Source organism: Chiloscyllium punctatum, chromosome 25, assembly GCF_047496795.1.
Source record: "Chiloscyllium punctatum isolate Juve2018m chromosome 25, sChiPun1.3, whole genome shotgun sequence".
Taxonomy (NCBI): domain Eukaryota; kingdom Metazoa; phylum Chordata; class Chondrichthyes; order Orectolobiformes; family Hemiscylliidae; genus Chiloscyllium; species Chiloscyllium punctatum.
Window position 1 is genome coordinate 23038453 of NC_092763.1, and position 214153 is coordinate 23252605.

Here is a 214153-nt window from a genome sequence, read left to right on the forward strand (position 1 = left end):
TGGGCCCAACACAGAATTAAGAGTCTAATGATGACCATGGATTGATTGTTGGGGAAAACCCCATCTGATTATGGGTTAGTAAAATTTGTGGACGATACTTAAGGTTGGTAGAATTGTGGATAGTGCCGAAGAATGTTGTAGGTTACAGAGAGACATAAATAAGCTGCAGAGCTGAGCTGAAAGGTGGCAAATGGAGTTTAATGCAGAAAAGAGTGAGCTGATTCACTTTGGAAGGAGTAACAGGAATGCAGAGTACTGGGCGATTGGCAAGATTCTTGGTAGTAGATGAGCAGAGAGATCTCGGTGTCCATGTATATAGATCCTTGCAAGTTGCCACACAGGTTGATAGGGCTGTTAAGAAGGCATATGCTGTGTTAGCTTTTATTAGTGGAGGGATTGAGTTTCGGAGCCACGAGGTCATGCTACAGCTGTACAAAACTCTTGTGTGGCTGCACTTGAAGTATTACATGCAGTTCTGGTCACCGCATTATAGGAAGGATGTGGAAGCTTTGGAAAGGGTTGAGAGGAGATTTACTAGGGTGTTGCCTGGTATGGAGGGAAGGTCTTATGAGGAAAGGCTGAGGGACTGGAGGTTGTTTTCGTTAGAGAGAAGAAGGTTGAGAGGTGACTTAATTGTGACATATAAGATAATCAGAGGGTTAGATCGGGTGGACAATGAGAGCCTTTTTCCTCAGATGGTGATGACTGCCATGAGGGGGCATAGCTGTAAATTGAGGAATGATAGATATATGACAGATGTCAGAGGTAGTTTCTTTTCTCAGAGAGTAGTAGGGGCATGGAACACCCTGCCTGCAACAGTTAGAGACTCACCAAGTTTACGGGCATTTAAACGGTCATCAGATAAGCACATGGATAAGAATAAAATAGTATAGATTAGATGTGCTTCAGATTGGTTTCATAGGTCAGCGCAACATTGAGGGCCGAAGGGCCTGTACTGTGCTGTAATGTTCTATGATCTGGTCCACTAATGTTCTTTATTGAAGGAAACTGCCATCCTTACCTGGTCTGACCTAAATGTGACTCCAGACCCACAGCAATGTGGTTGACTCTCAACTGCCCTCTGGGCAATTAGGGATGGGCAATAAATGCTGGTCTGGCCAGCGATGCCCTTATTATGTGAATAAATAAAGAAACAAAAAATAAGCAGTTTAAAAACATTTTACTGTTATGGGGCAGAGCTCGTATCAGTTCACAAAAATAAAACTGAGAAGATGTTTTAATAGTTTCATATTTTTCAGCTGCTGAAGTGTAACTTAATATGAATTGAGGAAGCTGCTTTAGCCCATAGCAAGTGACTGTATAGAGGGATGAGTAGATTCAAGTTTCACATAATGACACTTACCTTTATATAAATGCACAAATAATAAACCTAGTTACATCACCCCACATCTGAGGATAGACACTGTAGTTATCCTTATGTGCTACCTAAAACAGAACAATCTAATGTAATGTTGCCATAATCCCAGAAGACCATAGGGCTGCTCTCTCATTAGAGGGAGAGAGAGAGAGAGACGCTGGTTTAACCTGAGGGTCAGCACATCTCAGGCAAGGGAGAGAGGTTGAGGAGGAGAGTCCTTCATGGTAACCTCAGCTGATGCAGGAATTGAACCCACACGGTTGGCATCGCTCGACACTGGAAAGCAGCCATCACTGTTAGTTCGGGCCAAATTATCTCTCTCTGAAGTCTCCTACCTTCTGTTTGCCTGATGTCAGTGTCAGCTTTCAGTCTTATCCACAGATATATCCTGGCAATGACTCCTGGTGGCTTCACATTAATAGGCCTGTCACAACAGAACTCAATGTAAATCATCAATTGAAGGTTAAATGGTATTTCATTGTTACTTTTGTACTGGCTCGGGGACACTGACAGATTTCCATTTCAGATTCATATACTCTGCTCTCTTCCTGATTTAATCTTGGGCAACTAACTTTAACTCGATCGTAATGCTTTTAATATTTGAGCAACCCCCCCCATGCTCCCCCTCTCCAGGCTTATGGTAACAGGAGGAGGCAGTTCAATTCCTTAAGGCTCTTTTCTGACACAATAAGATTATGACATTCCTGTGACCTAACTCCATATAACACCCTTCAGATGGTGAGGTCCCAGAGGACTGGAGGGTACCGAATGTTGTGCCATTTTCAAGGAGGCCTGCAAAGAAAAGCCCGTGAACTACAGACCATGAAGCTTAATACCGGTTATTACTTGAGTAATACGTGGGTAAATTACTTGAGAAGTTTCTGAGATAAGGTATGTGTGCATTTGGAAAGACAGGGTTTGATTAGAACTAGTCAGCATGGCTTTATGGGTGGGAGATCATGACTCACAAATTTGTTAGAGTTCTTTGATGAAGTGAACAGGAAGGTTGACTAGAGCAGGTGTGGTCTATATGGATTTCAGTAAGGCCTTTGATAAGGTTCCACATGGTAGGTTACTCTGGAAGATTAAATTGCATGGAATCCAAGGCGAGCTGGCAATTTGGATATAAAAATGGCTGGACGGTAGGAAGCAGAAGGTAACAATGGAAGGATGGCTTGTCGGACTGGAGGCCTGTGACTAATGAAGTGCCTCAGGAGTCGGTGCTGGGCCCATTACTGTTTGTTATTTATATCAATGATTTAGATGAGAATCTACAAGGCAGGTTTAGTAAGTTTGCTGAAGACACTAAAATAGTATTGTGGACAGTGAGGAAGGTTCTCAGAAATTGCAGCAGGATATTGACCAGCTGGGGAAGTGGGTTGAGAAATGGCAAATTATGTTGAATATGGATAAGAGTGAGGTCTGCAATTTTGGAAAATCAAAGTAGGAGTTTCATGGTGAAAGGTCGGGCCTTAAGGAGTGTAGTGGAACAGAGGGAACTTGGAGTTCAGGGGTTCACAGTTCTGTGAAAGTGGCCTCACAGGTAGACAGGGCGATGAAGAAGGCTTTTGGCACACTGGCCTTCATCAGTCAGGGCATTGAGTAAAGAAGTTGCAGTTATACAGGACATCGGTGATGTTGCACTTGGAGTATTGTGTTCAGTTTTGGTCACCTTGCTATAGGAAGGATGTTATTGAATTGGAAAAAAATGCAGAAGAAATTTACAAGGATGTTGCCAGGACTAGAGGGTCTGAGTTATAGGGAGAAGTTCCACAAGTGAGGGCTTTTTTTCTTTAAACCGTAGGAGACTGGGGGGGGTGGGGCTTATAGAGGTGCATAAGATCATGAGAGATATGGATAGGGTGAATTCACTCAGTCTTTTTCCCAGGGTTGGGAATTGAGGATGAGAGGGCATCAGTTTAAGATTTAAAGGAAAGAATAAAAGGGAACCTGAGGGGCAACTGTTTTACACAGAGGGTGGTATATATATGGAATGAGCTGCCAGCAGAAGTGGTTGAGGTGGGTACATTAACAATATTTAAAAGGCATTTGGACAAATACATGGAGTGGAAAGGTTTGGAAGGACATGGGCCAAGTGCAGGGAAATGGGGTTAGCATGGACGGACATTTTGGTCAGCATGGACCAGTTTGGGCCAAACGGCCTGTCTCTGTGCTGTACGACTCTATGACTCTACGACGCTCACCTGCTCTGCCTCCTCACCTCCCCCTCGTCCCCTCACTCAAGTCCACCTTCCCATCTCCAACCTAGCCCCACACAATTCCGTCATATCTTTGCTTAACAAATTTCAAATTTAATAGTGGTGATTTATACAGCATCTATTGGCATTCTGAGAAAGAAAGTTCCAAGCTTCAGTGTGTGGAATCCTTTTTCTAACTGCATAAAAGGGCTGTGCCCATATTTTTGGGGATTTTCCTCCCAGCCCTAGGTTTCACCATTTTCTTCAATACTCCCATGTCACTAGTTCCAATTAAACTCGATGAGACCACGTCCAATTCTGATAAAACAATGGCGTAAATATAAGATATGGTCTGATCTTATCACAGCAACTCCAGGTGTTTAATCCGAGCTATGTAGGAAGTGTGACTTCTGATGCCTCGTATTCTAACCCTTAAACTAAAGGTCAACATTCCATCAGCCTTTTCTGATTATTTTCTGTACATTCCCACTGTAATAGTATTCTGTTGTACCTAAATGTAACACAAATGTGTAAATGGAATTTATTTACTTGGAGGTGTATGGTGGGTTAATTCACAGCTGATCTCACAGACCGTGCAGCAGCATTTCAGACGCAGGCTGAAAGAGCTTCAGAGCAAAGGGAATGTGGTCTGTTGTCATGTGGTAATCTCCAGGTCTTTGCTGCACTTACATGTTGATCTGTTAAAGGAACATCACCCCAAAGGTGGTAACATAACCTATATGGCATTTTAGTGATGTATGAAAATTGATTCGCCAAGTTTCCTTGGATCTCCACTATTTCTCACTTTTCACTGTTTACAAAGTAGCTTTGTTTATATAGACAGATTTTTCTGATTTTGAAATCAGTTTTCCAGTTTACGTTTATAAAGTTACACCTCCATTTAAACGCCTTACAATCTGCGTCACTGGAAAGTTTGGATGCCTTCCTTTCTATCACATGATTAAAATAAATCTGTTAAATACTTGAGGGCCGCCAACATACACATACACACACACACACACACACACACACACACACCCCTTGCAGAATTCCATGTTCTTCTGACTAAATGAACTTTCCCAACATCTTTAATGTTTATCTTCTGCCAGTCAGCCACATTCAGAACATGGTATTAATTGCCATTTACTCCCATGAGCTTCCACTTTAGCTAATACCGACAACGAATCTTATTAAATGATTTCTGGAAGTTAACATCAGTAAGGTTTTATAGAAATTCCACTGTCAACTATTTCAGTCACGACTTCAGAAAAAAAAGAAGCTTTGTCATGCATGAGTTGTCTGTCCAAAGGCTGCAATCTCTACCATGTGTAAAGGAAGGACGCATTCACCCCAGCCAGAACAGGAACTGCACCCTGTGCTAATGTCAGCAATCTGATCTAAAATAGAAATCCAGCACATAACTCAATCAGTCCCACAAGAAATCTGAATTGCAGGAGCAACAAGCTGCTCAATGGAGTGGCAATAGCCTAGCGGTAATATTGCTAGACTATTAATCCAGAGACCCATTTTATGTTCTGGGGATCTGGGTTCAAATCCTGCCATGGAAGATGATGGAATTTGAATTCAACAAGAAATCTGGAATGAAGAGTCTAATGATGATCATGTGTGGATTGTCAGAAAAAAAACCCATCTGGTTCACAAGTGTCCAATAAAGAAGGAAATTTGTCATCCTTTCCTTGTCTGGCCTACATGTGACTCCAGACCCACAGCAATGTGGTTGCCGCTTCACTGTCCTCTGGGCAATTAGGCATGGGCAATAAATGCTGACCTAACCAACGATGCCCACATCCCGCAAATGAATTGTAAGAAAATCTTATACATGTTGTAATCTCAAGCTACAGATATTAATGATAGGGATGCTAATACACTTTCCATGACATGATTGGCCAGGAATTTCTCTCACCTTAATGTTCAACCTACTCAGCCATGTTACAAACACACCTTCCTTAGCTCTCAGAGCCCGCAGTGGGACTTATAACTGTAACTTTTGGCTCAAAAACACTAAGCACAAGCAGGCAAGTGCAGCCTAGGTATATTCTCTGCTTAATAGGGAGGTGATGGTCCAGAGCATTATTGTTAGGCTATTAATCCAGTAACTTAGTTAATGTTCCAGGGACTCAAGTCTGAATCCTGACAAAATCTACTGAGGACCATGAAATCATTGTTGATTGTCAGAAAAACCCATCTGGTTCACAAATGTCTTTTCTTCAGGGAAGCAAATCTGCCCTCCTCACCTGGTCTAACTGACATGTGATTCCAGACCCACACAATGTGATGACTCTCAATTACCCTCTGAAATGGCCTAGCGAGCTACTCAATTGTATCAATTGCTCCAAAGTCTCAACAAAGAATTCAAACTGAGTGGATTACCTGGCATCTACTGAGGCACCAGTAAAGACAACGGCAGAAACAGCCTGGCCGGCTCTGCAAAGTCCTCCTCACTAGAGTCTGGGGGCTCTTGCCAAGATTGGGAGAGCTGTCACACAGACTGGTTGAGCAACAGCCTGAGATAGTCATACTCACGGGATCAGACCTTTCAGACAATGTCCCAGACATTGCCATCACCATCCCAGGATATGTCCTGTCCCACCAGCAGGATAGACCCAGCAGAGGTGGTGGCACGGTGGTATACAGTTGAGAGGAGGAGGGTCCAACAGTGACTCCGGATCCATGAAGTCCCTTGGCTTCAGCTTAATCGTGGGCATGGAAACCTCCTGCTGGTTATCACATACTGTTGTCCCATGGTTGATGAATTGGTACTCATTCATGTTGAACAACACTTAGAGGAAGCATTGAGGGTGGCAAGGGTCCTTTGGTTGGGGGATTCTAAGAGTGACTGGGCAGCAATACTGCTGATCGAGCTGGTCGGGTCCTAAAGGACATAGCTGCTAGACTGGGTCTGCGGCAGGTGGTGAGGGAACTAAAAGAGGGAAAAACATACTTGACCTCATCCTCACCAATCTGCTGGCTGCGTATGCATCTGTCCATGAAAGTATTGGTAAGAGTGACTGCTGCACAGTCCTTGTGGAGACTACGTCCTGCCTTCACAATGAGAATACCCTCCAATGTGTTATGTGGCACTATCACTGTGCTAAATAGAACAGACTTCGAACAGATCTAGCAACTCAAACTATGTGGTGTTGTGGGCCATCAACAGCAGAATTGTACTCCAGTACAATCTGTAACCTCATGGCCCGATATATTCTTCACTCAACCATTACCATCAAGCCAGAGGATTGACCCTGGTTCAATGGAGAGTGCAAGGGGCATGCCAGGAGCAGCACCAGGAACACCTAAAAATGAGGTCCCAACCTGATGAAGTTACCAAACAGGACTAATTGTATGCAAAATAATATAAGCAGCATATGATAGGCAGAGCTAAGTGATCCATCAGCAGAACGGATCAGATGTAAGCTCTGTATTTCTGCCAAATCCAATTGTAAGTGGTTGTGGACAATTCACCAATTCACTGGAGGAGGAGGCTGCACAAATATCACCATCCACCATGATGGATGAGACCAGCACATCAGTGCAAAAGATAAGACTGAAATATTCGCAGCAATCTTCAGCCAGAAGTGCCGAGTAGATGATCCATGTCTGCCTCCTCCACTGGTCCCAGGATTATAGATTCCAGTCTTCAGCCAATTCGATTCACTCCATGTGATTTCAAGAAATGGTTAGAGGCACTGGATTCTGCAAATGCTACGGGCCTTGACAACATTCTGGCAACAGTACTGAAGACTTGTGCTCCAGAACCTGTTACTCAAGGACACTTACAACACTGGCATCCACCCAACAATGTGGATAATTGCTCAGGTATGTCCGACACACAAAAACCAGGACAAATCCAACCTCGCCAATGACTACTTCATCAATCTCCTCTCAATCATCAGTAAAGTAGTGGATGATGTCTTCAACAGGGCAACTTAGCAGCAGCTGCTCAGTCCGCCAGGACTACCCAGCTCCTGGCCTCATTACAGCCTTTCTTCAATGGACAAAAGAGCTGAATTCCAGAGGGGAGGTGAGAGTGACAGCACTTGACATCAAGGCTGCATTCGACTGAGTGTGGCATCAAGGAGAACTGGCCGCACTGGAAGCAATGGGAATCAGGGGGCAAACTCTCTGTTGGTTGAAGTCAGAGTTGGCACAAAAGAAAATAGTTGTTGTTGTTGGAGGTCAGTCATCTCAACTCTAGGACATCTCTGCAGGAGTTCCTCAGGGTAGTGTCCTGGCCCAACCATTTTCAGCTGCTTCATCAATGACCTTCCCTCCATCGTAAGGTCAGGAGTAGGGATGTTTGTCGATAATTGCGCAATGTTCAGCACCATTTGTGACTCCTCAGGTACTGAGGCAGTTTATGTCCAAATGCAAAAAGATCTGGACAATATCCAGGCTTGGGCTGACATTTAGCAAGTAAAGTTTGTGCCACACAAATGCCAGACTATGGCCATCATCAATCAGAGACAATCTAACCATCACCCCTTGACATTCAATGATGTTTCCATCACTGAATCCCCCACTGTCAAAATCCTTGGGGTTATTATTGACCAGAAATTCAACTGGACCCACCACATAAATACAGTGGCTACAAGAGGATTTGCATAGAATACTGTAATGAGGTTAGGGGCTGAGTGGTCCTGGCAGACCAAAACTGGGTGCCACTGAGTTGGTTATTGCTGAGTAGGTGCTGCTAAGGAGCACTGTTGATGACATCAGTCCAAGGCACAGAAAACTGTGAGGTGTAACTCACCTCTTTACTCCCAAAGCCTGTTCACCATCTACAAGACAGAAGTCAGGCATGTGATGGAATACACCCCACTTGCCTGGACGGGCCCAACTCCAACAACACTCAAGAAGCTGGACATCATCCAGAACAAAGCAGCCCACTTGATTGGCATTACATTCACAAGCATCCACTCCCTCCACTAACAATGCTCAGCAGCAGCAGTATGTATTATCGACAAGATGCAATGCAGAAATTCACCAAAGATCCTTAGACAGCATCTTCCTAACCCACAAACCCTTCCATCTAAAAGGCAGCAGATACCTGAGGATACCACCACCTGCAAGTTCCCATCCAAGCCACTTACCATTCTGACCTGGAAATGTATTGCTGTTGCTTCACTGTTGCTGGGTCAAAATTCTGGAATTCCCTCCCTAATGGCATTGTGTGTCTACCTAGACTACATGGACTGCAGTTGTTCAAGAAGGCAGCTCACCACCACTTTCTCAAGGGTAACTAGGGCTGGGCGATAAATGTTAGCCCACCCAGCGATGCTCACATCCCTATATATTCATACAATCTATCCTAAATATTGATTCAAGTAATGGCCATAAATGTTATTAGCAATGAATGCTGTTATTCGATAACAAACAAACTATAATTCTTGACTTTTGCTCTCTCACCTTTCTTCAACAGTGGAACAACATGAATAATTTTCTAAGCTATAGGAAGGCCCCAGGAACAAAAAAGAACTCTGTAAGATTAGAGATAGGGCATTTGTAATGTTCTCATCTAATTTCGATAAAACGATAAGTTGGAAAGCATTTATTCCTGATGATTTGTGCAACGATTTTCTGCATTTCTGTTCACTTGCTTACAAATTCTCCACTGCCTGTTTACCTCAAGTTATATACGTTATTATAATTGAAATTGTGAAAATACAGGCAAGGTGCAGTGTCTGTGGAATCAGCCTGGAGATAGTTTGAAAGGCTGATTGGGGGGACAGTCATCTAATGAGAGTTTGAGTATTTGGAGCCTGTTGGTTGGAGTTCAGAAGAACAAGAGGCGGCCTTATTGAAGTATGTAACATCCTTAAGGGGGCTTGACAAGGTAGATGCTTAGGAGGTGAATCCCCCTGTAGGAGAGTTTAGGACGAGGGAGAAAAATCTCAGAGTAAGGGGTTGCACATTCAAGAAACAGATGATGAATTTCTTCTCTCAGAATAGTGTAATTCTTCACCACAGAGGGTTTATGAGGCTGGGGCATTCAGCACATTTAAGGCTGACAAAGAGAGATTTTTAATCAGGAAAGGAATTAAGGGTTATAAAGAAAAGGCAGGAAGGTGGGTTTGAGAGTTATCAGATTGGTTGTAATCTCATTCAGTAGCTGGGCAGGCTTGATGGGCTGAATGGCTTTTTTTCCACTCATATATCGACGTGGTCTTCCAAGGATCCCTCTCGGTATCAATGACACTAGTCCCACTCTGAAGAGCTTGGCTATGTTTCCTGTAGATGTGGTAATCGGGTATGTTTCTTTCCCATTACTGACTGCCTTAAAGTCATTTTTTTCAGGAAAGGTTGCAATATCAGATCCTCAAAGTTGACCTGATGTCTGCAATTAATTCTTTTTGTCCTTTCCTCCATCTGTTTGCACAACAAACATATATTTGACCATATTGTGTAAATTGTGATTCTGCTCAAATGTTTTTTTCCTCACATAACTCCCTTCTGGTTCTGTGACAGAAGAGTCATAGAATGTAGCAGTGTAACACTGCCCTCTTCAGGCAGTAGGTTGCAGCCTCAGATATGAGACATCTTCCAAAATGTCAGGAATTGGTGGGTAGCTTAGCCAAAACAAGGTTGGACAGTTATAGAGTTCTGCTACATTGGTCAGCTGTCTGGTTAATTTTCCTTACTAGCAACATCTGTGCATGTCAGATTAGCTGAAAGCCAGCTTTATCATGGCACCTCTGCCTGATAGAATGCCATGATTTATTTCGAGGGAAATTGCAGCAAAGGAAAGCTATGCTTCAATTGTGCAGGGCATTGGTGAGACCACATCTGAGTTACTGTGTAAAGTACTGGTCACCATACTTATGGAAGGATATTGATGTTGTCAGTTCAGAGAAGGTTTGTCAAAATACCTGGGATGAGTAGATTGCCTTATGAAGAAAGGCTACATAGGCTAGTTCTCTATCCCCTGCAGTTTAGAAGAGTCAGAGTGAATTTAATTTATATATAATATGTGTGTGTTTGTGTGTGTGTGTGTGATAAGATCCTGAGAGGACTTGACCTAGAAGATGTTGATAAAATGTTTTCTCTTCTGGTAGTATTTAAATAAAAATAAGGTGTCTCCCTTTTAAGTCAGAGATAAGGAAACACTTCTTTCTCTCAGGGAGTTGTGAGACTTTGGAATGCCCTTCCATAAAAGGCAATGGGTACATTTAAGGAAAAAGTAGATGAATTTTTGATTACCAAGAGGATGAAAGATTATTGGGGATGTGCAGGAATGCAGGGTTGAAGTTAAAATCAGATCATCCAATGAGAGGGACTGAGTGATGTTCTCTTGTTCCTTGTTCATAGAGTCATTGGTTCACACCACTTAGCACAGTGCCACAATTTAAAGGCAAGCACTGATTTAGGAACTCCAGGTAGAATTTTTGCAATCTGGCATATTGTACATTAAATTCCATTATACATGCTTCTATAGAATATCCATCTTGCTTTCTAAATCTAACAATGTCTGATCATGCGTTGTATGAATTTGATCTAATGTCTTTCTCATTAATTTTGTCCATTAATTTTTATAGAATTTCAAAACCTTTCTCAGTGAGAATACTTTACACGTCATCTTGTTTCTGGTAGGAAGCAACAGTGTCAAGGCCATTTCTTGTTGTATTCTTGGTAAAGGTGTAACTAGTATCCAGCGCATTTTTCCAGTAAGTTTCAGCTTCACAGGGCTTTGATTGGAAGTCTTATCACAACACCTTGCACTTAGCTTCAGCCACTCGCCTCCAAAATAGCTCCAGTTTCAATGGTCTATCTGAATAGTATGCCTTATTTGTACCTTATGGCAACCATCCTGTTCTGTCGATGTCAATTTGGATCCAAATGAGTCTGTGACATATACACAAAGATACCAGTCTTTGTGGATAGCATTTATTACCTACTCAGTATTACAGCTCCTTCCACACACCATTTCCCTTCTTCCTCTCTGATATCTACCTGGTCAATTAATGAATCGATTAACTCTAATCCCTAATGCTGAAAGTGTGTTGCTGGAAAAACGCAGCAGGTCAGGCAGCATCCAAGGAACAGGAGAATCGACGTTTCGGGCATCAGCCCTTCTTCAGGAATGAAGATTCCTGAAGAAGGGCTGATGCCCGAAACGTCGATTCTCCTGCTCCTTGGATGCTGCCTGACCTGCTGCGCTTTTCCAGCAACACATTTTCAGCTCTGATTTCCAGCATCTGCAGTCCTCACTTTCTCCTCTAATCCCTAATGCACTACTTCCTACATGGACATCTTAGGTGTCCTGGGGGAGGGGGCTGGTGTTGTGAGTAGAATTCCATAATTTTTCCATCCTTTTGGTTGCATTTTGTTTCTTGATTGTATGACTCTGTTGTCGGCTCCTCAAATGATCAAAATAAGTTTCTGCATCTACCACATTTATAGAGTCATAGAGTCATAGAGATGTACAGCATGGAAACAGACCCTTCGGTCCAACATGTCCATGCTGACCAGATATCCCAACCCAATCCAGTCCCACCTGCCAGCAACCGGCCCATATCCCTCCAAACCCTTCCTATTCATATACCCATCCAAATGCCTCTTAAATGTTGCAATTGTACCAGCCTCCACCACTTTCTCTGGCAGCTCATTCCATACACGTACCACCCTCTGTGTGAAAAAGTTGCTCCTTAGGTCTCTTTTATATCTTTCCCCTCTAACCCTAAACCTATGCCTTCTAGTTCTGGACTCTCCAACGCCAGGGAAAAGACTTTGCCTATTTATCCTATCCATGCCCCTCATAATTTTGTAAACTTCTATAAGGTCACCCCTCAGCCTCCAACGCTCCAGGGAAAACAGCCCCAGCCTGTTCAGCCTCTTCCTGTAGCTCAGATCCTCCAACCCTGGCAACATCCTTGTAAATCTTTTCTGAACCCTTTCAAGTTTCACACACTGGCTCCTTCTGCTCACCAAATGGAATTTGAAATCCTCACCTTCTTATCAAGTCCCCTTCATGCCTTCATTGATCTTAATCTGTGTAACATTGATCTATCTTCCTTGTCCTCCAGAGCTCTTCAATCCTTTGACTCTTGCCTTCTGAGTATCCTTTCCTCTCTTTAGTCGGGAATTCTCTTGATAAATTCTCGATTGCCTTACTCATTCACCTATCCTAGAAAGCCTTGTTAAAACCTCTCCTTTCCACCAAGTTGCCTTTCTTGGTCTCAGTGATAACCATTCCTTATGTAAAATGGTTTGGAAATTGCTCTCTTAATATTTGCTGCAACATAAAGACAAGCAAATGAGCAGAAAGCTGTCAGGTGGAACATAATGTGGAAAAACATGAGGTTATGCACTTTGCAAGAATTGGGGAGCCCATATTATTTAAATGGAGAAAGATTGCACCATTGCACCAGTCCTCATGCATAAATCACATAAAGTCAAGAATCCAAGCTCAGTGAGTAACACAAAGGTGAAAGGAATGTTGGTCTTTATTTCAAAGTATAAATATTGGGAAGTTTGGTTTAAACTGTACAAGACACAGCTGGAATACTGTGAGTGATGTTGGTCCCCTCATCTAAGGAAACATATATTGGCTTTGGACGCACTTCAGAGAGGGGTCACGAGGCTGATGTCAGGGACCACCTTATGAGGAGAAGTTGAGTGGACTGGGTCTGTACTCATTAAAATCTGGAAGAATGAGAGATGACCTCACTGAAATGTACAAGATTCTTGGGGGACTTAATGACTAAATGCTGAGGGATTGCTTCCCCTTATAGAATAGTTTAGGACTAGAGGGAATAATCCCAGAGTAAGGCGTCATCCATTTAAGACAAAGATAGGAGGAATTTTTCCTCTCAGGGGTAGTGAATCTGTGGATATCTTGAGGTTGGGTCGTTAAGTGTATTCAAGGCTCAGGTAGATTTTTAATCAGTAAGGGAATCAAGGTTGATGGGGATAAGGCAGGTAAATGGTATTGAGCATTATCAGATCATTGAATGATGGAGCAGACTTGATGGGCTGAATGGCCTACCCCTGCTCCTATGTCTTATGATCATACGATCATATATTTCATAATATAACATGTTCACAGGTACTCAGATCCCCCCCAAAAAATACTTCTATCTCAGCTTTTTAAATATTTTTAAATTCATTGATTTTTTCCAGTTTGCTTTGTACTACTGAGACAGATTAGCAAGTTATTTCCAAGTCTGCTGGCATGAACCTTTCTCAATTCTAATAGCTTGTTTTTTCATTGCTAACAATTTGAAGACTTCTGCACAGATTTGCCTGAACTATTGGCTCCACAAATGGAACATATTTTAACTAGGTTGATTGGTTTCCCCTAGACTAAAAACATGATTTTCCCTTCTGAACAAAATTCCTGATTCTCCTGAACTAAAGTCAAAAGCTAATCTAATGTCCTGTGGTCTGCTGTCAACACAGCAGGATAAAGTTTCTATTCATTTACAGCATGGGTGGAATTAAAATTAGATATGGGGAGAACATACAAACTCCACACAGAAAATCACCTGAGGCTGGAATTGAACCCAGGTCTCTGGTTCTATAAAGCAGCAGTAGTAGCCATTGTGCCACCTCATCTGATGTAAGGCACTTGATTAAAGTCATATGCCTTCTTGGAAATGATGTACTTTAGTGACTTTCTGACCTTCTAAGTAAAAAGACCTTTACAAACAGACCAAAAAACAACACTCCTCCATTTTAAAATCCAAATCAGAACTATAAACATGCTTGATCATGTATAGTGAAGAAGGCATTTGGTAAGCTTTCCTTTATTGGTCAGAGTATTGAGTACAGGAGTTGGGAGGTCATGTTGCAGCTATACAGGACATTGGTTAGGCCACTTGTGGAATATTGCGTCAGAGGCTGAAGGGTGACCTTATGGAATAAATTCTGGTCTCCTACCTATCGGAAAGATGTTGTGAAACTTGAAAGGGTTCAGAAAGGATTTACAAGGATGTTGCCAGGGTTAGAGGATTTGAACTATAGGGAGAGGCTGAACAGGCTGGGGCTGTTTTCCCTGGAGCGTCGGAGGCTGAGGGGTGACCTTATAGAGGTTCACAAAATTACGAGGGGCATGGATAGGGTAAATAGGCAAAGTCTTTTCCCTGGGGTTGGGGAGTCCAGAACTACAAGGCAGAGATTGAGGGTGAGAGGGGAAAGATATAAAAGAGACCTAAGGAGCAACTTTTTCACACAGAGGGTGGTACGTGTATGGAATGAGCTGCCAGAGGAAGCGGTGGAGGCTGGTACAATTGCAACATTTAAGAGGCATTTGGATGGGTATATGAATAGGAAGGGTTTGGAGGGATATGGGCCGGTTGCTGACAGGTGGGACTAGATTGTTTTGGGATATCTGGTCAGAGACCTGTTTCCATACTGTACATCTCTATGACTCTATGATGTGTTAGAAAATGCAATATTTTTAAATAATAATTTGTTGCACTAAATGTCAGTCCCATGATATCCACACTCAGTTCTGCATTAATGAATGAAGGAAAGTACTTTGTTTGAGTAAAACTCACAACATAGAGTCATAGAGACGTACAGCACGGAAACAGACCCTTTGGTCCAACTAGTCCATGCTGACCAGATATCCTAAGTTAATTCCATCTCATTTGCCTGCATTTGGCCCAGAGCCCTCTAAACTCTTCCTATTCATAAGTCTATCCAAACGCCTTTTAAATATTGTTATTATCCCAGCCTCCACTACTTCCTCTGGCAGCTCATTCAATACATCCACCACTCTCTGCATGAAAAAGTTGCTCATTAGATGCCTTTTATATCTTTCCTCTCTCCCTTTAAACCTATTTTTGGACTGCTCCACTCCAGGGAAAAGACCTTGTCTATTTACCCTATTCATGCCCCTCATGATTTTATAAACCTCTACAAGTTCCCCCCTCAGCCTCCGAACTGGTTATCTGTGAAAGACTATGATATCTTGGTGGCAGATATTTGGAAAATGAATTGAATACCAACTGGACAATAGCAATGGGTCACAGGGAATTCAGACAAATGGAGAATTCGTCACTCCTAACCACCATCAGTTTCAGTAAGAACGGATAGCTTTAAAGACCTCCAGATCAGGCATTAAACACCAAAAAACATAGATAATTTCTTTTTCATTAGAATGGAAGATCTTTCAAGATTAGATATATTTCTAAGATTGTTTCAAATAAAAGAAATCGATAAGTTTGCTGGGCTCTTTTGAGTTGTAACCCACCTCAGTGCAGTATAATACAGAAGCTGGAAACGCATTCTGCTCCTGACTTTCAAGACAAAAGTAAGCGTTTCTCACAACAGCAAACACAGCATTGCACAGACACAAAATTAAGATGGTATAGTCCAATGTTTCTAGGGGATTACTATAGACAAAGAAACCTTATATGGACTGGACATCCAATGACACTCTTACTCAATAACAACTGTTCAAATCTTATACACAGTTCTATTTAACACACCATGTGATAAATAATGCTGAGGAAAGGGCTATAAAAACTTTGCTTGCCATTGGTAAGGCGGGTCTTTAGAAAATTAAAATGCCCAGGGGTCTCTCCATGGATGATCAGAATGCTCTGGAAGAGATCGGCAAGTTTCTCAACAATCAACTCAATGTAAGAATTTACTTCAGGATTAACAGATTCCATCTCATATCATCCAGTCAATATCCCCTAGAGTCTATTGGGCAGTTTGTCAGAAAATGTTATTGCAATGACCTGCTTGTGACGTTTTCCAAAGCAGAACCATTAAAAAGGAGAAAGTGAGGACTGCAAATGCTAGAGATCAGAGTCGAGAGTGTGGTGCTGGAAAAGCACAGCAGGTCAGGCAGCATCCGAGGAGCAGGAGAATTGACGTTTCGGGCATAAGCCCTTCATCAGGAATGAAGCCATTTCACGAGAACCATTAAAGAATCCCACTGAGTCCGTCCCCTTCTCCACATTCATTATAAGCATTTAGAAATGGCCTTTCACACAAGGAAAAGGGCCAGGCCATTGATGCATTAGAGTCATAGAGTTATACAGCATGGAAACAGACCTTTCAATCCAAATTGTCCATGCCAACCAGATATCCCAATCTGATCTAGTCCCATTTGCCTGCATTTGGCCCATATCCCTCTTAACCCTTCCTATTTATATACCCATCCAAATGCCTTTTAAATGTTGTAACTATGCCCACCCAATATGCAGCTCCAAATTTTATTTGGAGTAATTCTAAAATAAAAACATGTGGGGAACGCTACATGAAGGTCTGTTTTTCACTGCATGAGTGTTCACATGTTTCCTAAGATTCAAAGTGAATTTTCAAAATTAGTTAGACCTCAGCCATTCACAGCCTTACAAACACTTCAGTTTATATTTCGAAGAGACAAATGGTATGTCACCTTTTGTTACAGAGGGTTTGGAGTACCAGGCTACAGGAATGTTCGACAGAGCCTGGATGAAATCACCACTGGAATAGTATGCAAGGTTTTGATCCCCTTACCAAAGGAAGGATAAACTTGCTCTAGAGTAAGTGAGTGGTTATTTGAGAATGGATTTCAGTGTGAAGCCATACTGACAAGCCAACAGCAATTATATGCCTTAGGTGCACCAAACAGTATTGTAACGGTCAGCAAAGTGTGTGAGGATGCTGTCACTTTAAAAGGCTATTTTGTCCTTGTTGTTTTTGAAGAGAGGTGGTAAAGCAGAGGTACTGAACTGGCTACTGAGCACAACTAGTGCAAACAACTCAGGAGGCCTGGTTTTTTTTCAAAAGCCTGAATGATTGTGGCCAGCCCTCACAAACCCAGAGTTCTGGGTATTGGTTTCTCAGTAGCATCAGAAGCTGTTTGGGGTCTCAAAAGACTTGGAAGCTTCAGTGAATGTCTCCTGGCTGCTACACTCTCTGAATCATCTCTTGGTGTTGGATGGGACAACTGCATATGAGGATCTGTGCCTGAATTTGCCTTATTGCCAAGGGGTATCTTTATGAGATGTTACTATATTGGAGCAGTTAATTACTAATAGTTACTGTATCTATGATTTGGTTAAGTTTTCCAACAGTTAAGTTATTCAAAAATTCTCTTTCTTTTCTTTATTTTTTTAACTATAATGTTTAAATAAATTATGGTTTTTTTTTACATCCAGTAGTTTGACCAGTCACATCACATGTGGAGCATGACTCTTCACATTTAGCTTTAAAATATTGAGGAGGTCTGGACTAGTCCATAACAAGTGCACAAGACCAACAAAATCTACAACTGATGTGATTGGTTGCACCTACCCAAAAGCTATTCTGCTTTTCATGATATCTGTAAAGTTTGTGCCACCGGAGATATTAGGCAAACGTGTGCCAGAAGTTTAATTCTAAAGGTGAAGCCAGGCCCCATAGTAAAATGCAAGTGACAACATGATGGTAAAACACACAACACTGGCAGAACGATAAGTATTAAGATGGTTGATAGTGAAAGACAATCAGAAAATATTTATAGTGTTTAGAAGGATGGGGGGGGGGGGGGGATCTAATTAAAACATACAGAATACTGAATGGCCTGGGCAAGATTAGATGTTGGGAAGATGTTTTGAGACTAAGACCCAAGGGCACGGAGATAAGCAGAAACTTCCTCAGCCAGAGAGTGGGGAATCTATGGAATTCATTGCCACAGACGGCTGTGGAGGGCAGGTCATTGAATATAGAAAATAGATAGGTTCTTGATTGTAAAGGGGATCAAGAGTTATGGGGAGAAAGCTGGAGAATGGGGTGAAATGGTGGAGCAAACTCGATGGGCTGAATGGCCTAATTTCTGCTCCTATGTCTTAAGATTTTATGATCATTAGTACAAAATGTCTTGAAAAGGCAAGATGACACACACACTAAAAATTAAAATTGACAGATGAGCATTCTGCCACTGGTTTCAAGAACGACATGTCCCCCAGCAGGTTATTATTCATGGTAGAGCCTGCAAGAGACCACCTTCTGCATATTGACATAAAGTACTGCAGTGTCAATATCCTCTCTCAACCCGGCTTCTAGAACTCTTTTACCTGGTCGGTACCAATGGACCTACAGCAGCAGGACTGCCAGAATGTACAGATAGAACATAGAACAGTTACAGCACAGTACAGGCTCTTTGGCCCCTGATGTTTTCCAAGCATTTATCTTAATCTAAGATCAACCTAACCTACACATCCCTCAATTTACTGCCATCCACGTGCTTGTCCAGCAGTTGGTTAAATATCCCTAATGTCTCTGACTCTACTACCACTGCTGACAGTGCATTCCATGCACCCACCACTCTCTGCGTAAAGAACCTGGCTCTGACATCTCCCATAAACCTTCCTGCAATCACCTTAAAATTATGACTCCTCATGACAGCCATTTCTACCCTGGGGAGAGGTCTCTGGTTATCTATTCTATCTATGCCTCTCATTACCTTGTATATCTCTATCAATCCACCCCTCTTCTTTCCAGTGTGAAAAGCCCTAGCTCACTCAACCTCCCTCCATAAGATAAGCCCTCCAATCTAAGAATCCTGGTGTATTTACATTTTATGAGATTCAAATCCCACCAAATGTGAAGGAACAGCTGACATGTAACACAGTGGAATCATTCAATGCTCTCAATCTTTTGTGCTCAGACCAATTTCAAAAGACCAATAATTTTAAGGGTGACGCAATATCAGGGCTCAGGGATGATGGATCCCAGTTTATTGATCCTCCAAGAATGTTCAGTGGAAGCTTCGAGGGGAACTGAAATCAATGTGGTGAAATTGTAAAATTCAGAAAGTCGTCCACCACACAGATTATTGGAGTATTTTAATATGGCAACACAACAGTAGGTCGAGATCCAAGGCACCTGAACTATCACTCAAGAGGTTTCAACACAAAATATTGATGTGTAAATAATTGAATTTCTAACATTAGTTATGAAGTGGGTTTTTAATCCCCCTCCTCACCTATAGCAACAAACAAGACACAAGTTTGTTCAAAGTTCATTTGAGCATATGTAAGGTGGATTGGAGGGGTAATTCATATCCAACGCTGTTCCCCCGATCAGTTCCACTTTGTTATTGTTACAAATATCTGACAGCTGTAGTTTTTTTTGATCTATCAATCAAAAAATAGCACGGGTTATCACTGCTCCATGGTTACCAAATCATATGCACATGCAGGAAATATACTACCTTATTACAATCGAGTGTGTTCTTTGTAGATTAGGAAAACACATTTGCATTGAAAGAAGCATCTCATGGATTATCAAAAAGCTCCAAGTCTGCTTATTGTGCATTGCCTGACAGCTGCAGCCTGGAATTACAGCATGGTTTCTGCCTTCTCTTTTCCCCCTTCAGATGACTGTCCATTTAGCAGCAGAAACCCAAGAGCTCCTGACACATAGAATATTATCTATTCAGAGGACTATCTGTGTTATCAATTAGTAAAAGCCGATTCTAGCAGCAAATAGATAGGATTACTGAGAATGTACATTGCTGCATTGAATAGTTGACAATAGTCATGGGTGAGGCAAAGGCAGAGCATAAACATAACCTTCAACCAATGATGACAGCAACATGACAACCTAGATTTGTACTGAGCAGCATATAGAACCAGGTAAATGTCAGCCAGATAATCCTTTTAGGCTGCATTTAAACCACCCATGGAGTCCGTCCCAATCCAAATCAGATCTAGGGTGATAAACAAATGCTGACCTACAGAATAACAGCGTTGCATCAGATTTTGTTAACTTCCTCAGGAAATATATTCCTGCCTTTGGGAGCAATGTACCTCGACTGAGTGATTTGCTCATGTCCCTTGCGTGTGGTTAGACAAACATCAACACGTCTTTGATTTTCTTGAGCTGGGTTCTTTCAGTAAATTCTCACCAACTGCAATACCACGATGCCAGGAATATCATAATTCCCAAAGTACTTGCATCACAAAAGGATGGGTGCATGTGTTTTGCAAGATAAGCACTTGTTGTTCAAAGGCCAAGTCATCTATGCAACCCTCTATTCCAACACTGAGCATGAGACATTAGCTCTGTTTTTTGGCACCATATGGTTTCACATCCATTAATTTGGCAAGACACAATGCTGTTTAAAAAAAATCGTCAGACATTGGAAATGAACCACTAACAAGTGCGCTACCACATTTGCAGTGTCTACTTTGCAAGATCCAAGGATGTGACTTTAAAGAGAGGTGCCAGAAAGAATCAGACTCCCTACGGTGTGGAAACAGGCCCTTCGGTCCAACAAATCCACACTGACCCTCCAAAGAGTAACCCACCCAGACTGATTCCCCTACCCTGTAACTCTACATTTACCCCTGACTAATGCACCTAACTTACACATCACTGAACACTATGGGAAATTTAGCATGGCCAATTCACCTCACCAGCACATCTTTAGATTGTTGGAGGAAACCAGAGCACCCGGAGGAACCCCATGCAGACACAGGGAGAATGTGCAAACTCCACTCAGGCCGAGGCTGGAATCATGCCCGTGTCCCTGTCGCTGGGAGGCAGCAGTGCTACTCACTGGGCCAGGGTGCTGTAAAGATTACCAATGACACACTGGTGGATTATCCAACCCCTTGTTTTTGGTGCTCTTAACTTGAAAGTTGAAGACACTCTCAAGGCTGATCTGGCACACTTTAACCAGAACCAGTTTGAATATTTCCAGTCAGCAAACCAACTAAAGAGAAGCAACTCCGAGAGTATGAAAAGATCATTATCCAGGGATGGCCTAGCAGCATTAAAGTACCTGAGAAGATTTGTTTAATTTTGCCATACGGAGATAAACGTGGTATACCATGACTCGTTAAGGGCAAGCAGGTCTAAACGTGAAGAGCATTAAGTCAAGATATTGGCTCAGAGTTTCTGAATGCCAGATAGCCATTCTGCAGCAGCAATGGGCGTTATGCACAGGGACGCTGTAGAATCCCGATTCTGTCAGAGACAGACGGAATTGCCAAGGAAATTGATGATTCTGCTGGACAACTCGCCTAAAGCTGGATCTTCCTGAAGCTATCCATTTAAACTAGAAAATTCAGAGGGTTGTGCTGCAGGTAAGTAGTTACTCAGAAAAAGTTAGATAATTTAAACCCAGCCTAAACCCTTTGTAACTATTAAACTGAGCCTATCTTCCCACCTCCCCCAAACCTTCCACAGCATCACTCCCTCCTATTATTGGGTCCAGCACCCACCCCATCACAATGATACGCTTCCCCACCCCCACCCCGTCAAGGGCAAGTGACTCAAAAAGCTAACATTGCTAGACAACACTCCTCTCTCTGCCAAGAATCTGAGAGCTCACTTACTGCCCAGGACTCCAAACATCTACCAACTGTGATGATACCAAGGCTTCAAGAGGTGCATTTGGTCCTTTTTTTTATGAAGCAAGATTAAGACAGAGATTGTAGAGCAGTCTGCTTTGAAGCCCGTTGAGTAAATGGCTTGTGAGGCCATGGGGGTTTTTAAAATCTAAATGTGGAACAATAGAAGCAGCCTGAAAGGGTGGGGTCAAACTTCCACACAACCAGGATTGTTAGTTTTAGTTTTTCAGTAGGAGTTGTTGCTGGTAACTTGAAGCTGGGTGGAAGCTGCAGTACATCTCTCCCTGCTACTCTCTCGCTCTATCTTCCTCAGAGTTTTCACTTGATATTTTTCCTCCTAGACTGGAGAATTGCCTGTGAGACAATCTATTTTACTGAATTTGCCTTTGCCAAGGTATGTTTATGGGATATTATTTAATTGGAACAGTTACTGTTTAGGAATAAAATAATCTATTATTCTGTTAAGCTTTCCAACAGAGTTGTTATTCCAATTCTTTCTTTTGTTGTATTTTAACTATAATGTATGTATTAAATGTGTTTTGCTTTAAGACTGGTTGGTTGACCAACTGCATCTGGAACACAATACCTGGAACTTGCCTTTAAAATAAAAAAGTAGTTAGGATCTAGGCAATCCTTCTTAACATATTTTCAGGGGATTTTGTCATCAGATCCGACAACCACTAGCTCTCTCCAAATCCTTTGGACTTGACAGCTCCATCTTTCCCAAGTAATGGAGATGCCAGCACAACTTATACTTGGAAGCTGTAGTAGGATCAAGAGAAAATCCCCACTATCTAAAATACTGGGCAAAGCCTTGGATTCAGGTGCCAGCAGGTACACAACACAGCCAGCAGAATGGGGTTTTCTGCCTGGGACTATTTTTCAGTCTGGAATTCCATTTTACACTTCTATTCTAAAAGGACAATCAACTCAAACGGATTCTAGCCCGAGTCTGATCTTACACCTCTGGCTATCCAGCACAGACAGTATGGGGCCTACAGAAATACTGGGCATTCAACTTAACAATCAGGAAACCAATTAACTTCAGGAGGAAACACAATGAAAACTATAGATTTGAGGGGAGATAAGGGGGTACACAGTCAGTACCACCTGAGGGCAAGCCTCTTTCATACAATCCCTACAGTGCAGACACAGGCCATTTGGCCCAACAAGTCTACACTGACCCTCCAAAGAGTATCTCACCCAGGCCCATTCCCCTACCCTATTACTTTACATTTACTCCTGACTAATGCATCGAACCTGCACATCACTGGACACTATGGGCAATATAGCATGGCCAATTCACCTAACCTGCACATCTTCGGACTGTGGGAGGAAACCGGAGCACCCGAAGGAAATCCATGCAGACACGGGGAGAACGTGCAAATTCCACACAGACAGGCACCCGAAGCGAGAATCGAACCCAGATCCCTGGCACTTTGAGGCAGCAGTGCTAACCACTGAGCCACTGTGCCACCCAAGCCCATGCTTTCTTGATCAATGCATCAAGTTTTGGAGTTGGGATGTCATGTTGTGGCAGGACTTTGGTTAGGCCACTTCAGAATACTGCATTCAATTCTTGTGTCTTTGCTATAGGAAAAATATTCTTCAACTTAAAAGGGTTCAGAAAAGATTTACAAATATGTTGCCAGAGTTGGAGGGTTTGTGCTAGAGGGAGAGGCTGAAAAGGCAGGGGTTGTTCTCTCTGCAGATTCAGAGGCTGAAGGATGATGTTATGGAGGTTTATACAATCATGAGGGGCATGGATAGGGCGAACAGCCAAGGTCTTTTCCCCAGGGTACAGGAACCCAAAACTAGAGGGCATAGGTTTAAGGTAAGAAGGGAAAGATTTAAAAAGGATCTGAGGTGCAACCTTTTCATGCAGAGGCTGGTGCATGTGTGGAATGAGCTGCCAGAGGATATGGTGGAGGCTGGTACAATTGCAACATTTAAGAAGCATTTGGATGGGTATATGAATAGGAAGGGTTTGGAGGGATATGGGCCGGGTGCTGGCAGGTGGGACTTGATTGGGTTGGGATATCTGGTCGACATGGATGGGTTGGACTGAAGGGTCTGTTTCCGTGCTGTACATCTCTGTGATTCTAAAAGGAGCTGCACTTCAAAAAAAATCTGTGTTAATTGGCACAAGAAATATAGGTAAATGCAGTGAACAGGGAATTTGACACAGTTAAATAAATTGACACAAATACTTTAAAAACACAATTAGCTATTTGAACTTAAAAATAAATTTTAATTACAAAATTTTTATTCAGGCTTCCTATCCAATGTACACCTTATCCCAGATCCAACTCAGCACTGCCCTCTTAAACTATCCTCTCTGTCCATCTTCCTTCCCACCTCTCTGCTTTACCCTCGCCACCCCACCTACGTCTACTTATCATCTTCTCAGCCCCTTGCACCTCTCTCCACCTGGGATGAAGGGATTACGCCCAAAACATCAATTCTCCTGCTTGTTGGATGCTGCCTGACCTGCTGTACTTCTCCAGCACCACATTTTTCAACTCTGATCTGCAGCATTTGCAGTCCTCACTTTCCCTTAAGGCAATATGAAATCAAGAGCCTGATTCTAAAAGGGGGCAGGAACAGACGGCATGACAAACACTTTTCCACTTCAGGGTATCGTCACGACAACTGAATTCCCATCTGCCAACTCTACAATGGTGATGGAATTCAACAAATGCACTCCATTATTGCTTGGCCACTTCAAAACCCAGCACCCTCTTCTGTGATAGGTCAACCTGGACATTATTAATCCATTACTTCCCTGTTTCCTATTTGGTCTACATCTGTCTGGCAGGGTCAGGTATGACAGACAAATTTGTTCAATTGTAGAAACATCCGGAAAGGTTCATTCCTATCCCAAGTCATTGTCTTGGATTAGTTTGAATTAATTGCCTCCTGGATACACTCAGTATTCTGCCACCCAATTCATCCCTGCTGTTACCTTACACTTATTAAAATTCCTCATGTTCTAACATTCGGATCTACTCAATAAGATGTGAATGAAAATGCTAAGGCACAGTTAGCTATATGCAGAATATGGTTACATATTAAATAAGGAGACATGCAGAAATGGTGATCAATATATTTATTATACTGTATAACACAAATATGAAGGCATTTGGACCTTTCAGATTGCTGGAGATTTTTGCTAAAATATATTAGTAAGAGCTATTAAACAAAGGCAGATAAACAGAGTTGGAGCATAGATCAGGCAATCTCCAACTGCACAATAAACAGGCTTAATGGTAAAACCTTCTCTCGTGAAGAGTCATATACATTCTTTCAGATTTGAAAAAACACATGCTGGTATTTTGATGGAATACTTGAGATTCATTTTTGAGCACAAGTTCTTCTCATTCACAGTGTCTAACCTTCTACTAGCATTTCCCTTTATAATGAGGATAATGTATCTGCAGGGACATCAAATAGTGCCTGTTCAACACTGTGAAGGAGAGAAAGAATACAAAGGCAAAGCTGACCCTGAAACCCTTCCCAATCTTCCTTTACAATCCCACAGTGATCAGAAAGAAGACTGTAACAACTTGGGAGGTAGTGCACAGCAAAGCAGCCTGTCAGACGTCATTTAAAGACACTATGAATTAGGTACGGCTGTTTGTCAAAACCTGGCATTGGAATGATTAGCCATGATCATGAAAGAGCTCCTGAACTGTTGATTGCAGCTGACACTAAAATAGGAGGTATCATGGACAGTGAGGAAGGTTATCAGAAATTGCAGCAGGACCTTGATCAGCTGGGAAAATGGGCTAAGAAATGGCAATTGGAATTTAATATGGATAAGTGTGAGGTCTTGCATTTTGGAAAGTCAAATCAAGGTAGGAGTTTCATAGTGAATGGTAGGACCTTAAGGAATGTAGTGGAACAGAGGAACCTTGGAGTTCAAGTGCACGGTTCTGTAAAAGTGGAGTTACAGGTAGATATCTTTTGTCTTGAAACACCTGTCTATGCCTTCTTGATTTCACATTCCTAAATAAGTCCAGTGACTAGAACCAAAGATCTGGGGTGATTCGAACAACTTAACATCAGAAAATAATTGATTGCAAACCAGAACCCTACAGTTAAGTGTAAGCAACCTTAGCCTGCTACCGAGTATCTTGCCATTCCAAGATACAGGATAATCTTCTTCAAAGTCAGAGGATACTGGAAGAGATGCATGAGGATCATGTAGGTAGAGAACTTCCAAAACTGCACACTAGGCAGAGAATGCAAGTTAGAAATCCAAATGCTAATATTTGGATTCCAGCAAAGGTTTCTAAAATATGTAACCAACCCAGATCATATAAACTCATTACTGATTATAGTCCTACATTTTGAAGGAACAGAAGCCAGCCCAGAGTAATGTACAACTCCACTATCATGCACAATGTGAATGAGGAACAACTCTCTGACAATGATGATTGTTAGGGCTGCCCATGACTGAGCCGCACAAAATGGCTGACCACTGCCCATGGCTAATGTAGCAGAACATGGCTGGCAGTAGTTAGAGTGCTTGGGAAAATATTCGCTTCATGTAGTCTTCACAATTAGAACAATAGTAGCTGTATATAATTGGTTGAGATAGAGCGTGCAGCTGCAGTTGCTTACATAGATAAGAACATTTCACACTAATTAGTTGTTTATCTTGAATTATTTAATCAATCTGTTACAATATTAAGACTAGGTTTTGGTTAAGATTCTTCAAATAATCATAGATAAAGATTCCAATACAAAAACTCACTAAACGATTAGGGGAAAAACATTCAAAGCAATTTCAGAGAGTAAAAGCAGCCACCATATCATTACAGAGAGGAATGAATCAAAGGTACAGAGATTAGCAGACATTGGAATGTGGATTGAATAAACACTTTATGGCACAACTTGTCAGCTAAAGAATTCTAATATTAGGTGTAACCATGTAACTTTGTTGGAATTGATCAAAAATCAATATTCCTTTGTACTTAGATGGAGCAGAACAGAATCCCAACAGTTTGGAAACAGGCCATTTGGCCCAACAGGTCCACACCAATCTTCCAAAGAGTAACCCACCCAGACCCATTCCCTACCCAATTACTTTACATTTACCCCAAACTAATCCACCTAACCTACACATCACTGAACACTACAGGCAATTTAGCATGACCAATTCACCTAACCTGCACATCTTTGGACTGTGGGAGGAAACCCATGCAGACACAGGGAGAATGTGCAAACTCCACACAGACAGCCACCTGAGGCTAGAATCAAACCCAGGTCCCTGGCACTGTGAGGGAGCAGTGTGTTAACTAATGAACCACCATGCCGCCCACATTTGCTGTAATGAGGAATTTAAAAGATCCCAAAATAATAGGCAAGTACTCAATTAATTGGCAGTTAACACTATGCAGCCTGCAAGGGTGACTTGTATACAGTATCTATTGTGATTTGGAGGTGCCAGTGTTGGACTGGGGTGTTGTACTGAAGAAGGAGCAGCACTCCGAAAGCTAGTGCTTCCAAATAAACCTGTTGGACTATAATCTGGTGTTGTGTGATTTTTAACTTTGTATCTGTTGTGAAAAGCCTCAAGAAGGAAGATAAGAAAGTCTTGGCAAACATTATGAAGGACGGAGGGTGGAGCAATAGCCAGTTCACCTTTTTGTCGTTCAGTGTAGTGTAATTGGAAATACACTGAAATTGCTGACACAAGCTTGAACTGTGTACGATGCTGTACCAGATAGACAATTACAAAGGGAGAACTTGATGCTGCTGACCAATAGTAATCAAAGGGAGGGGGGGGGGGGGGGCGGAAGGTATGCTCTAAGTTTAAACTGTATAAGTTAAGACATTCTGAAGCTTTTTATGTGCCTTATTGTTCTGGAAAAATGAAGCTGGAAATCACAATAAAAGTCATCGGAAAACGCCCCCAAATCGGACTGTCACTGGAACATATGAAATCTGACAATGATTATGTGGTGCTGTTGAGTGACAGCAATAAGCAACATATCAAGCAAATTGTCAACCAAGTTCAACAGAGAACATCCCATTCCTCTCCAGTTGGGTATACATTCACCAGATCCGGAAAAAATGATCAAAACCTAGAAACTTTACACTGAAATTTGAATTGTTTGTTTCACAAATTCCACTTCAATTGTTTATAAAATTTTCAAATTGACAGCACAGGCCCATGTAAAACTAAGTGCATTTGTCTGGCTTACGTTTGCATATTTGGGGAAAAGGGGGATGTTGTGTTATGTTCTCATGGTCAGTATGTCAGGTATAGCTTTAAGAGGTATGTTCATGATGTCATCACTGATTCATAGCATGTGACCAGTGAATATAAAGGTCTCATACTCCATCCTACCACGGATTCGTTGAAGTTTGACATACTACTGGATGCATATGAATCTGTTGTTAGCTGCTAGCACATTTTAGCCCATTCTCATGCGTCTGAGGAATATGCTGCTTGTAATTTGCTGTAACAAATGTCTGTTGGATTCTTCAATACCACAATATCCGCAATACCAAAAGCCCAGTGTCTTTTGACGCCAGGCAGCTACCCACTTGCTGGGGCCTGCCAGTTTGATCCTGGTGATGCACAAACCTATATGAAAATCTGTTTCCAGGACATTACTGGGACAAGACAGCTGCTGGCACCACTCAGATTCTGCTAGTCAAAATGCCGATTCCACATAAAATTCTGGGGAAAATATATGTTGGTGTTTCTTTCTTTTTCCTTAATGTTACAGCATCCTCTTGTGAATTAGATGCAAACACTGCTCAATGCTTTCGCATGCAAGCACATGAGGCAACAACTCATTGAGAACGAGACACTGAAGGGGCAAAGAGAGACGGGGTCAAAATGGTGATATAGTAACATACTGTGGGGGGGGTGCAGTGAAGAGGGGATTGGGATTCAGGATTGGGGGCAGGAGATTGTAATTCAAAATGAGGGGGGGAAGGAGATTGTGATTCAGAATGGGGGAGATAGAGGAGTTTGTGATTCAGAATGTGGGGGGGGAGGAGATTGTGATTCAGGATGTGGGGGGGGAGAGGAGATTGTGATTCAGGATGTGGGGGGGAGAGGAGATTGTGATTCAGGATGTGGGGGGGGAGAGGAGATTGTGATACAGGATGTTGGGGGGGAGAGGAGATTGTGATACAGGATGTGGGGGGGAGAGGAGATTGTGATTCACGATGTGGGGTGGGGGGGAGATTGTGATTCAGGATGTGGAGGGGGAGAGGAGAATATGATTCAGGATGTGGGGGGAAAGGATATTATGATTCAGGATGTTGGGGGGGAGAGGAGAGTGTGATTGAGGATGTGGGGGGGGAGAGGAGATTGTGATTCAGGATGTGGGGGGGAGAGGAGATTGTGATTGAGGATGTGGGGGGTGGAGAGGAGATTGTGATTCAGGATGTGGGGGGGAGAGGAGATTGTGATTGAGGATGTGTGGGGGAGAGGAGATTGTGATTCAGGATGTGGGGGGGGAGAGGAGATTGTGATACAGGATGTTGGGGGGGAGAGGAGATTGTGATACAGGATGTGGGGGGGAGAGGAGATTGTGATTCACGATGTGGGGTGGGGGGGAGATTGTGATTCAGGATGTGGAGGGGGAGAGGAGAATATGATTCAGGATGTGGGGGGAAAGGATATTATGATTCAGGATGTTGGGGGGGAGAGGAGAGTGTGATTGAGGATGTGGGGGGGGAGAGGAGATTGTGATTCAGGATGTGGGGGGGAGAGGAGATTGTGATTGAGGATGTGGGGGGTGGAGAGGAGATTGTGATTCAGGATGTGGGGGGGAGAGGAGATTGTGATTGAGGATGTGTGGGGGAGAGGAGAGTATGATTCAAAATGTTGGGGGGGAGAGGAGATTGTGTTTCAGGATGTGGGGGGGAGAGGAGATTGTGATTCAGGATGTGGGGAGAGAAAGGAGAGTATGATTAAGGATGTCGGGGGGGGAGCGGAGATTGTGATACAGGATGTGGGGGGAGAAAGGAGAGTATGATTCAGGATGTGGGGGGGGAGCGGAGATTGTGATTCAGGATGTGGGGGGGAGAGGAGATTGTGTTTCAGGATGTGGGGGGGAGAGGAGATTGTGATTCAGGATGTGAGGGGGGAGAGGAGATTGTGATTCACGATGTGGGGGTGGAAGGAGATTGTGATTCAGGATGTGAGGGGGGAGAGGAGATTGTGATTCAGGATGTGGGGTGGGAGGAGATTGTGATTCAGGATGTCGGGGGAGAGAGGAGATTGTGATTCAGGACGTGGGGGGGAGGAGATTGTGATTTAGGATGTTGGGGGGCGAAGAGATTGTGATTCAGGATGTGGGGGGGAGAGGAGATTGTGATACAGGATGTGGGGGGAGAGGAGATTGTGATTCAGGATGTGGGGGGTAGAGGAGATTGTGATTCAGGATGGGGGGGGAGAGAGGAGAGTATGATTCAGGATGTGGGGGGGAGAGGAGATTGTGATACAGGATGTGAAGGGGAGAGGAGATTGTGATTCAGGATGTGGGGGGGGAGAGGAGATTGTGATTGAGGATGTGGGGGTGGGAGGAGATTGTGATTCAGGATGTGGGGGGTAGAGGAGATTGTGATACAGGATGTGGGGGGGAGAGGAGATTGTGATACAGGATGTGGGGGGGAGAGGATTTTGTGATTCAGGATGTGGGGGGAAGAGGAGATTGTGATTCAGGATGTGGGGGGTAGAGGAGATTGTGATTCAGGATGTGGGGTGGGGGGGAGATTGTGATTCAGGATGTGGGGTGGGGGGGAGATTGTGATTCAGGATGTGGGGTGGGGGGGAGATTGTGATTCAGGATGTGGGGGGAGAGGAGATCGTGATATAGGATGTCGGGCGGGAGAGAGGAGAGTGTGATTCAGGACGTGGGCGGAGAGGAGATTGTGATTGAGGATGTGGGGGAGGAGAGGGGATTGTGATTCAGGATGTTGGAGGGTGAGAGATGATTTTCATTCAGAATGGGGAGGAATTGATTGTGATTCAGAATGGAGGGGAGAGGATTGTGGTGACGACAAAGGGAAAAAGGGAAAACAAAAAGAGTAAGAAAGGAATGGAGAAAGTGGCCGGTCTGTAGGAAACAGGTCCAGGACCCCAAACGCTGTCTCCCTTGCCAGTGCCGCCATCTTGAAAACTTGAAGTAATTTCCCAACTTAACCTCAGGCATCCAAATATAATATTAAACTGCCTATAGGATCTTCCCTGCTATCATAAAACTGTATAGAGGTTGATTGGTGATTGATGTCCTCTGTCTGTGGTGTTTGACTCAGAACGTTTCCTGTATTCATCTAACGTTTCAGAGGGAGTGGTCTTGGACTAGTCATGAAAGAATGGAACAATTTCTTACCTTGATTTCAGTGGTGACTCATTCCGAAACAATCTTCACTTCAAAGAGACCCTGACAGTTTTTTTATTTGATTTATTGTTGTTACATGTACTGACATACAGTGAAAAGTATTGCTTTGCATGCAGTCCAGGCAACCATATCTTACATAAGTGCAGCAGGGTAATAGAACAGAATGCAGAATATAGTGTTACAGCTATAGAGAGAAAGATCAACTCTGATATGTGCAAGGTCTGCTCAATAGTCTGATAGCAGCCAAGAAGAAGCTGTTCTTAAATCTGTTGGTGAGTGTTTTCAAACTTTTGTATCTGCTGCCTAATGGAAGAGGATGAAAGGGAGTGTAACTAGGGTTGGAAGTGTCTTTGATTATCTCAGCTGTTTTCCTGATGCAGGGGGAATTGTCAACGGAGTTAATGGATGGGAGGCTGGTTTGTGTGATGGACTGGTCTGTGTACACAACTCTTTGTAATGAAACAGTGTTTTCTGCCACAGTGCAATTACAGGGTCAGGACTGCATTGTCGGTGGTTCTCAAGTTCACAGTGGCTCATTTTATTTGATGTATGTGCCGTTACCAGGTTATTACTGGAGATAAAAGAAACAGTGCATGTTTTGCAGTACATTGCAGCAGAACAGAATGCCACAGATAGCCCCTGTGGGTACAGGGATAGCTCCATTTAATTCCCTCTTGCTAAGCATAAATGGGTGGAGTTACTTTGAGGGTTACCACATGGTTCCCCATTGTCTGCCATTGGCCAGGTTTGCATTGCTTTCAGTGTGTCTCACGGGTACTTACATGAACAGAAATGAATTTTAATCCCCTCAGGATGCAGCTGGATCATGGGTAGTGCCTCATGCCATTGAATGCCCATTATCCTCATTAGAGTTCCTCTGCTTCACTCAGATTTTGTCTGGATGTGGCTTCAATAATTGGAGGTGACTATCCATTTTGCATTGGAGGGGTAAGTGGGCTCCAAGTTCTGTGCAAGCTCTGAAACTGGATTGGAATTAGACTGCTGCATTCCCTTATACATGTTAAGCCATTCGCCAGTCTTACAGCACAAGTGCAATTCACAAATGACTCCTAAGTCTTCTTATAACCATGGTGGCCTTCCCATTTAAGAGGGGAGGGGTGTTTTGTTTCAGTACAATGCAGACCCTTCATGATATCGAGGTGTCTGCTGGGTGTGAGCAACCAATGTTGCACTGTTAGCACAGAAATAAAGTAGGCAGTACCTGTTCAATTCAACGGGTTAAATGTTGTTTGTTCAACAGTTGTAATGACAACAGTGCATTTATATAGTACCTACAGTGTATTGCAAGATCTGAACACTTTGTTATATTGCCCTCTCTGCTGTGATCTTTATTGGGGAGATGTAAATAATTTAGTTTAATAATGGCTGCCTGCAGTCGTTAAGAGTGTGTTTGTCTTACTCAGTGCAATAGACAACAGCAGTCCTAGAAAGAAAACTCCCAGAATGTTTGATGTTATGAACCCAGAACAGAAGCTGAAGTCACTTTAAAGAAACAGTCGGGTGAGTAGCAAAGCAAAGCTTGGTCAAAGGGAATGTTTTAAACAACATCTTATTGGTGAGATATAGAGCCAGGGAGGTGTAGGGATACCTATGGACAGCTCAACGGGATGGCCACCAATACTGGAATGAAGAGTACAGACATCTGGGGTGGCATGGTGGCTCAGTGGTTCGAATGGCTGCCTCACAGCACCAGGGTCCCAGGTGCGATTCCAGCCTCGGGTGACTGTGTGTGGAGTTTGCACGTTCTCCCCGTGTCTGTGTGGGTTTCCTCCGGGTGCTCCAGTTTCCTCCCACAATCCAAAAATGTGCAGGTCAGATGAATTGGCCATGCTAAATTGCCCATAGTGGTAGATGCAGAGGGAAATGGGTCTGGGTGGGTTACTCTGTGGAGGGTCGGTGTGGACTTGTTGGGCCGAAGGGCCTGTTCCCACACTAATCTAATCTAAATCTTGGACAGTTATAGTGCTGGAGGAGATGAGTGATGGTGAGGGAAAAAGCCATGGAGGGATTTCTAAACAAGGATGATAACTTGAAAAACAAGGTTTTTCAGTGGCACTAACACACATCAACACAGCACTGAAGGGAGATGGACATAAAGAAAATGGTCCTAATACTCTGATAGAAAACTGCATTGCTTACAAAACTCCCAGAGTGATTAAATATCCCCTGCTGGATAAGGCTGAAGATCAGAGGAACTAATAAGAGTCTTTACAATGGACTGTTATGTGAGTGGAATTACGCTGAGTCATTCAGGTCTGCTCTGAGCTAAGATTGCAGGAAATCAGTAACCACTGTCTCTGTCAAATAAGAATGGAACATTCCAGATTGGTCACATGCATGGATAATTCCAAATAAGGGATATACTTGGTACAGAGACTTGTGTATAAAGCTGCCTGAAAAAATCCTTGATTTTTAGCAGAACTTTAAAGAGTCACTCTACAGCAGGCAACCTACGTCAGGAAGTGTGGTGGAGATATCAAGAAAAGTTCCAACCTAGCCAACAGCCAACTCTCCCAGGTAGTAATATTTGGAGTTAATTACAGATTGATATATCTCTAGTAGTTAAAAGCTGGTTTTATTTGTTTAAGTACTTAAATAAGTGAATTAAGTTTTATAGAGGCCTAAATGTCTCTGCTATACCTTTGTCTATGTCTACTGTTGTCTCTCAGAGATGGGCAATGCCCCTTTCATAGGATTATATGATTGAAGAATATGCAGCCAATTGCCCTAAAAGCCACCTGTTGTAAATGCATAATTGAAGCACACAGTGCAGTTGGATTAATAAATCAATTTATATAGAAATCATGATTTGAAATTGCTGGTATTGGACTGTGGTGGGCAAAGTTAAAAATCACAGAACACCAGGTTATAGTCCAACAGGTTTATATGGAAGTACTCAAAAGCTCGTGCTTCCAAATAAACTTGTTGGACGATTACCTGGTATTATGTGATTTTTAACTAGATTAGAAGTATTAGTCATGATCTATCTTTTTCAATCTGATTTTGAAATAAAGCCATATTGACAAAGCTTTCCATCCTACCCTTATCAGCACACACACAAGAATGGGCCAAATAAACGATCACACCAATTCCAAGAGAAAAAGATGCTAATTGTTTGGCAGATTGATTTTGATGGCTGAGGATGTACCATGGAGAAAGCATTGGGATTGTTTGATGACTGCAAGACAAAACCGTTTGGTGATATGCTTTTCAGCAATATTCAAATAATTCCTTTAATTAGGATGCTTCTGGTCTTCTTACACTGGGAATTCTTTAAGAAGGTAGCATGGAATGATCTCAAATGAATTATGCAGGATTCTGAAGGGACGGTATCATATACCCATGAGTTCTGGCTTCTCATAATGAACATCACATGAAATTTATACACAGCCCAAACCAAACTATCTCTCTCCAGGGGTCTTATTTACATGGCAAGCAGAATTGTGCAGGAAATTTGAACTGTCATTGGTGACGATGAGAGTTTCAGCTGACTCTCTGGTACTGGGATTGCAGCAGCATCATGTTTCTGTCATGAGTTCAAATTGTACCATGGAAACTGGGGATTTTTTTATTCACTTAGTTTAGTCAACCTGAAGTTAACAACTTGGTCTCAGTGATTGTGACCTTGAAATGACTTAGATTGTTTTTTAAAAAAAATCACTAATGTGTAGGTTTGCTGTTTTTAACGGTTCTGATTTTTAAGTGACTCCAGCCCAACCACAAGGTGGTTAACTCTGTAATAGCCATGTAATTTGGCCTCTGTAATAGCCTAGTATTCCATTTAATTTTTGATTATTCATTTATGGGATGTGGTCACTTCTGGCAAGCTGACATTCATTGTCAGTCCTTAATTACCCCTTTGAGAAGGTGGTGGTGAGCTGCAGTCCATGTGCTGGAAGTAGACCCACATTACCTGCGGGGGCGGGGGCGGGGGCGGGGGCGGGGGCGGGGGGATTTCCAGGATTTTGAGTGATGGGATAGTGATATATTTCCAAGTCAGGAGGATGAGTGGCTTGCAGGGAAACTTGCAGGTGGTGGTATCCCCATGTATATTCCACTATTATCTTTCTAGATGGAAGTGGTTGTGGGTTTGGAAGGTGATCTTTGGTGAATTTCTGCGGTGCATCTTGCAAGTAGTATACACTGCTGACCGTTTGGGCTGACCGTCGGTGGTAGAGGGAGTGGATGCTTCTGAATGTGGTGCCAATCAAGCAGGTTGCTTTGTCCTGGATGGTGTCAAGCTTTTTGAATGTTGTTGGAGTTGCACTCATCCAGGCAAGTGGGGAGTATTTCATCACACTCCTAACTTTACCTTGTATAAGAATAGTTTCCCTATGGCAGATAGGAGAGAGACTCCACTGTTGTTGTTATATTAGGCTTGTCTCAATTCTTAAATATAATCCCAATGTTTGAGTCCTTGAGATCCTCCAGCATAGAGTCATGTACAGCACAGAAATAGACCCTTTGGTCCAACTTGTCCATGCCAATCAGATCCTAAATTAATCTACTCCAATTTGCGAGCATTTGGCCCATATCTCTCTATATCCTTCCTATTCATTAGACCCATCCAAATGCCTTTTAAATGTCATAATTGTACCAGCTTCCACCACTTCCTCTAGCAGCTTATTCCATACATGCACCACCCTCTTTATGAAAAAGTTGCCTGTAAGGTCCCTTTCTCTCAAAAATCTTTCCCCTCTCACCTTAAACCTACACCCTCTAAGTTTTGGATCCTCTAGTTTCCCCCTACCCTGGGGAAAAGACCCTGGCTTTTCATCCTATCTGTGCCCCTCATGATTTTATAAACTTCTATAAGGTCATCCCCCAGCTTCCAATGCTCCAGAGAAAATAGCTCCAGCCAATTCAGTCTCTACCTACAGCTTAAACCCTCCAACCTTGTCAACATCCTTTATAAATCTTTTATGAATCCTTTCCAGTTTCAAAACATCCATTCCACAGAAGGGAGACCAGATTGGTTCAATGTCCTGTACAGCCGTAACATGACATCCCAACTCCTATATTCAGTGCATAAATAAAGGTAAGCATGCTAAACGCCTTCTTCACTACTCGGTCTACCCTGAACCTGTACTCCAAGAGCTCTTTGCTCAGCAATACTCCCCATGGTCTTACCAACACACATCCCTCTTCCCAGGTGAGGGATGTGAGACCATGTAAGAGTGTATCTCTGGGACGGAGATAATCAACAGATCAGAGAGTCAATTGTTCAACCTTTGGGATCATCAATACAAAATCAAAATCAGTCTAATCTCAGTAACGATTATCCAAAGTTTAATATATCCTTAAACCAAAGATACTCTGCATCGGTATAGAGCAGAAACCAAGTTGTGATGTTTCGGCAGCTTAAGTAGCCCATTAAGAAACACTATGATGGGAGACCTACAGGGCTACCATATTTGGAAGAACTTATACGCAGAGGAAAGTTCCTCAGACATGACAACTTGTGGGTAGGTCAGTTCTAATAGCTGACAAGTGTCATTAGATTCAAAAAAACTTGTGTCTGATTGGGATCAAGTTTTCTGAAATGTAATAAACTTCCCTTGTGTCTAATGGAAAGGATTTGTATCTACCCACATCTCTTTACTCATCTTCAATATGGTGATGTATTACACTTGACTCAGAGTCCAGCTGTTAACAATTCACTTTTTAACCTTAACAACAATAGAGCTGTAGACGGTGATGGTAGTGTTTCCAATCATTCAATCACAATGCTGACTAGTCCCTCCTGTCCTTATCACCCTCCTTTGTGATGAGTTGGAAGGATCTATAAGTTGATTATCCACCTGTTTGGCTGTTAAGTACTGGAGCGGGACTTGAACCTGGAACTTCAGGCTTGGGATTCAATTTGAAAATGGTCATTCAAGAATGATTCAAAGAATATCCCTTCAGCTAAATAGACTGAAATCAGGAACTGTCTGTCAAAAAGCTATTCAGATTGGGGTGAACTGAATATTTAAAACTGAAATTTAATTTTGTTTTAAGCAAGCTTAAGGGGGAATGGAGAAAATAAGTCAGGTTTTCAGCATGATGGTCAGCACTGCTGCCTCACCGCACTAAGGATCTGGGTTCAATTCCGCCCTCAGGCATCTGTCTGTCTGTGTGAAGTTTACACATTCTCCCCATGTCTGCATGGCTTTCCCCTCTCACTCTCTTTCTCTGGGGAAGTTCCTGGAAGGAGCTCTTAGGGCAGCGGCAGGGTAATCAACTCCCTAAATAGTGGGTGGCATGGTTTGTCAGTGGTTAGCACTGCTGCCTCACAGCACCAGGGACCCAGGTTCGATTCCAGCCTTGGGCAACTGTGTGGAGTTTGCACATTCTCCCAGTGTCTGCGTGGGTTTACTCTGGTTTCCTCCCAGAATCCAAAGATGTGCAGGTCAGGTGAATTGGCTATGCTGAATTGCCTATAGTGCTTGGGGCATTAGTCAGGGGTAAATATAGGGTCTGGGTGGCTTACTGGTCAGTGGGTCCGAGTGGATTTGTTGGGCCGAAGGGCCTGTTTTCCATACTGTGGGGAATCTAATGTGCAGGTGGACATGCTAAATTGCCCATAGTGGCCCAGACTGTGCAGTCTGAGTAGGTTAGCCATGGGAAATACAGGAGTACAGGGAAGGGTTGGGTCTGAATGTGATAGTCGCTGGAGGCTTGGCCGAATGGCCTGTATCCACACTGTAGGGATTCTATGTTAGATGCAATTCAGATACAGGTCAAGACCTAATTGAATGGAACAGACTTGAAGGAATAAGTGGTCTCTCAGTCTGTCTGAAGCAAACTGCCTTGTAAATATCTCACCCATCCTGACAGCAAATGAAAAATAATTACATTCAAGCTGTGGGTTCAGGAACAGACTAACGGTACATTTAAAAGGCACTTACACAACTAGATAACAGAATTTTTATTCAGGAAGTCAAAAGAACCATCAGACACTGCTACAAAATATTACATTGATTTAATATTACAGCTTTTAGGCATGACATATGTTAAACTTGAGGTCGACTTTCATAATTGAGAAATGATTTCCCTGATGTCCAAGAACAGTCATTTACAGGCCTGGTTCCCAGTGTTGTGCATTATAGTGATTTGAAAAGTGCTGATAGGATGTTGCAATTTTCACTTTGATAAAGATTGATCCACACTGCAGGAGACTAATCTGACTTTCAAAAGGTGAGGAATTGTTTCAGAGAAGCAAAATACTCAAGTTGCTTGAAATTTGAACTAAATGGCAGATCATTCATTAACATCATCAGAGATCTGAGCTGCGACCAAGTGTCGACGTTAGACTTTGAGCACTCAAACAGAGGCTGCAAAAATGCCAATGTATTGAGATTAATAAATTAAGAAAGGTGTGGCCTGGGTACCTGTGTCACAGACACACAGACTGTGGAGGGGGAGAAAGAATGTCTGAAATTCCTCAGCCCACCATCAGTGGATACATTACCCAGTGAAATGAGTGAGCTTCTCTGCAAGAAATGAGAGACAGCAGCTTCAACGGAAAGTGTCAATGATAATCTGGCTTCATTTGACAATCATAAAATCTAAAACAGAACTTTCAGAGTAATCATTTTGAAGAGGTTAAAATGGAAACGAAGGTGGATTGGTTCATTCTGCAGAACAAGGACTGATGACATTGTTGAGTACTAGTCCTGGCTGTCATAACTGTGTACCAATGGACTTCAGAACCAGTCATCGATAAGACTAATAGTTTGTCTTTTGTGCCACTGATAAGAGGAGGTAAATTGGTACAGCTAGTCTTATTGCAGTTACTGGGGCTTTTCTGTGACCAGCTTCTGTTCAAATTCCTCTTTCAATTTGGCTTTTTTCTCCAAGTTCCACTTGGTAAGGTTCTCGTGCTGTTTAAAAGCCTGCAATTACAAAAGGGAGAGAATATAACAATATAAATGAAGTAATGCAAAGTCCGAGCAAAAACAAACATTGTTTCGGAAATTTCCAGCTAATAAAAATCCAGCTGATATAAAGGAGTGAACAATGGGGCAGCACGGTGGGCTCAGTGGTTAGCACTGCTGCCTTCACAGCACCAGGGACCCAGGTTTGATTCCCGCCTTGGGTGACTGTCTGTGTGGAGTTTGCACATTCTCCGTGTGAGTTTGCTCCAGGTTCCTCCCAAAATCCAAAGATGTGCAGGTTCAGGTGAATGGGCCACACCAAATTGCCCATAGTATTAGGTGCATCAGTCTGGGGTAAATATAGGGCAGGGGAATGGGTCTGGGTGGGTTACTCTTCAGAGGGTCGGTGTGGACTTGCTGGGCCGAAGGGTCTGCTTCCATACTGTCAGGAATCTAATCTAAAATCTATCTGGCAGGAAATGGGCTTGTGTGACACAGTGGTGGTGTTCCCTGCCTTTGAGCCTGGAGGTTAGCTCAAGTCCAACCTACTCCAGTGCTGTATAGCCACATCTGAGCAGGTTGATTTAGAAAATATCTAATGGCAGGGGGACCTCCTCAATGACATGTTCTAGACAGATAGATGTCCAGGTCCTGCTTGTTAGAGTGGAGGTGAGACAAGCTTTTGGTGGATGAGGTGGGGGGGGTATTACTGTTGTCAAGGCGAAGGCCAGCAGCATGAGAGGTTGTGCAGCATGCTCACCTGTTCAAGGGGCATCGACATCAAAGACCGGAGATAATACCCAACGGAAGAGATTGGCTAAACTAAAGGCAGCTTTGTGTTTGGACCATCATTGTTAATTTCTTAGCTTATTCTCACTCTCTCCATAGCAACTTTAAGAAACAGCATTAAGTCCGGAGGACGTGAGGAAGATCCTCCAGTGAGGCGTGCATTCAGTGAGATAGCGATCAACCCCACATTCATTTCATCTCTCTCTCAGTGCCACCTGGTTTCAGGCAGAAACCAAGAGGAGGATCAGAGAATCCTTACAGTGTGGAAGCAGCCCATCGGATCCATAAGACATAAGAGCGGAAGTAAGGCCATTCGGCCCATCGAGGGTCAACACCAACCCTCCGAACAACCTCCCATTCACCCCACCCTATCCCTGTAACCCTGCATTTCACCTATTCACCTAGCTGACACACCTTTGGACTGTGAGAGGAAACTGGAGCACCCGAAGGAAACTCCTGTAGACATAGGGAGAATGTGCAAACTCCACACAGAAAGTCACCTGAGGGTGGAATCGAACCAGTGTCCCTGGCACTGAGGCATCAGTGCGAACCACTGAGTCACCATGTCACCCTGACCAATTAATTAAAGACCCTCCAGTGCACTCGATCTTATTCTAGAAATCCAGTCCTTCTGTTGCAATTGCCTTACTGTCAAAAAAGCAAGCTGTATTGAAGTAAATGCATATTCTCAAACATCAGATTATTTTTGAAAAAAACCTTGCATAAGGACTGCTTCCTGTTTGGTGTTCAAAAACTGTCCTTCCCATAACTGTCATTGCAACATCCTGTAACACTGTCACATCTGAAAGGATTGCATTACATTTACTCGTTCTCCCCTAATATGCCATACACATTCATGCTCATCCCCGAAACGTCGATTCTCCTGCTCCTTGGATACTGCCTGACCTGCTGCGCTTTTCCAGCAACACATTATCAGCTCTGATCTACAGCATCCGCAGTCCTCACTTTCTCCTCATACACATTCAATGGCAGCCTCAGGCCCAAGGCTGTGCCTGGCAGTGAATGCTACCAGATTATGGGTCAGGTGTTTGGGGCAGGGGTAAGTTCAGGCTTGTCGGGGTCATGGGTCACTTTCAACCTAGTCATAGATCAGGAAAACAAATAAGCCTAATGCCCTTCAGCTACCTCACAACATTCCACACAAATGAACTTTGTAAGTTCATTTTAACGGAGTAAAACTGAAAAAGATGATGTATGGCACATTCTGCAAAATGTTTACAATTTTCAATTACTGTCAGTTTTTTGCCTGTCAGATTGATAGATGATACCGGTATCTTGGATTTAAAAAAAAGTCTTTTTTGGAACCACACTGATCAGTGGTGAAGACCTCTGACTGACTGATATGTTTCTCAAAGCTCCTGTCCCTCAGGATGGTCAACTGCAGCAACCAGAACTCCGAGCAGTAATCCAGGTTGGTTTGATTGAGGAACTGCAGAGTTTCAATGTGAATCCGCAACTAACTGGGTTGTGTAACCTCTCAATATATTCACTTTGTTACCATAATCTCACACCATTTGGTCAGAATGAATGATAGATTAACGTTCTAGAGTACCCCTTGCATCATCGTTCTGGGCTAGATCAATCTCGATCGCGTCATATGTGCAGCCTTCATTTTGATTTCAAATGTACACCAGTTTCCAGTTGGCTAAATCAAACTTGAATTTGCCAATAGACAGTCCAGATATGTATTCTCTTGGGCTCGTGTCAAAATGGTTTCCTCTGAATATATGCCAGCTTGTATGCTAACTGCAAATTTAATATCCATTCAATGATAAGAGGGGCTGAACTTCCAATTGAGGCTTAGATTAGGGGTGGTTAGGCCTGTGAGTTAGCACTGTCAGACTTTGCGCACGTTGTCCATTACATCCCCAATTAGACAGTCCTTGAATATCGTTAAGGCAGAGATGGATAGATTCTTAAAGTTTGGGGTGAAAGGTTATCTGGGGTCTGGTGGAAATGTGAAGAAGTCACATCAGCCATGATCTTATTGAATGGAGGAGGCTGCTTGAGGTGACTGACTAAGTGGCCTACACTTACGTCCAATTTGGTAATTAGGGCAAGACGACATCAATTTGGTGTTGGAGAATCCATTCCTCTGAACGTTATGGTGCTCATCATTTACTAGATTATATCCCTACAGGTAATCCTTCTCCTGATTATTAATTCAGTTCATTTCTTAATTACTGGTGTCAGGCTAGTAAGTCTGTAGACTTATGGCACTTTCATCCATTCATATCAAAACCATTATCCACATCCTCCCTGCAAAACATTCGCTCTCAAACCTTTCATCCCTGATCATTGCAGACAGAGCAACAATGTCTTTTTCCTTGAAAGCTCCTTGAACATGTTGCCTCCCAAATTAATGCAAACTTTCATTCAGTTCACTCTTTGAATCTATAATCAAGTTTTTCTCTGCACAACAGCACAGAAATGGCTCAACTAAATGACTAATTTGTGAAGGCAACTGTGGTACCACACTCTTCTTCAACCACTGGAGGCTTTAGCATCACTGGGAACAATGTGGTTTCCAACCAAGTTGTAGAACTATGGACATGATTTTCACTGTTTGCCAACTCCAGGAGCAATACCAACCCCTCGGCATCACCTTCATCGACCTGATCAAGGCTTTTGATTCTTCCAATCAGGAAGTGCTACGGAAGACCCTGCCAATGGCCCAGTGAAACCCATCACCATTCGGTCTCCTCCACGATCAGATATCAGCGACGTCCTCGCCATTGGTAATATGACAGACTCCTCTGAAGCCTACTCTGAGTTGGTCAAGCACACTCTGACATCACTGCCGCTCTTTTCTCCACCTTCATCACCTTCATTTGTCACTTTGTCAAGAACAAGTTTCCTAGTGGTGTGGGCACATTAGTCTCAGCCCCACTGCAAAAAGAATCAAATCCTTTAACAATCTATCCCAGGTCATGTTCTTGTCTGTCTCTCCATTATGATCAATGAGAAATCCTGCCAAATGTGGGACATTGCCCTTCCCTGGGAAGGGCAATCTCTCAAGCTAAGGCTGACATTGGGTACAATGTTGAATCACTGCATCCCATTGGCACGCTTAAAGTTGCAAGTCTTCAACTGTGCTGATACCAACAAACCTGTGGATAAGACAGTCACCTTTCTGACTCTTCTGTATGGCTCTGAAACTTGGAGGATGTAAGGGTCAGCTGGAAGGACAGGTGTGACTAACATCAGTGTCCTTGAAGCAGCCCAATAGCACCAGCATGGAGGTCATGATCATGCGAAACCCACTCCATTGGGCCAGCCTCATGCTTAAGATGTCAATGACTGCCAAAGCAAATCATCTTTGCCCAGCTTGAGGAAAACACTCCAACAAGACGACAACAAAGGAAGCATTTCAAAGACTCTCTGCGGACTTCCCTCAAGAAATGCAACATTGATGTCAAGGCATGGGAAACCCTCATTTGTAAGAATTCCCGAGCTGGGGGAAACCCGTTTGTGAAAGGACACAATTCTTTGAGAACACCCATCAGCTAGAGGAAGCATGGAAAAGGAACCTGAGAGAGGAATGAGAATAACCTCAAGCCCAATGACCACTTCCACCACTTTGAGAAACAAGTTAGTCAGTTGAAGGTCTTCAACATTGAAACGTCTGGTCGGACTGAGCTCATTGGTCACACAAGGACTCAGAAAATCCATGACACATGACATGGAATTTCCTTAGTGGACAATCACACTCATTAGTAAGTGATTGCAGACAACAACGGTGATTGGTGAGTGAAAATGAAAAGCTTTGACACAATGTGCCCTCTTCAGCAATACTCAAAAGATCATTAAATTTTCTGGGGGTAATTATCCCATTGAATAACTCTGTCCATTGAATGGACTGCAATTCCTGGTGAGACTCACCGATGGACTGAATTCCTCAATATAACTCCCTTTAGAATGTCCGAATGACTTTCTATTTGGCTATGGTTCAGAGGTAACAGTTCAAATGGACCATAATTCAGAATGTGACTTCTTAATAGACTATTTCTGTCTGACCTGTGGATGGACTGTAATTCCCATTGTGACTCTCTGATGTGTTTTGTATCTCATGGACAAGGTAATATCAATCATCCTGAATTGCAATCTTCTAGCTATAGTTTGTAGGTGCTTAGTGTCTCTGAGATTGAACAATGGTACATCTGAAATCTCCACGATTCAAGCAAAAATGGAAGGGTCAACTCCTTCTGCCTCGTTTAAAACCATCTGGTTTAGCAATGTCCGGTCCCGTGTCATCAATGATGGGTGTTTGGATGCAGTCTGTGTTTACGTTTTAGTGTCCTCGCTAGCAAAAAGCTGCAAATAACAGTGATTTAGCATGTTTACTCTCTCCTGTACATCCTCATCCAATTCCTTAGAGGCTTACCTTCTTCCCATACTAGTCTCATTACTAGAATTTATTGGCCTGGTATTTTGCGTCAGCCCCTGTGCTCCAGCTCCCTTGGCAGCTCGAAAATCTCTGCACCATTGCTCCTTCCCCATTATCCGGGTGGTGCTCTGAATTTTCAATTCGTGGCAGAACTGAAAGGTGACAGCCCCACATTCTGTGTTCCCACCATTAGCGCCACAATTTATTCCTGGGTTTTTATTCATTTCTTCCCCAACCAAAAGAGAAGGGATTTAAATAATAGCTTGCTAATGAGAGATGCACACGGATCAGGACCTTACCACCCAGACTGTTGTTCTTCCTTTATTTGACAGAACATATTCTACAATAGAAATTCAATTTGCTAAAATTGGCTGTAATACATTTCCCTAGACATTGACCACTTTAAAGCTCCCGCACAGATTGCACTCCATTTTGCTTTACTGCATCAATTTAAGACCCATTAGATAGTTACATGTGGAAACAGCAGAAACATTATCGGGAAATTAAAAGTGCCGTTCAGCTGCTCGCATCTATCTGGCCTTCTGCTCCGTCATGATGTTCTGGTCTCCCTGCTATTGGAAAGATGTTGTGAAACTTGAAAGGGTTTAGAAAAGATTTCCAAGGATGTTGCCAGAGTTGGAGGGTTTGAGCTATAAAGAGAGGCTGAATAGGCTGGGGCTATTTTCCCCAAGAGCATTGGAGACTGAGGTTTTGCAGGTTTATAAAATCATGAAGGACATGGATAGGGTGAATAGCCAAGTGTAGGAGAGTCCAAAACTAGAAGGCATGGGTTGTTTAAAAGGGACAATTTCTCAGGGACAGTAAGCACTTACAAACTACAGCTGTAAAATTACAATTCAGGAAGATTATATTTCCTTGATGTGGTAATGTCAAACACATTAGACAGTCACACTGGGAATTACATCCCATTCACAAATCACGGTCTATGAATGAATCACACTCTGAATCAGATTTAAAAAGGGAAACTTTTTCACAGAGGGTGGCGCGTGTATAGAGTGAGCTGCCAGAGGAAGTGCTGGACCATAAGACATAGGAGTGGAAATAAGGCCATTCTGCCCATGGTGGAGGTGAGTACAATTACAACATTTAAAAAGCATCTGGACTGAGTATATGAATAAGAAAGGTTTAGAGGGAATATGGGCCAAATGCTGGCAAATGGGACTAGATTAATTCAGGAAATCTGTTAGGTGTGGATGAATTGCTTCAAAGGGTCTGTTTCCATATTTACAACACTATGATACAAGTACAATGGAGAACGTCTGTGCTTATTATGGTTCAGTGCAACATCCAGTATTTTGAAGCTTAACCCATAATTTCGCCTTCAATCCCATTTTGTGTCCCCATGCTTTTCTCAGTTGCTTGTCCTGTAGCTTTCAAGCAGTGAGTGGAAAATAGCTGGCAATCTGCCTGCGGGTTTACTTGCCGTTAAAGTATCCCACCATTGGTCAAAAAGTAAAGATGGAATGTGAAACATAATGATTTCATAGAGTGAATTATTAATATGGGGATTCTGCCACTCCTGGATTCTCACCAGTAACTGCTCCCTGTTCTGATCAGCCATTCCCACTCATAAACCCATGCCCATTTCCGTCATCACTCACCCAATATCCACTACAGACAGACCTCAGCAGACATAGGGATATGAAAATATTATTAACAATCTAATAAAGCTGCGGCTCTCATGCACGCTTGATAAAGAAAAGCAACTCTCATTCACGAAACCCATTAAAACACCTTAAATCCCCAGAAGTGGACAATGTGAGAGAATAAAATTCATTTTAGCAACCACAAAGATACTGGTTTAAAAAAAAATTCATTCAGAGGATGTGGATATCACTAGCCAGGCCAATATTTATTATCCATCTCTATTTACCCAGAGGGCAGTCGAGAATCAACCACGCTGCTGTGGGTCTGGAGTCACACAGACCAGATTTCCTTCCCTAAAACACCATTAGTGAACCAGACGGGTTTAATCCTATTGTAAGCTCAAAGCTGTTAATCAAAATGAACTCCACTGAGATAAGTGCTTTTATAGCTTTAGAATCTCTGGAAAGTGTTCAGGATTAAGCTCAGCTATAATGTTGTAATTCTCGAGATATATCATCAATGATTTCTATTGGCACTTAAGGAACAGTGGGGTTCATTTTCTAATCTGCACCAGATGGCCTGTCAACCAAGCCTTTCTTTCAACTTAACTGACAGCTGCAGCTTGTTTTTCTTCTATGTTTCAAGAACTGGGGATTTAAATAATAACATGTCACTTAAACAGACTTTATCTGCCCTTCAAGAGCTTTTAACACTTTCCCCCACAAATTGATGACTGCCACATTGTGGGTTAAAGTACTTGGAACAGTGAAAACTATTACAGAAACAAACTAGGAACAGAGTGGGCCATTTGGCCCTTCAACCCTGCTCCTCCATTCAATATGATCATGGTGGGTTATCCAACTCTGTATCCTGTTCCCCCTTTACCCTGTGCTCATTGATCCATTTAGCCCCAAGAATTATAAGACTATTACAGCAGAAATTAGGCCATTCAGTCCATCGAGTCTGCTCTGCTATTCAATCGTGGCCAGTAAAGTTTCTCAACCCCATTCTCCCATTTTCTCCCAGTAACCCTTGATCCCCTTGACAGTCAGTCAGTCAGTCTTAAATATACTCAATGACTTGGTCTCCACAGCCTTCTGTTGCAGTGAATTCCATCGATTCCCCACTCTCTGGCTGAAAAAGTATCTCATTATCTCCAATCGAAAAGGTCTTCCCTTTATTCTAAGGCTGTGCCCTTGGGTCCTGATCTCTCCTACTAATGGAGGCATCTTCCCAACACCCACTCTGTCCAGGCTATTCAGTATTCTGTAAGTTTCACTTCAATCCCCCTAATCCTTCTAAACTCCATCGAGTATAGACCAGAGTCCTCAAACATTCCTCATATGTTAAGGTTTTTATTTCAGGGCCAGTACATCCTTCCTGAGATATGGGGCCCAAGATTGCACACAATACTCCCAATGTGGTCTGACCAGAACAGTATAGAGCCTCAGAAGTCCATCTCTGCTTTTATATTCAAGTCCTCTCAAAATAAAAGCCATTATTGCATTTGCCTTCCTAACTACTGATTCAACGCAAGTTTACCTTGAGAGAATCCTGTACTCGAACTTCAGAGTCTCTTTGCACTCCAGACTTCTGAATTTTCTCTCCATTTAGAAAATAGTGCATGCCTTTATTCTTTCTACCAAAGTGCATGACCTCACATGACCTCTCAATTTCCCAAATTGTACTCCATCTGCCACTTCTTTGCCCACTCTCCTAACCTGTCCAAATCCTTCTGCAGCCTCTCCGTCTCCTCAGTGCTCCCTGTCCCTCTACCTATCTTTGTATCGTCTGCAAACTTAGCCAGAATGCTCTCAGTTCCTTCATCTAGATCATAATTTGAAACGTTGTGGTCCCAACACTGAGCCTTGCAGTACACCACTTATCACTGGCTACCATCCTGAGAATAAACCCTTTAATCCCCACTCTCTACTTCCTGCTAGACAGCCAAGCTTCTATCCATGCTAGCACCTTGCCTCTAACACCTTGGGCACTTATCTTACTCAGCTGCCTCCTGTGTGGCACCTTGCCAAAGGCCACCTTGAAGTCCAGGTAGATATCATCCATTGGCTCTCCTTGGTCTAATCTGCTCATTACTTCCTCAAGGAATTCTAGCAGATTTGTCAGGCATGACCTCCCCTTGATGAAACCATGCTGACTCTGCCCTATTTTACCATACACTTCCAAGTATTCAGAAATCTCATCCTTCACAATGGATTCCAGTATCTTACTCACGACTGAGGTTAGGCTAATTGGTCTGTAATTCTCCATCTTTTGCCTTACTCCCTTTTTAAACAGGGGTGTCAGGTTAGCAATTTTCCAGTCATCTGGGGCTCTCCCTGATTCTAGCGATTGCTGAAAGATCACCACTAACGCTTCCACTATCTCTTCAGCTATCTCCCTTCGAACACTGAGGTGTAATCCATCTGGTCCAGGTGATATATCCACCTTCAGGCCGTTCAGTATTTCTAGCACCTTCTCCTTGGTGATGGCCACCATATTCAGCTCTGCCCCCTCACTCTCTTGGATATTTGGGAAATTATTGTGTCTTCCACCGTGAAAACTGATGCAAAGTAATTATTCAATTCCTCAGTCATTTCCTTGTCCCCCACTACTATCTCTCCAGCACCATTTACCAGTGGCCCAATATTCACTTTTGTCTCTTTCTTGCCCTTTTATATAACTCTTACAGTCTTCCTTTATATTACTGGCTAATTACCCTCCTATTTTATCGTCTCCCTCCTTATTTCTTTTTTGTTGCCCTCTGTTGGTAGGCTTTTTTTGTAAGCTCCCCAATCCTCTCATTTCCCACTGCCCTTTCACCACATTATCTGCTCTCTCTTTTGCTTTTATGCTATCCCTGACTCCCCTCATCAGCCATGGTTGCCTCATCCTCCCTGTACCATACTTCTCTTTCCTCGGGATGAATCTCTGCTGTGTCTCTTGAATCCCAGAAACCCCTGCCATTGCTGTTCCACTGTCTTTCCTGCGAGGCTCATCTCCCAGTCATTTCTACCCTGCTCCTCCCTCATGCCTCTGTAGTTGCCTTTATACGGTTGTAATACCATTAACTCTAATTCTATTTTCTCCCTCTCAAATTACAGAGGAAATTCAATCTTATTATGATCATTGCCTCCAAGGGTTCCTTCACCTTAAGCTCCTTATCAAGTCTGCCTTATTGCACAACACTAAATCCAGTATTGCCTGTTCCCTAGTTTGGTCCATCACAAGCTGCTCCAAAACGCCATCGCGTAGACATTCCATAAATTCAGTTTCTTGCAAATCCACTATCAACCTGACTTTCCCAGTACACCTGCCTACTGAACTCCTCACAATTACTGTAACTTTGCCTTTCCTACACATCTTTTCTATCTTATTTTTAAGATTAGATTCCCTCCAGTGTGGAAACAGGCCCTTCGGCCCAACCAGTCCACACCAACCCTCCAAAGAGTAACCCACCCGGATCCCTTTCCCTCAGACTAATGCACCTAACACTATGGGCAATTTAGCATGGCCAATTCACCCAACCTGCACATCTTTGGACTGTGGGAGGATTTCAGAGCACCCGGAAGAAACCCACACAGACACGGGGAGAATGTGCAAACTCCACACAGACAGTCGCCCAAGGTTGGAATTGAACCCGGGACCCTGGTGCTGAGAGGCAGCAGTGCTAACCATTGAGCCACCATGGTGTATCTTGCATCCCAGCTCCTGACTGCTATTTAGAGGTCTGTACATAACTCCAGCTATGGTTTTTCCACCTTTGCAGTTCCTCAATTCTACCCATATAGGTTCGACACCATCTGACCAGACTTTGATTTAATTTCATTTCTTACTAATAAGACAACCCCACCCCTTTGCCCACCTGCCTATCTTTTTGATAGGATGGATATCCTTGAATATTCAGCTCCCAATCCTCACCCCTTGCAATCACATCTCCGTGATGCCCACCAAATCATACCTGCCAATTTCAATGTGCACCACAACCTCATTTACCTTGTTCCTTATACTGCGTGCATTCAGATATAACATCTTCAGTCCTGTATTAACTGTCCCTCTTCTCATTGTCATTCCTTTGGCCAGTGTGCTTGAAGTTTGATTGCTAACCCTTTCCAAATACTCTGTCCTATTTATGTCTATGTTGGAGATTTTAATAACCTCTCCTGAATTCAGCAATCTTACTGTCTCCTTTAATTCGGGTTTCCTCATTTCCACTATATCCAACCCCCCCTCCCCACCTTTATTTAGTTTAATAACCCTGTCTACAGTCCTGGTTATGCGATTCACTAGGACTTTGGTCCCAGCATGGTTCATACCAAGACCGCCCCATCTGAACAGGTCCCTTCTTCCCCAGTACTGGTGCTAATGTCCCATGAATTCAAACCCATTTCTCCCACAGCAATCTTTCAGCCACGTATTTACCTGCTTAATCTTATTGACCCTGTGCCAATTAGCTCATGGCTCAGGTAGTAATCCAGAAATAATTATCTTTTTTAGTTCTGTGTTTTAATTTAGCTCCTAGCTGTTTGTCCTCCCTTAGCAAAACCTCTGCCCTAGTTTTATCTGTCGTTGGATTCTACGTGAACCACGACCACTGGAACTTGCCCTCCCACTCCAAGTTCCTCTGCAGCCCAGATGAGATATCCCAAACCTGAGCACCAGGCAGGCAACTCAACCTTTGGGACTCTTCAACCTGGTCACAGAGAACAGTGTCTATGCCTCGAACCACACCATCCTTAAGTACAACATTTCTCTCCATTTGAATGGTTCCCTGTACCACGGTGCTGCGTTCAGTCCCTGCAGTCACATTCCCATGCACACAGGAGCAAACGTCTTGAACGTATTGGACAAGGACTGGGGCCGAGGCTCCTGCAATTCTACCTCCTGAATCCCTCTAACTGCCTCACTCACAGCCGCACCCTCTATCTCCTTGAGCACATTCAATGTTTTAACCTCAACCCCTTTCTGGTGATAGTGAGTTCCACATATACAACTCTCTGTATTAAAAGATTTTTCTCCTCATATCAGTCCTCAATGGCCCATCCTGTATCCTGAGACTATGAACCCTGGTTCTGGACCGCCCCCTTACTGAAAATGCCCTTCCTGCAATTAACTTGTCCAGTCCTGTTCAAACCTGTTGATTTCTATGAGAACCCCTGTCTCAGTCTTGGAAACTTCCGTGTCTCTTCAAACCTCAGTCCTGTCATCTCAGGCACCAGTCTGGTAAACAAAAGGAGAAATTGCTGGGGAAAAAAAAACTCACCAGGTTTGGTAGCATCTGTGGAGAGATATTAGAGTTAATATTTCAGCTCTGAGGAAGGATCACTCGACCAAAAACGTTAACTCAGATTTCTCTCCACAGATGCTGCCAGACCTGCTGAGCTTTTCCAGAAATTTCTGTTTTAGTTTCTGATTTACAGCGCCCGCAGTTCTTTCTGTTTTTACTTTATCAGTCTGGTAAATCTTCCATTGCACTCCCTTCATAGCAGAACACCCTTCCTGAGATAAGGAGACCAAAACTGCATACAATACTTGAGATGTGCTCTCACCAATGCCCTGTACCATTGCAGCAGACATCCCTGCTCCTGTAGTTGAATCCCCTCACTATGAAGGTCAACATACCACTTGCCTTGTTCTCCACCTGCTGCACCTGTACGCTTGCTTTCAGCAACTGCTGAACAAGGACACCCAGGTCTCATTGCCATTCAGGTAATAATCCACCTTCCTGTTTTTGTTACCAAAGTGGATAACCTCACATTTATTCATGTCGTACTTCATCTGCCATGCATTTGCCCACTCACTCAACTTGGCCAAACCACACTGAAACAACTCTGCAACTACTCACCCTCTGACCCGCCTTTGTGTCACCGACAAACCTGGAGGCGTTACATTTCGTGCCCCCATCCAGATCTTTAATATATATTGTGAGCAGCCAATGTCCAAGCACTGACTTTACTCATTACTGCCTGCCATTTTTAAGGGTCTCCAGATTGATCCCCATCCCAGCTCTCGGAACCCGTAAACAGCAATGAGATAAGTTATCAGATAAGTTATTGTTTTAGATGTTAGGTCAAGGCGATGGGGAGAATGGTCCTTTCCTTCTTGATGAGGCTACACGCATAAATTTAACAGAAATACTGAAAGTATTTGAAAGTATACTGACACAGCAACTGTGTGTGTGTGGAGTTTGCACATTCTCCCCGTGTCTGCGTGGGTTTCCTCCGGGTGCTCCGATTTCCTCCCACATTCGAAAGATGTGCAGGTCAGGTGAATTGGCCATGCTAAATTGCTCATAGTGTTAGGTGCATTAGTCAGAGGGAAATGGGTCGGAGGGTCAATGTGGACTTGTTGGGCCAAAGGGCATGTTTCCATACTGTAGGGAATTTAATCTAATATAGTCTGAGCAAAGAACATTCCTTTGCTTCCCCCATTACCACTAGCTGTACAAAATGAATTAGTTTCCACAATGGGTTTCTAATATGTGAGGAGACCAGGAAATCACTTTCTGGAGACCAGCTAAGACAGTTGAGATGAACTCTCCTTAATATTGATTGCAATCAAGAGGAGGGATTGTGCCATGGAAAATAAATAGGATTCCATTGCGGATACATTAAATAGTCTCTCTTGACAACAGGTCAGCAATGAACATACCTTCTTTCCAGAGACCACCATAATCAGGCAGGCTACAACCGTCAAACCTATCATCATGTAGCAGATCTTCACCCTTATTTTGTTTCCAGCTGCATAAAGCATTTCATTCCTGTGGAAAAAAAAACATTTTTTTTTAAATTTGAAAAGAGGAAGATGACTGTGACATCAAATATCTAACTCCCTGCATTGTTTCCAGTTTTAAAAAAAGTGCTGCTGGTTTTGATGCTTTTTGCTGGCCTGTCTTAATTAAATATACCCCAAACAAAAAGCACACAGCTCTCAGCCTCCCCTTGTCTAAGCTCACCAGAGTGTCTGGACCCATCATAGGAACCTGTATTCAGCATAGGCTCAAATGTAATGGCAGCTCTTGAGAGGGTGTCAATAACGAGTTCTAATTAAACAGCAGGAAAAGACTAATGGACATTAAGTGCTGATGTTGTTCATTTTTGGGATGTGGTCATTGACAGCAAACAAGAGAGGTTCTAAGTTTTTTTTTAAGTAAATCAGTTATCCATGATACAGACAGTCTACTGCATTTCCATCGTGGAGAATTGGGTTTGATGTATAACTCAGAAATGATTCTGCATTCTTGTAATTTGAGGAAGAGATGTGCAGGTGTAAAACTAGAATATTAAACTGAAATCAGGGCAACTGCGAGGGAATGAAAGCAGAACTGGCTATGGTGATCTCACAAATTGGGACAGGTCGACAGAAATCCAGTAGCCAAGATTTTAAGGGGATAACTTAGAATACACAATACAAATCTCAATGAGAAAAATTCTAAAAGAAAGATCCACCATCTGTGGTTAACTAAAAAAGCTAGAGAAATTTTCAAGCTTCAACGTGATATAATTATGCAAATGTTCATGTGATAGGTCGGGAGAATAGACAGAATATCAAAACCAAAGCACAGACATTTTTCTTCCGTCTTCACTACAGACGATATTAGAAACATTTCAATAATAACTGCAAATCAGAAAGCGGAAGGAAGAGAGGAACTTAGTGAAATTAAAGTTAGGGAAGTGTATGAAGATAACTGATGGAACTGCAAACTGACAAGACTCCTGTACAGATAGACTTTCACCCTGGGTGTCAAAGGAGGTAACCAACTAGATAGAAGTTGTCTTGGTGTTAATTTTCCAAAATGTCCTGGACTGGAGATTGCAAATATGATCCCTCTATTTGCGAAGGGAGGGAGATAGCAAACAAGAAAAGATAAGTTAGCTTGATGTCTGTTATGGGGAAGATTTTAGAATTGATCATTAAAGAGGTCATAGCAACAAACTTAGAAAGTCAAAGTGTCAGCATGGTTTTGTTTAAGGGAAATTGTGTTTAATTAAGAGACAGAGGGTGGTGGTGGTGGTGGTGGAGGGTTGCTTTTCGGAGTGGAGACCTGTGACCAGTGGTGTGCGGCATGGAACGGTCCACTGCTTTGTAATCCTTTATATAAATGACTACAATGTGAACATAGGAGGTCTGGTTAGTGAGTTTGCAGAAGACGTCAAAATTGGAGGTGTAGTGGACAGTGAAGAAGGTTACCTCAGAGTACAACAGGATCTTGATCAAATGGGCCAATGGGCTGAGGAGCGGAAGATGGAGCTTAATTCGGATAAATGTGAGGTGCTGCATTTTGGCAAGACAAACCAAGGCAGGATTTATATAGTTCATGGTGGGGCCCTGGGGAGTGTTGCCAAACAAAGAGATTGAGGGGTACAGGTGCATAGTTTCTTGAAAGTGGAGTCACACATAGATAGGATGGTGAAGAGGGCATTTGGCATGCTTGCCTTTATTGGTCAATGCATTGAGTGTGGAAGTTGGGACATCATTCTGCAGTTGTACAAGGTAGGGGTGAGGCCACTTTTAGAATGTTACATTCAATCTGGTCCCCCTGCTACAGGAAGGATGTTATAGAGTCATAGAGGTTTACAGCGTGGAAACAGGGTACAGTTCAGAAAAGATTTACAAGGATGTTGCCAGGACTGGACAGTTTAAGCTATAGGGAAAGACTGAATAGTCTGGTTTTTTTTTTAACCTTGAGTGTCATTGGCTGAGGGGGTGACCTTATAGAGGTTTATAAAATCATGAGAGGCATTGATAAGGTGAATAGCTAAGATCTTTTTACGAGGGTGAGGGGGGTGTCCAAAACTAGAGAGCAAAGGTTTAAGGTGAGAGGGGAAAGATTTAAAAGGGACCCAAGGAGCAGATTTTTCACACAGTACTGTGTGTATGGAATGAGAGGATGCCAGAGGAAGTTGTGGAGGCTGGTATAATTACAACGTTTAAAAGGATGGGTATTTGAATAAGGAGGGTGTTGAGGTCTACAGTTGAAATGCTGACAAATGGGACGGGACTAATTTAGGATATCTGGTCAACGTGGATGAGTTGGACCAAAGGGTCTGTTTCCATGCTGTACAATTCTATGACTCTAAGTTATTGGACTTCCTTGAGGAAGCATCATGTGCTGTGGATAAGGGGGAGCCTGTAGATGTACTGAACATGGAGTTCTGAAAAAGGCAATCAATAAGGTGCCATGTCATTGTGGAAAATAAAAGCTATAAAGAAGGCAGCATATTGGCACGAATAGAAGCTTGGCTAGCCACAGGAAACAGAGCAGATGTAAGTGAGTCATTTTCTGGTTGACGAGGTATAGTAAGTGGCAAGCCATAGGGATCAGTCCCTGGGTCTCTGGTAGCTCCATTTGTTGGTGACAGAGATAGATAGGAAAGTAAGCTGTGAAAACAGCACAAGGAAGGGACATTAATAGATTAACCAAGTGGACAAAGATTAGGGAAATGGGGTATAAAGAAAGCAAGTGTAAAATTTTCCAATTTCTCAAACAGGGTGGTGAGACTTTGAAATCCTCCTATACAAAAGACAGTGGAAGCAAAGTCTTTCAATATTTTAAGGCAGAGATGGATAGATTTTGGATAAGCAATTGGCTGAAAGATTATCGTTTGGGGGGGGTTTGGTGCCGGAGTGGTAGTAATGTGGAATAATCAGGTGAGCCAAGATCTTACTGAATGGTGGGGCATACTCAAGGGGCCATCTGGCCTTTCTTGTTCCTGATTCATATATTCAAATGAATGCCACTTCTTTTTTTTTTAAGAAAGGGACACATACTTCAAGCCTGGGTGACTATTTACAGAATGTAGGTGTGCAATATTACTGTGAAGGAATGGTTTTGACACTGCAATTCTCTACCCAGTGTCAGACAGATAATCTTTTGTTGCCGGATTTTGTTATTTCTTTGAAGCTAGATGTCATTGTTCCTGAGTAGTGCAGCCTGGTTATAATATTTGGTTTCTAAAATGCCAGTGAGTTTAGAATTAGAATCCCTACAGCGTGGAAACAGGCCCTTTAGCCCAATAAGTCCACACCGATCCCCTGAAGCGTATCTCACCCAAACCCATTATGCTATGTTTACCCCAGATTAATGCACCTAACCTACATATCCCTGAACACTATGGGCAACTTGGTATGACCAATCCACCTAATCCGTACATTTTTTTTGGATTGTGGGATGAAACCAGAGCACCCAGAGGAAACCCACACAGACATGGGGAGAATGTGCAAACTCCACAGACAGTCGCCCAAGGCTGGAATCGAAGCTGGGTCCCTGGTTCTGTGAGACAGCAGTGCTAACCACTGAGCCACCGTGCCATCCATTTAAGATTAGGACAATGGTTTTAACCAGTCCATTCAGTTATTCATATGCGTCCTAACAACTCAATGATCAATCTGAGTGTCATTGTAATTGCCTGAAAATTTCTGGTATCAAATCAGAGACAGCTACCTGGAAATTGTTATCCATTTAAAAGGACTTTGCATCATTAATACAACATTTCTTCTGGAATATTAGCACTGTGGCTGTTTCAAAATCTTGAGGATGGTTTGGAAGACAGCTCACCATCACCTTCTCAGGGGCAATTAAGGTTGGACAATAAGTGCTAGCCTAGCCAACAATTTCCACATCCAATAAATCAAGACAAAAATTCTGGATGCTTAATAAACCTAAGTAGTTAATTAGTCAGTCTCTAAAAGGTCTGTTTATTGTTCATGATGTGCTACAAATGCAGGTGTATTATTCTTACAGTCTTGTGACACTGCTGCTAGACACTTCATTGATGCATCTATGTACCATGCTTCCAAGGGACCTGCACTAGCCTGTAACTAATTACAAACCTGCTCAAGATTGGAGCCCCTGGATGTTTCTGCCTTTCATCTCAACATTTACTCATTTTCCTAAAAGGTTGAACTGGCACAGTTGGAGGAGACTTCACAGAAGAAAAATCTACATTATTTCACAGTAAGATGAACATGTCATATAATGAACAGTTATCCTTCCCCATGCTCTTAATTCCAATTGCCTAAATATGCCTACAAATTTACAAGGATGTTGCCAGGGCTGGAGGGTTTGAGCTACAGGGAGAGGTTGAATCAGCTGCGGCTATTTTCCCTGGAGCAACGGAGGCTGCGGGGTGACTTACAGAAGCTTATAAAATCACGAGGGGCACGGATAGAGTGAATAACTAAGATCTCGTCCCCAGGGTAGGGAGACCAAAATGAGGGCATAGGTTTAAGGTGAGAGGGGAAAGATTTAAAAGGCACCTAAGGGGCAACCTTTTCAGAGGGTAGTATGTGTATGGAATAACATGTCTGAGGAAATGGTGGAGGCTGGTATAATTACAGCATTTAAAAGGCATCTGGATGGGTAAATGAATAGGAAGGGTTTAGAGGGATATGGGCCGGATGCTGACAACTGGGACTAGATTAATTTTGGACAATCTGCAAGCATGGACCAGTTGGACCAATGGATCTGTTTTCACGCTGCACAGCTCTATGATTCGAATAATTCTTTAAATTAAGCAGTATCTGTGAAGCCACTTTTACTTGGCAAGCTGTTTCTAATTAATGTGCAGTTCAACACCCTCTGTGCAGACAGAAAATAATTAATGGGCATTCCAACACAATGGGCATTTTGTTTTCTCTAGGATAGTCCACAGAATATAAAAACACAGGGGATCAGATTCTTGATAAGATGTCTCAAAATGTATTGCCCATTCCAAGATGCCCTTGAGACTAAAGCAATGACTTTCTAAGTTAGGATGGTGAGTGTTTTGGAGGGGAACTTGGAAGTGGTGGTGTTCCCATGTATCTGCTGTCGTTGTCCTTTTCAATGTTAGTGGTGGGTTTGGTAGGTGCAATCTAAGGAGTGTTGGTGAATTTCTGCAGTACATCTTGTAGACAGTACACACTGCCACTGCTGAGCGGGTGGTATAAATGACAGACTTATGCGTATGGCTTCAGAAGGGCGTGGAGATAGTCATCAGCCTCTAAAAGACCCAGTGACAAAGAACAACACAGCAACAGTCACCAGAGGCTAAGAGGGCAGGATAAACGATGGAGAAAGTGAGGACTGCAGATGCTGGAGCTCAGAGTCGAGAGTGTGGTGCTGGAAAAGCACAGCAGGTCAGGCAGCATCTGAGGGGCAGGAGAATTGACGTTTCTGGCAAGAGCCCTTCATTAGAATAAACGATGATCCAGTGACAGTCACCTATTGGATGGTCCTAAATGAACTTTAATTCTTTCAGAACCATTACTTTTAGAACAATACATATAGGAAGGATCTCCATTAAGGAAATCTTTTCTTGGAGCTCGGACAGCAGGGGCCTTAAAACAGTGTTTTGGATCATTGTGTGATGCTTATTTATATATGTAAAACGTTTGGCAACCAGTAATAGCCAAAAAAAAAAGCATTTTGGGCTTTCTGATGTAAGGCTATATCTACTTTTCTGCATTTTTGGTTGTGAACTGAAAATAGGAAAAGGATTGTTGTAAATTAAGGATTAGAGATGGGATTGCTGCACTTTTTAGAAGTAAGTTATGGAACCTCATAGAAAGTGATGCTTACTCTGCTGCTTTGATCAACTAATGGGGGGACATTGGTCAAAATGAGCTGTCACCTGGAGATGTTTAAAAATTAAAATTCAATTGGCAACAAGCAGTTGACTGGTTTGAGAAGTCGTAACCAGTTTTCGTGACAAAATCCAACAGTCTGTCAACAAGTACATGATAGGATCTTGGTTATCTGAACAGCTTGTGGCTGTGAAAGATATTGCCAGAAGCCTTCGGACCTCTGGGAGGAGAGCTGGTTTGTCTCTGCAATAGAAAATACCTGAGGCCTGAAGAAAGCTAGCTTATTTTCCCTCACTTGTAAGATGTTGCTTCCAATTGAGTCAGAGTCTTTGTAATTTGTGAATCACTCCCCTGTGCCTCCTGCAAGGAAGTAAAAAGTACCCAGAGAAGGGATATTAGAGTCCTGGCGAGCAAAAAGATCATCTCCGTGAACCCTTTGGACAAGGTCCATTGAACTGCCGGACTTTTGCTCGAAATGTCAATTCTTCTGCTCCTCAGATGCTGTCTGACCTGCTATGCTTTTCCAGCACCAATTCTTGACTCTAATCTCCAGCATCTGCAGTCCTCATGTTTGCCTCTCTGGTGTGAGTGTGTGTGTGTGAGAGAGAGAGAGAGAGAGAGAGTGTTGGACAAGAGTGGAGTTTTACATAGGATTATACTTTAACCAAGAGAGTTATATGTTGAGAGTTCATAGATCCTAGCTTTAACTATGTGTAATAAAATTCTTGTTAAGTACAGAAATCTGGTCCATACTTTCTGTGTTCACCAGGGTCTACATGAACTGGTAAATTGGGGAAACCTTCTGAACTTTGATAAAATCTTTAGTGATGACTCTGGTTTTTTGGGGCTTGATTTGCAGTGTGTAACCCAGTGAGGCATGACACTGTGTATAACCTCATTCTCAGCTATTCAGAGTTAAATGCAGGGAGTAACTGAACATCTGATCGCTCCAGGTCTGAGGACATGTATAAAATAGGCATGGTGCTTTGTTTCTAGCTGGATAACACATCTCAAAACAGGACATTCTAAGACTCCAAGAACGCACATAGACTCAAGGATCAGCTGCGCTGGTTATTATGAATATTACTTGGGGGATGTATAACCCTTTTGGACTCTGGCTTGGTTAAAGCAGAGGGCTGAGAAAAGTGTTAGTTTTTAAAGAGTTAACAGTTGAAGGTCTGGGTGAAAAAGGCGAGTAGGTTTTTTTTTCCTGTACATTTGAAGGCAAACACTGAAACACAAGGCTGGGAACTATGTGGACAATTCAGTTTTGTGGAGTATTCAGAAAATTGAATGTAAACCTTTGAACTCATCATAGCACAGGAAGCTGGATGAAAAGAGCTGGTTGTCCTGTAGTTTAAAAGGTAAAAAGACAAAGTGTGCTGGGAACATTCAGCTGCTGTGGGATATTTCTGACATAAGGGCACAATGGAATCGAAACAAAAGGAGTTCATAAGTTTGATATTTTATTGATACACCTTGCATGATATGTACCTGTTCATTGGCTCTCCGTTAGTCACAACCTTGTGACTTTGAAACACTTCAATAAAATTTATTTTATAATCCTGATGATTTTATAATCCTGTGTGTTTTCCAGCACTGTTAGCTATTCTATTCAAGATTCATAACAGTTCAACTGTTACACTGCAAACAAGATGATATCCAATAATGATAACTAAAACCAATTTGACATACAGAACTTGTGGTTCATCAAAAGGCTCAAAATGTTCACTTACGAAACCATTTCTGGTATATCCTGCTCTCTTTTGAAGCGACCAGACCACAGCAGGAGCTTCCTGTCTAATGCTGTAGGGATACGGCCCTGGAGCTTGTAGGCAGAACAGGCTGTAAGAAAATAACTGCTATTAGACCACAAGTTAGACTGAACGACAACACTGCACAAACTCTCTCCTCTCGTACAATCTGGAATAACCATTCGTAAGTTAGAAGGGGCAGCAGGATATTGTACAGCTGACTTGATTCCCCCTGTCTCAGTCACAAAACCTGACCCCTAGGTACAGTCAGTAAGGGTGATCCTTTATTGACTGAACCAATCAGCGAATGTCTCTCGAGTTACCAAACAAGATACAGCATCACCAATCCTAATTTTACTGTTCCACAAATACAATTAATGAATAAGTGATCTAAATAAACTTATCACACTGAAAGCAATGCACAATGGGAATGTAATTTCTAATATTTAAATGGCAGCGCCCACAGGTTGATGCCCGCTGCATGTTCCCTCTGAGACTTCCCAGGCTAAAGGCTGGCAGCCACAGAGACAGCCCTACACTTCCCAGCTGAATCCTATCACTCACCATGGTAGCAATGCAGGCAGATTCAGGTACCAGCGACCATTGTTCTGGGTTCCCATCAGGCACCATGTATCAACATCAATCTGGATTTCTAAACTCAAAGCTATGTTGACTAAATATCAAAGAAAGCCATCGGGGGTGAAATCTTCACATTAGAATACACGAATATCAAGATTCTAAAAGTTTTAAATAATCAAAGGACAAAAACGGGAGAGGAAATAAATGCAGGGGTAACAATAATTTACAACATATATTCATAATTTAAATGGGGGAAGCGAGTGCACCCCTAGCCAAGTTGGTAAGTGTCAGAAAAACAGGTGGTGAGGATGACACAAATAGTCTATGGAAGGATATAGAAGTTTCAGTGGGCAAAATCTTCGGAAATGGAATATAATGTGGGCAAATGTGAGGTTATGTAATTTGGCAGGAAGTGTAGAGGGGCTGAATATTGTTTAAATAGAAAAGACTTCAGAAAGGTATGGAACAGAGGGATTCAAGAGCCCTTGTGCATGGATTCCAAAGAGCTAACATTCAAGTTCAATAGTTAACAAGGAAGGCAAGTGAAATGCTGTCCTTTATTTCAAAGACAATAGGGTATTAAAGTAGGGTGGCCTTGTGAAAACTATACAAAGCATTAGATCAACCATAGTTGGAATAGTGTGAACAGTTTTAGGCCCGTTATCTAACGAAAGATATGCTGACATTGGAGGCAGTCCAGAGAAAGGTTCACCTGGATGGATGGACTGTCTATCTAGCCACAAAGCTCAAAAAATGCTGAGATGAGAGGTGGAAGAGGCAATCTTTCCAACTTGACAGAAGATGGCTAAAAGAACACTAGTATCGTGGAGCCAGGAAATGCAAATACACTTTAGGATATCAAATAATCAAGATATTTGTCTTATGAAAGTATAATAAATCTTCTCAATAAAATCTTAGAATTGAACAGCACAGCAAGAAATTATTCAGACTCTCCTGCCTGTGCCAATTCTCCAAGAGCTATCCATTCAGCCCATTCCCCTGCTCTTCCAGCATAGCCCCGCAATTGCATCTTTCTAAATGAAGATCTAATTGCTTCACTAAAGTTACGATTGAATGTCACCTTCAACCTTTCAGGAAACACAACTTAAATCATAACTCACTCGAAGAAATATTATCTTCATCATGCTCTCTCTCTCTCTGGCACTTTGCCAATTATATTAAATCTACTCCCCACATCATCTGGATATTCACTTTCCTGTCAACGGTACACTGGGCATAAACCTCAAGCCTCCAAATTACTGGCAGCAACAAAAACAGCCAAAAATACTGTTCATTTAATCATAATGCTGTGCGTCATATAACAATTTGGCTAATGGTCAGATATTTGCTTTCTGAAAAGAATGAGGCAATCATTCCACTTTACAGAATATTATCGTTGCTGTCTGTCCTTCATCTTAATTCTGCTTTTGCAATGTCATCCTGCCTCACTCAGCAACATTTAATTGAAGTTCAGTCAAAGTTTACATACCACTTAAAATTTAATATCCAGGCAAGTCATCGACTGTCTTTGTGCAATAACTACTTGGTGATTTGTAATAAAGTCATCACTTTTGTTTATAACAGCTACAGGAGGAAGTTATTGCAGCAAAGCAAGAGAGATAGGAGGGGCAGGTCATGATAGGATAGTCTCTGATACTGTAGCCTTCCCAGCCTCACCTAATTACCACTGATCGGAGTGGTTTACTGTATACAAAACTGTTCAGTATTTTTCCTGCTTACAGTGAAGTTGTTTTGAACAGGCAAAATAAAATATCACAGTCAAAATAAAAAGTGTAGAGACCAGAAGGAGAAAGGAAAGGAGGGTGGAGAAATGTGAATGTATACATGAGAGATTATGCTATCCTCCTATTGTCATTGGCTACCAATCCAGACTAATTATTTTTATTTCAACATATTGATAAAAATATCTTTATAAACATACGTTGTCACTAAAAAAAAAAATGAAGAAACAAATATTGGAGCTTGATTCTATTCAGCAAACAAACCCAAGGCATTTGTTACTTGTGCAAGACTATATTTACATATTTTTGAGGCAATCCAGACTAATGCCCTGTGGGTGTGGGTTTAAAATCACAGAATGAGAACTGGTGGAATTTATATTCAGCCAACAAAATCTGGAACTGAAGCCTAGTCGCAGTAATGGGAACCATAAAGCGATCATCATTGTTGTAAAAAAAAAACACATTTGACTCATCAATGTCCTGTTAAGGAAGGAAGTCTGCTGTGACTCCATTAACTCAGAAATGGCCCAACAAAGCAGTCAGTTCAAGGGCAATTAGGGATGGCAACAAATTCTGGCTTGGCCTGTCCAATGATGACTACAACCCATGATTTTGTTTTAAAAAACAGATAGGTTGGCAAGGAATGGGACAGATGGACAGAGAGAGTGAGGAAATGGGAAAATGGAAGGCAAAAGAAAGGGTTCACATTGAGGAAGCTGTGGGTTAAGTTATTTTTCACAACGTTTTCTCCTGTTCCAGATCCCATTCGTGGCAGGTTGAAAATTTGGCTTTAACCGGTCACCAGAGGTGTACAAATTTTTATATTTGCGGCACTAAAATTTGACAATATTGTGTAAGACATTTCTGGTACAGGAAGTGACTCAGTAAGTTTTTTTTTATTGCGTGGACTGGGGACGACAAAGTCATAGAGCTGTATAGCATGGAAACAGACCCTTCAGTCCCCTGGATATTGTAACCTAATCTAGTCCCATTTGTCAGCATTTGGCTCATATTCCTCTAAACCCTTCCTGTTCATATAGTCATCGAGATTTTTTTAAAAATGTTTTAATTGTACCAAGCTCTACTACTTCCTCTAGCAGCTCAATCCAGACCTGCACCACCCTCTGCGTGAAAACATTGCTCCTTAGTCCCTTTTAAATCATTCTCCTCTCATCTTAAACCTATGCCTTCTAGTTTTGGACTCCCTGATCCTGTGGAAAAGACCTCGTCTATTTACCCTATCCATGCCCCTCATGATTATACTAGCTTCTATTAGGTCACCCCTCAGCCTGCGATACTCCAGAGAAAACAATCCCAGCCTATTCAGCTTCTCCCTATAGCAAACCCTCCAACCCTGGTAACATCCTTACAAATCTTGTCTGAACACTTCCAAGTTTCACAACATCATTCCTAAAGCATGTAGACCGGAACTGATCACAATATTCCAAAAGTGGCCTCACCAATGTCTTGTAGAGCTGCAACATGACCTCCTAACACCTATACCCAACCAAGGCAAGCAAACCAAATGCCTTCTTCACTACCATGTCTACCTGCAACTCCACTTTCAAGTAACCATACTGAGAGCACAGGATGAATGGTGTTAGACAAAACAATGGATCGTTTTCCATCTACCACTGATCAGACATTGGTAACACAGAATTTCATTCAGCCCCACAAGAAGCTAATGCAGTGAGTAACCATGGTTTGAAAAGATTGACTTGGATTCTCTTTAATGCACATGTGGCACTGCTGAGGCCTGGAACTGCCAGCCAAACCTCCAGTTTTGGCAATTGGGTTTCCCAGCTAAACTGGACAAATGGAATAGAGCTTTCTGGCTGGGTTCATTTGTTCAGTATCACTAAGCCAGTGGGTGGTGGCTGTTTCTACCTGTACCCCAGATGTATGTTTGTGCGTATGTGTATTGCCAATCTTTCCAGAAACAAGTAAAATCATACAGACATTAAAAAAAAACTCTTTGTATCAACATCCTGTGACACTCGGGTCCACTCCTTAATTGTAAAACCCTTCCCCTTCCCTTAGGGAACTTCCCATGAACCACAGTAAATTAAGCAATGAGTCTTTTCTCTCCTATCTCCTTGCTGTTTATGGTCCCTTTCCAGGTGAAGCAGTCTACTGTGTTCACCAGTCATGATGTGGCTTCCTCCCTATACTCTACACAAACACAGAGTGGCTGATTGCTTTACAAATCCACATGCAAGCATAACCCTGAGCTTCCTTTTGCTTGTGACTTTAATTCCCCATCTTGGTCTCACACACTGACATCTCTGTTCTCAGCCTCCTCCTGCACTGTTCCAATGAAACTCAGAACAAACCTTGAGGAACAATGTCTCCTCTTTCAACTTGGCACTTTACAGTTTTCTGGACTTGACACCAGGTTTGACGATTTCAGACCAGCACCTCTGGCCTAATTGAGTTTCTGTATTCTTTGAGAGAGGTGGATGAAGGGCTTTTGCCCGAAACTTCGGTTTTACTGCTCCTCGGATGCTGCCTGAACTGCTGTGCTTTTCCAGCACCATTCTAATCTAGATTCTGGTTTCCAGCATCTGCAGTCATTGTTTTTACCTTTGTGAGAGGTGGACTTCTTCCTGTCTTGCCTTCTGAACAGCAGCCATTCCTTATTGTCCTTCAGAGCACCTCAGACAAAACTCTTCTGTGCGCTCTGGATTTGCCCAAAAAGAGGAGGGTCACCCCAGAATCCTCTGGGAGGCTGCCATGTTCCCCCAGGTAATCTCTATATGTGCTCACCCCTGACCCTGACATGTCCACAGAGATAGGAGCTGCCCCGGAGGTTGGTGTGGGATAGATGATAGTTTTCCAGCCCCTGGCAAAACATCATGGGGACAGGGAGACAACATGTCCTTCAAAGGCATTCCTGCATGACTCTGCCAATCTTCATCCCCCACTGGGGTTGGGAAATTTCCAGCCACCACACACTCCCTTGTCTCCTGCAGACCTTCCTTTGCATTCTAATTCCCTTCCTGCAATCACACAACCAAAACCAAGAAAACTTTCAACTTTTCCAAGGTCTGAGGATTGACCACATCAACTGAAGTAAAAGCCGAAAGTGCTGAAGAAATTCAAACACCAAGATAGGTCAGAAGGTGACCTGTGAATGAGATGTAAGGAGGCTACAAAGAGATAAAATGCTAGGCCAGTGGAGAAAGGTTCGGAAAATGGTGTATCATGAGGGAAAATGGACCATTTGCAAGATGAAAAATGCATATTACCTAAACAGTGAGAGATTGAAGAGCTCTGAGATGCAGAGGGATCTGTGTGTCCTAGTGCAGGAATAGCAAAGGGTTAAGCTGCAGGTACAGCAAGTGATAGGGAAAGTGATGAGAACAATAAGGCTATAAGAAATAGGAACAACAGTAGGCCATTCGGCCCTTCAAAACTATTCCTCCATTCAATAGGGCCATGGCTGATCTTTCTCCACAACCCTTCATTCCCCAACTGATCAAGACTCTTTCAGCCCCCACAGCTCTCTCTAGTAAGGACTCCAAACATTCGGAGACCTCTGTGAGAAGAGATTCCTCCTCATCTCAGCCTTCAGTTGGCACCCCTTTATTCTGAGACTATCCCCTCCGGTCCCAGACTCTCCCGTGAGGAGAAACATCCGCTCAGCATTGACCGTGCCGAGCCCTTTAAGAATCGTAAATAAAAACCGAAAGGACTGCAGAGGATGTAAATCAGAAGCAAAAACAGAAATTGCCGGAAAAGCTCAGCAGATCTGCCAGCATCTGTGGAGAGAAATCAGAGTTAATGTTTCAGGTCCAGTGACGCTTCCGCAGATCCTTCCTTAAGAATCCTGTAGATTGCAATGAGAACACCTTTCATTCATCTGAACTCCGGTGAGTACAATCATTGCCTGCAGAGCCTTTGCTCATAAGACAATCGCTCCACATCAGAGACATCCTAGTGAACCTTCTCTGAACTAGAATCATAGAATCCATAAGTGCACAATCACCTCGAAAGGAAAAAGTCTTTTATTGAGTCTCACAGCGTGGAAACAGGCACTCTGGTCCAACCAGTCCATGTCAATAATAATCTCAAACTGAACCAGTCCCACCTGCCTGCCTCTGGCCCACATCCCTCCAAATTTTTCTTATTCATGTAGTTATCCAAATGTCTTTTAAACTTATTCAAATGTACCAGCATCTACCACTTCCTCAGGAAATTCATGTCATACATGAACCACCCTCTGTGTAAAAAAACAAATTGCCCCTCGTGACTTTGTAATTCTCTCATCTTAAAAAATGTGTCCCCTTGTATTGAAGTCCCCCATCTTGGGGAAAAGACAATTACCGTTAACTCTATCTATACCCTTTTATAAACCTTCTATGCTCCAGTGAAAAATGTCCCAGCCTATCAAGCCTTTGTTTGTAACTCAAACCTTCCATACCCAGCATCTGCGGAGAGAAATCAGAGTAAATCTCTTCTGAGCCCTCTCCAGCTTGATAATATCCTTCCCATAACCGGACACAGTATTCCAGATGAGGCCTCACCAAAGTCCTGTACATGTAATGTCCCAACTCCTACACTCAAAGAAACTGAGCAATGAAGACAACCGTGTTAAATGCCATTTTAACCACCCTGTCTATGTGTCATGATTAACATTTATAACAATCACAATGGACATGAAATGCTGTCTCTCTTTCCACTTTGAGCCATTCAGCTCATTAATATGTAAACTTCTTTCAAGCCACATTCTCAAGGTAACTTAAGGTTTTATTTTTAAAAAGGGACACCTTAGCTCAGACAATTCATTCACGGTCTGACTGTATCCCAATCTTGAGTCAGACTAGTTGTATGTCCTAAGCAGGAATTCATAAGAGGTTTTAAAATGAATGCTGCCAGACCTGCCGAGTTTCTCCAATACTTCATTTTTATTCATATCTCCACAGTATTTTATCATTTCTTTCTCCAAAAGGTACTCCAAAAGTTTTTAGTTCCGGGGCAGGGTTATTTTTGGGGGGGTTGGGGGTTGTTCCTTACCTGGTTCAGGTGCTGCAGGCTGGACACTGGGCTCGGTAGCTTGCACAGCTCCGCCCTGGTTTACTCGGCTACACAGCAGCGCTGTCCCGGGCCTGGCTCTGGGACGGGCCACCTTTGGCAGCAGGCTCCTGGCTCTCAGCACAGTTCTCCACATCTCTCGGACTCGCTCCGGGACCGGGCAGCGGCGGGCTACGGGAGTCAGCAAAGTGCTGGAGGAGGGAACGACAGGCGAGGTGGAGAGTTCTCAGCTAGGACGCTCCGCTCTGATGCAAGACACCGCTGGAGGAAGTGGAAAGGGTTGAAGTTGTTTCCTCCCTGCCCCGTCACTGTCTGACTCACCTCGTTGGGAAATCAGCTGATTTCCCCGAAAGGGAAGCTTCTGACGAACCTCCAGCCCCCCAGCATATTGTGGAATTTCCAACCAGCAGCTCAGCCCAGGCCTGTTTAAAGTGGCAGCTGCCAAAGGCTATAGAGAGTTGCACAACTACCAGTCATTTCCTTGCTCTGTCCCTCTCTCACTTTTTCTTGTCTCTTTATTTTTCTCAGCTTCCTTCTCTCCCTCTATCTTTTTTTTTTCCATTCTCTATTCTTTATTTACCCCTTTGTCTTTTCCTTTATCTCCCAGAGTGCCGGGGTTTTAACAGGATTGTCCATCTGCAAGTACCCCTCCAAGCCACTCACCAGCCTGACTTGGATAGCCATCACTGTCACTGGGTCCAAATCCCGGAATTCCCTTCCTTAAGGGTCATGTGGACTGCAGCGGTTCAAGAAGGCAGCTCAACATCTTGTTGAGGGCAACTAGGGACAGGCGATAAATGCCAGGCCAGCCAACACCCATGTCTCCTGAGTGATTTAAAAAGTATTTCATCATCATCCTAATTTATGCTCAACCTCCACAATGTTCCTTGTCCCAAGGGCAGACTGCAGCGAATCCTGTCTCGCTGCCCAAGTGTCTTTAGAGTGGGCACATTGTACATCCATTGTCAGTCACAGAGTGGGGAAGGGGATAGTTCAGATACACCCATGCTGCCCCTATCCTTGCTGAGGTGGGCTGGAAGTTATTAGTCAGCTGTGGATTGTTAGCCTGATGGTCCCATGGATACTCCCCCTGATCCCCTCGGAAAATGATGGCTTCCCTGTGCCAGTCAAGATTGACTCTGTCTGCATTTGCTACGTGGGAAGGCAGGATTAAGAAGGTGTATCATTTACCAGTCCCAGTTTTCTCCTCTCCCTTGGTCAGCTGACTTTCCAGCCTCCACTCACCTCTTGCAACACCTCTTCTAGAGAGCCTAGAAAGGGCACGGTCTCCAATTGTCAGTGCCACTGCATACCGGGATTCCAGGTGTTCTTGTATGGAGACCGAGTTGAGATTGGAAGATGTGAGCTAATGGCCCATTCACTCTACTGAGGGAGTATGGGTAAGCGGCCAACATTCATCCATTGGATGTGGCCCAGCCAGCCCAGATGGCATTGGCTTGGCAATGAGTGTGGGCTGATAGAATGAGCTTTCTCCATTTATGATCTCTCTCACCAAGAGAGAGATTTTCTTGATTTACAACTTACTGCAAATTCTGTACAAGGCACCAAACCTCAATGACTATTCCAGGGACTAAACTGAAAATTTGACCTATCTGAAAATATCAGAAGAGGGAGTAGGCTGCTCTTCCTCTTTAGCATACTCTCAATTCTAGATCATGGCTGAACATCTCCCATCACATCACTTTCACACCCTATTTCATACCTGTTGGTGTTGTTTATTGACTTATGTCTTCAACATGCTCAATGCCTGAGCCCCCTCAGCCCTCTGGGCTCCAGAATCGCAAGATTCACCAATAAGTGAAGAAATTCCTCTTCATCTCGGACTTAGTTTTCTGCTTCTTATCCTGAGGTTACACCTGCTAGTTCGACAGTTACCAGTCAGAGGAAACGGCATATCTAGATTTACTCTGTTAAATGCCCTGGAAGAATTTTATAAGTTTCAACCAGACATTTCTTATCCTTCTAATGGTCTAGAGAATATAGACCTAGTTTCCTCATTTGTCCCCAAGGAATTCTCACCATGCCAGCAATCAATCTGGTATATTTCTATTGCACTCTGTGGCAAGTAAGTCCTTCATTAAATAAGGGAAGACAACAACACAATATTCCAGGTGAGATTTCAAGCTCCCTTGGGCTGAATGCTAACATAACTTCCTTATGGATTGTTGCACTGACAGCTCTTAGTGACTCACGAACAAAGGAAACCCACGTCCCTTTGAAATATTGTTTCATCGTCCTGTTTAGAGTTGCTATCCCACACCTCCAGAGCCCAACCTCTCAGCACTTGAGGAATGATCTGTTTTGTTATTTGTTTTGACTGAAGTGGATAACTTCATATTTACTCCTTATATTGCATTCACCATGGTCCTTGCCCATTCACGGAGACAATCCAGGTCTGCTTGAAGTTTCTTTCCATCTTCCTTACAACTTTCATTGCCACTTAGATTTGTGTTTTTGACTACGAGAGACTTAAAATTAGGGGACGTCAATATAGATTAGACTCTCTACAGTGTGGAAACAGGCCCTTCGGCCCAACAAGTCCACACCGCCCCTCTGAAGAGAAACCCACCCAGACCCATTCCCCTACCCTATATTTACCCCTGACTAATGCACCTAACACTACGGGCAATTTAGCATGGCCAATTCACCTGACCTGCACATCTTTGGACTGTGGGAGGAAACCGGAACACCCGGAGGAAACCCACGCAGACACGGGGAGAATGTGCAAACTCCACACAGACAGGCGGGAATCAAACTCAGGTCCCTGGTGCTGTGAGGCAGCAGTGTTAACCACTGAGCCATCGTGCCACCTGTGAAGGCGAGTACTATTAAGCATTTGGGATTCTTTATTAGCCAAAACATAAAAGCAGGAGGTGATGCTGAAATTGTATACAACATTGATTAGGCCACAGCTAAATTAATGTTTGCAGTTCTGGAATCCACATTGTATGAGAGATGTGATAGAACTGGAGTGGGTTAGAGGAGATTTACCAGGATCTTGCCTGGACTGGTGAGTTTTAGTTATGTAGAGAGATGGGACAGACTGGGGCCTTTTTCCTTACTGCATAGGAGACTGATTGAGATGTGTAAAATTATGGGGGAATATGGACAGAAGAAACTTTCCCACTGAGGAAAGGATCAGTGAATGGCGCATAGATTAAAGGGAAGGAGCAGAAGGTTTAGAGGGGATGTGAGGGAAATAGATTCACCCAGAGGCCTGTGGGAATCTTGAACACACTGCCTGTAAGGGTGGGAGAGGTAGGAACCCTCATAACATTTCAGAAGTGTTTCGATGTCCACTTGTGATGTCAAGAGACAAAAAAAAACTCTGCAGATTCCAAAATAGAGAGGCAGGAGGCTGGAAGAACACAGCAAGCCAGCCAGCACCCAGAGTGTAGACCTACACTCACCTCCACTCCTGAAGAAGGGTTACACCTGCAGTGTCGACTTCTCCACCTCCTGATGCTACCTGCCTCGCTGTGTTCTTCCAGCCTCCTGCTTGTCTACTTTGTGATGTCAAGGCATACAGGGCTATAAGGCAAAAGGGATTCGAATAACTAGGTGGTCATATTTGACTGGCACAGACTCAGTGGGCTGAAGGGCATTTTTCTGTGCCATCCAGCTAGTAAATCTCAAAGTATATAGAAGAAATCTTTTTATTCAGGGAGTGGTCAGAATCGGGAATAATTAACGTAAGCAGCGTGACGTTATTATACAAGGCACGTAAGAACACACACGGGAGAAATGAATAAAAGGATAGGGTTTGTTAATTTAGGGTAGGAGATGGCCCATGTAGAGAACAAATGGTAAAATTAAGCATTTAGACTAAGTAGAGTCATAGACTCATGCAGCACGGAAACAGACCCTTTGGTTCAACCAGTCCGTACCCTCCATAATCCCAAAGCTAACTAGTCTGCTTATGTACTGTCACTGCGGTGTAACTTTACACCAATAGCTGCTGCTGAAATGCCAGTTTCAAAGTCCATATCCCTGTTTATCGCCAGCACTGCCCAGATTCTCCTTGTAAAAACTGTACCTTGTAAAGTTCCAAAAGAGAGCCTCCAAAATATGGGAAGAAAGTCCTAAGGAGGCCAGGTCATTGAGGGTCATTAGACATGGTGAATCTAGAACTGGGGATATTGTCTGATAATTAGGGACAGACCACTCAGGCGAGATGTTAGGAAGCACTTCTACACCCAAACATTTGCAGATTTTTGGAACTCTCTTTCCTCAAACAACAGTTGAGGCCAGATCAATTGCTAGTTTTAAATGTGAGATCATTTGTTTGTTAAGCAAAAGTATTATAGAAAATGGATCAAAGGCAGGTATCTGGAGTTAGGTCACAGATCAGCTATGATAGCGGAACAAGTCAAGAGGCTGAATGGCCTACTCCTATCTTCCCTAATTTACGAAGGGGTGAAAACCTAATGGTGGGTTGAATTTTACAAAGAGAGTAAGACACACTGTTTGCTCTCAACTCCTGAAGTTGGATCGGGAGTCCCGCGTCAAGAGCTGCCTGCCGTTCTGAGGGAATAGTGGCTCTTGCAGTCCCACCTGCGTCCGATCAGAGTTGTGGGTACTGCTGGCATTGCGTGGTTGGCTGGGAGGCGGATTATGGTGACCAGACCCATGTAAGCTCCAGTGTTTGGGTAGGGAGCGATCTCAATCCTTTAGGGAGGTGGGGTGGAAAGGCTTCAGGTTTGTAGAGTCCAAGTGAGGAGGCATGAAGGTACTGATGAGTAATGTCTTGGGCAATGGGTTGTAGCTCAATGCGCACACAAACACAAACCTTTCAGCCCACATTTTCACCAAACTTGTTAAATAATTGTTTATTTCCCCTCTCTTCTTCCTTTCACAGCATGCTGCATTATGACAGTGGATTGAGGGACTTAATTGGGCAATATGTAGACAATTAAAGGTCTCTAAGGACTTGATGGCAGGTAAGATTTACCCATTAGAGGCCTGCTCCATGGAGAGCGTATGGCATATAATTGAGCTCTCACTCAATTGTGTTTAATATGTGGACCCCCCCCCCCCCCTCCTACTTCTCAATGAACCCCATCCTACCCCACCAAAAATAAACTAAAAAGAATCCAGCCTATTGTACCAATACATCAGTTTGAATCTCCCTCTGAATTGATCTATTTGGGCTTAGCCTGTTGGTTGGAGTGATGTTAAAAATGACTTCAATATTCCTTGGCAAAAGAGTGGAGGGGAAACAATATATATTCTTGATCTTCATGTTGTCAAAGGGGTTGTGTGTGAGAGAGAGAGAGGAGGCAATAGCAGGAATCAACCCAGGCCAACACTCAGTGTTTACTGCAGCATGAGATTCATCCTGAGCTCGGATTGGGTCTTGGAAATCTTCCAATTCTAAGGCAGCCTTAGCCCAGGATGAGTCAGCACTACCACAAGAAGGGAGAAAGAAATATCTTGTACCAGTCTTGTTTTGCTTTCCTGTTAATGTTTCAGCTAGAGCACTGAAGTGTCAAATAACAGGAAGTGAAGGTGACTTTACTGTCATCCTGCCCAAAAATGCTTCTGCTGAAGTTTTTATTGTTAACCTGATTGCTGGACTGGTGTGACTATCTTTGAGGTGAGATTGAGGAGACTAGGGGGCCTGTGTTGCAAATCGTTTTGAAGAATGAGAGGTGATCTCATTGAAGCACGCCCATCCTTACAGGTTTTGAGAGGGTAAATAAAGGAAGGATGTTTCCCTAGGGTGTCTACAAACAAGGGACATAGCCTACTTCTTAGGTTGAGACTAACAGGTGAGGAGGAATTTCTTCACATACAGCGTGCCGAACCTTTGGCATTGTGTACCCCAGAAGCCTGCGACAACTCGATCACTGAGTTTATTCAAAGCAGTTATCAATGGCTTCCAAGATATAAGGTTATTAAGAAATAAGGGGATAGGGCAGGCAAGTGGTTATAATGTACATGATCAGGCTGATCTAGCAGAATGTACTGACCTTCCCTGTGGCTTACCATCCATTCCCTATGTTTCTCATGCAACACTGTTCTCATGATGGGTTTTCCCAAAATAACACATTGTCCCTTTATAGCTTTTGCTTGACCTAGAATACATAGAATCCCATTTCCCATTTGTGTAGAGAATTCCCATTTCCATGGAATCCTATTTCCACCCAACTTGCACCAATATGTCGTGATCAAAACCATTGGCATCGTCTTTGTCTAGGCAAAAGTGAGGACTGCAGATGCTGGAAACCAGAGTCAAGATTAGAGTGGTGCTGGAAATACACAGCAGGTCAGGCAACATTCAATGGAACAGGAAAATTGATAGGAGAAGATTTTCTTGCTCCTCGGCTGCTGCCTGACCTGCTGTGCATTTCCAGCACCACTCTAATCTTCTTTGTCTACACAACCCCTCCTTCAACTGTCCAGAGTGTCCAAGGTGGCTGACCATTCAAAGAACAAAGAAAATGTACAGCCCAGGAACAGGCCCTTCGGCCCTCCAAGCCTGAGTCGATCCAAATGTACTGTCTAAACCTGTCGGTCAATTCCTAAGCATTTGTATCCCTCTGCTCCCCACCTACTCATGCATCTGTCCAGATGCATCTTAAATGAATCTACCGTGCCTGCCTCTACCACCTCTGCTGGCAACGTGTTCCAAATGCCCACCACCCTCTGTGTGAAGTACTTGCCAAGTGTATCCCCCTTAAACTTTCCACTCTCACCTTGAAAGCATGACCTCTCGTTATTGAATCTTTCACTCTGGGAAAAAGCTTGTCTCTATCCACCCTGTCTATACCCTTTATGATTTTGTAAACCTCGATCAGGTCCCCCCTCAATCTCCTTTTTTCTAATGAAAACAATCCTAACCTACTCAACCTGTCTTCATAGCTAGCACCTTCCATACCAGGCAACATCCTCGTAACCCTTCTCTGCACGGTCTCCAGAGCGTCCACCTCCTTTTGGTAATGTGGTGACCAGAACTGTACACAGTATTCCAAATGCCGCCGAACCAATGTCCTGTACAATTTTAACATGACTTGCCAGTTCCTATACTCAATACCCCGTCCAGTGAAGACAAGCCTACTATATGCCTTCTTGACCACTCTATCCACCTTTATGACATCCTTACAGGTCCATTCCCTTTGCTTTGTCTGACATGATGGAGGAAAGAGAGAGAGAGAGAGAGAGAGAGAAAGTACCAGGCTGCTACTGTGTGTAGTATTGATGAGATTCAGACTCCTGACCAGCTGCTGAAGAACACGTGATATTGTACTGTGATTCTTTGCCAGCAATGTAATTTGTGACAGTTATGAGCTGAACTCAAAATAATGAATGGATTTAATCAAGAGAAACTGTTTGCATTTTCTGGAGGATTGTCAATAGGCATAGATTTAAAATAATTCTTGAATAGAGATAGGGTGGATAGAGATTTTGTTTCAATACAGTGAGTGGTTATGGTCGACATTACCAAAAGTAAGCAGATTCATTTTGACTTTGAAAAGGTATGGGTGTAGAGAAAAAATAATAATGCAGACTCTGGGAAAGAGCAGGAATGTGGACTAATGAAATAACCTTTTCAAGTAGCTGCAACAGGCACTTTGGGCTGAATGGCCACCTATACATTATGATTTTGTGATTCATTAATATCAATTGAACTTCCAGTCTCTTCAAACTGCTTCGGCTTAGTATCAGTTTCCCTTGCTCATCTTTGAAGTGTCCTCATAGACACTTCAGTAATCGTGTCAATATTGTTGTACAGTATTAGTTCATTGACCCTGTTGATGGTGTCATGGCCAGAGAGCGTGGAGAGAAATCCCAAAGACATTTGTATTCGCTTCTCTATTTTTGTGTTTAAATTTGGTTTCTTTTAAAAAGGGCAACCTTGCTGGACTCATAAACTGGCCAAGAACAATCACATAATTGTATTTTCAAAAGTTTCTGAACCCCCCCGTATCTAGTAAATGCTCAAGGTAAAGCTGACACAAAAGCCTTGGAGATGTGGCATTCACCACCATTTCTGGAAAATGATAAACATCAAACTCATAATTTTAAAGTGGGCACTAGCTTTTTTTTTTAAGAATCCCTATAGTGTGGAAACAGGCCCTTTGGCCCAACAAGTCCACACCGACCCTCCGAAGAGTAACCCACCCAGAACTATTCCTCCTAGCCTACATTTACCCCTGACTATTCCACCTAGCCTACACATCCCTGAACACTGGGCAATTTAGCATAGCCAATTCACCTAACCTGCAGAGGAAACTCACGCAGACACAGGGAGAATGTGCAAACTCCACACAGACAGTCACCCGAGGGTGGAATCAAACCCAGGTCCCTGGCGCTGTGAGGCAGCAATGCTAACTACTGAGATAACATGGCCTTTCAAAATGGAAGCATGAATGGGGAATGTAAAGATTTATACTGGTAGCTGCATTGTAACACATGACCTGTCCTTATCGCATGACTGAAGTTGGAGTTTGTTGAATTGTTTAAAAATTTAACCCAAGGATCAAAGTCAGTGGCTCTGTGAGACCCAGAGGCAGGACAGAACTCCAGGCTGAGTTGTCAGTCTGCCTCAAACCCTCTGTCTCAGTCTCCCAGCTGTTGGGCAGAAAGAAGCCTACCTTTTGTTTGCAAGATGGAAAACAACGAGTTCCAAATTCATTGAGGAAACTATTTTTTAAAAAATGTATTCATTTGTGGGATGTGGGAGTCGCTGGCTGGGCCAGCATTTATAGCCCATCCCTAGTTGCCCTTGAGAAGGTGGTGGTGAGCTGCCTTCTTGAACTGCGGCAGTCCACCTGCTGTGGGTTGATGCACAATGCCCGAAGGGAGGGAATTCCAGGATATTGACCCAGTGACAGTGAAGGAATGGCAGTATATTTCCAAGTCAGGATGATAAGTGGCTTGGAACGGAACTTGAACGTGGTGGTCCCATGTATCTGCTACCCTCATCCTCCTAGATAGAAGTGGTCATGGGTTTGGGAATTGCTGTCTGTAGATCTTTGGTGAATTTGGAGATCTATTATTTGATATTGAGCTCCAGGGAAGTTGTAACTCTTATGAACTCGTTTTAAAAAATAATTTGCAAATTTACAACTTAACTCCTTTCCTGCCACGTCTGTGTGTATGTGTATGTATGTATGGAGTGAATGCAGAGATTTCCCTGCATTTCAATTGTTTGTTTTAATAAACCCTATCTTCAGTTTCATCTGAGATTATTTTCCTGTGGTTCCATTTCAAAAATTGGCTTGAAACCAGGGTTTAGGGAGCACTGTTGATCTACCACTTTATTGGCATGGAGTGGAATGAAAAGTGAAAGAAGTGGGCGGCACGGTGGCACAGTGCTGCCTCACAGCGCCAGAGACCTGGGTTCAATTCCCGACTCAGGCGACTGTCTGTGTGGAGTTTGCACATTCTCCCCGTGTCTGTGTGGGTTTCCTCTGGGTGCTCCAGTTTCCTCCCACAGTCCAAAAATGTGCAGGTCAGGTGAATTGGCCACGCTAAATTGCCTGGAGTGTTAGGTAAAGGGGTAAATGTAGGGGAATGGGCGGGTGGCGGGTCGGTGTGGACTTGTTGGGCCGAAGGGCCTGTTTCCACACTGTAAGTAATCTAACCTAATCTAAGTAAATCAAACAGTGCCTCTTTATTCTCAAGCCTAAAAGGGAGGATAAGTTACTATTTAAATTAACCCCATTCCCCATTTGCTCGTGGCAGAATTGGGAACTCATATCTTATACTTGATCCATTAAAAGAAGCAATAAAGTGTATCAAACTTACAAATAAACTGACCAGCATGCAAAAATTAACCAGAACCCTGCAACAGAAAGAAAGAAATTGTTTGGAAATCAATTCTACAAACTTCCATAGCTGGAATTATTTGCAAATGAAGATAGGAACTGCATTAAATCCTTTCTGATCTAAGAGAAGAATGGCAAATATTGATGTGAAGGTGCTTCTCAAGGACTGAAATTGGACAAGTCAAACTAACATCCCTGAGCACAGAGTAAACCTGTGGATGCTGGAGGTCTGAAACAAGGACAGAAATTGCTGAAGAAACTCAACAGATCTGGCAGCATCTGTGGAAAGAAAGCAGAGGTAATGTTTCTAGTATGAGGACTCTTCATCAGAAGCTAGGAAAAGGTGGTATTTATGCTGAAGTCTAGTTGGGAGGATGGGTTGGAGGGAGAAGTGAATGGATAGAGGAGGCCAGAGAGAGAGAGAGAGAGAGTCCCGCGGGTGGGGGCGGGACGGTGGGTGGCCATGGGTGGTGTTGGGAGTGAAGAAAGAAGGGATCAGGGTATCCCAGAGGGAATGGTCCCTGTGGAGATCTGACAAGGTCAGAGAGTGGAATATGTTTCTGGTGGTGGCATCTTGCTGGAAGTGGTGAAAATGGTGACTAATGATCCTCTGGATGTGGATGCTGATAGGATAGTAGGTAAGGACAAGGGAGACCCTATTGCTGTTGTGGGAGGGAAGAGAAGGGATGAGGGCTGAAGTGCAGGAAATGGTTCAGACACAGTTGAGGGCCCTGTCAACCGCAGTGGCAGGGAATCCTTGGTAGAGGAAGAAGATGGACGTTTCTGAGGCCCCATTGTTGAAGCTAGCATAATTAGAACAGATGCGACCGAGATAGAGGAACTGGGAGAATGGAATGGAATCTTTACAGGAAGCAAGGTGTGAGGATGTATAATCAAGATAACTGTGGGAGTCAGTGGATTTGTAACGGATGTTGGTGGCCGGCCTATTCCCAGAAATGGAAACAGATGTCGAGGGAGGGAAGGGAGGAGTCTCAGACAGACCAGATGAAGGTGAGAGAGGGGTGGGAAGTGGAAGCAAAATTGGTAAACGTTTTTAATTCACGATGAGAGAGGGAGGCAGACCAATGATGTAATCGATGTACCGGAGAAAGAGGTGTGAGTGTGGGCCAGAGTAGGAGTGGAACAAGGAATGTGCCGTGTACCCCACAAAGAGATGGTGAGAGGAGTTAAAGGAGACGCTGTTCAGAATGAGGATGGGCTTGGCCAGGTGGAGGAGGCTGGTGCTGAACAGGGACAGTTCTGTTCTTTTTTCCAGGATGAAGTGGAGAGCCCTTAGACATTTCCGATGGGAGAGAGAAGTGTAAAATGATGGCACCCATCCGTGGTAAAGAGGAGACAGCTGGAGGCAGCAAACTGGAAATTCTGAAACTGATGTAAAACGTCAGAAGAATTGTGAATATAAGTGGGGACGAACAGGATGAGCGAGAGAAAAAAACTTTCTGGGTGGGAAGGATAGCTTGCCAGCAGCCCCAAAAAAATTAACAAAGGAAAATAAAATTAGCTGAAGTAAATTTTCAATAATGGGATAATTAATGGGGCAAATCCCCAGGATCTGATCGTTTCCATCCACAGGTTATAAAGGAGGTCGGAGGGCACATTGCCGATGCCTTCACCATCATCTTTCAGAGCTCCATCCAGTGTTGTACTTTTGGATTGGAAAATTGCTTATGTCACTCTGCTCTTGAAGAAGGGGGACAGAGAGAAACCTGATAGTTGCTGTCCAGTTAGCCTGACATCTGTTTGGGGGCAATTGTTGGTGTTTAAAGTCAAGGATAAGCTAACTGATCGGTGTGAAAAGTTTCAGTTAATGAGGGAGAGTCAGCATAGATTCATGAAGGGTACGTCATACCTGGCAAACTTCAAAGAGTTTCTTTTGAAGAAATGACCGAGTTGGTGGAAAGAGATGAGTCAATGGATGCTGTTTATATTAACTTCCAAAGGGCTTTTCATAATGTCCCCCACAAGAAACTGTCAGCCAAGTGGAAACCAATGGAATTGAAGGAAAAGTACAGACATGGACTGGAAGTTGGTTGAGTGACAGGAAACAGAGTTGGAAAATGGGTCATTACTCAAATTGGTAGGACAGCACAGTGGCCTAATGGTTAGTGCTACTGCCTCACAGCACCATTGACCAGAGTTTAATTCCAGCTTCGGGCAACTCTCTGTGTGGAGTTTGTACATTCTCCCTGTGAGTTTCCTCTGGGTGCTCCAGTTTCCTCTTACAGTCCAAAGATGTGCAAGTTAGGTGAATTAGCCATGCTAAATTGCCCATAGAATTCAGGGATGTGCAGGCTGGGTGGGTTAGTCAGGGGTAAATATAGAGGAATAGGTTAGGGGAATTCATCTAGGTGGGTTACTCTTTGGAGGGTTGGTGTGGACTTGGGCCAAATGGCCTGTTTCACACTGTAGGGATTGTATGATTCTATGATATGACTGGTGATATCTTGCAGGGATCTGTGCTGGGCCTCAATTATTCACAATACCTGGATAATGCCATTAAAGTAAAATATCCAAATTTTCTGATGAGACAAAATTGGGCAGCATTGTAGACAACATAAAATTAAAACCAGATACTGATAGATTAGGAGAATGGACAAACCAGTGACAGGTGGATTTTAATATAACAGAGTGTGAGATTATCCACTTTGGATTGTAAAAGATTGGATCAGGATTTTTTTTTAGAAGGCACAAAGTTGAATACAGTTGATGTCAACGAGATTTGGTGATTCAGGTGCATAGTTCTATAAAATGCCGCAAACTTGTGCAGCAAATAGTCCAGCAGGCTGATCGAATGTAGGCTTCCATATCTGAAGGGTTGGAATAATAAGGATCCAAACATTATGTTACAGTTACACAAAACTCTAGTTAGACCCCACTTGGAGTACTGTGAGCAGATCTCGGCACCACATGTTGGGAAGGATGTTTGGGCCTGGAGGGAGTTCAATGCAGGAATTCAAAGATAATACCAGGTCTTCAGGGATTTAAGTTATGAGGAGCGATTAGATAATTAGACCCTTATTCAGTAGAATTTGGAAGGTTAAGGGGAGACCCAATCAAGATTTTCAGGATATTAACAGGGAAAGACAGGGTAGATAAACAATTTCCTGGTCTAGGACCAGGGTGGTGGGGGGAGGTGACGTAGTCTAAAATTTAGGGCCAGGCAAGTCAGGAGAGATGTCAGAAAGCGTTCCTCCATGCAGGAATAGTGGCGATTTGGAGCTCACCTTTTCAAATGGTGGTCAATGCTCATTCAATTGTTAATTTGAAATCTGAGATAGACAATAGGCCATTGACAACCATGAGTGCAGGTTTGAGGGGCTGAATGGCCTACCCCTATTCCTAGATCCCTAAGAAATAAGTTCCATGGGGCAGGAACGGGCAGAAACAATGGGTCTGCCCAGTCGGTCCTGTTTGTAGATTTTGGGAAGAAGGGAGAATTGAGCTGTCTGGTGTTACTATGAGGTGAGAGGCTATGGTGGGGGAAATCCTCACTGGTGACTTCTAAACAAGGGTGTCTGGTCCCAAAACGCTAAGTCTGCTTTCTCTTCACAGATGCTGTCAGACCTGCTGAGATTTTCCAGCAATTTCAGTTTTATTTGGGGGCACAAAAGAAATCAATTCCTTGATTGGAAGAACAGCGAGGAATTCTCTCAGTCACAGAGTTCATATTCTTCCCACAAACCATTTCAAAACTAAATGAACCAATGTGATGTTTCTGGTGTGGTAATGTGTGTTTAAAATGGCTGCCATGTATATCTGTGTATCAGTTATTGCAGGCAAGGTTTGAGATATCGTGGAGACATGTGATGAGGTGCTATCTAAATGCAGGTTGTTTTTTTTTTTAAAATGCATACCATTTAGGCATTTTACCATAAAAATCTGTACAGTGCAGTCATATGTTGAGCGGAGTTGTACACCAGGGAAATACTTTTCACAATTAATGTTTTCAAAATATACAGCAAAAGAGAGGGAAGTGGAAAAGTCACAGTGGACTTGTTTCCTACCAGATAGAAACATTAAAAATGTCTCCAAATCTCTATTGGGAGAATAAATTGAGACATTGGAGAGTATAATTCTAATGCTGTTCAGCTGAATTGAAGAGAATACAGATGATTTAGAGATCAAGGGAAAGATGAGGAACATTTGATTTTCACTTCATTTCATTATATCAGTGATTGACATGGGAACAGACAAGCAGAATAGCTCCCATCATGCTCAGGAATTGTCACGTTCTGAAGAGCATAAATCATTGAGACACCGATCTGGAGCAAGGCCTAATGCTTTGCATTTTAAAAATATACCTTGGCCCATGAACGCATTGCCATTCCTTGTCTGAGCCTAAAGGATCAGCCAGTACCAGGATAAAAATCGGCAATAAGACCAATTCTCTCTGACCAGCCCCTCAAAGAACGACCCATCCCTATTCAGATAGTGGCTGGGTGGATGTCGAGAGGAGATGGATTGAGGTGATGGGGGCCTAATGATGCAGTTTAGGTTCCAATTCTCTATCCATGCTGCCAATGCTTGTTCCTCAACTTTACCACAAATGGTTCTTGGTTCAGGGTGGAGGATGATCAATCCCATTGATATTTAGCAGATCCTTAGCAAAGTCAGGGATTTGATCGTATCAATGCAGGGAAATGTAGGCGAATCAAGCACAAGTGGACACAAACCTCAAAGGTCAGTAAAATCAAGGAATTACTTTTTTGTGGAGTAGATGGTAGAAATCTGAAATTCCCTCCCTGCCATCCCTTGCTATCCCCAGATAGTTAGTCAGACTGGGGGGCAATTGAAACTCCCAAGGTTGATCTCAATTAATCATTGCTGGGTATGTGTAAAGAGTTTATGGTCTAAAGGCTCGTCAATGGATTTTGATGTAAAAATCACCCTCAATCAAACTAGGTAAGGAATGGGTTTGAGGGGCTGAAGGGTCTCCTCCTTTACTATGTTCCTAAATCAGGACATAGATCTGGCCTACATACTAGTCATCTAACAAGACACAGGTCTTGAGCATCAAAGGCTTTCACTGTTTCATCTCCTAGCTATTATGTACACAGCAATGTTTGTTCTGCTGATCCACTTTGACTCCCAATGCTTCCATTTGTCCTTTTCAAGGCCTGACAGCACCCAGCTAGATCTCCCTAATTCCCAAACAAGGTGCTGCCTCGAAGCAACACAATGAGAAAACAACGATGACAGGCTCAGCCAGCATGAATGGGTCCTGACCACATCAGTCACAATGCCCTCCCACGGGTCATTCCAATTGGAAGCCTGACTTGCAGCCAGTATTCATTTGTCCTGGGCCTAGTGGACCACGCCCTGCGAAAAGATATTGTAGTTTCTGTCTCCAAGCCCCGAGAAAGTCTCGGTATCCATGTTTGAGTACAATGTTGGTAGACATTCATGATGCAAGCTTCTTGTTTTTATGTGAGGCACCTCACCGAAGACTTGTTCATAGAGGATAGAATCTCAGCTCCTGCAAGTACATTGAAATGCTAGTGCGAATTATAAACAGTGGGGATACAACTGGAAGCACTCTGTAGAGCAACTCCCAATTGCTTTAGTGGCTGTTTATGAAGAATTTCTCATCGTTGTGTTTAGAAATCTAGCACTTTGATTAGCAGGCCACTTGGAGCGTTTTTTCTGGATTCTTTTCGGAGAGGTTCCTCACCAGCTTGAAACGAGTGCTGACTGTTGAGTTACTGTACAAGCAATCCTTAAGTTTACTCCTAATAACCTTGATTTCACTTGCTATTGATAAAAGCCATAAAATTAGGAGCAGGAACCGGCACTTCAGCACAAGAGGATGAGGAGAGCATGGTGTCGTGGTAATGTCACTGGACTAGTAATCCAGGGGCTTTGGGGACACGGATAGAATTTAGGTTCAGACATTAAAAATGATTTGGGATTGAAAGTAAAGGTGACCATGAAACAACCATCAATTGCTATAAGGAACTATCTGGTTTACTCATGACCTTTTGAGAAAAAACCTGTCCTCTTTACTTTGTCTGGCTAATGTGTGACTCTGAATGTGCTTGACTGTTGATTGCCTTTGCATTAGTCTAGCAAGCTACTCACTGACGGGAAATTAACAATGGGAAATAAATACTGGCATCTCCAAAGCTGCCCATAGTCCACGAGATGATAAAGGAAAGAAAAACATTAGCTTAGGCCTTCTCCATTATTAGTAAAAGATTGTTTTTTTTGACAATTCTCCTTTATCTACTGCACCTACTGTTATGGTGCTTTCATTCTTTTTTTTTCTGTGGAATTGTGTTGAAAAGATTATATAAACTCATTCAAAAACAGAAACTGCTGGAAAAGCTCAGTAGGTCTGGCAGCATCTGTGAAGAGAAATTAAGGTTAACGTTTCCGGTCTAATAATCCTCGGACATGTTCTGAAGAAGGATCAGTGGACCTGAAGCATTAATTATGATTTCTCTCCACAGAGACTGCCAGACCTGCTGAGCTTTTCCAGCAATTTCTGTTTCTGTTTCTGATTTACAGAATCAACAGTTCTTTTTATATATATATAAGTGGATTCATTTGAAAGCCTGGACTCCTTTTAGTTAAAGTTTACAGGAAGGGCACTTCAAATTCTTTTTTAAAAAACTACTTATTAGAAGAGAAAATTAAGCACAGTTAACAATTATACCCATAAAGACAATGATTTGCTTAATAAGACATCACATGTCTGGGTTTATCACTGTCAGGAATTTTGTATTTTTGAACGTGTTAATTATAAAGGTCAATTCCAGAAATTTTGTTACCTTACTAGGTAGCATCTTCAGTGAGCCTCATAAAAGCAATGCTGAAAATTTCTGCTTTGTACTTATATGTTTGGGTTTCTTTGGGTTGGTGATGTCATTTCCTGTGGTGAAGTCACTTCCTGTTCCTTTTCTCAGGGGGTGATGGATGGGGTCTAACTTGATGAGTTTGTTGATAGAGTTCTGGTTGGAATGCCATGCTTCTAGGTCTGGAAACGTCTGGAAATGAATCTTGCAGCTCAGCGAGCAAACCTCCATCCAAAACCCTAACCTGAGCTACAAATCTTCTCAAAACTCACTATTAAGGTCAAATCTGCAAGTGAGATATATGGAAGCCGGGATGGATGATGAGTTTTAAAACATTTAACCTTTTTTCTTTCCTCATCAACCTTTTCAGAAATGTTCTGGAGAAGGTGGGACTTGAACCCAGATCTCTTGGTCCAGGGGTAGGTTCGCTGCCACTGAAACACAAGAGCCCAATGGATTGCAAGTTTTAAAGAGATTTTCCAGTCCGTAACAGCAGAGTGTGGGGGAGCATTGGAAGTTCAACACTAGACCACAAGCTAGGAGACTTGAAATTCTGAAATGACTGGGTAGCAGTTTGAAGATTGCTGTGCAAGGATAGAAAGATGAATAGAATTTGAAGAAGACAAGAATCCACTGGCACAGATTAATTTGGAAAGTATAGAGCCAGAATTTCAGGCAAACAAAATAACAGAGAAGGAGGAAGGAAGAGCATTGAGGAAGCTGCAACTAGATGTGCAAAGAGAAAAATATGAGAGGGAGAAATGGATCAAGAAAGTTAATCCTGGTTTAACAGGCTGGAACAAATAACGACTTGATCATGATTGTAATGGAAAGTTTTGTGAGGAAATATCTAACTCCAAATCAGTAGGGAGTTGTTTAAATTTATGGTAGGCTTCCAGAAGTTCGAGGAAAGCGATGTGGATATATTTTTGAAAAAAATAGCTCAACATATGTGTAGTGGATGGTGTGGCTGTGTAGTGGATATGTGGAGGGTAGCTGAAAACTCCAAAATGCTGTGGATGGGTTGGCGGTGTGGGCAGGAAACTGGCAGATGGAGTTCAACTCTGATCGTTTAAATAATGCATTTGGAGAGGTCAAGCAGTCAAAAGGAATACACAATAAATAGGAATATACTGACAGGGGTAGATGAAGTGAGGGATCTTGATGTGCAAGTGCACAGGTCCCTAAAGGTAACAGTACTAGGAAGATAATGTTGTAAATAAGTCATATGGAATATGTTGACAGAGGTATAGAATACATAAGTAGGAATATAATGATGAATTTGAATACGACACATGAATTTTCACTGGTGAAAAATACTCCACAGCTGGAGTATTTTGTGAAGTTCCGGTGACTACATTATAGGAAGGATAATGTGCAGGAATTGAACCCACGCTGTTTGTATCCATCTGCATTACAAACCTGCTGTCCAGGCAACTGAACCAGCAACGCCCAAGCACTCACCTCATACAGTGAGAACAAAAAAGCAGTAACCACAGCCGTCCAATAAAGCAACACAATGCTTTTCAGCTTGGGGAAACCATTCTGAAATCCTACAGCAGACCTGGTGATACAGCAAGTATCCAGCCTCCAAGGCACAAGAGAGGAAAAACTCTAAACATGAATTGCTATTGACCTTTTAGTATAGTTCAATTATTCTCAAAAAGGATGATGCTTCATTTCATTGACCAACTAATAGACAAATAAGAAAGGACAGCTGCCAAACTCATTGCTGTAGGAAGCAAAGAACTAAGAGGAGTTTATTCCTCAAGTTTCTCCAACAATGACTAGAGGGATCTGGTAAAGATGGTTAGGCTCATAGAGGATCAGCTCAAGGTTAGGATAAACTTGGAGCTCACAGGCTCATATTTATCTTCACAGAATCCCTACAGCGTGAAAGCAGGCCATTTGACCCATCGAGTCCACGCTGTGCTTTCCAAGTGCATCCCACCCAGCTCTACCCTATCCACATAACTCCACATTTCTCATGGCTAACCCACCTAGCCTGCACATCCCTGGACGCTATGGACAATCCATCTAACCTGCACATCTTTGGACCGTGGGAGGAAACCGGAGCACCTGGAGGAAACCCACACAGACACGGGGAGAATATGCAAATTCTACACAGTTAGTCGCCCAAAGGTGGAATCAGACCTGGGTCTCTGGCGCTGTGAGGCAGCAGTGCCAACCACTGACTGGCAGCAACCAAGTGACCAGTTTGTTGGCAAATGGCGACAAAAAGTCATTGAGTTTAACGTTGACTTCAGTGAAGAAGCACTGATGGAAGACTCATTGAATTGATAACAGCTTCAACATCTCTTAAGGGATTACAAAAAATCCCTCTTAGACAATACTTACCGATACATTATTGACACTTTTGGAAGACAGATGACAATTCAAAGCTACAGTTGCAGGATAGGACTGTGTTTAAGCTCTTGCTGCACAACAATGATAGTAACAGTAAATATTGTTGATAAAGCATCCAAGTCATGCATGGGCTGCAGCTTACCCATTGACAGAAAGACTGTACAGCATTCTCCATCGCATACAAGCTATCTGCTACAAACAGGCACTGAACAAAAATGTGCCGAAGGTTTAATCATCAGGAGATGCCCAAGATGCTGCACAAATTGCATCGACACATGAAAAGAGTTCAGTCAATATTCAGTATAAAGGATGTTCCCAAAATTACACCGTTACAAATGCAAGCGTGTGAATGCAATTCGGGAACTAGCTGAAAAACAGCTTTCAGATTCTAATCCTGCAGTCAGTGGACGCACCAGACTGAAGAGCTGAATCATTCACTGCAATCAAGATAACATTGCACAGTGCAAACTGTGGGCCAACATTAACACACGTGTGTGAGTATGACACGTTAGATGAGACGTAAACAAACAAATGACACAATGTGGTGGCAGGACAGGCTCATAGATAATGGATTTAAGATTCCGTGGCCTGGCATTGTTCCTCCCAAATGTCAGTGTTGTTCTTCTGGATGGACAGTAGGAACTTTCCACTTTGTCACACTGAGTGGCCTAGGCATGACAGTTTCGCTGGTGTGCACAGATCTTCACACCGTACCAATCTGTGAAGTAACAAAAATCTTCACTGTGACACCAAAGATCGCAGACAATCCTCATGTTGATGGGCGGCATGGTGGCTCAGTGGTTAGCACTGCTCCCTCACAGGGCCAGGGACCCAGGTTTGATTCCAGCCTCGGGCGACAGTCTGTGTGAAGTTTGCACGTTCTCCCTGTGTCTGCGTGGGATTCCATTGGGTGCTCCAGTTTCCTCCTACAGACCGAAGATGTGCAGCTAAGGGTGGGTTGGCCATCCTGTAGTGTGCAGGCTGGGTGGGCTAGCCATAGGAAATATGGAAAATAGGTCAGGGGGCTAGCACTGGGTGGGATGCTCTTCGCAGAGTCAATGGGCTGAATGGCCTCTTTCTGCACTGGAGGGATTCTCTGGTTTAAAACAGTAACCAAGCAAGACAAATTCAACATGCCACATTTTGACATTGACCCAAGGCATCCTCATTCGTGGACAGTCTGAACAGTTTAAACAGGCTCCTGACTTTATATGTTCATTTTAATCACTTAGGCCTATCAAAATAGTTGTTGTTGCATACAAGGCTATGGGACCAAGTGCTGGAAAATGGCATTAGAATGAATGGATGTTTGATGGGCCGAAGGGATCCTTTTATTGCTCTAACATTTCCATGACTCAATGAAATAATATAAATACAGGGAAATAACCTTGGCACACTTGAGAACAGAAAGCAATTGGAACATAAACAAGTGGAAAATATATATTCAAGCATGTTCCAATCTTTGCAGTGCTGTTTTGCCCCATTCCCACTGTCCCTGCCTGTTTGAATCTGAATGGCTCCTCACAATTCCTACAAAGGTCTGCAGAGTGCAAAAATAAACTTGGCAGGCGAAGTAGAATAATAACAAAAGAAGCTAACAATTGTCGTTCAAAAACGTTAACTCTGTCTCTTTCTCAAGAATGCAGGCACACCTCCTCCATTTCTCCAAGGGTTTCAGCTTTTCAGTAACTCTCCTGAATTAGTGAGTTTATGCTGCCACCAGCTGGCTCAATCTGGCATAGCAGCAAGACACGGGAACAATGTGGAAGAAAGTGAGGACTGCAGATGCTGGGGATCAGAGTCAATAGTGTGGTGCTGGAAAAGCGCAGCAGATCAGGCAGCATCCGAGGAGCAGGAGAATCGACGTTTTTTGCATGAGCCCTTCATTCAAACATTGACTCAGATGCTGCCTGACCTGCTTACTTTTCCAGCACCACACTCTTGATGCAGGAACAATGTGAGTCAATCTCCATAGAGTGAGACTGAACAGGACTGTGGTCTACGTAGCTGAAGCCAGGATAAGGTTAACCCTTATAATAATTATTCTGTTTTCTTGTCAAAGGTATGATTTTGGGTGAGAAAGTCCCCGTAGAAGTTAACCCTATGATGCTGACAGTCGTGGTGCAGAGGATACTGAGGGTATGGATTGGATTTTGGATGGGGATATACTGCTCACCATCAGTCCCGAAGCAACATCAGTCAGACAACAACTGACCAAATTAAAAGACTAGCCAGCAGCGACAGTATACTGTGGGCAGCCTAAGCATTTTGGGTGACAACTCTCCACTGCTTATTGGTTCTCTCTCCTGCCAGTGAGAGTTGTCGAACAGTCTGAGTGCCAATCGTGGGAACATCCAGGACGGCAAGAAGCCGAGCTGAGATCACACACGGTCACCGGGAAATCCCTGACTTTTGGAGGGGATATTGCTAAACCTAGGGAGAAGGATGAGAGGTTTGAAAGTCAAATTTTGAAGTCTGGTTGGGAGGCAAAATGTTGGTGTGTGTGTGTGTGTGTGTGTGTGTGTGAGAGAGAGAGAGAGAGAGAGAGAGAGAGTGGTGGTGTTCGTGCATTTGTCTGGAACTTTCAGAGAACCGTGCACCTGAACTCCAAGGTCCATCTGTTCCACTACGCTCCATAAGGCCCTACAGTTCACCATGAAACTCCTCCCTTGATTTGACTTTCCAAAATACAAAACCTCACACTTATCTACATTAAACTCCATTTGCTGTTTCTCGATCCACTTCTGTTCAAGGTCCTGGTGCAATTTCTGATAGCCTTCCTCACTTTGCACGCTGCTGCCTAATTTAGTGTCATCAGCAAACTCACTAATCATGCCTTGTACATTCTCATCCAGATTGTTGACATAGATAATGGGCCCAGCACCGACTCCTGAGGCAACTCCACTAGTCTCAGGCCTCCACATCCGACAAGCATCCTTCCATTATTACCCTCTGCTTCCTATCAGCTTTCTATCAGTATCTATCACAGCTTCAGCGCCAAAAAGCCCAACTTCAACAACTGAAAGCAAAGCTAAAACCCTGGGTCTGTGTGGGCCTCAGTGTATCCATTCATGCTTCTTTTGTCCAATTTGAAAAAAGAGATATTGACTCTGTGGAGCAGACACCTTGGCAGCAGGTTGGCAATACCTCTCTCCAAGAGAAACGGGACTATGCAACTCTGTCTTAAAGGCACATCTCATCACATTAAAAAAATCTGTTTCAGTTAAGCCCTTCCCATTCTCACTCTTACCAGTATATTATAGAAGTAGAGGTGACATGGTACCAGTAAGTGGGCAATAACTGGTCACTTAAAGGCCTAAATAAAACAAAGGGTGGGCAAGCTAGTGGGCACCTTACTCACTCTCGTGATATTAGGACAGGTTCAGGATTGGGAAGGAAGGCGGTGGTTTGGCCAACCACCATCATTTACATCCCTCTACCATATAAAATCCAGCACAGTACATTGACAGTTGGTGTATCAGTGTCAGCACTCTATAGCCAATCATGTACCTGCTACAACTGTGGCTGAGTATCTCACAGAGGAGCTGCTCTCCCCATTCCCACTGGAGGAGCACATTTTTAATGTATCTCTTCAAATATTTGCATTACGCTACACTGGTTGTGTTTCAGTTCTTAACAATCCTTCTGAATGTTTTCTCTCCAAACGTTCTCTCGAAATTCATAGTTAACCTTCATTCATCTAGAAAGCAATCAGGCGTGCAAAGTCCTGGTTACTGCTGAGCAATCGAGCAAGTTGAGCTGTGCCTGTTTAGAACGGTTTGTGGTGGCACCTATCATCCAATCTTAGCCCCTCTGTTTCTCTCGTCTGTGCTGTCCATCGACAGCTCCTTCCGAAGCAGAGTGCCCACTGTTGGTGATCCTCACACACTTCCTCATCCAAAGTATCATGAGAAACAGCGATAACCATCTCCACCAAGGCCACACTGCCCCCTCCCCACCTCTTGATTCCTATTCAATACCAACGAGCTGTCCCAATAAGGTAAGGTACTTAGTGTTTAGCACGCTTGCCTGCATTGCTCAGGCCTTTGAGTATAGGAGTTCATATTGAGGTTGTACAGAACATTGGTGAAGCCTCTGCTCGAGTACTTGTCCAGCTCTAGTCCCCTTGTTATAGGAAGGCTATTATTAAGCTACAGAGAGTTCAGAAAAGATTTACCTGGATGTTGCCTGGAATGGAGGGTTTGAGTTATAAGGATAGGCTGGGACTTTTTTCACTGGAGCATTGAGGGTTGAGAGGTGACCTTATTAAGGTTTATAAAGTCATGACTGATATAGATAAGTTGAAAGGTAGGTGTCTTTTCCCTAGGCTGAGGGATTTCAAAACTAGGTGGCATATTTTTAAAAGTGTGGTGCTGGAAAAGCACAGCAGGAATTTGATGAAGGGCTTATGCCTGAAACGTCGATTCTCCTGCTCCTCAGATGCTGCCTGACCTGCTGCGCTTTTCCAGCACCACACTCTCGACTCTGATCTCAGCATCTGCAGTCCTCACTTTCTCCTGGTACATTTATAAAGCGAAAGGAGAAAAGTTTTAAAAAGACACAAGGGGCAGCCTTTTTATAAAGAGAATGATTCATGTGTGGAACGAGGAAGTGGAGGTTGTGAGTACAGTTACAACATTTAAAAGACATTTGGATAAGTAGATGAAAAGGAAAGGTGTGGGCCAGGAGGAGGCAGGGAGGACTCTTTGGGATTATGGTCGGCATGGACTGGCTGGACCGTTGGGGCCTGTTTCCGTTCTGTATGACTCTATGGCTCGAAATCACTCACAGCAAGAACCCAAGCAAACTGTATCAGGACACAGAGGAGGCAATTTTGAACACCGAATGTTAATTTACATCAGAACTCTCTTGCCTTTATCACCAGATGAAGTGCTGGTCTGTATAGTCGTGTTTTCTAAACCCTTGATGAACTATATGGCAACAAATTGTTCCAAATTAGCTTCAAAACAGGGAGATAGCATCCTGATTTAAAAGCTGTTAATATTGACTAATTTCTTCTGAATGAATTACTCAGACACCCTGATTATTCTTATCTGAAGAATTCTGAACTGATTCGTCCTAAAATAGAGCAGACACTTCAGTTTAATTATTTTATTTAACCTATTTTTCTAATCAACCTGTTCAGAGATGTTATTACACACCTCTGAAGCAGGTAGGACTTGAACTGGGCCACCTGATACAGAGTTTGGGACACTACCACTAGCCTATAAGTGTGCCTACACATCTTTCTAATTTAAAAAACATTCTGCGTGGGATGTGCATACCATATACTGGTGATTTGTTCCCCAAATCTAGTTGCTGTTTGACTGTCTGGGCCATTTCAGAGGGCAGTTGAGAATGGCTATATTTCAGTGTGCTGGAAGTCACATGTAGGCCAGACCAGGAAAGGATGGCAGATTTCCACTCCAAAAAGGATGTTAGTGAACGAGATGGCATTTTCAGAACAATCGTGCAGCCTCCCGAGGGTGATAACATTCTTACCTTGTCATTGTGTCTGGCAGGGTCTCCCTGATATCAATGCTAATTTGTACGCTTCCCATTTTCTCCTTGAATGAATATTTTTCTTGCTTGGATTGTTCATTTGGTCTTCACCTCCTTTACTTTGGTCAGTCAGGTCAGTGGCAGCTGGATGCCCTGAGCTCATTCTTTCATACAATTCTCCTCAGAACAGTAGAACAACCCCTGGAACACACTCATTTTCAAACACTAACATTCTAATCTCCAACCGTGATGCCCTTTCAGCTATTAACTGATGGTAAACAGGGCCCTCAACATAAGGTCCCAGGAACTGTGTCTACTGTACTCCTCCCGTTTCACTGATGTTCATTGGAGGAATTGTTGTTTTTTAACCTATTATACCCTAGATTCATTTCTCCTTCAAAAGCTGACTTTTTTTTATCCTCTATGAGGTGGTTGGCAATCGTTCTGCCTTTTGCTTTCATTTACCCTTTCTCGTGTATTCCTGCCTCAGAGCAGTCACGGCCTAGACAGCAAACACCAAGTAAGGGAAGTTTTAGTTTTTCCGGTTTGGATTTTTTTTTTCCTACCTGCTTCTGCGTCATTCATCTGAGGAAAGGACCCAGTAAGAAGGCAGGCAATTGTTGAAGGCGCCAATCCCTTTTCCTTTCTGAGTGACACCTTTTCCGCATCTAAACAGAAATGCTCAAGACTCTTGATTTCAGACACTTCAATCAGGTATCTCCAGAAAAAGTTGAGGTGAGTAATTTTAACAAACTGCGAGAAAAATCTAAATTAGAATAAAAACTGTTTCAAAATTTGCCAACGTATTGGGGCATTTGTCCTCTTTATTTTGCTTGGTTGTCAATTCATTATGGAAGCTACCTTGAAGTTCAATTTTTCCAAAGTACCAATGATTAATGAGGACTGACAGGTCAAAATTGGACTAATAAGGCATTTTCACAGTTGAGTACTTGATGGATTTGAGATTGTTCTCTGTGATATTATTGTGTGAATGCTACACAAATTTAAAGCTTTCTTTGATTAACTCCTGGGATGAGACATCTATCCTATGGGCAGATATTGGCCCTACAGTTTTTGGCATTTTAAAGATAAGCTTCACTAAAATCTATAATATTCTGAAAAGACTTGATGGGTTTGAGGGGCTATTTTCCTCAAGACTGAAGATTAGGGTTTGACATTCTCAAGGTCAAAAGAATTGATCACTTAGGACTGAAATGAAAAGAAATCTCTTCACTCTGGGAGTTATGAATCTCTGGAATTTTCTATCCTGAGGAGCAAGTGTTGATAAGAATGTTTGATCATGAGGTTTCTAAGGCAATTGGAATTAAGGGATATATGGGGATTGGATGGGAAAGAAGAGTTGATGTCAGTTGTAACCTTTACAAAATGAGAGAACAGGCTCAGAGGACTGTAGGACCCACTCCTGTTCCAACTCCTTATGTTCCAGTTACGAGTCAGAGGAACTCAACATGAATGTGTCATTTCTTGTTTGGATTTTCCATGTTGTAATTTTCTGCAGCCAGTCAGTAGTTAGGCCTCTGATTAATGTCATTCCTCACCTTCATCCCTCCCCTCTCCCCCATAAATCAAAGCAGCCAGTTCAGACCTCCCATCCAATTCCCTTCATTGTGCCTTCTGGAAGTTTGCCATTGTTCTCTGTGAAACATGAATGTGTCAGTTCTCTGGATCTCAATTAGACATGACGGGCATTGTAGGATTGTTGTCAGCTTATGAGGGGCTTACAAGTACTTCTTTTGTTTGCTTGCTTGTCAGCTAATTTCCTTTTCTGTCAAACTGTATTTGTGCATTAGTGGGCGGCACGGTGGCACAGTGGTTAGCACTGCTGCCTCACAGCGCCTGAGACCCGGGTTCAACGAGGGTGAAGAGCCCGAGGTGGTGGTACACGTCGGCACAAATGATGTCGGGAAGAAGAGGAGGAACATACTACAGCGAGACTTCGCAGAACTAGGAAGAAGGCTAAAAAGCAGGACGTCCAAGGTGGTTATCTCCAGTTTGCTTCCAGTTCCTCGGGCTAGTGTGGCCAGAAACCGGGAGATAATGGACTTGAACGTGTGGTTGGGGAACTGGTGCAGGAAGCAAGGTTTCAAGTTCTTGGATCACTGGGGTATATTTTATGGTAACCATAAATTCTACAAGAGAGATGGCTTGCACCTTAATAGAACAGGGATCGGCATTCTGGCAGGCAGGTTTTCTGTTGCAACACCGCTACATTTAAACTAAGTAGCGGGGGGGAGGGGACAAGCTGGATGTTTAAAAAGGAAATTGAAGGGGTAGTTAGAACAAGAGAAGTCAAGAAAGACAACTGTATCAAGGAGGCAGAAAACTGGAAAAGGCATCATGCTGTAAAGTTGAGTGAAATAAGGGTTGAGGGGAAGGGTGAGAGCAGTAACAAATTAAAAATTCTATATATGAATGCACGAAGCATTAGACACAAGGTGGATGAGCTTGAGGCTCTTTTGGAAATTGGCAGATACGATATTGTGGGGATAACTGAGACGTGGCTTCATGGGGACAGGGCCTGGGAAATGAATATTCAAGGCTACACGTAAGGACAGACTGATGGGCAGAGGGGGTGGGGTGGCCTTGTTGGTAAGGGAGGATATTCAGTCCCTTGCGCGGGCGGACCTAGAGTCAGGGGATGTAGAGTCAGTGTGGATAGAGCTTCGAAACACTAAGGGTAAAAAGACCCTCTTGGGAGTCATCTCTAGGCCCCCAAACAGTAGTCTGGATGTTGGAGGTAAGTTGAATCAGGAGCTGAAATTGGCTTGTCGCAAAGATGTTACTACAGTTGTTATGGGGGATTTTAACATGCAGGTAGACTGGGTTAATCAGGATGGTATCGGGCCTCAAGAAAGAGACTTTGTGGAGTGCCTCAGAGATGGATTTTTAGAGCAGCTGGTGCTGGAGCCGACCAGGGATAAGGCGATTCTGGATCTGGTATTGTGTAACGAACCAGAATTGGTCAGTGACCTCGAAGTGAAGGAGCCATTGGGAAGTAGTGACCATAATACAATAAGCTTCAATCTGCAATTTGAGAGGGAGTGGGTACAATCTGAAGTGACAATATTTCAGTTGAATAAAGGGAAATATGGAGCTATGAGGGAGCAACTGGCCAAAGTTCAATGGTTTAATACCTTAACAGGGAAGACCGTGGAGGAACAATGGCGGATATTTCTGTGTATAATGCAGAAGATGCAGGATCAGTTCATTCCTAAAAGGAAGAAAGATCCCAGGAGGAGACATGGGCAGCCGTGGCTGACAAGGGAAGTAAAGAAACATATAAGGTTAAAAGAGAAAAAGTATAACTTAGCGAAGATAAGCGGGAAAACGGAGGACTGGGAAGCTTTTAAAGAACAACAGAGGATTAGTAAGAAGGAAATACGCAGAGAAAAAATGAGGTACGAAGGTAAACTGGCCAAGAATATAAAGGAGGATAGTAAAAGCTTTTTTAGGTATGTCCAAGGCAAAAAAAATGGTTAGGACAAAAATTGGGCCCTTGAAGACAGAAGCAGGGGAATATATTACTGGGAACGAAGAAATGGCAGAGGAATTAAATGGGTACTTCAGATCTGTGTTCACTGGGGAAGACACAAGCAATCTCCCTGAGGTAACAGTGGCTGAAGGACCTGAACTTAAGGGAATTTCTATTTGCCAGGATTTGGTGTTGGAGAGACTGTTAGGTCTGAAGGTTGATAAGTCTCCGGGACCTGATGGCCTGCATCCCAGGGTACTGAAGGAGGTGGCTCGGGAAATCGTGGATGCGCTGGTGATTATTTTCCAGAGTTCAATAGAATCGGGGTTGGTTCCTGAGGATTGGAGGGCGGCTAATGTTGTGCCACTTTTTAAGAAGGGTGGGCGGGAGAAAGCAGGAAATTATAGACCAGTTAGTCTGACCTCAGTGGTGGGAAAGATGCTGGAGTCTATTATAAAGGATGAAATTACGGCACATCTGGATAATAGTAACAGGATAGGACAGAGTCAGCATGGATTTATGAAGGGGAAATCATGCTTGACTAATCTTCTTGAATTTTTTGAGGATGTAACTCGGAAGATGGACGAGGGAGATCCAGTGGATGTAGTGTACCTGGACTTTCAGAAAGCTTTTGATAAAGTCCCACACAAGAGGTTAGTGAGTAAAATTAGGGCGCATGGGATTGGGGGCAAAGTACTAGATTGGATAGAGAATTGGTTGGCTAATAGGAAACAAAGGGTAGTGATTAACGGCTCCATTTCGAAATGGCAGGCAGTGACCAGTGGGGTACCGCAGGGATCCGTGCTGGGACCGCAGCTTTTTACAATATATGTAAATGATATAGAAGATGGTATCAGCAATAACATTAGCAAATTTGCTGATGATACAAAGCTAGGTGGTAGGGTGAAATGTGATGAGGATGTTAGGGGATTACAGGGTGACCTGGACAAGTTAGGTGAGTGGGCAGATGCATGGCAGATGCAGTTTAATGTGGATAAATGTCTGGTTATCCACTTTGGTGGCAAGAACAGGAAGGCAGATTACTACCTCAATGGTATCAAATTAGGTAAAGGGGCTGTTCAGAGAGATCTGGGTGTTCTTGTCCACCAGTCAATGAAGGCAAGCATGCAGGTACAGCAGGTCGTGAAGAAGGCTAATAGCATGCTGGCCTTCATAACAAGAGGGATTGAGTATAGAAGCAAAGAGGTGCTTCTGCAGCTGTACAGGGCCCTGGTGAGACCACACCTGGAGTACTGTGTACAGTTCTGGTCTCCAAATTTGAGGAAAGACATTCTGGCTATTGAGGGAGTGCAGCGTAGGTTCACGAGGTCAATTCCTGGAATGGCAGGATTGCCTTACACGGAAAGACTGAAGCGACTGGGCTTGTATACCCTTGAGTTTAGAAGACTGAGAGGGGATCTGATTGAAACGTATAGGCTTATGAAAGGACTGGACACTCTGGCAGGAGGGAACATATTTCCGTTGATGGGGGAGTGCCGAACCAGAGGACACAACTTAAAAATACGGGGTAGACCATTTAGGACAGAGATGAGGAGAAACTACTTCACCCAGAGAGTGGTGGCTGTGTGGAATGCTCTGCCCCAGAGGGCAGTGGAGGCCCAGTCTCTGGATTCTTTTAAGAAAGAATTGGATAGAGCTCTTAAAGATAGTGGAGTCAAGGGGTATGGAGATAAGGCTGGAACAGGATACTGATTAGGAATGATCAGCCATGATCATATTGAATGGCGGTGCAGGCTCGAAGGGCAGAATGGCCTACTCCTGCATCTATTGTCTATTGTCTATTGTCTATTGTCTATTGTCAATTCCCGCCTCAGGCGACTGTGTGGAGTTTGTATATTCTCCCCGTGTCTGCGTGGGTTTCCTCCCACCATACAAAGATGTGCAGGTTAGGTGAATTGGCCATGCTAAATTGCCCATAGTGTTAGTTAAGGGGCAAACGTAGGGGTATGGGTGGGTTGCAGGTCGGTGTGGACTTGTTGAGCTGAAGGGCCTGTTTCCACACTGTAATGTAATCTAATCTAATTATTCCATTCACTGGAAAAACACATTAGAATGTACCAGGGAAGTAATGAGGTACAGTATTAAAATAGTAAAAATATGCATTTATTTAATGGCCCTAATGTAAGGAAACTTTCCAATGGTCTTTTACAGGAGTGCTGTTTGATTTTTATTCTTTCATGAAATTTTGCTGTCATTAGCAAAGTCAGGATTTCCCTAATTGGGAGTGGCTTTCTGGGCCATTTCAGAGGATAGTTAAAACTCAACCACACTGCGGTGGGTTTTGAGTCACACATAGGCCAGGCCAGGTTAGGACGGCAGATTTCATTCCTTAAAGGATCTTAGTGAACCAAGATTTGTTTCTAGGACAATCGATAATAGTTTCGAGGTTGCCGACACTGAGATTAGGTTCTAGTTTCAGAATTGTGGATTGAATTAAGACTACACCAGTTGCAGTGGTGGGCTTTGAAGTTGCTTGCACAGTGCTTTAGCCCAGAGGTCGGAATTATCAATCTCGTGACTACGCCACCATCCTTCCAGAGCAACAAGGTCACAATGACACCAATCTAAGGAGGGAGACGTTTTCGGTGGGGGAACCTGGCTAAACATTAATAAGAGATGTTTATTAATTCAGCACATAATGGAAAAAAAATAAAAACAATGAGGACTAGAGATGGGATTTCAGAACTAGATGCTGGACAGTTAAAACATTGCAGCCAGTGATTGGGTGAAGGACTTAGGGAAGAGGGAGAATAGAGTGGGAGTATTGCTTGTCAAGATAATGGTTCCAGTGTGGAATTTCAGGAAATTCCTATTTATCTAGCACTGATGGTGGCCAAACTATCTCTTATTCCTCAGGAAACGAAGGGTCAATGTGGCAAGAGGTGGAAGATTATTTTTATTTCCTGGGTCCATTAGAGTTTACAGAGGCCTAAATCAAAACCAGGCTAGGCTATGCCAGCTGGACAGGGTCAAAAAGTGTGGTGCTGGAAAAGCACAGCTGGTCAGGCAGCATCCAAGGAGCAGGAGAATCAATATTTCGAGCATAAGCCCTTCATCAAGAACTTGAGCTAGCTAGGCTATGAACAAAACATAAATTCACAATGTCAGTGTGCAGGGAAACAGGCTGGGTTGGTGGGTTGATTGAGATCAGTTTTATGTAAAGTGAGAGATGAGATGGAATCCAGAAGACTTTTTGCCTCAGTGGTTTCATAAAGGTATGGAGGGGGGGGGGTGGGGGGGGCGAGGTTCAGTCCCAGGTAATTTGTGGCAAGGGTGGCTATAGGCAAAATTTGAGTTTGTAAGTAGATGGTCTTTGTGATTGAGTAGAGGAAGCTAGCTTGGAATCAGATAGACAGCTGAGGTTATGTAAAGTTCAGCACAGGGAGTGAGTGAAGACCATGGTGAGTGGCAGCGATGGGCAGTTGGCTTGCCAGGTAATGGTGCCAATGTTCAATTTCAGGAAACTCCTGTTCATCCAGAACTGATGTTGGCCAAGCCTTTTCTTAATCCTCAGATACGGAGGGCCAATGTGGTAAGCTAGAGTTAGGAGTTACTGGTATATACGAACCCTGAAATAGTTTTGGATCATTTTACCTGAGGGGCACTGTACAGATGGAAAATAGGAGGGAGCGAAAGACAAAATTTTGGGGGCTTCCAAATATAATCAGGTAGAATGAAAAGGCAGAGTGGGAAATGAGAAAGGGCTGTCTCACTGAACTGGAGAAGTGTTCAAGGTGAGTGGTGTGGTCAGTTCTGTCAAAGGCAGCAGAGTTTAAGAAAGACAAGAAAGTACTATGCACCTTTAACATTTTTATTTTCAGTGGTAGGTTTGGAAATCTGCTTGGGGGCTTGAAATATGGGTTGCAGGAAAAGTGGGCATGAATTTTGAGGGTGACAATAGCTTTAAGGATCTTACGGAGGAGTGGAAGGTTGAAAATGAGGTTGGTCATTTGTAAGAACAGAGGGCTAACAGGTGAGCTTTTTGCGGATGTTGTTGATCGCAGCAGAATTGAAAGCCAAGTGAACAGTACTGAAGGACAGGGAACTTACATGCATTAATTTAAATTAGTTAATAACTTAGATTATGTGTTGCAAATATGCTTTGGTTACAAAATGACCAGAAACCACTCGTGTGAAAATTCATCAAAGCAAAATATGATTAGATTAGATTACTTACAGCATGGAAACAGGCCCTTCGGCCTAACAAGTCCGCGAAAAGCAACCCACACAGTCCCATTCCTCTACATTTACCCCCTCACCTAACACTACAGGCAATTTAGCATGGCCAATTCACCTAACCTGCACATTTTTTTCCGGATTGTGGGAGGAAACTGGGTCACTCGGAGGAAATCCACACAGAAAGAATGTGCAAACTCCTCACAGACAGTTGCCTGAGGCAGGAATTGAACCCGGGTCTCTGGCGCTGTGAGGCAGCAGTGCTAACCACTGTGCCACCGTACCGCCCATATCTCAAAGTACCTGGTAACTTATCAAAGGGCAAGGAGATTGCATTTAGGAAAAGCTCTCAAAAGCTGATAACTATCTTGTTAAATTGATAACCTTTCAAAGCTCTGATGAATTAACTCTCTAGTGATGTTTAACTGCAAAGAATACGCAAGGTTTAACTCTATCCAGCAAGAATCCCCTGTGCTAAAGTTTTGAAAAAAACTGGACCACCATACAAATGCGATATATTTGATTTCCTTTGTGCTGGAATGACTTATAGCTGAGCAGAGTGTTGATTGTGAGGTATACGTTGAACCTTCATGAGGAGTTTTCCAGTTCTTGTATCATTACCTAAAGTGTCACGCCTGATCAAGATCAATCAACCACATACCAAAGATACATCTGTAACATGAGTTTAAGATTAGCGATAGACTTAACAAAGTGTAATATTCCTGATTATCTTTGTACCTCTGATGCCAACGTGAGTCATAGCAGAATTTTAACGGGTGGGTTTTTTAAAAAAATGTGCCAGTTCGTGAAATCTGGGTGTTGCTGGCTGAGCTGGCCTTTGTGAAGTTTTCCCTAATTGTCCCTTAAGAAGTGGTGGATTGCCTTCTTGAACCACTGCAGTCTTTGGGGTACAGGTACAGCCACAATGGTGTTAGGGAAAGAATTCCAAGAATCTGATCCAGTGCAACTTAAGAAATGGCGATGTATTCCAAGTCAGGATGGTGCATGAGCTCGGAGGGTGCTTGCAGGTGATGCTTTTCCAGCATAGCTGCTGCTCTTGTCCTTCTACATGAGAGAGATCATAGGTTTGGAAGCTGCTGTCAAAGGTATCCTTACTGTAATACATCTTGTGGTTGGTACACACTGTTGCCACTATCTATCAGTGGGTGTAGATGGAGCTGCAGGTTAAGGGGGTGGGGGGGGGGGGGGAGCAGGGTGGTGAGGTGGAAGTAAGTGAAGACAGGTAGAGGGTACAACCTGGTTGGTCAATGGGAGGAATGAATCCAGTTGGTGCCTGGAAGGAAGGGTCAATGAGAGGAATGGAAGGGAGGGGAAGGGGCTGGGTGGAGCACAATGTTGAGTACTCCAGGCTGTAGGCTGCCCAGGCAGAAGATGAGGTATTGTGCCTCCAATTTGCGGTCTGACGCGAACAAGCAGGAGGCTGGGACAACAACACCTCATCTTCCACCTGGAGAACCTACAGCCCAGAGGACTCAACATTGAATTCTCCAATTTCAAATAACCTCCCTCCCCTTCCCCTGACTCCACTTCCCAACCCCTTCCACTCCCATTCCTTTCATCAACCCTTCCTTCCAGCCACCAAATGGATTCATTTCTCCCATTGACCAACCAGATCATTTCCTCTACCTGTCTTCACCTATCCTCACTTCACCACCTGCCCCCACCAGGCCCTTTATCTGCAGCCCCCCCCCTTATACCCACCCCCCGATTCTGAAGAAGCTTACACCATTTCTCCACCACCTGATGTGGCCTGGCTGGCTGTGTTCTTACTGCCTCCTGTTTGTCTACCTTAGATTCCAGCATCTACAGTTTTTTTGTCTCTATCAGGGGCAGAGGGATTAATGGTCAACAAGTTTGGGGTGAGGTGGTTCTGGAAGGGAGGTGATTAAATAGACCCAAAATACTGACCTGTGAGAAATCCAACATGATCCCCCACACTTCTGTGTTTCACGGACCCAGATTGGTGACTGCTTTTCCCAAAGAGGTCGAGAGCTGAGAGTTCACGGTACTCATGATCATGGGGGCGGATCCTTCGATCTCTCCTCCAGGGTGTGCACTAGCCCAAGAAATACTTTGAGAACCTAACACCGTTTCTATTGCTGCTCCAGAATAGCCGTGTTTGTGGATGACCCTCAAGGCCTGGCATCTATATTGACCACAGAAAGGATCCACCTGACTGAAAATAGCTTGTGACCTGGTGTGGATAATACTTTGATCTACCCAGTTCACAACAAAATCAATCCACATCCTCTCAGGTGCCAACTATAATACTTATGTGTTTTTTTGTCAGCATTCAGCTGTTCAGAAATTGAGGTGTCTGCAACTTCGGACAGACTTCTGTCCCTATATCCGGCATATGTTAGTGTGTGATCTTCAAAATAATCTCACCTCAGGCTCTCTAGAACAGCACCCACCAGAGTGTGCATATCTACATTGGTCAGGAGTGCACTGAAATCATGTGACTCTCTCTGAGGGACACAATAACCTCTTAAAGTAACAACATTGTCACACCATACATCATGTTCCACATAGTACGATTGCAGTAGTGTTAATAGTTACAATATACTTGCCATGTCAGGCATACAGCTCAAGGGCAAAACATCTCAAACTAGAAATTGCAGGAAGTGCAGTAGAAATATCCTTTTCTATATACAGCATGTTCCACTCTGAGGTGCCTCGTTATGGATCTGCAAGACACGAAACCCATTGAAATGATGAGGGCAAAGGATGAAAAGTAATGCCATTGTGGAAATATTGACTTTTCAGTGATCGTGCCAGCACAGTATTTTTTACATACCTTGTGGTAGGATGATAGTGAATTGAGTCTCCTGGAGGAGGTGCCCATTTCTCCAAGGTAAAAACAATAACTGCAGATGCTGGAAACCAAATTCTGGATTAGTGGTGCTGGAAGAGCACAGCAGTTCAGGCAGCATCCAACGAGCAGCGAAATCGACGTTTCGAGCAAAAGCCCTTCATCATTTCTCCATCTCCATTGAAGATGTTGTGCCAATCTCCATGGCTCCTGCATCCTCTCCAGTGTGGTGTAAGGGTTAATCAGAAGATGTAAATATGAAAGTTCATACCATGGGGAAGTGACATCAGAGATCATGACTGAACTCTGTGGGAAGCTAGAGAAGTGATTGCTGGGCCTCTTGCTGAGATATTTGTATCATCGATAGTCACAGGTGAGGTGCCGGAAGACTGGAGGTTGGCAAACGTGGTGCCACTGTTTAAGAAAGGTGGTAAGGACAAGCCAGGGAACTATAGACTGGTGAGCCTGACCTCAGTGGTGGGCAAGTTGTTGGAGGGAATCCTGAGGGACAGGATGTAAATGAATTTGGAAAGGCAAGGACTGATTGGGATAGTCAACATGGCTTTCTATGTGGGAAATCATGCCTCATAAACTTGATTGAGTTTTTTGAAGAAGTAACAAAGAAGATTGATGAGGGCAGAGCAGTAGATGTGATCTATATGGACTTCAGTAAGGCATTCGACAAGGTTCCCCATGGGAGACTGGTTAGCAAGGTTAGATCTCATGGAATACAGGGAGAACTAGACATTTGGATACAGAACTGGCTCAAAGGTAGAAGACAGAGGGTTGTTTTTCTGACTGGAGGCCTGTGACCAGTGGAGCATCACAAAGATCGGTGCTGGGCCCTCTACTTTTTGTAATTTACATAAATGATTTGGATGTGAGCATAAGAGGTACAGTTAGTAAGTTTGCAGATGACACCAAAATTGGAGGTGAGGTGTGCTGTGTTCTGTGTGCTGTGTTCTGTGTTTTGTATGCTGTGTGCTGTGTGCTGTGTTCTGTGTGTTGAGTGCTGTGTGCTGTGTTCTTTGTTCTGTGTGCTGTGTGTTGTGTTCTATGTGCTATGTGTTGTGTGCTGTGTTCTGTGTGCTATGTGCAGTGTTCTGTGTGTTGTGTGCTGTGTGCTGTGTTCTGTGTGCTGTGTGTTGTGTTCTGTGTGCTGTCTGTTGTGTGCTGTGTTCTGTGTGCTGTGTGCGGTGTTCTGTGTGCTGTGTTCAGTGTTCAGTATGCTGTGTGTTGTGTGCTGTGTTCTGTGTGCTGTGTTCTGTGTGCTGTGTTCTGTGTTCTGTGTTCTGTGTTCTGTTTTCTGTGTGTTGTGTTCTGTGTTCTGTGTGTTGTGTTCTGTGTGCTGTGTTCTGTGTGCTGTGTGTTGTGTGCTGTGTTCTGTGTGCTGTGTGCTGTGTTCTGTTTTCTGTATGTTGTGTTCTGTGTTCTGTGTGCTGTGTGTTGTGTTCTGTATGCTGTGTGTTGTGTTCTGTATGCTGTGTGCTGTGTGCTGTGTGCTGTGTTATGTGTGCTGTGTTCTGTGTGCTGTGTTCTGTGTGCTGTGTTCTGTGTGCTGTGTGCTGTGTTCTGTTTTCTGTGTGTTGTGTTCTGTGTGCTGTGTGTTGTGTTCTGTGTGCTGTGTTCTGTGTTCTGTGTTCTGTGTGCTGTGTTCTGTGTTCTGTGTGCTGTGTGTTGTGTTCTGTGTGCTATGTGTTGTGTGCTGTGTTCTGTGTGCTGTGTGCAGTGTTCTGTGTGTTGTGTGCTGTGTTCTGTGTGCTGTGTTCTGTGTTCTGTGTGCTGTGTGTTGTGTTCTGTGTGCTATGTGTTGTGTGCTGTGTTCTGTGTGCTGTGTGTAATGTTCTGTGTGTTGTGTGCTGTATGCTGTGTTCTGTGTGCTGTGTTCTGTGTGCTGTGTGCAGTGTTCTGTGTGCTGTGTTCAGTGTGCTGTGTTCTGTGTTCTGTGTTCAGTGTGCTGTGTGCTGTGTTCTGTGTGCTGTGTTCAGTGTTCAGTATGCTGTGTGTTGTGTGCTGTGTTCTGTGTGCTGTGTTCTGTGTTCTGTGTGCTGTGTTCTGTGTTCTGTGTTCTGTGTGTTGTGTTCTGTGTTCTGTGTGCTGTGTGTTGTGTTCTGTGTGTTGTGTTCTGTGTGCTGTGTGTTGTGTTCTGTGTGCTGTGTGCTGTGTTCTGTGTACTGTGTGCTGTGTTATGTGTGCTGTGGTTTGTGTTCTGTGTGCTGTGTTCTGTGTGCTGTGTTCTGTGTGCTGTGTTCTGTATGCTGTGTTCTGTGTTCTGTGCGCTGTGTGCTGTGTGTTGTGTTGTGTTCAGTGTGCTGTGTTCTGTGTGCTGTGTGCTGTATTCTGTGTTCTGTGTACTGTGTGTTGTGTTCTGTGTGTTGTGTGCTGTGTTCTGTGCTCTGTTTGCGGTGTGCTGTGTGCTGTGTTCTGTGTGTGCTGTGTTCTGTGTGTGCTGTGTTCTGTGTGTGCTGTGTTCTGTGTGCTGTGTGTTGTGTACTGTGTTTTGTGTTCTGTGTTCTGTGTGTGCTGTGTTCTGTGCTCTGTATGCTGTGTTCTCTGTGCTGTGTGCTGTGTTGTGCTCTGTGTTCTGTGTGCTGTGTTCTGTGTGTTGTGTGCTGTGTTTTGTGTTCTGTGTGTGCTGTGTTCTGTGCTCTGTATGCTGTGTTCTCTGTGCTGTGTGCTGTGTTGTGCTCTGTGTTCTGTGTGCTGTGTTCTGTGTACTGTGTGCTGTGTTCTGTGTGCTGTGCTCTGTGTTCTGTGCGCTGTGTAGTGTGCGCTGTGTTCAGTGCACAGTGCGCTGTGTGCTGTGTGCAGTGTTCTGTGTTCTCTGTGCTGTATGCTGTGTTGTGCTCTGTGTTCTGTGTGCTGTGTTCTGTGTGCTGTGTTCTGTGTGCTGTGTTCTGTGTACTGTGTTCTGTGTGCTGTGTTCTGTGTGCTGTTTTCTGTGTGCTGTTTTCTGTGTTCTGTGTGCTGTGTTCTGTGTTCTGTGCGCTGTGCGCTGTGCTCTGTATGCTGTGTTCTGTGTGCTGTGTTCTGTGTTCTGTGCGCTGTGCGCTGTGCTCTGTATGCTGTGTTCTGTGTGCTGTGTTCTGTGTGCTGTTTTCTGTGCGCTGTGTGCTGTGCTCTGCGCTGTGCTCTGTGTTCTATGCGCTGTGCTCTGTGTTCTGTGTTCTGTGTTCTATGTGCTGTGCACTGTGTTCTGTGTGCTCTGTTCCGTGTGCTGTGCTCTGTATGCTGTGTTCTGCGCGCTGTGTTCTATGTTCTGTGTGTGCTGTGTTCTGTGCTCTGTATGCTGTGTTCTGTGTGCTGTGTGCTGTGTTGTGCTCTGTGTTCTGTGTTCTGTGTGCTGTGTTCTGTGCTGTGCTCTGTGTTTTTGTGCTGTGTGCTGTGTTCTGTGCTCTGTGTGCTGTGTGCTGTGCGCTGTGTTCTGTGCACAGTGCGCTGTGTGCTGTGTGCTGTGTTCTGTGTTCTCTGTGCTGTATGCTGTGTTGTGCTCTGTGTTCTGTGTGCTGTGTTCTGTGTGCTGTGTTCTGTGTGCTGTGTTCTGTGTGCTGTGTTCTGTGTGCTGTTTTCTGCGTGCTGTGTTCTGTGTGCTGTGTTCTGTGTGCTGTGTTCTGTGTTCTGTGTTCTGTGCGCTGTGCTCTGTGTGCTGTGTGCTGTGTTCTGTGTGCTGTGTTCTGTGTGCTGTGTTCTGTGTGCTGTTTTCTGTGCGCTGTGTTCTGTGCGCTGTGTTCTGTGCGCTGTGTTCTGTGTTCTGTGTGCTGTGTGCTGTGCTCTGTGCTCTGTGCGCTGTGCTCTGTGTTCTGTGTTCTATGTGCTGTGCGCTGTGTACTGTGTGCTGTGTTCCGTGTGCTGTGTTCCGTGTGCTGTGTTCTGTGTGCTGTGTTTTGTGTTCTGTGTGCTGTGTTCTGTGCGCTGTGTTCTGTGCGCTGTGTGCTGTGTTCTGTGTTCTGTGTGCTGTGTTCTGTGTTCTGTGTGCTGTGTGCTGTGTTCTGTGTGCTGTGTGCTGTGCTCTGTGCTCTGTGCTCTGTGCACTGTGCTCTGTGTTCTGTGCGCTGTGCTCTATGTTGTGTGCGCTGTGTTCTGTGTGCTGTGTGCTGTGTTTTGTGTTCTGTGTGCTGTGTGCTGTGTTCTGTGTGCTCTGTGTTCTGTGTGCTGTCTGTTGTTTTCTGTGTGCTGTGTTCTGTGTTCTGTGTGCTGTGTTCTGTGTGCTCTGTGTTCTGTGTGCTGTCTGCTGTGTTCTGTGTTCTGTTTGCTCTGTGTTCTCTGTTCTGTGTTCTGTGTTCTGTGTGCTGTGTGTTGTGTGCTGTGTTCTGTGTGCTGTGTTCTGTGTTCTGTGTGCTGTGTTCTGTGTGCTCTGTGTTCTGTGTGCTGTCTGCTGTGTTCTGTGTTCTGTTTGCTCTGTGTTCTCTGTTCTGTGTTCTGTGTTCTGTGTGCTGTCTGCTGTGTTCTGTGTTCTGTTTGCTCTGTGTTCTGTGTTCTATGTTCAGTGTTCTGTGTGCTGTGTGCTGTGTGCTGTGTTCTGCGTTCTGTGTGCTGTGTTCTATCTGCCAACTTTCGCCCCACTCATCTAATTTGTCTCTTTCTCCATTTGTGGATTTTTTGTGTCATCCACACTAATTGCTGTGTCATCTATTTTCATGTCATCTGGAAACTCAGGGATAGTCCATTCAGCTTCCTCATTTGAGTCATTATATTTTGTAAATAACTGTGGCCCCAGCACTGATCCCTCTGGCATTCCGTTAGTTGTAAGTTGCCCTTCTGAAAATGCCACCTTTACCCTAAGTCTGTCACTCCTGGATGTGCTTCTGAAGTTGCTTTATCTGATCCTTACATTACCCAACCTCTGCAATTAGATAGAGCCTGGTGAATCCAACAGCACAGGTCCTTTGAGCACAATGTAATTTAATTTTAAAAAGACATTTCTAAATGCATTAAGAAATAATGTGGAGATGCCAGTGTTGGACTGGGGTGGACCAAGTTAAAAATCACACAACACCAGGTTATAGTCCAACAGGTTTAGTTGCAACTGCTGCTCTTTCATCAGGTAGTTGTGGAGCAGGAAATTGAGGGATGTGTAGGTTAGGTTTATCTTAAATTAAGAGAAATGTTCAGCACCACATCATGGGCCGAAGGGGCCTGTACTGTGCTGTACTGTTCTATATTCTGTCCTGTTTTATAGTGTTTCAAATTGACATTGCTTTTCCAATCTAACTCTGGCCTGAACATTGATTCCTGTAGAAATCCATGATTTATTTAAAGTTATTTCATTGCAAGTTCCAGTTCCAGTTCTGAAAATCAAGACTTATTTAATCATCAAATCCCTACAGAGAGGAAGCAGGCCATTTGGCCCATCAAGTCTGCACCTACCCTCTGAAATGCATCCCACCCAATCCCTGTAACCCTGCATTTCCCACTGTGAACCAACCTAGCCTGCTCATCTCTGGGCATGGTGGGCAATTTCCCATGGCCAATTCACCGAAGCTGCACATCTTTGGAATGTGCGAGAGGAGAATGGGCAAACTCCACATAGACTGTCGATGAGGGTAGAACCTAACTTGGGTCCCAGGTGCCATGAAGCAACAGTGTTACCCACTGAGTCACCATGCTGCCCTTACTATAGAGAAAAAAATAATGTGTTACGTTATTGAAAGCTCCAGGACATAGAACTTTTGCTGGGCCCACCCTTGTGCAGAAATGTTCAGATCCAAAACCCCCCTATTGAAGGCAAAGGCTGCAACTCAGTAACCTATCATCTAGGCCCTGCATTTGCAGGGTGTCAAGATGAGTGTAGGTTAGTAATTAATGTACTTGTCATCTGTGAGTTGCCATTAATGTAGCCAAGCTGAACAAAACTTGACTAATGCCTGATGACTAATGCCTGACTAATGACTAATGCCTGTTGTGGGACCTTCATCTCCCTCCCATTCACATGGAAAATCCCCTCAAATATCCAATATCTTACTGTTGCAAATAAGTGGTGTTATTGATAACCCTCTAAATAGCACTAGTGGGAGAGTCCATCTGACTGCTGGATGTGTGTTCAGCTCTGTGAGATCAGACATGGTCTCGATGGTGACACATAAGTGTTACACATCAGCATCCCACAATGTGCAGCTCACATCAAAGCCTAATCATGTGATACCGTCGCCATTTTGAAACTGAATGAAATTGAAACTGAAACCTGGAGCATGACATTGTGGTTGCTGTGCAACCAAGTCCTGTCACTGTAAGCTCCCAAATGCTGGGAAAAGGCTCTGGACAAGATTCAAAGTAAAATAATGTGGATGGCAGAAACCTGAAACTAATAACAGAAAGAGCTAGAAATACTCAGTAGGTCTGTCAGCTTCTGGGGAAAGAGAAACAGAGGTCACGTTTAATGTTGAATATGATTCCCCTCTGACATTTATTGGTTGCCATGTACCAAGTGAATTTTGTTTAATGTCCTGGATTTTCAGGATGATAGGGTTTCCCTGCCTGTTACCTGAAGAGGAAAATGGGGAATGCATCACTTCCAATACTGGTTGTCTCACAGTTATTCCTTACTCCAATGAGTTTACATTTGGTGGAGATGGAACATCTCACCATCTTGTGGGGAGAAATAGTCCTGCATAGAGAGCCCAGCAGTGCCACAAGGTACAGTGGACATGACCAGTGCTGCAAGCAGTCTCCAGAGAGTCCCAACCCCAGGGTAAATAGGTAAGGGCTGGAGGCGTGGGGGAGGTGCGTAGTTCAAGGAGGAGGAGTGAGGCACACCATGTTGACAGAGTTGAGTGTTGGTGAAAGACCAATGGGTGGGGCATGGAGCATCCATAAGGTTTGGTGATTGGGCGAGGTGGGGTTCTGGTGTTGATTGAAGGCTGTCAATGGAGACCTTTTCACAAAACAATGTCTCACCTGAGGCCTGAACATTGTCCCTGAATTCCTCCCACTAACAAAATGGCTTCAACTGGAGAAAGGATAGGCCAGCCAGCCTCGGCTTTCACCAGTCCCACCTCCCAACTGTGAAGAGGCTTGTGGGAAGGCCAGTAAGAAATTGTCAGTCCTTCCTCTGCCTCCACCTCAATGTCACTAATGGGAGAATGCAGAATTCCAACTCTTATTTTTGCTGTCAGAGTTATTTGCTCTTCCAACATTAACATTCCACTTGGGTAAAAGTTTCGTGACTTCACTGCAATGGTGACCTCCCTCTTTGCCTTTTGTTCTTTGACATCGTTGTTATTGAATCCCACCCAACCTAAATCCAGACCTCTCTTTCCTTCATTGTTCTCCCCCCTCCATTCATTACATTTTTATCCTCTGTCACTTTGGAATGAGAATTAAATTTGGCTTGAAACGATAACTGTGTATCTCCTTGCACAGAATCTGTCATGTGCTCACAGAACTTTCTGTTTTCATTTCAGAACATTTGTACTCTTTGCTAGGATGTTTTTTTGATTTATCCCACCCCTTTGTGGTATTTAAAATGCCCCAGGATCCACATTGCATGCTCATTCAGAATTTTAGGTAAATCATTAACCCGTGTTCCATGAACCTATAACATTTCATTGACATTTCCCTCTTATCTCCCTGAGTTTGTCACTCCTTGTGAGTCTCTGGGGACTGCTTGCAGTACTAGTCCTGTCCACTGTGGCGCTGCTAAGATGAATAGCTCTCTGTGCCCCGAGATGGGTTGGGAGGTGGGGAGGGGTGAGGTGTGATGTCCCATCTCCGCCAAATGGTGAGAAGGTGACGTTCCTGGGGTGGTGTTGGTAAGGCAAGGATCGTTGGCATCAGCTTTCTAGGTTGGCAAAGGTAAATTTTTCAGCACCACTTCTGCGAAATTCTGACTTTCCAAATATGTTGTTTTGTTCCTCACTTATAGACTAAAACACCTGAGGACTTAGGGACAAATGACGAAAACATACAGCGAGGTTACTGGGCCTTGAAAACTGACTACTTGTTCTCAGTGATTGGCTACACTGTGGGACTGGGTAATGTCTGGCGATTCCCTTACCTGGTTTACAAAAATGGAGGAGGTACTGTAATGATTTTACAATAAAATGTGAATAATTTATTGATTTATGCAGGCCATAAATAAGATGGCCATACCCCCACACTGGGGAGACGGTGGCATTATATTAATATCTTTTGCAAGTAACCTCGAGATTCAGGCTGTTGAAACTCTGGCCACTCAGATTAAGTTCAACCAATTAAGAAAGAAGTCAGCATTTGAATGCTTGGCTCTGTAATGGTGACCATGAACCTGCCTAAAATTTAAACAAATGTAAAATCTCTACTCTGGTCTGTGTGTGGCTAAAGATCTGTGAATTTTAGCTGCACTCACATCTGATTAACAGACAAAAAATAACTTCCTGAATTGAACAGAAAGCAGAAGAATGAAAAACAAATTAGCAGAAGAATGTGGGGACGGAATCTTTGTGCATTTTTAAGGTTGAGATAGATTATTGATCGGTTGGGGAACCAAGGGCAATGGGGAATGTGGACATGGGGAATGCCAGATTAGCCATAATCTTATTGAATGGCTCAACAGGCCGAGTGACCTACCCTGGCTCCTATTTCTGTGCTTCCACATTGTCCCTGAACTCCTCCCATCAGCACGATGGCCTCAACTGGAGAAAGGATAGGCCAGCCAGCCTTGGCCCTCACCGGTCCCGCCTCCCAATTGTGAAGAGGCTTGTGGGAAGGCCAGCAAGAAGTTTTCAATGTTTCCTCTGCCTCCACCTACAACCTCACTGATGGAATAATGCAGGAATCCATCCCTTATTTTTGCTGTCAGAGTTATTTACACTTTTACCATGAACATTCCACTTGGACAAATTGGGTGCCATTTTTCTTGCGTTAGAACTAGGAATAAAAGCGCTTAAATACTGAGTTTATAAAAGGTACTGTGTAAATGTAAGCCTTTTTGCATGGCGCTGAGGTGTTGGACAAAATATTTTAAGTTATAAATGTGAATGTCCTGGTTACTTTTCCATGTTGTGAAATAATAGACTTGGAGGGGAGGGGGAGGGCTTGGCATTCTGGGACCACCAAGGGCAGTTCGGTTTGTGGGGGGAAGTGGCAACTCATGTAGTCAAACAGCTCCAGCCGGAAGATACCAAGGGCAGACTTATCAGGTACTGCAACTTGCTGCTTAGGCCATAATGATGATAAGATCGAGTGGCTTGATCAGGTCACTGACCAGTTCTCTGGCAAGGAGGCCGGAGCGGTGGTGGGGGCACGGCATCAGAAAGGATGGCCTTTGTCACTGGGTGACAGGGAAGAGCATGTGGCTCTAACTGCTACCTATTTCCCAGCACATAAAGGCACTGTCATTGAACTCCCCATGCTGTATTATAGAAGGACTGTGTAAATTCATTGGAATTCAAAGGCCTAAGTGATACAAGCACACAGCTTTGAGTTACTTCCCATCTCTTCCTGCATTCAATGTGTCAGGCATTAATTTTTAAAAAATAATTTACTTACCTGGACAATTTGGCTCGGTGGCCAACCATATTAATCTTGCTCCCTCTTGCCTGCTGCTTGGGGCACTGGACTATTGATGCTCCCCAACTAACCAGAGTTGGCCTGGCACCCACCCGTTGCCCATGACCCCTGACACAAAATCTGATGAAATCCAAAATCTAACATGGCCTCTGTCCCAAGGCTATAGGTTTGGAGGGATTCCCCACTCCATCAATGCGTGTACAGCCGTGACCATTCCCCCACCACAGTAATCTTTTTCTACGCTAACTGTTGTCTTGCAGGTGCTTTTTTAATTCCCTACATATTCATGATGGCACTTGCTGGGTTGCCAATATTTTTCATGGAATCGGCCTTAGGGCAGTTTGCCAGCCTCGGACCTGTTCAAGTGTGGAAGGCTGTTCCCATCTTACAAGGTCAGTGTCGACAAATAGCAACACAATTTCAGGGGCTATCCGAAACAACAGTTTTCAAATTGTTTTGGCGTGAGATCCCTGGGGGTACCTATTTCTGTGGTGAAATTCCAAAGAAGTAAAGCTTGAATCTGCCACGTGCACAGGGAATGTGCCAGGCATGTTGGGATATTCCCATTGCCTTACGGCGGCCCCAAACACCGATATTATGTTGTTGGGAGCGTGAGGGGTTTGGTCCCCAGCTCCATGTCATTACTAGGTTGAAAAAATGACAGATCAAAATTTGCCACAATTTTCCATTCCAATTACATTAAGTTCATTTGGAGTCAATGAAATGCTATGTCCTTCCCTGCCTCCCACCCCAGGTATTATCTGGTAGCTGGAGGCGAGGTGGAATGGGATGTCTGTCAAACTCTCACTATCAACCGTTTGGCAGCTGCCACATGGTGAGATTACCTGTGGTAAGGGTAAGCTAATGGGTGATCTTGGCTTTTGCTGTCCATGAGGCAGGATGACCCACCTCCAACAATTGCTGGCTGATCAAAGGGCTGCCAGCTACAGGACTGTAGCAGTGCCAATGTAAACAGTGGCCACCAAACATTCAAACAATTTGGAACTCTCAAACCTTCCAGCTTGCTCTGCCATTTAATAAAATCATGGCTGATCGATGGAACTGAATTGGGGTAAAGGGTGGTTTCGAAAAGTGTGGCACTGGAAAAGCACAGCAGGTCAGGCAGTATCTGAGGAGCAGGGCCATTGATGTTTCGATCCTGAGCTTTTCATCAGGAATGTATAAGATGGATTGAGTGGGAGTGTAGGGTGGAATAGTATAGGGGTGTAGGGTGGAACTGAATGGAGGTGAGAGGTGGAACTGAATGTGGGTATAAGATGGAACTGAATGGGGATGTAGGGTCGAACTGAATGGGGTGTAGTTTGAAATAGTATAGGGGTGCAAAGTGGAACTGAATGGGGGTGAAGGATGGAACTGATTGGGGATATAGGATAGGAGGTAACAAGGGACTCCATTTTGAGGCTGGCGGTCTTTTGAACAGGCCTTGCAAGCTTGACATTCCCTCTCTGGTGAAGAGTCTCCAATCAGGAGGCATATGCTATGCTTTCACACGACAAAATCTGAATTTATACTTTTTCATGTTCTCCATTCAGATTCTTGAAAAATTCCACCTCTTCATTTAATCATCAATGCCATTTTGTCATTCTATTTAACGACTACCTCTTGCAGTAGCAGCCATTTCCCAGCACATGCTAATAGTCTTTGTAAATCATTTATATACAATTCCCAAAACCTTTGAAATGAGGCAAATGAAACTTCCACATATTCAATTTGAAATTGTCAATGCAGATTATTTTATGTTTTAAGTCTGAGAACTGGCTAGATGTACAGTTGGCTCACTTCTGTCCTGCTACAGCCCTGCTTTTGCACCCAAGTGTACATTGATGGTGTCAGTGATTGTTTTGTTAATTACAGTCCTATGTCTGAGTTGGAAGATTGTGAGTTCAAGCCCCATCCCAGAGAATCTAAACTGTGTCAGGTTTCAAAAGAATGCTTTGCGCATTTAAAATGATTAAACTTGAGAAAATTGCAGGAACATTTAACCTACGTTTAGTTACTTCCTAAAAATCAGATTCAAAAATACATTGGATTCCCAAATGTGTATACTAAAGATCACATGCAAAGGGTCAGCCCCAAGTTACTTATCGGCCTGAGTGGGTACGAGCTGCAATGTAAATTTTCTTCTTATGACAACTTTAAATACTTTCCATGAGAGGACCTGGGTTATTATATTGATGGGATCATACTGCTCTAAAGAAATTCTCCTGATAATAGTTACCTAGAGGTGTATTAAATTGTTGTGCAAGTGATGGAGTGAAGTCTGTCCTGATATTATTCACTCTCCATGAGCTTTTTAATCAAGTTTTACACCCATCCCCTTGTATCTCATCCTACAGCATTCCCCTGGGTGGCTTTATAATGTCCTTGTAGCATCCTTCAAATCAGCTTTCTGAGGTTTCGTTCTTCATTCTGCTCTGCGATCAATTATTTATGTTCGGAGCTGCTCAAAATGGTCCTTTCATTCATCTATTCTAACTCCTTATCATTCTATTGAAACACAAAGTGTTTGACTGGGGTCCTACACACTTACTGACACATCCCAACGAGCCCCTAATTAGATAGAACATAGAACATTACAGCGCAGTACAGGCCCTTCGGCCCTCGATGTTGGGCTGACCTGTCATACCAATCTGAAGCCCATCTAACCTATACTATTCCATGTACGTCCATATGCTTGTCCAATGATGACTTAAATGTACTTAAAGTTGGCGAATCTACTAACGTTGCAGGCAAAGCATTCCATACCCTTACTACTCTCTGAGTAAAGAAACTACCTCTGACATCTGTCCTATATCTATCACCCCTCAATTTAAAGGTATGCCCCCTCATGCTCACCATCACCATACTTGGAAAAAGGCTCTCCCTGTTCACCCTATCTATTATCTTACACGTCTCTATTAAGTCACCTCTCAAACTTCTTCTCTCTAACGAAAACAGCCTCAAGTCCCTCAGTCTTTCCTCGTAAGACCTTCCCTCTATACCAGGCAACATCCTAGTAAATGTCCTCTGCACCCTTTCCAAAGCTTCCACATCCTTCTTATAATGCGGTGACCAGAACTGTACACAATACTCCAAGTGCGGCCGCACCAGAGCTTTGTACAGCTGTAGCATAACCTCATGGTTCCGAAACTCGATCCCTCTATTAATAAAAGCTAAAACACTGTATGCCTTCTTAACAACCCTGTCAATCTGGGTGGCAACTTTCAAGGATCTGTGTACCTGGACACCGAGATCTCTCTGCTCATCTTACCATTAGCCCAGTACTTTGCATTCCGGTTCCTCCAACCAAAGTGAATCACCTCACACTTGTCCGCATTAAACTCCATTTGCCACCTCTCAGCCCAGCTCTGCAGCTTATCTATGTCTCTCTGTGACCTGCAAAATCCTTCATCACTATCCACAACTCCACCGACCTTAGTGACATCTGTAAATTTCCTAACCCACCCTTCTACGCCCTCATCCAGGTCGTTTATAAAAATGACGAACAGCAGTGGACCCAACACCGACCCTTGCGGTACACCACTGGTAACTGGACTCCAGGATGAACATTTCCCATCAATCACCACCCTCTGTCTTCTTTCAGCAAATGGTGAACTGAAAGATTCAAAACAGTGTCTAGTTGAAGTTATTTGTTGCTTGTAGGTTATAAAATCATAGAATCCCAACAGCGTGGAAATAGGCCCTTCAGCCCAACAGGCCCACACTGACACTCCAAAGGAAGGATCCAAGCCCCTTCCCCATATTTCCTATGGCTAACCAACCTAGCCTGCATGTCCCTGAACACTCTGGGCAATTTGGCATGGCCAATCCACCTAACCTATATGTCTTTGGACTGTGGGAGAAAACCGGAGCACCTGGAGGCAACACACACAGACACGGGGAAAATGTGCCATCTCCATACAGTCATCCGAGGGTGGAATAGAGCCCAGGTTTCTGGTGCTGTGAGGCAGCAGTGCTGACCACTGAGCCACCGTGCCATCTATAGGTGCTATAAACCATGTGTAGGGCCTCATTCTCAAACACAGCAATGGTATTGGAGAGCCTGTGTTCAATCACTTCCAATTATTTTGTTTTTCAGGTAGAAAGAAGCTTATAACAGCTTCACAAAAATGAACAAAAGCAGTTTCACATAACTTGGAATTTTTTATTTGGCCCTGGAAAGGATGCTGGTTTATAAATTATAATCTAGTTTTTAACTTGTGTCAAACCTGTGATCTGGCAGTTGGAGGGAATGCTGCTTTGTCAGAGGAAATAGCTTTCAAATGACACATCAAGGTGAAGTCCTGTCCACCCTCTTGTTTAAAATATCTTACGATATTTTGGAGAAGAGTAGCAGAATTTCCCACAATTCGTCATCGATGTTTATCCCACAATGTTCATCAACAGACCATCATATTGTTTTCAGGAGGGAGTTAGATAGAATTCTGAGGGCAAAGGGAATCAAAGGATACGGAGAAAAAGTGGGAACAGGGAACTGAACAGGAGGATCAGCCGGGATCACGTTGAATGGCAGAACAGGTCTGAATAGTCTTGTTCGGTTTTGTTCCTGTACTACTGGAATTTGCATATTAGCTACGAAGTTTCCCCATGTTAAAACAGTGACAGCACATCAGAAGGTACCTAACTGGCTGTAAACTGGCAAGTACTAATTGGGTTCTTCCTATCTTTCTTAGAATGAACTATTTGCAACAGAATAAAATTGTTTAGTCTGACTGGCTTGCATGCTTGTGAATATTAAAGGGTTTACCTGTACTGTTCCATTCTGAACTCTTCTTTTTGTTCATAATTGAAGGTATGGGTCTCCTAACCTTTTCTGTGTCAGCATTTCAAGGCCTTTATTACAACTGCATCATCACCTACTGCCTGTTCTACTTCATTATTTCCTTCCAATCACCTCTGCCATGGAAAGACTGCTACAGTTGGTGTGAAAACGATAAAATCTGCCACAAGACTCCCACAGGTACTGTGATAACTTCAAGAAAGTATAAAGCCTTTGCCTCTGATGATTTATCATTCTGTTTGGTTGAGAAAGCAATGGTATTGATTGCCCACAGCAAGAGTATAAATAATGCTTCCATAAATGCAAGGATGTAAGATAAAGATGTCAGAGAGTGAAATAATATTGGTATATTTGTGATCTATTTCACAAGGAGTTATCGTATGGAAGTATAATGAAGCTATTAGTGACACCAACAAGGTAATGGACAATAGCTATAATCCTGTACTCCTGGTTCTCATAGAAGTCACATCTTGGGATTTACTTCTTACCAAACAATGTTGCTGATCCAACACCAGTGTACCATTGATGCAGTATGCATGTTTAACAGGGAAGCAACTCAGCATAGTTACTGTGACTGCACCCCTCCTAAATCACCTATTTCTACTGACCATTATTCCAGATGAAGGGCTTATGCCCGAAACGTTGATTCTCCTGCTCCTCAGATGCTGCCTGACCTGCTTTTCCAGCTCCACACTTTTGACTCTATCTCTACTGACCACCTCTGTCAAGAACATTTAGAGTGGCAATGCCCTAGAAAATCATTAAGTTTTCTCCAAATCATACATCTTCCTGATCTGGACATACATTGCCAGTCTTCTGCATTGCTGAATTGATATTCATTGCCGAACACCCTTGAGAGGTGTCGAGCCATCATTGCAAAGATGGCAACAGTTCTAGTTCTCAGCATAACTGGGAACAGATACTTCATGTGAACTTACCAATGTTAACTAATTTCCATATAGAAATGTGCCTTGTTAGGAGGACCAGTGGACAGAGTCACCTCCAATGGTCTTTTATTTGTGCTCACATGTTGGCACTGGTGTTCATATTCAATGTTTAAGCAAAGACCTGCCATTGTCAATTTTTGCCATTCAGGCAAGTCAAATAAATGACACAGAGGCAGAGATTTCTGGAATACCCTCACAATCAACAAGTGATGAGAAGAACGCATCTGATAGTACTAACAATAATTCTGGGTTACACATCAGTTTATGTAGATCTTGCACCTTTACTTTAAGTTTATGCAACCACAAGCAGGATCCTCATACATACAAGCACAAGCTAGTAGTTAATTTGACTGAGGCTTGACTTAACTTTTGATTTACAACTGACCAAGTTATCCTTTCAAATACTGCTGGAAATATCCTTTACATTATCTTCTCTACCTCTTTCAGGGTGTCAGCAGGTACCTTATTGTCCTATAAAGATTCCCATTAATACAAGGTGCCAAATGAAATGTTGATGTCTTTGTCTAAACCATGGAGTAAAATCTTACTTAATGTTATCCACCCATCATGAGCTTCTAGAGTTTCCCACATAATTTATTTCTTTGATCACGTAGGTGTTTGCATTATCCTCCCTTATGCTACTCCCAATGACTAATGCAAGAACTCCTTTTGATCTTCCCAATCTGGCATTCAAAGAGATTCAAAGAAGAGTCATATTAACACTTTCTCTACCCCAGATGCTGCCAAACCTGTTAAATCTCTCCAACGATTTTCCAGCTGTTTTACTATTTGTACTTGCCTGTTGCTAGCTGTTTATAGTAGCTGGTGGATGCAACAGATCCTCTTACTTATACACACCGATTCATGCTAGAATTCCAGTCAAAGTTGATTCCAGTTCCTCTTAGCCCAAGAGGAGACTTCACATCCAATTCACATCCAACAACCTGCTCTGAAGACTCTGCTCATGTTCTGACAGCTGTTACAAATTCCACCACAACAGCTGACCCCAAACTGAACTCTAACCCAACCATAACATTTTAAAAATAACCAACAACACTGTAAATAAAACAACCTGCAATTTAGCAGCACAGTCTACAGATGTTTGTTTTCTAACACAATCCAATTGTTTGGTCTGAACCGTGGTCCTATCTAACTGTGGGGGGAAAGAAAGCAATTGGCAGCATTCAGCTGGCAACATTACTTCACAGTCTCTTATTGGCTTTGTGGACCTCCAAGGTCCTCACTCTTAACACTGTTGTTTCTTTTTCTTTTTCTAATAAACTAATATCATTGTTATAGCTATATTTGAAAGCAACAGAGAAACAAATTAACAAAAAAAAGCTGGAGACCCGAATCCAAACTGAAAACTTTAATATCACTTTAAAGATTATAAATGCTCACTAATTCAGACATTGGCTATTTTCTAACCGAGAATAAAATCCCTACAGTGTGGAAGCACTGAGTCCACACCAAACTCCTGAAGAGCATTCCTCCCAAATCCACCTCTCTACCCGATAACCTCACATTTCCTATGACTAACGCACCTAATCTGCCCACCTTTGGACTGTGGGAGGAAACCCATCACCCGGAGGAAACCCACACAGACATGGGGAGAATTTGCAAACTCCACACAGACAGGTGCCCAAGGGTGGAATTGAACCTGACTCCCTGGTGCTGTGAGACAGCAGTGCTAACCACTGGGTCACTGTGCCACCCTTAAATTCTGCACTCCAGTCAGTTGATGTTCATGCAAGTATCAACCAAACACCTTTCTCCTTCCACTGCTAAACATCTTGAGATGCTCAATTCGAGCACTCTATTCTAAGTCACACCATAGTACTCAGCTGTATTATGTTGGTTACAAATATATTTTCCCAAAATAAAGCACCTATCTAAGTCAGTCAGTGAGGACCCTGTTTCAGCCACTCCTTCATTAGCCTGCTCCTTCAATGCATCCTTCGAAAATAAATCTGCTCAAAGCATGCAGCTACAGCATTTCAAACTGTGAATTTCACAATAAATCCAGCTACAAACTGCAATTCAGATTAGACTTACACACATTGAAGATGTGAGACACTTTTGTGATCCAGTAAATGCATACACTCACTTGTTTGCTTCCTCAATGTAAACACATCCTTTTTACTATCCAGGAAGTTTTTTCTCTGATATTATTTATTAAAATAATTTTGCATGAGTACAGAAATATTGACAAAGCAATCTTTAAATCCTTTCAGACACACAGAAAACACATATGTCATTGCTTCAAAACTAAAAAATCCAAATGAAAATTCATATGAACATATTATACAATATGCATAAACTACAGACTTACATTACAAAACTCACTGACTTTCCCTTCTTTTCCATTATCAATTCTTGTCTTCAGTCTCATCTTAAAGTGTGACATTTATACTAGTCACTGTCTCCCCTTTTATACACATATAGTCAGTACTTTGCTAGTTTAATCTCAGTTTCTATTTCCTCACTTTTCATTCAAGTCACGTTTTGCTGGTTTCTAAAGTTCTCCAGAACCGTTGGGCTGTCACCAATGTTTGCAGCATTAAAAGTCTTTTGTTTTTCATTGTAGTATCCTTAACTTCTGAGCTGCTGATGGTACATCCTTCTCATAGAGTACTTGTTGTCAATGAAATTTATGTTTTTTGAGAGTTATGAAATATTTGTTTAAATGTCCGCCACTGTAAATCAACAGGACCTTTTAGCTTACTTTTCCAGACTACTTCAGCTGAGGTTATTCTCAAAACTTTATTTGCTTTTATTCAATTCTAAGACCCATAATTCTCATATTCAAATTGAATGTGAAATTCCATGCAGTTATTAGATTAGATTAGATTAGATTACTTACAGTGTGGAAACAGGCCCTTCGGCCCAACAAGTCCACACCGCCCCGCCGAAGCGTAACCCACCCATACCCCATCATCTACATCTACCCCTTACCTAACACTACAGGCAATTTAAGCATGGCCAATTCACCTGACCTGCACATCTTTGGAGTGTGGGAGGAAACCGGAGCACCCGGAGGAAACCCACGCAGACACGGGGAGAACGTGCAAACTCCACACAGTTAGTCGCCTGAGGCGGGAATTGAACCCGGATCTCCGGCGCTGTGAGGCAGCAGTGCTAACCACTGTGCCACCGTGCCGCCCACGAGAGAATCCTTGATGGTGAGAACATTCATTAATCATGCTTAATTGCCCTTTATTAGGTCAGAATTAGCCCATTGGTTGGTTTTTTAGTATATCATTCTAATTGGCTCTATCAAATACATTTTATGAACCTGTTGTTGAGACCATTATTATATTTCCTTTGTTTTCTCCTTTTTGGTTTGGAACTGTGAGTTGTAGTTAAGAGTTGAACTTTGAGCTTTGATCCACAGATTGTGGTTCTACCTATAACAAAAAAGGCCAGAAACGAGGTCTGTTATTAATAAATAAATAATTATGTAAATGAGAGGAAAAAGACATGGGCACTTTTCAATGTAACAAGATCTGAACAATATCTGGGCTTGGGGTGACAAGTGGCAATTAACATTCGTGCCACACAAATGCCACGCAATGACCATCTCCATTAAGAGACTACCTAAGCCTCGCCTTGGCTCACAATTTTAGATGTTACCATCAGTGACTCCCCCACTATTAATATCCTTGGGGTTACCCTTGACTAGAAACTCAACTGGACTCACCACATAAACGCAATGTCTACAAGAGCAAGTTCAGAGGCTAGTAATACTGCAGCAAGTAACTCACCTCCTGACTCCCCAAAGCCTGTCCACCATCAACAAGGCACAAGTCAGGAGTGTGATGGAATACTCCCCACTTCCCTGGATGAATGCAGCTCAAACAACATTCAGGAAGCTTGACACCATCTGAGACAAAGCAGCCTGCTTGGTTGGTACCATATCCATAAGCTTCCACTTTTTCCACCACCAACAGTCAGTCACATCAGTGCATACCATCTAAAAGATACACTGCAGAAATTCATCAGAGCTCCATGGATAGCACATTCCAAACCCACGACCACTTCCATCTAGAATGAAAAGGGCAGCAGATGCCTGGGAACACCACTATCTCCAATTGCCCCTACAAGCTATTCACCGCCTTGATGTGGAAATATATCGCCATTCTTTCAGTGTTGCTGGATCAAATTCCTGGAACTCCATCCTTCAGTGCATTGTAGGTCAACCTGTAACATGTAGACCATAGAGGTTCAAGAAGGCAGCTCGTCACCACATTCTCAAATGCAACTAGGGACTTCTTGAGAAGTTGCATGTTAAAACACTGAGGTTGTTCCACTGGAGTTTGTTATTGCAACTTTATAATGTAAACATTATACTACTTCAGGGAAGAAACTGCAGTAGCTAATTCTTTATCCTGAATATAAACTGAAGAATATAATCAGGAAATTAGTATAACAATTAAGAATCTAGCGGAAGGAAGAATTGAATGGTTATGATTTGCTTAATTGTTTATTATTTAAGTATTATTAAACTTGTCATTAGGCATGTTACTGAAAATTGAGACAATCATTATATTTCTTTTCTTCATGTCTAGTTTGGAACTGAGTTGCAGTTGAGAATTGGACTTTGAGATTTGACCAATAGCATTTTTTTTTAGAAAGGATTGATGTTTGATATTTGGAACTGACCTGGAAAGATAAAGCAATTTAAATACTGTTCTATGATCGCTATAGATGAACATGCATTGAAATGTTATGCTTAGTGATTGGCAGCTGGTTGGATATAGAATTGTGGATTAGCGGTGCTGGAAGAGCACAGCAGTTCAGGCAGCATCTATCGAGCAGCGAAATCAACGTTTCGGGCAAAAAGCCCTTCATCAGGAATAAAGGGCTTTTGCCCGAAACGTCGATTTCGCTGCTTGTTGGATGCTGCCTGAACTGCTGTGCTCTTCCAGCACCACTAATCCAGAATTTGGTTTCCAGCATCTGCAGTTATTGTTTTTACCTGGATATAAAACTAGTCAATTAAGTAATGACAAGGTGCCAGTCAGTCAACCACAAAGAATGTTGGGCAGCACGGTGGCTCAATGGTTAGCATTGCTGCCTCAGTGACCTGGGTTCGATTCCAGCCTGTGTGGAGTTTGCACATTCTCCCTGTGTCTGCGTGGGCTTCCTCCGGGTGCTCCAGTTTCCTCCCACAATCGAAAGATGTGCAAGTTAGGTGAATTGGCCATGGTAAATTGCCTATAGTGTTCAGGGATGTGTAGGTTAGGTGCATTAGTCAGGGGAAATGTAGAATAATAGGGTAGGGGGAATGGGTCTGGGTGGGATACTCTTTGGAGGGTCGATGTGGACTGGTTGGGCCAAATGGCCTGTTTCCACATTGTAGGGATTCTGTGAATTCTATGGAAAAGAAAGCTAAACTGCACTCTGACTGTCTTGGGGCAAAAGCAAGTGCTGCTTTGACAGGACCTTATTATTTGGTCCTGCTTCTCTTATTTTTCAGTTACTGACTTATTGAAAATCCTGAGCAAAAAACTCCAATCTATAAAAAAATCAGGAAAAGTGTTTGTTAGGTGTTTGCATTAACTGTTGATTTCAAAATTCAAGCACGATACAACCTAATATGCCTGTAATACAACCTATCAGATTTCATGAAGCCTTAGCATTCATTGTTGAAACCGTTATCGAACTGGCAAGTTATGATTCTTTCATTTCTTTTCCTGTAACTGTCCATCTGTCAGTGTGTGAGTGGGGGTTGGTGACAAAGAGGATTGAACTTGGATCATAGATAATTAATCAGATTGCCTTGTAGTTCATCTGTGTTCTGCTAAAATTACATTAATAATAATACATTGACAATTTTTGTTTAAGTTATAAACTTTGTATCTGAAATCAATTGTTTGTAAAATCTAGTTAAGAATAATTGAGCAATTTCGAGGGTTATCAAATGCTTTAATTTCACTGCAATATGAATCCAATGTATGAGTCTAAATGTCCCCAAGACTACACTTGCCAATCTGATATTTCAAATTTGCAAGAAGAATTAAATTAGCCATGGTAATTAAAATACTTGCCTTAATCGCTCTCAATATTTTACAGTTTGCAATCTGTCCTACATTGCAGTTGTGTTATGAGGCTTTTCAGTACATCGACCAGTGATTTTTTTTTCACTTGATGTTCATATTTCCAATCAAACTGATTCCAGACCTTGATCTTTGAAGCAAAGATCATTCTCATAGCTGCACGAATATAATCCTTTGTCAGAGATCTCCTCCATCTTCTTTTGTATTTCTTTCTGTACATTTGAAATATAAAATATCCTTGAATACGCATTCCAAGCCTTGGTCACCCTGCAACTGATAATAGTGTCCTTGCAATCCATTCAGCTATAAAGAAAAATAATATTTGAACGCTAGCAAGAATATTAGTGACCTTGAGAGAAAAATTCCCAAGAAGTCAAGACTGTGTTCAATGCAGCAGATATTGTTAGGGTGGAAACATCTTAAAAGTGTTAAAACACTTTTTTATAGTGTTTAGACCAAAGTAAAAGGAATATTACCTTGATATTAGCGGAGTTAAAAGGGAATTGATTTTTATTTAAACAGGGTGATGATATCAATTATACTACCAATTGTTGAGGCTGATTGAATCACTTTTTGAATTACATTTCACATATAATTAAACTGAGAACAAGGAGAAAAGTTGGCTCAGGCCAGAAAGTCTGACACGAAATTCAGGGCCAACGTGTCAAATGATGTTCTGCTGTACCTGATTCTTCATGCATTATTTATTAACTTGCAGATCCCATGTACAATGTGACATCGTCTTCAGAAAATAACGGAAACAAAAACTGCCAGAATTCTTCTTACCAGAAGAGCCGAAGCGAGCATTTCTGGGAGTGAGTACACCTTCTGCTCACAGCTGGAACTATCAAAGTCAGGGAAGCCAGGGTTCTGAACCAACGGCTTGTTGGTTTTACGGAAACTATGCAGAGATTTGAGGGCTGGAGCTGATTTCTGTAGGAAGCATTATTATACAAAACAAGGTTGTGGTTCAGTAGGCAGGTCGGCGGAGATGAGTTCAGTATGGCAGGACTAAGCGAAACCTCAACTGCACCGGTTGACCAATTGTCTCTGCCTGCTCCTGCCCTATTGAACTCATCTCCCCTTATTTCTACTCCATCCTGTCCCCTTTGTTCCATGACCTCCCGACGTACATTCAAGATAACGCCCTCCACCTCTTCTACAAGTTCGGATTCCCTGCCCCCCCCCCCCACACCTCATCTTCACCATAGACATCTAGTCCCTCTATACCTATATCTCACATGAGGAAGGCCTCAAAGCCCTCTGTTTCTTCCTCCTCTGCTAACCCACCTAGTCCCCCTCCACTGATACTCTCATTTGATTGGCGGAACTGGTTCTCAGTTAAAAAATGTGGTGCTGGAAAAACTCAGCAGGCCAGGCAGCATCTGAGGAGCAGAAGAATCAACGTTTCGGGCATAAGCCCTTCTTCAGGAAGGTTCTCAGCCTCAACAACTTTTCCTTCAATCCTCCCACTTCCTACCAACCAGAGGGGTGGCTATGGGTACCTGCATGGGTCTCTGAGCTATGCCTGTCTCTTCATTGGATACGTGGAACTCCATGTTCCACATCCAGCTACACTGGATGCAGTTTGCACATGAAGCATCCTGTTCTCCACTCTGGCTACAGAGAGACTGATCCTCCTACAGCTACTGAGGCCTCACCTTGACACTGTCACCTTTTGGTTTGATTCCTAATGGCCTCGCACATTACATTTGGAAGACACCTATCAATTCCAGTGAGAGGATGTGATTTTGAGGGGTTGACCTTTACAATGAGAACCACCAACTTCCCACTGCTTTCATATTGTGTATAAGTGTTCGAATGGGTTAATACTGATGATTGTCCGAAGCATTTGTGATAATCTCATGTGGGCAGAACCCCTTGAGATCTCAAAGAAGTGAGACCTAGCATCTGGTCCTCCTAAAGTCTCTGTCAAACAGTATTTCCTATAAATATAGCATATAATTAGTTGTGAACATTCAATAAATTGTACCTTATTATCCACTCTTCTGGTTAAACCAGGAAGTGGTTTTCCTCTACCACACTAGACCACGTAGTTTCGTACACTTAAAAAAGATGGTGGTAGAAATCTACCCAATAAATGGCAGCTTGTGCATCGTAGAGAGCCTCCTGCTGCATGATGTATCAAAGTCACTTTGCAGACTTTCTGTTGCTGGTATAATGTAGCCACCAACTCCCCGCATCTATATCCTGATAAGTGGCCTCTCAGCTCACTCATGACTGTGCCTCTTAACCCCACTCTATGATGCAGGTGCATATATTCAAGTCCATTGTCTCTATCATGCTCCACATTGATAGTCTTGGTACATTTGTGAACCGTCTCCCTGGCAAACTGCTTTCCTGCAGGCTTCCATCCTTGGGGGCAATCAGTCTTCACTTCAACAGTGGTGTTTCCCTTTGATAGAGACAAAATAAAGCAGCAGATGCTGGAATCCAAAGTAAACAGGCAGGAGGCTGGAAGAACCCAGCAAGCCAGGCAGCATCTGGAGGTGGAAAAGTCAACGTTTCAGGTGTAACCCTTCTTCAGGACTGGAGGTGGGTGTAGGGGGATCTGAAGATAAAGGGGATGGGGGGGGTGCAGGGTGATGAAGTGGGGACAGGTGAAGACAGGTACAGAGTATGACTTGACTGGTCAATGGGAGGAAGGAATCTGGTTGGTGGCAGGGAGCAGTGGATGGGAAGGGGAGGGAGTCGGGGGATGGGGAGGGAGGTTGTTTGAAACTGGAGAACTCAGCATTGAGTCTTCCAGGCTGTAGGCTGCCGAGAAACACCCCTTCTAATGGAGACATCACGATGCACAGTCTGCCAGTCAAAACAAGGCCTTTTCTTTTAACCTCTCTATTGTAGCTGCTTGTCCTTGAGAATTTAGCCTCATATAAGGAAAAAATTCACTCTTCGGTGCAATAAATGCAACCCTAACAGGTTCTGTCATCATTCATTCAGTGTTGTGGTTTTACATCGTTCAAGTTCAATTAATGAGACTGGGAATGTCGTCTGGCATCTAGCTGTCTGTCTACTCGTGACCTGGCTGATTATTCTGCTGGTGCTGTGCAAAGGAATCAAAATTTCTGGAAAGGTAAAATTAATTTTGGAGAACCTTAAACTGCATTTTTACTTTGGCCATGCTGGTAGGGGTGGTGTTTTAAGGCTTAGAGCTCAGAAGCAAGCACACGGTGAGCCCTGAAGGCAACCTTGTTCCCGCTGTTAGGGAACGTGTACTGAGTTTCCAATGTCTGTCGACAAGGCACTGACTCGAGTGAGCGTTATCTTTTGTGTCGCTTCATGGTCAGCTCACTGCATTTCTCTGCAAAGCAATCCAGTCAGGATTTAGGGCACAGTTGATTGTTACCGCCTCTTGAAAATGCCAGCCTTCCATCACGTAGCAGCTCAAGGTCCCCTCACAATGCAATATCAATGTCTCTCTGATCCTGTCCATGATATTTAACACCCCCCACCCACTACCAATCTAGCCATTGTCAAATTAAGTGTGACTGACGATGAGATTGTCTGCTGCAGAATGAGCTATTGATCACTCTGCAATCTCCTTTCTCACGTAGCACCGCCTGAAACATCAGAGTTCTACTGGAAAATCAGTGCATGAGTTAGCCAACTCATTCAAATGCTTCAGAAACACCCCCTCTAATGGAGACATTACTATGCACAGTCTGCCAGTCAAAACAAGGCCTTTTCTTTTAACCTCTCAATGCAGCTTCAAATTCTCATTTTTGAGGGCAAATGTACATCATTAGCCATACCATAGAGCACGATAGAATCCCAAACAGTGTGGAAACAGGCCATTTGGCCCATCAAGTCCACAGCAACCCTCCAAAGAACAACCCACCCAGACCATTCCCCCACCTTATTACTCTACATTTACCCCTGACTAATGCACCTAACCCACACACCCCTGAACACTTTGGGCAATTTAGCATGGCCAATTCACCTAACCTGCATATCTTTGGATTAATCCTCTGCAATTTTGGCGAACATGCCATTTCCTATCATTCCAATCGACAATCCATACATGAAAGCATAGGGAGGGAGAGGCAAATTATTGCATTAGCAGCTGACCAAAAATAAGGCAAAGTTCATTTCAAAACAGCTGAGAAATGTGCTCCCTTGATCAATTGTGAATCTTTTAAAGATGCTTGCTTACAAAATGTTCTTGCTCAGGCTGCCTCTACCTCTTCGCCATGACTGGGCTGTTTCTGAGCTAAATAGCTTCCTTGACAGCTGTGACTGTGTTGCCAAACTCTTGATTAGTTGTAATCTGAAGCATATTTGCTATCGTAGTTTGTTATTCTTCAATAGATGCGCTTGTTGACATTTTATTCAAGCGCACTAACTTTTAAATGGACAACCAAAGAAGCATTGACATTCTTGAATCAGCTTCACTATATTCGATGAGCTATACCAGTTACAATGCGTCACTAATTCACTGATCAATATTAGACTAATATTCTGTTTGGAATCAATCTGCAGCTGCATATGAAATATACAGTTCATGGCATTATTAGTCCTGGTATCTGCTTCATTCTCTGCATTGATTCACATCATATTAGTTTTGCATTAAATTTTCAGTGTTGTACCAGAAGTACAGAGAAGTCTTAACATACTGCACTTCATGGCCAGGTGTCGTATTTTACTGTGGCAATCCCATACATTGGTTTGATCTTACTACTGATCCGAGGTGTTACTCTGGAGGGAGCCTATAACGGGATCAGATATTACTTTGGAAGGCATTCCGATTTCTCCAAACTGGCTGATATTCAGGTAAACACACCAGGATAATGTATTTCAAGCACATTTCTTAGAGATTAAGGTACTTAATTCTCTTTCTTGGTGGATTTAACCCTATGGTCCAGTTGTGTGTTGCAAGAGACTGAAAGAATCTTGGTGAGAAAGGGAAGGATTCAATCGTTGTGGTCCATAAGCCAACGATATAGAGAGTATGAGGCACAGTTTGGATCCTATAAGAAGCTAGGTGGTATATTAAAGAACAGAATTTTAAGGGTTAGAATCTCTAAAAGCTACACACAAATTGGCATGGGGATAAAATAGTTAGGGAGGTGAACATAAAGTTGAAGGCATGGCAAATGGACAAGACATTCCATTTTATGAGACACTGGGACCATCTTTTACTTCAAAAGGATCTTTTGGGATGGGTTTCACCTGAACCAAGCAAGGGCAGGCATTCCAAAGGATAGGAGAAATAAAATAGTCACAAGGGCTTTAAGCTAGTAAGTTGGAGGAGGTAGAATAACAGTAGTCATAGAGATTAGAGTAGCAATTAGAAATTGTGCTTGAGTGACTACAGGAAAAGGGAAAACTTGAAGGGGCAAAGTGATTAAACCGTAAAGAGAAAGAAATAGAGTATACTTAGAGTATTGTGTTCACTTCTGCTCATCACATTGTAGGAAGGATATGGAGGCTTTGGAGAGGGTGCAGAAGAGGTTCTCCAGGAACCAGCCTGGATTAGAGGGTATAGGCTACAAGGAGAGGCTAGAAAATCTTGGGTTGTTTTCTTTGGAGTGGCGGAGTCTGAGAGGAGATTCGATAGAAGTCTATAAAATTATGAGATGCATAGATAGAGTTGACAGTCAGAAGCTTTTTTCCCAGAGTTGCAATGTCTAATACTAGGGGCAGATATTTAAGGTGAGAGGGAGAAAATTCAAAGGAGATGTGAGGAGCAAGTTTTTTTACACAGAGTGTGGTAGGATTCTGGAACGCATGCCAGGGGTAATGGTAGAGGCAGATATGATTGGGACGTTTAAGGGATTTTTAGATAAACACGTGAATATGCAAGAAATGGAGGGACATGGACCAAGGGCAGCAGAAGGGTTTAGTTTAATTTGACATCATGGTCAGCACAGCATCATGGGCCCATTCCTGTGCTGTATTGTTCTATGTTCTATAAATAAGAAAAGTGAGCTAAATGTTACAGCAAAAGGACAGGTTAGGATGCATGTGACCCATATATACATAATCTGGAATGTAAACAAACAAAAGAGACTTTCAAATACATTATTGTCAATTGTAGACACAAATACAACTCGGAGGGTGCAGCATGCTGGCAGTTACTGAAACATGGGTGCAAAGGATGGTCAGCGCTAAGAACTAAACTGTGGTAAGACACGGGAATCTGGTAGAAAGAAGGTGCTGCAACACTGGTGAAAGATGAGATTAAATCTATGGTCAGAGATGATATAACACATGAGAAGGAGGCAGACAGTGGAGAGTTCAGGAAAAGCATGACAACATAGAAAATAGCGGATATTGTACACGGGAAGTTGTTTAGAAATCACCACCCACCATCCATACCCAACCCACGTTGGAGCGGTAAAGAGGCAGAACACATTAATCTCCAGAGATTAGATAAGCACGTGGCAAAACGTGTGACATGTTGTGGCACTCCGCACTCATCCTGCGACTTCAGGGTTGACATTGTAAAGGCAGTGGAAAAATTTGAATTTCATTTCACGTGCTATTTTCATTGTGGTGGGAATAAATTCGGAACCTGTGGGAACGCCACCATTGCTCTTCAGGAAGCTGCTGTGCAGTGGGAAACCTATTGACAACTTCAAATGTCATTATTACACAAGTGACATAAAAGCTTCGGCAGGAACATGTTCTTCAGCCTTTTGAATCTGTTCTACCAGTCAATACGGCCATGGCTTGTTTTCTGTCTCAATGCCATATTTCCACTTTCTCCCTATACCCCTTGATCTCTTTATCGTCCACAGTCTTCTGTGGTAGAGTAATCCACAGATACACACACTTTGAGTGAAGAAATCTTTCCTCATCTCAGCCCTAAATGGACAACCCATTAGCCTAAGACTGTGTCCTCTGGATCTAGACTCACCAACCATAGAAAAATATCCTCCACACTCTTAGTCTGTCTATCCCTGTTAGAATTTTATACATTTCAACCAGATCCCCCTCTCACTCTTCTAACCTCAATTGAATACAAGCCCAGTCGAACTAATCTCTCCTCATGTGATAGTCTTGCCATCCCTGGAATAGCCTAGTGAATGTCTGATGTACCCCTCTATGGCAAGTGTATCTTTCATAATCAAAACTGCATATAATACTCCAGGTCATAGTCCAACAGGTTTATTTGGAAGCACTTGCTTTCAGAGTGCTGCTCCTTCATCAGGTGGTTGCACAACCAACTGATGAAGGAGCAGCTCCGAAAGCTAGTGCTTCCAAGTAAACCTGTTGGACTATGACCTGGTGTGTGATTTTTAACTTTGTAAACCCCGGTCCAACACTGCCACCTCCAAGTCATAATACTCCAGGAATGGTCTTAACAAGGCCCCGAATAACTGCAATAAAACATGTCTATTTCTGAACTCAAGTCCTCTGGCAATGCAGGCCAGCATAGCACGTGCCTTCCTAATTACTTGCTGCACCTTACTGTCTACTTTCATTGATGAGTGTACAAGGATGCACATCCACACTTCACAATATATCACTGCTCAAACAATACTCGGCCTTTCATATCAATGTATATAATTTGACATTTAATCATGTTATACTGTATCTATCATGTGTTATTGCATATTTTTGATACATTGACTGTATGTTTAATCTTGTTGTTGACCGTATGCCTCCATCCTTAAGTTGGCCATTTCCTTAAAATTCTCTCCATTTTGAAATGCATTGGAATACTGTCAATTGGTGAGAATATTCCTATGCTTTCAAAATCAAAATCCTAGGATGCTTAAGGATCCTGATGTGATGATTATAGAGATGTGGAAGTCCAGACAGAAGACGTTTTGATACAAAAATACCTTCATGTTTCTGGACTCATTTGATTGACAGGCTTTAGTTTAGAAACAAAAGACAAAAATTGGCTATGTGTACCTGTTAAGATATTTTTTAATCAACCTGTTCAGAAATGTTACTACACGCCTCTGGACCAGATTGGACTTGAACCCAAGCCTCCTGACTTAGTGTTTGAGATAATACCGCTGCACCACAAGGGCCCTCTATACTGTCCCTTCAACTTTATTTTGTTATATACCCAGAAATCCTCTTGCACACAACTGAATGTCTTTTTTTTAAATCCCCATCACCACCAGATGTTTTAAGCCCACTACCAGCTCTGTTCTACTACCGATTAATTTATCTGTAAAGCTAATTAAGGGTAATGCAGACCCTCAAAGGTGAGGGAGAGGTAGAGACTAACCAACCTATTCAGAGATGTTAATGCACAGCTTTGGAGCAGGTGGGACTGGAACCCAGGTATCGTAATTCAGAGGTAGGGACATTACCACTGCACAACAAGAACCTGATTTTATTTTTAATTTAACCTACTTTTCCAGACAGCCTAGTCAGAGATGTTATTATACTCCTGTAGCGCAGGTGGAACTTGAACTCAAATGTCTTGGTCCACAGGAAGAGATACTACCTCTGCACCAGAAGAGGGTACTCCCTCCCCTGGAAGAATACTATGGGTAAAGATCTATAGTGTTCAACTGTAATCGCTGTTCACACAGCTTTATAAGGCATTGAGGGTTTTTGATGTTTGATAATTTTATGAGAATACAATTGAAAATATACTATCCTTGAGATTTTTAAGTGTTTTTATTTTGTTTATTTTTATGGCTTTATAGCTATTTAAAGGAAATTGTGTTCTTGACAGCATCGAAAGATCAACTTATGCTGTATCATAAGGATCAATCCTTGGGCCTCAATTATTTACCATCTCTAAGAATTAGCAAGTTTTGAGAAGATTTGTAGGTCAGGTGGAGGTCCTGGATGTAGGTTTGTTCACTGGGCCAACCGGAACTCTATCAACAAACACATTGACTTGGACCTGATTTACCAGCCCCTGAGAAAAAGAACAGGAAATGACATCACCATATGAAATGACATCACCACAGGAAATGACATCACCGGCCCATAGAAACCCAAACATATAAATAGAATGCAGGAATCATCAGCAGTACTTCATCAGGAGGCTCACTGCAGATGTTACCGAGTATGGTGACGAAACATCTGAAAATGAACCTTACAACTCAGCGAGCAAACCTACATCCACATCTCTAATAATGACTTGGAGGAGATGACAAAGTTGAATGTCTAAAATTTTGCATATGTTACAAAGATAAGCAGAAGGGTATGTTGTGATGAGGACATAAGGAATTTGTAAGAGGATAGAGATATGTTAAGTGAGTAGGCAAAATCATCAAACACCTACAGTTTGGAAACAGGCCTGTTGAGTCCACACTGACCCTCTGAAGAGCATCCCATTCAAGCCTACCTGTAACCATGCAATTCCCATGGCTAACCCACCAAGCGTGCACATCCCTGCACACTGTGGTCAATTTAGCATGGCCAATCCACCTAACCTATGCATCTTTGGATTGTGGGAGGAAACTGGAGCACCCAGTGGAAACTTCACACTTACAGGGAGAATGTGCAAACTCCACACAGAAGCTCAAGGCTGGAATTGAACCCAAGTCCCTGGCTCTTTGAGGCAGCAGTGCTAACCACTGGGGTACTGTGCCACTCCATCTTGGCAGATGAAATTTAATGTAGAAAATTATCAGTGTGCACTTTGGTTGGGAGAGTCAAAAGAATGGCGGTAATTTAAATATAACAGAGAGGGATCCAGCTGTTCCACTTAGTAAAACACAAAATGCTAGCATCCAGGTACAGCAAGTAATTAAGAAGACAAGTAGTATTCTCGCATTTATCGTGAGGGAGTTGGACTTACAAAAAATGAGTCTTGGTGAGGCTGCATCTCTAATATTGTATACAGCTTTTGCTCTCCATACTTGTGAAATAACATATTGGTGCTGGAAATGGTTCAAAACAGCTTTAAGTGACTGTCCGTGTGGAGTTTGCACATTCTCTCTGTGACTGTGTGGGTTTCCTTTGGGTGCTTCAGTTTTGTCCCAAAGGCTAGTTGGATTGGCCATGTTAAATTGCCCAGAGTGTACAGAGATGTGCAGGCTAGGTGGGTCCGCCATGGGAAATCCAGGCTCATGGGAATAGGGCGGAGGGGCTGGGTCTGGATGGGACGCTCTTCAGAGGATCGGTGTGGATTCAATGAGCTAAATGGCCCCTTTCGCTCTGTAGGGGTCCAATGATTCTATGAAAAGAGATTTGCTCAATTGATTCCAAGAATGAAGGAATTGACTTATCAAAAATTTCTAAATGGGTTGGGCCTTTTTTTTAAAATTGGAGTTTAGAAGAATGTGGGGTGATCTTATTGAAATTTACAAGCTTTTGAGGCGGATTGACAGACAGGTTTTAAGATATTTGCATAACTGGGGGATTCTCAAATTGGAGAGCATAATTACAGTTGAAGGGCGTAGTCATGTAAAACCAAAATACAAGGGAAGTTGTTTTCGCAGGCAGCAGTGAATATCTGAAATTCTCTCCACCCGAGTTGTGGAGGCTAGATCCAAAAATATTTAAAGGGGAGGCAGATATTGCTTGTAAGTATTGAACGGTTGAGGTTTATGCAGAGTTTGAGGCCTGGATCAGATGTGCCATTGTCTTAGAGATTGTCAGGACATGTTTAAGGGACTGAATGGTCATACCCATTCCAATTCCGTTTGTTTTCATGTTCCTGATACTAAGAGGACGGTTAGGGTAAAAAAAATCCCAGAATCACGAAAGGGCCACGTCATCCTCGAGCAATGAGTCAGATATTTTTAACAGGTTAATGGTGTGTGTGAAGATTTCTCTCATACTTGGTTCATTGTTGCATTGATATGTTTGAAAAGGAGAAATGCAAAACTGCCTCAGATTTGGGTAAGACTGACTTCAATGCAATGTGACAGAGACTGACACTGTAAACTGGGTCAACTGTAAATGAGTAAAACAACAGACAGTCAATGGGAGGTGTTCAAAACAATTGAAGATGATACAGAATGTGCTTATACCTCTCAGGCGAAGGAACTCCAAGAAAGGTGCTTAAATAAAAAGTAACAACAAGAGGAAAAAACATGCAAAAATACAACAAAAAAACAGTTCCTGGTGAATAGGAAAGAAACACACATAACAGATAACAAGAGCCAGAAAAAGGCAACATGATAAAAAAAACTCTGCAAGTGTTACCAAAACTGTGCAAAAGAAAACTAATTGTAACATGAGGAAAACAAAAGTTTGGTTAAGGGTAATGTGAGCGATTAATAAATTGTTAATTGTGATCTTATCAATGGAAGTAATGCTTTACGTCAGTATTTATCATAAAGGAAAAAGTAGAATGCTAGTTATCCGAAAGTCACTGATGCTGAATCTGAGATCGAGAATCATTAAACTTAAATGCAAAATCAACTATCAGGAAGAAAAGAATGGTAGCAGAATGGAAAACACCAGGTCCCGGATAGTTTCCATCATAAGATGTAAAGAAAAAAACTGACACTACCCTAAAATAATCTTCCAGAGTTCTCTTGATTTGGAAAATAATCCTTCAAATTCCGTGTGCTCTTCCCTTGTTTAAGAAAGGTGACTAAGTTAGTCCAATGTGTGCTGTTGTGAAATTATTCTGGTGTCTCAGGAAATGAACACTTTGAACATTTCCAGCTGGTCATAAAAGTAGCCTGAATTTGTAAAAAGGAGAAACAATTCCTGAGAAACATCATAAAACTGATTGAAGAGGTGTCTAGCATAGACATAGCGAGCTTTTTGTCGAGACTTCTTGAGAAAAAGTGGTGAGAAATGTCTACTGCCTGTTATTTCCCATGGCAGTGTTAATTTGCATTCTCGAAAGAAGCTCACATCCCTTTTCAAAGTAATATATAAATAAATGACCAAAGGAAAGTGTCACAATGGGACGTGTTTATATGAACATTAATGAGAATTGATGAATTCTGTACTTGCCAAAACAACTGATGTCAGCAGTGCAGAATGAGGCATTGCCCCAAGGATCAGGTGTTACTTGATCAACTGTCACAAAACTGGGTATGGATGAATACTTTCTCAACTGTGTCCCAAGAATATACCTGAGCCCCACCCTTGGAACTCCACCAAGTGCAACAAAACAGGATGGAGCCAGGTATTCACATTAGCATGTCAATTCGGAAATTGGTTTACACTTTGACCAACATGGCTGAGCATTGAGACTCCCACAGGGAATCTATCAAAAAGGGGTAGTTTTAACACTGCGCATTCAGTAGAAGCCAGGTAGAAGCTTGGGTTGCTAGAGAATCATAGAATCCCTACAATTTGGAAGCGGGCCATTTGGCCCATCAACTCCACACAAACCCGCTGAAGAGCATCCCACCCAGAGACTACGCTCTACCCTATCCCCATAACCCTGCATTTCTCATGGCTAATTCACCAAACCTGTACACTGCTGGATACTACGGGCAATTTAGCATGGCCTAACCAGCACTTCTTTGCGCTGTGGGAGAAAACCAGACAGTCCAGAGGAAACTCATGCAGACACAGGGAGAAAGTGAAAACTCCACAGAGCCAGTGGTCCGAGGCTGGAATTGAACCCCAGTCCCACTGAGCCACTGTGCAACCCCACTGAGCCACGATGCTGCCCCCAGGTAAAATGGAAAGACACCACGGCCTTACTAAACCATAGGGTTGCTGTCTCATTAGACTACACCTAGATCACTACACCTCAGGCAAGGGGAGTCTCCTTCATGATACCTTTAGCCAGTGTGGGAACTGAGTCCACATTATTAGCATCACCCTGCATTGCAAGCCAGCTGTGTAACCTGATCCAGGCTTGGGGAAGCTCCTTGTACAGTTAGCCCACAGCTTTTTGTTTCATTCATTGAGAAGGCAAGAAAAACAGATGCCTCCCCAGTCCAGAGCCCAGTGATGCAAGCAATGAGGTTTGTCAGAAGCACCAGTATATTGGTTCACTCATATGAAACGCAGAATGGTTAGTGAGCAAGTGATCAAATTGTCTGCATGGCTAGTGGAAAGATGGCCAACATGCATGATGGGAAAAAGCAGCTTTGGTGTTGAAACCAGCCGTCATGAGACCATAGTGGTGGGATTGGCATGGGGTGGGGGTTGGAAGGGGAAGAATGGGGTGAAATATCCACAAATGTGAAGCTATCTCCAAACGGAATTCCAAAAGCCCTGCTGCTAATACATCCTATCTTACATTTTATCAGGTTTGGAAAGATGCAGCAACACAAATTTTCTTTTCCCTGTCAGTGTCACTGGGTGGTATAACAGCTCTGTCTTCCTACAACAAGTTCCAGAATGACTGTTTCACAGATACCATCATTGTCGGTGTTATTAATTGTCTGACGAGTTGGCTAGCTGGATTTACCATCTTCTCCACCCTTGGACACGTGGCTAATGAAATTAATTTACCAGTTTCAGAGGTTTCACATTCAGGTATCTGTAGTATTTAAAATATATGATCTTATCTAACCATCTGAGACTCTCACAGGGAATCTATCAAAAAGGGGTAGTCTTAACACCTCCTATTCCACCTGCTCATTTTGCCATCTTAGCATTCTGATTTCCTTTGGTCATCAGAGTTATTCACTATGTCCTCAACTCTGGATCAATTGAAAGTTTGGAGACCACTCCATCTGGTCTTTTAGATTTTTCCCAACGATTTAGGTTAGGTTTTTTTTTTAATAAAGCTCTTTGAATCCAATATGGGCGCTCACAATAGATTTCTACAACAGATGAGCAATCCTTTTCAACATGTTATCACTCAGTAGGTAAAGTTTAAAATCGACTCCATAGTATTTAATTACAAAGCTTAGCCAATCAGACGTAACTTTCCATGTCTTGATCATATCTTGGTTTAATCCAATGCTGGCTCTGGGCCAAATACCCCTCTCCCTTCGCCTCCACCAGAACAACCTAATCCATTGATTTGGCCTGCAGGTTTGAGTCTTACAATCAGTTTTGTCTCTCAGCCAACCATTCTTAATGATAACTTTAGAGATATCTGATTCTCTATTTGATCTCCATTATGAGCACTTTTCTGAATCTCTAATGGACTTAGATCAACAGATTCTGTTTACATAGTTTGAAAGGGAGTGCAAATATTCTTTGAGGTTTTTTTTCCCTTTAAGCACCTGTTTGTTTATTTGGACAGAATCAAGAAAGATTAAGAGGAGAAAAGCCCTCTATTTTGTTTGATTGATACTTAACGGAGGAAATGTTTTCACTTGTTTGCCTATTTAATCAGCTTTTGAATCATTTTAAAGAAATGGCACATTGATTCTTATATAGTCAGCAATGGAAGGATGGATTTGAATGATGTCTGGGGACATGAAAAGAATATGGGGAGTAATTTATGGCATGTGGAGGGTATATGAGGGGTACAGATGAGTATAAAGTAAATCGGGATTGGGGAATGAGGGGCCACAGAAATTGCAAAGAGGTATGATAGTCATTGAGGGACAGACAGGATATGAATGGATCATGGAAACCTAAGTGCCAAAAGGTTTCTGACTCCAAAAGTATTCTCTCTGAGATTTATGAACTAATTTACCAGATAGGGATCCCACAGGCTCCCAAAACCCTTTATTACAGGGAGCTTGGGGCTGATATTTGAATCTCCAAAAGCCTTCATATGAAAACGCTAATAACATAGGACATGTCTGCCAAATTGTGACTCAACACTTCCTGTAGTTTGTGAAGGATGTAGGGAATACAGGGAAAAGTTTGGAATTCTGACCCCCAAGAATCTATTTTTTTTCTCTATTCCAGCCTGAATTCTGGGCAGGTGTGGGAGGGAAAACACTGACCCCTTCTTGTAAGATACTTTGAGAATGAAATGTAAAAATATAGTAATGTTTATATTTTTTGCATGTCCCTTTTTGATTCACTTTGATTTAGATCCCAGACTTAATGTCATTTTTAATGTTGGACCTAATGGCAATTCAACGTCACAAGCAAGATTTGGGGCAGTTTGGAGGAGCTGTTTTCCTTTCTCTTCTGCAGTGAATGACGTCAGTTCACATTGGGTTGTGTTTAAGGGCTGACATAGCATTGGTGTGGAACCACACGTGATACGTTTCCTTATTGCCCCCAGTGGGACATGACTGGTCCTACCAATGGCTGGACCCGCCTTGTCAGTTCGGAGCTCCCTGTCCTGACCTCTGGCACACTGCAATAAGTGTGCACTGTGGAGGGGACTGCGCATTTCAAATGCCAACCTTAGCTGCCTGGCAGAAGGTTCCAGCCAACATGATGGTAGAGAGGGCATAAGGGGTTTAGTGGCATGCAGAAAAACAGAACTATACCTCCCTACAGCTCTATTAGATAAAATGAAACATTTTGCTGCTGACTTTGAAACTCATTAATAACATTGCATCACTTTTATTCACCATCTAGGTTTAGGATTGATCTTTCTAGCATATCCAGAAGCCCTTCTCCACCTTCCAATTGCCCCTCTTTGGTCTGCTATATTTTTCAGTATGATTGTCACAATAGGATTAACCAGTCAGTTTGCAGTTGTAGGTGAGTGCTGTGTTTGTTAATTTAATCTGCGTCTAATTTTCCAAGAAGTAAATCTATCGAATCAAATAGTGAGTTAACTGTTTAAAGCATATTTTTGCAAGATTTCTTCCTGGGTTGTATGCAAATTGCATGAACCATTCTAAATCGTAACAAAAAGACTGACATGTTGTACCTTCTGCAGAGTTACCCAGCAGACAGATCGCATCAATTGAAATTCCGGATGATTTGGTTGTCTGTTTATTAAGAACTAGCTTTTGTTATGTTGGTCAAGAAACTTAGCCACCAAGAAAACAATTGTTCAACTGTTTATGTTGTGGTGCTGTGGAGTCCATAGATTATGTTGGTTGTGGGCATTTGCACCCCATTTTTAGTTATTTGAAAAACCTTCTGTTATGTTTTTGGTTGCTCTTCAGCCCCACACTCCTGATCTTTGGGCACCCAGTGCGGAGGGGTGTGGGCAGATTGGAGGACCTCCTTGTGGGTCTGTTCCTGGGCCTGGCCACGCTGGCTCTAAACAGGTCTGGGCAGTGGGCTGTGGAGGGGGTTATGTCTGCTGGCTGTCTTCCTCCCTTTTGCGGTTGTGTTCGAGCCCGAGTGTCCTTGGAGAGGGAGCATGTGGTGCCCACTAAAGTTCTCAATGTCTTTAGGGGGAGGTAGGCACTGCAGGGGATTGGAATGATTTATTTCCCCCTCCAACTCTATTATGATTCTGTCCCTTCCCACTGTCCCTACCACCCACTCACCTTTGATGGTTTGAATCACCCAAAATGGCCTTTGCTCATAAATACTCAAAACACTGCTTTTACTGGTTTAAATAAAAGAAAAACAACATCAATTTTGATGGTGGGAGGGCACTCAGTTGTCTGTGATAACATTTCTGAGTGGGGAAAAAAAGAAGATAATTGGTTTTATTCCCTCAATTTGGTGCACCCAGCAACTATTGCCCTCATGTGTCTTATTACTGACCCCTGGGGCTGGATTTTTGTCTTGGCCATAGGAGATGTGAATAGTGACATTTCCCATCTTTGGAAGTCCAATCTTGTCATTTCTACTCAGACTAGCCATGTATAGTGAACTTCTGGAGACACAGGCCAAGAGATTTTATGTTATTTTCTTCCTGAATCAGCTTCAGATGAGTTCAGATGTCAAAGCAGGCTGGTTGGAAGGATTGCCTTATTCTGCTGAGATTTTGCCCTAGCTCTCTGATTTAGGTTTTCTTCCTTCTAACCCTTGCCCCACCTGCACTCATTCCCAATCCTCTTAATACCCAACCCATCACCATGCCCCTACATACTCACCTCTCTGCACCCAATGTACCCTCCATAGCTACTCACATACTCTTCATTACTGGTTGACTTCAGAAGAAATGCCTTTGCAATTGGACACAAGCAACGATTTCTAACAATCTGATAAACCTGTTTTATATAAATACACTTCATAGTGAAAAAAAAACATTTAATATTAATTCCCTTAAGTGGTCAATCAAAACTATATACAGAAAACATTTTAAAGAGAGATTATCCTTTGCTAACCTCCTAAAACTGAGCAAAAGTGAGGACTGCAGATGCTAGAAACCAGAGTTTAGATCAGAGTGATGCTGGAAAAGCACAGCAGGTCAGGCAGCATCCGAGGAGCAGGAAAATCGGCATTTCAGGCAAAAGCCCTTCATCAGTTTCCTGATGCCTTCCTGATGCTTTTGCCCGAAATGTCAATTTTCCTGCTGCTTGGATGCTGCCTGACCTGCTGTGCTTTTCCAGCACCACTCTGATCCAACCTCCAAAAACTGGCAATCGATTTATGAACAACTCCCCTGCTAAAATAAACTTCTTTAGTGCCTTTGAAACTGAGCCACACATTGACAATGTCTCAGTTAGCAAAGCCAACCATTAGAAATACGAATAATGGAGACTATAGCAACTGCAAAAATGTTTTTTCTTAAGCTATGCTAGATGTTGAATTAAACAATACAGTTGATTTTTTGTTCACTAAGGGAGAACTATTGAATTTTTCAGTTCTAATTTGAAAGTGCACTGGACATTGAAATCACTGTAAGTCCCAATACTCAAACTTGAATCCAGAGTTTTCTTCAGTTTTGGAAGTATAATTGCACTTTTTCTAATGGGTAAATACTTCAATGCATTATGTTGTGTACTGAAGACTTATCCTACAGAAGTAGCTGTGCCCCGAGTCAAACTGTTCCAGTATAAGTACAAAACCAGCTTCAGATGAGGTTGGATGTTAAAACAGGCTGGTTAGAAGTATTGCCTTACTCTGCTGTGATGTTGCCCTAGCGCTCTGATTTAGATTTTCTTCCTTCTAACAATAGCTGACAATATCAAACATTGCCCAGGTATATCCTGTCCATTGAACCCAAATCAAACTGAATCTATTTACCACTTTATCAGTCACTGTCAGTCATTAGCATAGCGACGGAAAGGGTTGATGATCTTGATATCAAGCAGTTCTTGCTCAGCAACACCCTGCTCATTGATGTTCAGCATGGGACTTGCTAAGCCTGCTCTGCTCCTGACCCTCATTACAGTTTTAGGTCAAATATAGACAAAAGAGCTGAACATCACAGAGCTGAGGTGAGAACAACTGACCAGAGCATAAAGGCCACATTTAACCAAATGTGGCATCAGAAGCAAAACTGGATTTAATGTGAATTAAGGGGCATATTCTCTGCTGGTTGGAGTTAGACCTGGCTCAAAGGAAGATATTTGTGTATGTTGGAGATGTTTGCTAATGATTCCACGACATTCAACATCATTTGTAAATCCTCAGATACTGAAGCAGTCCATGTACAAATGCATCAAGATCTGGACAATGTCCACGATTGGGTTGACAAATAGTAAATAACATTTGCACCATGTAAGTGCCAGATAATAATCACGTCCAGTAAGAAAGATTGTCGCCCCTTGAGATTAACATTGCTGAAGCCCTCACTATCAACACCTTGGTGCTTACCATTTACCAGAAACTGAACGAAACTAGGCATCCAAATATAGTGACTACAAGAGCAAGTCAGATGTTAGGGTCCTGTAGTGAATAATTCAACTCCTGACTCCGAAAGTGTGTCTACCATCTGAGGCACAAGTCAGTTGCGTGATGGAATATTCCTCATTTTCCTGGATGAATGTAGTCCAACAGTACTTAAAAAGTGCAACATTATACTGGATAGTGTCGCTGCTTGCGTCATACTGTATCCATCACCTTCAATGCTCATGTGCACAGTGACAGCAATGTGCACCATCTCCAGGATTCACTGCAATAGTTTACTAAGGATCTTTTGATAGTACCTTTCAAACTTGTGACCCCTACCACTTAGAAGGACAAAGGGAAGCCAATGCTTGGGAACACCATATCCTACAGATAGTGAGCCACACACTATTTTGATTTTGAAATATATCCCTAATCATTTAGTGATAAATAATGTATAAGACATTTAGTACAAGGTTAAGTGACATCACAAGTAAAGCTCCTCCCATCAGGATATAAAGACCTGTTCCTGGGAGGAGCTAACCAGATTGTTATTAGTTCTTCTAGCATTTAGTTCAGTGTAGCTAAACATTATATAAACCTACTCTCAAGTCCAGCTTGATGTCTCATAAGAGGCAATCATGTTATATTTTTATTCATCCATGGGATGTGGGCGTCACTGGCTAGGTCAGCATTTACTACCCATCCCTAATTGCCCAGAGGGCATTATAATGTTGCACTTTTTAAGTGCTGTTGGAGCTACACTTATCCAGGAATATGAGGAATGTTCCATCACGCACCTGACTTGTGTCTCATAGATCGTAGACAGACTTTGGGAGTCAGGAGTTGAATTACTCGTTACAGGACTCCTAATATCTGACTTGCTCTTGTAGCCACTATATTTGTATGCCTACTTCCATACAGTTTCTGGTAAATGGTAAGCACCAAGGTGTTGATAGTGAGGGCTTCAGCAATGTTAATCTCAAGGGGCGACAATCTTTCTTATTGGACATGGTTATTATCTAGCACTTACGTGGTGCAAATGTTACTTGCTATTTATCAACCCAATCCTGGACATTGCCCAGATCTTGATGCATAACATAGATGTTGGAGTCATATGTAGGCTAGACCAAGTAAAAATGGCAGTTTCATTCTCTAAAGAACATTAGTGAACTAGATGGATTTTTCCAACAACTGGCAGTGGATTCATGGTTATCATTAGATTCCTAATTCCAGGTTTTTATTGAATTGAAATTCCACCCTCTGCCGTAGCAGGGTTCAAACCCAGAACATTACCTGAGTTTTTGGATTGTCAGTCCAGTAATAATGTCACTATGCTGTCACCTCCCTTAATGCGTTATGGACCAGACTAAACCATCTCAAAATATTCAAGGAGATAACCTAGATCCCACCTTTAATCTTATTTGAAAGCAAATGTAAGGCTCTTTATATCAGATGTGATTCGACTGGTCAAACTACTCAGCTTTAAGCAAGGCTCCCTTTATTCTTTACAAATAGCAAAAATACAAACAAGAAAAGAACTTTAACTATTGAAATACCTAACTAAAATCTATGTAGAAATTAACTACTAATCATCAACTGTTTGAATATAGCAGCAGTTTATAAACACACACTTGGCAGTGCTAGATTCAGCAGATTTTCCTCATTCCTGGGAGGAGCTAACCAGATTGTTATTAGTTCTTCAAGTGTTTAGTTCAGTGGAGCTAAACATTATATAAACCTACTCTAGTGCAGGACAAAGAGATAATCTCGCAGCAGAGAGAGAACTCAAGTTTCATTTTGCTGCAGCAGAGAGACAGCTGTATCCATCAGCTTCAAATTCCAACTTCAACTGAAAGAAACACTAAAAGCCTGGGTCTGTGTGATTCTCCACCCACTCATGCTTCTTCGAACTAATTTTTAAAAAAAGCACTCAGGGAGCTCAAAGCTTTCTCAGAACTGGAAGGGCCACTCACCCCGAAATGTTAACTATGATTTCTGCCAGACCTGTGCAGCTTTTCCAGTAATTTCTATTTTTGCCTCAGATGTAATTAGATTCCTTACAGTGTGGAAACTGGCCCTTCGGCCCAACCAGTCTCCAAAGAGTAACCCACCCAGTACCATTTCCCGCCTTACACTAATACTACGGTGTAATTTAGTGTGGCCAATTCACCTGACCTGCACATCGTTGGACTGAGAGAGGAAACTGGAGCACCCGGAGGACACCCACGCAGACACAGGGAGGATGTGCAAACTCCACACAGACAGTCACCCGAGGCTGGAATCGAACCTGGGACCCTGGTGCTGTGAGGCAGCAGTGGTACTCACTGAGCCATTGTGCTGCCCTATGTAATGTAGCTATCTGTCGAATATCACACCATAAACTGATACTGTTCATCAAGATAGCACTTAACAGCGAAGCATGTTTCCACTTCATGCAGGATAACTGGGTGAGAAAGTGATCTCAGATGTGGTTTACCAATGCACGCTTCATGTATTTTCCCCTCCTATGTGCTAACCTCCAGCAGACATGGATACCATGCATTTGCTCACCATACTGACTCTGATTATGTTCACTCCAGGCAATGTCCCAGCATTGTCCTGTTGCAGGTAGCAATACAGATTGGAGAGTGATGGCAAGGATCACAGCTCATGGTAGACAATGGGCTCCATCTGGTCACCAGGATGTACTGCCCACCCAGGTTGAAGACACCATGCCACCTTTTGTCCATTGCCAGTGATGCTTTCAGTCATCTAGACATCAACCTAAGGATCTTCCTTGTTTGATTGGAGAGATAGGAGAAACTAGGACTGTTGACCTTGGAGAAGAGAAGGTTGAGAAGAGTTTTGACAGAAGTGTTCAAAATCATCAGGTGACTCGACGGAGTTGATGGAGAGAAATTATTCCCATTGGTAGAACAAGCCAATGATTTAACATGAACCTCAAAAGGACCTTCTTTTTTAGACAGTGGTTGGGATGTAAAGAGGTGTGATGAAACCTGACAGGGTGGTGGAAGCAGAGTCAATCATGGCATTCATAAAGGAATTAGAAAATTACATCAAGAAAAATAACAACGCAAGACTACAAGGCAAAGTGGGAGTGGTGAGAGTGGAGGTTAAAGGGGATTAACTGGTCTTGTTGCAAGCCAACGAGAAAATGATGGCTTCTTCAGTCCTTTAACCATTCTCAAATTATATTCCAGAAAACCACCCTACTTTAACGCTTTTTAAAACCCACACCTACTTGTCCAAATGCCTCCATTCAGCTCCTTGTCAATATTTGGCTGAAAACTTCAGATGTGTTACATCGTTAAAGGTGGGTGAGGCTGTGAGTTGTTACTTTCACCCGAGAAATCAGGTTTGTTTCATTTCAGTCTTTAGCCTCCATCCTCCCTTATTTGTAAGTCACAGGTTATTTGAAAAATTGCCAAGGCTGGTTATTGCACAGGTAATTGCCAATCAGTCCCATTGGCGCCGACCTACATGAGTTCTTGGTGTATATTAATTTTAAATAGTTATGCTTCCCCTTACATTCCTTTTTGGCTTGTCCTGCCCACTTTCTATCGTTTCCTTTAGCTTTATATTCAATTCTAGATAAGTCCACCCTGCCAACTCGCTCTATGTGCACCATTCCACAACTGGTGCACAATTTTCAACCTCTTCAACCTTATCTTGTTCTCTAAACCATCATTTTAAGCCCATGTATTTGAAGGCAGGCAGGAAGACCAAGTCCTGTTCACTTGCTAACAAGGCATCCCCACCTCCCACACAACTCAAAACAAACAACATGTTTCCAACCTGAACCATATGAACTGAACAAGCCTAAACTGAGTAAAGAAGTGAATACAATAGTCCTAGCGGGCAGCATGGTGGCTGTGTGGTTAGTACAGCTGCTTCTCAGTATTACGGACTCTTGGGCAACTATCTCTGTGGAGTTTGCACATTCTCCCTGGATTTCCTCTGAGTGCTCCACTTTCCTCCCACAGTCCAAAAATGTACAGGTTAGATGGATTGCCCATGCTGAATTTTCCATAGTATCCCAGGATGTGCAGGCTAGTTGGGTTAGCCATGGGAAATGTAGAGTAATAGGATAGTGGGGTGCACTTCGAAGGGTCAGTGTGGACTCAATGGGCTGAATGGCTTGCTTCCACTCTGCAGGGATTCTATGATTCTGGAAGGTGAGGTCGGGAGAATTTCCTGTAATGTACATTTTCCCCAGCTTTCTCTTTGTTAACTGGAGTAATGTCTGCCAGTATTGTACACATTTTCCACTGTCTGTTAAATGTTTCACTCCTGGTGAAGATGGGCTGCCATAGGTGGACAGCTATCTTGCCGGGAAGCCACAGCATTCAGGTTTCCTTCTGCCAGACCGCTGCCAGTGTTGGCAGAGTGAAGGAAATATCTCAGGCCAAGCCGAGTCAGCACAAAGCTGTGTTGTCTTAAGCACCAGAAGGGAGGGGATGTGTATGGGGGAAGATGATTTCTTATGTTTTCTATGTGTTAATTATTGATTGATATCACTCCATTTTCTTTCACTAGAGACAATTATAACAAGCCTTCTTGATGAGTTTCCCAAATTTCTGCGAGACAAACGGTTATATGTGACGGTGATTGTTTGTTTGATCTTATATTTACTTGGAATGTTGCTCATAACGCAGGTACGAAACCCTTTAATGGATTACAGGATTTATTTACATATTCTGGTTGTTGTGTTCTGAAGAACAGATTGCACTATGTTCTGACTTGTCAGTATAATGTGTTAATGGTGTTCTGCTGAAAAGTCATCAAACTGAAAAGTTAACTCTATCCCTCTCTCTGCAGAAGATGCCTGACCTGCTGAGTAGTTCCAAGTTTCCTGTTTTTCATTTCAGATTTCCAACTTCTGCTGCATTTTGAGTTTTATTTGCGTGCAAGTGTTGCTTTTGAATGCATTTAACTTTATGCAAAGGGTTGATGCGGCTCGTGGTAAAATTCCCTCTCCCATCACAGGATGAAATCCATGTAAATTTGATTCATTGATTCATGTGATTATGGAGGGCTTCCCTGCCATAGGAAAAATGGATCCCGGTTTCTGGAATTCCCACACCCGAACATGGAGCGATGGATTGCAGTTTGCATATCCACAGTTTATACAGGCAGCTATATTTCTTTCCATTGCTTTGCAAGCAAATCCAAATTTCATTGATGATGTCCAAAATTGCATCCATGGATTTTAGGCCTTTCAGTCAAAAAATATAGATAAAGCTGCAGGACTGTTTGGAGAGAGAGGGTATTCTTTGGGTAGAGTCAGAGAGGGATTTATGTCTCCTGCCCTTCACATTAAAAGACTGTTTTGTTTTAAACAAAAACAATTTGCTGACCTAAGCCCAAGGTATCTGTACTATTGATTCCACTACCTATCATTATCATAGCTGGGTGCCTATCAGTACACAGCTTGTTTAACATATCCAAGTGGTAATAAAGTCTTTGATGTGGACCTCTGACTTCAAAAGCATTTTTTTTAGGACTTTAGCCACTTGAATGAATTTAAACAAAATGAATGCAGTGAGATTTTTAAATCTGCACACAGTTAAAATATTATTTTACTTTGGCAAATAAGGTTTGTCCATGTGGGATATGGGAGAATCAGAATGGGAAGTCAAACAATAGTGCGTGGGCCTTGGATTAGTGTTAAGTTGGCATGGGGCATAGGGCCAAATGATAGATAGAGGGGCATAGATTGGTATGAAGTACCTAAGAGCCATGACATCTGTGTTGAGGCCTACGTTAGCATGGATGGTCTATGAGGATTACGTGAAGTCATGAGGGGTGACAGTTTTTTTAATGTTTTATTCACTTTTCTCAAAGGTCTTATAGCACCAAGGGCAATTTTTCACACAGACCACCTCTGCATTTAGCAGCCCGCATGCCTCATTGTCTCCATACTGTATCCTAGGATGTTGGGCCTGAGTGACACTGACAACTACCCCAACCCCACTCTGCAACTGAAATTTAAGTAGCTGCGACACTTTCTCCTAATTCGGATTTGAGAAGGCAAAACCTTTCTTTGTTGCAAGGTGATCAAGGTTGGGAACTAAACAATTCAAGATGCTTAATCTTTAGAAGAGAGATAGCCAAAATGGACAACATAAGAACTAGGAGCAAGATTAGGCCATTCAGCCCCTCAGGCCTGCTCCAGTATTCTATATGATCATGGCTGATCTCATTTCAGACTCAACTCCACTTTCCTGCCTGCTCCCCATCACCCTTTATCCCCTTATGATTAAAAATTGATCTCCTTCAATATATTCAGCGTCCTTCAATATGTTCAGTGTCTCTCATGACCCCTAAGAACCTAACTAAAAGCTTAAAACTATGTTTTTTTTTGCTCCCATTCAATATGAAACTACTCACCTCTCAGTTCCTGCCACTCTAGCTTCTTGCTGATTTTTATGTTTACTTTTCTCTCCTTCATTATGTCGCTGCCCACCCCAGCCAATATTGTTTAAATCCTCACCAGCCAGACTTGTAACTCCCTGTGAGGGTAATGGTCCCAGGCCTGTTCAAGCGCAACCTGTTCATTTTGAATAGATGCTTTCTATCCCAATATATGGTCACAGTGCCCAAGAATCCCAAGCCTTCCTTCCAGCAATGTACTCCCAAATAAGCATTGACCCTAGCTGTCTTTCTAGTTGTACTTTCACTAAGTGTGTGGCCCTTAACAATGTTATCATTAAAGTCTCACTTTTTAGCTTCCTTCCTAGCTCCTCAAAATCTGACCATAGAAGCTTTCCCTCTCTATGTTGTGAATGTCAATGAGTACCACCAACATCTGGATCAATTCCGTCCTCCTCTAGAATACTTTGCATTCTCATTGTTGCTGATGTTTGTCCTGGCACTATGGAAGCAAAGCACCACATGGGAATCTTAGTGATAGGTACAGAAATGCCTATCTATCCCTTGACTGTGGAATGTCCCTTAACAACTGCATTCATATACTGGCTGCCTTTTGGTGATTAATAAATGCTCTTGACTGAATTACTTCAGGATATCATCACTCCCAACAGGCTCCAATGTTGAATACTGGTTTAGGAGTAGCAGGCACCCTGCAGACTTCTGCACTTGCTGCCACTTCCTTCAGTTTTGGGTGTCCACCAACCTGCTATCCTAAGCTTCCACTGCCAGGGAATGACCACTTGCTGGAATCAGCTATCCAGGGAATTCTCATCCTTCTTGATGCTCCACAGTGACCCCTGCTGTCTCTGGACCCTGCAAATCCTGACCTTGAGCTGGTGTAGTCAGAGACAGTTCCAACATACCCCTACGATACCCATGCATCCTGAAGCTCCCACGTGTTAGCAAGTCCCATCAAAAATTTAAAAGGAAACTGCTATTGCTATTTTAACAATCTGGGTATCACTCTGATTGAACTATTGATCTCAATTAATGCCTCAGTTATAACTGATTTGAGCTTATAACCTATTAATTAATTTAGTATCACAATAACTTGATTCAATTCTTAATTTTCCAATTCCCAGTTTGGAACAAATATCTATGTTTCAATAATAAACTAAAGAGAAGCGCTGATTGATTATTCCCTTAGCTAGCCTGTGCTGGTCTCAAAGTGACCCTCTCTATTCCACTGCCTCTTCCTTTATAGGTGAGGGTGTCACTGGCTAGGTTAGCATTTATTGACCTCCCTGATCACACAGAGGGCAGTTAAGAATCAACCACATTGCTCGAATAAGGATGGTAGTTTCCTTCCCGAAAGGACATGGAGTGAACCAGATGGGTTTTTCTGACACGCGGCAATGTTGTCATTAGACTCTTAATTTTCGATATTTATTAAATTCAAATTCCATCATCTGCTGTGGTAGGATTTGAACCTGGGTCCCCAGAACATTGCTTGGATCTCTGGTTTAACAGTCCAACAATAATATTGTTGAGCCATTGCCTCTCCCTTAAGGACGCTTGATCAGCACCCAATCCCCTAACTTAAAGAGTCGGTCCCTCCATCACTAACCTAAAGTGTATCCAGTATTCAAGATCCATTGAACAACTTACCAAAGCTTGTTTCAACAGGACTTTCCAAACTCACAACCTTCTACCAATGAGAAGGACAAGGACTCAAGATGCGCCAGCACCTCTGGTTTTCACCCATGCCACATATCACACTGACACAAAATGATTATCAAAGCTCCCTCCCTCACAGCACTGTGGGTGTACCTGCATTGTATGGGCTGCAGGACGCAAGAAAGCAACTCACCACCACACACTCAAAGGGCATTTGAGATGGGCAATCAAGGCTGCCCTTGCCAATGATGCATACATCCCATAAAGGATTGAAAAAAAGTTTAATGTCACCATAGCATGTTCTATGTCAGAAAAACACAATCAATTCTCAACAGCATGAAACTCGAGCAGGGGTGGGGGGGAGGGGGTGGGAATAATGAGTACATTATTAAATGTGTGAAGCATAAAAACCAATCTGTTTTTTTGGTGTCAGGCTGTTCTTTGAGTACACTGCATCTCGGAGTAAATTATAGCCGTGAGTTTGATTTGCTTTCAGCGGTTGTGGTGAGGTGATATAAAAATTACAAGCAATTTTTAACACTTTTATAATACAGGATGCCCTTAAAATCGTGTCTTGCAACACTGTTTTGCATTCACATCACTGTTCAATTAGAGAGCTACATTTGCAAAGTGTTACTGCTGTTTTGCATCAATATTGTCACATGTCCCGGCCTAGTTCCCATTTTGATCCTGCCAGAGCTGGATCTCAGTTCTTGGGTAAGGTGAGGAGAAGGCAATCTTGGGAGGGGATTATGAGCCTCAGACAGACTGTTTTGCAACATGTTCTCCCTCTTCAAAGTGCAGGTTCCCCTCTAACCAATTAAGTGAGGACTTCCTGTGATCTTACCTACTTGTAATTTTAGTGCGGTGAAAATCAGTCTGAAGATACAAGTGGCTCTTAAAAGCAAAATAGATTTACCCATTGCTACTAAATATCTTTGAATTAAGGAAGAGTTAATGAGCCTTCCTGAAATGTTTGTTGATACCTAGAAATTGTTTCTGTGATTGGATGTGCAAGCATAGGGGAAATAATAAGTTAGTTTGTGAAATTATTTCAAGCCAACTGGATTGGCAATGGGAACATTGGTTGAAGACATGTTTACAATGAGGCTATGGGAAGTATTATGTGAGACAAATATATAGCCCTTCAGCATTGTTCAGTAGCCATCATTTCCATTGTAACTCTACTTAAATGATGTATTGCATTGAATGTTAGCAACTGACTCAAAGGAAATGGAAATTGGTGAGAATGGAAGGTGTGGTTATCTTAGCATTAAGTATAACAGAGTTTATCCATTGTATAGCATTCTGCAAAGGACCATTTTCACCATCCATTATCTCAATATCTTTTTAGGCTGGGATTTACTGGATACATTTAATTGATCACTTCTGTTCTGGATGGGGTCTACTTCTGATTGCATTACTGGAAATCATCGGCTTAAGCTGGGTCTATGGTAAGTGTGAGTCCGAGGATTTGGAATCTTGAAGCATTTAAGACTAGCAGAAGCAAGTAAATTGGCATTGAGTACGTAATGTGTGAAGTTACATCCAAAATACTGAGAATTTGAAGTTGCAATGTGGACTATTCAACAATGGTAACCGACACAGAATGAATTTCAAAATCGGAAACAAGGGGCCCTGAAGACAGCGCAGAGCGAGTGATGGTGTATCTCTGCTTCCTTGTTGCTCCCAGGGATAAACCGATTCATCAAGGACATTGAGATGATGATTGGGGAAAGGAATTGGCGCTTCTGGCTGTGGTGGAGAGCGTGCTGGATTGTGGTCACACCTACATTGCTGATGGTAATTGGATGTCGCATCTTTTAGTGCCATAAACTACCATTAATCAGGCTGCATGTATTTCACACAATTAACACCTCATTCCTTTTTTCAATAGATAATCCTAATCTGGTCGATAGTAATATTTAGACCACCAGAATATGGAGTTTTGGAGTATCCTACTTGGGCAGTTACACTCGGCTGGCTTATGTTGACATTTTGTTTCATATGGGTCCCTGTTATTGCTGTGATCGTAATTGCTGGGGCTGAAGGTGACAGCCTGCGCCAGGTGAGAGAAACAAAACACTATAGAGCTCCCCTTGTGTGACAGTAATATCTGTACTTAAAATAAACGTAATGTGAGCTATTGCAGGATAGTAACACTGGGTATGATTCAGAGACACAGAAGAAATTCCATCAGGTGAAAGGAGGCAATTCAGTCAGAACAGCTGATTGGTAGTCGGACTGTCACTGTGCAACTCTCTGTGTCTTCACTTTCCATTTAATTTTCAAGAGAAACAACTTCCCTCCTGCTTACAGGAAAGGGAGAGTACACGGAAGAAGAGGCTTTGGAGTAGTGAGATTCAGAGAAACTCTGGAGTAGAGGAACAAGGAAGATGTCTGGGCAGAGGGACAGGGAGACAGTTTGGGACAGGGGGACAGAGAGACGGTCTGGGACACGCGGAGAGAGGGAGACAGTATGGGGCAGGGGGATATAGAGAGACAGTCTGGGACAGGGAGACAGGGGGACAGGAAGACAGTCTGGGGCAGGGGGACAGGGAAACAGAGGGACAAGGTGACAGGGAGACAGTCTGGGGCAGGGGGACAGGGAAACAGGAGGACAGAGGGACAGTCTGGGGCAGGGGGAGACAGGGAGACAGTCTGGGGCAGGGGGACAGGGAGATGGGGGACAGTCTGGGGGCAGGGGGACAGGGAGACAATCTGGGGCAGGGGGACAGGGGTACAGTGAGACTGTATGGGGCAGTTGGACAAGGGGACAGACTGGGGTTGGGGGGGCGGGGAGACAGGGGAGACAGGGGGGACAGGGGGATAGTTTGCACATTCTCCCCGTGTCTGCATGGGTTTCCTCCGGGTGCTCTGGTTTCCTCCCACAATCCAAAGATGTGCAGGTCAGGTGAGTTGGCCATGCTAAATTGCCCATAGTGTTAGGTATAGGGGAATCGGTCTGGGTGGGTTGCGCTTCGGTGGGTTGGTGTGGACTAGTTGGGCCGAAGGGCCTGTTTCCACACTGTAAGTAATCTAATCTTAAAAAAAAGTGTAAGTAATCTAATCTAACCTATGAATACGTTCATTCACAAAGCAGTTGGAGCTGTTTAATAATGGATACCCCATTGTAAAACTGATAGTTTGGGAATCAGTCATGTAGCATAGTGGTTTGTTTCACACCAATTTTCTTTATTTAATTCTGCATCTCTTTTTCTTATTCGCCCATGAGACATGGGTGTTGTTAGCTGGACCAGCATTTATTTCTCATCCCTAGTTGCCCTTTAGAAGGGGATAGTGAGCCACCTTCTTGAACTGCTGCAGTCCCTGTGCCCGAGATAAACCCACATGCTTGTTAGGGAGGGAGTTCCAGGATTTTGACCTAGCAACAGTAAAGGAATGATGATATATTTCCAAGTGGGAAGGATGGTGAGTGGCTTGGAGGGGAACTTGCAGGTGGTGTTGTCCCATGAATCTGTGGCCCTTGAACACCACCTCCATTTTCTTGTTGCATTGAATCACTTACCTTTTCCTGATGCTTTGTGCTTGCCATCTTGAAACTGGTGAACAGTCCATTTTCCTTTTCGCTTCCTGACTGCCTATTGTCTGACTCTATTTTGTTAAACTATTATGCAGCGCATTATCAAAGATCCTTTAAAAATTACATCAACTGCAATACCACTGTCAACTCTCTGTTAACTCCTCAAACATTTAACATAGTTGGTCAAGCAATGTTTTCTCTTCTGAAATCCATGCAGTTTATTCATTATTATGTTTCACAGTTTTAGAGGTTCTCCCATCTTCGTCAGGAGAGATTCCACTACACTTCCCACTCTCGATGTTAAGTTGATTGGTTCATAATTTAAACATGATTAAAAGGAGATGCAAAGTTTATGCTTTTTTCATACAATCATTAGGACTAGGTTGCAAGGAGACAAAACTGAATAATGTATACAGCATGAAAAAAGGGCATCTGGTTTCTTGCTTCCTAGTCCTGATGAGGACTGGACAAAACGCTTCAACTTCTTGTCTCTGAAAAGTAATGTGTAAGTATAAACCAAGCAGTGGTTTCTAATTCTGTGTGTGTGTGTGATAGTCATCTTCTTCAATGTAGGAATTACAATGACTCTCTCAGACCTCTGGCACTAGACATTTTAACCATTTTTTTAAAAGATTCATTTGTGTGATGTGGGCATTGCTCCAAGGACATTGGTTATTGCCTAGGAGCAATTAAGAGTCAAGCACATTTCTGTGGGTCTGAAATCACATGGAGGTGTTACTTCTGCCACACAGTGTATTTGAATTATTATATCTTGCAAACGAACTGTGATTTGATTCTTAATAGTAGTAAAACTATAATATTTGTTTATTTGACTCAATTAGTATTAGAACAACAAATACACTGTGAACTACCAATAAACACTACAAATCTATCTGCTGCTTTAACTTAATTTTGGATGATCAAATACCACCACACTAGAACACGGTGATGTTGTCTGGTCTTCTTCTGATGATTTCAGATGTGTCCTCTCTTTTGGTGATTATTCTTGAGTTACCACTTGAGTTACTGCGCTAAGTGTGGGTTTGCGGCAATTCTTATACTCCAAAGTCTTTGTGCCCTTTTAGGAGGGTCTTGAGTATCTTCCAATGGATCAAACTGGTTCAATCACACTGATCGATCTGACCCAACCAGACATTGGCGCACTGATGGTGGTCCTATGATGTCCATTACTGGAGGTGGTGGGTGCATAAAACCCCCTCCAAAACAATGATGATTCTTTTTTTCAAAATCAATTTCATAACTTATGTGCATTTCTCTTTTCCCACCTCCCTTCCACAATTGAAGACTACACCTATCAATAGGACATATATTTTATTGTCATCTTTTCTCTGTTGCCATTTGCCACCTCAAATATATATACTGCAGCTCCTCTGGACAGTCTCCCTGGATGGGGAAAGATGCAGTTGCATTTGAATAGGAAAAGATGTTGCGGTGTTTGGATGGGGACAGATAGTGAGGGGAGGGGAACTTGAATTTCTACAACACTACAGCACAGATCTGTGGCAAGAGCCAGAACTGATATAATTGAAACCCAGTTAGTAACAGAGGTAAATGAAAGGAGATAAAAATTTGAAGAAATCGTAGAGGAATGAGCACCAATGGATCTTGAGGAATTTAAGCTAATTCTTTAATTTATTACACATGCTCTAATTTATCTGTGTAGATACTCAAAACTCCATGTAACTAAAACTTTATACAAAGAGGAAAGTGTTAAAATCAAACAATCGTGCTATCATTTTAATTACATAAATATTATTAAATAATTTGCTAAATGATCAATATATTAATTTGCTATTAAAACTGATTCAGTTAACAGCAGAGGAAAAGAGAAAACAGTTATTTATGTTACATTAAAAATATTCATGTTTGTACGGCAAAATGTTTTATGCAAATAGTGTGGGGACCATGAGAACAATGAGATTCTTCCAGATGTTGATATTGGCATTGCTTTGAGTCATTTCATTGACCTAGACCTTGACATAGTGACACCACCTCGTGCGATAATGGAGGGATTTCTGGATGATTTACTCCGAGTTGAGTCACATCCAGAAGATGTTTACAGATTCAAAAGGAAGACAGTGCGACAAAGATATGCAGTTGAGACAGGAAGGAGGTACTTAGTCTGGTCTTTCCGAGAGGTACAATATTGTTGCCATCTGTAGAGATAGGGGAAAAGCATGAGGAAAACTAACCACGTTTGTATAGAACTGGATGCAGTTCAATTGGGCCAAATGACATAACAGTTGGGTTGGCATAGGGAATTAGACAAGTTGCATTAGATGTTAAAGGGAAGCAGATAAAGAGCTGCCTCACCAGTTCTGCTGGAAATTCCCAAAGCATCAATTGAAAGAAAGAATGAATGAAGGAGGGAGGGAGGGAGTTGGGTATGTATAATTGATTTAATTGAAGAATGAATTATATATTTTGACAATGAGGGAGTCACAGGTTATGGACTGAGGTGAGGGAGGTGCATTCAAGAAAGAGAAGTTGAAATGAACACTGGATCAGCCATGATCTCATCAAATGATGCAGCATACCTATAGGTTGAATGGTCAATTGCTGTTCCTAATTTTGTTGTTCCTATATCGCCATTGGATATCTTGAAGAATCTTGAACAGAATCTGAACAGGAAAGGCAGAGAAGCAAGCAATTGTCATGGCATCTGAGAAGACCAAATGACATTGGAAAGAACAAGGAGGAGAGGTCAGGGACTTTGAACCTAATTAAAAAGCAAGACCCAGGGGCAGTAATCTTGGGAGCACTTCCTGAGCATTGCGCAAAATTCTAACCAGTCATCAAAAATGAATGTTTCTATCCTCAGGTTGCCTTTTCCCTTCATCTTAAATTATACGCTGCTAACTGAAAGTGGTTCCCTTCAATTGTTCTATTTAATCCTTCCTCAATTTTAAACACCTCTTATAAACCTTCCCTCAACCTTTTCTCCTGGAAGGAGAACAATTCCCTGTTGATCCGTGCAACTCTAATCCCTAACCTTTTGAAGCTTTTCCATGCCCAAGGTTGTGCACAATGCCTCACCTGAACCCAAATGGTCTTTTAGATAGTTTTAGCATAACTTCTTCTAGATTATTTATGTCGTGTTGTAGTTGTCTGGTAATATCCTCACTATTTATCATAACTCCAAGTTCGGTAATGTCAACAAGTTTTGAAATTTTTACTCTGAACTCCATTATTGGAGTTGTTTATATTATCGGAACAAGCAGCAGCCATTGCACTGACCTTTGGATACACCACAATCGCCTATCCTTCAGGCCGAGAAACTACCAGTTCCCCAGATCATTGTTTTTGGTTCTTAAGTCTGACAACCTTAAGTATCAGTTTTTTTATCCCCTTGACTATTGTTTCTAAGATTTTATCAGCACTGATGTTAAGTAGACTTGTTCGTAAAATATCCTTATTTTGATAAGTTCTAATGAACCTGTTCGGAGATGTTATTGCACACCTCTGCAGCAACTAGGACTTGAACCTAGACCTCCCAGCTCAGAGGGATGGACACCACTACTGTGCCATCAAAGCCCCCTCCATCACTTTTTTAAAATCAGGGTGCCACATCCACTGGCTCTTTGCTCACAGATTGAGAAGGTTAGGGTGAGCTCTTCCATTATCTCCATCTCTGCGTTCCCTCGCTAATAATGGCTCTCCACGTTCTTCTTCCTGTCATGTATTTTAGCCGCCATGTGTCTGTCTATTCCATCAACCCATCCACATCCTTTTGAAGTTTATGACTGTCTTGCCCAATGTTTTCTCCATTGCAAATTTTGCTGTCATCTGCCGAGTCAGACATTGTACCTTCTATCTTCAAGTGCACATCACTACTGTGAAACGAAAACAGGTATTTTACAAGTACTGAACCTGAGGGACCTCCACACTCTACCTCACCCAGTCTTAAAAACAGCCATTCACCATAACGTGCTTTATTTCCTAACCCTTAGCCCACCTTTTATCCTTTCTGGCTTTGCCCCTTTTATCACATCAATTTCAATGCTGCCAACAAACCTATTATGCGGCATTTTAATAAGCACTTTCTGAAGGCCAAGGAGGTGTTAATGCCTGATAGAAATATCCTCAAGACCTTTTGAGGTTTATCTGTATCATAGAGGGGCCAATATCCAACTGGAAAGGTTGCATAGAACTGGAGAAAATGCTTTTAACTAAAAAAGGCTGTACAGAGTTCAGATGGAAGCAATAGTAACCATTATACCAGTGGAAGATAAGAATAGTACGGTTGAAATTAAAGCTCAGAAAACAGAAAATTACAAAAAGAATGTAATAACTCGAAATTCAGAAATTAGTGTTTAAAAGCATGCCAAGTAATTCACATAGGACTGATGAAAATTCAGGAAAAGGATAAGCTAAGGAACATGAGGAATATACTACTGAGTCACATGATCATGCTGTAAGATGTTACAATGACAACTTGCATTTAAATGGGGCGGCATAATGACTCAGTGGTTAGCACTGCTGCTTCACCACGCCAGGTTCGATTCCAGCCTCGGGCAACTGTCCGAGGAATTTGCACATTCTATCCATATCTGTATGGGCTTTCGCCAGGTGGTCCGGTTTCCTCCCACAGTCCAAAGATATGCAAGTTGGGTGGATTGGCCGTGCTAAATTTCCCATGGTGTTCAGGAGCGTGTAGGTTTACGGATGGGAAATACAGGCTTACAGGGATAGGGTAATGGGATAGGTCTGGGTGGACATTTCAGAGGGTCAGTGTGTACTTGTTGGGTCGAATGGCTTGCTTCCATTCTGTGGGGATTCTATAAAATTCTATTCTACAAAATAAACAGTGCCTTCATCAGAATAAGAGGTGAGGTACGTTAAGGCTATCATTGTATATGAGTAAAGGAAGACTTGTTTCTGTTGGGATGGGGCTAATTGCTGTCAGAATAAGCTGTTCTGTTCCATTTCATGATAAACTGACACCAATATCAGAGCAAGAAGGAGCTGGAGCACTGCTGGACTGCCCTTGAACTGGGAGGAGATGCTCCAGAGTCAGAGTGATAAACATTAATACATTCTGAAGCGAGAATGATGTTGCTGTGTTTGAGTGGAGGACGTTGCTGCAAATTTATGATAGAGAAAACTGAAGTAATGCCAGGGGTGGATAGAGAAACTGCAGCGTAGTACTGGCGAAGGAAGCTTCATTGCTTTATTAGTGATGGCGGCTGCATGTCAAAGATGGAGCAGGATGCTGCATTATTGAACTGAAGCAGGTTACTGCATTGTTGTGCTGAGCTGGAGGAGGGTGCTGCATTATTGAAACTGGAGCAGGTTACTGCATTGTTGTGCTGAGCGGGAGGAGGGTGCTGCATATTGAAACTGGAGCAGGGTATTGCATTGCTGTGCTGAACGGGAGGAGGGTGCTGCGTTGCTGTGTTGAGCTGGAGCAGGGTGCTGCATTGCTGACCTGGAGCAGAGTGCTGCATTGCTGTGCTGAGCTGGAGGAGGGTGCTGCATTGCTGTGCTGAGCTGGAAGAGGGTGCTGCATTGCTGTGCTGAGCTGGAAGAGGGTGCTGCATTGCTGTGCTGAGCTGGAGCAGGGTGCTGCATTGCTGTGCTGAGCTGGAGGAGAGTGCTGCATTGCCGTAATGAGCTGGAGCAGGATGCTGCATTGCTGACCTGGAGCAGGGTGCTGCATTGCTGTGCTGAGCTGGAGGAGGATACTACATTGCTGAAATGAAGCAGGTCACTGCATTGCTGTGTTGAGCTGTGACAGAGTGCTGCATTACTTAGTTGTAACAGAATGCTTCAGTGTTTGGAAGAAGGCTGCAGCTGTACGAGCGAGTGCACTGTTGAGATGGAGATTGATGCTTCAGCGCTGGATTTGAGATGATGGGTCACAGAAGCATAATTGTCCCATTTTATCCATTTTGACCCCTCATGAATCCTCACCAGTGCAATCGAATATCTCAGCACTGGGCCTATAGCCTTGTAAATTACAGTTACCCCTTTGTTAACTGCAACAAGCACTTCTGCCTTTCGTGTCCTTTTCAGAAAGTTTCAAGCAAAGGTTCCACCACAGACCACATGATGAATTTCTTCCTAATTCTTCTCAAATCCATGTAATTACTTTATGTTTTCTGGTTATTGGCACAGTTATGAAGGGAAATGGATATTATACCCACCTCATTTCAATTTATCTAACTCTATTAAATGCTCCATTAGCTTCTTCCTTTCAAAGAGAACATTCTCAGCTCATCCAGTCTCTCTTCATCAGTAAAATTCGGTATTCTTGATTGCATCCTTCTTCTGGCATGGTCAATGGAATTGTACACAGCGCTCTAACTTTGGCCTAACTCATGTTTTATGCAGTTCTAGAATAGAGTGTCTGCACTTGAATGCTAGACCTGGGAGAGGTAAGGATGCTGCAATGTTTGGATGAGGTAGAATGCGACTGCGTTGGGATTAGTAAGGATACCACTGTGTGAGAAAAAGAGACACAGCACCTGATTTAATGAAAGCCATTATTGTATTTTGGGAAAAATAAGCAATGATTTGAAAATGGTATGAAAGACTTTGGGATGTGGTAACAGAATAGCAGGTAAATGGTACTGCGATGCAATCAGATGATTGACTCTTGCTGCAAAAAGAAAGTGAACTATTTCAGTTTTGTTTCCACAGAAAGCCATTGCAGTCTTCAAACCTGCTCCTGACTGGGGTCCATTCATGAAACAACACAGAGGGGAGCGATACAAAAACCAACAGGAATCTATTCAGAGACTTCAAAAGTCCAAGATTTCCTTTTTGACTGTGGTGAGCAAAATGTAATAAGAAGGCTTTAAGGATAGGAGGGGAGAACTGTCCTGATTTTCATGTATGAATGGGCAGAGCTTGACCCACGCACATTCCTTTTCTTGAAATGAATGGTCTAACTATGAATGGAAACTTCAGGAAAGGATCTGGAGTTTTAGTTTGGGAAGGGCAGGATCATTTAGGACTGAAAGGGTCAGGAGTGTTCTCCCTATTCCATATAATTGATTACAGTCCTCCCACCCTACCAGTGCCAGCTGATTAGTCTGGCACCTCATAACTTGTGCAGTGCAGCATGGCTACCCATCTAGCACCCACAGTTCATTGGAACTCTTCAGAGGAAGCCCAAATGCCAAAACCGGTTCAGATAGAACCACAATTCTATCAGCTTTGAGCCTGGTGTTGGGGCACAAGTTGAACTCTGTCACTGTTTTACTGGGTTTGTAGGAATAAAGGAATGAGCTATTTATATTTGTCGGTCACCTCATCATCATTGCTTCTTTCCTTTAATAAACACAGCTACACAGTTTTATCTCAATGGCTACAGTGTGCTTGCTGGCTGGCTGCTAACATTTACGGGAGATGTCTGCTAGTGGTTCAAGTGCGGTGACTGCGAGTATCTCAGACCAACACAAATCAGTCACTGAGTCAATTGTATTCTGCTCAAAGCATCGTCAAACTCACTCCACAGATGAGGAAGCGATGTTCTCTGCCTCACACAGCACCTTCGGAAATCTCACAAATACTGCGTCACCTTTGATCAGCAACCGAGGTAAAAACACTGACCGCAGATGCTGGAAACCAGATTCTGGATTAGTGGTGCAGGAAGAGCACAGCAGTTCAGGCAGCATCCAAGTAGCTTCGAAATTAACGTTTCGGGCAAAAGCCCTTTTATTCCTGATGAAGGGCTTTTGCCCGAAACGTCGATTTCAAAGCTACTTGGATGCTGCCTGAACTGTTGTGTTCTTCCAGCACCACTAATCCAGAATTTGATCAGCATCCACCTCCTTTTAACATCATTGCTGCTAACTTCACCATCAGTGAGATTGCAATGGTCAATTTGCAGTGACTGTGAGGTAGTGCATCTTTCGTAAGGATTCTAAGCCTGAAAATGTTCACTCTGAATGCGGTGTACATGGATGATGAGATGCTTTGACTTTACATGCATGACCAGTTTGCAAACACCGCTTCCATGTATTTGCCCTCTGATCTGTTCCACACAAACTCCCACACTTTGAGAATCCACTGACTCTCCTGAACCATTCGCATTCCCACCTTTACAAATGCCTTTGCTTTCCCTCCCTACTGACCTATGACTCCCAGGATTTCTTTCGCTCCCGGTCTCTGATAGACGTTAACTAGCAGCCCCAAGACATGACTGACAAGCCTCCTGACTGCTGGCTTACCCCACTGACAACAGGTAACTCTCCTGATTGCAAGGTGCTGGTCTGAAAGCTCTTTCTCCCACACTGTGACTGAATGACCATCTTGACCAGTCTAAGGCGATGACTGATTGTAGCCAAACCTCAGAACTGTATACAGAGTGTGCACATGACTGAGTTTACTCGGACCCCTTGACTAATACCAAACCTGACCTTGACTTGTTACGACACGGGGTAAACCTCCCCCTAACTTAAACCAGCAACACAGAAAACATTCATCCTGTGCTGTCATCTGTGAAAATTCGAGAGGCAAAGAACTATCCCAGAAGTTATTATTTAAAGTAAAAATTAACAACTTTATCTTTTTAAAGTCTAACAGAGAATATTAACTAACAACTATTTATAACTCCTTTCTCTTAACCTATCTTTTACCTTCCTCACTATAATACTGGTCTGAAAAAAAAATCCCAATTACAATTTACAAGAAAACAAAATCACTTTTCAAAACCAGTCAGCTTTGTCGAGCATCTTCTGTAGATTTTCTTCTGTCTTCTTTTCCTCTTCTGAGGGATTTGGCTTCCTAGGTCATTGATATATAAAAGGTACCTCTAAGAGAGCAGATCTTTCTTTAAGCAGTCTCTATCTAGTTGTTGGTGCTAGCTGCTCTTGGCTGCTTTGGGTAACTGTTAAAATGTTGGATATTTATACCTCAAAACATTGGATCATTTCATTGGTTTTAATATTGTCAAAATACCAAATTCAAACTTGATTGGAGTTTGGTGTCTGGGGGCATAATTTAAACTGATTGGCCAAATTTGAATTAGTTTTTGTCTCATAGCAACACAGGTACTGCTAGCTGTTCGACCAAGTGTTACCTTTTAAACTTTCCAGTACTCTGTATGATTCTCTGAGTCCTTGCTAGCTTTTCAACTTCCTTAAGGTACAGTACACCTCTGCAGTTTCATAACAGACAGCACTGAAGACGAACCCCTGCCCAGTTTCCAATGTGGCTATTTTGTTGAATACAAGTTTTAAGTAAGTTTGCTGATGATATGAAAATGGGTGGAATGGTGGATAATGTAGAGGGTTGTTGTAGGTTGCTTTGGGACGTTGACAGGCTGAACTGAGAAATGGCAGTTGGAGTTCAAACTGGAGAAGTGTGAAGTAATTCATTTTGGAAGGTCAAATTTGAATTCAGGTTACAGGGTTAAAGGCAGGATTCTTGACAGTGTGGAGGAATAGAGGGATCTTGGTGTCCATGTTCATAGATCCCTCAAAGTTGCACCCAAGTTGAAAGGTTGTTAAGAAGGCATTTGATGTATTGACTTTATTGGCAGGGGGATTGAGTTTAAGAGCTGCGAGGTTATGCTGCAGCTTTATAAAGCCCAGGTTATACATGGAATATTGTGTTCAGTTCTGGTTGCCTCATCAAAGGAATGATGTGGAAGCTTTAGAGAGGGGGCAGAGGAGATTTACCAGGATGCTACCTGGATTGGAGGGCATGTCTTATAAAGAAAGGTTAAGGGAACTAGGGTTGTTTTCTCATTAGAGCGAAGAACGATGAGAGGTGACTTGATAGAGGTGTATGAAGCATAGATGGACTGGATAGCCAGAGACCTTTCCCCAGGCAGAAATGACTATCACAAAGGGGTATACTTTTAAGGTAGTTTGACGAAGGTTTAGGCGAGATATCAGAGGTCGGTTCTTTACACAGAGAGTGGTGGGTGCATGGAGTGCACATCCTTGTAAATCTCTTTTGAACTCTCTCCAGCTTATTAATATCCTTCCTCTAATAGTGTGACCAGAACTGGACACAATACTCCAGATTAGGCCTCACTAATGTCTAGTATAACCTCAATATGATAAATTCTTGTAGTAAATGCAACCTTGGATGGTTTGAAAGGCTAGTCTGTTGGCAAGTGAATTGTCAAGAAGAAGACTCCACCCTGATATGAACTGTCATTAGGTCCATGATTGTGGCTTGCCAATGAACCATGTCACCTCACTGTGGAACACTGTGCTGCAGGATCACAAGCCAAATCATTGAGTTCCCCCTGAATCCACTTCAAGGTCAGCCTATAGGCAGGCCTCAGGCCCTGGGATGGGAAAGGTGGTAACGCGGGACGCTGTGAGCAGGTGGCGGTTTGTCACTGCTGTCCAGCTCTGTCCAGGTGGCTGGGCCCCTGGCTCAGGATCCCACGTCTAGCGGTTCACTACATCGAGCAGGCACTCACCACAAGATGGCGACTACTCTCTGCTGCTCAGCAAGAATCTCACCTCACCACTTGGTACATGTACAAGAAATGAAGCCAGTTGCTCTCCACATTGAAATAGGTCTCCCTTAACCCCTTGTGTGGTCCTGCCACTCAGCTTATTTTAGTCCATGTCACTCATACCATAATAAAGTTCTGCCGACCTCACCATCACGGTTTCCTCTAACGCAGGATGTGAAAAAGATGAGAACAATAGCAATCCATTCTGCTTACTGACTGTTCCTCTTTCAGACCCTGCTTCAGTGATATATTTCCACTCAACTCTATATTACTCAAGGTTGTCATTGGTTCAACTACAGCTCATTCTGCTATAATACATGTTTCATTAATGCAAATTGCTGAAACACAATTGACAAATTGGGGACACTGTTGCTAAGCAAATGTTTAAAGTGTGGATTGTTTATAATACACTTCCAGCCTCTTTAGTTTAAATGGGTGGAAAATTTGCACATGACATCCATATTGATGATATAGTGGACAATGAAGAAGGTTATCTAAGATTCCAAAGAGATCTTAATCAATTTGCTCAATGGACTGAGGAGTAAGTTTAGTTTGGATAAGTGCAAGGTATTGCATTTTGGTAAAACAAACAACAGCAGGACAGGTATGGTTAATGGTAGGGCCCTGAGTAGTGTTATAGCATAGAGGGACCTAGGGATTCAGGCACATAATTCTTTGAAATATACAGGGTGGTTAAGAAGGTGTTTAGCATGCTTGCCATCATTGCTCAGACCTTTGAGTATACAAATTGGGACATTATGTTCATAGAATCATAGAACCTCTATGGTGCTGCTATTACGCAATTTTCTTATAACACAGGGTTGTACGAGAACGGAACTACTGCATTGTAGCGGCTGTACATTGGTTAGGCCACTGTTGGAATATTGCGTGCGATTGTGGTCTCCTTCCTATCAGAGAGATGTTGCGAAACTTGAAAGGGTTCAGAAAAGATTTACAAGGATGTTACCAGGGTTGGAGGATTTGAGCAATAGGGAGAGGCTGAACAGGCTGGGGCTGTTTTCCCTGCAGCATCGGAGGCTGAGGGTGACATTCTAGAGGTTTACAAAATTATAAGGGACATGGATAGGATAAATAGACAATGTCTTTTCCCTGGGGTCGGGGAGTCCAGAACTAAAGGGCATAGGATTAGGGTGAGAGGGGAAAGATATAAAAGAGACCTCAGGGTCAACCTTTTCACTCAGAGGGTGGTATGTGTATGGAATGAGCTGCCAGAGGAAGAGGTGGAGGCTGGTACAATTGCAACATTTAAGAGCCATTTGGATGGATATATGAATAGGAAGGGTTTGGAGGGATATGGGCCGGGTGCTGGCAGGTGGGACTAGATTGGGTTGGGATATCTGGTCAGCATGGACAAGTTGGACCGAAGGGTCTGTTTCCATGTTGTACATCTCTACGACTCTATGACTCTATAAGACAAAACATTTGAAATGATTAATTGATCCTGCACCATAGCAACTGGGAGTTGCATCAAAAAAATGCTCATTTGATCATTTTGAGGCATTGGATATGAGGCTTAGCCATAAACACAGTACAAGAGGTGGGCTGAGGGACAACTTGGGAGGCTCAAAAGGAGAGATAAGAAAACATGTAATTAATTTGATTCATCCAGCAGCCCCTGGAGGCCACAAGCTGGAGTTTTGTTCCATGTATTTTTCACACTTTTTCCTTTTTTAGTGATTATGAGGAAGCATTGGAGAGACTTCCAGATTCCTTCCATATTCATTACATCTTAGGATGGGAGCATTCTAACTCAATAACTCAAGGATTATACCTGGCAGAGTCACTGCTACTTCAGATGGTTACCTCAGAGTCACAACACTCTGTAACAATTACTCCAAACCCCATTCCCCTTGAAGAGAGATTGTTCACCAGGCCCATTGTGTCAATGAGTTGACCATAGCATACCTGTGCTTTTTGATGATATGTGGAAGATTGAATGTGTGCAAATGACTTCAGGAAGAAAGGAGGATGACCCATCCCTGTCTACATTAATGAGGCTGAGGTGTAGAGGGTCGAGAGCGTCAAGTTCCAAGGAGTGACAGTAAGCAAAAATCCGACATGGACCTCCCACATAGATGCAACAGTCAAGAAAATACACAAACACCTGTTCTTCCTCGGAAAGCTGAGGAAACTCGACATGCCCATAAAGACCCTCACCAATTTTTACAGATGCACCATAGAGAGCAGTCTATCTGGATGCAGAACAGCTTGGTATGGCTTGTGCCTGAAACGTCGATTCTCCTGGTCCTTGCGTGCTGCCTGACTGGCTGTGCTTTTCCAGTACCTGCAGTCCTCACTTTCTCCATGGCAACTGCTTTGCCCAGCACCGTAAGAAAGTACAGGAAGTTGTGTACACAGCCCAGACCATCACGTAAGCCAACCTTCCATCTAAGAACTCCATCTACGCTCCTCATCGCCATGGAAAAGTTATAACATCATCAAACACCCTTCCTACCCTGGTTATACGCTCTTTCAAACTCTTCCATCAAGCAGAAGATACAGAAGCTTAAACACATCTCAAGAACAGCTTCTTCCTTGCTATTATTAAACTGCTGAATGGACCTTTCTAATTTCAAATCTATTGTTGGCTTTGATGTTGTGCACCTCCTATGCAGCCATAGCCTTCTATGTCATGCTCTGTCTAACCACCCTATGATCTGTATGTCCTTGTATGTCATGATCTGCCTGTACTGCTTGCAAAATAACACTTTTCACTGTACACAGGTACACATGACAATAATAAATAAAATCAAAAGTGGTGACACTTGTATGCTGTGCAGCTAATCATAAAATAACAGCTCCATCACAATTAACTAATGTCATGTCTTGCAAATGAGTCTTGTGCAATCTATGAACACACAAATATGCAAATTTGGACCCTTCCAGTGGCTCGGCCATTCCATTTGAAAATAATGCCCCCGAGCTCTAGATTAATTAACATGAGAAAACACCTCTTCTATGTCAATATTGTCAAAAGTGTTCAAGAATTCAATTAAGTCAATTCTCAGTCTTCTATCTTGCATTTGAAACCAAGTCCAGTCTATCCAACCTTTCCTTCTTAATCAACCCATTCACTCCAATCTCATACATTCTACACAAACTATTCATGGAAAATGTCTGATCGAGAAATTGAGAAAACTTTGAAAATCAAATGAGAGTTGTCCACGTTTATTTCCAAAGAATTCCTGAATAATATTGCCCTGCAAAGGAAAGCTTTGTCAGCAATAACTTAAAATCTGTATTCACAAGCATTTGCCAAGTAAATAATGCCAGTAAAATAAGTCACAACACCCAAGAATTTTCAATACTTTTCTTTGATTATTCCAATAGGAATATTTCAAGCACAAGGTGGAGTTAGCAAGCAAGAAGACTGAAGTCTAAAGCAAAGCCTGTTTAAAATTACAAAATCAGCATTCAAAAGGGTACAGGAGATAAAAATTGAGTGGTGAAAATGCAAATAGAAAACGACAAGTGGAAAGAAAGTGCTCAGAGGGTGCACATCACCACTAATTCAGAAGGCACATGACACCAGGTTATGTTCCAACAACTTTATTTGAGATCACAAGCTTTCAGAGCACTGCCCCCTCATCCGATGACTTCACCTGAGGAAAGGGCAGTGCTTCAAAATCTTGTGATTTCAAATAAACCTGTTGAACTATAACCTGGAGTCATGGGACTTCTGACCTTGCCCACCCCAGTCCAAAACAGGCACCTCCACATCACGATCATTAATTCATACCAATAGACATGTTACATACCAATCCGGTACAGCACAGGCTCTTAGATGATTACATCACAGAAGAGGACTATTCAGTCCATCATGTCCATGCTAGTCAATCAAGATCCAACTACAATATTCCCATTTTCCAGCTTCTGGCCATACTCCTGGAGACTATGGTAACATGATTGAAGAGCTAAACACTGCTTTGATGTTATGAGAGATTCTGATTTATTAACCTGTTCAGGCTGTGCATTCCAGACTCTGAGTGAAAGCACTTCTCAATCCGCCTCCAGCCATCTATGTCTTACCTTAAAGCTATGCCTTTGGTTATGGGTCCCTTTCCTAATGAAAACTGTGCCTGCCTATCCAACCTAATCATATGGCTCATTACAGTAACTACATCGATCAGGTGAACTATTCTCTGCAAGTGGAGTCACAGGGAGACAGGGCAATGAAGGCGGCTTTTGGCACACTGGCCTTCATCAGTCAGAGCACTGAGTATAGAAGTTGGGAAGTTATTTTGCAGTTGTACAGGATGTCGGTGAGACCACACTTGGAATATTGTGTTCAGTTTTGGTCACCTTGCTATAGAAGAATGTTATTAAACTGGAAAGAGTGCAGTAGAAATTTACAAGGATGTTGCGTGGATTCAATGGTTTGAGTTATAGGGAGAGGTTGGACAAGCTAGGACTTTTTGCTTTAGCGCATAGGCGACTGAGGAAGGACCTTATAGAGGTGTATAAGATTGTGAGATTATTTGGAAGCACAAGCTTTTGGAGTGCTGCTCCTTCATCAGATAGTTTGATGAAGGATCAGTGCTCTAAAAGCTAGTGCTTCCAAATAAACCTGTTGGACTATAACCTGGTGTTGTGTGATTTTTAACTTTGTCTACCCCAGACCAACACTCCTCATCATGGAGATCATGGGAGGTATAGATAGAGTGAATATACTCAGTCTTTTTCCCAGGATTGGGGAAATCGAGGACTGGAGGCATCAGTTTAAGGTTACTGGGGGAAGAATAAAAGGGAACCTAAGGGGCAGCTTTTTTACACAGAGGGTCGTACACATATGGAATGAGCTGCCAGTGGAATTGGTTGAGACGGTACATTAACAACATTTAAAAGGCATTTGGACAAACACATGGACAGGAAAGGATTAGATGGATATGGGCCAAGTGCAGAGAAATGGGGTTAGTGTGGAAGGACATTTTGGTCGGCATGGACCAGTTTGAGCCAAAGGGCCTGTCTCCGTGCTGTAGGACCTTATGACTCTAAGACTCTAATTCCATGCTCCATTATGGGAGGATATAACTTTTCTTCATGTACCCAAATGAATCCTTCTGTCATTTAAAGAGCTCATTCTGATTCAAATTCCTCTCTAACCTTATTTTAAAGAAGACTATTTATTTTACCTGGTTTGACACTTTGTTTCTCGTTGTGAAGAAAGAAACAAATTTGATAGTGTGTGTTAAATATGTGTACTGATATTAACATCCAAAGTAATGATCAGACTCCAATGGTGTAACTCAATGTTAGTTAGCACAACTGTGCTATATTGGCATACCTGCACTGGCCAGTTGATATTTAGTACGAAATATGAGGACTTGGAGAAGCAAAATGTTCAATCTAAAAATAACTACAGACAAAGGACCATTGATTAAGTTGTTTGGGAGATTGATTAAATTTAAGCAAATTCTCAGTTACGTTATTTAACTGCCTTAACTTTGCAATTGTTAGAAAAAACTTATTGTTCCTTCCAAGTAGCCAGGTTCAGAACCTTGCTAATATAACACTATAATATGTCCCCATTGCCAAACTTGTAACTGTACATTGTGATTACAGTATAATTAGCAAGTGAAAATAATTCACACAGTCTGCAGTAGCAACTTTCATATTAAAGATCAAGCTATTAACAGTTGAGATTAGATGTCATTATGACCTGATTGAGGGTTACACCCCTTCAGGATTGCATAAAACTGTGACTTCTGAGGCTGGAGGAGTCACTACCTGGTGTGGGACTGCAGTACTACAGATACAGTGTGGTGCTGCAATCAGCAGCAATACAAAGTCTGAAGACTTCAGGACAAAAGGTAGAAGAATTGTTCATCATTATTTAAAAATGAAAAAACAATTGCTTTGGTGTTCTCACAGAATGACCAGCAAATTCATCCTCCAGAGGACAGAGTGAGTATTTTGTCAAGTCATTACGGTGAAAATAGCAATATCCTGAGCAGTGATGATGATGTGGCCATTTTGTTATTGTGAATTGCAGAGTCTCCATGTAGGTCTCAATCAAACCATCAATTGAATGCGGCTAAATGGAGAGCAATATTTTTTTTTGTTATGGGAGAAAGCTGTACTCATTGCATGGATTCTAGATTGAGAAAGTTAAATTTGATTTGCAATTTCCTCTCCTTCCTCAAGGCTTTCACTCAAAGTTTCCGTATAAGTGATGGGAATGTGGAGCGGGGTAACTGGTCCTCGAAGACTGACTACTTGCTCTCGATGATCGGATACGCTGTGGGTCTGGGCAATGTCTGGAGGTTCCCTTACCTGGCTTACAGAAATGGAGGAGGTAATGCCATGAAATCCAGAATACTGCAGAGAGAAATGAAAAGTGCAGTTAACACTGGAATAATAAACATAAGAACACAAGAATGTAAAGAAATTTATGGGTAAATGCACAGTGTTGAAACATGTTAACATCTGTGGCAATTAACTCTGTGGAACTAAAGTGCTCAATGTTGACAGATCCATGGTTGACTTCAGCAGTATAACTGTGGGCAAGGCCAGCCAGTTCATTTCACCAAAGGGAAATTGGTTCATTTAAAGAAATCAGTGCCACTCTCTTCAAATTAAGATAATACTTACTAATTTATCACTTTTCCCGCTCTTTGAATCTTTGGAACAGTGTATTGAACTGAAGTGGAATATCACATTTAAGATCAATTAGTGTATTTCACAAGATGGGAGTATTCAGTCTTGATCAAACTTTACATATTTGTGATTGTAGACAAGGCAGAGTTACAGTAACATGGAGTTACAGAAATGCTTCATATTGACAATAACTTTGGAGGATTAAAACTAATTCCAATGTCGAGTGAAACTATATTGTGCTGTAAGTTGTTGGTGCAAAAGTCATACTTTGTTTTCTCACTGAAAGGTATCCAAACTTGAAGAAATGATTGAATTTATGTGGTTCCTGTCATTACCCCTGGGCATCACAAAACACTTACAGCTGAAATAAAAACAGAAGCCAAGTTGTGTTCAGCAAAGCAACAGTTGAAAAGATAGGCACAAATTGTTGATGGTTCTTTTGAAAGATGAAAAAGGAATCTAATATTGCTTTTTTCAAAGAATACCATAGAGTCTTTGGTGTCTCCCTGAGAGGCCAGACTGGGTTCCAGTTTAACATCCTATCTAAAAGACAACACACCCAGCAATGTAGACCTGTCTATAGCATGTCACTGATGTGTCCAAGCAGATTATGTACCTTTGTCAATTATTGTCAATATTTTATTTTATATTTAGAACAGAAACAGACCCTTCAGGTCCAATTTATCTGGACCCTTCAGGCATCCCATTCTGATCTAGTCCCCTTTGCCAGCAGTTCGCCCATATCCCCGTAAACCCTTCCTATTGATATACCCATTCAGATGCCTTTCAAATGTTGGAATTGTACCAGCCTCCACCACTTCCTCTGGCAGCTCATTCCATACACGTACCACCCTCTGTGTGAAAAAGTTACCTGTCAGGTTCTATTAAATCTTTCCTCTCTCACCTTAAACCTATGCCCTCGAGTTTTGGACTCCCCTAGCCTGGGGAAGATGCCTTGGCTATTCACCCTATCCATGTCCCTCATGATTTTATAAGCCTCAATAAGGTCACCCCTCAGCTTCTGGTGCTCCAGGGAAAAAAGCCCCAGCCTATTCAGCTTCTCCTTATAAGTCATACCCTCTCGTCCTGTCAACATCTTTGCAAATCTGTTCTGTACCCTTTGAACTTTAACAGCACTTTTCCTATAAAAAGGCAAACAGAAATGTAAGTTGCATAACCAATGTCTTCTACAGCTGTAAAATGACATCCTAACTCCCATACTCAATCCACTGACCAATAAAGGCAAGTGTGCCAAAAGCCTTCCTCGCTGCCGTATTCAAGGAACTATGCACCTGCACCCTTTTAACTTGAAGCAATAGCATACTTCATCAAAAATGATTAATCATTGCTACTGAAGACAAATTAACTTGTGAAATTGCTTAGTTTTTAAGTGTGCAATTGTTGGGAACATGTTTTATTAATGACAATCAGAAAATTACATTTAATATAGATTGCAGCTTGCATATTCTACAACACTGCAGAAGGTACGATATCAGTTGTCAGATCATCAAGCAAGTTGGTGAAATCCTGAGAATCCTCTGTAGGTGATTACCTATAAAGTTCCTCCATAATGATGGAGTACTTTGAGCGGTTAGTCATCACTCATATCAACTCTAGCCTCCCAGCCTGCCTCGATCCTCTGCAACTTCTCTATGGGCACAACAGATCCATAGCAGACGCCAACTCCTACACTCATCCCTGGAATATCTGGAAATTAAGGATACCTACCTCAGGCTTCTACTTATTGACTACAGCTCCACCTTCAACACTACAATCCCAACATAAACAATCTCCAGACTCTGAGGCCTAGATGTCTGCTATGCCCTGTGTAACTGGTTACTAGACTTTCTGATCCACAGACTGCAATCAGTGAAGTTAGGCTACAGCATCTCCTCCATGACAATCCTCAACACTGACACCCCACAAGGATATGTACTCTGCCCCATACTGTACACCCTGTATACTCTAGCCCTGTGTGGCCAAATTCAGTCTGAATGCCATCCACAAGTTAGTTGATGCCACCACTGTTGTAGGCCAGATATCATCAATGACAAGACAGAATACAGGAAGGAGATAGAGTGCTAGGTGACGTGGAGTAAAGATAATCTCTCCCTCAATTCAGCAAAATTATAGAGCTTATCATTGACTTTAGGAAGAAAGGAGGAAAGCAAACCCCTACCTACATCAATGAAACTGAGAATGTCAAGTTCCGAGGACTGAAAATCACCAGCAATCTGCCCTGGACCACCAATGTTGATGCAGCGGTCTAGGAGGCACAACAATGCCTCTTCTTCCCCAGGAGGCTAAGGAAATTTGCCATGTCCATTGGGACCTTCGAGAACTTTTACAGATGCACCACAGAAAGAATTCTATCTGAATGCATCATGGCTTGGTACGGCAATTGCTCTTGCCCAGAACTGTCAGAAACTACAGAGAGTTGTGTTCACAGGCCAGTCCATCAGGCAAGCCAACCTTCCCTCCATTAACTCCATCTATACTTATCGCTCTCTCAGAAAGGCAATGAAGATAATCAAAGATCCCTCCACCCCCGTTGTATATCTTCCATCTCTTCCGTCGGTCAAAAGACACAAAAGCTTCAACACACATACCAACAGGTTCAAGAATAGCCTCTGTTATTAGACTTTTGAACGAACCTCTCAAATTTCAAATCGAATGTTGATCTTGCTTTTTTGTGCACCTTCATTGCAGCCGTAACTTTATATTCCTCGCTGTGTTCAATCAGGGTCTTTGACTAGTATGATCTGCTCATACTGCATACAAAAGAAAACTTCTCACTGTACTTAGGTAATGCAACAATAATAAATCAAATTAAATCATACAATATTCTAGGATTCACTTGCATTATTTTCAGCAGAGGTAAATTAGAAAATAAGTTTACCTTTAGAACTGGGTTTTATAAATGAATTGCATTTTTCAATAAGTTGTTTTTCTAAAGATTGTTACATAATAGCAAAGCCATCTTTTTTCAAGGTAGTGCTGGAAAAGCCTTTGCATTGATTAAGGTAGAAAGGAAGAGGCTTCTTTTATATTACAAAAAGGGAAAGATTCAAAGGCAATCTAGGTATTAAACAGAGTCTCAGAGATACTAGAAACAGGAATGATATAACACTACTGAACCTGCCAAGATAGTGATGGGAAGCTTGAATTTGCAATGATTAGTTGGCATTAACATTGGTAATATTGATTTTCCATGCTGTCCACAATACAATCCATTTTGTTGTCTTCAGACAGGGTTTCAGGAATATGTGTCAGTCGTAGACCTTTTTGTGAGCCTAAGATTTTTCATTTGATGTCTATCCAACATGGCGAGATGTCTGACTCTTGCAGTAACATAGACTACCATCTGTGCTTCCTCTGTTATCTATGCCACCCTTACTCCATTGTCTTATCTGTAATATCTACACCCATAGTGCACTTCTCTGCATTGCTCACTTTCTGTCAGTGTTGTGCTAATCAGAGCATTCCCTTTCAATGTACCTCTGCAGGTATGGAATGAGATTTGAGAGTTCATTATCTAGAAGGCCTGAACATGGCATAACAAGGCCAGACTTTGCAGGCTTTTCAAGTCCTTAATGAATAAGAATTGAACTTTGTTGTCAAATTTGATCCAGGCTATGTTATAGGGCCACTAGCTGATTTCAACAGGCGGTTGACAGAACAGAGACAGTAGGCGATACATAACTCGAACTGTTTGGACCAAAACCAAATCAGAAACAGTATAAAGCAATTCTCGAAACAATGCTAAAACTGGTTCCTGGATCACTTCTCTCCACTTCATGTTCTACATATTAAAAATATCTTTAAGTAAATGATCATCATGGTAAACTTCGATCTCTAATGAAAGATAAAATGAGGAGCTTATAATGAATCATAATAATTTGATTTGATTTGATTTATTGTTGTCACATTTACCTAACTACATTGAGAAGTTCTCATTTGCGAACAGTACGGGCAGATCATAATATCCAAAGATTATTGGGTGATTGAACAGAGTGAGGTATACCATGTTACAGCTGCACAGCAGGTGTACAAAAGCAAGGTCAATATTAGATTTGATATTTGAGAGGTTCACTCAGCAGTCGAATGACATCGAAGTAAAGAATTCTCTCGGTGGGGAGGCTAAGAAAAAGTAATTGAAAATTGGGGTACAAAAGATCCCATTGGCTGCCTGGCCATTTTGTTAGGATTATAATGAATAGTCTCTTTTGGGCACTGGTTAGTGTCTCACTGGAGAAATTCCAAATATAATAAAGGCTTTGTGAAGATAAGTATGAGAGAGAGATCTGTCGTAAATTAATCTTAATTTCAAGTCAATACAGATCTAGGAACGTTTTTAAAATTTCTGTGAATGTTTTGGAATCGGTGTTGCTATTTGTTTAAATTTTCTTGTTTTGTTTTCAGGATTCTCTATATTTGGATTTTTTTTCTTTTTAGCTAGTCTTGGTTGGTGCCTTTTTGATGCTAAAATATATCCTTTAAAGTGAGGAAATGCTGTGGACATTACCTTAGTGCTATGCCCCGTGTTGAAACCATACAAAAGGCTCCCACTGTAAAGCACTCAGTCTGTTCACATTCCAGTCACCTCCATGACGAATCTCTTTAAAACCACTTGGTCACAAGTAACTGCTTTGTGGGCTTCAGCCCTGTCAGTACGGGAGTGAGACAGTACAACTGAACTAGATCCCAAACCTCTACAGCATTCCATTTCAGAATCAAGAAACAAACCAGTTATTTGAGGCACTGTCAGTGTTGCATAGTGACAGGGGTTAGGGAGGGATGTATGAGTGATTGACGGGTGGATGTTGTTGGGTTGAGGAAGGAAAATAGAAAGACCACTGTGCCATGGGATTTAAACACAATATTTGTTTTGGAGTGGACTTCCAACACCAAATTTATCCAAACAAACCCTTTCAGTCTAAAATGCAAACATTCTGTCTTGATTTCCTCTGCTCTGTTTTCCAGGTGCCTTCATTATTCCTTACATCATCATGATGGTATTTGCTGGGATACCCCTGTTTTTCCTGGAATGCTCATTCGGGCAGTTTGCCAGTCTTGGGCCTATTGGAGTTTGGAAAGCTGTGCCAATCCTACAAGGTTAATGTTTATTCAGCAAACACACACTTGCCAGCAATTCATGCAAACAAGAGACAAAGAATAGGCTACTTGGCCTTTCTCCACCATTCTGTGATTTTAACCTTGTCTCTACATTCTTAAAGAATTGGCCCTTGAAATAATGGATGCATTGGTGGTCATCTCCCAAGATTTGTTTAGACTCTGGAGTGGTGCCTGCAGATTAGAAGGTAACTAGTGTAATCCCACCATTTAAAAAGGGAGGGAGGGGGAAAGTAGGAAATTAAGAGTCTGATTCTGGGAAAAATGCTAGAAAAACCTATCAAAGATTTTACGGCAGAGGACTTAGAAAACAATGATAGCATCAGGCACACCAAGCATTAAAGAAGGAAAACTGCATGTTGGTCTTCAAAGCAAGAGGGTTCAAGGACAGAAACAAAGTGGTCTGGCTGCAATTAAGCAGGGCATTGGTAAGGCCACATTTGAAATATTGTGTGCAGTTTAGGTCTCCTTATCTGAAGATGTTGTTGGTATAGACGGAGTAAAGTGAAGGTTTATCAAATCAATCCTTTGTGTGGCAGAATTGATGTATGACGAGAAATGGTTAGCATTTTATTGCCTGGAGTTCGGAAGAATGAGGTGTAGGGGCAGGGTGGGGAGGATCTAGACTGGTTAGAAGCAGGAAAAATGTTCCCAATGTTGGGGGAGTCCAGAATCAGGGACTATAGTTTAAGTATAAGAGCTAAACCTTTTTAGGATTGAGATAAGGAAAGATTTCTTCATCCAGAGAACAGTGAGCCTGTGGAATTCATTATCACGGCAGATGCTTGAGGCCAAAGCATTATGAGATTTTAAGGAACCTGATGTAGCTCTGATGGCTAAAGAGATTAAGAGAAACAGGGAGAGGGCAGGGTTAGGGCATTGAGCTCAATGTTCTACTATGATCGAAATGAATGGTGGAGCAAGCTTGAGGGATCAAATGGCCTACTCCTGCTCATATCTTCTATGCACACCCCCGATAATCTTTCATCTCCTTGGTAATCAAGAAACTGTCTGCCTCTGCCTTCAAAATATTTGAAGATTCTGTACCCACTGCCTGTTGTGGAAGGATATTCCAGAGACTCACCACTCTCTGAGGAAAACATATTTTCCTCATGTCAGTCTTCACTAGATACCCCCTTATTTTTAAACTTTGGCCGATAGTTCTGAATTCTCGCATAAGAAGATACATCTTTTTGACAGCCAAGCCCAATTCCTCTCAGAATCTTAAATGTTTAAAATAAGTCACCCCTGGCTTTTCTGAACTGCAGAGGATACAGGCCTAGCCTGTCTAGCCTTTCCTCAGAAGGCAATCCACTCATTTAAAGTAGTAATCTAGTAAACATTTCCAGAACATTAACATATTCTGTAAGTACAGTACAGTATTGCACACAGTACTCCAGATGTGGTCTTAGCAATACACACAATAACTGAAGCAAAATGTCCATACTCTAGAATTCAATTCCCCTTTCAGTAATCCACAGCATTCTATTAGCTTTCCTGAGTACTTGCTTTACCTGCAAGTACAAACCTTCTGTACATTATGCACTAGGATACCCATATCTCGCTCTATATTTTAGAGCTCTACACCAACCTCCCACCATCGGGGGGCCTAGGCCTAGTGATATTATTGCTGGACTGTTAATCTAGAAACCCAGATTACATTCTGTGGACCCAGGTTCAAATTCCACCATGGTAAAACTTTAATTGAACTTTTGAAAAAAATCTGAAATTAAGTGTCTAAAGGTAACCGTGAAACCATTGATGGAAAACCCAATTGGTTCATTAACATCCTTTAAGGAAGGAAACTGCCATCCTTACCTGGTCTGGCCTACATGTGACTCCAGACCCACAGCAATGTGGTTGACTCTTAACTATCCTCTGGATAATTAGGGATAGGCAATAAATGCTACCGAGCCAACGACACCCTCATCCAGTAAATGAATAAAGAAAGATAGCACACTTCTTGTTTCTTTAGTTGAAATAAACTTCATACGCCAGATCTTCGCCCACTCACTTAATCAATCTATATCTTGAATCCTTATGCCCCTTTCACAACTCACAATATTTAAAATATTGACTGAAAGTTCATAATACACTGGAACATGCATTATACAAATTATCGACTGAGGTTCTCTTTTTCTCCCTATTTATAGGTGTGGGCATCACCATGGTCCTTGTGTCAACTCTGGTGGCTATTTACTACAATTGCATCCTCGCCTACAGTCTGTACTACCTGTTTGCTTCCTTCCAGTCACCCCTGCCATGGGCAGACTGCTTCAGTTGGTGGGGAGCAGATGAAACATGCAGCAAGACTGGAAAAGGTAATGTGCCTTCCATTCTGTAAATTCTGGTTATTTGTAAGACAGGACTCTCCAGGGAAGAGCCTGCAGATGACAATGTTTGGAAACACAGTTCTGTTGATTGGCTGCTTGAGGCATCTGTAAGACAAATGGTGTATAGGCAGGCCAACATTTACTCTCCTCCCAATTTAGTTCCATCAGAGACAGGTAGGCAGTAGCCTCACTGACCCATCCAACATCGCACCTCACCCATCTGCCATCCTACCTTTACAGGGTGGCACTAAATTCTGGGAAAACTTAATCTCAACTTTTCCGAAACACTGTTTAGGGCCCTAGTTGGAGTTTTGTAGCCAATTCTGGGCTCAATGGTTTTGAAAGAATGCCAAGGCCTTAGAGAGGATGCACAGGAGGTTTCACTCGAATCACACCAGGGCTGGGTGGCTTTAGCTATTCGGAGCACGATTGAGAAAATGGAGATTCTATGCCTCTGTTATAACTAGTGAGTTCCTTAATCTTCCTCTGAACAATTGGGAGATTGGCAACAATAACTTTACCAGCCAGCTTCATTTGAATCGCTGAAGTGTAATGTTGTGTGACATCCTTGCTACTGTTACCTGTCCAAACAACCTGATCTAACACAGTCTGTGCCAAAATGAACTTGCTGAATTTCTTGAGCTCGGACAGCAAGCAATCTCTTTTAAAAGGAAATGGATCTCGCAAACTGTGCGTGGAATTTGCTGAGTTTACTGTGAGCCTCTTGCCACCTCTCTGAATAAATCGGGTGCTAGATATTAGCACGGTAACAACAGGAGGGGATTTCAACTACGTTAACTGATGATAACTGATATAAGCCAGTCTAAAAAGGTATACAAAGGTGCAGACTTCTCATACAATGACAAAAAGTGCTGGAGAAACTCAACAGGTCAGGCAGCATCTGTGGAAAGGGAAGCATGTCTAGAATCCTTTATTAGAACTGAGAGGTTGTTCAAATTGAGGATTTCACTTCCGTAGTGAAGAGGAGGCAGCTGGTGCTAGCAAACTGAACATTTTGAAACTGATGTAAATCACCAGAAGAATCACACATGTGAGTGGAAAGGGACTGGTTATGGGGAGAGAAATTAAGGTAGGATGAAGTGAGTTCCGTGTGGAAAGGAACAGGCAGAAACAATGGGTCTGCTGCCAGAGAGTCCTGCTTGAGAATTTTGGGGTGATGATAGAAGCGGGCTGTGCAGGCTTGGGGGACGTAGAGCTGGGAGACTGAGAAACCAAGATGGTATGTGGTTGGTGGCCGTCATTGATCTGATGTGCCATGGTGGGGTCGTAGTCCAGAGGGAGATAGGATGGGGTGTCTGAGGGCTGGCAGTCAGCTATGCAATTTAAAGATTAGTCTGCCAGACAACAACAGCACCACCCTTCCCAATTGTCTTGCTGACAAAGGTCAGTGCTGGATCTGAGAGTTTGGAGTTCAGAGGGAGATCTGTTTGACTGGGTGAAGGGAGCGGTGACAGTAAGCTGACCAGTGTCATCTTGACATATCTCAGCAAGCAGGTCAAGCACAGTTAAAAGGAGTATAGGTGAAGGGGGTGTATTGGAGGCAGGTAAAGGGGTCTGTGGAGCAGGGAGAGGACTCTTGTCCAAAGAAATGGACACAGACACAAAGGCGATGGAAGAGGAGTCCAACCCAAAATTCAAAAGGATAAAACTGTGACCTTTGCTGAGTACAGAACATTCAGCATCAGAGTGGAAGGTCAGGAGGGATAGTAAATACTCAACAAGAGGTGAGGTTAGGGGAAGGGATGGAGTCAAAGGGAAGGGGATGGGAGCAACATTCCAGAGTGGCTCGGGGACCTCTGAGATGATGAGGTTTGAGTGCCTTAAAGCTTGAAAGGAAGAGGAAATGTTTCTTGTTCTAACGTTGAACAGGCTGAAGAGTGACAGGGCAACTCTGAGCTCGTGTAAGGTAGTGCTGAAGGAGACAGAGAGGTGGAGAGTGTACATATGGTGGCATAAAGCACTGAATGTGGATCTCAGGATGCAATAAGAACAGATGTCTGAGGAGCATAGTACATCACGAAGATACCTGTGATCCCAGGTGGATTCAAAACACAAAGAATGAAGTTTCAATTGGAGTCCATGTCTGAGACAGAGGCAGTCATTGGGGAGTGAGATATGGCTGTGGAGGCAAGTTTTGGCAAATACTTGATCAAATATAGGGAGAGAAAATGGAAGTAACGATGGTGAACAAAATGAAAAATTTACATGGAAATCCTGATGAAGAGGAACTGAACGTCTTTGAGTTGGATGTGATGTGGCAATGAATTAAACACTGAATAAAACAACTACATATGCTGGAGACCGGAAGCATGGACAGAAAATGCTGGAGAAACTCCGCAGGTCTGTCAAGAAAGCAGAGCTAAATTTTTGAGTCCAGTGACCCTTTGTCAGATTTTTCGTTGCATTTGGCAAACACCTTTTTGCCAAAGATGTAACAGGGTATGTCTGGATTTGATTTTAACAGATGCCATTAGGATGCTGGGGAACAGCAGAGGTTGGGGAACCCTATTGATAGTGATTGTAGTTCAGTTGGGTTTAGCAGTTATGCAAAATAATAAATGTAGTTGAAGATTAGAGGGTGGTAACATGCTCAGTTATGTCAACACTTTGAGGAAGCTGTCACTGATCAAAACCATCCCTGATCTATACAGCTCAGGTTTAACACAGGGGGTAACAAAAGAGATTGTGGCCTACAGACGAGCTAAAATAAAATAAGCTTATCCCGCCTGTCAGCTGTACCTTCACACATGGGGGATATTTCATTCCATGTACAAACACCCCCTTTTGTCACGCAGAAGGAGAGCCAAGTATTACACACCGAAATAAACCCTGCAGCGCCGGCTGCTTGAAAAATGACTTCAAACTGTGAGATACGGGTGGTGTGAATATTGGAATCTATAAATCCAACAGTTCCAGTAAAGGTCATGTTGGAAGAAGTCAGGAACTGCATTCCAGCAGTTTTCAGAAATTACTCCAACTAGTAACACACAAATGCAAGATTTACTGGTCAGAATTGAACACATCCTTGCATCCAGGTATATAGGTTGTACAATACTTTTCTCCCTCCCTACTCTGTCCAGAACCCTTATAATTTTGAATACCTCACCTTAGATTCCTTGTCTTCAGGGAAAACAATAGAATAGTCCATTTTCCACAGCTACACCGGCACCATGTCCCACCTTTTCCTCCACTATATTGATAACTGTATCAGCGCCATCTTGTGTTTCCACGAGATTGAACAGTTCAGTAACTTCACGAAACACCTTCCACTCTGACCTTAAATTCACCTGGATAATCTCAGACACCTCCCTCCCCTTCCTGGACCTCTCCATCTCCACCGATCGACTCAGCACGGACATCTACTTCAAACCCACCAACTCCCACAGCTCTCTGGACTACACCTCCTCCCAACCCCACCTCCTGTAAAAACCCTATCCCTTACTCCCAATTCCTCCATCTCTGCTGTATCTGTTCCCAGGAGAAGCAATTCCACCCCAGAACATCCCAGATGGCCTCCTTTTTCAGGGACCACAGTTTCCCTTCCCTAGTGATCAACAATGCCCTCCAGCATATCTCGTCCACTTCCTGCATCTCCACCCTGTAATCACAGAAACTGTCCTACCTGTCCATCTTCCTTCCCGCTATCTCTCCACCCTCCCCTCCGACCTATAACCAACACCCATCACCTGCATCTAAATATTGCCTGCCTAGACACCTTCCCCGCACCCCAACCCCACTCTTCTATTTATCTCTCAGCCCCCTTCCCCTCAGTCCCTCCACATTCGTGATGAAGGGTTTGTGACTGAAGTGTTGACTCTCCTGCTCCTTGGATGCTGCCTGACTGGCTTGTGCTTTCCAATGCTACACTTTTCGACCCTGATCTCCAGCATCTGCAGACCTCACTTTTTCTCTTCAAGGAAAGCAGTCCTACCTTCTCCAATCTGACGCCATAAGTAAAATTCCTCATCATGGGAAATGTGAACCTTTTCTGCAGTCTCTTTCGGAAGCCAGTGATAACATAATAGATCAAACGGCCTCCTTTGGTACTGTAAAGTTCTATGATTCCAACGCCTTCACCTTCTTCCTGAAGTATGGCACCCCGAAGTTGACACAATACTCCAGGTGAGGCCAAGCTGGTTTGCTTAAGTGCAACGTATTTTGCCCTCCATGCCCTTATTAATAAAACCGGGGATACAGTATAGGTAGAAGATCCGTTATTCGAACATCCAAAAACTGAAAAGCTTTGAAAGTTTTTGTGAAGTTTTTTTTAAACAAGGTTGTTTGGTCGATACCCACTCGATGTGTGTCACTCAGATGTGACGTGGGGGGAGGGAGGGGTGGGGGGAGGCATGGCCAAACACGTTTCTACTTGGAAGTCTGCACCTCCAGTAAGATCCAGTAAGGGGTAGATGTAGGGGTATGGGTGGGTTGCGCTTCGGCGGGGCGGTGTGGACTTGTTTGGCCGAAGGGCCTGTTTCCACACTGTAAGTAATCTAATCTAATCTAATGACTGAGCTGGAGTATACCAATGGCCAATGTGGATCACTGACCAAGTTATAGCAACTGTGCATCTGTCCTCCTGCTGTCTGAGTTCTCACTGGGGGAACCAACACTCTTCTCAAGTCTCAAAGTGGGGTCACAGAGAGAAACAGTTTGGAAACATTGCTTCCTGCTAACCTCCTTCCATCTCAGAGTGCTTCCAAGTTTCTAAGATTCTAATATTAGCCAGAGGTGCATTGAAACTATCATAAGCAGACATAACAAAGGCATGAAGGCGGGTTTCAGCGGTAGCTATGCTGAGTCAGAATGAAAGTTAAAGGATATTACAAAGGTAGCAAAATGTGAGATTAGAAATGGCACAGATAGAGGCTAGAGCTCATCTCAGGGTCAAAGATGACACCAAAGTTACAAACATCTAATGAAGAGTCACCAAACTCAAAACATTAACTCTGCTTTCTTTTCACAGATACTGCCAGTCCTGCTGAGTTTCTCCAGCAATTTCAGTTTTTGTTAAAGTTCTTTAACCTCAAATGGTTACCAGGGAGAGGGATCAAGTCCATGTCCAGTTAATGTAGTGGAGCTAAGGAAAAGTGGTTACACTTTCCCCAGATTCAGTTGGCGGATATTTCTCTCGTTGCAGTATTGGATTTCAGGGGAGCAGGCTGAGCATTCAGTTTAAAAAAAGGAGGATTTGGTAGAGATAGTGGTGAAATAGAGTTGGGTGGCATTGGTATACATGTGTAATCCAACACTGTGTCTTTGATGTTGCTGGATAGTAGTGTGGAAGTATTAGAAGGTTTTTGTGATGCAAGGAAGTCAAAGGTTGCACACCATCAGATTAGATATTTTTGTAAGAAAATGTTTGATACTGTGACAGGGAAGGAATCTGATCAGAGGGGTTCAAACATGGAGTTCTGGAAAGGATCACCAAGGATGTGGAAGGAACAATATCTTCCAAGGACTTTGGAGAGAAATTGAAGGTGGGATAGTGTTATTCATGTCATCCTTTGAGGTGCATTGTGATCAGATTTCCAATCAATAATTCTAAAATACATTACCCATTTTCCAGATCCACTCTGCAATCTCACTCAGGATGGTGGATACTTTGAAATTGTTAATGCAATGTGGCTGCAGGCGAACAATAAAACTTGTCCAAGTGGATCAGAAATCCCTGTTCCTCACCAGGGTCCGAGTGAGCAATACTGGGAGTAAGTACATTGTTGCAGAGTGCTGCACCTATAACTTCACAGCTGGGCCAGTAAGTCCTCTTGGGAAGGGTAGTTCGTGAATGTCCTGTTTAATAAGAGAAGCTGTTTGATTTCATTAAAAGGTATAATTTACATCATAGACTTATTACAAAAGAACATTACAATAGGGGCCCTTTCATTAATACAATCTGATGGATGGAATGCACATCAAAGGAATTGATTTATCCCAGATAATTTGGAGCTTTTTAAATGTGATTCCTTCTGTATGCTTTCGAGCAACTGAAGAATATTCCAGTATATAACTGAAGGCTTGTGACTTTTCAGTGGTAGAGAATCTTTAGAGTGTTAAGAGTTGAGTCATTTTCTGCAAAATAATTGGCATTGTATTTGCTTTGGCATTTTTGATTGGCCAAGTTTAGTTTCTGGTCAGTGATAGCCCTTAGAGTACTAATGGTGGGTTACTCAATTATGACAATGCCAAACAACATACTTTCAGAAGGGACTTTAACATTTGAAAAGCTCATTGCTATCAATGTGTGTGACACAGATGTTATATGTTACTTAGCATCCAAGCTAGTGTGTACGCTCAGATCCTGTGGGAGTGGCAGTAAAATAAACCAATAGGTTAAGGAAATGCAAATAGAGCTAAACAATAGGCTAGAATTGACTTTATAAGTATTTTCAATGCAAATAAATGTACCAAGCTTCACAGAAACATTATCAAACAGAAATTGACCCTCAGCCACATAAGGTGTTGAGGATGTGATGAACTGAACTGGCCATGAGTTAAGATATAGATCACAGCGCTTGCAATCATTAACAAATATCTCACGTCATAATGGTGGGAAAGTCAATGTTAAATCAGCCTAAGATACTACCCTGAGGGTTTTCTGCATTTCTTTAATTCAAGAGAGAGAAAAAAAACAACCAGTCAATTCTTTACTGATATAAGCACTCCCATCTTTCTGATCCCATCCTTGTAAATCTTCTTTGCTCCATCTCCAGACCCTCCCAGTTTCTTTTCTTTTGTAATATGCTGACCAAAATTACATGTATTATTCAAGAATGGAACCAAGTGTTGACAGAGATTTAGCAAAAAGTTGCTACTTTTCAGTCCTTTTGAAACAAAGCCTATTAAATGGTTTCCTTCCTTTTAAGATTCTGCTCGCCTGTGTCAAAAACTTTAGAGCTGAAGTCTTGACCAGATACTTGACTGCTAGATTAGTAACTACTATGTCTGAAGATCTGGTGTGAGTGTTTTAGACTAAAACACTTCAGAGGAATTTACCTGATCTGGCAATGATTATAATATGTTGCATTAAAAAGAAAATAAACTGTGTTTGGATAATGTATTAAATATCCATAAATGTTTATTCCAACTAACTGTGATATATAAACATTACATTCCTAGGCACATAAGTGTCTGGGCCAGCATTAGTGTATTAGGTTACAACAGAAAAACATGCTTCAAGTTGAGAGTAATGCTCCAAGTAAACTGAGGCAAGGTGAGGTATGAGGCTTATGAACTTACAAATTAAGTAGATGTGAGCCATTTGACCTTCCAAGTCTGCTCCACCTTTTAATAATGGTTGATTTGGTTGTGTTTTGAATGCCTCTTTCTCATCTACCCCCAAGGTCCCTCGATTCTCCTGCATAATAAAATTCTATTGACCTCCATCATAAAATACTCACAACCCTGCCTTTACCATGTTCCAAGTTGCACAGCCTTCTCAGAGAGAAAAAAAAATCACATTACTGTCCTAAAATCGTAACCTCTAATATTAAAACAATGTCCTTGAATTCTGGACTGACACAGGAGCAGAAACATCTTTTCCACATCCACCTTGTCAAGATCAATAAGAATCTTACACAGTCCCATCAAGTCACTGTTAACTCTTCAAACATTCAATAGAAATAAAGCTAGCTGTATAATCTTTCCCTATAAGACAACACGTTAAACCCAGTCATACAGGTGGAAAATCTCCTCTGAACTGTCTCCAATGTCTCTAGTAAGTAATAAGGAAACCAAACTGCACACAGTAACCAAGATTCAGTCTTAAAAATTCCCTGTAAAACTGAAGCATGACATTCTTATTTTTTATGTTAAATTGTTCTCTTAATAAATGACAGCATCGCAATATCATTAATAACCTACTGTACCTGCATACTGAACAAAACGAAGCATTGCAAGTGCTGGAAATAAGAAACAAAAACAGAAATTGCTGGAAAAACACAGCAGATCTGACTGTATCTGTGGAGAGAAATCAGAGTTAATTGGTTGAGTCCAGTGACCCATCTTCAGAAATGTTCTATCCATACTAACATGCTACCATGCACCGTGCCCCCCACCCCCGGCTTTTATTTCCTGCAAATACCTTGGATGTGGCACCTTAACAATAGAACCTGGAGATCCATGAATAATATATCTACAGGCTTTCCTTTAACTCCAGAGCTTATTACTCCTCCAAAGAATGTCACTGAATATTTTCCTCTAACAAAATCATACTAACCCTTCCTGATTACCTCATGTTTTTGTAATAATGCAGAAATAACCTCCTTTTTACAATGTAATATCAGTGCCTTAGATGAGGGGAGTGAAGAAATGGTGTATAAATTTGCAAATGACACCAAGATAGATAGGAAAGAATGTTATATCCTCTAGAAATTTAGTCAGAACCAAAACATTTGTTTTGACACATATGCCAAAGCATTGCCGTTTACTGATTAACACCGTTAACTTCCTATCTCACTCACTAAAGGGCCAACACTTGCTTTACCTATTTTTTAAAATATCTATAGAAATTAGAAATCTGCAGAAATCTCCTGATATTTTTAAGATTCTGGTCAATTGTCTGACCTACCTTCTCTGCACAGTCATGTGGTTTTTCCTTAAGTCCGATGTTTTCCCTGACCTCGTTTGTTAACCATGCGTTCTCCCTTTAGAACTTTATACCTTTATATCTTAAGATTATATACTATGATGCTGTGATGTCTTTTAAATGTGCATTGAACATGAAAGATAAAATAATACAGATAAATAGAAAAAATAGCCAGCAGATCTATCAAGCTTGTTCCTTGATGCCTGGAGTTTTGGAATAACACATTTCCAGCACCTACTGGCGACACGTATTTTATGTATCAGTATCAATACTTGCAAATATTATCTTACATAAAATATGTCTTGTTAATTATTTAGTAAAGTGGTTTTGGACCGTGCCAGTTCAATGGATGAGACTGGGAAGGTAGTCTGGTATTTAGCCCTCTGTCTGCTTCTAGCCTGGGTCACAGTTGGGGCGGCGCTATTTAAAGGAATCAAATCTTCAGGAAAGGTAAAATGATTAGTGATGAATCACTTGGTAACAATGTCCAGTTTTTTGCTATAAAATATGAACAAACTGCAATCGTTTTTAAATCATTCAGATGATCATTGGGAATGTGCAGGTGTGAAGTCTCAAAGGGAGTGTGCAAGCCTCCTGATAGGCAAATCATCCAACCCATTTGAGCACCACCTTCCTCACACGTGGCAGCATTTGCAAGAACCCCCATTTTAAAACAAAATTCACATTGCCCATCACTAATTGGCAACTATACTGCTGTGGATCTGGAGCCGTATGTAGGCCAGAGGATGTGGAGATTGCAGATTTCCTTCTTTGAAAGATACTAGTGAGCCAGACAGGTTCCCTGACAATCATCAATGGTTTTATAAGGAGTAAGTTCTCAATATTTTTGTTCAAATTCCATCATCTGGCTATGGGGGGATTCAAACCCAGGTCTTGTGAACAGAAGCACACTTCCTGGGTTAATAGCCGAGCAATTATGCCAATAGGCCTTTGCCTCCCCGATGCAAAATAGGAAAACATCATCAGCACCTAAGCCTGTTCCACCATTCAATAAGGTCATGACTGATCTCTTTGTATTTAGAATCCTGCGTTCTCACCCATCTCTGATAAGCCTCGATTCCTCTGCCAGTTGTCCATTAACTCAGAACCCACTGAGCTGGAGTGGAAGCAAGTCTTCCTCAATCCCAAAGGATATCTCAGGAGAAGTGGGACAGTACCAAACTAGGAACAGTCCAATGCACATTTGAATTAGGAAGAAAAGTAGGTGACGTGGTCTCTCAGCTGAAAATGTGTTGCTGGAAAAGCGCAGCAGGTCAGGCAGCATCCAAGGAGCAGGAGAATCGACGTTTTGGGCATAAGCCCTTCTTCATAAGCCCTGAAGAAGGGCTTATGCCCGAAACGTCGATTCTCCTGCTCCTTGGATGCTGCCTGACCTGCTGCGCTTTTCCAGCAACACATTTTCAGCTCTGATCTCCAGCATCTGCAGTCCTCACTTTCTCCTTGACGTGGTCTCTCAGGGTTGGTGCACCATTCAATATGATTGTGGTTGATCATTTACACCCAATCATTTTCATCTTTTACTTATCAAGAAGCTATCAATCTTTACCTCAAAACTATTCAAAGGCTTTGCTTCTACCATCTTCTGAGGAAAGCTGTTTCAAGGTTCACAAACCTCTGTGAAAAATAATTTCTACCTCAGCTACATCTCAAATGGTGACCCTTGTCACTGGTCACATGATCTGCTTCAGCCCTAAACATTTTGATTTTATCTTAGTATGAGTTGTAAATAAGTATTTAGATGCAGTTACAACATGCTGCAAATACACTCAATGTTTATTCCCCATTCCTCTGTGGTCTGTTGCTTGGATTGCAAGTCTATTAGTTTTCCAGTCAATTGGATCCCATCATGTAAATGTTGCATAAGAAATGCAGGAAAATCTAACAAGTATCTCTCCATGTTCAGGTGGTTTATTTCACTGCTATATTCCCTTATTTGGTTCTAACCATATTCCTGATCCAAGGGCTTACCCTGGAGGGAGCCTATCAAGGAATCGAATACTATATTGGAAGCCAGTCAGACATCTCCAAACTGGCCAATGCTGAGGTAAACATCGCTGAATTATCAATTTCATCTCTCTTTCACAGTCAAACTGTTTTAACTTTGATATATATGTAACTCATTTTGAAATGATGGCAGCAGAATGTGAAAAGGTAACTGTGAGTGTGAGATCTGACTGTTTAGTTGGCTTCTATCACATTTTCGTTATGGGCCTTTGTCTTACATCAAGGCATTGACGAGATTTTGTATCCCCTGCTCGGAGTGTGCAAGAGTGAACTGCCCTTCACTTGTATGAACTATTTGATGTTGTTGGTTAAATGGATAAATGTGAAACCCACTATACAACCCATACCAGTGGTGCTGAACAGGTAATAATCTAAAAAAGGAATACAAAGAGCAAAGAAAATTACAGCACAGGAACAGGCCCTTCAGCCCTTCAACCCTGTGCCAGTCCAGATCCTCTATCTAAACTTGTCACCTATTATCTAAGGATCTGTATCCTACTGCTCCCTGCCCATTCATGTACCAGTCTAGATACATCTATTGTGCCCGCCTCTACCACCTTACTGGCAACATGTTCCAGGAACCTACCACCCTCTGCGTAAATAACACTCCACGCATATCTCCCCTAAACTTTTCCGTTTCACCTTGAACTCTTGACCTCTAATTGAGTCCCCCACGCTGGGGAAAAAGCACCTCTCATGATTTTGCAGACCTCAATCAGGTCCCCCCAAACTCCATCTTTCTAATGAAAATAATTCTAATCTAATCAGCCTGTCTTCATAGCTAGTGTCCTCCATACCAGGATATCCTGTCTCCAAAGCATCCACATCCTTTTGGTAATGTGGCGACCAGAACTGTACCTAGTATTCCAAATGTGGCTGAACCAACTGTAACATTACCTGCCAACTCTTATACTCAATACCCTGTCCAATGAAGGAAAGCATGCCGTATGCCATCTTGACCACTCTATTGACCCATGCTGCCACCTTCAGGGTACAATGGACCTGAACAGCCAGATCTCTCTGTACAGCAATTTTCCCCAGGACTTTTCCATTTGCTGTATAGTTCTCTCTTCAACTGGATCTTCCAAAATGCATCACTTCACATTTGCCCGGATTGAACTCCATCTGCCATTTCTCCGCCCAACTCTCCAAACTGTCTATAGATTTGATTAGATTTCCTACAGAGTGGAAACAGGCCTTTCGGCCCAACTAGTCCACACTCAGCCTCCAATGAGTAACCCACCCAGAACCATTCCCCATGTTTATGCCTAACTAATGCACCTAACTCTATGGGCAATTTAGCATGGCCAGTTCACCTAACCTGCACATCTTTGGACTGTGGGAGGAAACCGGAGCACCCAGAGGAAACCCACGCAGACACAGGGAGAATGTGCAAACTCCACGCAGACAGTCGTCTGAGGCTGGAATCGAACCCAGGTACCTGGTGCTGTGAGGCAGCAGTGCTAACCACTGAGCCACTGTGCCACCCACTTATTTTTAAAACATCAACTTAGTATGATCTGCTGCATTCTCTGACAGTCACCTTCATGATCTGCTACTCCACAATTTTTGTCTCATCTGCGAACTTGCTAATCAGACCATCTATACTTTCCTCCAGATCATTTATGTATATCACAAACAACAGCGGTCCCAGCACGGATCCCTGTGGAACACAACTGGTCATAGTTCTCCCTTCCACTACTACTCTCAACCCAACCAGTACTCTATCCATTTAGCTAGAACACCTGGACCCCATGCAACACTTCCTCCATCAGCCTACCATGGGGAACCTTATCAAACGCCTTACTGAAATCCATGCATATAACACCTACAACCCTTCCCTCAATAATAAACTTTGTCACTTCCTCAAAGAATTCTATTAAGTTGGTAAGACATGACCTTTCCTGCACAAAACCATGCTGCCTATCACTGATAAGCCCATTTTCTTCCAAATGGAAATAGATCATATCCATCACTATCTTCTCCAGCAGCTTCCCTACCACTGACGTCAGGCTCACTGGTCTATAATTACCTGGATTAGCCTTGCTACCATTCTTAAGGGGACAACATTAGCAATTCCCCATTCCTCCAGGACCTCACCCATGTTCAAGTATGCTGCAAAGGTATCTGTTAAGACCCCACTTATTTTCCTCTCTTGCATCCCTCAGTAACCTGGGATAGATCCCATCTGGACCTGGGGATGTGTCTACCTTAAAGCCTTTTAGAATACACAGCACTTCCTCCCTCTTTATGCTGATTTGACCTAGAGTAATCAAACATCTATCCCTAACCTCAACGTCCGTCATGTCCCTCTCCTCGGTGAATACCGATACAAAGTACACATTAAAAATCTCACCCATTTTCTCGGACTCCACGCATAACTTTCCTCCTTTGTCCTTGAGTGGGCCAACCCTTTCTCTGGTTCCCCTCTTGCTCCTTATATATAAATAAAAGACATTAGGATTTTCCTTATCCCTGTTTGCTAAAGATATTTCATGACCCCTTTTAGCCCTCTTAATTCCTCATTTCATATTGGTTCTACATTCCCAGTATTCTTTCAAAGCATCATCTGTCTCAGTCGCCTAGCTTTTTCTTTTAATAAAAGTGTAATGGTCACTAGGTTCCAGTGTGCACTCTGTAAATAAAGAACTGACACAGTGTCTGGAAAACATGTCTTACAATGGAAAGCACCAAAAACTTTGGAGGTAGTTTAGCAACAGGCAGGAGAATCATTGGATACCTACAATGTGGCAGCAGGCCATTTGGTCCATCAAGTCCACACTGACCGTCCAAAGAACATCTCACTCAAATCCAACCCACCCTTGTAAATCTGCATTTCCCCATGGCAAATCTCCCTAACCTGCACATCCTTTGGACTGTGGGAGAGAAACCACAGCAAACCCATACAGACATAAGGAGAATGTGCAAACTCCACACAGACAGCCACCCAAGACTGAAATCAAACCCAGGTTCCTGGTGCTTATAGGAAACTTTGCTAACCACTGAGCCAGTGTGCTGCCCAGTCATCAGACAGGGGAGACAGAAAAATTATCCTATTACAGTGGAGCTATCAATGATCCAGAGTGAACTTCAACCAGTCAGCACATCCCATGTTCCTGGTCTAGATTAGAGTGGTGCTGAAAAAGCACAGCAGGTCAGGCAGCATCCGAGGAGCAGGAAAATTGATGTTTCGGGCAAAACATTGATTTTTCTGCTCCTCTGATGCTGCCTGAACTGCTATGCTTTTCCAGCACTACACTAATCTAGACTCTGATCTCCAGCATTTGCAGTCTTCACCCATGTTCACATCATCCCATGTTCCTCACAGCTACTATAGTTTGACCAACGGAATGCACTGAACTCAAATCTCCCACTGTTGACTTATTCTACATTCTATTTCCCAGGTCTGGAAAGATGCTGCAACACAAATCTTTTATTCTTTCGCAGTAGCTTTGGGAGGCTTAACAACACTGTCATCCTACAACAAATTCCACAACAACTGCTACGCAGATACAATCATTGTCTGTGTTGTTAATTGTGCTACGAGTGTGTATGCTGGATTCACCATCTTCTCCGTCCTTGGACACATGGCTTATATGCAAGACAAGCCTGTCTCAGAGATTGCACAGTCAGGTATCTGCACTCCAAATTACTGTATTGTGCTCCAGTTTTTCTCAAATGAAGAGATGAGATTGTTTTACTCAATGTTTGCGAGTGTGTGGTGAGCAGGGTAAGCAAAGTGCAATCTCTGAAACATCAGTAAAGATCTCTGAATTCCAGGCAATTAAACTATTGTTAATGTTCATTCACTATTATCTCAAGACCAAAAGATTACTAAAAAGGAAGTCATGCTATTTTAAAGTAACAGATTGATAGAAGTTGACAGCACAGCTCTTCAACTCAACTTGCCCATGCCGCTCAGTTTTCACAATTCAAGCTAATCCCATTTGTCTGTCTTTGGTCCATTTCCCATTCATGTATCTGTCCAAATATTTCTTAGATGATAAAATTGTACTCATCCCCACCACTATCTCTGGCAGCCCATTCCAAACACTCACTGCCCTCTGTGTGAAAACAGTTATCCCTCTGGACCCTTTTGTGTCTCTCCCCTCTCACCTTAAACCTATGGCCTCTAGTTTTAGACACGTCTACCATGGGGATAGGCTGTCTGCTGTCCACGTTTTCTATGCCTCTCATGATTTTATTGATCTCTGGAAGGTCACCCTTCAGAGTCCTACACTCAAGGGAAAACTGTTCCAACCGATCCAACCTCTTCTTGTAACTCAAACCTTCCAGTCCAGGTAGCATCCTAGTAAATCTTTTCTACATTCTTTCTAGTTTAATTAGATCCTTTTTATAGTAGGGCGACCAGAACTGTATGCAGTACTCCAAATGTGGCCTCACATTGTATAGCTGTAACAAGACATTCCATCTTGTATACTCAGTGCACTGACGGATGAAAGCAAGTATGCTGAAATTGTTCTTCACCACTCTGTATACCTGTGACTTCACTTTCAAGGAGCTATGAACCTTTTCTGCTAGATCTTTTTTGTCCAAAACACTCCGCAGGGCCCTACTATTGACAGTGTAAGTCCTATCAAAATGCAACACCTCACATTTATCTGAATTAAATTCAATCTGCCATTTCTCAGCCCACTGGCCCAGATGATAAAGATCTCACTGCATTTTCAGATAACCTCTGCACTCTCCACTGTACCACTCATCTTGATGTCATCCACAAACTTACTAACCATACCTCGTGAAGTCTAATCCAAATCATTTATATAAATGACAAATAACAGTGTACTGAACACTGATCCTTGAGGCACACTGCGGGTCACAAGCCTCCAGTTTGAAAAGCAACCCTCTACCACCACTCTCTGACTGCTACCTTCAAGCTAATTTTGTATCCAGTTGGCCAGCTCTCCATGTATCCTGTGAAATTTAACCTTACCCAACAAACACCATGTGTTACCTTGTCAAAGGCCTTGCTAAAGTCCCTGTAGATAACATCTACCGCTCTTCCTTCATCTATTGGTCACCCCTTCAAAAGACTCAAATTTGTGAGACACAACATCCCACACTCAAAACCATCCCTAATTAATCCTTCTCTCTCAAAATGCATGTAGATCCTATCTCTCAGAATCCCTTCCAACAACTTACCCACCACAGATATTAGGCTCACTGGTCTCTCATTCCCAGGCATTTCCATGCAGCCCTTTTTATACCATGACTCCATACTTTAGGTATTAGAGATAAGAACCGTACTTTGGATACAGTCTTCACTTCATGTGGTAATCTGTTATTAAAGCTTTAAGCCATAACCCATATGCACAACACCAGTTGATTAATGAGATGGTTAATTCACTATATGTCTTCCCATGTCAAGTCATGCTTTCCTGGCTGTGTCCTTGATAACTGTGATATTTTCCTTTCCAACCCTGGTGCCTTAGCAATATAAGGTAATGCCTTTGATCAGATCAAATTGTGGGATTAGCAACACCACCCTAGCGAAGCAAGCCCGCATGCACGTCGCCTTTCCCTGATCTTAGTGGTAGGCCACTGAGCGCCAGCAATGGATGTGACACTTGTAACTTGGTAAGGAAAAAAGCCACTCACACATGTCTGCAGATCATTGTCCAGGAAAGTTGAGTTAAGAGGGAATCTGGTGGTGGTGGTGGTGACCATTCGATTGATATCCTCTGATCTGTCCCAATGTGTATATGTGTGTCCCTGATTCATTACAATTGCCTCAGTCCTTTTAAAAAGAAGTTTAACATGAGCCCCAGTCATAATGCTTTTGGTCAGAATTCACCTCCCTTCTGAACTCTGTACCTAGTGCTTCACTGACTTTCAGACACTGATCCACATCACAACTGATTACAAACAGAAACACGAGACATAATAAAAAGCATTATTGTATGGTAGAACTTTACGCAAACCTCAAAATACTTTGACGAGACTCTAGGAAGTAATTAATACAGGGCTCATTAATCCACCATCCTTCCTGTGCTATGGTTATGAGAGGTTTAACAAATGAAGTATTTCATACATAGCAGCAGTAATTACTGGTCTATCTATGGAGATGGCTAACATACACAGGACTCTTTATCTCCCTGATTAGTCACATCACTTGCAAAAACAGATTTCCCTTTTGTTAAATCATGGTGACTTTGATCTAATCAGACTATACTTTCCCAAAGGCATTAAGATTTCCTTAATAATAGTTTCCAGCATTTTCCTGCTGACTGAAGCCAGGCTGAACACCTGGTAAAGCAGTCAGCCACATTGGTCACATTTGTCCACTATTAAGCTCTGAATAAGTGAAAGTGTTGACAACTTATGCTGGGGGCCCAGCCAATGGGGCACCTTCGAAACTTGGGGTATATCAGATCATTTTCTCCAATTATTGGTGTTAACCTCAAGGCAAAGGAAGGGCAGAGCGCGGTGAGGATGGGTCTGCCCACACTTTTGTTAATGTGTCAATACAGAAAAACCCCATTAAGTGGCCTACAGTTCATCTTGGCTTTTATGCCACATTCCAGTTCCAGATAAGAAAATGCAATGGAAAACCAGCTCCAGGTCTCTGCACACATATGCTCGAACTCACTCTGAATTTGGAAAGATACAGGCCTTATTTTTATTACTATTATTGGATTTTAAATTTTGCATTTAGTTTCACATTTTGAAACTGTCTTATGGAATGATCAATGCCACAATACAAGGTTTTTATTTTCCAATTCAATAAATGACCCTCAGTATACAGTTTATCACTTTTAATTTGCATTCATTTCTCCATTTCAATTCTATCCACTGTTCAGGTTTCGGTTTGGCCTTCATTGCCTACCCAGAGGCCCTTACACAGTTGCCATTTTCACCTTTATGGTCCGTTTTATTTTTCATCATGCTGTTCACTCTGGGACTCGACAGTCAATTTGCAACTGTAGGTAAGAGTGACAAATTTCGTCATTCACTTCGCTACTTCTATGTAAAGAGGATTATGTCACTTGTGTTTTGCGCTATTGTTTGATTATGAACACATGAATAGCAAGAATTTAGCCACCAGAGCAAATCAAATTGGCTGTACAGGACTTTGGTCAGGCCACTTTTGGAATATTGCGTGCAATTCTGGTCTCCTTCCGATCAGAAAGATGTTGTAAAACTTGAAAGGGTTCAGAAAAAGAAAGGAATTGGTGGAGGATGATCTCAGGGAAAACAGCTCCAGCCTATTCCACCTCTCTCTATAGCTCAAATCCTCCAACCCTGGCAACAAGGATGTTGCCAGGGTTGGGGGATTTGAGCTATAGAGAGAGTTTGAATAGGCTGGAGCTGTTTTCCCTGAGATCATCCTCCACCAATTCCTTCTCCTAGGTGAATAACAACACATATCATGTGTCTCTTCTGGCTCCACACATTGATTCCCTCCTTTGTCCTTGAGAGGGCCAACCTTTTCCCTGGCTACCCTCTTGCTTTTTATGTATTAAAAGCCTTCGGATTCTCCTTAATCCTGTTTACTAATGACTTTTTTTGGTCTCCTTCCTATTGGAAGAATGTTGTGAGACTTAAAAGAGTCCAGAAAAGATTTACAAGGATGTTGCCAGGGTTGGAGGATTTGAGCTATAGGGAGAGGTTGAATAGGCCGGGGCTGGTTTCCCTGGAACATCGGAGACTTAGGGCTGACCTTATCGAGGTTTATGAAATCATGAGGGGCATGGTTAGGATAAATAGACAAAGTCTTTTCCCTGGGGTAGGGAAGTCCAGAACTAGAGGGCATAGGTTTAGAGTGTGAGAAAAAAGATATAAAATGTCTTGTATGGAATGAGCTGCCAGAGGAAGTGGTGGAGGCTGGTACAATTACAGCATTAAAAGGTATATGGATGGGTATATGAATTGGAAGAGTTTAGAAGGATATGGGCCAAGTTCTGGCAAATAAGACTAGATTGGGTTGGGATATCTCATCAGCATGGACGGGTTGGACCAAAGGGTCTGTTTCCATGCTGTACATCTCCTTGACTCTATGACTAAATAAATCACACCCCTCAATTCACATGCCTGGATGCTATCCTTCCATGCTAAGGCATGACTATTTCATTCGACACAACTTCAATTATTTCAGCAATCACAAGTTTGCGGGCATGGAGTTCCAGATTTATAGTACTTTTGTGATAAAACACAATTCCAGATTTTCTTCCTGAGTAATCCATCTCCTATTTTAAAATTGCGACTCCATGTCCTTGATTCCCTCACCAGACAAACTGTTTGTCACCTCTCAAATTTTTTTAACATTTTAACTGACTCAGTCAGGTCACGCTCGATTCCCAATCCTTAAGAAAATACCAGATTCAGAAGTGAAGACGCTAACAGCTCAGAACAGGATCTGACGATGTGGAGAGGTTAATGGATTTCAGGCACATTGCTCCAGTCCAGCTTCTGGGGAAAGCCAAGGGATTAGAAGAAATATGACCAAGAATAGCCATCATTTATAGAATCCATCCAATTTTAATTTTCATTTGTTTCTTTAAATTAAACTGCAAGAAAACAACATTCTCCCCGTGTCTGTGTGGGTTTGCTCCGTTTTCCTCCCACAATCCAACGGTGTGCAGATTAGGTGGATTGACCATGCTAAATTGCCCATAGTGTCCAGGGATGTGCAGGTTAGGTGCATTAGTCTGGGGTAACTGTAGAGTAATAGAGTTGGTGAATGGTCCTGGGTGGGTTACTCTTCGGATGGTCGGTGTGGATTTGTTGGGCCGAATGGCTCATTTCCACACGGTAGGGATTCTATGATACAAATTCAAACTAATAACAATAAGAAAGGAACTGCTGGCTTCTCAGGCGGTGTGGAAGAGATTTGCAAGGATGATCCCTGCAATGAAAGTCTTATGAGGAGAGGTTGGGGACTCTGCGTACTTGATGGAGTTCAGAAGGATGAGGTGGGCATCTGATTGAAACTTACAGAATACTGACAGGCCTGGATAGATTGGACATGGAGAAAATGTTTCCACGACTAGGGGAGTCTAGGATGCAAGGGCACAGCCTTAGAGTGAAGGGGCGACCCTTCAAAACTGAGAGAGGGAAAGATGTCTTTGGCCAAAAGGTGGTGAACTTGTGGAACTCAGTGGCGAAGAAGGTTGTGGAGGCCAAGTCATTGAGTGTATTTAAGACAGGGATGGACAGGTCCTTGATTAGGTAAAAACAATGACTGCAGATGCTGGAAACCAGATTCTGGATTAGTGGTGCTGGAAGAGCACAGCAGTTCAGGCAGCATCCAAGTAGCTTCGAAATCGACTTTTCGGGCAAAAGCCCTTCATCAGGTCCTTGATTAGTAAGGGGATCAAGGGTTATGGGAAGAAGGCAGGAAAATGGGGTTGAGAAACATATTGGCCATGATTGAATGGCTGAGCAAACTTGTAAGTCCAAATGGCCTAATTTCTGCCCCAATATTTGAAGGTCATACTTTCTCACAGGATTCCTGTATTTTAAGGCAGAATGAAGTGAATTATTTCAGGAGAAAATAGGAAAAAAGCTCCACAACCAGTGAAGAAAGTTTCAACACGGCCTAACCTTTGCCTGAAGCATGATGTTGAAGTGCTGCTGAACGTACATTAGAATCTAATTTAAATACACATTGCTGTTTAATTGATGTTCTGATTATGAAGGACTGCTAATAAGCTGGTCACATTTCACCAGGACTGTCTTCCATGGTTATTTCTACGTGAGCAGCCGATGGTCTTCAGCCTCACTCCAGAGACTGCTGCAGAGGACAGGATCCCAGACCTAGCTGAGCTGTGCAGTATTGTTGGAACTGCTGTCTTTTAGATAATCAAAGTAACCCTAAAATGAGGATTCATCTTTCCTCTTGTGTGGAAACAATGCATACCATAGCATAAAGGGCGGGCTCTTCCCAGTATCCTGGTCAATAGTTATCACTCAACCAGTATCACAAATGATCAGGTCACCATATCATTGCTATTGGTGGGCAACTTATTGTGCACGTATCCAATAGTGAAGTTACAACAATCCCTACACGTCGCTGAAACTCTTTGGACCATCTTGAGCTCAGGCAAAATGCAATACAATTTTTTTAATCTACTTTTGTACATTCTGTGGTGTGCATGCTCCCAGTTATAGCAACTCAATCTCTGGTTGGCCTTAATTAAGACATTGATTTAGTAGAGATTATTCAAATTTCAATATATTTTATGTTTATGCCAGAAATAATTATGACAAGCTTGCAGGACCAGTTCCCTGCACTTCTGCAATCAAAACGACATTATCTGTCAATTGTGACTTGTTTTCTATTGTTTCTTTGCGGCCTCATTTGTGTAACACAGGTAGGAAAGTCCCTTAATAGACGGCTAGACTTATGCATGTATGAACTAGTTGTTATGATATGTGATTTGATTCAGAAGAGAAGTTAAAACATAAATTGTTAATTAGTAGTCCAATATCTAATTATGTGAGATATTACATTTTCATAGAATATGGGCATTTACAAAGCATGGGGCAGTTAATTTTTAAAATTAATTCCCTGAATGTGGTTGGTGAAAGGGTGACCTTATAGAGGTTAATTAAATCATGAGGGGCATAAATAAGAGGAATAGCAAAGGTCTTCTTTTCCCAGGGTAGGGAAATCCAAAACTAGAGGGCATAGGTTTAAGGTGAGAGGGGAAAGATTTAAAAGGGACCGGAGGATCAACTTTTCCACACAGAAGGTGTTGCGAATATATAACAAGCTGCCAGAGGAAATCATGGAAGTTTGTACAATTACAACACTTAAAATGCACTTGGGAGCGTCCATGAAAAGGAAGGGTTTAGAGGGATATGGGCCAAAGGCAGGCAGATGGGACTAGTTCATTTGAGGAAATCTGGTCAGCATGGACGAGTTGGGGCTGTTTCCATGCTGTATGACTCTTTGTACACCTAAGATTTCGGAGCGAGTTCTGGAAACTGTTTTGTTTAAACCTGGTGGGGGGTGGGTGGGGGGCAGCCTTGGCGGAGTAAGAGAAACTTTCATTTACACTTCTAACTTGAGTAGTGTTTTAGTCCTGGGAAGACCTTGGAACAGGATGACTCTACAGAGAAGTGCTCCTGAGAAGAGAACATAGAACACTGCAACGCAGTATAGGCCCTTTGGCCCTCGATGTTGCGCTGACCTCTGGAACTAATCTGAAGCCAATCTAACCTACACTATTCCATTTTCATCCGTATGATTATCCAATGTCAATTTAAGTGCCCTTAAAGTTGGAGAGTCGACTACTATTGCAGGCAGTCGTTTGTCCTATATCTATCACCCCTCAATTTAAAGCTATGTTCCCTCATACTCGCCATCACCATCCAAGGAAAAAGGCTCTCACTGTCCACCATACCTAACCCTCTGATTATCTTGTATATCTCAATTAAGCCATCTGTCAACTTTCTTCTCACTAATGAAAACAGCATCAAGTCCCTCAGCCTTTCCTCATAAGTCTTCTCTCCATACCAGGGAACAACCTAGTAAATCTCCTCTGAACCCTTTCCAAATCTTTCACATCCTTCCTATAATGCGGTGACCAGAACTGTATGCAATACTCCAAGTGCGACCACACAAGAGTTTTGCACAGCTGAAACATGATCTCATGGCACAGAAATTTAATCCCTCTACCAATAAAACTTAACACATCGTATACAACCCTATCAACCTGAGTGGCAACTTTCAGGGATTGTTCACATGGGCACCGAGATCTATCTGCTCATCTACACTACCAAGAATCTTACCATTAGCCCACTACTCTTTATTCCTGTTGCTCCTTCCAAAGTGAATCACCTCATACTTTTCTGCATTAAACTCCATTTGCCACCTCTCAGCCCAGCTCTGCAACTTATCTATGTCCCTCTGTAACCTGCAACATCCTTCAGCGCTATTCATAACTCCGCCGACCTTAGTGTCATCCGCAAATTTACTAACCCATCCTTCTACGCACTCATCCAGGTCATTTACAAAGATGACAAACAGCAGTGGCCCAAAAACAGATCCTTGTGGTACACCACTCATAACTGAACTCCAGGATGAACATTTCCCATCAACCACCACCCTCTGTCTTCTTTCAGCTAGCCAATTTCTATTCCAAAGTGCTGAATCACCCTAAATTCAATACCTCCGTGTTTTCTGCAATAGCCTGCCGTGGGGCACCTCATCAAATGCCTTACTGAAATCCATATACACCATAAACCGCTTTACCCTCATCCACCTGTTTGATCACCCTCTCAAATAACTTAATGAGGTTTGTGAGGCATAGCCTACCCTTCACAAAACCATGTTGACTATCCCTAATCAACGTATTCCTCTCTAGATGACTATAGATCCTATCTCTTATAACCTTTTCCATCACTTTACCTAGAATCGAAGTAAGTCTCACAGCTCTATAATTACCAGGGTTGTCTCTACTCCCCTTCTTGAACAAGGGGACAACATTTGCTCTCCTCCAGTCTTCTAGCAGCATTCCTGTCGACAGTGACGACATAAAGATCAAAGCCAAAGGCTCTACAATCTCCTCCCTGGCATCCCAGAGAATCCCAGGATAAATCCCATCCAGCCCAGGCGATTTATCTATATTCACACTTTCCAGAATTGCTAATACCTTCTCCTTATGAACCTCAATCCCATCTAGTCTAGTGGCCTGTATCTCAGTATTATCCTCGACAGCATTGTCTTTCTCCAGTGTGAATACTGATGAAAATATTCATTTAGCGTTACCTCTATCGCCTTGGATTCAATGCACAACCTCCCACTACTGTCCTTGATTTGTCCTAATCTTTCCCTAGTTATTCTTTTATTCCTGATATACCTATCGAAAGCTTTAGGATTTTCCTTGATCCTAACTGCCAATAATTTCTCATGTCCCCTCCTAGCTCTTAGCTCTCTCTTTCGGTCTTTCCTGGCTGACTTTCAACTCTCAAGCACCCTAACTGCACCTTCACGTCTGATCCTAACATAAACCTTCTTCTTCCTCTTGACAAGAGATTCAACTTCTTTAGTAAATCACGGCTCCCTCACTCAACCACTTCCTCCCTGCCTGACAGGTACACACTTATCAAAGACATACAGTAGCTGTTCCTTGACATTATAATTGTGCCGGTCCCTTGCAGTTTCCTTCCCCATCCTACGCATCCTAAATCTTACTAATCACATCATAATTTCTTTACCCCCCCCCCCCCCCCCCCCCAGCTATAACTCTTGCCCTGTGGTATATACCTATCCCTTTCCATCCCTAAAGTAAACATAACTGAATTGTGGTCACTATCACCAAAGTACTCACCTACCTCCAAATTTAACATCTGGCCGGGTTCATTACCCAGTACCAAATCCTTCCTGGCTTCCCAGAGAATCCTGGGATAAATCCCACCCAGCCAGGAGATAAATCCCAACCATTCCAAAGGATATAGTGAGTCAGGTACTGAAAGTGAACAGTTAGTGTTGGTTCCTGACCTGATTAAAAGAAAAACAGAAGTGGTTATTGAAGTGGAGTGCAGTGAAACTCAAGATTTTCATAGCTTCAGGAAAATACTATTGCAGTACCCGGTTAAAAGTTGTAGTGCCAAAATAACTTAAACTGACTAAAGTGCGCCGTACAGGAATACTGTTACGGGCATATATGAATGGTGCTTTGGATACTAAACTAGGAGTGAGGTTTTGGATGCTATTCAAAACTGGTTTATTTCTTTTCAATTTAACAAGCAGTAGTTTGGGATTAATGAAACTATAATTTTATCATCTGTGTAAAATCTTTGGATTTGAATTGTAAGTCGATACTTTGAATCATTGTGTTTGTACTAAACTTCTGTTTTATTGTTAAAGGAATGCTACAGCATTGCTTACTTGAGGTTCAGTGAGACACCACTTTGCTAAAGCCAAAACAAATAAAGTTATGATCGATCAAGTTGGGTTCTTGCCTGTGATCTGACTCGTGGGGTAATACCATTAGCTGGGATCATAGCGAGTTCCAGAATTTAACCCAATGACGGTGTGTGATTTGGAGGGGAACTTGGATGTAGCATTGTACCCGTGCACTTCCTGTTATCCTTCTGGCTGGTAGAGGTTATACATACTGTCAGCACAGCCTTAATAAACTGCTGCTGTGCATCTTGTCGTTAGCACCACCGCAGCCATTTGCACCATGCCACACTAAATTACACATCAAAGCTTCCCATCTAAATGTGGCAAGCATCTAACTGCATGGGAGCATCATTGATGACCAAACAAAGGAAGATTCCTCCAAACCTTTAGGCAGCTTGCTCAAGTCTGCCCATTTGACAAACTCTGCTGCTGGTTGTAGAATCCTAGTAGCCTGAAGAGGCTATTGAAGTGTCCCAAAAGGCCTGGGTTAGGAAGGCTGCACATAACCTACCGCCATCCCGGATTTAATCGGGGCAAGGTGATGGACTCATTATCTTATATCTCCCCAACCAACTCCCACCACCAGCTCCCAACCAACTGCCTTTGGGAATTCCATCCTGTGATGATACTAGTGGGTGTGAGAGAAGGCCAGAGGTTATGAAAAAGCAGTCATTATTGCAAAAACTAAAGGTTAGGGATGTTGGAAATCAAAACTCTCAGCACAAGCTGTTGGAAGTGCTCAGCAGATCTGAAAGCAGAGAAGCAGTGTTTATGTTTCAGATTGATGATATTTCATCAGAGAAGTCGGAAACAGTTTTCAACAAATGATGAGTGGGAATGTGGAATTAGAATGAATAGGAAGATCTACAGTAGGGTGAAAGACAGGAAAGATTAAATGATCAAAGAGTTGATAATGCAAGACTAATACAAATAGTATCTTCAAGGAGAAAGTGAGGACTGCAGATGTTGGAGATCAGAGCTGAAAATGTGTTGCTGGAAAAGCGCAGCAGGTCAGGCAGCATCCAAGGAACAGGAGAATCGACGTTTCGGGCATGAGCCCTTCTTCAGGAATGAGGAACCACCCCGTGGCTCAACACTTCAACTCCCCCTCCCACTCCACCAAGGACATGCAGGTCCTTGGACTCCTCCATCGCCAGACCATAGCAACACAACGGTTGGAGGAAGAGCGCCTCATCTTCCGCCTGGGAACCCTCCAACCACAAGGGATGAACTCAGATTTCTCCAGTTTCCTCATTTCCCCACCCCTCACCTTGTCTCAGTCAAAACCCTCGAACTCAGCACCACCTTCCTAACCTGCAATCTTCTTCCTGACCTCTCCGCCCCCACCCCCACTTCAGCCTATCACCCTCACCTTGACCTCCTTCCACCTATCGCATTTCCAACGCCCCTCCCCCAAGTCCCTCCTCCCTACCTTTTATCTTAGCCTGCTGGACACACTTTCCTCATTTCTGAAGAAGGGCTGATGCCCGAAACGTCGATTCTCCTGCTCCTTGGATGCTGCCTGACCTGCTGCGCTTTTCCAGCAACACGTTTTCAGCTCTAATGCAAATAGTATGTAAGTAATACAAGATGTGGCTGGAGAAGGTGTGAATGGTCAGATCCTGAATGGTTGCCAACTGAAAGCAAAAATAAAAGAAGTTCTAAGTCAAAACCTGCAAAGAGAAATGGAATAAAATGAGGCCAGTACTTACAGTCAGTAATTGTTGACCTCAGTGTTCAGTCTAAAGAAGTTTGATTGCTGAGGTCCTAACCTTCAAGCCAAACTTTTCTGAAACATAATTCATATTGGCTAATTTGTATTGAAGAAAAAAAAACTGTTTAGTTTTGGTATTATGGTAATGTACAGTATTTTAAAGAATTCCATTATCTCCTCAGGCTGGGATTTACTGGGTGAATTTAATTGATCATTTCTGTGCTGGCTGGGCACTCCTGATAATCGGTGGTCTGGAGTTCATTGGGATTAGCTGGATCTATGGTAAGCACAACACAAACATAAAGACATCCATAAGTGAAAGAAGCATTGGTCTCAGTGTATCTTCAAAAGGAGCAATCAACCTATTGAGAAATTTCTGGTGCCCTTCACTTAAAAGATGGCTGTTAAAAAGAAGCTTCCTTTACTTGTCCAATCGGTTAAGTCACAGATGCGTACAAAAGAAAAATGATCATCCTGTTAGAAAATCCTATAAGACTTTCAAATCATTAAACATAGGAGCAGTTATAGGCCATTCAGCCCATTGAGTCTGCTCTGCCATTCAATGAGATAATGGCTGATCTGATAATCCTCAACTCCACCTTCCAGCCTTTTCCCCACAGCCCTTGATTCCCTTAGTGATGAAATGTTGCCCATTTCACTCTTGAATGTACTTAATAATCCAGCCTTGACTGCCCACTGCAGTTAAGAATTCCATGGATTCACCATCTTCTGAGTGAAAATATACCTCCTCATCTCTGTCTTAAATGGGCCACCATACTCTGAGATCTGTCCCTGAGATTCTGAAGTCTTCCATAGGGGAAATCAATTTCAATGTATCTACCCTGCCAATTCTTTTCAGAATATTATGTTTTAATAAGGTGTCCTCTCATTTTTTTAAAACTCCAGTTGGTGCAGACCAACCTGCTCAACCTACTGTGTCCAGCTCTGGTCGCCATGTTGTAAAAAAGATATTATTAAGCTGGAGAGACTTCAGAAGAGAATTACCAGGATGTTGCCAGGAATGAAGGGTTTAATTAAAAGGAGAGTCTGGTTAGACTGAAACACTTTTCACGGGAGCGAAGGGGGTTTAGGGTAGACCTTATAGAGGTTTGTAAAATCATGAGGGGCACTGATAAGGTGAATGGCAAGTGTCTTTCCCCAAGCATGGGGGATTTCAAGACTAGGGGGACTGTTTTAAGATGAGAGGAGAAAGATTTAAAAATCGACATGCGTGGCAATTTTTTTTCACACAGAGAGTGTGGAATGACTTTGCAGGCAAAGTGGTGGATGCGGGTACAGTTACAATGTTTGAAAGAAATTTAGATAGGTACACGAATAGGAAATGTTTGGAGGAATATGGGCCAAGTGCAGGCAAGTGGGACTAGTTTAATTTGGGATTATGATTGGTGTGGACTGGTTGGACTGAAAGGTCTGTTTCCAAGTTGTATGGCTCTGTGATTCTCCTCAAAAGAAAATCTCTGCACGCGAGGAATCAGCCAAGTGAAACTTCTAATTGTTGCCTCCAAGGCCGGTATATCTGTCCTTCAATAAGAGGACCAAACCGGTTGCAGTATTTTATCTGTGTTCCAACTAGTGCTTTGCGGAAGTTTGGCAAGATTTCATACTTTTATACAACATTTCCTTTAAATAAAGGCTAACATTCCACTTGCCTTCCTTATCACCTTCTGAAAAGAGAGGAAAATGTGACTCTTTGCTTCCTTTTTGTTCACAGGGGCAAACAGATTCATCAAGGACATTGAGATGATGATTGGGGAAAGGACTTGGCTCTTCTGGCTCTGGTGGAGAGTGTGCTGGTTTTTCATTTCTCCATGTTTGCTGGCAGTAAGGAGATATCTTTTTACTGATTTCGACTTAAAACATTTGAATCACAGATAGACGCTCTATATCTGATCTCTTTTTTGTAATCTCTCATTTCACTCAGGTTATCATAATCTGGTCCTTAACAACATTCACCCCACCAACATATGGATCTGTTGAATACCCTGTCTGGGCAGTGGCACTGGGCTGGTGTATGATCATCTTCTGTATTATGTGGATCCCCGTTGTGGCCGTGTTGAGAGTTGTCCAAGCTGAGGGCACCACTTTGTGGAAGGTAAGGTCACAATTTGCCATTGTTTAGTTTTGTTTCAGATAAGGTTTTGGATGTCAGAACAGAAATATAGAGTACTTTCCTATTTTTTAAAGCAAAAGTGATGGAGACATGTGGAACGCAGATATATATAAGAGAGCTGGAGAGCATTTGTCCTGAGCTCTGTTTTCAATCTAGCAATTTTAATCTCATGTTTGAAGAGCATCCAACAATAAATGGTGTCGACAAGAATTTGTTTTATACCACTCATTCTTGTGTTATTGCTGCCTGAAGTTGCCAGTTTTGTATCCATTGAAACCACTATGGTGTTTATTCAGGACATGTGTGTGCTCATTTGGGAAACAAATAACATTATTATTCCACATGTCTTATTGGGATTTGAATTAGATTCCTGAGGTTAAAAAATGATGACCTTGAAATTGATTTTGATCTCTTGCATTGAACAAAATAAGAACATAAGAAATAGGAGCAGGAATAAGGCCTATTGCTCTTATATTAAATATGATGGTAGCTGTTCTGACCTCAACTCTACTTTTCTACCCAATCACATATCACTATAAAGCAATGTAATCTGCGCACCTTTAATGAGGTTAATGATATGACCACGGGAAATTAGATCTCAGCTTTGTGAGGTTATAAGGTGCGTGCTGCAGTTAATGGCTAACTACTTTTACAAACAGACTTTTGACACGTTTGAACTTGGGGGATTGTATTTGCAAGGAATAGTGCAGAAGTTTCAAGTGTTCATCTTCATTGCCTCCTGAGAAGGCACATGCATTTTGGGCTTCTAAATGTACAACAAACAATTAGAAAAGACAAGTTATGTTCTGTCTCGCCATCAGTATGCCAGTCTAATTCCCAGATACATTTATCATGAAATCATCTCAGCACTATAATCTGTGACCTGAAAGTATAAAGATTTTAACTTTGTCTTAAATTGAGTTACCTGAAGCATTACGCACTGATGAAAAGATTCTGCTCTTAGTAGCCAAATCGTTTAATGTTAGCCTAAGGCCTAATGTGCCTATGAATGTGATATGTAAATGAGCTGAAATAAACAGCTGTTGGATCTTTCAATACTATGGTGTCAGTGTTCCCTCTAATTTTCTTTTTGCTTACTAGTATGTTCCCCACACCTAGTTCTTATGCTAAAGGCGATAACATAGCATTGCCTTAACAGGTAAAGATACCCTACAGGATGCAAAGCATACAATGTAAGTCATCTATATTATTGAAAGCTTTGACACCTCAATTATGCCTGTAAAATGAACACAAGGGAATTCAATTTCTAGACCAATTTTTTAACTACTGAGGTATCTACCATTAATTCCTACATTTTGAGGGCTAGTATTTTGGGATCAGTGGGGAATCCAGAATGACCAGAACCTATTCTGTTAGAAATCCAGTAAATTGGATCACTGGAACAATACCAAATAATTTCTGTTCAATGTAACAAGCAATATTGTATTCAAGCCTTAAGAAGCATAGAATGTAAAACTGCCAGCATACATTCTGTTTATAGTCCAAAAATGCCAAACATAAGCTATTTAACCTCTTGTCTTTCTTTTCACAGAGAATTACTGCAGCTTGCACATCAACACCAGACTGGGGTCCAAGCTTGGAGGAGCACCGAGGGGAAAGATACAAAAATCAGATTAACCCTGAACAACAACTTCGCAATGTGAAACTTCCAAATATTCGTGATATAATATCAAAGCTCTAGGGAAGATATTTCTCCTTAGTTTGTGATTGATTTGTAAATAAACATTCTTTTTGGAGTGAAACTTTTGAAGGCAAATTGACTTTAAATATTTTTCAATCTGAATAATCATTTTTAAAGTCAAGATTATCCTGTGGAAAGTCACATTTCTGATACATTAATACAGATTTACAGTATTTTTCACAATAATGAGAGTCTGCTCGAATGTTGTTAAAATGTTTTGGGTTGCTAGATCTTCATTGGCATTTGAAACATCATAGATCAGTCTCAAGTGTTTTGTTGCATTATGATAGAGATATCAGCAGTAAAGGCTTGTACGTTTAGATAATCACCTGACATCACAACATGTGAGGTTCTCAATAAAAAGTTACTGAGACATTCCTCTAGGATGCTGAGGTCATTGCTGGCAGTCAATTTTGTCAATGTAATGTGCAGTACATCTGCAGCCACACAACTCAGTCTATCCATGTAAGTCTATGATATGGTAACTCTAAGTATTTAGTGTGGGAAATACATTTCAAGACATTTTTTGTCAAAGAGAACCCAATTTTCTGTGCATATGTTATGTGAAATGACATATTAATAAACCACAAAGGTTTACTGTACATTGGCAAATATTTTTAAAGGTATAACACTTTTAACAGCTTTAAGGCATTGACCACACGTTGATTGATATGTGATGAGGGTATGCAAATCACACATGAATATTTTTACAAAATACATTAAAAACTGATTCAAAGAGTTGCTGGGGACATCATCATCACTCTGTTTGGTCACGCAGGTAATCCTTTTGAAGAAAATAATTTTCAAATGAATCCTATAGAAAGGATCTGATGGACAAGATTTCATTTAATGTAACTTTGTTGAAAATATAATACAAAAATGTCAGAATACCTCACAAATCCACTGGCAAACAATTCTTCAATTAAATTCAACAAATTCCATAGAATCCCCGCAGTGTGGAAACATGCCATTTGGCCCTCTGAGTCCACACCAAAGAGCACCCAGGTCCACTTCCCTACTCTAACCCTGCATTTCCCATGGCTAATCCACCTAGCCCTTTGGGGCAATTTAGCATGGCCATTCCACTGAAGGTGCACATCTTTAGACTGTGGGTGGAAACCAGAGCAAACCCTGGGAGAATGTGCAAACTCCACACAGAAAACCATGCGAGGCTGGAATTAAACTCATGTCCCTGGTGCTTTGAGGCTGCATTGTTAACCACTGAGCCACCATGCCAGTTTCACATTAAACTGAAATTACAAATATTACACACACACAAATAAGATGAAGAGCAGTCCCAAAGTTGTTCCCAGCCATCCAGGATAATTCCATAATTCCTCCCAACACCAGGTTGAATCCTCCAATGACCTTTGCCAACCATTTCACTTGTCCAACCATACTCCACTTGCAATTATCTCCAGGAACAGAGGCAGAGAGTCAAACCCATTAGAGAAACATTGAGTGGGGAATGACAGAAAGAGTCCAGTATGAGTCTTCTTCCCTTTCTGGATTTGAAACATTGACTGTTTTCCTCTCTCTTCAGAGATGCTATCAGTGCTGCACATTATCATTCTCTGTGCTTGTGTTAGACGTCAATTAGGTGCTATCTGGCTTGTTGTGCTGGATCCAGCACCACTCTTATCATGCAGAAGGTGATGTTCCTCCTGCTCATTGTCCTCATTTTTATCCTCGGTAAACTACTTCTGTTCTCCCAGCTCCTCCGGGTCTATTCTATCCACCATTCCCCTGCTCCAATTGAGCAAAGTCAGCTATTTATGATACGGCAGTTTCAATACAATGTGACCCTCCTAAGAGTGTCGACCCAGACCCACAGCCCTAACCTATCAGTGTAACCCTGCATTTCCCATGGCTAATCCACCTAGCCTGGGCATCTTTGGTCTGTGGGAGGAAGCCCACACAGACACAGGGAGAATCTGCAAACTCCACACAGACAGTTGTCCAAGAGTGGAATCAAACAGTACTGTGAGGCAGCAGTGCTAACCACTGACTTATCATGTCACCTTTTAGGGTGCTATTTTCAAAGTTCTTCCATTAAAAAGTAATATTCGCCCTGCACAAATGCTAGGCAATGACTATCTCCAATAAGAGACAATCTAACCATCTACTTTGTCATTCTATGCCATTACCATCACTGAATTTTCCCACTATCAACATGCTGGGCGTTACCATTGAGCAGAAACTCAACTGGACTTGCCATATAAATATAGTTTGTGTAAAACCAAATTAGAGTCTAGCAATCATTGCAATTAGTAGCTCACCTCCTGATTTCCCCAGAACCTGTCATCCATTTACAAGGCACAAGTCAGATGTGTGATGGAATACTTCCCATTTACCTGCATGATGCTATTCACGACAAAGCAGCCCAATTGATTGGCACAACATTCATTCACTCCACAACTGATGCACAGTGGCAGCAGTGTGTACAATCTAGAAGATTCACTGCAGGAATTCACCAAGGCTTCTTAGATAGCACCTTTCAGATCCACCACCACTTGCATCAGGAAGGACAAGAGCAGCAGATACATGGGAACACCACCTCCTGCAAGTTGCCCTCCAAGCCACTCACCATCCTGACTTGCATATATATCGCAGTTTTCTTGAGTGTCGCTGGGTCAAAATCCTGGAAGTTTTTTTTTCCCTAAAGGCATTGTGAGTCAACGTACAGGACATGGACTGCAGCAGTTCAAGAAGGCAACTCACCACCATCTAGTCATGGGTAACTAGGGATGGGCAATAAATGTTGGCCCAGCCAACATTGCCATCATCCCACTGGTGAATGAAATAAACTTGTCATGACTGATGCAGGAAGTATGTGCTGCTGTTCCCTCACCCAACTGTTTTACACAATTCCCAAGAAGGCCGTACATTTTCTTACTCTATATTTGATTTTGAGTGAAAAGATCTTTAATAAATGCAAACAATTGACTTATTAGAAACTAAATGCTTCAATGACCTTGCAAATTTAGTTTGGAGTATGAAATATAAATTTCCATCTGAATAAATCCAACACAAGCACACTCAGACACACAGACACTCATCCACATGGAAGCAGATATACACTCGGACATAGTCTCAGACACATACATACTCAGATACACAGACACAGGCATACACCCACACATAAATAAACACAGGCACACACAGAGACAAAGGCACAGAGGCATACACCCAGCCCCACACACAGACACATATATATAGAGAGACACACACACACACACAGAGTTGCACACAAACACATACAGACACAGAAACACACACACACACACACACACAATTGAAAATGGCTGGTTAGAAATTTCCAAGAGTTGTCAATGATGCGAACCTATAATTTGGACCCTTATTGACCGCAAATAGCCTTGGGGGGAGAGACTGGAGGGAAAACTCAAGCAGAATGTAAAAATGGGTGCGAAAATGTCAGAAATCTAGATAGTGGGCAGAGTCATGCCATTACTCCTGCATTAAATAGCTGGATAATAGGATCATCCTAATTTCCATGTTTCGTCAGACTTCATATCAGAATGTTTGTGAATTGAAAGAACTCCATATGGAAGAACAAATGTTAACAGTGATCGTGAGACTCTATATGGCACACGGAAGCTTTTCAGTATATGATATCTTTTGTAATTGCACAGCTGAAATCCTGGAAAGGCAGTGACAATGTTAAATTGGTCTCCAAATGCTTTTTTCTGTGGCTTAAGTTTAAGAAAGGGGTTTCTAAGCTCTTAGCGTGCAGAGACATTGATTCAGAGGTTTGAGGGCCATCCTGTAGGGAAATCCTCACAGAAGGAAGGGTTTGTCAACACACCAGAGTTTTATGCATTACAGATAGTCAACATGGCTTTGTGCATGGGAAATCATGTCTCACAAACTTGATTGAGTTTTTTGAAGAAATAACAAAGAGGATTGATGGGGGCAGAACAGTAGATGTGATCTATATGGACCTCAAGTAAGGTATTCGGCAAGGTTCCTCATGGGAGACTGTTTAGCAAGGTTAGATATCACGGAATACAGGGAGAACTCGCCATTTGGTTATAGAACTGGCTCAAAGGTAGAAGACAGAGGGTGGTGGTGGAGGGTTGTTTTTCAGACTGGAGGCCTGTGACCAGTGGAGTGCCACAAGGAGTGGTGCTGGGTCCTCTACTTTTTGTCATTTACATAAATGATTTGGATGCGAGCATAAGAGGTACAGTTAGTAAGTGTGCAGACGACACTAAAATTGGAGATGTAGTGGACAGCGAAGAAGATTACCTCAGATTACAACAGGATCTTGATCAGATGGGCCAATGGGCTGAGAAATGGCAGATGGAGTTTAATTCAGATAAATGCGAGGTGCTGCATTTTGGGAAAGCAAGTCTAAGCAGGACTTATACACTTAATGGTAAGGTCCTAGGGAGTGTTGCTGAGCAAAGAGACCTTGGAGTGCAGATTCACAGCTCCTTAAAAGTGGAGTCGCAGGTAGATAGAATAGTGAAGAAGGTGTTGATATGCTTTCTTTTATTGGTCAGAGTATTGAGTACAGGTGTTGGGAGGTCATGTTGTGGCTGTACAGGACATTGGTTAGGCCACTGTTGGAATATTGTGTGCAATACTGGTCTCCTTCCTATCGGAAAGATGTCGTGAAACTTGAAAGGGTTCAGAAAGGATTTACAAGGATGTTGCCAGGGTTGGAGGATTTGAGCTATAGGGAGAGTCTGAACAGACTGAGGCTGTTTTCCCCGGAGCGTCAGAGGCTGAAGGGTGACCTTATAGAGGTTTACAAAATTATGAGGGGCATGGATAGGATTAATAGACAAAGTCTTTTTCCAGGCATGGGGATATCCGGAACTAGAGGGCATAGGGTTGAGGGTGAGAGGGGAAAGATATAAAAGGGACCTTAGGGGCAACGTTTCCGTGCAGAGGGTGGTACGTGTATGGAATGAGCTGCCAGACGAAGTGGTGCAGGCTAGTACAATTGCAACATTTAAAAGACATTTGGATGGGTATATGAATAGGAAGGGTTTGGAGGGATATGGGCCGGGTGCTGGCAGGTGGGACTAGATTGGGTTGGGATATTCTGGTCAGCATGAACGGGTTGGACCGAAGGGTCTGTTTCCATGCTGTACATCTCTATGACTGACTTGAAGGGACCCTTGTCACATTTGTGTTCACTTTCATTAATATAGTTACTCTTGTATTGCTTGGGAGTTGATTAGCTCAATTGGCTGGGTGGGCAAGTTTATGATGCAGAGTGATCCCAACTACATGGGTTCCCTTCCCAACACCAGCTGACTCTTCTCAATCCCTCTCCTCAGCTGAGCTGTGGTGGTGACACTTAGGTTAGGACCATCATGAGTAATCTCTCTCAACTGAGAGAGCAGCCCATAGTCCAATAGGACTGTGGCAACTTTACCTTTTCGTACTGCTCATTCATCTGCATTTGTCAAACATTGCTTGTAGCAGCAGAATATAACCACAGTCGTGAGTAAGAATATCATCTTGAGTCACTGGGGCTTAATAATTGACTGTGACATCCCCAAATTACATCAAAATTGGCAACTCAGCTAGAGAATAGATGTAATGAATCTCACAGTTCCCATTAATTCCTTAATTCTCATGCTCTCTTCTTGAAGTGATATGTTTCCTTCAACTTCA

The 214153-nt window shown here is 42.6% G+C and overlaps 3 protein-coding genes across 3 annotated transcripts; 2 read left to right on the top strand and 1 right to left on the bottom strand.

Annotated features, from left to right (window-relative positions):
- Positions 1–38165: 38165 nt before the first annotated feature.
- LOC140495750 (protein FAM162A-like) lies at positions 38166–67948 on the bottom strand. Its single transcript, XM_072594816.1, has 4 exons — positions 67593–67948; positions 60238–60346; positions 52586–52694; positions 38166–39147 (listed from the first exon to the last, which is right to left on the bottom strand). Exons 1-4 carry the CDS (start codon positions 67744–67746, stop codon positions 39046–39048), a joined length of 474 nt encoding a protein of 157 aa, XP_072450917.1. The 5' UTR covers positions 67747–67948; the 3' UTR covers positions 38166–39045.
- A 14691-nt stretch (positions 67949–82639) lies between these two features.
- On the top strand, positions 82640–166176 carry LOC140495623 (sodium- and chloride-dependent neutral and basic amino acid transporter B(0+)-like). The gene is made up of 16 exons (XM_072594621.1): positions 82640–82793; positions 92765–92823; positions 110473–110626; positions 112358–112489; positions 116911–117042; positions 124623–124719; positions 126869–127001; positions 128558–128698; positions 137023–137251; positions 139214–139339; positions 146858–146976; positions 151725–151824; positions 152064–152173; positions 152268–152438; positions 160578–160709; positions 166057–166176. Exons 1-16 carry the CDS (start codon positions 82640–82642, stop codon positions 166057–166059), a joined length of 1992 nt encoding a protein of 663 aa, XP_072450722.1. The 3' UTR covers positions 166060–166176.
- A 1953-nt stretch (positions 166177–168129) lies between these two features.
- LOC140495624 (sodium- and chloride-dependent neutral and basic amino acid transporter B(0+)-like) lies at positions 168130–208501 on the top strand. Its single transcript, XM_072594622.1, has 15 exons — positions 168130–168279; positions 170197–170315; positions 170550–170677; positions 175963–176094; positions 178266–178433; positions 184036–184174; positions 187371–187503; positions 188978–189118; positions 192483–192711; positions 195900–196025; positions 199294–199412; positions 204851–204950; positions 206401–206510; positions 206611–206781; positions 208352–208501. Exons 1-15 carry the CDS (start codon positions 168130–168132, stop codon positions 208499–208501), a joined length of 2115 nt encoding a protein of 704 aa, XP_072450723.1.
- The last annotated feature ends 5652 nt before the right edge of the window (positions 208502–214153 follow it).

Bases quoted from the DNA above. Each gene is read 5' to 3' on its own strand.
- LOC140495623 (XM_072594621.1), top strand. From the start codon at position 82,640: ATGGGTCCTGACCACATCAGTCACAATGCCCTCCCACGGGTCATTCCA. The intron at 117,043-124,622 runs GTGAAAACGATA...ATTAACTTGCAG, and splicing joins GAAAGACTGCTACAGTTGGT to ATCCCATGTACAATGTGACA. The intron at 152,174-152,267 runs GTAATTGGATGT...TTTTTTCAATAG, and splicing joins TCACACCTACATTGCTGATG to ATAATCCTAATCTGGTCGAT.
- LOC140495750 (XM_072594816.1), bottom strand. From the start codon at position 67,746: ATGTGGAGAACTGTGCTGAGAGCCAGGAGCCTGCTGCCAAAGGTGGCC. The intron at 60,347-67,592 runs GTAAGGAACAAC...ATTTTCTTACAG, and splicing joins GCCTGCAGCACCTGAACCAG to CCTGTTCTGCCTACAAGCTC. The intron at 52,695-60,237 runs GTAAGTGAACAT...TTTTTTCCACAG, and splicing joins GATATACCAGAAATGGTTTC to GAATGAAATGCTTTATGCAG.
- LOC140495624 (XM_072594622.1), top strand. From the start codon at position 168,130: ATGTTACATACCAATCCGGTACAGCACAGGCTCTTAGATGATTACATC. The intron at 187,504-188,977 runs GTAAAATGATTA...CTCCATGTTCAG, and splicing joins GAATCAAATCTTCAGGAAAG to GTGGTTTATTTCACTGCTAT. The intron at 199,413-204,850 runs GTAGGAAAGTCC...TTATCTCCTCAG, and splicing joins GCCTCATTTGTGTAACACAG to GCTGGGATTTACTGGGTGAA.